At 48.4% G+C, this 288,358-nt stretch overlaps 2 protein-coding genes and 2 long non-coding RNA genes across 4 annotated transcripts; 2 read left to right on the forward strand and 2 right to left on the reverse strand.

Moving 5' to 3' along the window:
• Positions 1-6,707: 6,707 nt before the first annotated feature.
• Positions 6,708-163,711, reverse strand: Mvb12b (multivesicular body subunit 12B). Its single transcript, XM_041674920.1, has 10 exons — positions 163,312-163,711; positions 150,159-150,281; positions 121,020-121,127; positions 113,375-113,471; positions 107,683-107,812; positions 104,663-104,785; positions 85,843-85,937; positions 34,638-34,693; positions 31,713-31,772; positions 6,708-10,137 (listed from the first exon to the last, which is right to left on the reverse strand). Exons 1-10 carry the CDS (start codon positions 163,384-163,386, stop codon positions 10,051-10,053), a joined length of 954 nt encoding a protein of 317 aa, XP_041530854.1. The 5' UTR covers positions 163,387-163,711; the 3' UTR covers positions 6,708-10,050.
• Positions 163,712-165,270: 1,559 nt separating this feature from the next.
• LOC121462817 (putative tRNA (cytidine(32)/guanosine(34)-2'-O)-methyltransferase) lies at positions 165,271-167,263 on the forward strand. The gene is given in 2 exon segments (XM_041674764.1): positions 165,271-165,617; positions 165,620-167,263. Coding segments are annotated over 2 exon segments (981 nt in total). The 5' UTR covers positions 165,271-165,553; the 3' UTR covers positions 166,537-167,263.
• Positions 167,264-176,955: 9,692 nt separating this feature from the next.
• LOC121462532 lies at positions 176,956-180,919 on the reverse strand. The gene is made up of 3 exons (XR_005976337.1): positions 180,785-180,919; positions 178,865-178,924; positions 176,956-177,300 (listed from the first exon to the last, which is right to left on the reverse strand). It is a non-coding gene; the product is annotated as an uncharacterized LOC121462532 (long non-coding RNA).
• A 73,207-nt stretch (positions 180,920-254,126) lies between these two features.
• On the forward strand, positions 254,127-263,717 carry LOC121462501. Its single transcript, XR_005976333.1, has 3 exons — positions 254,127-254,225; positions 261,454-261,634; positions 262,976-263,717. It is a non-coding gene; the product is annotated as an uncharacterized LOC121462501 (long non-coding RNA).
• Positions 263,718-288,358: the final 24,641 nt, after the last annotated feature.

A 288,358-nucleotide genomic window follows, 5' to 3' on the forward strand; every position in this document is an offset into this window, starting at 1 on the left:
GCGAGATGCAACTTCACACTGGCTAACGCCCGAAAGGCCTAGGACTTAGTTAAAAAAATAGAACTACGGGGACGTCCCTGTCCCTCCACTCTCGTGTCACGGAGCCTCTACTCCAGGGTCACACTGCTTTTAAACCATGAGGAACATTTTAGGACAGTTTCAACTGTAGAAAAAGCACAATTTCCAGAGTCCACATGCAGCGCTTGCTTCTTATCACTGTCCCTGAGGAGTGCGGTGATACAGTTTGTAGCTTTAAGATTGGGTTTCATTATTTTCAGTTATGTGTGAGTCTGTGCATCTGTGCAATGCTCACAGAGGCTAACAGTATTGGATACCCTGAAGCTGCCTGTAGTAGGTGCTGGAAACTAAACTCAGGTCCTCTGAAAGAGCAGTGAGCACTCTCCACGATGAGCATCCCTTGTCCCCAACACAGCGCTGTCATTAGCTGTGCAGTAACTGTGTCTGGAAGAATGAATCCCTCTTTGAAACATGTTTAGGGCTGGGGACACAGCTCAGAAAAAGTGCACATACCTGGGTGACACATATATCCACACACCAAAAGAGTTTACCCTTGGGTGAGTGAGCTGACTGGGTGGGTAAAGACATGTGCTGTCAGGCTGACAGCTTGCATCTGATTGGTCCCCAGGCCCCACATAGAGGAAGAGCAGAACCCACTGCTGGAAGCTGTCCTCTGACCCTACATGCTTGTACTAATGTGTTTCACATACATGCAAATACATACAAACATTTTTGGAAAAGCTTAATGTAGACTTTTATTCTTTATTAAGCACGTAAGCAGTTTAGAATAACTGTCAAGTGCTAGCAGGATTCTTGCATGAATTTTTCCTTTTAGAAATTTTATGATTTTTTAGAGTTGTATAATTTTCTGCTACCTTGAACATATTAGTTGGAAAAGGCAGCATTTTCATATTAATTCAATAAACAAATAATTACCAAGGACCTATGTTATGCTGAACATGGCCCTGGTCATTGGGCTCTAAGCTAAGACTAACTAATTCTTGCTTTTATGAAGCATAAAATGGCTTTAGAATGTTAAGGTAACAGGATCTTTTCAGGGATGGAGAGATAGTTCTGCAATTAAGAGTACTAACTGCTCTTCCAAAGGATCTGGGTTCAATTCCCAGCACCCACATGACAGCACACAACCATCTATAACTTTAGTTCTAGGGGATCCAATGCCTTCTTCTGGCCTCCATGGGTACCAGGCATGCAAGTAGTGTGCAAACATACATGCAGGCAAAACACCCATCCATGTACATAATAATATTAATATTAATAATAATAAATAGGGCACTTCCGCTAATTTTGATATCCTTTGCTTTCATATGTTCAGACGTCTGCATAGACAACTTGCACCTTGTTAATTCTTCCATATATTTATGCCTATTTGAAAGACTTTCTAATTATTTTTTAGTTGGTTGCCATCTCTACAGAGAGGAGCACAGTTCATTTCTGATCACCATTTTATATCTGACACCCTTGCTACCTCTTTCTTTACTCTAACCATCTGTTGGTTCCTTTGGTTTTCTATGCAGATGATTATATACCAGGCCAAGAGCGGCAGCTTCGCCTCTCCCCTTCCCATCTGTACCCTGCCTTTCCTTTGTCTTGTCTTACAGCATGGGTTTACATCCCCAGGGCACAGTGAGGGAATGGTGGTAGGCCTCATCCTTGACTTGTCCTTATCCATAGGATAAGGTTGGGACTCACAGAGGCTCCTAAGTTAAGGCATTTATTAAATGCAGTTTCTGCAGTGGGTGAGAGGACTGTGGTTGTAGATCCTTAGCTCATTAAGTAAATTGCCCAGGCCCCCCTTCCCAGTACTGAATATTCTTGAATTTAAAACATTTATTTTTATGTATGTGAGTGTTTTGTCTGCATGTATGTGTATGCATATTTGTGCCTCGTACCTACAGAGGTCAGAGGCATTGGATTCTCTGGAACTGGAGTTACAGACGGTTGTGAGCCACCTGTGGGTGCTGGGAACTGAATCTAGGTCTTCTGCAAGAACAACCAGCGCTCTTGACTGCTAAGCCATCTACCTAACTTCCATTGGCAATGGTATTTAAAATTTATATTGTATGTGTGCGATTGTATTGCTTGCAAGTATGTGTGTGTACCACATTTGTACTTGGTACCCTTGGGGGTCACAAGAAGACAACAGATCCCATAGAAATAGACTCATGGGTGCTTGTGAATGACAGTGTGGGTGCTGAGAAGGGACCTGGGTCTTCTGTAAAAGTAACAACTGTCCTTAACTGCTACGGCATCTCTTCAGCTCCTCTTACATTCTTGAGATAATCCTACTTGCCATCGTTAGTTTTGAATATGCAGGTGGATTCAGTTGTATATAATATTTCATGGAAAATTTTGTACTCAGACTCCAAATCCAAACAGGCCTTTGACTTCTGTGTCATTCCTTGTTTGGTTTAGAATCAATTTGAGATAAACTGAGCCGCCTTTTTCCTTCCCCAGTGTTCTGGAGTCTGACGTGTCAGAGAGAGCATGCTGTTTCTCCACCAGCTACTGTGACAGCCACCTGAGCTATCAATCACAAAGAGAAACAGTTCTTGGCTCATGTTTTCAGAGATCTGCTGCTTTGAGTTTGCACTGGAACACCTCTACGGAAACACGAGGCAGGGCAGAGCCGTTCACCTCAGTAATGGGAGCACTGAGCAGTCACCCTAAAACCTCCTCCTACGCCTCACCTCAGAACAGACTGCCACCTCCCAAGAATACGACCCAGTGAGCAAGCATAAAGGACATGGGCATTTGGATGACAGTTGGAACCTATACAGTAGCAGAAAAAGTGAACTCAGCTTTCGATACCTTGGTCTGTACTTAGAGGGTGTGGAAAGAGATCTTTAATAATTATTTATTTTTTAATCCCAGCACTCGGGAGGCAGAAGCAGGCGGATCTCTGTGAGTTCGAGACCAGCCTGGTCTACAGAGCTAGTTCCAGGACAGGCTCCAAAGCCACAGAGAAACCCTGTCTCGAAAAACCAAAAAAAAAAAAATTATTTATTTTTCTTCTATTTTATTTTAATTGTGTGTGTGTGTGAGTGCGTGAGAGAGAGAGAGAGAGAGAGAGAGAGAGAGAGAGAGAGAGAGAATGAATGAATATATATGCACACCTGGGCAGATTCCCTTAATGGCCAGAAGCATGTGTCAAATCCTCTGGAAACGGAGTTACATGAAGCTGTGAGCTGACATGGCTATTGGGGACCAAACTCAGGTTTCCTGCAGGAGATTAGGTGCTCTTAACCTCTAAGTCATCTCTCCAGCCTCATGTTTATTTTTCTTTTGTTATTTTTAATATTACTTGTAGTACTGGAGTTTATTATTATTATTATTATTATTATTATTATTACTGTGGTACTGGAGATTGGACCCATGGCCTCACCCATACTAGGCAAGTACTCTCACTGACTTACATCCTCATCTCCAGTGTTTCAAAGCTTTTATTTTGTGTGTGTGTGTGTGTGTGTGTGTGTGTGTGTATGCACGTGTGTCTGTGTGTGTGCACATGGGGGTGCCCATACAGGAACCTGTAGAGGCTGAAGGCATTAGCTCCCCTGAAGCTGGAGTTACAGGTGACTGTGAGATACTTATGCGGGTGCTGCCTCCTGTTCATTTTTTTGAGACAAGGTCTTACCGAATATCCCAAGCAGTCTAGAACTTACTACAGCTCAGGTTGGCTCCAAACTCTTGAATCTCTTGCCTTGGTCCTGTTGCTTGGATCCTGTTATGAGAGGAGACGTCTGTGGCAGAGGAAGTCTGTTCGCCTCATAAGAACCAAAAAGTGGTAAGATGGCATGGGGGTGTGAGTAGGGGAGAATGGGAGGCTCAGTTCCCTCAGGAGCACATCTCTGATGACCTCTTCCTCTGACTTCCTGAAGGTCCTAGACAGACTGTCAACCAAGGCTTCTGAGGGCTTGGAAGATCCAAACCACAACTCTGGGGAAGGGTTGCAAGCCTGGTGTTAGACATTCAGCTGAGCTGCAGATGAGCTCACCTGTGGACGGGGCACTCTGGGAGGACCCCTGAGCTCACTGTTCTGTCCACAGAGGTTCTTTTTGATCTCCTGGAGTGGGTCTGGTGCAGGGGTTTTTTGAGGGGCTCTCAAGACTCCCAGAGGTGGCTGGGGTTGAATGTCTCATGACCCCGTCTGTGAAGGAGAGTGGGAGATGGGCACACGTCTTAGGCTGTTCAGCTTGTGCAGATTCTGCCCATGTCCCCAGTAAGGAGGTCCAGACCTTCAGAACCTTCTAGATCTCTGGCCCTGCCCTACCATTCCCAAGGGCTGCTGTCTGGCCACAGCTCCTGAGCCTGAGGTGTGGGAGCGGGGAAGTGGGAGCATCAGGTCCAGCCTGGGAAGGTTACTGGTTGATGCCCTTCCTCCACAGCCCTATGTTTTCCCACACTCTGCAAGGCCAAGAGTTTCCACCCAGGGCTAGGCAGGAAATAACAGAACCAGAAAACCGAGTCCCTAGCAGGCTTAGATTAGGTTCTGTGGTACATTAGCCTTCTGTTGTCTTTCTCCCCAGAACCTGCTTCCAGGAACTTCTGCAGCCAAGGCCAGTCACCACTACCACCACCGAAGCCTGGCAAGCCCAGAGCCAAGCCTATGCCGGGGCAAACCTGTTGAGGCCCATCTCTGATTTCTTTGGGACATCAAGATGAGTGCAGAGGCCACTGAGGGGCCTCATGGCACTGCTGGAGTCCATCTCTTCCTGACTTCTCACATCTCTTCACCGGTGCTGTTGGTCCAGCCCACTCTGGTAGCAGGGGAGGAAGTGATGAACTTGGCATGGCCCCCTCCTCGTGGGCCACACCACTGAATGAGAGCATCCAGTGGCTGCAGTTCAGTGACATGTGGTACTTAGGGTAGACTCAGCTGGCTGGAGATGGAGAACCAATGCCTTTGCTGCAGATGGGGCAAGGCAGAAGGTCCTGACGGATGAAGTGTGTGGACATGCATTCTTGGTAGAAGGAACAGACTAGGCAAAGACAAGGAGGCTTCTCAGACAGGTGGGGAGCTGCAGGTCACTTAGCATGGCTATCAGCAGAAGTGAGTTGAATGTGGGACTCTGGAGGACTCAGGCTTCATTCTTAGGGTACAGTGAGAGTGGGGGGTCCTGCTGAGAAGATGAATTCGAGGAAGATGGAGGGATGGCTGCTAAGGGTGGCTGCACTCCAGGGAGGGGTTAGGCCGCCAGTGCTGAGGCCAGAGAAGGATTGTCCCCCAGCTGACCTTCCTGGCCCTGGGACTCTGGATTTGGGATGAGACTGGGGCTTCGGCTGTTTCTGAACTGAGACTGTAATGGAGGCCATGGCGGTTTTCGGTTGCTACGCTAACACATTGGAGCAGCTCAGCTTTAACACACAGCAGTCTGTCGACTCTCAGGGGTTTCAGGTTATGGTCGTCGGCTCTGTGGCTTTGGGCTGGAGTGACTGGGGAAGACGGGGACAGGACACATACCAAGGGTGGCCCCAAGGGTGGAGCCTCGTCAATTAGGAGTCACTCCTTTTCTACTGCCCCTAATGGCTCATCAGATTATAAGCACACAGGAAGCCACTGCTACTGTCAAAGCCTCATGACCCAAGGGCTTCTGAGAAGCCTGTCAATTAGCAACTATGACTTTATCACTTGGCCTTTGGAAGACATATGAAATCCAAATTATAACCATGCTTATCTGCTTGTGGGTGTCATGTACACTGTTGAGAGGTGGGGGCATCAGTGACGGCTTGGGCTCCCACAGTAAGCTCTTGGCTTGGGCACCTCACCAACTTTGGTCTAGGTCGGAGGGCTTGGGGAAACATGGGCATCCAGGCCCTGGGCACCGGGGCTCATTCCGTCTTTCCCAAGTGGTACAGAGGACTCCTATTGTATTTACTTCCCAGGCGTTTCAGATGTAGGGCACAGGAGGGGCTTTGGGCTCTGTAGCTAACTGGCTAACTGTCCAGACCTGAGCCTCCACATCACTCAGCCTCTGCCATGTGCTCCACAGCTTTCCCTCACCCCATCGACTTCCCGAGGGAGCTCCTGAGGGAGGGAAACCTTCAACTGCCAGATGAGTGCTGTTGGGATCAGATGAAGGAAACCGCAGAGTGAGAACCAGAACTCAGATCTGGTTCCCCTCAAAGATGCAGGGGAGGGACTCGAGATAGGAGGCTGGGTTTGGGGAGTGGAGCGTACAGGTATAGAGGCACCCCTAAGTCTCAGAGAGCCCAGGAGTCAGGCTGTGGGGCAGAGCACTGCTAATGACCTCACAAGGAACCTCAAATGTGTATGCGACCCTCAGCTGTTTCTGCAGGTGGCATCCGGCCGCAGGTGAGCAGTTAGGGCAGGCCCAAATAAGGGAAACTGCATCCCAACACTCTGATAGCCAGACCAGCCCTGAGGCCCAGAGACAGGATGCAGTGGCAGAAGATCAAAGAGCCCTCTGCAGTCTTCTGGGGCCTTGTGTTCACAGTAACTGAGATTTCTCTCAGGAGCTTCCCAGGGTCAAGGATGTCTGTGGCCCTGAAACCCTCAAGTCACCATCAGCTCTTTAGAAATCTGAAAGGCAAAGGGAGTGACCACCTGGCCCTCAGGAGCCCTAGAGAGCTTGCAGCTGGGCAGAGGCCTCCCCTGAGGGACACTGACCTCTGGTGGCTTTAAAAATAACAGCAGATTGGGGAAAAGAGGTTAAAACAAACATTTATTTAACAAATTATATTAAGAATACAATCACACAGTGAAACCTCCCTTTGCCAAGCAGTCACCTTGAATAAATACACAGCAAGGCAGCTACGCTTAGGTCCTTGTGCCAGCGCCACACAGTGGCCCAGCAGCTAACGAGTCTTTGAAGGGCAACAGAGCCTAGACTGGTGCTGATGCTGCAGCTGCTCAGCTGGGCTGCCCTGATGTGCTGCATCACCTGAGAGGGAGCCGGGCACAGGAATGAGGGCCTTCATCAGGCTCTGGGGTCAGAAGGATGCAAACGAACTTCGTGAGCCCAGCATTTCATGGCCTGGCGGCACATCAAGGCCCTTTCCAATGAATGCAGCAGGAGAGATGCTCACGGTCCGGGGCCCTCGGGTCTCAGGAGGCACAGGACAGGCTCCCAGCCTGACCCATGCCTAGAACCCACTACCATGGTGAGGTGACTTCCTAGCAATCGAAAGTCCGTCACAGGGATGGGCACAAAGGCCAGATGGTTGGCCCCAAGGCCTTCTGCCACTGGCAAGCTTACAGACATGCCTCAGGCTTTTCAAGTGACGGGGCAAAGAGCACCCAATGCTGGGCTTGTTTGGGGGGATGGCAGGAATGTGCTTAAGATTGCCAAGTCTCATGTCCAGTGAAGGAAGGGGTGTGCTCAGTATCTCGGCCCCTTATATGTATGTCCTTCTGACACGGGCTTCGGCTTCCTCCTGCAGAATGACCACAGCTACAGGGGGCCACATGCCACGGCCACCCTAGGAAGAACACTCACGGCTCTAACCTATCCTTTTCTAGAGGTGAGTGGGGTTGACATGTATTCTTAGACTTGGCCTTATGATAAATTTGTAAGTGAGCCTGGAGCCACCCTGCTCCGCTCACTCCGTGTGCCATTTCCAAGGCCCTTAGGAAGGAGCCAACTTTTCAGTGTGGGGTGATGGGGTAGGGTGCTGTGCTCTGATTAGCCTTTTCGAGAGAGATGTGTGTGCTTGGCAGGGACAGCAGCAGTTGTGGACATGCTGGTGGGGGAGGAGGAGACCCAAGGGAGCGGCTGCAGTTCTTCACGTCCCCCAGCAAGTCTGTGTGTTCATCTCGCTGTGGCCAGGGGTGCTGCAGCCCAGTGTTCCACACCATACACAACAGGCTGCTCAGCTCTGCTGGGAGCACAGCCGCACCTCCCACAGGTGGACATGGGCATGCATACCCCACTACTACCACTGCCAAAAGACAAGAAACCAGGGCTTGGGTGCAACCTAAAACCTACCACAGACACCAAGTTGTTCTCAAGACTTCAGAAGCTAGAAGCCATGGACGCTACAACATTCACAGAAAGGCTATTCTTACACTAAGTCTGCAGTGTCCCGAGATTGCTCCAGCTCCACCATGCGCTGGCCCTCTTCCCAGTGGCCGAGTCCTGTGCAGGAGTGGGCTGCAGAGCCCCGCCCTTTCTTCAGGGACCTCGGCCTTTCTGATCCCTGACAAAGGGTCCACTGTCTTCACCTTTGAACTTCCAGGCTGTTAGCACAGCAGGAAGCCACATTCTCCTTTAAGGAAAGTGGGGAGGGTCACCTGACATCACCTGATGGGGATGATTTCACAACTGAGAAATGGAAAGAGGCGGTAAGACATTGTGCACAAGCTTAAAGGAAGTAGCCAGGAGACCCTGGGCTTTGTCCTGCAGCCTTCCCAGTCAACTCAGACCATGAGTGGCTGCCCCATTTCTGTTGGCCCTTAGGTCGCACAAGACATTTGGTGTTACACCAGCAGCAGTAGACACAGGTCCTCAGGGTCCCCAGCTTGTGGAGTCAGCTGGGGGACAGTTCATCAGCTCTGTTGAGCACCAGTGTGGTACTAGGTTTGACCCCATGACCCCATGTGCCTCTGGGGCACAGGCAGATGAGCTAACTACCTCTTCATGGCCTGTGCTGCCCAGAGGCTGAGGGGCCCAGGGGCAGGGGGATGATGGGTACACACATGGAAATGAAGTACCATCAAGTGGAGAAGGCTAAGGAGGGAGGAAGGGCCACAAAGGCCTGTGGAGCTGGAGCTGAGGGGCGATGGAGGTTGGTGAGGTATTTTCGGCCCTGCCCTGGCTCACGCCATCTTGTCAGCTGGTTCTTGCTCCTGATCCTTTTGCACCTTGGCCACTCAGCTGCCTGTTACTGTCTCTGGAGCTGTAACTGGAGAGCTCTGCACCAGCTAAGCGTGGAGTTGCCTACGGCTACTGGCCACTGTGCATACCTTCATATCCACAGACGCTGTGGGGACCAATGTCAGACAAACCCCAGTAGCCAATTATGGCGAAGCAGCGCATCATGGTGAGAGCTGAGAGCTGGAACAGCAGTGACCACCGTTTCATGGCAACGAGATGGATACCTGTGAACTGCTCTAGCCCAAATTCAGACGTCTGGGACAGAGGGTCTTTTCAAAACAGCAGATCCCTGGAAGGAGATGCCTTCTAGACTGTGAGCGGGCCTGGCTGAGAGGAGATGGTGCCCTTGTACTGTGTCCCTGCAGGGCTGGGTATCAGGCCTCTCCGAGCAGGCTTTGTGTCGGTCATCACCAGGTCAGGGCACAAGGCAGAGGCGTATGGAGCAGTTGCTGGCAGGTGAGTGCTCCACAGATGAGCCCTTTGTGAGGGTTGGAGCTCGTGGCCAGGCACAGCACCCTAGCAGCCAAGTTTCCATCCAGGTAGGCACCCAGTCACCTCCACAGACAGCGGGGTCGCATCTGTGCTCTCTGGAATCCAGTGTGTGCATTGGGGGAGGAGTCCACAGTTGTCTGGAGTCTTGATGTCATCATGAAGTGCAGGGGCCCTGGCCTGCTGACCACATAGCCTGGGTCAGAGATGACAGGTGCATCTCACATGATCCTGTGTGAAGCATCAACCCTGGAGCCTTCCAGGAGGGAGACAGTGGCTCTGTGGGATTCTTGTAGCGGGTGACGGTCAGTTGAAGGGAGTCAGTGGGCATCACTGGGCCGCTGGAGCATGTGCCTGGGCCCTCAAGGGTGACTCCAGGTAGGGAAGAATTTTTCTTTCTTTGTGGGGTAAGTGGTCATCACACAGGTGTGCTAGGAGCCTCTGGTCACTAACAGCACATACATTAGTCACAATTATGAACAACGTTCCCAAGGGAGGCAGGGGAGTCTCGTCAGGCGAGCTGATGGCCATATATGACCATGCAGCTGCCCAGAGTCTCTTGGTCAGTGGGGAGGGCAAGCAGAATGGGCAGGTGGGGGAGGCAGTAACTCTCACCCCAGCCACCCCATCAGTAGTCTGGGCACCGGGTAGGAGACGTCTTCTCCCCCAGGAGGCTGTGGGCTCCTCAGGACTGGGGAATCTGCTGGCACCGGGTGGGGCTGGGCGGGAGCCGGGCTGCTGCGCTCTGCTCTGTGCGGAAGCTGTACTCATACTGCAGGAGGAAGGAACAGAGAGGCACAGTCAGGCCAGAGGACCCCAGGGATGGCCATGGCTGAGCAGAGGCGATGCAGCCCCTGCTGAGGCCCAGGTAGAATGGCTGCTGGGAGCTGGAGCTGGGATGTCACTGTGCATGAGTGTGCACGTGTGCATGTGTGTGCGTGTGTCAGGCTCAGAGGGGCAATGGGTAGGAGCTTTCACAGTCTCTGCCTCTGCAGGGTGAGACTTTGGCACTGGCATTGCGCCCATCTGGTGCCACTGGCAAGCTCCCAAGAGAACCTGTGCCAGGCTGAAAGGCAGGTACCTTCCTGCTCGTACCTCAAGGAGGGGCCACTGCAGGCTGTGGGGACAGACCCGTGAGTGGACTCCATGACTGACCAGAGGCCTTCCTCAGCCCCCAGATCCTGGGACTCCTCGCCACCATGCACACCGTGCATTGCCCGGGACAGCACCTTTGTTGCCTGAGGAACCAGGGAAGGGCTTTAGGGCTGTTCTCACAACTCCACACCCCGTGCAAATATTCTCCACTGTGCCCAAAACCTTCCCGGGGGACCCTGCAGTTACACAGATGGGCCAGGCAGCTGCTGGGGGGGGGGTATGCCAATGTGTGTGAATTTGTCGTTTGCCAGCCTATGCTGCCATCCTGAGCCAACCGTCAGTTCTGTGGGGGATTATTAACTATTGCACTGGAGACCCCAATTCTGTAGGGGCTGAAAGTAAAAGACTCCAAGTCCAGTGAAAACTCTGAGAAGAAAAGAATGTGTCGAGTGAGGAGAGGGGCCTCGCAGTTCACCTGAAGGCTGAGACATGCAATATGGGCATGGTAAGGTGCAGCAGAGGGTGCCCTATCCTGGCAGAGGTGGAGGGGCTGTGGGATAGCCTGAGGTGCCCAATAGGCAGCATTAGGTAAAGGTGTTTAGGTTAGTGGTTGCCAAACATGTTCAATAGATCAGAAGTGGTGAGCCGGAGCGGGAGCTGGGGGGGGGCATCCCCGAAAAGGCTTTTCAACAGAAAGCAGCTCTGAGAAGACTCCTTCTCAGAGGACACCTGCCCAGCACACAGCCTATGGAAGAGAACATGGCCAGGCCACCGCAGGAGAAGCTGCAGACCCTAGCCAGGCTGTGTGGCCCCATGGCCCTGTTGCCAGGCAACACTGGCCAAACAGAGCCCACCAGCCTCATAACACCCAAAGACAGCAGGAGCCTGTCCTGAGAGAGGGACAGCAGGGAGCTGAGGTGCAGTGTGTGAACCTAGAAGCCACTCAAGAGAGCTCCCAGGCAACCCTGTGTGTCCTGCCTCGCGGCATCTGGTACCAGCATGGACAGGAGAGAGGGCTAGATGCTGCAAGAGCCCTCAGGCAGGTGCCCTAGCCCTGGGTCTTAGTGGACTTGTTTCTAAGGTGAGGGGTGGTCTGTTAATCCCAGGGGTGGCACAGGCCCATCTCTGGTAGCAAGCAGTTTCCACTAAACATCTGGTGGCTATGAGGGGAGCCCATTAGAGCAGCCCACAGTGTTCTCCTTCCCAACTCTCCTACCCTCCAATGACTATCGAAGGCATACCATCCCATCAGGCTAACCCATCCCATCATCAGGCTAACCCACCCCATCATCAGGCTAACCCAGCCCATCAGGCTAACCCATCCCTTCATCAGGCTAACCCATCCCTTCATCAGGCTAACCCAGCCCATCAGGCTAACCCAGCCCATCAGGCTAACACATCCCATCAGGCTAACCCAGCCCATCAGGCTAACCCAGCGCATCAGGCTAATCCAGCCTATCAGGCAATGGTCGGCACAACACTGCCACCTGGTGGCTGCTCATATGTGTGCATGTCATTGAACAGCAACATGTCAGAGCCTGCTGGCTTTGTCAGCACCTACAGGCCTTATTCTACTGGGGATTGGGGGAGTGGTGGGGTGGGAGAAGGAACATTTTGGGGGTGGGGGTTAGGACTGCAGAGACATAGGTCCTATGGAATCCTTTGTGCCTCCGGCTCATAGGGTGGTGGCAGAGGGGTCCAGGAAGGGGCACTTCTTGGGACCTGGGCCTTTCACAGGGGTGAGTAAGACATGGTAGGCAGAGGTGGAGAGGGCTTAATGGTACAGGCTTGAGGGTGGAGGTCCCAGGTGCCACTCCCAATGGTACAAAGGCCTCGGGCAGCAGGACACCAGAGGAAGTGTAGGTTGAGGAGCAGACAGGATTTTGGGTTCACTGGTGGTGGCTGGGAGAGGGTCCCTAGGAGTGTTCAGGAGAAGAGGCAGCATGTATGTATGGGGGTGGAGTGTGGAGGGACGGTGTTGAGAGATAGATGCACAGTGACAAGAGCATACATCAGAAGACAAGAAGGCAGGCCTGTACCCTTAGGGTGGAGACTGGCAGCCCTTGGGGCAATACCCTGGTGTGAGCCACAGAGCCTCACCTGGGAGCCCGTCAGTCCCAGGCTAGGTGGTGGGGTCTGGTTGGATCTGAAATGTGTATTTTTAAGTGATGTTCTAGGAGGCTGGAATGTTGGGTCAGTTCTGAGAGCTAGTCTGACCAATCTTGTGACCAACATGGTCTGGGAGTGACGTGGGGAGGGTAGGAATGCGAGGGGCAAGAGGCTAAAACATGGTGTTTGAGTGGGGATCAGGGACAAAGAGAGTAGGGTACCCCGCTTTGGCAGCCAGGACCACGGCTGCAGGCACAGCCTGGACTGTCTCTGCTGTGCGTGGCTCCCAGGCAGCAGGAAGCGGTCGGCAGGCGCATCCTTCATTTGATACTGTCTGTCTGGCCCCCAGTGCCGGGTCTGAGACTGGGGCTGGGCGCTTGCATGTGGATGGAGTTACAGTTTTCTGGGCAGTGGGTGGGGGAGCAAGTGGCTGACCAGGTAGTGGGGACTCAGTATGTGGGGTCATGTGGTCCAGGCCTGTGGTGGCTGGGAGAAAAAGATCTCTGGAAGAGGCAAGAACCTGCCTTCCAATTCACCATCTGGATTCCCGTTTCTCTTGGACCCTGGCTTGGAGTATGAGGGGGGGGGCATTGCAAGTACACTTGTCCTTTCCTGCACATGGAGAGCCTGGGGGCCAACACAACACACAGATCCCTCAGTCCCCTGCCCTCTCCCTGGAGATTTTTCTTTCTTTCTTCCTTTCTTTTTTAGGTTATCTTGACTGGAAAAAGTCACCACCCCCACTCGTTTTCCCTAATTCCCCAAATGAAATTTCAACATATGTCCCCCGACATAATCCCCCTTAGGCTGCGGATAACCTTCCCACAGACGATGTCCTCCGCCTGGGATTCCTCGTCCCCAAAATGTTTGCCCAAGAGACTAGGGCGGCTTCTGGAAGCCCTTTCACTCCCTTGGGCAAACAGACAGTACCTTTGAAGGCGGATTTGAGCCCGGATCTGTTTACTCAAGACATTAGTCTCCTGCATAAGGAAAACCTGCACTTGAGTACAAACAGCAAATCCTTTTTGAATTAAAAAAATTTTTCAATTAAAAAGCATTTGGTGTGCAGAGTCCAGCTCAGCTGAGCTGTGCGGGGCAGTGTACCCTCTGGTGGGCACAGCCTGTTATAGCAACTGCTCCACTGGCCTGGCCTAAGAAAGAGATGTCACTGTCAGGGGCTCTGTAGGGGACTTTCCCCAGGCCCCCAGGACCTTTAACAGATAGTCCGAGGCCTCTTGTGCAGACTTGGGTCACAGTTTCCACAAGTCCTGCCTCACCATGAGGCCAGTGTTCGGCTAGTAGGAGGAACAGCATCACAGAGGCTGATCACTTCAACCTCAAGGAAAAGGGGCGACTAGATGTCTCCTGTCACTCACAGGGGAGCAGTGGGAGCCACTGAAGTGATCTGTGCAAACACACCCAGTAGTGCCTGTGCCCAAGAGGCAGAGATGGGGACAGCAGTGGCATTTATCAAAGTCCCTGGCCTGTTTTAATGGTTAGTAATGGAGGCACAGACTGAAACAGAAGTGCTACCTACCCAGGGAGGGTTAACGAGCACAAGCCGTACCTGCCCCTGGCAACTCTTGGCCCTCCTCCCCTGAGCCAGTACCAGTCCTATCCACCAGAGGGCTCTAGACAAGGAGAGTAGGAAGGTCTGTATCTCTCACCAAGGGCTGGGTTTGACTTCCTGCGACCCCAGAGTGAGCCAGAGCGGTACTGGCCCAGGTCCAGAGGGGCACTTGGAGCAAGTGCTGAGCTGGCCAGGTGTCCATGCCCACCCCTTGATGGGGGGCAGTTGGGATATGGGGCCAGAACAAAGGCAGGTTATACTGCACCAGGTCACAGAAGGTTCTGCAAGGGTATGCACAAGGGCGAGTTGGGGGGGCCCAGGTAAGGCCCCTAATGTAGGGAACTAAAGACCAGGACTCAAGCTTCAGGGATTGAGAACAGTGGAGGGAGGCCTGGGCTGTAGCAGATGGCCTAACACAAGGGCAGAAGGAGCACAAGAGGCTAGACCAGGCAGTCCAGGATAGCCATGAATGCAGCCTAAAACAAAATAAGCAATTTACCTAAAACATCATGAGATAGTTTTTAAGTTTGTTTGTTTTTGTTTTTAAAGTCAGGGTTTCTCTGTGTAGTCCCGGCTGGCCTGGAATTCTCTGAAGTGCTGGGATTAATGGCATGTACCTACATTCCTAGCTCAAGGTTTTGTAAAATTTTTGGAACCCAATCATACTGTTCTTGAGGATGAGCTTTGTGAATGACTGTGTGGTTCTGAAAAGCTGAAAGGCTAGAGACAGTAGCCCGCCTGCCTGCTCTCCAGGCCTCCCCTGGGCCACACAACCATCCCCCACCTTTCAGGCACTGCCGTAGCCTGGGCTCAAACCTGTCTTCCATTTGTAAGTAAGTTCTTAGGCTGCCGCCCTTCCTCACCTGCGACTCAGCCTCCAGAACCTCTCTCTATTCTGGAAGATCCTCTACTACTCAAGGGGCTCTATGCTCTCCAAACCCTGGGGAAGGACTGGCCTGCTGTGGGCGTGCCTGCTGCTTACCTGGGATGAGCTAGCTTAGACTTCGCATCTGCCCTCTAACAAGGACCCCACTTAACAGCCAGGGCTGGGAACTCCGAGATAGTCCAGTCCTTCAGGCAACTGAAGGGCAAGGCTGAGGGATGAAGAGGGAAGGACCTCTGTGGTTCATGATCTTGTCAACTTTTCCTATGGGCATCTGTTCTCTGCTTGGATAGTGGCTCCTTAGACACGGGAAGACAGGGCGAAAGCAAGGTCTGGCAAGAGCAAAGTGGGGCAGGGTGACTAGTGACATAACAGCCAGCACACCAGTCCTGTACCCCTCTCCAGATGGACACACACCACCTGACTCTCACAGAGCGACCACCAGCCTTCAGGCTTTCCTGGAGAGAGGCGTACACTTCCCAGCTAGGCAGAGGACGAGGCGGCCACAACAATAGCACTGTCAGCAGGGACACGGCATGAGGACAGTGAAAAGTCTCTTGTGCTCACGACTATTAAACTTTGAGAGTGAAAGACAGGCAGAGAAGTTGAGAAAATGGGAGGAAGCTTTCTCTACAGACATAAAACACAGCCTTCCCTTGCTGTGGTCTCCCAGGGCAGACTGTGTGTGAGTGTGTGTGTGTATTCCCGTATGTAGAAAGGCCTTTGGCACTGAATGGAAACCACAGCTGTGCCATAGACAGCTCTAGGCTGCCCAGCATTGAGATGGCATTTCAGAATTCACTTGGACATCTGCAGAAATGGCTGTTTGTAATGCCCCTCTTCTCTAGGTCATGGCAGGAAAGTGTGAAAGGCCACTGCCTTCCAAGTGGGGTGACAGACGGTGCGGCAAGTTCTGTGGCCCCACCCACTCCAGTTCTGCTGCAGGGCTCACTTTCTGTCACAGTGCCTGGCAACTTCTCCTAGCTCAGCTTGGGGATTGCTTTAACATTTTAGATAAAAGTCCCACAAACCCGAGAAAAGAACCCCTCTCTAAAGGACTGGCAAAACCCAACCATTCACCTGACTCTGGTTTTGTACAGTAGGTATGGCTGGTGGTAGTAACCCTGACAGATAACGCTGTTTTGAAGCCCATCTCTGCTGCAGCCTTAATTCCTGGGCTCTTCATTTGCATGCTGGGTGCCTCGGACCACCAGGGAACAGCCTCTATGACAGCCACTCTTAGGAATGCTGCCTTGGGTAAATTCAGAAGGCTGAGCAGTAGTTCTCAACTTGGGGGACACAGCTCCTTTGACAAACTTCTATAGCTAAAAATATTCACAACTCATAACAGTAGCAAATCACAGTCACGAAGGAGCAGAGAAATAATCTTACAGCTGGGGGTCACCACAGCATGAGGTGCTGTTTTAAAAGATCACACCATTAGGAAGATTGAGAACCACCGAGCAGAGGCTCAGCCGTTAAGAGAACTTACTTCTCTTCCAGGGGAGCTGAGTTTGGTTCCGGCACCCACCCTGGGGAGCTCACAGCCATGTGGGATCTGATTCCTTCTTCTGGCCTGTGAGTGCAACTCTATACACGGCATCCGCATACGCAGAGACACGTGAAGCAAAACACAAAACCCCAAAGACAGTGAGGAGGGGCGGACCCGGGGCTCTGTTAACACAGTCTACCATGTTAACATGCAGGAAGGAGAACAGCCATCTCCACAGATGACCAAAGGCTGCTGCTGAGAAGCTGCCACCCATCCCGATGACAGCGATAGGAGAGAGACACACGGCCAAGTCTTAAGCAGAAGAAAAGATGAAAACACAGAGAACGTGTGGATGCAGAGAGTAGAAACTGCCCCTAAAGTGGCTCCGGAACTGAGAAGGCCCTTCCAGGAAGGGGGACAGCTGCTATGTAAGAGACCAGGACAGTGTCTGGCTGCTTCAAGTCAGCAGCGGTGGGCTCTAGAGGTACTACCAAGGCTGGGAACTTTCTCTATACATGTGACTGATGAGAAGGAACAAGCAAGGGCCCTGACGACAGGAGCCATAAAGACACACAACACCCAGGCATGTCTTAAAAGGAAGGAGGGGGCCAGGGATGTGGCTCAGCTGGCACAGCGCTGGCCCAGCACACATAAAGGGCGTCATCTCCAGCACTGTAAAAACCTGGCATGGTGGTGCATGCCTGTAATCTCAGCACTGGGAAGTAAAGACAGGAGGACCACAAGTTGGAGGTCACGCTCAGCTATATACAGAGTTCAAGGTCAGCCTTGGCTGCTTGAGACCCCATCTCAAAAGAACAACAAAAAGAAACACATGAGAACTCTTCAAAGAAAACTCCTTGGTTTCCCATTGGTCAATATGCAAAGACCTGGGTAAGCCAGCACACCTGTCCCCAGGTGGACATGCCATGTAAAATGTCAATCATCCTATTACCCATGAGTTCAGTGCAGTTCTAACAAAAACAGGATGGGGTCAGTGAGACACTCAGCAGGTAAAGGTGGTGGCTGCTGTCAAGCCAGAGGACCCGAGCTCTATCTCTGGAACCTACATGGTGGTACAGGAGAAACAGTCCCACAAGCCCTCTGACTTCCATATGCATGCACCCAAAATAAACCAAATGTACCCCAGACAAACAAAGGGGGCTGGAGTGGTGGCATAAGTCTGTAATTCCGATCGGTTCCTGTGAGGCTGAGGCAGGAGATTCTCGAAGCTTATCCTGGAGTCCATCGAGACCAGGAGACCCTCTCTCAGGATAAGGCCGTCTACTCACTGTCCCTCCTTGAAAGGCTGTGGGTCAGATGGAATGTTAGTGCCTCTAATTAGGAAAATCAGTGGGTCACAGAGGGCCCCAACTACCCCTTCATCTGTGAGAGCAATCGCAAAGCAGGAGTCAGAACAGCGCCCACAGGAAAAGCCTTACGGTGCACACAGGAAGGTTAGAATTAAAGTGCAGAAGAAAACAACCTGGAAACTGCCAAAACATTAGGAATAAGGCAGCTCTAGAGGTTCTTTCTAAAACATGCCAAACAGAATAAGTAGTTGATGTTTAGTGTTTTAGTATTTTAAAATATAAAGTAAGGAAATATTGTTGTTTTTATTGTAAGAATGATGCAAAAACAAAACCCAAAGCCTCTCCCCAGGCCCAAGGTAGCTATCTTTAAAGCAAAGAGGGCTCTTAAAAATGAGAGGGGAGGCCTAGCTCTCAGGAGGCTGAGGCAGGCAGATCTCTGTGAGTTCAAGGCCACCCTGGTTTACAGAGCGAGTTCTAGGACAGCCACAGACAAGGCTACACAGAGTAATGCTGTCTCGAAAAAAAAGAAAAAAAAGGGGGGGGGGGGGAAGAGCCCAACTCAGAGGGGAGGAGCCTGACAGAGGGGGAGGAGCCCGACTGAGAGGGTAGGAGCCCGACTTGGGGGGGGGGGCGACTGAGGGGAAGACCCTGACTGAGGGGGGAGGAGCCCGACTGAGAGGGAAGGGGTCCAACACCACCATCAGGGAAGCTTCCTTTGTAGTAGATGGTAATGACCGCCATGCAGTCAACATGCAGAGAATAAGAGATTGTGGAGCCTGGCTCTAAAAGGGACACTTGTATCACATCCCTCCTCCAAGGCTCTGGTCTTCAGGAAGAGGGACTGAAAGATTTATAAGAACCCGCAGGAAGGGCTGGAGAGATGGCCCAGCAGAGAAAAGTGCATTCTGCTTTCCTCTCTCAGAGGACCTGGGTTCTGTTCCCAGCACTTAAGTTGGGCAGTTCACAGCGCCTGTAACTCCAGCTCCAGGGTGGGGGGAATCTGATGCCTCCAGCTCCCCTAGGAGCACTAACATGCACATACCTATATCTGTCCCACTGGTATGTAATTAAAATAAATAAGCCAGGTGGTGGTGCACACCTTTAATCCCAGCACTCGGAAGGCAGAGGCAGGTGGATCTTTGAGTTCGAGACCAGCTTGGTCTACAGAGTGAACTCCAGAACTGCCAGGGCTACAGAGAAACCCTGTCTCAAAAAACAAAACAAAACAAACAAAAAACAAAACAAACAAACAAAAAAAAAAACCAAAAAACCTAATGATAGACAGACAGACAGACAGACAGATAGATTGGGCCAAAGGTGCCTGATGCTTGATAATAGCAATCAAGAACACAGTGTTTCCCAGACACCACAGGACAGATGCACATACGAACACACAATAGTTGAGACAGTAAGTTAAGACCCACACATGCTGAGGCCAGACAGAGCCCTGCATAGGGGGCTAGGGTGGATATGAAATCCCAACCCTAGCTGAGAACCCTACTGACATTTGACAGCTGCCGGGAGAGGGAGAGTCTTTAACAATGTGACCCTCACAGGATGAGCACAGCAGGGCAGACCCCACTCCTATCCAAGATTAGCTGGGCAGCACAGACAGGACTCAGAGGAAAAGAAAATTAGAGAAATCTCAAAGTCGGGTGAGAAGGGTTGGGGTGGAGCAGAAATAGGAGGTGTTGGGGGGGGGGTTGACATATTTAAAATACATTGTATGAAATTTTCCAAGAATTAACACGATTATCACTAAAAAGTGAATGGAAAGGGTTGGGAAGATGGCTTAGAGCAGCAATTCTCAACCTGTGGGTCACGGTAGTGTAGCAGACATTCTCCATATCAGATATTTACATTATGATTCATCACAGTAGCAAAATTACAGTTATAAAGTAGCAGTGGAAAGAATTTCATGGTTGGAGGTCACCACACATGTATTAAGAGGTCGCAGCATTAGGAAGGGTGAGAACCGTGGCTTAGAGGGTGTAGTGCTTGCTGTGTGAGTATGAGAACCTGTGTTTGGAGTTCCAGAGCTCACAGTCAGGTTTAACAGCTTGTTCCTGTGATCCCCAAGCTGGCGGACAGCAACAAGAGGGTCCCTGGGGCCCACAGTCCAGCAAAGCTAGAAGAAAAACAGCTCCAGGTTCAGGGAGGGACCTGGTCTCAGAACTTTAGAAAGACCTGATGCTAAGCTCTGGACTCTGCACACAAGTCCGCATGGGCGAGTATATACACACACACATGCTCCCCAGTGTACCACATGCTCCCCAGTGTACCCAAACACACATTCTCCCCAGTATACACACATGCTCCCCAGTGTACCCACACATACACACATGCTCCCCAGTGTACACACACACATGCTCCCCAGTATATACACACACACACTCCCCAGTGTACCCACACACATGTTCCCTAGTGTACACACACCCACACACACATGCTCCCCAGTGTACACACACACACACATGCTCCCCAGTGTACACACACACACATGCTCCCCAGTATACACACACACACACACACACACACACACGCTCCCCAGTGTACACACACACACACACACATGCTCCCCGCAGAGTGGGAATAAACATTAAGTAAGCTGGAGGGAACCCGCCATGCCAAGAGCACCAACAGGAGAGATTCCCAAGAGAAATGCAGATGGTGGACAGCCAATGACCACAGACCCACGAGGCACATGGAGGCCTTCAGCTCTGCGGTAGGTGACAGTGCCAGACACTAAAAGCATAGTGTCGCTGGGCTGGGGTTGGGATGTGGAGAAAGCCAATCTCGTGCTCCTTTGGTGGCTTAAGTGGACTCACCTTCATCTAGAAAGCAAAGAACTAGCATTTTCCCTTCTAAAGAAGGCCCCACCCAGGGAAGCTACACACACAGAGAATCAAGTTACACATTCTGATAGCCATGGGGATGACTCCAGCATCAGGCAGCATGGGACCGGCTAAGTATGGCAGAGCATAACCACTGAAGGGTATGGCATGGGGGTGAGGGTGTACCACATAAAGTCACAGACAACAAATCTCCAGCGCCAAGCAAGAGGAGCCTACGGGCTGTTGGTCAGAGGGGACCAGAGCCGACCTGGAAGCCTCCTCCTGAGGAGCAGCTCTCAAGCAGACAAAGGTGCTGTGTGGCTACCAAGGGAGAAGGGCAGCTAAAAGTCCTACTCAACTGTGAGGCGATGAGCCACAAGGACCAGCATGATGGACGGGAGGGTAATAGTGGCACCTGCATTTTGGAGGTAACCAAAGCCTCCTACTTGGACAGAAGGCTTAGTCAGCATGAAAAATTCATGCCTGATAATGCAAACCCAGGCAACTGCCTGCGGCCGGTGAGCCAAGGAACCTAGAGATCCCACTACTGCTGCTCTCCTAAACCAGTGCAATTCCCAACAGCATTCCAAATACTTCCCTCAGAAGCACAGGAAGTGCAACTTTCACTCTGTCCAAGAAGCTTCTTTTGCAGAAGCTAAGACCACTGTAGAAGCACAACTGCCCCAATGCAAAGACCTCTGACTGAGGTGCACATCCCAGTGATTAATAAACACAAGCTCTACCCCAGGCTCAAGGAGAACTGCAGATGGCGGTGGCGGAAGGGATGGTGCAGACAATACAGGGGCCAGAGAGCCAGGATGCCAGCCACAAGACAGTCTCTAGGGAGGTGTTCAAACAAGACCTGCATAGCGACACCATTAGCTGATGCCCCAACATGGACAGGAAAATGTCACATGACCCCAGCACCAGAGGAAGAGCTAGGTAATACATAGCTGCTAAGGGGGAACCAGTCTTCTTGGGAAATGAGCCCCTCTGATAGGTTATCTGATCTCACGTGGTCAGCCCTAAACACAAAATGTGCTAGCAACACTAACTGGATGCAGCGGTGTGTGTGTGTGTGTGTGTGTGTGTGTGTGTGTGTGTGTGTGAGTGTGTGTGTGTGTGTGTGTGTGTGTGTGAGAGAGAGAGAGAGAGGAGGTCATGAAGTGGAAAGGGACTGGGAGAAAGACAAGAGGCTGGAGGGAAGAATGAAGTGATATAAACACAGTATTCATGTATAAAATTCTCAAAAAAGTGCTTTTAAAAAGGCAGAGAATGTGGCCATTCGAAGGAATTAGCTGCAAACTGCACTTTGGCCAGTTGTGGCTTCTGTAATCATCTCCATCTGCCGCGGGAGAAGCTGCTTTGATGGAGAGCCCCACTTAACTGTGAGCACAGGGGGACGCATTTAGAATGAGTGGGAGTAGGGAGTAGGTTACAGAACTGTGATTGCAGGTGAGCTGGTCTAATGTGTGTGTGTGTGTGTGCGCGTGCGTGTGTGTTTGTGTCCAGGGTGGGCAGCAGGAGTTATTCATTCTTTACTCCACGTTTTCCTAAGTTTGCATTTTTCTGCATGTACAATAGTTGTCTGCAGGGAAAACACAAAACACTGAAAAGGTTGATGCCTGGGCCAGAGGAGACGGCTCCATGGGAAAGTGCCAGCCACACAAGCACCAGGGAGTGAGTGCAAAGCACAAGCATCCATGCAAAGCCAGTATAACCCCTGGTGAGGGATGGAGACAGGCAATATCTGGGGCTCTCTGGCCAAGCTAACTTAACTGAATCAGTGAGCTACAGATTTAGTGCAAGACGCCGCCTCAAAAACTGGGGTAGATGATCAAGGAAGATACCCATGTAGACCCCTGGTTTCTGCACGCACACACGCACATGTGTGCACACAATCTATTCCAACTGGCAAGCTGCTCCAAATGATATCATACCAGCAAGGTTAATGCTGGTCTGTGGAACGAATTGTGGGTTTAGAGTTGTGGTCAGCAGAATGTGTCAGGGTGAACCAAACTCCTCCCATCTTTCTGAAGACATTTTGTACCTTCAGAAAAGCACTTAGCACACCCATTAGGGTCTTTAAATTTTTTTTAAAATTTTCCTTCGCAACTGGCAATCATCACATGCATGCTGACAGCTCAGTGGGGCACACTATGAACTGGTGCAGTCAGCTGAGTGGCACACCCCCACCTCACCAGCATACCATCTTTTGGGGTTTCTTTGTTTTGAGCTGGAATGGTCTCAAGTCAGTGTGAGCTCTGTAAAAATTTGGGTGGTAGATGCGGTCTTTGAAGACTATACAAGAGCCGGGCGGTGGTGGCGCATGCCTTTAATCCCAGCACTCGGGAGGCAGAGGCAGGCGGATCTCTGTGAGTTCGAGACCAGCCTGGTCTACAAGAGCTAGTTCCAGGACAGGCTCCAAAACCACAGAGAAACCCTGTCTCGAAAAACCAAAAAAAAAAAAAAAAGACTATACAAGAGGAAATAGGAGTCCACTGGATAGTTACACTTAATGCATGAAGTGGCAGATTTATTTTCCCAAATACTCCACCTTTCTGGTTAGAAACAAAGGATGAAAGGATGCTGGGTGGAGAACCTTGCATCTCACCTAGCAGAAAGGTGGTCATGCGATCTGTTGCAATTCAAGACCTGACCACTAGATGGTAGAAAGGGACCACATATTTCTGCGGCTGAAGCTCAGCCCTTCAAATCAGTTCACACTCCTAAGCACGAGGAAAGCTTTCCAACTGCAGAAAAAAAGGAACAAATACGCTGGATATGAACACTTTGTGGCGATAAAATTGGGACTCTGCCATTTCATTATGGATGCAAAAGCCTGCCTGGCTTCCCTCTGGCAGACGTAGCTCCCCAGCCCACCTTAACCTCGTTCATTCGAAGAGGCCCCAGAAAAGTGGACATCCAGAAGCTGAATTTGAAAATTCTTTAAACCTCATGCTGCCAAATGTGTTTCCATTAATTTCACCTTTGAGTCGTGACGTAAATGCTAGTGGAATCAGCCCCAAGCTAAATAAGCAATAAGCCCCATTTTTCAACACGCAAACACATAAAGATGTCAGCTCAAACTGTTTACTAATTAACACTTAAAAAGACACAAATTAGATATGCGTGGCTAAGAGCAATTATAATCAAGACGAATTCCTCTAGTCATTTGGGAACTGGAAAAAAAGGCCTAATTGCTGGAACCAATGTTTTAGAAACTGAAATCACGCCAGTTAGCAAATATGTTCATTTAAAGAGTATCTCACGTGACTACACTCCTGAGGCCCGGCTACAAACGCGAGAACAAGGATAATATTTAGGGATAAAATTAAAATTTTAAGCTCTCTTAGATTTATAACTTCTTCATTAAATACGTCTGCAAACAGCAGCCCATAAAAACCTGTAGCAATTAAGTGGTTAAATGCACTGCCTCCCTTGTCAATTTTAAGGGGGTGATTAATATCAGACGGTCCCTCTGCTAAGGAGACTCCCCCTCTTTGCCCTTTCAGGTCCTCCGACAATGGAGGCTGGCCGTTCCACCAGCAAGAGAGGTAAGCTAATGAGAACCCCTAGCTCAGCCCCATGCGCCCACCAAGGGTTTTGGGTGAGCTGGCTCACACGGAGCTTGGAGACCGGTTTCCCAGTTGCCCATGCACTTTCATACGGGGATCCATTACTTGTGATTTAAAAGGTTTGTGCGGGATGCGCTCTCTAGATCTCTAGATGCTGGCTCTTGGCCGGGGTGACCTGGGATGGAGAGGGGAGTGAGGCAAACAGAGGACACAGGGCGCCAGGGCGGGAATGGTTTCAGAGGAGGTGGCTGGAGAGAGTGTGAGCACACCCACCCTGACTGCGACAGGAAATCCATCAGATGGAGAAATGGGGCAACTGCTTACAAGGGAAATAAAGAGCCACGGAGACGGGGAATATTTATATGCCCATCTACTCACTCAGAGGGAAGACGCTCCATCATGGACCACTGTGGAATTGCATTTCCTCACTCCTAACAGAGCAGCTTTTGCTGGGGGAGGGGGGAGAGGACAGTGGCTTTGTGGGGACAGTAGCCGCACACCATCCTCCCACAGAGGCAAAACAACAAGACGGAAGACATGCTGGGACAGGCCAGAAAACCTTGTGAACCTTGGTCACCTCCCATGGGAAGAGGAGACAGCAAAATTCACTCTGTTGCCTTGACCTAATTGACAGGAGCCCTGCCGAGGCCTCGAAGAGCGGAGACAGGCGTGCATGCCGACTCTCTGAGAGCCACGAGAGTGCTGGCCTTCCAGGATGAGTTACTGTATTAATCACGGCTTCATTCATTCTCTACCACCCACATCTCCGTGTACGCCTGAATGGCGAGGTTTTTGTCTTTTCGGAGACTCTCCCCCTGCCTGATGGCATGGATTTCCACTCTGACTTTAAATACCACCTTTCTTGGGTGTCTTCCTGAAATTTAAGGGCTGTGTGTGCCAGGAAGCTCTGGGAACTTGACAGTGGAGGCGCCTGAAGGTCTCTCCCAGCTGTGAGGTGCCCAGCAATGACACTCCGCTATGAGGCTGGAGCGGCAAAGGGATCTGTCTGAGGTCTGAGCATGGAGGTGCACTATCCTATCAGCTCTGGAGGCAGAAGCAAGCAGATCTCTGTGAGTTCAAGACCAGCCAGAGTTACATACTGAGACTCACCGTCTCAAACAAACAACCAACCAAACCAAAACCCCAACTATGGGTAGATTTGGCATCAAACACAGGTAGACCGGGGCCTACATCCTGTCCATGATACCATATCTCCTCTGCCAACACATGACAGTCCACCACAGACAGGCACGCTGCTCACCTGTGTCCTACCTGTAAAAATATCCTGTCACCTTCACCATCAACATAGCACCTGCCCAGACACAGAGTTTCCCCAGTGTCCTGTCCCTCATACCATGTCACCTCCACCACCAGCACATCCACAGGGAACCTGTGGACACCTGGACTCTGAGTGCTGACGGTCTCGCCACGCAGTTAGTCAGGCATGCTGCTGTGTGCCCGGTCTTCCAGGATGAGCCTGTGCTTGAGCTCGTGCCCTGCCTAGACAGCACCAGGCGCCCGTCTCCTTCCAGCTGCGTATCACTTACTGCCCGTCCAGGCTGTGGTGGTACCAGGCAGGTCCCGTGGCTGGCAGCTGGTACGGGGTTTTGGCGCTGGCATTCGCCCGAGGTTCTCTTGCTTCACGCCACACTGTTCCTAGGCTGGCGGCTCCGGCAGCTCTAGGGCTGCTTGAGAAGGTGAGTGGCAGACAGTGCCGGGCAGGGTGGCAGGAGGGTATTTGAATTTTTGGTGGGACAGTTAGGGAAGGATTTGGAGGTGTAGCCTTGTTGGAGGAGATGTGTCACTGGGGTTCAAAAGCCCGTGCCAGGCCTCGTCTTGCTGTTTCTGCCATGACCTTGTGATTCAGATGTGAGTTCTCAGCTTCTGCTCTAGTGCTGTGCTATGCCTGCCTGCCTGCCTGCCACTGTGTTACCTGACTGCCTACCTGCCACTGTGATACCTGCCTGCCTACCTGCCACTGTGATACCTGCCTGCCTGCCTGCCACTGTGATACCTGACTGCCTGCCTGCCTGCCACTGTGATACCTGACTGCCTGCCTGCCACTGTGATACCTGACTGCCTGCCTGCCACTGTGATACCTGACTGCCTGCCTGCCACTGTGATACCTGACTGCCTGCCTGCCTGCCACTGTGATACCTGACTGCCTGCCTGCCACTGTGATACCTGACTGCCTGCCTGCCACTGTGATACCTGCCTGCCTGCCTGCCACTGTGATACCTGACTGCCTGCCTGCCACTGTGATACCTGCCTGCCTGCCTGCCACTGTGATACCTGACTGCCTGCCTGCCACTGTGTTACCTGACTGCCTACCTGCCACTGTGTTACCTGACTGCCTGCCTGCCACTGTGTTACCTGACTGCCTGCCTGCCACTGTGATACCTGCCTGCCTGCCTGCCACTGTGATACCTGACTGCCTACCTGCCACTGTGATACCTGCCTGCCTGCCTGCCTGCCTGCCTGCCACTGTGATACCTGACTGCCTGCCACTGTGCTGCCTGACTGCCTGCCTGCCACTGTGATACCTGCCTGCCTGCCTGCCACTGTGATACCTGCCTGCCTGCCTGCCACTGTGATACCTGCCTGCCTGCCTGCCACTGTGATACCTGCCTGCCTGCCTGCCACTGTGATACCTGACTGCCTGCCTGCCACTGTGCTGCCTGACTGCCTGCCTGCCTGCCACTGTGATACCTGCCTGCCTGCCACTGTGTTACCCCTGCCTGCCTGCCTGCCACTGTGATACCTGCCTGCCTGCCTGCCACTGTGATACCTGCCTGCCTGCCACTGTGATACCTGACTGCCTGCCTGCCACTGTGATACCTGCCTGCCTGCCACTGTGATACCTGACTGCCTGCCTGCCACTGTGATACCTGCCTGCCTGCCTGCCACTGTGATACCTGACTGCCTGCCTGCCACTGTGATACCTGCCTGCCTGCCTGCCACTGTGATACCTGACTGCCTGCCTGCCACTGTGTTACCTGACTGCCTAGCTGCCACTGTGTTACCTGACTGCCTGCCTGCCACTGTGTTACCTGACTGCCTGCCTGCCACTGTGATACCTGCCTGCCTGCCTGCCACTGTGATACCTGACTGCCTACCTGCCACTGTGATACCTGCCTGCCTGCCTGCCTGCCTGCCACTGTGATACCTGACTGCCTGCCACTGTGCTGCCTGACTGCCTGCCTGCCACTGTGATACCTGCCTGCCTGCCTGCCACTGTGATACCTGCCTGCCTGCCTGCCACTGTGATACCTGCCTGCCTGCCTGCCACTGTGATACCTGCCTGCCTGCCTGCCACTGTGATACCTGACTGCCTGCCTGCCACTGTGCTGCCTGACTGCCTGCCTGCCTGCCACTGTGATACCTGACTGCCTGCCTGCCACTGTGTTACCCCTGCCTGCCTGCCTGCCACTGTGATACCTGCCTGCCTGCCTGCCACTGTGATACCTGCCTGCCTGCCACTGTGATACCTGCCTGCCTGCCACTGTGATACCTGCCTGCCTGCCACTGTGATACCTGCCTGCCTGCCTGCCACTGTGATACCTGCCTGCCTGCCACTGTGCTGCCTGACTGCCTGCCTGCCTGCCACTGTGATACCTGCCTGCCTGCCACTGTGATACCTGCCTGCCTGCCACTGTGATACCTGACTGCCTGCCTGCCTGCCTGCTACTGTACTACCTGCCACCATGCTGCCTGCCATGAAGGTCAGAGACTAGCCCTCAGAAACTAAGCAAGCACCTAATTTTATGCATTCTTCTGTAAGTTGCCTTGGTCATGGTGTCTCCTCAAAGCAATAGAACAGTGACTAAGAGTCTCAGCCTCATGTTGGCTGGACAGACTGACCAGCTGCCTTCAGGGATGGACACTATTTCTTCAAGCTGTGCCCCCACCCCTCAGGAGAGGGGACAGGGATATACTTATTAGGCCATACTTGGTCCTCTTGTCTTCACTGGAACCACCTGCTGACAGCCTAGACACTGCCAGGGGCTCAGTCCGGTTTTTCTTGCAGGGTGTCTAAACACAGAGGAAGAGCTTCTCAGGCACTTTGCTCTACTGTGGGGAGGAGCTAGGGGCAGGATCCTAGATGTTCAGGTCTTTAGCCTGTGCCCCAAAGTCAAAGATGCTCATCTGGGCCACCGAGATGGTTCACTGGGGAAAGAGGCTGCCAAGCCTGATAACCTGAGTTATACCTGCAGAGCTCCCGTGATGGAAGGAGAGACAGATTAAGCAGGCTGTCTTCTGACCCCACTCTGTGCATCGCTGCCATGAAATAAACGACAAAAACTTTAAAGGTGATTGTCTGCCTTCAGAACCTATGTTTTGCTTGTGTGGGGGTGGGGTTTAACAAGGTATAACAGAACCGGCAGCCAGTGGAGACACCTCCTACAGACCTGGGCTCCTGCACCAGGGGCCAGCGGGGAACCAAGTGTCCTGACCCAGACAACACAATGCCAGCTCCTGGGGACACCACATTTGTTCTAAGGGACTCCCTGCTTGCTTCAGGCCCAACACTGGATGCAGGCCACGATGGAGGTCTGTGTCACCGAAGTGACACTGCAATCAGGGTTAGAAGAGGCAACACCACCTGCTCCCAGGAAACTCACTGACTGTTGTGGAGGACAGCCCTGTCCTTCAGAATGTGGGGGGCAGTGGCGACACCCTAAACACCATGACATGGCAATGCCCTAAACACACGGATGGCAGATCCTCAGTGACAGATGCTGTGCCACTCCCACTCATGGTGACCCTCACTATGCTTCCACACCCCACTCCCACTCGTGGTGACCCTCACTATGCTTCCGCACCCCACTCCCACTCGTGGTGACCCTCACTATGCTTCCGCACCCCACTCCCACTCGTGGTGACCCTCACTATGCTTCCACACCCCATTCCCACTCGTGGTGACCCTTACTATGCTTCCACACCCCACTCCCACTCGTGGTGACCCTTACTATGCTTCCACACCCCACTCCCACTCGTGGTGACCCTTACTATGCTTCCACACCCCACTCCCACTTGCTATTCTCCCACCTTTCTGCAACTTTAACATAATTCAGCCACAACTACAAGCCTGTCTTCTCACCGAGACTCACAGTGAGAAACAAAACAAGATGGCATCCCTCAGCTGCTAACCAGGACAGGCAGACTGCCTCCTGCCTGTGCCCCATGGAAAGGGAGGATATAGTGATGGGCAGTGGTGATGGTGATGCTGCCAGCTCTGCAGGCTCCAAACCACACAGTCTCAGCAGAGCCCCCAAACCCCGCAGTCTCAGCAGAGCCCCCCAAACCCCATGGTCTCAGCAGAGCCCCCCAAACCCCATGGTCTCAGCAGAGCCCCACAAACCACACAGTCTCAGCAGAGCCCCCAAACCACACAGTCTCAGCAGAGCCCCCAAATCCCGCAATCTCAGCAGAGCCCCCCAAACCCCAGTCTCAACAGAGCCCCCAAACCACACAGTCTCAGCAGAGCCCCCAAACCCCGCAGTCTCAACAGAGTCCCCAAACCACACAGTCTCAGCAGAGCCCCCAAACCCCGCAGTCTCAGCAGAGCCCCCCAAACCCCAGTCTCAACATAGCCCCCAAACCACACAGTCTCAGCAGAGCACCCCAAACCCCAGTCTCAACAGAGCCCCCAAACCCCACAGTCTCAGCAGAGCCCCCAAACCACACAGTCTCAACAGAGCCCCCAAATCCAACAGTCTCAGCACAGTCCCCCAAACCCAACAGTCTCAGCAGAGTCCCCAAACCCCATGGTCTCAGCAGAGCCCCCAAACCCAACAGTCTCAGCAGAGCCCCCAAACCCCACGGTCTCAGCAGAGCCCCGTTAAGCATGGCTGGTATTTCCTTTACTGCCCCACCTGACAGAAGAGGAAACAGGCCCAGAGAAGTCGATGAGAAGAGATGGGATCAGGCCCACAAGCTCCTTCCAGAGCTGTCCTCACTATCCAGTGCTATGTCTTGGGGGAAGCCACTCCTCAATTCAGTACTGAGGTGAAGGACACACATCATAAGAACATGCCTGCCCTTGTGCCAGCCCTCAGAGTAGAGGGAGAACCCAGACATTTGGTGTGGCTATGACATGCCCCAGCCTGACAACAGGGTCTTATCTACTCACTGCATCCAGGATGCAGCCCAGCTCTATGTCCTCACCAGCTCGGACAGTCCCCTTCAAGGGCTTCCAGCCGCAGGACAAGACTAGGCTTCAATCTTGCCTCATACAAAGGAGGAAGGTGGTTACTTGGTCACTCAGGGTGACAATAAAATAGCCCCAAATACAAGGACTGTGCCCATGTGAGCGCTTAAGAAAAAGACGGTACTGGCAAGGCCCACTGGCAAGGGCAGGGGTGCTCAGGAGGGGGAAGTTTGGATGCCCCTTTCTGTAGCACCAACCCCAGCACTGGGTACCTGTTGCCACCAGAGTTTCCACCTGTGCACACAGCACTGGCTGATACCCTGAGGCTGGTTCTCCCGCTACCCCTGCACAGGAGGGAAGGTGGCCTGCCTGAGTCAGGCAGTCAGGCTGCTCCAAATCTGTCTATATGACTTTGGTCTATCTTGCTCTCCAGTGCAGCTCTCAAAACCTCCCCTGGGTACCCACAGACTCCACCCCATGGGGAGGCCCACCCTATGCTGGAGCCCTAGCAAAGGCTGTTTAAAGGGCAGATGTGAAATTCTATCTACACCTAGATTTCCAGCATCATGGCCAGCCATTCCTCCTGTTGCCAGCCAGCTAGCAAACAAAACTATAGGTGACAAACATGTTTTCATGATTTACTGAGAATCAAAGACAAAGGGGGAGATTTTCGTCTTGTTCTTGCTCTGATGGTTTAGGAATTCGTTGTACTGCACTGATTCAATTTTCCTTGATTCCAGCCATCTTTCAATAATGCAGTCTGCTTCTGCTGGCTGGGTACACACAAGAAAACCCCAAGGAACCAAGGATATTGAAATGGTTCTGCCATTTCCATCTGTGAGACAAATGTTCCTCTCTGAGGAGCTCTGGTGGCAGCACGTGACCACGGCAGTCTTCTCTACACGAGGATGTGCACACTGACGCTGGCCAAAAACGGGCAACCCCAGCAGGCCTGGCCTTCTGTGGAGCCCTACTGTTTCGGGTCTGTCTCCTTGGAACTTTCCTTTGGACCCTGATCCTGGTGTCTTTCTTATGATGCCCAGATGCCATCAAACCAGCCGGGAAGGAGGGACCTGGCTAAGTATGAGGGGCCTAGGACATTCCTCTGGATCAAGAGTTGGTTGAATCTGAGATGGCCCTGGTGGCAAATGAGGAGAGACAGGACAAGGCACTGGTCATGGCCTCTGGCAAGCGATAGGTACTCTCAAAATGACTGACTGGGTTTCTCCTCAGGAGGGCTCTTGCACCCACCTTTTCTGGAACCAAGCCCTGATGGAGGAACAAGGACCCTAGAGTGAGCAGTGTCGCAAGCCCAGCGTACTTACCTCCTTTTCAATTTCTGCCAGGGACTTGATGGTGATTCCCAAGAGATCAAACGGCTGCATCTGAAAATACAGACCAAGTCACCCTTTTGATGGCTGGAGAAAGCCCCTTGCTCTCATGACAACTGTGATGGACAAGCCGCCCTAGCATCTTCAGCCCCACCACAGGAATGGACATTGTGACGCTCAGCCTACAGGTCCAGGCAGAAACCATAAGCACATCGTGAGCTGAACCTTCCGAACCACAAGACAACTTCGCCACATATCCACAGCACTGGGGGGGGGGGGGGGGTAAGGGGAGGGGCCATGGCCTCCCAGAAGGCGTGCCTATGGTCAATTAGCTTATCTTTTTTTTCTGACACCAAAGGAGAAAGTGAGTGATTTATGCTTTTGTGATGGGATTCGGGGCTGGACGTGTCTGAAGCAGTTACCAGAGGCCACACTGCCTGGTGTTTCTACAGAGTGGCGGGAGTTCCAAGGGTCTGCAGTATCTAGGGGAGGACCAGGTCTTTGATAGAGACAGAAGAAGGAAATGACCACCATCAGCTAATGCTTTGCAAGATCAGGGTGGCGAAAGCGAGAGGCTGCACTTTAACAGGGCTCTGCAATTCTGTGGACAGTGGAACATTTCTTGGCAAAAACACAGACTAGGAAAGTCAGCGCAGGTGAGCAGGCTGGACTGTGTGAGCCTCCCCGTGTGGGCTGCTGCCAGTGCAGAATCCAGGTACACTGTTTCCAGGAACACTGGTTCTTGGTTTTCTGGGAGCAGCAGAAGGCTAGCAGCCTCTTGCAGCCTCGCCTGCAGGTAGAGTCTGAGATCCACACAGAAGCCAGGACTTGTCTGTTTAGACCCAGAGTCCTGCAGTGGGCTGGGGTTAGCACCTGCACTGGGCTACCTGCATGTCCTGCACTGCGAGAGGCCAGTGGTTAGCTCCTGAGTCCAAGGCTCTGGATCCCAACTGGCTGCCTTGTGGTGCAGGAAGGATTAATCTTCTCTATTTGTTTATTCAGCAGATTTTTAGGATGCGAGTGTGGACACATATGTGGAGGTCAGAGGGCAACTTTGAGGAGTCGGTTCTCTTTCCGTTTCTGCTCCCCTTTGTACTCCAGGCCAGCTGGCTCATGACTTCCATCTCTTAGGGGTGCTAGGATTACACATGCACGTCACCGTATCTGGCTTTTTTAATGTGGGTTCTTGGGATCGAACTCCAGTGATTGGACTTTTGCCGCAAGCCCTTTTACCTGCTGAGGCATCTGGATACCCCCCCCCCCATACTTACTTTGAAGGCCACATTTAAAAGCCTGTTAAAAGTGGCATGGGTGGGCCCTTTTGGTCTGGATGCAGGGGGATTAAACAGAGAAGTGCTTGGAAGGGCTTAACACAGGGCTTGGCTTGCATCTGTGGCCCTGAGCACTTGCTGAATTGGCACTAGCACATTATGAGGGCAAACTTGGGATAGGTCCACCAAATTAGACCCCGAGCTCCTGGGGCTGCTCTTCCAGTAGCCACAAAACAGTTTGGCTCTGCTGAAGATGCCAGCCTTCATGTTGTGAGGACGGGGCCGCCTGCCCGCCTGGCCCAGGAGCCAGCAGAGGTCCAGCTGTTGCATCATTAGGCCCTAACTAGTCCACTAAACTTTCCCGACTGGAGCTGGTGAGCAGGGCAGAGCTGCCTCTCCCAGGGAGCATGCGGGAGAGGTGCCAGTGTCTCCATGGCAACGCAGCCAAGTGGAGTCTGCGGAAGTTCCTCAGGCTCGCCATGTCACGTCAGGAGCATTTTTCACGATTAAGCTGCTTACCAGAAGGGCTCAGAGGAGGCCTATTATATTTCATAAAAATGGAAACGACAGAGCAGGTCGGATCGCCAGGCGGGTGGTTTTAAACTGGGTCCAAGAAAAACACTTGAGGGGTCTTTCGATGGGCCAAACCAGGGCCTTGGTGCTTAGTGACGCCTCAAAGCAATCTTCTACAGGAAGAATAAAAGCCAGACACAAGTTTACTGACCCAGCGTGGCCCAGGCTTGCGCAGCTGAGTGAGAGCAGAGGCTGTCCTGAGGACCAGGCACTATCAGAGGGGTGTCTCCAGGAGGGAATGGAACCAGTACAGGGTCCTGGCTGTGGCCTCTCATGGTCTAGATACTGGCCTCTGCTCTTGATTGGCTTGCCTAGTTCCTCTGTCATTCAAGAAGGCTCAGGGCTCAACCTAAACAGACCACAGCCAGAGGCACCTGACACTGCTCCACGGCACAGCGTGTAGGACATACAGAATGCAGCAATGATAGTGGGGAACCAGGCCAACTTCATCACCGGGAAGTGAAAAAACAAGGCCATGTGGGGTGGAGCAGCACTAGGAAGGAAGAGGCAGGTGGGTCTGAGTTTGTGACAGTCTGGTCGATGAAGTGAGTTTCAGGCCAGCCAGGGCTGTATGTCTCAAAAACAAACAAACAAACAGCACGTTAAGGCTGGTTGTGGTAGTGCATGTTTTAATCTTAGCACTCAGGAGGCAGAGGCAGGTGCTCTCTGTAAGTGCGAGGCCAGCTGGTGTATAGAGCGAGTTCTGAGGCAGTCAAGACTGCACAGCGAGAGCCAGTCTCAAACAAGAGCTAGACGAGGAAGCCGAACTTGGGAAACATTGCGACCTGTGAGTCAAATGCAAAAGCGTGGCCGTACACACTCATCTGCTGAGTGTCTCTAGGATCCTGGCCTCTGGCTGCCCTTTTCTTCCACTTCTCAGGCATCTGCTAGGTGTAGGCCCCAGCTGGAGGGCCCAAGACGAGCAGAACGCACGCCAGCTCTCACATGTTGTGCCTTCTGGTTTTAGGGTTCAGCACACAGGCAGAGATGCTTGCCCAGGCCCAGGGGTTCCAGGGCGCTAAGACACTGAGGGACTTCAGGTTAAGGTGGGGGGAGGAGCATGCATAAAACTTACACTTTCTGGAATGCAGGAAAACTTCTCTGAAATCATAAACGGCACACCATCCATTGCTGCAAGAGAGGAAAGAGAGGAACACATTGAAGACACGACTGCTGTCCAGCAACCTAGGATGTCGATACAGAGAGGACCAATCACTCCCTGGCTGGAGGCAGATGCTGCCCAGCTCAAGTGAGTGAGAGCTGCTGAGTGGTCCGCTGCTCTCCGTTCCCAGGGAACGCACCCTGCCCAGGGATACAGACGCCTTGTGTGGCCCCTCTGAGTGTAGTCGGTGCAGAGAGGGTGGGGGAGTAGTACAGGGCTGGTATGGAAGCCTCTTCTTACCCAGGGCTCTGGCCTATGTCATAAGTAGTTGGAGCCACTAAGGGCCTGACAGCAGGAAGAAAGTGATGTATGGCTGTGAGGGGGCAGAGGTACATTCTGGGAGGAAGCTGGCAGTAGCATGTCCACTGTACATTCTGTAGGCCGACCTGTCTCTCTTTGGTGGTGTTGGGTATTCATCAGCATCTCCATGGAAAGAAAGTTTGGTGGTCAGGATGATTGTGCTTGAGCCCTGGGCTGGACTTGCCATGAAGTCACATGAAAAAGAAGCTTGGCTAATGGCTGTGAGGTGTGCTCTGTGTCTACAGTGAAGCAGGCCAGGAACTTGCTCAGGGCCTGGCAGAGTGGGCACAGTGTTTGTGGGGAAGGGAGAACACATGGTTACTGATTCCTTGCCGCAGCTTCGGGGCTGAGTCAAGACTGAAGGGTGTGGAATGAGCAGCCTGTGAATGAGGAATGCAGGGACCTGGAAACTCAGTTTCTTTCTGTACCATAGCTCCTGCAATCTACTTGTATCTAGGTCTCCACCCCTAAACTGGTGGCAGTCTTGCCACAGAGGAGCGTGTGATGCAGGGCCCTCACAGTGAGACCCATGCACAGAGAGCTGGGCTGCTGACTGAGATGGTGCCCTGCAGAAGCAGGACAGAGCTGAGGCAAAGTTCAGCCTATACATCTGGCCCTTAGTGTAGGAACCTGCAGCCTGCAGCGAGAGGGTGGTTTGTGGCAGACCATGGATTTAGAATGGACACTGGGCCTCCCCTCTGCCCATTTCCTAAAATGAAGACTTCCTTGGCATTCAAATGCTGGGACCACCTTCCAGGGCTGGGGCCAAAGAGAAGCAGGAACGGAAAGGAGAGTGCAGGAGGAGGGAACGGAATCCCTTCCGGTGTCTGATCTGTAAGACGTGCCGCACAGCGAGTGGTTAGCTGTGGCCATAATACTGAGGGGAGGGAGGGAATGAAAAGCGGACTTGCCTGCACTGGGAGCCCCCTTCTGCAGGGCCATCTCCCACTGCAGCTGGGCCCTACAACCCGGAAGAGAAGGGCTGAATGCTGGCATGGTGCATGAGACAGCACCGGCAGAGCAAGGAGGGACAAAATCCCAAGTGATTCCCACACCCACTGCAAATGCCCCACTACCACCTGTGAGCCTGTCACAGCAGACACAGTGCCGTGAAGGAGGTTTCTTTGGAAAGCCACAAGCTTCTTAGGGATGGAGGCAAGCCCCATCGACACCCTGAAAGGCCACACTGGCTCCTGCCGCTGACCACCCAACATAAACTTTAAGCTCCCGTTCACCCCACACAGCTCTTGCATGCTCTGCCCTCGAATACTTGCTGGGTCCAGGGCCCTCAGATCACTTCTGATGCTTTTGAGATGACAAAACAGAGGCTCCAGAGGTGGAGCCGACACCAAGGTCACACAGGCCAGAAGCAGGAACCTGGAAGCCCTGGCTTACGATGCTTGGACACAGGTAACCATCGTATTTTACTTCTCACGGAAAAGGGTGCATGTGCACAGCACTGTTCCCGCCACCGTGCAGGGGCTAACAAGGTTCCTCACCCACTTCTACAGTGATGTCCTCCCCTGGAGCCTACTAGACGGCAGCAGAAGAAGAGCATCTCACACTGTGAGAAGTATGAGGCCACATGATGATGTGGCCACCAGGATGGTGGTGGCAGTTACACCCCTGCCTATACTGGCAACAGAGATGGAAGCCCCTTGTGCTCAGTCCTGACTGCAAGGAGCCATTTGGTAAAGAGACTGAGGTGACATTTGGTAAAGGGGACTCACAATGGGAGGCTGGGCAGTCAGCCGCTCTTCTCATTCACTAGAGAACAGATCTTAGCCCATCTGGTAGAACCAGCAGGACAGAGCTCAAGATGAACCGCCCAGATAGGGCTCACAGCACACAGGACACACCTAAGCAGACGTGACCTCCAGGTCATACTTAACAGACCAAATTGCATTTAAAGAATCTAGTGTGTGTGGTTGAGGGCAAGGCACTGGAGAGATGGCTCAGGACTTAGAATCTTGCAGAGGACACTGGGTTCTATGCCCAGCACCTACATGGCAGCTCACAGCCATCTGTGACTCCAGTTCCAGAGGGATCTTACACCTTCTTCTGGCCTCCATGAGCACTGTATGTGGCGCAGACAGGCATGCATGCATGCATATTCATATACAGTATGGCTGGCTCAGTGGGTAAAGGTGCTTGCTGCACGAGATTGAGTTTGAGCCCTGGGATCACACAAAGGTAGAAGGAGGGAATCAGCACCATGAAGTTGTCATCTGGCTTCCACGAATGGCACCCACATCCCCCTTCCACATGACACAGCCTAGGTACTGAGAGGCAGGTAAACCACCTGCTCTGAAGGGGGTCAGGACATCACCTGCTAGCTAAGAAGAAACATGGTTGTTTTTTTTAAGTGAAATATGGCTGATAGGGACCTAGTAGGAATGCTTGTTAATTAGCTAAGAGTAGACTCTGATGAAGGGCGCAGAACGCTGACATTTGGGCGACATCAGAGCACGGACTTTATCCCCCTTATAGTTTAGTGCAGCTATGCAGGGCAAAGGGAAGACACGCACAGTAGCAACAGTAGCAACAGTGTGGCCTTAGCTATGCAGGAAGAAGGGAAGACAAGCACAGTAGTAACAGTAACAACAGTAACAACAGTGTGGCCTTAGCTATGCCCGGCAAAGGGAAGACACGCACAGTAGCTAGCCACAGTAACAAAGGGCTCTGAGTTGGCTGGACACATCAATGTGATTTGCTCACTGAACATGGAAGGTGCCCTTCTCGAGGCCATAGTGGCACAGCATGGTCACAGGATCCAGGCACCACTTGGTCTGCTCTGAGCTTCCATGATATTCTCACATGATCATCCTGAGAGCCTTGAAGAGAGGGAGGGCACTGTGGGACTCTTAGCTAACTCCATATGGAAATGGAGAGGCAGACTCAGGCCCGCTACCCCAAGGAGGTGGGACTCTGCCTAGCATCCCACACTGCATCTGACACATGGGAGCAGGCAGAGTGGGGCTGGATAAGAGAGGCTTGAAGAGGGCACAAGCCCCTGTCTGCTAGGAAGCCACAGCCGCAGGGAGAAGGGCTGGCTTGACCAATTACAGTTCAGGGGCCTCACTCTCCTCTTGGAAGATACACTGCACAGAAGGAACAGACAGAGCCACTGATACTGCGGGAGCTGGGTAGGGTCTGTGTGCTGCAGAGTTTAGCACTAGGATCCTGGGAAGCCCCTTCTGATTCAACAGCTTCCATTCCTAGGAGCCTTATCTGGACAGCCTTCCATATTTGAAAATACTCAGAGGTTTGGCAAACATAATCCTTAAAATGATGGCACACATTTTTCATGTGATCCCCAAGACTGGCCATAAATCATCTCTGTCCCCCCTCTCCCAGGGAGCCCTATCCTCCTCCTTCCTCTCTCCTTCCCTAGCCAGGGCTGGTGTGTTTTCACCCTGACTGTTCAAGACTGGATGCATGTCCTAGCTGCCAGCCTCCCACTGACCTACTCAGGGCCACACATCACTGGGGGAGACAGTTCACAGGGTCTCCGTGCCCTGACAACCAGCAAGGATTAGGGCAGGGCTTCTCCCTGATCCCCCTGACCTGTGTGCATAGACATGTCACAGAATCAGGAATGACACCTGAGCAGGTTCTGGTCCTTTGTCCAGCTGGGTTCCCAGGGTGACATTACAGAGGCTCCTCTAAGCCTGGGAGGTAATGCGAGAGGAAAAGTGAAAGCCCGTGGTCCTCCCAAGGTCTCTTCTGCAAAGACAAGGAAGGGCCCTTGTTCCTTTCCTCGTTCACAGGGGTGAACCATCAACCTTCCCACCTGCAGCCTCTTCCGTAAGTCACGCACCCAGGAGTTCCAGGCTGTGACAGGCTCCCGGCATGGCCTGTGGCAGAAAGAGGGCTATGTCCATGCAGGGACACCACACCTTTGAGCCTGTCTGGAAAATGGGCCTCACGCTCCTTGCCAACAGCCACATCTGACAACAGCAGTCAGGGGTCTGACGTGGGCAGAGCGTCCTGGACTGTGGCTCCCAATCTCTGACTGGAAGCGGTGTCCCTTTAGTGTCAGGCCACCGCTTTCTTCTTTTTACTTAAAAAAAAATCTGGTGGCAGTTTTAACAAATGCTGCTCCATGGATCGGAGCAACACGGAACAGATGAAAGTGAGGATGTACCGCGGCTCCGTAGCGCAATTAGCATTCTCCTAAACAAACGAGCTTCAACAGAGCTGTAATTAAGCAGGCCTGTAATTAAGTATATGCCCTTTATCATAACGATCATGCTTAAAAATGGCACGAAGCACGGAACTGTGTTATTAATGCTGTAATCCCAGACTGAAGCACGAGTACATAGAAATCTGCATGTCAGGCCTGTCACTGCGCCTGTTTGTAAAATACATTAAAGAAAGGAGCCCCAAACAATGAGCTCGTTCAACTGTTCTTTTTACAACCAGGCAGCACAAGTCAAGAGGACTGTGAATGCTTACAGATGCCGAGGTTTAAACAAATAAAGCTGTAATCTGCTGCGCCCCCACCCCCGCTGGAACAACGCAGCCAAGCTGGTGGCCCAGAGTCTAGAGCTGTTTTTTCTCCTCTTTAGCTGACCCAGACCCTGGCTCGCTGCTCTCAGGGAAGCAGTCCAATTTGCATGCTGCATTTGGTTGGGCATCAGATTGGATTTCTGCTCCCACAGATTATGCTATGAACCTGTAAGAAAGTCTGCCTGGAAACCGGCCCCCACTACAGCTCCCGCCTCCTCTCTTCCATTTTACAAAGGAATCCCTAGAGCTCGCCTTTGATCCCCATCTTGACACATGCCTCGGGCTTCTTCAGACTCAACACAAACCACCCACTGACCAGCTCCTGAGGGTTCCGGACCTTGGGTCTTCCACCATTACCCAAAGTTACTCAGAGCAGTCAACCCATCCCTCCTTGACATCTCTACAAGCGGCAGGGACAAGAACACTTAGATTTCAACTCAACATGTTTGATAAAGAGTCATAAAATAGGGTAGTGAAAATGTAAACTTCAAAACAAGGCCCCTCTGTTATTAGCCAAAGTCAGCACACAGGGTTAGGGAGCCCAGGTTATGGTGCCTGGGTGTACTTGAGGCACGGCAAACCGGCTTACTGGCAGGCAGTAGTTTCTGGAATGGTATTAAATGCAGTTGGAATGGTGGGAGGCCTTTACTCTCCTGACCTGTTGGAGCTCTGAGCAGCAAGCAGTCAGTACCCCCGTCCCTTCCTCTCCTTTTCCTGCAGCATTCCCAAAGTCCTTTGCGATTGGGATGGGAAAAGTGCCAACAGCTCAAGACCTCAACGCCATTTCTCAAAACTCATTTGCAAACCAAAACACGGGGGCGTCCTGCTTTCTGGGTGACTCACTTTGGAGATATCTTTGGAAGATATTTGTAGACGCCTCCGGAGCTGTCTGCTCGGTGACATTCCAATATAGTTTACACAAGGCCAACAACTTCCTTCTAGGTCCCCAAAGTAATTTGTTTTGCCATGTTATTCATAAGCCAAGAGGAGCAATTTATCAGTCACAGCCAGAGATTCCGGAGTCCCACGCTCAAGAGGAAGGAGAAGTGTGGGCCCCGGTGTCAGTCAAACATGCAGTGGTGCCATCTAGTTAGCCACGGGGTTCTGGGTAGGTCACTTAAGCCTGAGTCAGAGTTTCATCTGCCAGGGTAAATGCCCCTCATCGGCAACAGGAGCTGAGCACAGCAGTCCTATGGCGGCCACTTGATGTATGATTCCTAAAACATGGGCCGTTTTGTTGGGGAATGAGTTCAGAACACAACCTTCTGCCCCACAACTGCTGTGGCGAGGACATGGGTCACTATCGGAGCCTTTCAACTGTAAAAGAAAATGACAATATCTGGGCCATTCCTGTTGCAATGAGATAAAAACACAAAGCCCATGTACAAACAAGCTTCTCGGTTGGCTAGGGATGATGACATTATTGCTGCACAGAGGAAAAGGCCCTTCACGAACTCCATGCATTCATATTAAACCATCTTACCCATGAGTCCCAGAGGCACAGATGCAATGTTTGTACTGCACCGTGGGATGATGCACGGGGTACCCAACAGTGCCCTCCCTGGCATATTCTCTCTCGGCAGCTACAAGTGAAGCTTGATCCAGAAAGGAGGTCCCGGCACGGTCTGGTACCACGTAGGTAAGGAGGGACACGTGAGGTGACTGAAGAAAGCCAAGGCTGCGTCTTAGCCAGGTCTCCCAGTGACCAGAACGCCACTGTGCAAATGTCCTCGCAGCTGCAGCTAGGCTCATGCTACACACTTCACATGGACTAATGAGGCCTGGCACCATTAAAATACTGTGTGCATTGTGGTTTTGACCTCAAGCCTAGTCCCATGGGAAGAAATACCATGAAAGGGAAATCTGGTCCATCATGAGTTGGGAGGGAAAAATGGTCACCTCACCCCATCAATATGTCACCTCGTAAATATTCCTAAAACTTTAAAGTCCACATTACAGAATGCACTGGACTGCATTCCACCTTGGGGGTAGCCCATGCCATTTCTCTTTGACTGCTGGTTTTGCTCTGCTAAATGAACTTCTGCCTAAAAAAATCTGTCTTGACTGAATTCTTTCTTTCAAGAAAACAAGAACCAAGGACCCCAACCCCATAGTAAGTCCAGCTGTTTGATGTACCCTGGAAAGGAGTCTTCAAGGGCTGGAGCACAGCTCAGTGATGGAGGCCTTGTTTAAAGCATGTGCACGGCCCTGGGTTCCACCCACAGCACCACAGGCAGAGAAAACGAGAAAACCGATGTGAAGAGTTGCAGGTGTCTCGCACCAACGGCCACTCCCCAGCGTCTGCTGGGCACAGACAACCAGATCTCACAATCATCTCCAGACCCCGTCTCTACAGAAAATGCCCAACACTGCCACTTCAACGGATGGGTGACTTCTCTCCACACCCTAGTACCAGGAGAGGAATGAGGCCTCAGCCCCTCCTCTGGTGCAAATACCTGGTTAGGTGAGGGAGGTTCTTGGAGTGCTCTAAGAACAGGAAGGGCAGGAGGACATGTCCTCCACCCAGGAGAGACCAGAAATCCAGCTAGGACAGCTGTGCTCCTCTGAGGAAAGTCTTTTAACTTTATAACTTTGGGATGGCTTTGCTCCAAGACCATGTGCCCTTGGCTTAAGGTGAAGACAGTTGTCTCAGGATCATGTCCATGGGTTGACCAGGAGGCCTCTGTGGTCAGGAGGCTTGTGAGTCTGTGCTCACACCTGACATTCCAAGGCGGAAACTCTGAAGCCTGTTGAGCAGAAGATAAAGCATTGTGTGTGTAGCTGTGCAGAAAGTCAGGCAGGATCTGGGCTGGAGGAAGGCCCGTTCTTGAGGAATCACTGTGTCCTCAGGAGGCAGGTTTGTCATAGAACAAGGGCCATTTCCATACAGCCACTTCACCGTTACTGGAAGCAAGCTTGGTGGCCTGCTGGCTGAGCATCACAGTCACCTTTGTGTGGGTGAACTCCCTGGAAGGGAGATGGACCTGCCCACAGGGTCTCTTTTCACCTTAACACCAACATGAACAATTCTGAATTGTATTTCTTTTTCTTTTCTTTGAGACAGGGTTTCTCTGTGTTGCCCTGGTTGTCCTGGAACTCACTCTATATACCAGGTTGGCCTCAAACTCAGAGACCTGCCTGCCTCTGCCTCCTGAGTGCTGGAATTAAAGGTGTGTGTAACCACCACTAGACTAAATTTTATTATTTGAATGTCTCAATATACGAATCTGTTTTCCAAGGAATCCATCTCCAAAGGCCAGCTAAGTTAAGACACCCAGAACCCCAGGCCAGGGGTCTATGTGGGCCTTTGGTATAAGCGGAGACTGCAGTTTACTTTCTGGCTGCCAAGACCCAAATAACCACACAGAAACTATATGAGTTACAACATTATTTGGACAATGGCTCAGGCTTCTTATTAACTAACTCTTACGTCTTAAACTGACCCATTTCTATTAATCTGTGTATTGCCACTAGATTGTGGCTTACTAGTAAGGTTCTGGCATCTTTCTCCTTTGGCAGCTAAATGGTGTCTCCCTGACTCTGCCTACATTCTCTATATCTCTGTCTTCAGATTTCTTGTCTGGCTTTACTCTGCTAAGCCATTGGCCAAAACAGGTTCATCAACCAATAAAAACAACACATATACATGTCACTTGGGCCCTTAGCTGTGTTCTGTGCATTTATGCATGTCTGCATGTGTAAAGAAATACATTTTTTGTGTGTGCATGCTTGTGTGCACACACACAAAGCCAGTATCACAGTGTAACTGCTCTGCACTTTTTCACTCAGTGAAATTTTACACATCAGGTGATGCTCTAACTTAGGCTTTTAACAATTGCACAAGAGTACGGTGCAGAGACCGTGGCTGGTACCTGGACTGTCATCCCAAATGGCTGCTAGGTGAGTCATACAAAGGCCCGTGGACTGGGAGGATAGGGAGAGCTCACTTCAGGATAGCACCTTTGAAGATGGGGCCATCACAACCACCCAGTCTAGCTAGGGTGACCAGATCAGAAGAACCACCTGGGAGATCATGCTGTGGTGTGGGAAGTCCTTTGGTAAATTTGTCGTTTTTATTGGTTAATGAATAAAACTGCTTTCCCCTATGGCATGGCAGAATAGGGTAAGGCAGGAATTCCAAGCAGAGATAGAGGAGAAATTAAGTGGAGTCAGAGAGATGCCATGTAGCCGCTGAACGAGACAGATGCTGGACAGAACCTTAACAGTAAACCAAGAGCCTAGTGGTATGCATAGAATAATAGAAATGGGTTAATTTAAGATGTAAGAGTTAGTTAATAAGAAGCCTGAGCTAATAGGCCAAGCAGTGTTGCAATTAATACAGTTTCTGTATGATTATGATTTTGGGTCTGGGCAACTGGGAAACGAACAAGCAGTCTCCACCTATAAATTGGCACCCAACTTGGGGCTAACTACATCCACATAAAAACTGAGAGAGCTTAAAAGGGAATTCTAGACATACAAAAAAAATCAGAGTTTAGCACAGCTTCTTGGTAGCCACATTTTTTTTTCAGATGGGTTCTGTTTGCTGGCAGTTAGCAGGGCCACCACAGCTCCTTTAAGAGAGGTCTTCCTGATTCAGCATAAGAAATGGCAGCTTCCTAATTCATGCTGGAAGCAGGAACTCTGGCTCTTGAATGGGGTTTAAGAACAGCATGCTGCAAGTTACTTGGTAGCAGTACAGGCCAACTGCTTCCCAGAATTGAGGTGGTGAGTACAGCTCCCTCCCTGCAGTCCCAGAGCTGGCAGTGAATTACCCTCACCACATTAAAAGGCCGAGAGAGGCAGAGTCAGTATTCAGGGCCCCAGCGACTACACTGCTTACCATTTTAAAATGCTTCAGACTTCTTAGGATGGGATAACTATTAAACTATTTACCATATGTTTCTTGCTTGATATTGTTCATACTGGTTGTAATTTTATTTTTTATACTTGATATTTGCTTTTATTGTATATTGTTTTGTATTAGGCTTAGAACTCTCTTATTTAGACAAAAGGGGGAGGTGCTGTGGGAACTCCTTCAGACAATAGCCTTTAAGATACCAGCCCACTTAGGTGTGGGCTCTTATACTACAAATGTAGATGTAAAGCTTGTGCTGCTCTCTCTCTCTCTCTCTCTCTCTCTCTCCTGCTGAATTTGGTTCCTGTTCCCTGCTCCTGCAGAGGACTGTGCTCCACCCCTAAATAAAGAACCTTTTTATTATACTCATTTCTGAGCTAGTGTGGGACTACATTATAGCGTCTATCAATAAATATAGCTAGTTTTCTTTTTGTCAGCTTGATGCAAGTTAGAGTCACATGGGAAAAAGAACCTCCATTGGAACAATGCTTCCATCACATGGCCTGTAGGCAAGTCTAGGAAGTCTATGAAGTCTTTTTTTTTCTTTTTTAATTGAAAAATAATTTCCACATAATATATTTTGATCACATTTTCCCATCCCTATGGAGCACCTTCTTAATTAATAACTAGGGAGGGCCCAGATCACTGTGGACAGTGCTACCCCTGGACACATCGTCTTGGATTGTATAAGGAAGCAGGCTGAGCAAGCCATGGGTAGCAAACCAGCAAGCAGCATCTCTCCATGACCTCCACTTCAGTTCCTGCCTCCGGGTTCCTGCCTGACTTTTGATCATGGACTGTAATATAGAAAGATAAGATTCTCCAAGTTGCTTTGGCCATGGGGTTTTATTACTCCAATAGAAACCCTAAGACAGACATATTGGTACCAGGTTTGTGGGGTCTTACGACAGACATGGCCATGCTTGGGAGGACTGAGGAGTCACTTGAACTTTGGGCTGGAAAGGGCATTGATTGTTCAGAGCTTACTGAACTGTTGTGGGAACTTAGAACACAATGCTGAGAGCAGCCTAGATGGTAGAGACCCAGCTCGTGCAGTTTCTGGGGGAAGTTGAGCCTCTATCCTGTAACAAGCCTATGCAGTTCTGGCCAGCTGGGGCTGAAGAATCAGCTGTGATTAAGAAAATACCAGCATCATTGAGACAAAATCTTCTGGGGAGTGTTTTCTCAGGATACAGACTTCATAGTCCAGAAGGGGCCAAGGCTGCACCTCCGCAGTAGCAGAGCTTGGTACAAGGAAGCAAGAGTAAGAGTCTTGTAAGTGTTCCAGGTGCTACTGGCGTGGTGTTCTGAGGTCATGAAAAGGTCATGGAGAGCAGCTGAGGCTTGGCATCGTGAGAGCCTCAGCACAGCCTCAGTGGCAACAGAGGCCAGCCAACCCCAGTGCTGGGTTGTGACAGCCCATGGATCCCCCGGTGTCCACCCTAAGGAAGAAGACAGAACCACTTTGGTGCTGTCCCTGCTGGTATGCACAACATACACCTATGCCAACAGTGCCAACAGAAGCTGAACACAAGTTCAGGCTGGGGGCTGAGTCCAGCCTAGGACCTCCAGGCACAAGACACTGAAGTGCAAGACAGGACTCTTCCCTGATTCTACTGTCAACTGAGGAAAGGTGATGGTGCGTCGTCAGTCAAACCTGATTTCCTGTCAAGTCAGCAACACACACACACACACACACACACACACACACACACAGCTATTATGTCTACCCCAGGGCTGATATCCAATTTTTAATAGGAACTATCTCAAACACTGTATTTCTTAATTATAAAGTACATATCTCTGAGGCATCACAGAAAGTACTCTAAAGTAGACACAAAGCAAGTCAACACTGGGATCCTTTCTTTTTCCCTAGTGACCCACACCAGCCAGAGGAAGACCTGTGGCTAGGACAGAGGCATCTCTGAGGGTGGATAGGGTTGACAGACTGTAAAAATGCCCCATGGGCCTAATCCAGCACACGTCCCTCTGCAGAGCACTTTTGACATGGACGCCACCACAAAGTATGATCTGCTTTCCCTCTCTCCATCAGGGCTTCACAGTGTGACTTACTTTGGCTAATGGCGTCACAATGTCTATGTGACACCAGTTTGTACACCTGGGAATGTGGTTCCCTGCTGTGTCCCAGCTGGGCTGGCTGTGTGGAGTGAAGGCCAATGGTCCTGGTTCTGCTCTTTCCACACCAACGGAGTTGTCCCCTGCCACACGTGTGGATGGCCCCATTCATGACCGTCTAGTCTAACCACCTGTTGGCCCATAGAACCCTGAGTGACTGTAACTGTTGGCTAACTCAAGTCCTAAGTATTAGGGAAGATAATGAGGCAAGGAAACTGACAGGGACAAAATTCACATAGATTTTTCAGATGCTTTGGTATCCTTATATTGCTCACCGATCCTCTGCACATGCATCTGGTTATTCCAGGTGAGATGCAAGGATTCAGGAGAATGTGTGACTCTCATCTTCACAGAAGGATGAAGCCCAGGGAGGTTTCTTGACTGGCTGCTTGGAGGAAACATCTCAATGTCCCTCTTACCGCAGCTCCCCCAATTTGGCTCCATGACAGCTGTGTCACAAGCTCCTAGACAGTGCCTGACACATGGCAGGGACCTGCTGTTGAACAGGCAACAGTGAGCAGTGGCCTGACCACTGCGGTGGGGCTCGTGTCCCAGTGTGTGAGTGGCAGAGTTGACTGGATCACTAACTGGCCCCTAGCTGCTCATGCAGTGAGTTTTAACACGCTGCTACCTGCAGCCCTTCTGGCTCCTCCAGCCTGGGATCAGAGGAGAGGGTGTCTCTGGGCACCAGCATTTTCAAAGTTCCTGTGTAACTGCAGTGCAGCAGGGCTTGAGAAGGCGTGAGAGCCGCCTGGAATGCCCCAGTTTATGACAGCAAGTGATGCCATAAAGAGTAAACACACATATGGGTGCCAGTTTCTCAGCTCCCACTCATAGGCTTCTCAAAACCGGACAGCAAATGATGGAAATGGAAGGTCTCAGACCTGGTGCCCTTCTCTTATCTTCTGCAATTAAAGGGCAGAGAGGAAAAGCGTCTCAAATCCCCTGAGCACCTGTGGTAAAAGACATACTCATCTATATCGACACAGCCCTGGGCATTTGGGGGCGTATCCTGCCTATCCTCGGAGGGGGGGGGGGGGCACAGGATTTGCTAGGACCACAGTGCTGCTGAGCAGCCTCCGTCCGCTGGAGCACGGCGCTGCTGAGTGGCCTCAGTCTGCTGGACCATGGCGCTGCTGAGCGACCTTATAGTTCACTGCTCCCTGGCACCCTTGGATGATAGATGGGTTAGGAGCATTTCCCCAGATGACATAAAAAAGACTCATGGATAGCTGAGAGCTGGAAATGTCTGAGAAGTCAGGAGGGCCATGGTAGCATACCATGGGCTGTCTCCGGGGGACATCCTTCATGGCCACCAGAATCTCAAGTGCAGGCCTCACTATTCCATTCCTTTACCTGAAGACTTCAGCTCTTCCTAAAGCAAACAGGACCTTGGCATATGGATCTATCTATCTATCTATCTATCTATCTATCTATCTATCTATCTATCTTGTGTACTCTGGGTTCCCCCACCCCCTAGCACCCAGGCAGCCCAACCTGCTCAGCATTCCTTACTGTTGAGTATCCTAAATGCTGTGTGCTCTTGTCACCTGTTTGTGCATCCCTGAAACCAACAGAACAACGCCTGTCTGGGCCACCTCCTGCCTTGCGCTCACCAGACCCAACTGTCCCCACTCTACACACCTGCCCCACATTCTGACTGCAGTCCTTTGAGTTGTGGGAGCACTGAGGACTGGGGGGCGCGCAAAGGAAGCCATAGTACAGAAATCAGGTCTGCTTTATAAGGGGGAGTTTTTATAGATTCTGTGACAAAGGGACACTCAGATCCCTTTATTTGTACATCTGTATGATGTACGCCTGTGTGTGTGAAGTCTCAGGGGTCAGTCTCAGGTGCCAGTCCTCAGGTGCTAGCTGCCTGGCTTTTGAGACAGTGTCTTTCATTGGCTGGCTGGGCACACCCCATGCACCCTCTGTCTCCAGTTCCCCAACACTATGGTTACATGCTCACACCACCATGTTTGGCTCTTACACTTACATGGTTTCTGGGGCTTGAACTCGGGTCCTCATTCTTGAAGGATAAGCACTTACTGATAGAGCCATCTCTCCAGTCCAAGAGAATGCCCTTTACTTTGCTTACATGACTGATTCCTAGCTTCTTAAGTATTTCAGCAATAACAACAAGCCTGTGAACAGCACACACTAGAAAGGTATAGTGTCCCAAATTTTATTTAAAACTGAAGATACTACCCACAGATCAAAACACAACATCCCTGCATAAAAAAATAAAACAACAAAACAGAACAAAAAACTACCCCCGCCAAGCCAAACCCAGACCCCAAAGATGACAATCCTAACGCCAAGATCTTCCTCTCTAACAGTGGAGTCAAGTCCTGTTCTGGCTGTCCCCTGCTGACCACTCGCAGGGCGGATGGATGAAGACCTGAACATTACCATGGCCAGGACCTTATGCCAGAGAAGGGGCACTCATCCACACAGAAGCATGTGTCCTGATGGTACAGTGTGCCATGGCCACCCTTCCCACATGGCGTCTGAGCAGGTAAGCACTCTAGCTTTTGGTGACAGGGGATAAAAGAGAAGCCTGAGACTGAACCAACAACTAAAGCGACATCCACTGTGATCTGCAAATGTCATGGCGTGTGCTGCCGTCTATCAAGTCTCTGTGAAATACAAAGTCTTGAGCTACCCGTGTTTAACATTAACCGTTAGAAGGCATACGGGAACCACACACACATACACACCACACACACACACACATACACACACGTACATGTACATACGCCACACACACATACACTCACACATGCACACATATACCCATACACACACATACATACATGCACATAACACCACACACATACATGCACACATACACCACACACACATGTACACGTACACATAGACCACATGCACACGTACATGCACACACATACCACACACATGTACATGTACACATAGACCACATGCACACGTACATGCACACATATACCACACACATGTACATGTACACATAGACCACCACACACATGTACATGCACACATACATCACACACACACGTACATGCACACATACACCACACACGTACACATGGACCACACACATGTACATGCACACATACACCACATACATGTACACATGGACCACACACATGTACATGCACACATATACCACACACATGTATAAGCACACATACATCTCCCACCCCCTCTAAATATTGGCGGCCAGTTCACTTTGTAGATCTTCCAGAGAAAATAGGTGTGAGGCCACCTCCTGTTTCTGACTGTACCTGTCACACATATTCCCTGTCATCTGACAGCAATTCCAAGGCATCATGATCATCTCCTCAGACGCCACCCCCATCCCCGGCTGGCCTGACCTCAGCCTTGGGGTTTAACGACAGCGCCATGGACTAACTCTAATTTCCAGAACTGATGAACTTTCCCGGCTGCATGAGTTGAAATAATGGGCACAGGGATGACAAAGGATTCTCACCCGAGGCTCTCTGAGCTCTCCGGGATAATAAGTACTTGTTCCTTTCTACAATGGGCATATAAAAGAGAAATCTAAATAATAATTGCTGTAATTATCTTGCAAAATATGCAGAGATTAATGGTGATTATGAAAATCTGTCTAATTGTTCTCCGAAGTCATCGCTGATCAAGTGGTATCTTGAAGCGGCTGCCAAGGAACTTTTGACACTGCACCGCAGGTGGGCAAGGAACGGTCACCCTGCCTTTCTCCCCGCAGAATCTCACCCTCTGCTCATCGCACTGCTTTTTCACTCCCAGCCCCCGCACACATTTTAACTCTTCACACTGGTGCCCTGAAGAGGCTTCCAGGACACCCTTAACGGGCTGCTCCGTGTCACTGTGGTTCAAAGCCCCAAGTTCAACTTGTTATTTATTCAAATAATTAATTACTCTTGTATCCATCGAGCGGTTTGTCATGACACATTAATGACTTGATAGACTTCCATGAACTGGTGAACACAGAACAGCAGAGCGTTTTTATCGTCATTTAATTTTAAAACGATCCTGTGTGAAATTATCTCGTCGTGAGTGATGGGCGCATAAAGAACCGACTCAGCAAAGCCCCTTTTGGATCATTGCTTTATTAATGGGTAACGTCAGGGGGATGAAAAATGCTAGCATTGTCATATTCTGCTGCTGGGTGGAGACGAACGGTGGGAGAGGGCGAGGGCTCTGCATGCTCACTGCCACGAGTGGGCCTCCCCCTCCTCACGCCACAGCCTCGGCACCCACTTACCCACCTGGCTGTTCACAAGCCCAAGCACCCGATTTTGGAGTTTATGGCTCTCGACATTTGTGTGTGTGGTCTTTTTTCTTAAACTTGGGTTTTCCATGAGTGATATAAAAGCATTCCACTTTATTGCTTTGAACATTAAACGTTATTAATCCAATAGAAGAACGTTAAAGATATTGCTGTCACCTTTAAATATGAAATAATATTAGGAGCTTAAAAATGCTGGGTTAGGAGAAAAGATGTTCTTGGTTGCTTTCAAGTTTTCAGATGCCCATGCTGGGCTGCTGGTAAAACCCCACGTCTATACAGCTCCCCACACAGCATCTGCTTAAGAGAGATGCCTGCTCAGCTCAGCTCCTCTTTTCTCTCATATCCTGAAAACCTTTCTTACTTGTTTTAATTGCAAACTTGGGAGCCTTAGTGGCACCCAAAGCCAGCAGACACGGCTGGCGATCCCTGCAGAGCCAGCACTAGTGACAGCTGCAGGCCTGCATGCTGGGATCACGGCAGGGGAACGGGGAGTCAGGTGCCTTCCTAGCCTTCTAGATGAAGGGGGACACCAGGTCTGTCTTACAAGTTTCCTATTTCTGCTTTGGCTTAGGCAGGAATAGCTTCACCACTTGCCTGGATGTCCTTCCTCCAATCCGTCACACTAGTTGCCAGAGCTTAGGCCCCCAAGAGGATGGTAGCAGAGATGGAGCTGACTGTCTCCGTGCTTCCTGTACACTAGCTGCTGACGCCGAGGGTCCTGTGAGGCATGTATTAAGGTATGGTTCTGCTCCCCTCAGTAAAGAGCACAGAAGCAACATGTGGAGGCGTGGGCATTAGACGGCAAATGCAGACTGGCTGGGAGCAGTGTTTGCCAGAGAGAACACAACAACATACATGGTGCTGGTAGAGACTGGGATGTCAGAACCTGAGGGCACAGGCCAAGGCGAGTGTATGAGATGGAGCCAGAGGCTGAGTGGGCAGCTGGTGTTATGAACACCTTAATCCTCCCAGAGATGGCTAATAAGGAGGTAGCAAAGCTGCCTCATGTGGTGGGTGCATCCCAGTGGAGACTCACTCATCTGTGGGTGAACAGAACAGAGTCTCAGCTTGTAGAAAAAAGGAGTTCTAAGTCCAAAGTCCAAGGCATGTGGCCTATCTGCAGAAGGCGCAGCCTCTCAGCAAGGCCAGCCCACGCAGCAGCCAGTCTGGAATAAGCTGGGTCTGCCACATATACCTCGGGGGAGCAGCTTCACTTTTCCATGGTGGTATGGAGCTAGTGACTTCAGCCCTCGGAGCAAGTGACATCCCTTTGTCAGAGGTAGCAACCCAGACAAGAGCACTCAGTCCTGGGGACAGGTGAAATTGGCCAGTCGTGGTCCTTTGAAGATGGAGTCTTTACAGCTGACCCCAAATCCCTGCATGGTTCCTTCTGAAGTGTGTCAGAAGGTGCAGCCCCTTGGATGCTCATTCATTATGCAGTCCTCAGTCCTGGACCTTAGACTTCACGAGACGCCTCCAGCTGTGCCTGTGCCGGGGTTCTCAGGGGTGGGTCCTTGGAGTGAGTCTGCACACATAGGCACTGGTCAGGATGGGTCACAGCTGGTGCCCTTAGTGAAAAGCCAGCTTCAGCCAGGCTCTGGACATCCCTAACAAACACAAGGCAAGAGACCTTAGAGACCTCGCTCCCAAGTACAGCCAATAGATGACCTTGGGGTTCCAGAACTCTCAGGGACTGCTCCTCTGAAATCGCAGTATGAGAAGACTCCAGAAAGAACCTAGGCCTGCACTTGCACTGTGTTTTTAATTCCAGGGGTTTCCACGGCATATAACTCTCCACAGTGGGAAAGAACATTAATAAGCGCGGACACCTCATGAATGACTCTCCTGGAATCCAGACGGGGGTTTTGTTTTTTCCTCCTTCTCTGCACAATTCCAACTGAGCTCTTCATAGTCTGGAGCTGAGGAACGTGATGCTTCCAACTGGGACTGGAGCCTTTGGTTTCCTCTCTCTGTGCTTCTGTGGAAAATCACTTAAAGCCACTTGAAAACCTGCCCTGATGTTTTTAAAGAGGCTCTTTGGTCAGAACAAAGTGAAAAAGCACATTTCTGCACAACCTCCCAGCTTAGAAAGTTCCACACAGGCGACTCCCCACCGTGAGGTTTCCAGAGCCCTCAGGAGCCAAGAAGGACCAGCCCTGTAACAGGAAAGTAAGGCCTGATGGGAGACACGCAAGACCCTGTGGGAAAACACAGAAACCCCAGTGGGAGACGGGACTGTGATCCAAAACACTTAAAGTCCCAGGGGAGGCAGAACATGGTGTCAATCAAGGAGGAGGAACCCCGCAGGGGCCAGAACTGAAGAAGAGTCAGAGGTGACAGAGATTTCCCAGATACCATGCACTTGGCACCTCTGGAGACACTAGAGATTCAGATGCAGGAGTCTGCTGGTTCTCGCCATTCCCCTGGGCTCCTGTGAGGCTGACCCTCCCTGTCCCAGTTTTACTTGCCACAGAGAAGCTTACAGACTTGCTCCGTGCACCCAGTGGGTAGTAGGAGAGCCAGGTGCAGAATGGGGCTCTCCTGACGGCTACATAACCATTTATTGGGCCAGTGGAAAAACTGTCTCAGCTCAGACTTGGCAGGGACTCCAGAGCACAAAGTCAAGGCTCTGACTTGGAAAGGGAGCAAGGTATAGGGCTCAGGGATATGGGACAACAGCCATTCACTTTCTGCTCCATCTGTCTTGTGAACTGTCCCCAACTCTCTCCTGAGAGGCACTCCCAGAAAGCAGAAGCTTTTGCTTGTCCTGTGAGCCCTAGTGGAGTGGGGGCCAGCTTGGGACTGCACCTCTCAGTTTGATTCCATAAAGGGTATCGGGAAAGCACCAAACTGGTTTCATTTGTGTCCAAAGTGAAGAAAATACAGTTGGTCATTAAGTATTCTGCCTGTAAAACTCCAAATGGCCAGGCGATGGCGCTGCTCCACCCACACACCTTTTCTCTTAGGAAAGAGATGCTGGGACAAGATGCTTCCACAGTGGTTTGAGGTCTCAGCTGTATGAGCATGACACAATGTAGGAAAGACCAAAGGACAGGGTGCTCTGTCCTTACATCTAACATGTGACTGTTGGGTCTGAGACTGTAACATTCACGGTAGAACATCCTGCCAATGGCAATCCACAAGGTGGAGACACACAAACTAACTGGTCACCCGGCAAAGGTGCCCTGGGGTTCTGCAGGAAGGATGCTCTTGTAGGGTGTTTACCAGCCAGTGAGTGAACCCTTCCGATCCTACACCCCAGAACCCACAAAAGCCAGCTATCCTGGTGTACTCAGTGTTTGGAAAATAACAAAGAGACCCTGTTCCAAAATAAGGTGGAAGGTGAGGTCCCATACTTGAGGTTGCCCTCTGACCTCCACACATGCATGCATACACCTGCATTCACACACGACTGTTTGCACACCCACATACACATGCACGCACACACACAATCTGATACTGTCAGAGGGCTGACAGTTAATGCTACTAATGAACTTCTGTGAGGGACAGGAGCTTGTGGTGTGAGGACGCCACAGAGAACACAGCATTCTCAGAGGGGCACAGGAGAAAGCAGGTACAAGGAACTCCAAGTAGACAGTGGCTTTAGAATGTGAAAGTCTTGAGGGCTTCGGGCAGAGTCTGCCAGGGGGAAACAGTTTCTGTCCTTGGCTGTGACTGCTGTGGCTGGGAGAGAAGCTGCTGGACCCGTGTCGCAGCAGAGATGCTCAGCTGTGCTCTCAAGTTCGAGATGGCTACAGCCTGGCTCAGCATCAGTCCTGTCTACCTGGCCAGGCCTACATTTTCAACAACCCAGACAGGAAGCAGGAGGGGGCTACGTTAGTAAAAATTCCAGCCAAGTATACTGTCAGCTTGTTAAAAAAATTCAATTCATTTTTATATAAGAAATCTCACAGTTAAAATTATTAACAATGATGTCACCTTTCAAGGAATTCATTTTAGTGAACATTTATTTAAATAACTTGATAAATGACGTCATCTTTTACTTACTGAATCATTCATTCTCAAAGTTCACCAACATCTGTCTTGTTCCTGCATTGCTGAGCTTTGTGAGAGACACCTGCACTAAAGAGTTGTTTTGTTTTTTAAATTTTTCATTTATTTTTATTTCATATGCATTGGTGTGTTTGCCTGCATGTATGTCTGTGTGAGGCTCCCCTGGGACTGGAGTTATGGATGGTTGTTAGCTGCCATGTGGGTGCTGGGAATTGAACCCAGGTCTTCCAGAAGAACAGCCAGTGCTCCTATCCGCTGAGGTATCTCCCCAGCCCCAAGACATTTTTTTTTTATTTGGAGATCTGGGGACATTTTAGAGAAGAACACTCGCCATTTGAGATCACCTATTGTACTCTGTCTTCAATCACAAGCAGTATTTGGGTTCAGGACATTGTATGGGGTTAAAAACGAGGCTCACGTCCCATCACAAGGATGAGTCCTTACTCTTTTTTTGAGACAAGGTTGAACTCTGTAGTACAGGTTGACCTTGAATTTGTGACAATTCTCCTGCCTCAGTTTCTTAAGTATTGGGTTTGTAGGTGTGGTCCATTATGTCTGGCTTTGTCTCCACTCTTTAAAAAAATGATGTAAAAACTTATGTATATGTGGTGTGTGTGTGCAGTATGTGTGCAAGTGCCTGAAGAGGCCAGAAGGAGGCACTGGATTCCCCGCAGCTGGAGAGAGAGATGGATTCTGAGTTTCCCCACAAGAGTATTGGTAACTGAACTCCAGTCTTCTTCAAGATCAGCAAGCATTCTTAACTGTTCCCTGTCCTCACTCTTAACCAACAGGGCCTTTGGTGAAGACTAGGAACCTCCTTTCTGTTTTCTGGGCCATTGCAGTACCCACTCTGAGAAGGACTCACTGGGATGGCCCGAGAGTGGTGAAGAGTGCCAAGACAGAAATGAATTCCCAGGAAAAAGGCCCCCAACCTCATTAATCCCTAGCTGGGCGAAAATGACCACCTGAAGGCAAGAGGTGATGAGGACCCACCACAGGGTAAGGGCCTGGCACAGCCTCTGAGCACCGGGCTGGAGGCAGCCTCCAGGCACACTTGGCCTCAGATGTGTGGAAAGCCTTTGGAATCTCACTGGAAAACCCTTTATTCCCGGCATGATGTTTGAAGTGTGAAAATGGAACCAGAAAGACTGTTTCTCAGTCTGGAAAGCTGGGCTAAAGCTACTGGAGAGACCCAGGAGGCACTGGGGAGTAAGGGGCCGCCCATCCCTGTCCTTGCTAGGTTCCCAATTGCTCTGTGGACCCCTTCCTTTCCCTCTCTATTAGGGCCAGAGTGTCCTTCCTGGGCCGGGAAGGACAGCTGGCTGGTGTGGGACAATCACACAGTGGGGTGCATGGGCACGTGGCATGCGCACTGTGTATGTGTGCTTGTGAAGAGAGCCTGGCAGTGAGCGGAGGGCACTCGGAGCCCCTGACAGGGGCTGGACTACAGAAACAGACTCATCCGCAGTCCAAGAGCATAGACAGGATACCATCTGTGAAATTTCTAATTTCAGACGTTAAAATGAAACTCCAAACTTTAGCCAGACTGGGAAGCAGAGGCAGAGGATCTCTGTGAGTTCGAGGTCAGCCTGGTCTACACAGTGAGTTCCAGGCCAACCTGGTCTACATAGTGAGTTCCAGGCCAGCCTAGTCTACACTGAGAGACCCTATCTCAAAGGCAAGTAAACAAAATTCCCCAAACTAAAGCAAACTCAGACTGCAGACTTGAGAACAGACTTGAGCAGGATGATGACGGCATCTCTAAGCGCCTGTCCCAGCCCTGGCTCACTGCCGCCCTCGGAAGCCTCTCTGGCCACATCAATCCTTCCTGCAGGATTGGTCCAGGGTGAGACAATGCAGCAGGCCCAGGTAGGACTCATGGGGAGACAGCATCTACCTAAGGGTGACACGGCAGAGATAGGAAACAATGTTCAACAAAATGTCCCCAACCCAGCCGAGAGGGAGATCTCGTGACCGTCACAGCCAGCAGTACTTCAGTGCCTCACCTAACGCTGGCAGCAAGGGCAGATGGTGTGGGTGACGTCTTTATCCTACTTGACAGGGATGACCGGAAGCTTTCGACAGCGGCTTGTCTGGGTGGCGCTCAGTCCCCGCTGTTCTAGGGCTGCAGGCTAAGGCTCTGAGCAGGTCCCTTGTCTGTCCCCATTCATTGCAGGATGGCTGTAAGAAAGCCTTGAAGCTGCCAGGCCTTTCACAGGGCTTTCATTCCTTGCAGCAGTTAGCAATTAGCCTTGAACTCTCTTCCCGAGACTGCATTACTTCAGCCCCGACTCCCCCAGACTCTCAGGACACCCCACCCACCTGTTGGTGAGATCAAAGGCAGCTGTTCTAGGCTGCGAGGACACTTGGCTTAACTGAGAGCAGAAGCTGGGCATCTGCCTTGCCCTTTCCATGTCTGGGTACTGGACAACTCACCAGTCTCAGGCCCTACGGCGCAGGCTCTGCTACCCAAGAGCACAATGCTTTGACCAGGACCAGCGATCTGCTCCCAGGCCAAGGCGGGCTGCTGTCACCCAGCTGTGCACCTGGAGCCAAGCACTGGAAGCCCTAGCGCAAGCTGAAGCAGGGACGGGGCCCCAGGGCGGTGCTGTGCTTCTTTGCTTTTTATGTCCCAGAGTACAGCCGTAACCCGTGGAGAGCAGAGCCTGGGGGTTTAATAAAGTCTCCATTAAAACACAGCAACTACACTGGATCCACCAGTCAATGGGAAAATTACGTGTGTGCCTGCCTGCATGTATGTATATGCCTCCATGCACATGCATATAAACATACGTGTGCCATCCTGGAGCCTCGGGTGTGTGCACCTGTCTACATGTGTGCATCTCATCATTCTGACGTTTCCCCTTCTCTTGTCTGTAGGAGAGGGCAGGTGCTCTATCACTGTCCCTTCAGACTTGTCAGTGGGCTCCCACTCTGCCCCTTTCCTCCCCTGGGCCTTGGCTATGCTAGTGGGTTTACCATACTGTACTACTTGTTCACACCTGGGCCTAGGCTATGCTAATGGGTTTACCATACTGTACTGCTTGTTCACACCTGGGCCCTAGGCTATGCTAGTGGGTTTACCATACTGTACTACTTGCTCACACCTGGGCCTAGGCTATGCTAGTGGGTTTACCATACTGTACTGCTTGTTCACACCTGGGCCCTAGGCTATACTAGTGGGTTTACCATACTGTACTGCTTGTTCACACCTGGGCCCTAGGCTATGCTAGTGGGTTTACCATACTGTACTACTTGCTCACACCTGGGCCTAGGCTATGCTAGTGGGTTTACCATACTGTACTACTTGTTCACACCTGGGCCTAGGCTATGCTAGTGGGTTTACCATACTGTACTACTTGTTCACACCCGAGCCCTAGGCTATGCTAGTGGGTTTACCATACTGTACTACTTGCTCACACCTGGGCCTAGGCTATGCTAGTGGGTTTACCATACTGTACTGCTTGTTCACACCTGGGCCTAGGCTATGCTAGTGGGTTTACCATACTGTACTACTTGTTCACACCTGGGCCTAGGCTATGCTAGTGGGTTTACCATACTGTACTGCTTGTTCACACCTGGGCCTAGGCTATGCTAGTGGGTTTACCATACTGTACTACTTGTTCACACCTGGGCCTAGGCTATGCTAGTGGGTTTACCATACTGTAATGCTTGTTCACACCTGGGCCCTAGGCTATGCTAGTGGGTTTACCATACTGTACTACTTGCTCACACCTGGGCCTAGGCTATGCTAGTGGGTTTACCATACTGTACTGCTTGTTCACACCTGGGCCCTAGGCTATGCTAGTGGGTTTACCATACTGTACTGCTTGTTCACACCTGGGCCCTAGGCTATACTAGTGGGTTTACCATACTGTACTGCTTGTTCACACCTGGGCCTAGGCTATGCTAGTGGGTTTACCATACTGTACTACTTGTTCACACCTGGGCCTAGGCTATGCTAGTGGGTTTACCATACTGTACTACTTGTTCACACCTGGGCCTAGGCTATGCTAGTGGGTTTACCATACTGTACTGCTTGTTCACACCTGGGCCCTAGGCTATGCTAGTGGGTTTACCATACTGTATTGCTTGTTCACACCTGGCAGAGAGGCGCACACAGTGTGGTGTTCAGAACAGTGAGGTCACTGCGGCTGAGGTGTTCTCCATCTCCTCCACATGGGATGTATATAGGATCTGGCAAACAGAACAGCACAGCCCATGGTCACCCTAACCCGTTCTTCATAGTCTGCCTGGCTGTCCAGGATTTACCTGTGATGTAGGTTGTGAGTTCTGAGCACCTTTCGGCAAATTAGGAGAGAGCAAGTCCTTTGCAGAGAATGCGTATCCTGGCTCCAGGCCTGGGGTTCTCTTGTATCTGGGAGGTAGGGGAGGCTGGTATCCAGTCCCCGGCCTCAGCAGGGGGAAATGTTCACATCATAGCTCCTGGATCTTTCTCTTGATGGCACCCTGAACTTGTCCCGGGCGACAGCCTTTGGCCACATACTCTTCCCACACTCCTTCAGGAAGAATGGCTGTGGCCTGGCTCTCTGACCCCTAGGGGTAGGTGTCTCTACTAGACAAGGAAGAATGGCTGTGGCCTGGCTCTCTGACCCCTGGATAGGTAGGTGTCTCTACTAGACAAGGAAGCACAGCTGCACTGAGAAAGGGTCTGATTCCCATCAAGGAAAGTTGGTACTGAGCTCTTAGGGCTAATCCCACCCCAGCAGAGTCCCATCTCAGGGGAACAAGAAAGGGCTTCACCATGGGGCTTGCTACCCCAAATGGGGGCATACAGGACCGAGACTGTTTCCTCTGGAGTTGGGCAGCACAGCAGGTCTTCACCTGAGGGTCTGGAGGACGACTGGAATTCTGTGCCCTTTGTTCAGCCGACCTCTTTGACTCCAGGCCTGAAGGAGGGGCAGGGGCTCTCTGAGTCACCACGCCACGCCAGGCAATGGGGTTTGTGTAGTTACAGAAACTGGGCTAGCATGGAAGGCTCTGATCACATGGAAACCAGCCAAACTATGAGCCTTAGCTTACCCACTGCAGATTGGGATTGATGATGGGGGTAACAGGTTTGGAGGAATAAGGGAGTCCACCCATGAAGGTGACGTCGTTCTGTAAACAAGAACAAGTCACTTGCTTCTCTACAGAAAGGCCAACCAGGATGACAAAAGCCAGACTCATGACAGGGATGCTGGGCGCTTAGTGGGCCTAGGTTGAGCCCTATCCAGGTTCAGAAACACACAGAGGCCGGTGGCAGGAGGCAGAGCAAGTGACTGCATTAACCCAGACTGCAGGCTCGGCAAGGAGGTGCTGTGGCCTTACCGCCATGCTAGTGACCTGAAGCCAGGTGGCCATGCCTGCTGATGAACCCAGAGGAAGCGCTAAGGGGTGAGGACCAGGGTGCTCTGCAGATATCTGGGTTGTGGTCTCTGGCTTGGCTGGAGCAGTGCAGAGCATACCCAACCCCGGAGCTCACGCAGCTATGGGGGCTAGCCCACAAGGCTCTGTGCCAGGTTCAGGGGTGCCTCAGTCACTGTGGTATGAATAGAAGTCTGTGTGTCATCAGGTAATGGGGGGCTTCCAAGACTGAAGTCCTGGGAGCCTGAAGAGGCTGGCGTGTCACATGAACCTCGGGGCAGAGCTGTCTAGCAATGCAGCAACCAAAGGGCAGTGCCCTCAGGGATGGACACAGCATCACTCTGTCCTGCTGCAGCTTGGGAAGGAGGGGCAGCTGTGGCAGCCTCTGGGTAGTCAAGGGGATGCAGATTTGGAGCATGGCCCAAGGATACCAGTTCCCTGGGGACTGGCCTGTCCAGGGATAATGGGAGCCTACCTAGGCTAGCGGACAGAACCTGTCCAGGAAGAATGGGAGCCTACCTAGGCTAGCGAACTGGATCTGTCCAGGGAGAATGGGAGCCTACCTAGGCTAGCGGACCGAACCTGTCCAGGGAGAATGGGAGCCTACCTAGGCTAGCGGACTGAACCTGTCCAGGAAGAATGGGAGCCTACCTAGGCTAGCAGCCTCCAGGGTGAGGGTAAGGACTGGCAGGGTCCCCGGGAACCAAGGGGCAACCAGAGGGAAGGCTTGGAGTAGAGGAAGAGGATCAGGGCTCACAACAGCCTGGCCCTGCACAGAGTCTCCCAATCCAAGATTATCACAGAACCCAAGGCCACTAATGGCACCTGGACCCAAGGGACACTTCTATCTGGACAGAGGAAAGCTGCAGAGGGTCCGCCACAGGCACAAACTTTGCAGCCTAAATCACCTTGCTCAGTGTTGACCTCAGAGTAATAAACAGAGGTGTGGTGTTATAATCCTGTCATTCTGAGTACCCGAGGATAGCCTGGGCTATACAGTCATGGTGTTATAATCCTGTCATTCTGAGTACCTGAGGATAGTCTGGGCTATATACAGTCATGGTGTTATAATCCTGTTATTCTGAGTACCTGAGGATAGCCTGGGCTATACAGTCATGGTGTTATAATCCTGTTATTCTCAGTACCTGAGGATAGCCTGGGCTATACAGTCAGACTCCATTTTTCACCCCGTTCCTCCCAAAAGAATTCTACAAAACACACGTGAGAAAACCAACTCAAGGAAAAAAATAGCATAAAAATTCAATAATTATGAAAGAAATTGAAATTATGTCCCTCTCCCCAAAATACTCCAGCTGGGCTCCACATGCTTCTAAGACCAGTTAATGTTTAGAAGGAAATTTTCCTCATTCCCAACCCCCAAGGAATAGATATTACAATATTTTAGGAATATGCCCATATTTGAAAGAAACAGTCCTGACCCTTCAGTCATTCAGAAATAGTATTTTGATAAGCATCAAGCCCAAATCATTTCCATAAATGCTAGGATCACAGCGCAGACAACAGCAGCCCAGAGCTAGCGTGCTCTTAGAGAATGGCGGGCTGCGCTGAGGCAGGGTCTTCTTCAGAACACAGTAGCAGCCTTCCAAATGCAGAGCCATCAGGACACAGCAACTTGCCCCATGAGTGAAATGAGAAGAAAACCCGACACTGCTTCAATATGAAATTCAAATTAGTGCCTGAATTTAAGGGAAGAAGAATCCTGAGCAAGGGAAGGCCAGCTCTCCCTTGTCACAGCTCTGCACTGGCCTGCATGGGCACGTTCTAGAAATGACCTCCTGAAGCCAGGAGCCAGGGAGAGGGAGCGTAGTTGTCACCACTGCCATTCGCTGCTCTGGAAGCTCTGCCCAAGAGTGTGAAGCAAGAAAAAGAGTAGGTGTCAAGGTGTCAGAGACAACACCGTCTGTGTCTACAGAGGACACTGTAGTCTACCAGGAAACAGAAACAGATCAACAAGAAGCAGAGAGGTGGCCAGTTACAAAGTAAGCATTGAGACTCAACACTGTATGCATATATACATGTAAGCATTGAGTGTGTAGTGTATGTGTGTGCATGCACATGTAAGCATTGAGTGTGTAGTGTATGTGTGCATGCATATATAAACAGAGTGTGTAGTGTATGTGTGTGCATACACATGTAAGCAGAGTATACAGTGTATTGAGTGCGTAGTGTATGTGTGCATGCATATATAAACAGAGTGTGTAGTGTATGTGTGTGCATACACATGTAAGCAGAGTATACAGTGTATTGAGTGCGTAGTGTATGTGTGCATGCATATATAAACAGAGTGTGTAGTGTATGTGTGTGCATACACATGTAAGCAGAGTATACAGTGTATTGAGTGCGTAGTGTATGTGTGCATGCATATATAAACAGAGTGTGTAGTGTATGTGTGTGCATACACATGTAAGCAGAGTATACAGTGTATTGAGTGTGTAGTGTATGTGTATGTGTGCATGCATATGTAAACAGTGTGTAGTGTATGTGTGTGCATGCATATGTAAGCACTGAGTGTGTAGTGTATGTGTGCATGCACAGATGTGCATGTGTATGTAGTATGTATGTGTGCATAATGTATATCTATACAGGAGTACATGTTGTGTGTTGTGCATGTATGTGTGTGTACTGTAGAGTATGAATGGTGTGTGTGAAGTATGTATTATGGGTGTACATGCACAGGTGTGTAGTGCATGTATGCACATGTATATAGTGTGCCTGTACTGTGTAGTATGAGCTGTGTGTACTATGTATATGTAGAATGTGGTGTGTGTGTGTAGTGTATGTCTAGGTGTATGAAACCACCAGTTAAAACCTAACAAGCAAAGCAATATGCAAAAAGTCAAGACCTAGAAAGGGACCTTTGACATGGAGACGCAGTCTTCTGGAAGGAAGGAACACACACTTTAAAGGTGACCATCTTTGCAGAATTAATTTGTAAATTCAATAGTTTTCAAACAAATCCACAGAGTATTTTCCTTAGAACTTTAAGTAACTTTGAATTTCAACTGGATTTTAAAAAATGAACTAGAACTACTAAGACCATCTTGAAAAACAGCAAGACAGGAAATCAAAGACATGCTTCTGGGGCTGGAAAGACACACAGTGGTTAGGAGCACTTTGCAACTTGTGCAGAGTCCCGCTCCATGGCTTCTGACTACCATGGGTACTGCAGTCATTTACACATACCCACACACAGATGCATACACATCATTTTTAAAAATCTTTAAAACAAAGGCACACATTTGTAATAAATAAAGGTGTAACTGTCATTAGGCAGCGTATCCAAGCCAACATGTCAGGGAACCACAGAACAAACCGTGCAATACGTCATGGTCATTTAGGACTGTCTTTCAGATGTGTTGTTTAAAAAAGAAATACAATGTCATAGCGACACTGGTGAGCAACACATTCTTATCCCCGTCATACGACAAAAACTGATAGGTGAATTTTAGATTTACATGTGAAAAAAATAGTACTAGGATTACAAAAGATAGAGAAGGCTCCTACATACAGTAACAAAGACACAAACAGAAAAGAAAACTAAACCAAGGAAGAACATGCAAACAGAAAAGCCATCATGGCTAAGGCTCACAAGGCGCTCCCTGCTCGCCAGACCACAAGGACAGCGGGTGGGAACCTCTGGCCAAGTCAGGAAAGTGCAGTCACACACTAACAGGAAGCCACACTCCCCCTTGCAGACAGACAAGCCTTTGAGACATTAGCAGCCAGTTGTGAGGCCTGGAGGCAGGACCCACAAGGACCCCCTTTTCTGAATGTGCCAGCAGTGTAAACTAATTCAACCAGTGTGCTGGGCAGTTGATCACTAGACACTACAAATGGTTAGACCCATTTCACCTACATATTCACCTCCAGGAACAGCCAATTACAGGTGGCAACTCCCCGTGGACTTTACAAACTTAGGTGTAAGCTCTGGCTGTCCGCAAAGGCCAAGGGTTCGGGAAATCATTGCAGCACCTTAGAAGCCACAGTGGTCCCCAGTGCGACTGTGATTTAACACGAGACCCTTATGCTTGCTTACATTTCTCCTGCCTGCCAATGGTGCTGTGCACCGTCTGTGAAAGCCGAGTGCATGAGTTTTGAGTTGTGTAACTTCCTATAATAGGTGTGTGTGTTTTATCGTAGCCAGCAATCAAACAGATGATTAGCTACATATATTTTATGCATTAGCTACATATATTAGCTACATATATTTTATGCATGAATAAAATATTTGACTTTTTCTTAACTTTCTATAGTCCTAAAGGTTGCGAGTTTCACCTGCAGGAGTTTTTCAAGTCCTCATGAATCTCAAAGAAAAAAATCTGCATATGGGTGCCTGGTTAAGCTTGAAGGCCAAGCCAGTGCTGCTCACAGATCCCTCTCAGAGGCAAGTGAAGACGAGACTCCAGGACCAGGAGTGAGATGCATGAAGGCATCATAGATACTTAGCCACAGCAAGGGTCAAACTGCCACACATACAATATTCGAGGCTTCACGATGTCAGGATGGGCAGCACACAGGGTGGGCATGGCAGAGGCAGACCCAGGTCACCAGGACTGTCCATGGGGGAAGGGAGCTGCTAGACTGGATGTGAGAGGACTTTTGGGGGTGAGAGATATATTCTATATCTTGCTTCTTGAGGGTTGCCATATAACTCAGCATTCTTCAAAACCACTGAGCTGTACTCATAAAAATAGATTGTACTGTATGTAAAACTGTACTAAAGTAAAATTTAAAAATATCCAGAACAGACAATTACCTTTGCATATAAATGCCACCCGCCAAAAAAAGTCAAGAAAGGACAGTTTCTAAAACATTGTTTTTCTGAGCAGAGATTCTGAGTGGCATTTATTTTCTTCCCACACTTTCATGTATTTTCTTTTCAACTTTTGTTTTTAGTGTGAGCATGGGACTTTTATAATTCAAAAAGGAAGTGGTTTGCATCTGGTTTTGATCTAAGAAAGAGAAAAAAAGAACAAAAATCCATCAATGAACCATGTGTCTGGCAAAGAGCCTTGTATCGCCTCTTTTGTTTTCCTTAAAAAAAAAAAAAGCTCATTTTTTGTTATTTTTAAGTGTATGTATTTGTGTGTGTTGGTGTGTGGGTATGTAGGCACCGGTGCCCAGGGAGGCCAGAGGCACTGGGTCTCTCGCTGTGATTGAAGTTGCAGGCAGCTGTAAACTATGACATGCGGTGCTGGGAGTGGACCGAGGGCCTCTCCACAGCGGAGTTTCCCTCCAGGCCCCACTGCATTAGCCTTCTAACGGAAGCATTGGCCTAGCTCATGTCCAGTGACGCCCTCAGCCCCACCAGCACTGGGGGCCCATTATGGGACACCTGAGGTCCAGCTCCTATGAAGTGTCTGCTCTCAAAAGGGGCTCTGAGAAGAGAGGCTGAGGGGCAGCTTCCAGGAGGTGCATCTGGTCCAAAGCTTCATTTGCATGTTAGGAGAACAAACCCTGGAGAAACAAGGCCACCTTGTAAAGTTAGGAAGGGAAGCAAACCTGAGGGACTCAAATTTGGTTGACCTGTAATGGCAGCCACCTGCCCAGATGCTTGGACAGCAGTCTCAGCTGTTGAGGGTGTGTCCCTAGCTGGTAGTGCTGTTAGGAGGCTGGATGCCTGGAAGAAGTCCCATCATTCACTGGAGCTGGGCCTTGGAATCCTTTCTCTGGGCCCTGCCCTCCCCATCTTCCTCCTGGCTTCCTGGCCACCATGATGGGAAAGCTCCTGCTGTCTCATCCCACACCACAGTCGGATTCATGGTTTTCCCCAGTTCAGTGCTTGGCTCTATATTCAGAATGTCTACTGCTGATGGGTGGCCCTGAAGAGTCTGACTGTTCTCAGTCAATGTCATGGCAGGATGGAGCTTCCTGCCCCACTGCCCCCAGACGAGCTGAGTCTCTTGCCATGTCTCACAAGAGGACGCAGGAGTCACTGGCCATGCCTTTTGGGTTTTCGTTGTAAAAACGTCTACAATAGGGACTGTGCTCTCAGTTTTGATCCCAGAATGAAAGGATACATGGAACAGGGTCCAGCCAACTCACGGCCAACCGGAGAGTAATCTGTCGGACACATAAAGTGGGGTATGGTAAAGCTAGGGGACTTTTTGTTACTGCAGTATACTTCAACAAAGACTGACAGATACACACATTTCAATATTCTGAATGATGGCACCCAATGTATGCTATTATGGATGAAATAGATGGTTTTTTTTTTCGAGACAGGGTTTAGAGAAAACTTTGGAGCCTGTCCTGAACTCACTCTGTAGACCAGGCTGGCCTCGAACTCACAGAGATCTGCCTGCCTCTGTCTCCCAAGGGCTGGGATTAAAGGTGTGCACCACCACCTCCGGGCTGAAATAAATGGTTTTAAAGACTACTGTATCTACTCTAAAATCACATCCTCACAGTACACACCTTTGAGAAACACTGCGACAATCTGAGAGAGGAGGAAGGGGAGGGGCAGGGAGAACAGACAAAAGAATCAGCCCTGAGATGAGGAGCCTCCAGAGCCACGAAGACAGACTCTAGAAAGACTGAATCCCACTCTAGAACAGAGTTCTGTCACCAGTGTACAGCTGGCTGCGCTCTGGGTGCATGCATCACCGTTTACAAAGTGTATTGGGGCGGGCAAGATAAATCTGTGGTTAAGGGACTTGCCTCCAAGCCTAAAAGGCCCGAGTTCCATCTCCAGAACAAACACGGGAGGAGACCTGATTCCCACTAGTTGTTCTCTGCCCTTCACGGGAGCTCCTGGTATGTGCACACTTGTGTGCGCGCGCACACACACTCACATACACACACACACATACACACATACACACACACAAATTTACTTAAACAACTTTTATTTTGTGTGTGTGTATGTCTATCAGTTGGGAAAGATCCCAAATTCAGAATTGCTAATGTGTAAATTATTTCTAAGAACCAAGGGACACTGACAGACTCGGAGAAACTAAAGTCAAAATGCCAGTTCCCTGAGCAGGTGACATCATTATGAAACCACTCAGCCATTAACTCTTGTTAAAGCAAAATCCGCTGGACTGCCTTGCTGACCCCACCTCTAATCTAGACATTTGACACAATGGGTTCCATTCGGTGACCTAGAACTTTCAGTCTGGATGCATCATGCTCTAATCATTAATGGTCCACTTGTTTGGCTCAGGTAAATGACATTTGCATATGCAAATCATTTCTAAATATTCTGTACTATTAATGCTAGCACTAATTACATAATAATAGTTACCAATTTCCACACAGATCAAACTTATAGTTTTGCAGCTATTAGGGAAATTGTGCTTTGTAATTAAGATAATCCTCATTTCCAGATGCTAATTAACTATATAATAATTAGTCTCACTCACTAATGCAAATGAAGGATTTTCATCTTTATTGATAAAGGAGTTACTTCTTATCGGTTAAGGAGCGGTCTCCCAAGAAATCTTGCCGAGAAATGCTTTTCCCTCTAAAGGTTAAAAGGTAAACCCATTTTTATCAGCCTCATTTGCAAATGCAAATGAGGTCTGATTAATCAAGTGGAAGATAAATGCGCGGGTCTTCTATCAGGACAGCGTGTATAGCTTACCGGTTCCCTCTACAAACACTGGTAAACAGAAGTGCTGCCCAGCCACAAGCCCTCGTCGTTCTTCCACCCTTTGTTCCTCCTTCAGGCAGGAAGGACCAAGACGCAGTGGGGACTTATGTTCTGGCCACAGTGGGAGCAGGGGAGGAGAGAATTTTGTGAGTAAATACACAGGCAAAAAGGAAAGCACGTTTGCTTGGATTATGAAGTTTTCAGAGCTGCGACAGAACACAAACTGGCACCTCCCATCGTGACTAATGAGAGCTGCCCGGGCGAGAACAGAAGGGCTGACAGCCAGCGAGGCCTCGTTGGCAGGCCCCAGCCAAGGCCTCGCCGCATTCATCATCCGCTAAACCAATCCACCAACTCCGCACCACCATTTGTCATTAATTATGCTAATCAGCACGCCATTACTCTCTGATGACACTGTGGCTGTTATTAGCTAGTTACGGCTTTTCAGAAGTAGGATTGTGTATGCACGGGCTGTGCCTGCATTAGCCTACAGGGAAGAGATGTCCAATTACGAAAAGGAGAAATTTGCTATTATCTTTTTATAACAAACCAATTTAGTAATTATAAAAGTCTCTGAACTCACACATTCATTCCTTTTCTCCCCTTTCACTTAAAAAATAATTGAAACCCCCCAAAATGTGCTTTTCAATAATTCTCTAAAGAAGGGGCAAAACAGAAACATTTAAAAGCGGGACTTAGGAACCAGCCTGCTCTGCTTTGGGGATACCCGTTCTCACAGGGTAACCTCCCATTAGGCCTCTGAATTAGCAGGACTACTTCACTGTGTATATTTCAGCCATGCTGAACTCCTAAAGATGGAAGCACACCCATCTGACCTTTCACAGCACGCTCACCGTGAAGCCAGGAGAGGCAGCTCCAGAAGGATGCCAGGCTCTGCCTGCCTCACCTGGCAGACGCTCCCACAACAAGGATAATGACAGCTCCTCTAACCCCTCGTTCTACCTATGTCGCTGGTGACCTCTCAAATGACCTTGGAGATGAAAGGTTTGGTCAAGTTAGCCCCTGCGTTTTCTGCACATGGTTTGGGGGAACAAGGAGACTGACCCTGGGCATCACTGTGGACAGCAATCATGGCAAGGCAAGGGAAGGCCCTTTTCTAAAATGCCAGGCCTTGGCAAGAGTCAGTAGGGCTAAGCTGTGGGCACTTGTCTAAAGCAGGTATCAATCTCAAGTCTCTGAACTTGGGCTGGAGTCTTTACCACTAGTTTGAGAAGCTTCAGCTGGATTAAGAGCTCATTAATATCATCAGAGTAAATGGGCCTATTAAAACATCTTTAAGCAGTATCTGAACATAAATCTCCCTAAACTATATTTAATGACTGTACTTAAGATACATTATATGCAAGTCTTAATGAGACATTAGATAGCATTTTGAAGATTAAAATTAGAGAATCCATATAAAGCCTGTCCACTTAATGTAGCCGTAAGCTATCCCGATGAACACATTACTACCAAATTATACTGCATTAGAACAAATATTTTTAATCATGTCTGATTTATGCATTCCCTTTTTGCATAACTTTCATTTAAAAAATCCATTTGTAGTTTACAAAAGAGTATATGTGAAAGACCCTAAGTTTCTGGAAGTGCTGTGGAAGAAGACAGAAACGGAATCTCGGGGCTGCAGAACGCAACTGCCCAGGGTTCCGAGCTGTATTTCTTCCTGTGTGGTTTCATGGGTTGTAGGCACATAGGTTGTACTTTAAATTTCCTTCAGACTAGAACGGAAGCAGGATTCTGCCAAACATACTCTGAAGACTGGACTCCGCAACTGGGCATGTGTCACAGATGCACCCAGGGACCAGCATCCTCCCTGAGTGCTGCCCTCTGCCCGCGCCCAGCACTTCACCCCAGTAGATCCAGATGGCACACTCTGTTGTGGGGTTACAACCTTCTGTTTGCCTCTGGTTCACCAGAGGTAGAGGTGTCTGTCCTGTTTCCATGCCAGGGCCCCGTGAGAAGACCACTTGGTGTGGCTAGCGGAAGAGGGATGTTAAAAGAGAAGAGTTTGGTTTCCCCCAGGGATGAGAGGTTTAGATTCCTTAAACAGCTAAATCCCCTCCAGGTCCACTCAAACCAGAGCATGTTCTCCAGGACTGCAGAGCGCTGGGGTGCTGGCCACGCAGGGAACTGTGAGTCACTACAAAAGGGTGCCACAAGGTCTCTTTGGAAAACAAGTCAAACTTCAGATTATCTGGACTGTATTTAAAATACTACACAGTTTAGTGAGATTTCCTCTTTGTCCAAGTTCTGGGGATGGAGCCCAGGACCTCAGGCATGGTAGGCAGGTGTTCTGCCACTGATCAACACCCAAGGCCAGCCCCGACCAAAGGGGGAATTTTAATGCAAGAGAAAGCCAGCTACACCCACCTTGAATGGGTATGACCCTTGAATCAAGGCAGTGACTTGAGGGTGGAGACCCTCCTTGGCTGAGTCTGTGAAGGGCCTCAGATTCTGCTGGCAGCAACCCTGAAGATGGAGATGCTTCGGGACCTAGCCAGGACTGGCTGTCATGAATCACTGGGAGCAAGGATGACTCAGACTCAGACCTGATACCAGCTCAGACGCCTGGCAAGAAACTGACACCTTGGAAGATGTGAGAACTAAATCGTTCCTGATGCTTCTTTCTTCTTCCTGATGCCCTGCACCAAAGTGTGACCACCTTTTATGCAAGCTATTCAATTATGGAAGGCTTCTGGGATTATGCAAATCGAGATGAGTCAACCCGTGACATTTCTCTTAATAGAATGAGATTATGCAGGCTCTCCCCACCCTCAAAAGAAGAGAGTAATACGATTCAGATACAGCAGTCATGAAAAGAAGACTCCTCCCCTGCATGAGAACTGGGAAGCCTGATTCCACCCACTCTCTCCAGATAGCCGCTCCCAAAAAGGAACTATTCCATAACACAATTTTGCGTTTTTAATGGCACAAACGAGGGCATTCTTCATAAATAACAGCCACGCTCCGTGTACAGGAGCTCCTTTTTATTAGGGACACAGTGATGAACAATGAGCAATGTGTTCTATTATTCTTTGTCAAATCACAAAACGCTACATTAGAATAACTGTGCTGGTCAATGTAATATAGTAGATTAAATTCAACTTCTGTGGAAAAACCACTGTAAAACAGCATGATAAGAAGGCTATAAAAAATTTAATTTTACTCTAAACTCCATCACAAAAAAAAAACGGTGTGAAAAGTAATTTTGCATAATCAGTACACGCCATCTGGAACAATTAACCGATTTCTATAGAAGTATGAGGATCAGTCATATCTGCTTATTAAAGATCAGAAATTATACAAGTAATAAATCCTTGAAAAAACTAAGCGTACTCCCGCCTGTCAACGCTATTTTAACTTCAAATACTGAAGAACGCCTGATAAGGCTGAAAAGAAGAGATTAATATATGCAAATTACATCCAGCATTTAAAATCCCCACAACTGTCTCTGGTTTTCTGTCCCTTATTGCTGCCTTTATGTTTTATTCATATACCAACTCACCTGTCACTTCATAAGCTATAATATTATGGGGGTATTATTAAACAGCATAAAGCCGTGCTTTAATTGGAAAGCTTCATTGCATTTTCCAATTATTTGGAGTAAATTAAAAGCAGATGCACATAGTTTAATAAAGAGTCTAATATCAGTTCCGGGAAATCAAAATTCATTGTCATTACTATGCCGTGAGAGTTTTGCAAACTGTACTCAATTTCAGAGGTTTTCAAAAGAAAATCTGTCTATGCAATCTGTTAATTGTCATTCGGTTAATAACTGTTTAAATATCCAAACTACACAGCAGCTTCCTATTAAAAAAATTAACTATAGGCTTCCTGCAAGCAAACAAACAGAGCTACTCCTGGGCTGCGCTGGACCCTGCAGCCTTGCAGGCACCTTTAAACAATGGGTGGGCTGGGTCAGGACTCCGCACACCACAGCAGCTGGGAGCTGAGGACAAAGAACAGCAGTCTGTACTTCTCTCAGCTCGGGGTTACAGTCCTTGCAGATGGCTCTCTGTGGAAAAGGGCAGACGCTGTTCTAAATTGTGCTTTCAGAGGTCTGCACTGCTCAGCAAAAAATTAGCCTCCAAAGTTTTAATTGGTACACCCAAAATAAATCCTTCTAATGAGTGAACTAACTGATTCAGGGCGCAGATATGGGGAAAATCAGAGAAAGTGAATATTGTGAGTAATTTGTCCTTAGAAACACGGGCGGCACAGGGCGCTGGCCTAGCTCCCCACCCCAGGGCACCAGCCAGCCACAGTGCCTACGAGTGGACTGGATGGCCAGGTGAAGGGCTGTGACCAGCACTGCTGTGAGTGGCTCTCAGGGCCAGTCTTAAAGGTTAGTCCTGGTGAGGAATCCAGCGGGAGCCGGAGCCCAAAGCTACACGCTGCAGACACACAAATACGTGTAGCGAACGCGTTTACAAATGGAGAGTCAGAGGTGCACCAACTGGTGCGCGTAACCTTTTCATTTTTGTACTAAGTGACAGACTCTCTCAAATCCGAGGTGTGTAAACTGTAATAGGACCAGCAGTAATTGACTTTTAAACTCCACCCACAGCCAGGGCTGCAATTAAGAACTGCTGCTCAGCAAAGTTCATAATGTGGAGGCTCTTTCCCCCAATCCAATTAAAACCCAAGTCTTCTGAGAAGGTAAGAGCATAGGATTTACATCGAAGCTCTTGTTTCAAAGGGCAGAGTGGCCAACATCCAATCTGGCAAGGCCAGTCCTCTCCAGGCCAGAAAGAACACAAGCATTTTTTTGCCCAATAACCGAAAACTGTGTTCGGAGATGAAGATAAAAGCAATTCTTGTGCAGTGATCCAAAAAATAGCATCTCTTTCCCCCCCAAAATTACTTGTTTTAATAAAGTAGACACACTGTGCCAACTCAACCATTTAATTATCTGCAAAAATGATGAATCAAAACAATAGTTTGCAACAATAAATGACTAACCTCTGATTAAAATGTCTGTCCTCATTAAATCAAAATAAAAGGTATAATATCTATTTTTTTTTTAAGTAGCCTGAAGAAATGAACCACCTCAGCCTCTCAGCCTTATCTTTAACAGTGACCATGATCTTCTGCCTGGACAGCAGAGGAAGCTGTTGCGTCTTCTCTCAAACTAAAACAACGCAGGAAGGGATGGCTTGTATCGGTGCTGAGCCCTTAAGAGGGTTGTAACAAGACCAGGGTGGTTACAGTGGCAAGGACAGGGGCCTTTTATAACTATTGATATTATTTTTCTAAAGAGTCTAGGGAGGGGTATAGCTGGGCAGGAAGGAATCTGAAGAAACCTCACTTAAAGGCTAGGCACATGTAAAATTCTATCTTAGATAGGCTAAGCAGGACCAGAGTAAGGAACCCAAGGCTGCAAACCTTAAAATCTTAAATCATCTTTACCCAGTAAACTGGGGTCTTGGGCAATCAGTGAGAGGCAGGAGGGTGCTTCTGCCCTGCAGGACACAGAAGGCCCCCTACTTCACAGCTGTCTTAGCAGCCTGGGGAGTCTGCACAGCAGGCCAAGTGAAAGCAGAACTCTGGGCCGGGTTAAAGGCACATACAGCAGTTATTATTTCTGGAGTGCCCTTTGTGGATGTTATTTCTAATCTGATAAAGCCAGAAGAGAAAAATGTGATTCAAACTTATAAAAGAGAAAATGGAAATGCAGTTACATGTCTCTGTTCACACATCTGGACAGGACAGCATCAAGACAGGAACAGTAAGAACAGTTCCTCTCTGGAATAAGATGACAAATATTGAGTACTTCCTGTATGCCTGGTCTGGAGCTGGGTGCTCAGCATGCTGGGAAATAGGATGTCTTTGGTTTGCTCTCCTAGCTGAACCCTGAACTTTGGCTGTGAAAACAATTACTGTGTGTGTGCATGTGTGCGGAGGAGAGAGGTCAGCCTCCGGTGTCATTACTCAAGAAGGCCGTCCGCCTCAGTTTCTCTGAGACCGAGTCTCTCGCTGGCCTGGAGCCCTTGGCTTGGCTGCTAGCCAGTGAGCTCCAGAGAGTTCTGTCTCCTCTCTCCAGCATTTTGTGGGTGCTGGGGATTGGTCTCAGGTCTTCACACAAATGCTCTCCTGGCTGAATGACAACTGAACAAGACACTAGCTAAAGGTTGGGCTTCCTCCTTAGACCTGGGTGATCAAACATAAGGCCAAAGTTTGGCAAGAACCAAAAGCAACCAAAAAGATCACTAGCCTAAGAAGACGTCTGCCCTGAGCTTTCAAAGGTGATATCAGCAAGAGTTGGGGACCAGCTGACTCTCAAGACAAAAGACCTTCTCTAAGGACAGAGTTCTGCTGGCACTGGATGTATTTCAAGCAAACACACAAGGGAATGAACATAAAAGCCCAGAGTGTTTATTGCCTCTAGGTAGTGAGCAATTAAGGATGCCTACGGGTGTCACCAGAAGCGATGGGTAGGGCCAACAAGGCAAGCTTTATTCTCTCATTCAAGATTATGGATGTTGCCTCGCCAGTGGATCAAGAGATTACTCAAGCTATAAAGCATGCCAGGCGTGAGAAAGCGCTCGCCGACAAAGGATCTCACCTTGGAGGCTAGTTCAGCATCATTCACCATCTCTGAGACAATGCTAAGACAAATCTGAGTGTGACGAGCCTCGTTCTCTGTGACGTGTGATAAATAATTCCATCCCAATACCAGACTGGAGGACGGAAGGTGCCTTATTTAATTGTTTGTTTGCTTGCTTTAAATAAATAACAAAGGGGTTTAGGATCATCATTGACTATAACCAAGAGGAAGGAAGGAATGCAGTGGGCGTGCAGCGCAGCACTAAAGGAAAGAGGAGATGAGGTGGGGGCTGGGGCAGACTCAGGTGCTCTGGCGGCAGCTCCGCTGTTCTTAAGTGGGCTGAGGTCTCCTCTGTGCAGCTGTCAGGAGTTAGATGCATTTGTCTCCAGAGAAGGAAGGACCCTGGTGGGAGACACTAGGCGGCTTCTGGGCTTATTACCCACACCTGTGCAGCTGGTCGGCCGATGCCTGCACCATTGCCTGGTAAATCTTACGATGCCAGTCTGAGCCTCAAATCCTACGAGGCCAGGCGGATGAAGAAAGAGGGGCATGTGAGGTGGAGGGGAAGTGGGCTGGCGAATCATGGGCCATCAGCTGGGGACCCAGAGGTGGCTGGAGCATAGCAACCGCAGCTGTGCACTTTTCCTGGCTCTGGCTTCAGTGAAGAATGGCCCTCTGAAGGCCTGGTCTAGAGACTGAAGGAGAGGCAGGTGGTGGGGAAGTGCCACCAGTTCAGGTGGGACCCCTACTGGGGGGACAGAAGTAGGAACTCAGGGAACAGTAAAGCCCCGAATAGGGAGAGCAATGTTGAGGGTTCAATCCCAGCGTGTGGCATGTGGGCTTGGGACCACTCACCATCAATTAACGGTTCACACACCCACAAGAGGACACTAGTGCTCAGAGGTTTCTAGACAAAGACTTACACAACAGTCAGTGTGGCCCCACCCACTGATCACTAAGGATTTGTTGAAGGTGTCTCCTACAGCTCTTACCTGTCTGGGAAAGGGCCTAGGGATAGCTGGCAGGGGCTCAGAGTGCTGTGGTTAGCAGCAACCCTCCTGTGGAGTCTGTGCCTGTGTATGGCTCCAATCCTCACCAAAACCCACCCACAGACCCCTTCGCAGACAGGGAAGCAAAAACAGAGAAGTACTCCATGTCCAAGGTCACTTCCAACCAAGAGGCCCCAAGCTCCCCAATCATGGCTCTGCCCAGCCAGAGCCCATCATTCATGAACCCCTTGGGACTTAGAGATCCTTATCAGCCCCAAGTTCAGGGTCTCTCTCCAGTGAGGTCCCAGAGGATGGGGCCACTTGTGACTTCAGACAGCACTGAGGCCCAAACGGACACATGCATCAACCATTTGGGGCTTGTACACTTTCAGCTTTCAGTCTGACAGGGGAAATAAACACAGCAACTCGGACTGAACAAAAGTCATGGCCTCGGGGCCTGATGTCCAAACCTGGATTAAATCTCAGGCCTGGGTGCAACTCCAGGCAGGTCCGTCTCTCGCCAAACTCCCTTTACCACCTAGAAAGGGCTGTCTTGGGAAGGATATTTTAAATTACTGACAAAATGCACAAAAAAAAAAAAAATGCCCACAGGGGAGTCCTGCATATACCATGTACTGGGGAGGGGTAGGTATTTTTAAATTCATTATTTCAATGAACCCAGCCCATTTTAATAAAGTAAAACTAACTTCAGCTCCCTAAATGCATTTAAATGGAAGAAGTTATCTTCGCCACACCCTCTCCCCTCTTAGCTGATGGTTATTACTGAGAGACACCGGTGGAGAGCAAAGGGCAAACACACAGCCCGTCCTAGAGCAGCATCCACAGCAAACCCTGGCAGAGGTCAACAGCAGATGAAGAGCTAGGGTTGCGTACACGTCCTTGGTTATTAGTATGTTCTGGGCCAGGTCTGAAATGGTGTCCTCTGCCAGACAGAGAAGGTAAATGCCGGAGAGGAAGGAGTTCCCAGACTTTCTGTCAGGACAGTGTCTGGGCAGAGTGCCTGTGATGTCTCAGGCCTGTGGATGCAGAGCAGCAGGCAGCATCTTCCACCACCTTGAGCTGCACATATCCATGGTACCTGTGGCCCTGACAGGGGTGTGACCACACCTGTCTCAGACAACTGCAGCTGTTTCTGCCAAGCTGACCTGGGAGGTGGGCTTCCATCCAGTCCTTGTGTTCCTCAGATCCCCGGAGGGGGATCTCAGGCTTGAAGCTGCTCTGCAAGCCCCTGCCAAGGTCCACCCAAGGCCCCTTGTCTGCCTCACCTATAGATTTAAGGCACTGCTGCCCATGCTCCACCAGGCTTTCAAATCAAACACAGACTGAGGGTGCAGTGGAAGGCGACCACCTTCTTAAGCGCTCTAAAGTACCTGCCACCTCATAACCTTTTTATTTTCCACAGTGACGAAACCGGAGTGTGTCTTGGTGCTCCCCCACCTGCAGAGTGCACACAGAGGCCTCGGCAGCCATCAGCTCCCATCAGGCATTTTTCCTGCAGACACCATAGGTTCATACAGGAAGATTTTATAGACGCTGGCAGGCTCTGCCTGCCTGGCACTTCCCTCCTTCCTGCCCCTGAGCCGTCATCCTGTCGCCTCCCCAGAAGGGCCTGTGGGCTGTCTGCCACGGAAAACAGGCCACTTCTACGTGATGATGCCTGTCGGCATCCTGGCTCCAGAGGTGCTGGCTGAACTGTGGCCGACAGCCTTTACTGCCGGTTTCTCTGGACTGGGGTCGGGGAGGACATATTTTTTCTAACATTCAGAAGAGACCATATCCATCAGAATTCTGTAAGGGAGAACCAGGCTACAGCTACAGTGAAGGCCATGCTGGGCACAGGCCAGGATATCCCAAGTCATACAGAACTCCCCACAAATCTTTGGGCTCCTCCACAGATCACACCCTGCAGAGAGCACCCATATTCTTACACAGCTTCCTGCCTTGTGAATTGTTTTTACCAAGCTCTGAATCCTCCCAGCATTGGGGGATGGGGCTGGACAATTCTTGTATTTTCCAGGTGTGAGAGTAACTATGGCATTGTGTTACCTGCCTGAGTTAGCATAGTTCAAGGCTTCAGGGGATGCTATTCAAGTATGTTATTCAGTGTACAACCTGGGAGGCTGCTCCCAGCAGCTTTCTCTCTCTCTCTCTCTCTCTCTCTCTCTCTCTCTCTCTCTCTCTCTCTCTCTGAAAGCTGGGAAGCATGTATCAAGATTCTGAACATGTGTCCTGTCAGTGACGTGACAGCCTCTGTCAACAGGTCTCCTGTTGATCACACGAACACAGGGCCTGCTATGGCCCTGGGAGTCTGATAACCAAGGGATGGTGAGCAGCCTTGCTCCTTCTGTGGACTTGGTTTACCTACATCATCCTGGCTCAGAAAGGAAAGAAGGTCACCCCCAGGCTTTTGAACCGGACTCTTGTCTGCTGACGATGCTCAGCATAGGCCAAGTGGGGTGAGCCAGGAAGATGTTAGCAGACTAGAGGAGACCCTAAAGGCTTTGAGAGAAGCTTGGCAATAGGTCTTTGAAGATAGTTTTGGAAAGACACGGAAAGGTGAGGTGGGCTGAACTGTTGTTGTGCCTGGGAAAAGCAGAGACAAAGGCAAAGACTGAGAGGGGCTGGGCTGGCAGGACACAGCTGTGTGTGATGTGGCAGGTGAGGCTTGGGGACTTGGGGAGACACGCAGATTTGACCTGAGAAGAATAAAGAACCCAAGCTGTGCTTGGAGAAAGCATTTCCCACCTGGGCAGTAGGAAGTGAGGGTTAGAAAAGGCTTGGTCAAGCAAAAGAGCTGGAAGGCACTCAGCATGTCCAGACTCCAATGTGGGCTGCACCACGAGCCTCATGAAATGGGGAATGCAGAGAAAGAGAAGGGACCATACTGACACTCAGCGCTACAGAGTCACAGGGCACTGGGCAGCCATGGGCAGGGGGTCAGGCTCAGTCCCTCTGTGGAGTTCTGTGGAGACACTAGCAGACACAAAGCTCCAGAAGGCTTGAGCTCTGGGTGCCCTGTGAATGTGCCTGTGCCGAGTGTTCATTAACTCCCGTGACATGGCGGCCATGGTGAATGTACAAAACACACCCAATTAGCCGGGCCTCTGTGAGCATTCGCACTCTTAAATCTTCCTGCATTTCGAAAGGGTTAAAGCTTATTATTAGCATATAATTTACAGTCCTTTCTCCCAGGGAAGGAATAATGCACAGTAAATGCCACATTCATTTTAATAATACATGTTACAGTCTGTGCCCACATCTGCACAAAGGTAAAGGAGACAGATTTTTTTGACATGTCCCACTCTGCCATCTAAACACAGGCTTTTTGTTTCTTAAGTGACGGAAGGTTTAATCAAGAAAGCAGGCAATTCATCAATCGAAACGAGGCAGTGTGCGTGCGCCTGACAGCACACACATGGTTGTGTGCAGAGCGAGCCTGGCCACCTGTCAACCACCCCTTTACATCAGGATGTACAAATACGCGGGCTGATCAATTCCCCGTCCGCGCCTGTTCAGCTCTCCTTTTCCTTATTATATTTTTCTTTAGACTTGATGTCACTGTCAGGGCTGGGGCAGATGGGTAGACAAGGTGAGCCATGGCCAGAACAAGTGGTGACAAAATTCCTCTCACCTTTGGCACCGCTTACCTCCCTCCTGACCTGAGCACTGCTGTCAGTCACGCTTTTCACGGCACTGGGGAACTTTCCCTACACACTGCACTCCCTGGGGAACTTTCCCTACACACTGCACTCCCTGCTGGAGCCTTCGCTACTACCCAGGCGTTCTCCTAACACCTTTCTACCTCCTCCCAGGTGTTCCTGAGCACCCCAGTAGAGGATAAAGGGAAGCCGAGCTCACTCAGGCCAGGAAAGCATGCCCACCAAAGGCCATAGGGACACTGGGAACACAGAGCCCACATCCCTCGTGCACTCCCACAGAGACACAAGGTTCTTTCCTTGGTGGCAACCATTAGTGACCCACTCAACCCATGTACGAGCTAAAAGGAGACCTGCAGCATATGCACAAGTGGAACCAGGTGTAAATCCTGTTACCCAAGACCTTAACCCTTTGCACCAGGGCCAGGAACAGCACACCACACAGGAGATCAGGGCTTCCCTGCTGTCTGAGCCTCAGATCTCTGATTCCAACCCTGCAAAGCTTCACTGAGGCACGAGACTTACTTTCAATGTTTTGTTTGGGCAGTAAGGTCCCACTCTACAGTTCAGGATGGCCCAGAGCTCACCGCAACCCTCACACGTAGCTTCTTCCGAAGAGTTGGGGTTACAGGTAGGAGCAATCACACCCAGGTTTTCACTCTCCTTCCCCAGAGAGAGAGAGAGAGAGAGAACTAATCACTCTAAATGAAAGGACCGGTGCTTGGGATGAAGTGTTCTGCTCGTGTGGCTGGTGAGGTTTAAACAAGCAGTCTCTAAGAAACACAGGCTCTTTGCCATAAAGCACCCTCCCCACAAGACACACAGTCTTTTCTCCACAAGATGAAGAGCTGCTGGCAGAAATTTTATCTCATTGGATGAAATGTATAAATCACGAGTTTCATAATACTGATAATTAAATGTCCATCTTCCAATTTAAATGAGAACTGGATTAAAACTGCATGGAGAAAGGCTGATCCGCAGAAATCATTAATTATTTTTAATTGCTTCGTGCCTTCGCAGCCCACGACAGAGTTCCACAGCTCATCCATAGATCTGTATTTCAGATAAAATTGTCCCCTCTTCTACTGGAAGAAGAAGCTGGACTTTGACCCGAGCACCTTCAGTCCTCCTTGGTATCAAACACCTTGAAAGGAAGTCGGTTTTAAAAGGAGTAGCCATGGAGGCCAGGAAGATGGTTTTTCTAGTAATCAAAGAGAAGACTTGGGTGGCTGGGGGTAACCTAATGTTGGGGAGTGGGGAGCTGAAGCCATCATGCCCGGGCAGTGAGCCCAGACAGATCTGGGTGTGGCTCTCACTGGGGGGGGGGGGGGGGATGGGACACAACGACGACTACCCAACTGGGCAGTGAACAAAGATGAGTCCCCACCTCTGCTCAGCATGGGTCCTTGTGTTTCCTTCCTGTGGCCTCCTTGGGGCCTGTGTGTGGGAAAGCTTGGGTTTCCTAGCTTCCATTCATATTTGCCTTAATTTTACTACCTTAAACTCCCATGTAAGTTTTTCTTGGAAAAAAAATTAACTAATTTTAAACTGGGGTTTAAAAGGCAATTGGAGGGAGGAAAAGAAAGGGGGAAAACAATGTAATTATATTTTAATTCCCAAAAAATATTTTAAATGGGCAATTTTGCAAAGCATGTAACTGCAGTCAGCAAAGGCCCGAGCAGCCCAGCTTCCGCTGCTTTGGGGGCGTGTTCATTAAACACATCTGCCACGGAACTGAAGAAGCACCCTGGGTTAGGACTGTGACATCGAGGCCCTTTGGCTAAGTCCCTCCTCACAGGAGCCCTCTGGCACAGATGTGCCTCTCCTGGTAGAAGCCTGGCATAGTACTCCACAGCTGTGGGCAGAAGGCTGTGCCCTAATATGCATCTCACAAAGGTCTCAAGTAGTGTGGGTCATTTCAACTGAGAAGGGACACTTTTCCCCAGGGCTGCATGGACTGTTCTCATCAAACGCCATTATTGGCACAGAAAGTTGGGTGTGCTATGAAATTCACCCCAATGTACATATTCATAGTTCTCTCACTCATGCACAAAGTTGCCTGATGGACCTGCTACTTTCAACATGTGTCTGTGGGATTCTCATCCATCTGGGGTATCCCACAGACAGAGCAGAACTGAGGAGACAGGGCTGGTTGCGAAAGGATGTGCGTGTGCACAGCCACTCTGTCTTTCTGTCCCGCCTTCAGGAGAGCACAGCTGGAGCTGTCCCCCAGTGGCAGTGCTCTAGGAGGAAGGGGTGTTCTCTGTGATCATGAAAAAGGATGCTGTGCCTTTCATCTTACCCACCAGAGACTCAAGCCAAATCCAGAATCCACTGCCAGACAGCCAGACAGCTGCACCGACATTCCCATCCTATTCCCAGACACTATCATCTTCTCACATCCAGTGAAGGGGTTAACCTCTCCCACTCTCACAGCTGAGTTTAGGTTTCAGTTCTCTGAGAAGGGCAAAACAGGTGTCCCTCCCACAAAGGGCCATTTAGAGCCAGCCTCACAGTGTCTCAAGGACAAATCCAGCAGCCCCTTCTGAGTCACTTCCAAACTTGCACAACCTTGTGCAAGTATGTCCAAAGATGATACAACTAAACCTCAGCCAATTAAAAATATACTAATATAACTTCTGCGTGCTTAACCAATCGTATTCAAGACAACCTGTCTCTGAAACTCCCCGTAGCTATGCTTAAAAGGAGCCTGCATGTTCCTCTCAGGGCTGTCGCCATTTCACACGGGTGAACGACCTTACATGCAGGCTGGAATAGTAATAAACATTCTTTGCTTTACATATTATTTGAGTCTGGGGTTTCCTATGGATCTTATACAATGTTAATTTTATTGCACGTATTTGGGGATCTACCTAAGAGCTTTCACCAGCTTAGCACTGAAAATCCCAACACACTTCCCCCAAACCTACAGTTTTCTAGAAGTCTCATCAGAAACCCCTTACAATGAAAGTATATGCCCTAAACCCTTTGTATGACTATAGAGGGTCCGAGTTTTATCCATGGATCATACAGAGTCCAAAAACAATCTTATTTATGAAAAAGGGAGGAAGTGGTTTCTGAAGAACCCTTTGAGGTTAACCCAACAGCCACTGAAACTGTACACAGCTGCTGTTGAGTTGAAGCCTGTCTTTGAGACGCCCACCCCACGCTCTTGGTGTGTGTAATGCTTCCCGAGGCGCCTCTCTAGTCTAATAAACTACCACCCTGCTTCATGCTGCCTCATTTTGAAATTCCTATTAGTATCAAATCCAACTGTGTCCTGTTTTACTTGAGTCTGGGTTCCTAACGCAGGCATGTCAGGCAACAGAGTGCAGCTGTGCCTCTGTCCTTGCTACTGCTGACAGGAACCAACTACAAAAACAGAGCTTTTAGTTAACAGGCAATGCTGGGCCGAAGAGCTGGCTCGGTGGGTATGAGCCCTGGCTGCTCTTTCAGAGAACCTGAGTTCAGTTCCTAGCACCCACATCGGGACTAATAAGCATCTGCAGCTCCAGTTCCAGTGCCCTCTTTTGGCCTCCGTGGGCATTAGGCAGCACACAGTGCATATTCATACGTGCAGACAAAGCATTCATTGACATAAAATAAAAAGAATAAAAAGTTTAAAAAGTAGCTTAAAAAATTAGATATGATCAAAAAGAAAACTATTAGTCAGGGATAGTCGATAGGGTTGGCTGTGGAAAGACTCAGCCAGATCCACTTGGGGTACGGAGGCCAAGAGGAACCATCAAGGGGCTCAGATCTCAAAGGCCCATGCAGACAATAGTTATATGTCTATGGAACTCACTCAGGAAAGGACTGCAGGATAAAGGCACAGGCAACTGTGTGCCCAAAGTAAGAAGAACATGACTTAAACATGTCGGTGTGAATCTTTCTCCAACTTATATTTTAAAAATGAGATCTCACTGAACATTCAGCTGTCTTATTTTTTTGGCAACATTCTGTGTACTTTATTTATGGCTAGTTAAAAAGCCAGGCCACCAAGCAGACAGTTTGTAGGACACCCTTGTCCTGGACATGGAAGAGGTGCCCCCACCTTCTCTGCCCACTTCACAGGAGCACCTTAAGAGGGACAGTCTTCACCCTAGTGCGTGCTCTCTCTTCTTCTCATAAGTCGGACTGCAGCTCTAAGAATTTTCTAGAAGACATTCCCATAAGAGGAAGGATGAGGCTCAAGGGACCACTTCACAGCTTTCTTTTTTTTTGGGGGGGGGGCTTCAATATGGCAGCACAAGGGACATAAATATTTTAGAATTCTAGCACTGAGCCAATGAGCTTCTCAGTCTTTTCCACGAGCAAAAAACAAACCTCTGGACTAAGCTGATCAAGACTAAACTGATGAGTGCTGAGAACTGGAAACCACTGGATGTCTATGAATGGGAAGGCCTCACAGGCAGGGAACAAACTGGCTGGAGTCGGTGGGCCAAGGCCCTGGAAACAGTCAGCTGGCAGATCATGTGACTACAGACAGAAGGGTTCTCACACTGTTTCTCAGCAAAACAGATGCTGGCTCAGTACCTCCCGCCCTGCCTGGGAACACCCTGGATGGTCCCTGCCGCTGCTGCTACAGAAGCTGAGCTAAGGCTCTCTATGTGGTCATCTGAGCAGGGACTGTCCTGGCTCAGGGAACAGGGATCCACACCACTAGATATCAGTGAACAAACACTGGAGTGTCAGTTCCCCACACTATCCAACAGGGATGCCTTTTACATTTCCATTGTTTTGATATTTCCTCATCTCAGGACAAGGCCATAAGTCAGAGAAATGGTTATCAATAGCTCCAGGACCACAGACAGCATGTCGGAAGTTTGCATCAAAGGCTGAGCACTGGAAGAGTGAAGTGATCTGCGCTGATGGCTGGGAGGAGAGCGGGATGATTCATGGTATGATCTGCAGAACCCCTACTGTAGCCAAGTCCACACCAGGCTAGGCTGGCTGGGGCACATATCACCGTAACTGTTTCTGGATTAACCTCTGAAAACCCTTATGCCAAACTGAGCTGTGTGCCACTTGGTACCAGATAGTGTTTATGTTGGGGGTGACAGGGTGGTCAATCAGGTAGTCAGTATGGGAGGATGGAAGGGAATGGATGACCTCCCCAGACCAGTTACCATGGTGAGTCTCCAGGGCCTACAGGGTACTTCTAGTGGCCCTGTGAGAGCCTGCTTCTGGCAGAGTGATTGATTTGGTGCTTACAGCTGCTAGGGAGACTCGAGCTGTCTGTGGCCTGGGCTGAAGCCTCAACTACCTCTGAAGATAAAACCCCACAGATTGTTATTTGCCTAATGGGACAGGAAGTTTCTGAGCAGCGTCCCATGTATCCGAGGCTGTTACCTTGCTATTGCTAAACCAGCAGCTGAAATGAGCCCAGTCAGCACCTCATCAAAGCTGCATTGAGGAAGCAGCGGTCCAGAGGCAGAGTAACATTCCTACCAGACCAGAGCATGTGCCCTATGGGCCATTTGCTGAGGAAGCATCGACAGCTGGGAAAGCCATCAGAGGACACAGGCATGGCGAGTGCAGCCCAGTGCAAACCCTAAGATTTGTACGCTGCTGAAGAAGAGCAGTCAGTGCATGAGGGCACTGTCCCTGCACAGTCTGAGGGAGTGGAGCTGGGTGTCACAGTCCTGTTACAAACCACTCTGCCGCCAAGCATGTGGGAAATAGTCAGCTTTTCTACCAAGCAGGCTATCTCTCCACACTTGTAAAGTTCCCTATGATGCTGCTGAAATAGCCATGGTACAGAAGCAATGCTCCCCAGACACACACTCACCCTCCCACCCTGGCTCCTGGAATGCAGCCAGAGCCTCGACTTGGGGCTCCCCCCCTCCCAGCAGGAGTGTCGCCTAGAGATGGAACAACCTGCCTTTGCGTTCACTTCCAAACCTATTAGGGAGTGATCATAACGACAGAAACGAGCGCTGACAAGAATTACGCCACCGCTGGAGTTCATCTGCTTAGTAACCCGAAGTTGCAGTTTTTAGAAAAAAAGAAAGGGAGAGAGAGAGAGAGAGAGAGAGAGAGAGAGATTACCTTTTGAATAACCGATTCATTATGGGACATGAATGAATGTCATGTTCCCGTGTTCAAAATGTCACTCAGCATTAAGGATGTGTGCTAGTAAGTGGCAACGATTTACCACATTTGCCCGACAGACAAACACCCCTGTCTGGGGCCCCAGCGATGGGAGGCATTTGTGGGTTTCCTGGGCTCTTAGCAAGTCACCTGTATGTCCTCACACCTCATGAATCTCGGTTCTGCAGTGAGGCTGCCCCACCTCCCCCCTCCAGTGAAGGTGACAGGAAAACTGGGGCTGGTGAAGTTCCTGCCACAGTAACACTATCCATTTCCAGGTCGAGTTCAGAAACCACAGACTCTAGGTGAGTGAGGGGAAGAGACTGTGCCCCTCTTAATGCTGGCTAGCTGTAAGAACATGAGGCGAGGACAGGCAGGAACATGGCAGCTCAACACTGCTGTGTGTCGGGGGGCCCTGCTTGGGCTGGCAGGTAAAGGATATGGTGAGTACCCCTCAGTCTTCCCTCAGCCCGAGAAACCCACACACTGTCCATCACTAACTTCCAGACGTGCATTTGGCCTTTCTCTAAGTCCCAACACAGAAGAAAGAGAAGGCCAGGGAAAGGGCAGGCTGGTGTGTAGGGGGAGGTAAGAAGTGGCAGCATGGAAAAGGTGGCCACACGCACAGTCTGCACTGGCCTGTCACAGTGGCCCGCATACCTGAGAAGGCAGCCACACGCACAGTCTGCACTGGCCTGTCACAGTGGCCCGCATACCTGAGATGGCGTACAGATTGGAGAGCTGGTACTCATAGTCGGTACTGGTGTTGTTTCTGCCTCGGAAGGTAGCTGGTAGTGTTAGTGAGATGTGCCTGAGAGAGACAGGGGAGAAAGGAGGTTACGAGGAGACTCAGAAAGCACACGATGTCATCCACAGGTGAGCAGCAGCGTGCAGTGACCAGGGCAGGTCCTTCTGGGGAGACCTCCATCTTCTCCCTCAGCCCCGGCCCTCTCAAGGAACCAGCAGCCATTTCCTTCCTCCCTTAGGGTATTCCACAGAGACTGGCAGTGAGGCCCAGGCTTCAGTGTGGCATATAATGGATCAGCATGACCAAAACACCCAGGCTCAGAACAGTGGCTTCCACACCCACCACAGTCAGTGGGGATTTTACTATCAGGTCAACTGAGGAGACTAGCAATCTTTGACAGTGAGCATGGCACCCTGGTTTGAGCCACTGTGTCCCACCCGGGCCAGAGGACCCAGTAGGTGCTCAGGAAAGCACCTTCCATAAGTCCACAAAGCTGGCTTGAGCCTGTGTGCAGAGAGTAGAAGCGAGCCTATGTCAAGAGCAAGTACCCCTCCCAACACGCTCATGGTTGTCTTCAGCCAATACTGTCAAGGAGAACCACCGTGGTACAGTACAGAGCCAGCAGGCATGGGGAACACAGCACCCCTAACTTCCTGGAGGGATGGATGCCAGGGGCTACCTAGGGATTATTCAGTCACCTAAGCTTGGGCTATACCCAGGTTTTGCTGGCAGGACAATGACATCAGAATTCCTGCTCTCCCTGCGAGGCCTCACCCACCTGCTGGAATGTTTTCTCTCAGGGCTGAGGGTGTGCTCGACAGCAAGGCCAGACCTCAACTTTGCACCATTTTCTAGGACACTTTCTGTCACAGAGTAATTAAATTATTGAATACTTGTCAACCCAATCAAGTGTTGAACTTAATCCTCTAGGTCCTTCTGTGGTACCAACTGCTGCTGGCTCAGTCATCATACTTCTCTGCATGGCGTTTCCCAAATGGACTTGTATGTCCCATGCTTCTCTGCCATGGAGTGAAGCGGGTGGGTGAAGGAAGAAGGCAGCAGCCACAGCAGCCGCAGCAGCCAGGAGCTCACAAGAGGAGAAAGGGGGTTTCTGTTTATATACATGGGGTGAGACGGGGGTCTGGGAACGTGGAACTAAGAGAGCACAGAGACAGGCGTATTGAGGAAGGAGCTGCTGAACAGGCAAGTGTTAAACAGAAATCAAGTTTCTACATATTTTGCGTCCAAAGGACGGAAGCAGGGACTCGGGGTTGAGGAGAGATCCGCAGTGCTCAGGTGAGAGGAACTGAGTCTGGAGTTCCAGTTCCGGTTCCTGGAGTCAGACACAGGGTGCCAGCCTTACATCCAAAGTTTAATCTCCATAGATAATGACTTATTGAGGAGGAACCGGCCCCTCCACAGCAAAGCCAGTAAGAAATTTGGGAATGACAGACAGTAGATGCTCACATCTTCTGGAGGGAACGGCAACTATCAGGATAGAAAGGTCACTCAGGCAGGATGGCAGTGTCCTGGCCACATTTCTGAAGTTAGACTCAAGATCTAGTCTTCACACAGTAGCCCAGCAACCCCAACAAGCGACAGTACACTGCACACAGATGGACAGCGAAGGGCACTGCCCTCCAGAGTTTACGGGATGTGGTATTCTATCCCAGTGCCAGAACCTTGGAGGGCGTGGCCTCTGAAGGATGTCATCTCCAGGCAGACACAGGTGCTGCAAGCAGAGTAGCTGTCACTCACACGTAGTATGAGTGAACCCTTTACATAGGTGCAAGGTTTAACCTTATCAACGTGATAGGATTTAGAATCTCCATGGAAACAAGTCTCTCAGCATGCCAGGAAGCAAGTCTCCAGATTACTTTGGGGTGGGAAGTCCTACCCCAACTATGCGTGGCACTGTGCCATGGGCTGGGGTCCCTGACTGAACACGGAGAAAACAAGCCGAGTGGCAGTGCTCATCTGTGCTTTCTGACTGTGGACACAGTGGCCAGCCGCCTCAGCTGCTCACGCCTTCACCACCACCACCACAGACACTGTGGACACAGTGGCCAGCTGCCTCAGCTGCCCACGCCTTCACCACCACCACCACAGACACTGTGGACACTGTGGCCAGCCGCCTCAGCTGCCCACACCTTCACCACCACCACAGACACTGTGGACACAGTGGCCAGCCGCCTCAGTTGCCTACACCTTCACCACTATGACAGGCTGTACCCTCAGGTGGCAAGCCCAAATAAACCCTCCCTTCCTAAGTTGCCACCATCCTAAAGTCCTGACTCCTGAGGTTTCACTGGGACTTTCCCCTGCTTTGGACTGCATCTTGCTCGCTGTGAGGTCCTGCCAGCTCAGCCTGGCCTCCCACACTCCCGTTCACCAATCCCAGCTTCAGTTTTTCGTGTCCTATCCCTTTGGCTTTCAGACCTGATCAGGCCTTTGCTCTTGCTATTTTTGTCTGCCAGGAATACTCTTCTGCAGCTTCCCAGATGCTGGCTTCTCCGGCCAGGCTACCTCACAGATACCTGCCTTGGTCACCCTTGGAGAGATGCCCCCTCCTATGAGGTCTTTTCTAACGATGTCCCCATCTACACAGTCCTCCCTCTGCGGGGCAGAATTTTATCTCCATCACTTTCCTCTGCTCGGTACTCCAGTGCTGAGAACAGAGCCCTGCACAGTCACACTTGCACAATTCAGGGGAGATCCTGCAAATTATCTCAGACTTCCTGAATGAACAAATTTGATCGTGACTTATAATTAGGGATAACTTTGGGAATCTTCCAGCAAGGCTTTCCACTTGCTTCCTTCTCAGCCTCAGTCTAGGCTGGTTAATGGTTTGGAAAATGCAGCTGCCTGATTCAAGGATAACTTTACACAAACAATAAATACTTTCCTTGTGGCATTGCTTATAAAGCCAATGATATCAAATAATTGGGGGACAGATGAAGCTATGGTACAAGTGTATGCGGAAATAGTTCAAGGTCTTTGTACAAATCTCAGGAGATTGCTAGATGGAACAAGCTGGCACCCATGAAAGAGGGGACAATCTAGTTTCCACATTTGAAACTGGAACCTGCCAGCCCCAGGCACTCCCAAATCGAGACGAGGTCATAGCAGTGCACGGCAGCAGAGAAGGCAGGGACAGGACTGCCCAGGGGCCAGTCTGTTTGCTCTGCCCTCTGCAGCTGGGCCAAGAGCTACACAGCTTCAAACGCCACCAAGATGTTCCAGGAGGTGACTGTGGCTAGTGCTCACTTTGCAACAGAAGCAGCAGGATTACAGGAGTGGGCTCCAAAGGTGCCCCATCTACGGGTAGACACAGTGGCTGTGGAGATACCCTTGAATGATCAGGAAACCTAGAAAGCAGGCTGCCCTCTCCTTGGGAGTCTCGGGGATCATCAGTGATAACAACTATTACTTGATTCAGATAACAATTTTTCCAACATCAGCTGATGGAAGGCATCAGGGCAGTATCTGCCCGGCTTTCCTCTCTCAGGACCTGCCCTGGGAAGACAGGTCAAACCTGCAGGGCTGGGGCTGGGTGCTGCTTCTGGAGCGATCACAGTGCAGAGGGGCTGGCGTTTCTGTAACAGATGAGCACCATGCTGCTGCCAACAACAACTCCAGTTAAAGAGATGCTAAGGGAAATTTCACTCTTGCCTCCGAGTCAATGTGAGGCACCTTATTCAATTAACACGGCCACTGAGCCTCAGCCCTGAACAAAAGTCCTTTAGTTACAGATGACATTTTATTATGTGACAGTAGTTGCCAGCACAATTTATTTCCTTTGAGTTTGCCTTTTTCTTGCTAATTTAAATCTGTATTTTCTAGTGTTGATTCCAAGTCTGTGTGAATTTTTTAAAGCAACCATCAATCTTGTGGACCCAGTGGTCAAAAGGAATGGCGACGGTGCAGCCGGGCCGCAGCAGACCCCGCTGTCTCTTCAAACTGCTGAGGACTGCACGAGGAGGCGGTGGCTAACTTGCAGCTGGAGGTGGCTACTGTTTTCATGTTATGTCCCCTATGCATACACATACAGCCTTTTGTTCTGCCACCTTCTGAAGCTGCAGACTCCTGCATGTGCTCCAGGAACCTGGGGGTTCCTGAGATTTTGGGTGCGGTACAAGGTCACAACTTTCTACAATATTAAGCTATTTGGAAAATAAAATGACTTTCCTTAAAAGGGACATTAAAAAAGCATAAACAAAGCCAGGTGTGGTAGCTTATACCTATAATCCTAGCATATAAGAGGCGGAGGCAGAAGGGTTACTATGAGCTCCAGGCCAGCCTGGGTTATATAATCAATCCTAGGCCAGTCTCATAAACAAAACAAAACAAGAAAACAAAATCCAAACCAGCAAAAACTATAAAAAATTCAATAAATGAACTTTGAAATGATGCAGCTAAAAAAAATGAACAGAGGGCTGGGCAGCTTGCTCAACAGTTAGGAACACAGTTTGTTCTTGCAAAGCACCCTCATCAGATGGCTTATAACCGCCACTAACTCCAGCTCCAAGGGCCCACACCCTCTTCTGGATTTCATAGGCACCTGCATTCACATGTGCATACCACACACACAAATGCTCACACATATAATCACAAAATAATAAAAACAAATATTTTTAAAATGACAACAAATGCTAAGCCTAGAGAAAATAAGCTCAAACATGACTTCCGCCTTGGGGCACATTCAGAACCCTTACTGAGGGGACTCCCACACGGGGGTGGGGTGGGGCTTCTGCCTTGGGGCACATTCAGAATCCTTACTGAAGGGGACTCCCACACGGGGAGCGGAGCGGGGCTCCCTCCCAGACCCCAGATTAGGCACACCTGAAGACAACGCTGTAAGCTCACCACAGAAAGTTACATAGACATAAGACAGTGGTTAAGGGGTCAGGGCTGGGAGACGCTGGGGAAGGACCATGTGTGGAGTGGAACCTCAGTCACCAGGAACTAGGTCTTTGGACGGCGAACTGGGGCTGCTTTGAGGACCTCCTAACATTGCTGGGGCAGAACAAGGAGAAGGGATTTATGAACTGGATGTGTTCTGTAACACAGCTGTTAGACAGCTCCAAACAGCATGTCACAATCAGCCCTGAGGGACAACCAACTTCTGTGTGTAGGTTCAGTGTCAACAGGCCTGAAGGATGTCCAGATCTTGGACACGCGTGTGGTGTCATCAGCAATAACCCGAGGGGAGAGTGGACTCTACCCACGCCACTCATCTCCTGCTTGTCATTGCTAGTATTTTTTTTTTTTTTTTTTATGAAACAAGGACAAAGCCAGGGGAAGCCTCTCGAAGCTGTGGGCAGGACTCTAAGAGGTGGCACAGGGGCAGCCCCCAGCACAGCACTCGTGTGAAAGGGCTGTCTCACCATCACACATCATGCGTCTGTGGGACTGTGGGGCATGACCAAGGGCAGTGCACAAAGGAGAGCTGAAGACAGTGTAAGAATCGCGCAAAAGCAATAGTAATTGAGTTAAAGTGGTGGTGGGGGCTGGCAAATGGCTAAATGAAATTCCCTTTTATTCACGCAAAACACTACTGGGAAGAAGTCGGCTGTGAGGCGCCGCTTCAGCGCCAGGTGTGAGGACATGCTTAATGAACGCCACTTAATGAAGAAAAAGACTCTGATAAAACACCTGGTGTGAGCGGGGTGCGGGAGTCACGGGGAAGGGACCTTCGCTGCACCTGCTGGCATTTTAATCAGCACCTTTTGGAGCATCCACACTACAAGCTGGTCAACAGTGTCAGAAAGAGGTCCCTGGCCAGTGCCCACACTCGCTGACAGTCTGGGGACTCTTGCTTCTTAAGGACCATATGCTCAGGGGCTGGCACACCCTGGAGGTAATTAAAATGGATCGTTTTCAGCTGGAAGGACCTGGCCAGCATGCAGACCTCTTAGCCTGGCTCCTGCTTCCGGGTCCTCTGAGCGCCACATCGGACTGAGCTCTGGAGGTTCCAGTAAAGCTTCTTGGACCCAGCTCCTTGGAAACAGAAAGGCAGTGCTTCAACAGCTATGCGTCCCACCCGCCATGTTCTCAGTTGTGCTTTTTCTTCTCTTGCAGGTCCAGAAGGCCATGTCCAGGAAAAGCCACTGCTGTCACTTGTATAGTCTGATGTGGCACGTTTCCACACCAGTGAAGGCAAGTGAGTGCCGTAAGCTTAACTCAGAAGCGCTCCATGCCCAGACAGAAACTGAATCCTAACTGTCCTAGTGAGCAGGGCCCCATCCAGGAAGAGGGGGGTGGTATCCGTGTGCACCAGACTGCTCTCGCTAACAAGGGGCCACAACTGGTTATTTTTGTATTTATGTGTGTGCCATGGTGTGTATGTGGAAGTCAGAGGTCAACCTATGAGAGTCAATTCTTTTCTGACAAACTTGGTGGCAAGTGCCCTTACTCACTGGGCCATCTCACCATCCCTGTCCATTCGTCTTTAACTGGGCTCCTGCTGTAAGCTAAGCACTGTGCTAGCTGCTACAATGGTTTAAGAAGCCAGAGCAAAGCATATTCTCCCAGTGGGAATCTACTGACCACAAACTGAAACAAATACATAAATCTACTGCAAAGCGAAAAGCTCTAAAATTCTAAGGCTAAAGGAGTAAAAGGTTGCAAGTTTTGGTTTTAAAATAAGGAGGGATAGGAGCAACAGCCAACATCTGTTGAGAGTCTCCTGCATGGCCTTAGCCAGGAAGGGGAGAAAAAGCTCAAGATACAAAATAGCTATTCATGTGTCAAAATAACAACTCAGAAGATGTCACATGGCGAGATACAGGCAATGCAGGGTCTGAGAGGGAGAAGTGGGAGACTGGTGCTGGCTCAGATAATGGAGAAAGGTTTCTGGGGAAGGAGAACGCTAGGGGCTTTGTCCCTACAAGCACCCGAGACCATGACAATCACCACTGTTCTACAGGCCTCGCGACCATCTCAACAACCCAGTAAGGTATACACTATTCTACACCGGGGACAAAGTGGCTCACAGAGGTTAAGGAACTTGCCCAAAGTCATATAAAGTCAAAGAAAATGGCCGGACTCTCATGGAAACCATGCTCCTTCTACTGCGCCCGCTACCTTCCTGATCCACTCACTCCCATCCAAGCCGCTCATCTGCCTGGATCAATATGACTCCAACTACCAACCCGACTATACAGTGAGCTTCCCTCATGGGCCATTCTCCCCGGCCCCCACAAAAGCATAATGCATTGGATAAGTCAAAAAACAAAAACAAAAGCTGTCATAGGAAGACTAAGGAAATCATAGCTCCCCGAGTTCCTACTGTGCGGCTTTTAACTGTGTGCAGCTCGACAGCATATGGCAAATCAATTACTGGTTTAAATCTTAAAACAAAAACATGGCAAATGCAGCAGAGAAATAATCAAGTACAATGGTTCAGCTCGGATTATAGCGGCCACTGGAGTTTTGAATACAATTAATCATCGTTCCAGGCAATGGGAAGCCATATTGACACTTATTCCTAATTTGAATATTTAATTAGGGTGAAGTTCTTCATCAAATTATCGCAGAACTGGGAGAAAGCCTGGAAGACTTACACAATTACAACCTTAACCCCTTCCCAGCTGCTCCCTGCCCAAGAGCACTCTGGTTCCCAGACTGGGGAGTTAAGACTGTGATAGAAGGAAGCCGAAGAAAGATCCCAGGGTGTGAAGCAGGACTGTGCTGACCCATTTCCATGACCAGCCCTGAAAAGCAGGGCACTACAAGCTGTGTGTGTGTTGGTGGGGCACCAGCTGTGAGGCTTACCTACACTCCCCACTGAATTCTCGCGAGACCTGCAAAGAGAAACAGAGGCTCGGAGTAGTGCTGAGACTTGCCCAAAGGGTTAAGAAGTCAAGTTACTTGTTACTCAGCAGTTCTGACAGCAGCTTCCCCCAGCACTGGTCTGATCCATCAGTTAACCAATATGGACTCTCAGCGCACTTCTGAAACCTCCTGACCTCTCCGATGTGCATTCATTCTATAATCCACATCCAGGTTTACGGTGTATTGTATGACAGGGGTTAATATTAGTAATAAGATAGGAAGGAGAGAGCTTGCATTTGCCTTGGCCAAGTTCCCACGGAAGGCAGGTTTATGACAAACTGCTGTCATTAGAACCGTTCAGCCTTGCGAGTTTAAGGGTAGTCAGTAAATTCTGACACTGTGGGAAGACACAAGCCTGCTTGTCCGTGTCTCTGGATACCATGCTCATGTCACCCACCACTCCTGGCTTTTCGTGTGGGTTCTGGGTACTGAACTCAGGTCTTCCCGTCTGCCTGGCAAGCCCTTCATGTTCAGTTCAGGGCATTTTATTATGTACCACCCCAGTGATTACACAACCTGGAGTCAGGAGTCTCTCCTCCAAGCCGCCTCTACTCACAGCCCCCACTCAGGCTAAAAGCCTCTTCTGAGCTCATGCAAAGGAGCCATGACAGACAGACAGGGCCACAGTAGTAAACATCTCTTAACTGACTCAAACGGGCTCCATCCCCTGCTTTCGGAGGGCCTCCTAGCTCCCTCTGCAGTGGCCACTTCAGTAGGACAGGGGAAGAGCCACTCCAAATAGTCCAACACCACAGCAGCCATCTCACCAGGGCCACCCACCATCAGATCTCCTGAGTCCAGTCGCAGCAGGAGCCCTCTGCATCCATCAGGTCTGCTCCGAGCAAGCTCGGGAGAGGAGCAAATGGCGTCAGGAACTCTGAAACTTTCCTTTGTATATTACATTAATCCACAGAAGAAAATCTCTCTTTTAATGAGGAGTGATGTAGTCACAAACTCTCCAGAGCCATAATTAGAGCAAACTAATTGAAGTTGTGTTTTGACACACTTTCCAAATTCACGGGTGCCGGATGACATATTCACAACACTGCTGCCGCACAACCATGGCGACGGCAAAATCATTAGGCTAATAACGCTTATTTGCATTCTTATCATGCCGGCAGCTCTCCCTTAAATACTGTTTCTACTACTGCTCCTTTACTGTAACTTTCCACTAGACGGTATTAACAGTAATTATTAGTGCTTTAGTGGAATTTTAATGTTAAGAATAACAACGTGCATTAGCATACACTGAATAGCAATGCTGTCTCTTAACCACCACCCATCTGCAGGTTTGGGGATGCTCCTCTGGCCCCTGGCCCCAGGGTGACCAGGTGCCATCCTTGAAGCATTTATAACAACTGTGCAGGGTCTACACCCAGTGAGAGTTGAAGTTTGGGTTCCTCATTTACTGTTTCAAATGTTTGATGAGAAAGTCTTTCTTCTCTTTCTCCTCTCTCTTGTAAGGACAATAAAATGAAATAGTTAAACAGGAATTTTTTCCAATCAGTTAAAAAAATTCTCAATTTATAATCCTGTCTTTGCCAATAATGCTAATGAATTCCAGGACGCCAAGCTTTGGTCAGTCTCTGTGGCCACCCACCCTCATGTGATTAAAGGCAGACAGGGGACAACTCACTTGTGGGTAGGGCTGGGGGTGGGAAGGGCTGGATCTACCAACGTGGAGGCGCTGTTTGCTACAAGCAAGACCAATTTTTTTGGATGTTTAAGTCAGACAGACAGACACACACACAGACACGCACACATACATGTACATGCACACTCACACTGAAGACTCGGCAGTTCTAAATAATGATTATTAATGACACGCTCTTTGAAAGAGACAAATTACTTCTGAAATTTAGGATTCAAGAGGTACGAAGAGCGATCATGTTCCATGGAATATGACAGAAAATGATAGCGAACACACAGCGCTCCCACTGACTTGGGAGGGGGCGGGGTCCCCTACTTGGGGCACTGGGCTTTTGTACAGGGGTGGTGACCAGAGTGCCCCAGCTCTTCATGTGCTGATGGAAGGCACATCCTGGCAGGGGTGCACACCCTAGTGGTGTGCTCATCTTTAGAGGAAAACTTGGGGTGCTTGCTGTATTGTGGGGAGACCTGGGAGCCACTGAAATCCCAGACTTCTTAAGTATCCTGGGATTATAACATCGTGGCTTTGCTCACCACCATGAACATGCACGATAGAGCGCCCAGCTGGTCAGTGGACTGCAGGGCACTGTCAACACCACTGTGAAGAGTCAAACAGGCACAGAACACCGTTCCTTAGAGAATGGCCAAAGACTACCAATTCCCTCAAAGCCAGGAGTTTTCTGCTGCCAGCTTACAATCCTCGTACCAATCTGCTGCTTTTCAAGTTATGATTACTTCCAAAATATAAAAAGGGAAGCAAACTCTCAGAGCTGCCACAGCTCTCCAATTCACTGCATTTATTCACTACACTTAAGTTTTATTACATTCGAACCGTGCAATGTCAAACACCTACCTCTCATATGAAATAAATGAAGAAAAAGCCAAGCCTTGGCCTGGGGCAGCACCCTTCCATCCCAGATGATCAAGTCTAATCCTATAAACTGAAATATTTAAAAAGTCTCTAAACCTCGCTGACCCAACTTCTAAAGACCAGGAACACATGGGCACTGCTGGCTTTTCATCTCCTTCCAGCTGACATGGCCGCCTTGCTGAATTTCAGGAGCAGGCGGCCAAGCCTATAACGAGCTGCATGCATGAGAGCCCAGAGCAGGCGAGTGGCCAGGCGATGCTCAAAGCCCCAGACCCTGACCAAGAACCCCAGGCAACAGTTTCCTCCTCCAGCCCACTCCATCTTAAGAGCTGTGGAAAACATCTTGGTTAGCAGAATAAAGCTCTGGCGAAGGGGGAGGTGGGATGTGAGCCACGGGATGGACAGCTGTGTTTGGTCTGATGCCAGATCATACCTGCTGGCTACAGGAAACACCGAGGCAAAGGGCTGAAAAACCAGGAGGCCTGAGGCTCCTTGCAGGCAAGCAGGGTGTGCCTGTGGCCCTGAGCTCTAGTGCTGGAGTCTCCTACGCCTCATTCTTTGCAGGCCAGTCTTCGCTCTAAAAAGAGGGACCGGATTGTTTGCCTTAGGAAAGATGCACACACATGCACAACTACAGGCATGTACATAAGCTTTAAATGGTGCCCACTACAGGGTGCTCAGAAACCTGTAGCTGAAATGATAACTGTATGTATTCTAATACTCACTATTAACATCATTCAACTAGAAAGAAAACATATGTTGTTCATGAAGAATATTTGAATTGAATTTTACCCAACCCATGGGCAAAAATCCAACCCACATAAACTCAGAAGGTTTTCTGAAAGTTACTGAAGGCAAAGGATTTTATTAAATATCCAAATTAATAACTGAAACCCTGTCTTTAAGAGAGCAGTCTAGCGGAGGGAGGTGCTGGCGAATGCGCATTTGTACTGTTTCAGATTTCCACTAGAGACCGAGGTGAAATATTCCACAGAGCTACCTACACACCGAATGTCAGCTTCCACTCTGATGAAAGGTAAAACGTCCTCCTCTAAGTGGCCAGGTTCACAAAACCAACCCCAAAGTGAACTGACAAATCTGACACGACACACGAAGAACTGTTTTCATAATTCTGAAAAAGGCCTTTCTCCAAAGCTGGGAGCTGACTGCACTGGAGAGCGGGCCTCCGAGAGGATGTGGCACCCATAACCCAGGATGGCCTCCATGCAGAAACCACCCTCGCTATGTCACAAAGGCTACAGAGCTCTAGCGAATTTGCGAGCGGCAGACACCTTGTTAAAACCTGGTGTGAGGGGCTGACAGCAGCCATGGCTCAGAGGTAGCAGCCATATTGACTAATAGTCAATTCTTCATTAAACAGAAGCCTTGACTTCCCAAGACGCCATATTAAAAATTAATATCTAAAAGTGTATTGCTCAGCCTAAAGTCATCATTCATACCGAACAATACCAAACTGCATCTTAATGAAATTTCTCCTCCAGAATTACCCTGACACCAGTGCTAAGCTGGGTTTGGCTTCAGAAGAGGCCACTGGGCAAGTGGCTTTCACAATACTCTCAGGGCCCGGACCCCTGCCAAAGCAGGGTGGTGGAGCCGTGCGAGGGGTGATGCCATGGGACCTCTGTGTGGACTGCAGGGTCTCTGGCCAGCAGCTACAGCTCAAGGGCACTGCACTGGACCCGTGTAGTTTAAGTTTGGACTACTGACATTATGTTCAGTCAGGGGGCTGGGGAGATGCTGTCTAACCCTTATAATCCTTGGGAAGTCCCTGCCGCCCACTTCCCACTCTAGCTGCCTGTCTAAGAGAGCCGGGTATCAGGAATAGGCCCAGTTCTCAACAACTAGGAACCATGTGATCACAGGCTGTGGGCTCATGGGGAGCTTGCAAGCTGAAGGGAGCTGGCCTACCAGCTACGGGACACTAGGAAAGTACTCTAACTTCTTTGATCTCCATGGGGCTATTATTAGGACATGTGTTCATTGCTTATAAAGTCCCTGAGGCAGGACCGGGCAGCCCAGCACTGCTGTGTGGGTCTCTGCTCTCTGGATGACTGTATAACAATACATGTGAAAGGAAGGTGGAAGTACACACTGACCAGCTCATATTATACAGTCAATACACACTTTCTGAAAATATTTCCCACATGCTGAGCACCTGGGACTCAGAGGTCCTAACCAATATGCAGCAGCATTTCATCCCGTCCACTCCCTGCATCAACAGAAATAGCACGGCTGAACGGTTTCAATTCAGTGTCATTGAACCATCATCATCGCTGTTTCTGTGTGACCAGTCTCTTTTGGGGCGACCGTGGGCCAGGAGGGTGTCCAGCCTAACTCTTAAGGAGGGAAGAGGCTCGCTAGCACAGGAGGGCACTCTCATAGTGGCTGCTCCCCAGCAGCCTCAGCCCTGCCCCGGCTCTGGAGCCCAGGCCTGGCCCCTCCAGGGCTCTCTTGTAACAGCCAGCTGTTGGCCCTCTCTAGGGAGTGGATTCAAACCTCAGAGCAAATGTTTGTGCACCTTTTGGGGAAAAAAACTTCACACCGTGGCCTGTACCTTAAAAACTATCTCATTAAACAAAACCTGAGTGGGTTTCATGTGAAAGAAGGAAAACCTAACTGTAGTGGCATTGAACCCCAAGTTCTCTTGACAGGACCAGCATGGAGTGCCCACCTGCCTCCGAGTCCCTGTGGCTCGCTGTGGAAGAACAACTCAGACCATGCCATGGCATGTCCACTAGCAGGGAAGAACAATTCCTTGGAGCCGTTTCTCAGCCTTGTCTGCTAACCTGACCAGGAGGCAGGGTACCATTGCCCTTCTGGAAATGAAGAAGCCCACACCAAAGCACAGCATCTCACTCCATCGCTCAGGGCCGCCCCCAAGACTTCCTGGTACTCTCACGGGCTCAGGCCTGCAGTACCTGTCTTCTATCATGCACAACAGGAAGCACGCACAACCACGAGAAGAAAAGACACTGCCTTGCCTCCCTGGCCTGAGTGTGTGGGTCTCTCACTCCAGTCCTGCCTCAACAGGGGAAGCAGCAGTTACATCTGCGGTGCAAAGATAATCTGTAATTGAAAACTGACAGGAGGCAGTCACAAGGTTTGAGGCTGTTGGGACAGACGAGAAGATTCCATCCAGCAACTGAGGCTTCAGCTCCAGAGAACTGACTTTGCTAGTGGACCAGAACATTTCATGAGGCAGCAGAACTGGGCCCTGGGTCCAGCAGGGAGGCAGGATCGGGCAGGCTCATGGGCTGTGACAATGGGTATGACAGCAGTGAGGAGGTGGCATGATTTCCTTTCTCCTGCAGGAAGGGCCATTAACCTTTCAGATGACAGCCCTGGACCTGAATGATGGAACCAGGTTTGAGGTCAGCAGGATCTATGCTCTCAAAACCTGACACTGACATGCAAAAGTTGTGACTGAATCCCCGTGTCCCCGAGAGGAAGACTAAGTGCGTGTGACAGACCTTCTGCCATCAAAATGCCCCATTTCCCAGACTATCTGTCACGGAACGAAAATACCCATGCAAAGAGTTAAGTACAATTATGTCTGTCACTGAGAAACATACTCTGGAAACTGACTGACAACTTTTTGGGAGTTGACAAATCACTGGGAGATCCTCAAACACCTCTAAGCAGCAAGCACCAGGCCACAGAGAGGCAAGCTCGGCTGACTGACACCAGGGAATGGCTCCTAGCAGCTGCACCTTGAGGGGACAATGCTGTGATCCACTGCTGGAAAGTGTGTGTGTGTGTGTGTGTGTGTGTGTTAGTGTGTGTGTCTGTGTGTGTCTCTGTGTGTGTGTGTGCTAGAGTGTGTGTGTGTGGGGGGGTTACTCTGTGGCTTTTGGTGGGGCAGTAGGAGGGTGTCCATGAAGGACAGGAAGGTCTGATAGGGCTTCTCCTCAGGACCACGGTGTACAAACAATAACTCATACTCCAGGCCGGTGTGTGGGGCAGAGCACAGCTGCTGTGTGCATGTTCCAGCTTCTAGGCATCCCCCATTCAAGGTCTACACTGAAATGAACTGTATTAGCATGTCCAGCACACTGGGGTCCTAGCCACTTATTTCAGATGGATGCTGGAGGGAGTCACACAGGAACTGTTTGCTTAAACACAGCAATGCTGGGTTGAGACATACTGTCAGCACCACCGATGCCCGGCATTCTGCAAGGCCTGTCTGTACCCGTCCCAGGGATATGGCAGCTTTCCTCCCACTGGAGCCTCTGTCACTGCCACCAGCAGTGCCTGTGGAATCTGGAGCAGGCTTCAGTGGCCAACATCCACTCTGAGCCATCCCAACATGCCCCTAACAAAGGCTACCCCTCCCGGGCCCCCTCCCCAGGCAAGGTGTCTGTTGAACCTGGATTTCTAAGGAAGGAGTACTGTGGTTGGTTTTACCAGCTTGACACAATCTAGAAACACCTGTAAGGAAGTCTCAGCGAAGAACTGCCTAAACCAGGTTGGCCTGTGGGCGTGTTAACTGATGTTTGAACCCCAGCCCAGTGTGGGTGGCACCATTCCCTAGGCAGGGATCCTGAACTGTATGACAGTGAATAAAGCAAGTCGAGCACAAGCACGAGGCGTCCGTAGCTCTCAGTTCCTGGCTATGGCTGAGCTCCTGGGTTCTGGCTTCCCACTATGATGGACTGCAGCCTGGAAAAACAGCTGAAAGAAATCCTTCCTCCCTAAGCTGCACTTGCCAGTGTATTCATCACAGCAAGTGGGAACTAAGGTAGGCAGGGAAGGAGGGAGATGAGCACTTCTGACTAAGGTGTGACTCGCCCCTCCCTTCTGCTACTGTGGACAATGCACCCTGGATAGCAATGCTGAGAGGAAAGGCTTGGGTCTCAATGCCAAGTGTTCACGGCCAGCCAGCTCTGTTACTCTGCGGTGCAGGGAAGCATGTAACTGAGCTGAACTTCTCACCTCAAGGTGTCCAGAAAGCAGAGGGGGGGGGGCGGGGGGGCGTGACTCACTTCCTCCTATAGAGTCTCACCTTTCCAGTGTCTACCATTTCCCAATTATCTGTTCAAGTACAAATCCATCAGTAGATTAGTTACTTATACACACACACACACACACACACACACACACACACACACACTCTGCCTCTGGGTCGGGTCTTCTGGCCTGTGCTGTGGACCATGTGACCTTTGGGAGGTCCTTCTTCGCACCCACTGCCTGTTCCCACAGGTGCAGCGACTGTGGAGTTATACAGGCCTGACCCTATCTTTGGGCACACCTGCTCTCCTTGGCGACTGTGACATCTGTGGGCTTGATAAGCATGACTCTGACATCTTTATCAAGCTTCTGATTCCACTGCTCAGCAAACTGACCCAGGCAACACACTCTCCACCATGGATCCCTGGAGCTTCTCAAATCTTGGTCTGGGCAGCCACAGAGCTCACCTTCCCCACAGTCACACAGACCCCATGCGCGAGAGGCGTGGGTGCTTTGTCTGAAGGTGAGTTCACTATTGGCATCTGTGCTCCCAGGTGTCAGCCCAGAGCAGAACACGAAGCATCCCTGCTCACTGCCCGGAGGGAGATGCAAGGCTCCAGGTCCTGGACAAAGTGGCTTGCCCTAGAGACCTAAGCAGAAGTTTGCGGATGAAACCAGGCTCACTGTACAGAGGGTGAATTCTGCCAAGCCATTTTATGCTGCTTTTGACACAATTTCCACTGCATTCAACGATCAATTAGTTGGACATCGCCAACCAGAATGTTAGTTACCGTGAGAGCTCCATTCCGGAAGGCAGGGAGGAGGCTCTGGATCGAGTCTCATCAAGAACGCCCTGCAGCAGTGGAAAGGCGCAGGCTCAAAAGAGAAAGCAAGCCACGCGGCTGCGACGAGGAAGGTGACGGCCGTCACCTGTGAAAAGGTCAGCAAATGCCCCTTTTGTCTGAGGTAAAGCTGGAAATGACAGCTCTCCGAAAAGCGGCCGGGAAGGCTTTAAACCCCAGTGTTGGCAGAGCTCATGTTCTTGGCTAGAGATTTCCAGGCTCAGGAGACAGCTTGTCTGCCACCCACTCCATCTCCCTCTGGCTCGTGGCTCCCTCCCAGCATGCTTCCTGCCACCTTCTAGGTGGCCAGTAGAGGGCACCCCCCACCACACTCCTGGCAGCCATGCTTTGGTGCCTGAATCAGGTGTCCCCACACAAAGACCAGGGAAGTACCTGGTATTTACGATTTTCCGCTCCATGGGAAAATCATGAGCGTGCTATATATGCGATGATGTCACCTACATAACAGTACACAGGGGAAGGAGCTCAAAGGAAATGTACCAAAAGGTTATGAGAATTTGCTCACTGAAAACAGGTTTTGTTTTTCCATTATTTTCTATTATTTTGCCAATTTCCCACAAACATTTATTGTTCTCGTGATTGAAAAACTCTGCAGTGCTCACGGATAGGGAGTCACCGGGAGGTGTAGCCACACGAGGTCCTCCCTGTTAGAGAAGCATGTGCAGTGACCGTGACAGTGGGGGACTGCTCACCCAGTGTGACTTCAGCACAGGCAGCCCAGAGGGGTACAAGACACAGGGAGGCACTGTCCTGTGACCACATGAGGAGGGAACAGGAAAGGAGCCTGGAGCTGGACAGGGCGACTGAAAGTCACAGGGGCGGGGGTGGGGATGCAGCCTATGGGGAGCTGAGTCTTCAGTTACTGTGAAGCTGTCACTCCTTACAGAGACCCAGCATCTGGAGGAGCAAATTAGCATGCCCAACCCTTCCTGTCTTCAATAGAAAATTGAAGTAACTAGAAATTCTTTTCAAAAAACAAAACAAAACAAAGATGCTGGATAGGAAAGAATAAAATCCCCAAGTCAATTCATGAAAGATAAAACACCAAACCCAAATGACTTAAGAGGCTCACACAGGCACGCACACTGCCTGTAAATCAACACCCAGGCAGAGAGGAGAGCTGAGAGAAACACAGCAGCATTTGCATACAGGAGGAGATCCTCCTGAAGGCTGGCTCACTTAACTCAGCCAAATTAGAATACATTTTATATTGACTATTTTGACATTTGTTTTATTTGGCAAGTAAAACAGAACTGATCCAATTTCCTTGCAGCCATTGTAAACCATAAACTGTGCACCAAGGTCATAAAACATATAAGCCTTAGAAGCACTGCGTTGGGTTATGCCACCCTGCAACTCCACCAGCTCCTAGAGCCGCCTGCTGTGGTGTAGGTAACCTGGTTCTCTTGTGACAGGCAAGCTCAGAAAAGCCTTGTTTCTTCTGGGACAGTAGGGACCCTGTACAGTACGTTTTTTGTCAACTCAACACAAACTAGGATCATTAGGAAAGAAGGAACCTCCACTGAGAAAATGCCTCCATCAGATTGGCCTGTATGCAAGTCTGTGTGGGCATTTTCTTGATTCATCAGTTTCTGCGCTGTCTTTCCCGCAATGATGGACTGCGGCAGGAACGTATACGCCAAGTAAGCAGTCTTCTCCAGGTTGCTTTTGGTCAGTGTTTTGTTTTGTTTTTCCCACACTAAACAGGAAACAAATTAGAGTGGCTTCATTCCATGCAACAGGAATTAGCAACTGCCTGAGGTAATGCCCATTTCTGGGTCCTTCCAGACCACATGTATCTTTAGGGACTGGCTCTATTTATTCAAGGCAATTGAGTCCCAAGGGCTTTGCGTCCTCTGCAGTTAACCCAAACCTGAGCTGACCATGAGCACCAGAAACTAATCTAAGTTGACCTCATGAGCACAGGTGATGACCTGAAATGATGTTGGCAGAATGAATTATTATGACAATGAATATACCCTCCCCAAAACTTGCCACTTTCTAAAGACTTCTAGTTCGTAGCCCCTAGAAAGAACAAACGTCACGGGCAGCTGACTAGTCCTGCAGGGTTTCCGATGAGTGGCTGGCAGAGCTGAGAGAGAATTCTGCCCTCTGGAAACCAGGGCCCTGGTCACCTGGCTGACACACAAACCAGTGTGTCTCTAAGTTTACTCGAATGGCAAGACAGTTTTTGTGTTTTTGTTTTATTTGGTTTGGTTTTTGAGACAGGGTCTCAATATGTAGCCTTGGCTGGTCTTGCTATGTAGACCAGGCTGGCCTCGAACTCACAACCAGTCTGCCTCTGCTCTCTTCCTCTGAATGCTGGGATTAAGGGTGAGAGACACAACACCTGGTTTGGCCAACCAAGTATGAGCCACACCTCCTGCTGTGTTGGTAACCTGTAGTGTGCCCATGATATAGAATATCGATAGGCCTTTCCACACGTGGAACATTCAGGTTTCTGACCGGGACTTCCTAAGGCCCAAGTCCAGTCTTCTGCAAATCTTCAGCAAATGTTAAGCGGGTGTTATCTAAACTGTTGGCTTGGCAGGACCTAAGGCCATGGAGGTGCACGTGTGAGACCCTCAACAAAGCCTCACCTGGGAAGGTTTGGGGCTGGGGTGGAAGCGGCTGACGACTGTGAAGGCGTGGTGGGTTGAGATGAGTCGTGGTTTCTTGGCACTCTGCCCATGCGATACCAGATACCCATGCTGTTCAGTTCCCTGGAGGAGAAAAGGAAAGCCTTCAAGGTGCTGTTATGCTTGGAGCACTGACCTGAGCCACAGAGCCAACTCTACCTCACTAGGAGTGATCTCAAACCCCAGGGAGGCCACTCTCACCATGTAAGCCAGGCCCCACCATCTCCCTTCATGCCTTGGGTACCACAGCCAGAGCCTAGCATGACTGCAGCGGAGCCATCAGACAAGCTTGTGATGTGGCCGTCTTTACCTGAGCATCCTGCCTGACCTGCTGGCATGTCTGCACTCTTTGTTTTCCCATCCCACTGGTCTCAAGCACTCTATGTGGTTAGGGTGAGGCAGTTGGGGAAGGGCCTGGCAGACACAGGCCTGATTTCTAAGCATGAGAAGGATTCTTCAAATCCACACAATACTTCCAAATGTCAGGATTTGGCCCCTCAATGCAGGGGGTCATTGTGTGTGGCCTCACTCCAAGGTCAGTTGGGAAGATGGCTTCAAATCCTCAAACCGGAGGCTCACAGCCCACAAAACAGGTACAACCAAGAGTAGATGCACACATTCTGTGGTGTTGACATCAACAGTGGCCGTGCCCCACACTGCACACCTGTGAAGCGAATGAGGCAAGCTCACCCTTGGCAATGAGACGGAATGATTTCTGCCACATGCAAGTCCTCTCTGCTGCCCCCAAACGGTGTCTGTGGGACTAGAAGCCAAGGGGCAGCATCTCTTCCAAAAATAAAAGACATTTATCCTGTGGGTCTTGGGTGTAGCCTGGGGGCTATTCTAAACCAGACCTTGCCTTATCCAAAGAGCGAGCCCAGCTGCAGTACCACCAAGTCCATCCATCTCTACCCGGCTGCAGGCTGCCCCTGCTACAGCCTGCCTGATTCAGTGGAGGCTGTGTCTTTCCCAGTCTGAGCTTTCTGCCTCTCGGAGCACAAGTTCAGGCCCTTGTCATGTGGCACTTTGGTACTGAATCCTCAATTCACTTCTCTTCTTAAAATCATGCTATGTCTTCCAGGAGAGTATGTTATCGTCCAAGACGAAATAAAAATTGTACCTCGACAATTTAAAAAATTATACCAGGAAGATGATTCTAGTTTTGTGTATCAAGATAAGTACTTATTTTAAAAAATCCATTCTTCAGAATTGTTTAAAACAGTTAAAATTGCATCTCTTAAAAATAGTATTGTAGGCAGCTGGAGAGATGGCTCAGTGGTTAAGAGCACCGGCTGTTCTCCCAGAGGACCTAGGTTCAATTCCCAGCACCCATATGACAGCTCACAACTGTCTTAAAACTCCAGTTCCAGAGAATCTGATATCTTCACACCAATGCACATAAAATAAAGTTAAATAGATTATTAAAAAAGAGTGTTGTGATGAGAGATGCAAACAACAGATGCAGTACACTTTAACAGTGCAGTGGTTGGCTGTGCTGTGTGTGCTGCGTGTGTAAATGGGAGTGTGTGGGTGATGTGTGATTGTTCTATAACTGCTTCCAAACCCTGTAACCTTCTTGCACAGTTAGTTTAACTCAGGATGCAAAACAGGATTTGCAGGCATGGGAGCTTTTCCTTTATTTGTTCATTTTTGGTGCAGGGGATGGAGTTGAGTTTTGCGTACCCCAAGCATGGGCTCTACCACTAATGCCCAGACCAAACCCATCTTGAAGTACATGAATCCACAGTGGAAGAGGTTAAAGCAACCTCAGCTACAAGAACCTAGTCTCAACCCCTTGAGTGCAATAAACATCCATTTTCTTCAGTTCATCCAGCCCCGCCCCAGCCCCATCTACCCGACTTTTTACCTCCTGCACATTTTGACGGCTATCCTACTTCACTGTTCTTCCTTAAGCTCTGCTGAAGCAGTCTGTCCTTCTAGCTCAGGCGGGTCAATGAGGGAATGACCTTTCCCAGATGACAGTGCCCAGGTAGGGGTGCACCTGATGGTGGACAGATGGATCAAGCCCAAGGACACTGAACTCAGAAAGGCAGACCTGCTCCTGAAGGGCAGCTGGCCAAAGGGCAGCAGTGCCATGTCTCCACAGAGGAACAGGTGTCAGGTGGGGTCCCACAAGAGGTCTGAGAGGGCAGGAAATGAGGTGTTCTCATCCTCTGAGTTCCTACTTCTGCCTGCCGAAGCCTGGTAGTAATGCCAGCCAAAAAATGTTCCCTCTTGTTTATGTCACTCTGGGTGGGACTTCCTGTCACTCAGGTGCATGGGGGCCCAAAGTGAAGTGCTGGGATTTGCCTGCACTTGGAGTTTACAGTGCAGCTTTGGAGCCAGGCCCCGCTCATTCTGAGGCTGCAGGTGACCAGGACCTGTGTGCCCACAGGTGGACCCCTGTCCCCAGGACGTGCCACACTCACTCCCACTCTGCTCATCACCTGCCTTCCCTTCACAGCTGGTTCTCCTATCTCTGAGGTCTTTGCTTAGTAGCCCGCCTCCTGTCGTAACTGGCACAGCCCCAGCTCACACCCAGTTACATCCCCCACGGTCTGAGACGACCTTGTCTATTTCCATGCTAACTGCTCATCTCTCTCTTCAGAACAGCCTCTCTGTGAGGGCAGGACCTTTGTCATTCTCTCCCACACACAGGATCTGTCCAGTGGCACGAAAACGTTAGCCATAAAATGCCGCACACTGATAAGCGTGTGAGGAGGTGAGGCCCACAGCGGCGCTGACAGCAGCATGCAGAGTGGCCTGAAAGGTGACTGTACCGGAAACAGAAGGCTCTAAGGTGGAACTACACTATTAGCTGAGATAGACTGAGGTCAGAGTCAGTGATGAGCACCAACTCTGAGAGCCATGGATTATGGCTGAGCCTTGTGAGCCACACAGACTTCTCAGTCTTGGTCCCAGGAGTGGCCCAGGCACTCCCAGGGGAGGGAGATCTGGGTGGAAATACTGTTGAGACTTACCCAATAAATGTGTACTGGGGAGGGGCCTGCTTGGTCCGGCCCATGATGCGAATGTCACAAATGGCAGCTTCAGTTGAATCCCGGGGAATAAACTTAATGCATAGCCTCTTCTTCCTGAAGGCCACCTCCTCTAAGGAAAGGACAACAGAAAGGTGTGAGTCTGATAGAGATGCCACCTCCTCTCCGCTTTGGGAAGCAGAAGGGATGGGTCATCCTTGTCCTGGAAGAAGGGCTAAGCTCCAACCCTGCAGGCGATGACAACAGAGTATACCAGTCACCCTGCCCTGTGTGCAGGGCTGACCCCAGACACGCTGGCCAGGGAAGAGTGTCCAGATCTGCTGCCATGGTCCCACAGCCGCAGCCCGTGGATACCCCCCGCCACAGCAAGGCTCCCCCTTTTTTCACTTTCTACTACAGAAATCTTCAAGTACACCCCAAGGGGTGCGAGCTGCAGGGCAGAGCTGCCTGCTCCTGCTCAGCACACTCCTCTAATTTTCTGTCTGGATATATGGAGCAAACCCCCAACACTAGGTCATATTGCCCAGCCCCACCCGGGAAGGCATGGCTGTCATGTCCCTGCCATTTCCACCCAAAACAAAGAAACTCCTGAACTCATAGTCTGAATTCCAGTTTCTTCACCACGACACAATGCCCTGCCCTGCCCTGCCTCACTCCACATCTGAGGCCGTGCTCTGCAGTGGGCTGGCAGGTCCCTTGGGTCCCTTGGGTCCCTTTTACTCTGTAACCACCCCTCCCTGCTCCTTGGTGCTCTGTGACAGAGAGGCAGGAAAAACAAAACAAAGCAGTTGTTTTGCCTCCGTCCAGCAGCACATTAGAGCTGGCTGGCTTTGGTCCAGGTTCAGACCTTTCTAGAAGGCAGTCCATGTGTGAGCTCCCAGGACCACTGTGTCCCACAGCGCTGGCCTAAGACCTGGATCACAACACTCCCGTGCACGGCCCTGGCTGTGGTTTTTCAGGGTGCTTGTAGCTAAGAGCCACACCTTGGTTCTGGGTTTCAAAACAGCAATTCTCCAGAGTGTGCCATTCCTTCTGCACTGATGAGCTCAAGTTCCATCTAAAGCCTAACTCCTCTTCCCCAGCCTTTGTCATCTAAGGCAGACTGTGAGCAGGGGTGAGAGCCAGTGTGGCTCTCTTCTGTCACTTGTCCAGCCTGCTCGCAGTGTGCTGGGCTCTAGCAATGGACGGCGCTGCCCACTGAGGTAGCACTGCGGCTTATCTGCAGTTCTGAACGTTTCCCAACAGTACATGAGTCTTCCAGTTGGATTTGTGTTTTTTTTTTAATTTTTAAGACATTTTTTAAAATTAAAATATAATTATATCATTTTCCCCTTTCCTTTTCCTCCCTCTAGTCCTCTCATACACATCCCGTCTCTCTCTTAAATTCATGACCCCTGACATTATTAATTGTTGCTGTATATATTCCTAAATATATAGCTACGACCTGTTAGTCTGTATGTTTTCTGTGCACGATTTCAGGGCCCACCATTTGGAGATGCCCTCTCTGGGGAAGACTATTTTTTCCACTCTGAGCACCCAGTTGCCTGTAGTGGGTTTTGTTTGTGACAGGGTCTCATTATGTACCCTAGTAGATCAGTCTCAGACTTGTAATCCTCCTGCCTCAGTCTCATATCTGGCTCCATCAGTAGGATCTGGGTTGGAATCCCAGACCTGCCATTGCTGGCACTGGTACCTCAGAAGTCACTTAAACCCTGAGCCTCAGTTCTGTCATCTGTAAAAGGGACCTGGTGGAAGCCCACTCAGGCGGCATGTGGGTAGATGTTGTGTGGTAACATGATTTCTTGGCCAGTTCTAGGCACATGATAAGTGTTCAATAAAGAACAGCTAGGAGCGATGGCAAGGCAGCCCAGTGTGCATTTAACATCTGAGCTTGGGACTGACCCTCAGGTTGTAGAATCTGTAACCATTTAGACACGGTCCTGCCGCAGGTAGAGAGGGGAACAGCGGTTCTGCAGGCCTGGTAGAATCAGCAGTACTGTTTGGTCTTTGTTATGTTTTGGGGAAATGTGGCTATCTTTTTTAAAAAGCCAGGTTGAGTCAGGCAGTTGTGGCTTTCAGACCTTCCCTGCGGTAAACGGTACTCTGCTAGCCTTTGCCACAGCTCGGCTCCAGTCTCCATCTGCAGCCAGCTAAGTCAAGGACGGATCCACTCACTCATTACACATGCGTAAGCAGGCCTCATTTTAAGTAAACATATTATACATAGTCAATAGAAATGTGTTCAGTCATGCTAATGAACACAGGGAGAGTACACAGCACTTTACTAAAGCAAACAGTCTTCCGGTGTTTAAGTGCTGTATGGACTGCAACAGGCTATATTTTAAATTAATTACAGGAGTCTCATCTTTTTGGCTGACTTCATAAAATCAAGGCTTTAAGTACTCTCAGGAGATAATTGGGCTGACCATGAGGTTCTTTGTCCCCAGGAAGTCTTTGAGAAATGGTCCCATGACCACAGGTGTGCTTAGACACCTGACGGAGAGCACAGGACCCTCCAGAGAACAGAAGATGCAAACATGGGGACTGAACTCCTAGTCAGAACCAATGGACCCCCCACAGTCACAGCACATGCCCGCAACAGGGTCTCCTCACTGCATGAGCTCAACAAACCGGAAATGCAGATTGGGAAATCCCTGTGGCTATGCAGCTAATACATCAATTAGCTGTCAAAATTAACATCAAAAAAATGTTTAAGACTTTGAAAACCTTAGAAAGAAAACAGAGCAGGAATGAATACAAACCAACAAGGTCATTTTATTTTGTAAGCAGAGAATTCACCTAAGAAGAGGCAAAGTTAGCAAACATTTACAAAAGCACCCAGGCTTGCTAATAAATAGCGAACTACAAATTTAAACAGTGAAACAAAGAGAAGGGCTGCACTGGTGGGCCTGGAGAAACGAAGCCTTTGCTGCTGCCGACACTGAGATACCCTCATGGAGGTCATACAGTTGGCAAGTCCAACTAGAAAGAGATCTGTATGCTCCAACAATATTACAAGGCAGAGAGTACCCTCTTGGCCTGACAAATGGGTAAACTGAGCCAGGAGTCTAAGAGGACCTGCTTGGGGTTCCACAAGCACAAGCAGCAGGCCAGATGGAACATGAGGACACCGCAGAGACTAGAGTCCCAACAGAGGACGCAGAGGGGACAGGGCTGTTCCTGCAGTTTCCTGCTTGGTCTCTGGATTCAGGTCCTCTTGTCTGTGCAGCAAGCACTTTCTTTATCCACTGGGTCATTTCCCAAGTTTGACATGACTATGTGTAGGAACTACCAGAAACAGGCAGAGCTATGCAGAAAGCACCAGCTGGTGGGGGCAGGGAGGCGAGGGCTGGAAATCAATGTCTCCATGACATCGGTGCCTGCTTTTAGGACAGCTGCGGTGACAAAAAGACTATAATGGCGGGTACACGAGTGTGAATATTCCAAGAAGCACTAGATTGTGCTCTTTAAATGGGTGAATTACATGGTATTTAAATTGTATCTTAAGCCATTATAAAAAAAAATTTCCTGGGCTGGAGAGATGGCTCAGAGGTTAAGAGCATTGTCTGCTCTTCCAAAGGTCCTGAGTTCAATTCCCAGCAACTACATGGTGGCTCACAACCATCTGTAATGGGATCTGGTGCCCTCTTCTGGCCTGCAGGCATACACACAGACAGAATATTGTATACATAATAAATTTAAAAAAAAATTCCTGATACTTAGAAAATCTGTATGTACAAGATGCTTAGTACATGTGTGTGTACATGTGTTTGTCCATGCAGCATGTGTGTATGTGCATCTGCATGTGTATGTATGTATGTGTGTGCATGTGTATCTATGCGCATATGTGTGCATGCATGTGCATTTGTATATGCATGCGCATATGCACGTTATAGGCATGCATTTACGTGTATTGCGTGCATGTTAGCATGCATGTATCCATGTGTATTTATGCATGTGTATGTTTGCATGTGTATATGTACATGCATGCATATGTATGTGTGTGTTTGTATGTGGGTGTGTTCTTGCACTTGGCTAAGATGCAGTCACTGCGCCTTTCTTTTCTCATATGCAAAACAGGCCTAACATCCATCTCTACAGAGGTCTCGTAAAGATAAAATGACATCATGAGAGTGAAGCATTCATCATGGGGCCTTACATGAAACATAGCAAATACGTGTCCTAAATCATTATGTTCCTGTGATAAAATGCCTGACCAAAGGCAACCTGTGGAAGAGTGGGTTTATTTGGCTTACACTCAGGCTATCACTGAGGGGAAGCCAAGGCAGGAACTCTAAGTCATGTTACATCCCGTCGAGAGCAGAGAAACAAGCTTCCTCCAAGTTTACAGTCAGCTGCCCCCCTGCACCCTCACACAGCCCAGGACCTCCTGCCCAGCGAAGGGTGCCACCCACAGTGGGCTGGGTCAGTTAACAATCATGACAACCCCACTGCAAGCATGCCCAGAGCTCACTCTGATCCAGGCTTCTCAGGTGATTCGAGGCTGTGTCAAAGTGGCAGCTAAAAGCGACCGGCATCAGGACATTCGCTAGGACGTCAGTGCAAACGTGAAAGCAGTCAGAGAGGGATCAACTGCTTCATTGAAGTAAGTTCCACTGGGGTGGGAGGGGACATGGATGCTGTTCAGTTTGAAATGTGAACAAGAAAATGGCAAGGAAATAATGGTTCAGAAATGTTTGCACCAAGGAAATATTGAAACACACACACATAATATAATATAAATAAAAACAAGGAACAGGGTACAGAATTCCATAAAGGAATTTCACAGGTAAAGGGATCTCTGTTCTCTTATTCACAGCCTCACTGCTGTGGAGTGGGCTCATGAGTAATTGCAAACAAAGCGAGTTCATATATACACCAAAGTAAAGAAGTCCCCTGACAGTATCTTCCAGCCCTGCTATTACAACCAGCACCCCAAGACCCTGGCCCTGCACAGCAGGATCCTGAGGCAGCTTTTTCATTTCCCACAGTTCTCTGCCGTTGCACTCATATCAGTGCAGTGTTGCTCAGTTCAGAGATCAGTACATCTGGCCTATTCAAATCTTGTTTTTATTTGTTTTAAGATTTTGTTGCTGTTTTGTAGTAGACAGGGTTTCATGTAGCTCAGACTGGCCTCACGCTCTTGTTAGTAGTGAAGGATGACCTTGAATCCTAGATCTTCTTGTCCCCACGTCCCAAGTATGCGACTACAGCTATGAGCCAACACACCTGGCTCCAATTTGATCCTGCATGCTCTAACTTACAGTCTTTCTGGTTCAGGCCTCTTGCGCACTCTGTGAGCCCTACACCAGCACAGAGCTGTTTCGTGCAGCACCCAAGCATCCTTTGATCTCTGCCCTTCCTTCCTTTTGCTCTGGGGTCTTGTGCCAAGCTTGGCTTCAGCAACAGCTGAGGACAGACCAAAGACCAACTATATCCCAAGCAGCAGGGGGCATCATTCTAAGAAAAGTGCCTCTGCTCACGGGCAGGCAGGATTCCACATACTCTCCAGAAACAGAGAACCAAGGTGGATGTCACAAGTGACAGGCTTTCTTCACCATCCACAGGAAACCCCCTCAGCTGTTTCCAGAGAAAACCACACAGGAAGTATTTAAGAGTCCACCTGGAAGAGAAGGAGACTGCCCCCCGGCCTGTACGCTAAGGGCTGACTCACGTGTGTCCACTGTCTCCTGGATAGGGATGAAGCCCACAGGCAATGTGTCCTTGACATCGATGAGCTTCATGTCCACCAGCACGTTCCCCAAGTGACTCTTGGGAAGAAGAAGACACACAGATTATTAATTGGAACACTAAGTCTGCTTGCAGTCCTGGCTTCAGGATGTGTATTTGATACAGTGACTGCTGCAGCTTTACCATAGCACGTTAGTTAACAAACATACCTAGTGTTCCCCAGCATGTTACCTCAGGAAGAGGTACCATGTAGACAGACCCTAGCAGAGGGCAGGTGGGCATGTGACCTGGACCCCACCACCTCTCAGGGTCAGCGGGTTTTAAGAGAGGAAGTTCTGGGATGCTTGTAGGAGTTGCACCTGAACTCAAGAGGGACTGATCATACACCTAAGGGATTGTTGGTTGCAGACAGTTTTCAGTAACAAGATGCATTTTAAAAAATCCCAAGAATCATAAACTAACAGAATGGCAGCCCTGCCACCTCCGTATCCCACGCCTTCTGAAATGACTTGCTAGGGGGGCTCTTAAGAGTTCCTATTTAGTGGTGGCAGAGGGGTCCACAGTGCACAGTTTCCGTAAAGACATCTTTTGAAGATAGTAGGTGGAGCACCATTCTATAATTGCAAGAGAGAATTCTCTGCGAACAAGCCAGCACTTGCAGCCTCCACTTCATGCTAGAAACGGCTCTCAAGAAATCAACGCTACGCAGGGCTGCTGTGGAGAGTATATTCACGTCTTCAGCGTCATGGCAGCTTCATCAGAGCCAGTTAAGGCAAGAAAAATGGGTTTCCAGCCCAAATCTCTCCTGGTAGGATTATGGCAACATGTTCTGTGTGCCCACTCTGCAGAAACACTATCCTCCAAAGCCCCGTTTAAATGCACGCTCGCTTTGCTTGTCTGCAGTCCTGGGAAAACATCTAAGGGGTCAGCCCAGGCTCTGTCTTCACAGGAATCTCTTGGGCCAGTGTCCCCTGTTGTTTAGAGAAAGGACTCAACTTCATCTCTGAGCTTGGAAACACAGACTCCACCTCCATCCTGAGAGCACAGCACCTCTGAAATCCATGCAGGGAATATTTGCCTTCTGAACTAAGACACACTGTCTCCTTAAGCTCCTTTTAACTTCCTATCAGTTTATAATTGGGTTTTGTGGTGGTTTAAATAAGAATGGTCCCCACAGATTCATAGATTTGAATGCTTACTCATCAGGGAGTGGAACTACTTGAAAAGGATTAGGAGGTGTGGCCTTGCTGGAGAAAGTACATTACTAGGGATGGCCTTTGAAGTTTCAAAAGCTCATGCCAGGCCTAGAGTCTCTCTCAGCTAGTGGACCAGATGTAACTCCCAGCTAGTGCTCCAGCACCATTCTTGCCTGTGTGCCGCCAGGCTCCCTGACATGAAAATGGACTGGAGGTAAGCCCCCAGTTAAATGCTTTCGTTTATAAGAGTTGCCTTGATCACAGTGTCTCCTCACAGCAATAGAACAGTGACTAAGACAGACACCATCTACCTACCATCTTCGAAGATGTCATTACGAAAACTGTGCACTGATGGCCCCATCTGCCGCCACTAAATAGGAAACAAAATGATCTCTGCTCCTACTGCTCAACCAAGCTTCTATAGTTCTTGGCACACAGTAGGGACTCAATAATTATTGGCTAAATGTTTGGTTGTTGTGAAATATTTGTTTAACCATGATGCAAAGATGTGTTGTTTCTTTAACTATATAAAGATGTATTGCATTTGCTTAATTCTGTAAAGATGTACTGCTGTGTTACCTTGCCTACCTAAGGTACCTGATTATAATAAAAATCTAATAAAAATATGAACAACCAATAGCAAGAGAGAAGGTATAGGTGGGACTTCCAGGCAGAGGGTAAGTAGGAGGAGGAATTTAGGCTCAGTAAGAAAGAGACGCCATGGAGCTGAGGGGCCAGTCACATACAGACATGGAGGAAGCAGGAAAGTAGGACATACGGAATGAAAGAAAGGTAAGAATCCCCTAGACAAAATGTAGATGAATAGAAAGAGGTCAAATTCAGTTAAAAGAGCTGGTGGAACAAGCCTAAGCTAAGGCTGAGCATTCATAACAGTAAGTCTCTGTGTCTTTATTTGGGAGCTGATTGGCAGCCCAAAGAAAATTCCAACTACATTTGCTGGCACACTTTTCAGCAGGGTGGGTGCTGGTGGTTAAAAAACAAATCAGACTCCCTTGGATGGCAAATGGAAATGGTCACCCAAATTCTGACAGCTTAGTATTGGTTATTATGGAGCAAAGTAAAACGCAAGCCTCAGGCTGGAATCAGAAGTCAGAGTGGCATGTGTAGTCTCTGCCTAGCACTTTCCCTGCCCTCTTCTCTCAGAATCCCTGTTTGCCAACAGCTCCATGCTATTGCAGCTCGGGGGCAAGGGCTCAGAAAGACGTATGCACTGCAGTGCAGTACTGGGGAGCAGGCACTCTTTGATGTGGAGGAGACTTCTGACTACACAGGAAGGCCGGGCTCAGCCTAGAACCTGGGAAGCACCGGCTGCCTTTATTTCCCCCCGGGGCATCTGCTCTTCTAGTCCACCGCTGCTTTCTGCTGAGAAATTAGCAACTGGGCATGCTCTGCTGCCCCATAGATGGCTGGGCATTCATCAGGATTGTGCCTGAATGTTTTCAGCTTGACAAGCTGACTCTGTAGAAGTCAACAGCAAACCACTTAGCCTCGCCCTCCCCACTCTTGAGAAAATGACCTAATCATAAAATCAGAGCATTGGTGGTGTGGCCATTAAAACAAGCATCAGGAATCCCTTCCATGCAAACAAAATGGGAGGCTGCCCTGTTGGAGCCTCCAGCAACCCGAGTGTGGCCCTCTTCCATGGGGCGGCCACTCGGGGATTTTTCCTTCTTCCTTTTTTTATACCACAGGCCTACAACACCATTAATTTTGCTGGTTCCTCTCCCCTCACCCACTTGTGCTCTCTTTCATTTCCTCCTCATAAATATGAAGAGCGCATTCCCAATCCTTGTTGAGCAAATGATTCATACCAGAAGCCCAATATACACTGACTCAGGGTATTTATATTGTCTCTGGTAGCCAGTATTTGCTAGTATACTGTAATTATTTTTGACAACTTTGCATTTAAGGTAGCCACAGATAACCAACTTAATATTCAAATGTTCATAAATCCTTCTGTTTAACATCCTCCCTAACTAATCTATGTACATTATTATTACAGGTAATGCAGAAGGTACAGGGCATGAAAAGTGCAATTAATCTCACTCCTTCCGCAGGAAGCAATGTCACTCTAAAGCCAGGTTTCTATATTAATGGCCTGATTGGGGGAAAGGAATTTAGGATTCCAAGGAAGCTCCCCAAACTCCTATCCTCGGCGTCTCAAGTCACCCAATTAAGACTTGGCCTACTCTGGAGATCCCATCCCCTCCCATATGGTTGTAAAATGGGACTCGGCCAAGCCTGTGTTCTGACTCTAGGCCAGGACAGACAGGCAGCCACCACTGGTTAGCATGTGCCTAGCTCCTGCCTCACTCGAGTCCTGGCCAAATGGGCACAGCCGCTGGCAAAAATTTGATCCCAAAGCAAATTCGATCCCGATTTGATCACTTGGATGTTGTAAAGGAGACTCTTATTTCTTTTTCTTGGTGCTGACGATGGAATTGTTAAGAACTGGACATTATTCATTCTCTTTCCATAAAAAATGGTGCCCCCAGGCTTCAGTACAGGGTGGGGCTTCTCTGGCTGCCCTCCTGGCAGCCTCACACCCCTGTCACCCCAGTACCCAGCTACTGAGGGACAGCAGCTTGTTTTCTGGCAGTGCCAGGGGCTGAACCCAGGGCCCATGCATGCTCTACCTCTATCCCCAAGCCCAAGAATTGTGTTCTCTATAATCCATTTCAAACTAATTTCAGTGCCTTTTCTGAATCATAATGGGCTTGTGGCGGCCCCAATCCCAGGGCTTCAAGAACTCTTCTGCCTAGGAAGAACAAAATCTCATGGATTTCAGGAAGAAATGTAGCAAGCCCCAGTGCAAGCGACCCAAGGGACTGTGGCTATCTCCTGAGCCCAGGGCTGGGGGGGAATGCGTGAGAAATGTCCCACAGAGGTTTGAGGATGTGAATACTTGGTCCTGGTTTGTTGGGCTATTAGAGGAGGTCTGGGAGGTGTGGCCTTGCTAGAGGAAGTATGTCACTGGGGGCAGACTTCGAGAGTGGAAAAGCTCACACCACTTCCAGTTCTCGCTCGGCTTCATGCCTGCAACTGAGGATGTGTGCTCTCAGGTTTTTGCTCTTAACATCTTGCCTTCTACTTGCAGCCACGCCTCCCTGTCTTGATAGACTTTTATCCCTCTAAAGCATAAGCCAAAACACGCCCCTCCTTCTGTAAGTCGCCTTGGTCATGTGTGCTATCACTGCAACAGGAAAGTCACTTAGACAAGGTGTTTGAGCAAGTTTTCAGAACTTCCTTTTGAGAATCTGGCAGCAGTGAGTCCATGGCGGCTCACAGGGAGCAGTGGTCCCCCAGCAGAACAGAGGCAATGGGAGCAAAAGGCAGAAATAACTTTTAAAAGATATTCAGGTAGAATCTAGGGGCAAACAGACTGAGAGGGGCATAAGGGTGCAAGCGCATGAGGGAGCAGGTGAGTGAGGGAGCAGGTGCGTGAGGGAGCAGGTGAATGAGGGAGCAGGTGCACGAAGGAGCAGGTGCACGAGGGAGCAGGTACACGAGGGAGCAGGTGCAAGAGGGAGCAGGTGCACGAGGGAGCAGGTGCATAAGCAGGTGCACGAGGGTGCAGGTGTGTGAGGGAGCAGGTGCGTGAGGGAGCAGGTGCATGAGGGAGCAGGTGCGTGAAGGTGCAGGTGTGTGAGGGTGCAGGTGGAAAGGATAGTCGATGGGTCTACTGATAGCCCAGCATTTGGTGTGCTGATGTCACCTCATCCCTGCTCTGTGGGGTCGCATCAGGCTACAGTGAGCCCAAAGTATCTGTGCAAACATACCACAAACACTGTGCAGCTGCTTACTCTGACTTGGCTGCCACCATCCCTGGTATTGAAAATGCATTCAAAGTAAAAAGATTCTCCATTTCAGTCATAAACGCTAAACTTTACAAGCAGCAAATGTATTGCTCTTGTAATTAGAGGGGAACTTAATGAGATTACTACAGCCATTGTCCTGAACATGTTAGGAACAATACTCATAACAAAGAATTATCAATGAGCAACAGGTAGTGTCCTATCACATTATAGTACACATTAAGAGACTGTTAAAGGGATGAACCTGGAACTGGCCGTGAGAGCCCAGGCTGGGGGGCTAGGAAGAGAAGGGCTCTGACAGAGAGAGGCTGTGACAGAGAGAGGGAGAGGCTGTGACAGAGAGAGAGGCTGTGACAGAGAGAGAGGGAGGCTGTGACAGAGAGAGGGAGGCTGTGACAGAGAGAGGGAGGCTGTGACAGAGAGAGGGAGGCTGTGACAGAGAGAGGGAGGCTGTGACAGAGAGAAGGAGAGGCTGTGACAGAGAGAGGCTGTGACAGAGAGAGGGAGGCTGTGACAGAGAGAGGGAGAGGCTGTGACAGAGAGGGAGGCTGTGACAGAGAGAGGAAGGCTGTGACAGAGAGGGAGGCTGTGACAGAGAGAGGGAGGCTGTGACAGAGAGAGAGAGGCTGTGACAGAGAGGGAGGCTGTGACAGAGAGAGAGAGGCTGTGACAGAGAGAGGGAGGCTGTGACAGAGAGGGAGGCTGTGACAGAGAGAGAGGCTGTGACAGAGAGAGGGAGGCTGTGACAGAGAGAGAGGCTGTGACAGAGAGAGGGAGGCTGTGACAGAGAGAGAGGGAGGCTGTGACAGAGAGAGAGGCTGTGACAGAGAGAGGGAGGCTGTGACAGAGAGAGGGAGGCTGTGACAGAGAGAGAGAGGCTGTGACAGAGAGGGAGGCTGTGACAGAGAGAGAGAGGCTGTGACAGAGAGAGGGAGGCTGTGACAGAGAGAGAGGGAGGCTGTGACAGAGAGAGGGAGGCTGTGACAGAGAGGGAGGCTGTGACAGAGACTGTGACAGAGAGAGGGAGGCTGTGACAGAGAGGGAGGCTGTGACAGAGAGAGGGAGGCTGTGACAGAGAGGGAGGCTGTGACAGAGAGAGGGAGGCTGTGACAGAGAGAGAGGCTGTGACAGAGAGAGGGAGGCTGTGACAGAGAGAGACTGTGACAGAGAGAGGGAGGCTGTGACAGAGAGGGAGGCTGTGACAGAGAGGGAGGCTGTGACAGAGAGGGAGGCTGTGACAGAGAGGGAGGCTGTGACAGAGAGGGAGGCTGTGACAGAGAGAGGGAGGCTGTGACAGAGAGAGAGGCTGTGACAGAGAGAGGGAGGCTGTGACAGAGAGGGAGGCTGTGACAGAGAGAGACTGTGACAGAGAGAGGGAGGCTGTGACAGAGAGGGAGGCTGTGACAGAGAGGGAGGCTGTGACAGAGAGAGAGGCTGTGACAGAGAGAGAGGGAGGCTGTGACAGAGAGAGGGAGGCTGTGACAGAGAGAGAGGCTGTGACAGAGAGAGGGAGGCTGTGACAGAGAGGGAGGCTGTGACAGAGAGAGAGGGAGGCTGTGACAGAGAGGGAGGCTGTGACAGAGAGGGAGGCTGTGACAGAGAGGGAGGCTGTGACAGAGAGAGAGGGAGGCTGTGACAGAGAGAGGGAGGCTGTGACAGAGAGAGGGAGGCTGTGACAGAGAGGGAGGCTGTGACAGAGAGAGACTGTGACAGAGAGGGAGGCTGTGACGGACAGGGAGGCTGTGACAGACACAGAGGCTACAGTGAACAAGAAGGCTTCTACCTTTCCTTCTTTTGAATGGCATGTTTTATGTTGTGTTGAATTTTTTTAAAACTACAACCTATTCCATTATAATTAAATTTATAAATTGGTAAAATTATTTCCAAAAATAAATATCTGAATTAGAAGAGACAAATTATCTCTGCCCCCAGAGAGGGCAGTGACTTCACAGTGGGAATAACATGGAAGACCATCTGAGGAAGTGAGGCACAGTCACAGGTGGGCCTCACGCAAGGAGCGCACCAAACGATTGCCCTTTCTCCTAAAATACCTCAGTGGGAAAGCTCTTGTGCTATCTTTAAACTTTCTTACTTCATGGGCTCAAACATCAAAAATCAGTATAAGAGAACTATACACAGGTGGATACCTCTCCGTCAAACATAGTGACATGCCCCATGTCATACAGAGGCTCTTTAGAACAAGGCTATGCCATGTTTGGGGACAGGCACAGGGAGCGGATGCTATGGTCTGCCCTTTGAGGGCTGCTACCATGCCAACCGCCCTGAAGGCTCTTCATCCACAGTGCCCAGTGAGTTGTCACTTGCAGGAACAGCAGGCAAATGAGAGAGCAGAGAGAGAATCCTGGTCTCCTTTGGAGAAACAGCTTAATAGAATTCACTGTGCACTTGGGGAACGTGGTTAATAACGTTGTTAATAAATGAAACATGGTGCTGGCTGCCGACTCTACCCTGCTCACTGAAACCATAGATAAATTAACACAGCAATGAACATAAAACACACACGAAAAGTGGAAGCCCCATCCAGGAATGCAAATATTCCTGCCCACTCAGCAAAGGGAGCCGCCACCAGACTCACATTTTCTTTGGAAAACGATCTTGTGAAACACAGGTATCTGGTAACCTTGGACTTGAATAAGCCGTCCTTCCAGAGGTCAGCATCCACACCATCTGCTGTCTGTGCAACCTGCAGCACAGAGATGAGAAGAGGGTCACAGGTAAGATGAGAGGGGCTTCCTCTGTACCTGCTCCAATTAGCACGGGCCCAACTCTCCCAGCATCTCATTAGCACACCGCACTCAGCTCAGGGAAGAACGCTTCCAAAAGGGAAAAGGAAAGCCTGTGAAAAATACAACTTCTAAAAATACTGTCCCTGGGGAAGCCATTGATTAAAGACACCCTGACAGAGACGGCTCTAATGAGGGAAGAATAGCTTTTGTTGTAACGGGCTGTGAAGGGACTGGGCGGTCAGCACATTAGGCTGTTTGCTGCCACTTACGGGGGGGGGGGGGGGGTGCACAGGGCACAGGAGAAAGCCCGATGCAAGGGGCACCCCCTGTGGTGGGGATGGTGTGTCTTCCTGCCCATGGGGGCCAGAGGGAGCTTAGGTCAGCTTAGGTCTGTTAGGCTGCGGCGTAGGTCAGGAAATTGGTTCCACTCGGCATCTTCTTGGTGGAATTCAAGGTCAGAAACTACATCATGATGGGAAAATAAACCAGGCTCAGTCGATTCCATTTCTAGTCCCACTAGGAAGCCTCTTCTCACTTCCCCTTCAGGACACAATCCAGGGTAAATTGAGCCTTTATTTGCCTCACTGGGCATGACATCCAGTGGTGAGTCTGGGCTCACAAAGAGTTGACAAGGGAGTTATAGAGAGCGGCCCGCACCATCACAGAGCAGTGCCAGGAGACCCGGGAAGCAGCTTCACATTGCGGCACAGATCTGGAGGGGACTTCAAGCAACCCCTTTTCTGACTGAGCCATGCCTGACTTTCTAAGGTGTGCACTGGGGATGGTCCTTGGTCTGATTAGCTCCTGGCCATCCCAGTTGATGACAGCCTAATGACAAGGGTTTCCCTTGTGATATTTTGTTTGTGATCTAACAAATAAAGCTTGCCTGAAGATCAGAGTATGGAGCCAACCACTAGTTAGCCATTGAGCCAGGCAGTGGTGGAATACACCTTTAATCCCAGCACTAGGAGGCAGAGGCAGTCGGTTCCCTGTGAGTTCAAGGCCACCCTGGCCTACTCGAGATTGATACAATCTAAAAGAGAAACAGAACTGGGTGGTGGTGGCTCACAGCTTTAATAGAGTCACATGCCTTTAATCCTGGCACTAGGAAGGTGGAGACAGGAAGGGATATGGCTGGGCGGAAAGAAGAGTATAAGGCAGGAGGAGGCAGGAGCTCAGGCACTAAGTCTGAGGCTTTGTAGAGACAGAATGCCCCACTCAGTCTGAGGATTTCGTAGAGGGAAGAACTAGTGGCTGCTGCTCTGCTTCTCTGATCTTCAGCTTTCACCCCCTAACATCTGACTCTGGTATTTATTATCAAGACCAACTAGAAATGGCTACATTCCACCCCCACATGCCCATCCCTGTTTAGCCATGAGAGCATGAGTACTAAAGCAAACTTACTCCAAGTCATTCAGTGTGAGCAGCTTCAGGGCCAGACCACCCAGGAAAATGCCTTCAGAACATCTGACAAGCCACGGGCAGACTTACCTAGAATGCAGGAAAAGGACTCAAGCAGACTGGGCCTGCCTGCCCATTAAAGACTGCCCAGCTATCACTCTGCTGAAGGCTACAGAACGGGGACACGTGGGGGCATGGCAACTCTGAGGGCTCTGCTTTGCTGGCAGAGGTGTGAAACTGCACTGTGGCTCAGTGTCTCCCCCAAAGCCCTGCTGGAGTGTGCTTGAGGAGGAAGAGATGGGGCCTAGGAGTGTGACTAGGCTGCATGGGCTCTGCCTTGGGGAGGGTCCATGCTGTTATGCATGGATACTGCAGCAGTAGGATGCTGGCCTCATCCCCTTCCTCTGCACTTCCACCATGTGACACCTGCTATATTAAGTCACTGCAAAAAAGCCTTCATGGGACAAGGCCCCACCACCTTGGGTTTCCCAGCCCCAAGAACCCAGAGCCAAGTAACTTCCATTGTTTATAAACATCCATTCTGTAGTATTCTGTTATAGAAGCTGAATACAGGCTGAGACAGGGTAACAAATTCACACCAAACCACCTCGTCTTTATTTTTTAGGCCTGAGTCTAAGCAAGATGCTGAATGGTTTGAAAGGTCTCTGCAGCCAGGTATGACCACTTAGGCTTTTGGTAGTCCAGAGAGAGTTGCATACCAAAGATTACCAGGCCAGGGAAACAAGGAAAGGAACTGACATCAGGAAGATTCTGAGCTGCAACCCAGGGAGAGAAAGCATGCTGGTCCATCTGAGGCCTGGACGCCCTTCCCTCAGTTTCCCCATCTGAGGCCTGGACACCCTTCCCTTAGTTTCCCCATCTGAGGCCTGGACACCCTTCCCTCAGTTTCCCCATCTGAGGCCTGGACACCCTTCCCTCAGTTTCTTTTCACCATGCATTATTTATTCCCCTTAAATCATCAGTATAAGTAATTCCTATACCAGAGCAATGCACACAACAAAGCTATGGGAGGTAAATCATTGTCTAGTTTACAGATAAGGAAACTGAGGCACAGCGAGTATTGGTTACATAGATAAAGTCCACAGAATGACATATGCCTATGGGCTTATGCCCAGGGTATGTTATATAAAGGAAAATAGCTTACCAAGAAGCACATGAGAGAATATATACAAAGGGTTCTCAGAAGGCAACAGAGCTGGCAAAGAAAGCCTCTGGCAGGCCGTACACAGCTGCCAGCAATGGCACAGAACCATGCAAAAGTTGAGCAACCACTGGGCTTTGCTAGTGATCTAAAAGGAGAGCTCACTGGGGCTTTGTCAAACTGATAATGACATTTAAAGCAGGGGCTGGTGCACTCAGTGCAAGGAAGCCCTGAGAACAGGCATAGCTATCACTGCCAGGTGACAAGAGGGACAACCAGGGCCTGTGAGAGAGATGCCTTGGCGGGTAAAGACACTTCCTGTTAAACCCGATAGAGTTTGATCTCTGAGACCTACATGGTGTATGGAGAAAATAGACTCCCACAAGTTTCCTCTGACCTCCACACACGAAAGAAAGGAAGGAAGGAAGGAAGGAAGGAAGGAAGGAAGGAAGGAAGGAAATGAAGGAAGGGGAGGAGGAAGAAAGCGGAGGAGGAAGGAAGGGAAAGGAAGAGCCAGAGCTAGATGAATTTGGAAGCCTGTACCAAAACCATGAGAAAACACACACACATACACACACACACACACACACACACACACACACACCTTGAGCTAGGAGCTCTGCTTCCATGTAGACTCTGGGAACATGGTTGGCTGTTCATTGTCCCTTCACTGAGGATGTCTGGATTCTGAGGCCACACTGCTGAGGGCAAAGTGCTGAAGGAAGATGCTGGTCACATTCTTCATGGGGCAAGACACATGGTAAAACATATACGAACATGGGTTAAGTTTTTAAAAGGCTGGCAGACAGCAACTTGGAGGAGACAGGGACGTGAGCTCTAAGGCAGCAGCTCAGCCTGGCTTCTGGGTGGGAAGAAAGTGACCTGGAGAACAGCAAAGAGCGGGGGAACCCAGGGAAGACAGGGGCGGGGAGGGATGATGACACAGGACGTACAAACCTCGTCCTGGAATGGGGAGAGGGGACTACCCACCTGTGCCTTCACTAGGGCTCTACCCATAAAGATGAAGAAGACAAAGATGTCTCTTAGGATGACAGTACAACCTAGGAATGATGGCCCTGGGGCTCTGGTTTTTAAATTTTAACAGCCTTGTACAGAAAAGGATCTAGAAACAAAAATGCAGAGGATTTTTTGGCTCTTAGAGTTGGGACTGGGAATATACAGAGATACATGGGACTGAGGAGTGGCTACCTGGAATGGATCAGTCAGGAGATGTCAACAGGGTAACTATGAGAACTGGAGTTTGCAATACCAACCCATGTAAAAGTCACACGGGGGGCTGGAGAGATGGATTAGCGGGTAAGAGCACTGACTGCTCTTCCAGAGGTCCTGAGTTCAATTTCCAGCAACCACATGGTGACTCACAACCATCTATAATCAGATCTGATGCCCTCTTCTGGCCTGCAGGCAGGACACTGTACACATAAAAATATAAATATATCTTTTGAAAACAAAGTCACACGGATGTGGAATCCAGCTCAGTGCTCGGGTGATGGAGATGGGGGAATCCCCCCAGCAAGCTGAGTAGACACAGGCTGACATAGCAAGTTCCAGGTTCAGTGAGAGACACTGAACAATACATAAGGTGGAAAGCAATCAAGGATAGAAGAGTGTACTTGGGCACTGAATGTACTCACATGTATACACATGTACACTCACCCACAATGCTCCCACACACACAAACATGCACACACACATGCATACCACACATAAATACATCGACTAAATACATAATGGCAGTAGTGTTTTTAACCGTTCCTCTGCTTTGCTAGCACGCGTCACATTTCCAAGGGAGGGGGTCAATGAGCTCTTACATCTTTTATAATAGGAAAAATAACAATTGTAAACTTTACTTGATGAGGTGAGGAGTTAAAAATCTGCTGAACTAAAACTTGAGAAAATCCTGTGAACAAACTGGTGCCCAGCTAAACATCCAAAGCACAGACAGCCCTAGCCTGAGGAGAAGCAGAGTCCAGGGGTGCCCAGTTCACGCCCGCTGTTTCAGGAGGACCCGCCCACAGCTCAAAGCTGAGTTTGGCAGACACAGCAGTGGGGTGAGGGGGGAGAGGGCAGGAAACCCTGCAGACATTCTGGGGGCAACTTCTGGCTGACTCTGTCAAGTTCAAAGTCCTTCAGACATGGCAGCTTGCGCAGGTCAGAATGCAGAAGCCTCATATTCTCAATTAGACAAGACGGGGCCTCCAGGAGGCAAAACCAGATCCTGCAGGAGGTGCACCGGGTGACCTTAAGGGCTGGGCTGCCCCGTCTGGAGTCATGAACTCTTTGGCTGCTTTTGTCTCCCTTCATAATTTTGGTTTCTGAGTGGCAAGCTTAAGTCAGCCACAGACTTTTCTGCTGGAATGTCTAATGTTTCTCCGGGGAAATGCATGGCTCGGTCCTGGAGACAGAGCATTTATTTCTACCAGTCTCAGGGTTGGTTTCTCTCACACAGGCACAGGACACCTCAGCCCTCCCCATCCCTGGGGACCTGCCTGCCGGCTCCCCTTTGCTCTTTCCTCAGACAAGTCTTCCCTACCTGGGCTCCTACCCTCCCTAGCACAGCTTCCCACTAGGATGGTCTTGTTGTCTGGACTTTGGCTGAAGGACCCGCCACAGCACAGCCTCCATGAAACCAGACAGAGCTGGGATTTTTGGAATGATTTGGATCTGAGTTCAAGTCCTGACTTTGCTGCTCACACACATCATTCCCAAATCATACTTCCTCATTCCACCTCATCAAAATGTGGAAACACTAGCGAGCAGTCTCCACAGGGTTATCTGTAAGGACTTAAAACACAGAAGACACTCGTCTACAGGGAGAGTCTACTCTGGACCTTTTACAAAAGCATTAGACAGACAATAACAAGCATTATGAGGACATGGGCAGCGTGGAACCCTGCTGGCACTGTACCTGGCATGGTCACTGTGGACAATGGGGTGTCATCACAGGATTTAGCAGTTCCTCTCCTAGATACATACTCAAGAGAACTGAAAACACAAAATCATGTACATGAACTAAGTCACGGAATGATGGGAACAACACAAATGTCCACTGACTAAGGGACACTGCGCAGTTATCCACAGTGGAATATTACTGGGTCACAAAAAGGCATGAAGTACTGATGTAACACACCATGAAAACACCATACTAAGTAAAACAAACAGTCACAAATGCCCACACACTGTGTGACTGTAACTCTAACATATCCCAAAGGAGACAATCCTTAGGGAAAGAAAGGAAGGCCATGGTTGTCGTTGGGGGCAGGGAAGGGGGAAAGCAGGAGGTTGAGAGGCAGGAAAAGCAGAAACAACTATCTAAGATTAGATACTGGTGACTGTTAGGGAAGTCACCCACTGAACAGTGCACCCCAAAGAAGAAGCCACAGCATATGTGCTGTGTCTCAATAAAGAACGGAGCACAAGACAGCGCATGGCAGACACTCATCTCTGGCCCTCAACTCAAGGGTCCTGTTTTATCTAGCGAGCACTTTCCCGAGCATCTAACCCAAAGTCTTATTAATATGCACTCAGATATTTGCCAACTGGCTGCATGAATCATTAGGAAAATGAAACACAGACAATGCAAGATTGGGTCTTGGCATGGCAGGGACACATGGGCAGCTTTTCTCATTCAGTGCTCAGGTGTCGGCCAAAGCAGCCTCAGAGAAGATTGCCTCTTGGGCTAGGCAGGGTAGAAGAAAGAAGAGTCTCGGTCCCAGCAGACACGGCGGAGGTGCAGCAGTGTGCCTGGCCTGATGAAGCTCCTCCCGGGGGAACAGCAATCACACAGAAGCCAGCTCCTGGGACGCAGGAGAGAGAGGCTGCCAGAGGGGCCGGCCAGGTCTAGAAGGGCCCGGTTTTTACCACACCCGGATGGCCAGGTCAGGGCTCTGCCCTGGGCCTCCATAGAGGGGAATAGCCTGGTGGCCTAGAGAGTTCCTCATGGCTGATGGATATGCAAGGGAGGGTCATTCTTCTTGGTAAAGGAGCATCTGGGGACTCTAAAGGTGGAGGTAAAGACCACTCAACCAACAACATGAAGCGACAAAGGCTGTCACAGAGCAAAAAGCTACATCAAGCAAAACTTGAAAACTTTCAGCAAAAAATAAGAGATCTTTGCTTTAATAAAAGGAATTATTAAAGAAATAGATATGTGTACTAGGGTCCCAATAAATTTTACTTCTCTAAAACTAAAAAAAAAAAAAAATTGTGTGCTCATGTGTGCTTAAATGATAGGCCAGATAACAACCTCATATGTTACCCCTCCATTTTCACTTTTGAAATAGGGTCTCTCATTGGCCTGGAACTATCCACGTATGCTAAACTGGCTGGCCGGAGCTCAGGGATCTGCCTACCTCTGCCTCCCCAGCACCCAGCACCAGGCTTAAATGGGTGTAACCACCACAGCCAGCATTTAAAAAAAAATTTTTTTAAGATGGCATTTGGAGATCAAACTCAAGTCCTCATGCTCACTGACTGTACTATCTCCCAGTCCTACAACCACACCCTCAGACTATAGGAGCACATATGCAGGCAGTTTTCTTTCAACTCAACACAGAAGGAGTCACTAGAAAAGAAGAGGTCTCAGCTGAGAAAACACCTAGATCAGATTGGGCTGTAGGGCATTTTCTTAATTAGTGATTGATGGAAGAGGGCCCAGCCCATTGTGTGTGGGGCTATCCCTGGGCTGGTGATCTTTTGTTCTATAAAAAAGCATGCTGACATGATAGAGGAAGGTCATTGGTTAATTAATAAAGAAACTACTTGGCCCTGATAGGTTAGAACATAGGTGGGTGGAGTGAACAAAACAGAATGCTGGGAGGAAGAGGAAGTGAGGTAAGACGCCTCAGACAGATGCCATTTCCTCTCCTCTCTGGGGCAGACACGATGAAGCAAGCCGCCAGGTCAGACATGCTGAATCTTCCCCGGTAAGACTGGTGCTACACAGTTTATTAGAGATGGGTTGATCGGGATATCAGAATTAGCCAGTAAGGGCTAGAGCTAATGGGCCAAGGAGTGTTTAAAAGAACACAGTTTGTGTGTTGTTATTTTGGGGCATAAGCTAGCCAGGCAGCCGGGAGCCGGGTGGCAGGAATGCAGCCCGCAGCTCATACAACACAGTGGCGCCCAACGTGCTAAACTGGATCCATGTAAAACCTGAGAGAGCTTAATTTTAAACAGAGAAAAAACAGAGTTTAACGCAGATTTTTGCTGTTTGTTGGTGGTGTGCTGTAGAGAGATTTCCTGATTCAGCAACAGCAGCAGAAAAAAAGCTGCATCATTTCAAAGCACGGCTTCCTGGGGCTGTGCTACCAGTGTGAACTCTGGCTTTAAAGCATTTCAATGGCTTTTATGGGACTGGATGTTTGTGCTCCTGCTCTGGATTGGGAGGAAAGTAGCTGAGACCATGCCCTTGGCTCAGCACTCCCCGCCTGCACCTGGGCAGGCAGACAGCAGAATCAGGCTTAGGCAGGCAGAAGAGCATGGCGGATTCCTGCCACCATACAGAGACGTGTTTTCAGACTGTGCAGTGCTCTGCGTGTCAGATTTGGCTATAACTTGGAAGAAAAGAGTTTCTGTGCTGCACGCTCAGTCTCAGAATTAAACTGCTGAGTGTGGCTCCAATGTGGACTTGCTGTGTGCCTGGAACTGTGCACAGCTCAGGGGCACCAAATGGATATGAGGCCAGAGCGGCTGCTCCTTACTGAACTGTGCTGATCTCAGGCAGGATCGATCGTAATTACCATAACAACAGCGCAGTTAAGGTTTAGACAGGGCAGGACACAGGCAGTACCGTATTACCTGTACATGGTGCAACTTAGGGTTTTTTGTTTTTTTTTTTTTGATTTTTCGAGACAGGGTTTCTCCGTAGCTTTTGGTTCCTGTCCTGGAACTAGCTCTTGTAGACCAGGCTGGCCTCAAACTCACAGAGATCCGCCTGCCTCTGCCTCCCGAGTGCTGGGATTAAAGGTGTGCGCCACCACCGCCCGGCTGCAATTTAAGTTTATAAGAAGTGCTTAACATTTTAAGAAATGCTCCTGGGTAGTAAAAAAATTGCAGATTCACAATAGGACAGATTCAGACCACTAAATGAGTCACAGTGTTGGATGAGTGTACGTAGGCTTGGGAGAGAGAAGGAAAAAATATATAGAGAATAAAGTTAATGCCCTTTAAAAAAAAAGGGTAAAGTCTTTAAAGAGACAGAGTACAGATAGTTATAAATTAAAAGAAATAAAGAAAAGTAAACCACATAAAAATGGAAAATTCACAGAGAGTCTGGATTCTTTGTATTATTGTGTTTCCTTTAAAATTTTTGACTGGGAAGGAGTTAAGTACAGAGAGACATATCATTACATGGGCTGCCAAGCTAAACCAAAATAGATATTATAAGGGTATTATTATTTCAGAATTTGGGTCTAAGGATATGATGCTTTGGAGAGGGTCTTCTTTTGTTTTCACAGAGGATGAGACCCTGTGGATTGTTTCTATCCCAATATGGTATGATAGACCGCGCCCCCCTGAAAGGTTGCTCTGAACACCTTCAGAAAATTACTTCACTCAACTGCCAACTGAGATGAACCTAGCACACAGGTTATCCCATAAAAGATCTGAATAACAGCGCCCCCATTCAGCAGGAAGCAGTTTGGAGAGAAATAACTGCGCCCATGTTCCCAAAATATTGTTTATAAATGTTCTTTTATATTTAAAGGAGGATATGATATAGATATGAATAATTTACATTAGTGTGGATTTTGAGGTCAATTTTGTTATATGTATACGTATTTCTGCTCTTGATTAAGGTATTGTGATTGTGTAGTTCATTTTAAAAATGTAATGTATAATTAGGAAATATAGGTTGTTGATGGATAATCATCAATAATGGTCAAGCTTGCAGTCATGTTAGTTGGATTTTCTAGATATGCATAGATATATTTCAGATAGGCATTCTTCATATCTTTCAAAGGCTACAGAATATGGCATTTAATGTTTTAATAACTTAGGGATTTTCATGGCAATGAGACATGTCTGCTCCTGGCAGCACCAATCTACTTCTAGAGGAAGATGGGCATCAAAGAGGCTCCTTATGGAGTTTGATAGCCATTTGGGCAAGAACTGCTCTTGCCTGGACTGATGCATAAACTGGACATAGAGAACCCTCAGAGAGAGGACTGCTGAACTTGCCTAAAGGTGGGATGGTCTTTCGGAGTTCCTGATCTATGAAAGAGTCTACGAGATATTCTACAGGACATAGCAGAAAGTGACTGAACTGTCTTTGGAATTTCCTGCTTCATGGAAATGTCTGCTGGATACTATGGGCCTGTAGGTCGAAGATGGATGCCCCAATGGTACAGAGGAACTTTGGGTGACTGTCCAGGCAGCGAGATGTCTCTGTCATTTCTAGAGTTTTCTTACTTCTTGTTTACTTAGGTAGTATTATATCCTTCTGGAGTCTTTGATGGAATTAAAGAATATATAGATAGTTATAGTTTTCCTTAGTTATGATAAAAGATAAAGTAGATGTAAATATTGTAACTGTAATTCTTGCTTTATAACTGTTTTGTTATATGTAATTTTGCTATGTTAAAGTTAAAGCCTTCCTTTTTTTGTTTAAACAGAAAAAGGGGAAATGATGGAGGAAGGTCATTGGTTAATAAAGAAACTGCTTGGCCCTGATAGGTTAGAAAATAGGTGGGTGGAGTGAACAAAACAGAATGCTGGGAGGAAGAGGAAGTGAGGTAAGACGCCTCAAACAGACGCCATTTCCTCTCCTCTCTGGGGCAGACACGATGAAGCAAGCCGCCAGGTCAGACATGCTGAATCTTCCCCGGTAAGACTGGTGCTACACAGTTTATTAGAGAGGTTGATCGGGATATCAGAATTAGCCAGTAAGGGCTAGAGCTAATGGGCCAAGGAGTGTTTAAAAGAATACAGTTTGTGTGTTGTTATTTTGGGGCATAAGCTAGCCAGACAGCCAGGAGCCGGGTGGCAGGAACGCAGCCCGCAGCTCATACAACACTGACAAGATCAAAAACACTGATGACAACTTATGCTGGAGAGGTTGTGGGCAAACGGAACACTCCTGCATTGCTGGTGGGAATGCAAGCTGGTACAGCCCCTTTGGATGTCAGTGTGGTGATTTCTCAGAAAATTAGTAAACAATCTTCCTCAAGATCCAGCAATACCACTTTTGGGTATATATCCAAAGGATGCTCAATCGTGCCACAAGGACATGTGCTCAACTATGTTCATAGCAGCATTATTTGTCATAGCCAGAACTTGGAAACAACCTAAATGCCCCTCAACCGAAGAATGGATAAAGAAAATGTGGTACATTTACACAATGGAGTACCACACAGCAGAAAAAAAGTAATGGCATCTGAAAAAAAGTAATGGCATCTTGAAATTTGCAGGCAAATGGATGGATCTAGAAAACATCATATTGAGTGAGGTAACCAGACCCAGAAAGACAATTACCATATGTACTTACTCATAAGTGGTTTTTAAACATAAAGCAAAGAAAACCAGCCTACAAATCACAATCCCAGAGAACCTAGACAACAATGAGAACCCTAAGAGAGACACACATGGATCTAGTCTACATGGGAAGTAGAAAAAGACAAGATCTCCTGAGTAAATTGGGAGCATGGAGACCTTGAGAAAGGGCTGAAGGGGAGGGAAGAGGCAGGGAAGGTAACAGAAAAAAATGTAGAGCTCAATAAAAATTAAGAAAAAAAAGCAGGCTGAATAAGACATATGGAACAAGCCAGTAAACATGTTTCTGCCATGGTTTCTGCATCAGGTCCTGCCTCCAGGTTCCTGCCCTGCTTGAGTTCCTGTCCTGCCTTCTTTCAATGATGGACTATGATGTGGAAGTGTAAGCCAAGTAAAGCCTCCAGAACTGTCAGGACCAGAGAGACCCTGTCTCAAATAACAAACAAGAAACAAAACAAAAATCAGACAATAGACATAGAAAAGAAAAAGATTCATATACTAACCGACTGTGTACAAGGAATAGAGAGACACCCAGTTAAACCGTAACTTCAGACAACAAATTCTAATTTGTTGATTGAAAAGTCACCTTGTGTAAGATAGGGAAGTAGATGTGGGGAGAAGAGTCAGGGCCAGCTTTGGGTGGGATATGGTGATAGTGAGGGGCCCTGCAAGGACCCCAGGCTCTGTGGGTGTCAGCAGTTCCTGAGTGGGCACTAGCGGGCTGTCTGCTTTGGAGGCTAGAACTAAAGAGAGAGAAATGAGGCTAAGCCATCACCACCTATCACTGAACATCCCTTGGACAACTAGTCTCTCAGGCAAGGGAAAACACAGTCAGCCACTAGGGAGAAGGCAGCTGTCTGACACAGCTTTAGGTCTGTGTAGTTGGACTGGAACAGGAGACAGGAGCTGTAGGAGCCAAGCCAGAGCCTGAACTGCCCCCACAGCAAAGGGGAGACCAGGAGAGCAGAGCAGCAAATAGGGAGAAATGGGAGATCTGAGCTAGGACCACAGGAGAGTTGTGAAGACCTGAGCCAATACTGTAAAGATAGAGCAATGAGCTCTGACACAAGCTACAAGGTAATGCCCACGGTGAGGAGGTAGTGAGGGTTAAATAAAAACCCATGGCAGAAACCCCAGAATCCCTGTTCTCCTAGTGGGAGAACTATGGGTGCTCTTTTTACTTTCTGGGATGTTTTTAGTCTGGATTCCAGGTGAGCGCACTAGGGAAGAAGACAGAGGTGAGCTGAGATGGAGAGCAAGGACTAGAAGACACCTGTGAGTGGGACTAGGATGGGGGATGGGGCTGACAGCCAGTGGATACCCCAGGGAAGGGACAGCAGGGACACTAGGGGTATCTGCTTGTCCAGGGGGCAGCAGCAAGATTTTGTGTCCAGGAGGTGGAAAAGGAGGTGGAGACTAGGGGCTGGAGAGATAGCTCAACAGTTAGGAGCACTGGCTGCCCCTCCATAGGTCTTGGGTTTGATTCCTAGCACCCACATGGTGGTTCACAACCATCTGCAACTCTAGTCCCAGAGGCTCCAATGCCCTCTTCTGACCTCTGTGGGTACCAGGCACACATGAGGCACACACAGACATAGATGTAGGCAAAACACCCATAATATGAAATAAAATATATTTTTTAAAGTGCGACTGAGGAGTTGGCTCAGTGGTTAAGTTTTGCTCTGATTTGATTCCTGGTACCCACATAATTAGCTCACAACCATTTCACTCTAGTTCTAAGGGATCCAGTGCCCTCTTCTGACCTCCATGGGCACCAGGCATATACATGGTATACCTAAATCCATGTGAACACTCAATATACATAAAATAAATAAATCTTAAAAAGTTTTTTAAAAGTAATAATGCACTTATCTTTATTTTTTAAAAAGGAGGAGGGGGGGGCTGGAGAGATGGCTCAGTGGTTGAGAGCATTGCCTGCTCTTCCAAAGGTCCTGAGTTCAATTCCCAGCAACCACATGGTGGCTCACAACCATCTGTAAAGAGGTCTGGCACCCTCTTCTGGCCTTCAGGCATACAGACAGAATATTGTATAATAAATATAATAAATAAATAAATATATATTAAAAAAAGGAGGAGAGGGAGGGAAGGAGGGAGAGAGAGAGAAAGAAAGAAAGAAAGAAAGAGAGAGACTGAGACTGGCAGGGAGAGTAACCAGTGAAACTCGGGCAGGAAAGCACAAGTGAGACATACCTGGAGGAGTGACCTGGGACAGAACAGGGAGGGAGGGAGTGAGGGAGGGAGGGAGGGACCAGATCCTTTGCCAGTTCTCCACTCTCAGACCCTTCTGGCTGGGAATGGAAGTTCACACAGGCAGAGACTATGCCAACTCACTCCTCAACTGATTTCTAGAGCCCAGCCTGGGACCTACACAAGGTGGCCCTGAATACGTCACTGTTACTTAGGCATGCAGCTAGCCCCTTCCAGAGCTTGGCAGAATCCCCCTTTGAACCACGAGGGTGGTGGTCAACGGAGTCCACATTCACAAGTCACGTGTGCTGCTCAGTGTCGATCCCCAAAGCCTTTAGATATCTAGATGGCTTCCAGAGAAGAAGGAAGCTCTGCCATTAATCAAGCAAAACCAACCAACTCTCGGGAGGTCTAGTCATTGGACACTCCTGAATACAACCAAAGCAGCTGTGAAAACCATGTGGCTAGGATGAGCGGGAGGCCACACCCGAGTGATTTTAGCATCGGCTTTGCACATCCCTCCCTAGGCTCAGAAAGGAGTCTGGTGTGGGTGATGGCATAACCCCCTCCCTTGCGCCCTTGTGCTGCTTGTCTCTGCCCAGCTCTCTTAGTTAGACCACCTGGGGGGCGAAAGCCCATCAACTCTGGCCTTGGGCTTCTTGTGGGCTTGAATAAAGAGGCCCTGAAGAGAGCCCACAAGAGAAGGCAGCAAGAGGTAGGCAAAGGGAATTAAGAGAAACTGAACTCATGAGTCAAACGCAATGACAGCGAGCAAGAAAGCCAAGGAGATGAACTGGCGCTGACTGAGTCACTCTTCTTATTCACTCTATTACTCGGCTCTCAAATCACATTGCCAGCTGTAATTGCATTTCAATTCATGTTTAACACACACATAACTTAGCTGGGTGCTGGCATCCAATATCCCAGACACAGAAAGGCAGAATGGAAAAGAGCCAGCTAATTCAGTGAGCGTTCTTCACGGGTCTGGTGGAGCCAATGTGTACCCAGGCACTGTGCTGAGTGCGGGTGGTGCAGTGATGTGAAGGACACAGTTTCCTAGTCTGCAGGGCCTGCTGCACGGAGACAGCACGGCTGCATGGGGAGAGGAGTGGTGTGTGCGCGGGCAAGGCCGTACAGGCACAAGGGGCACAGCACAGCGGAAGAGTTCCGTGGAGTACAAGCAGGTAGGAGTGAGGGCAACTCTTAGAGGCCAGTGAAGCCTATCTAGTTGGTAAACATCTACCCAGTGCTAGCTGCTGGAATTTCTCTAGAAAGCTAAACAATAAATTTGCCTTGAAGCAAAAACCAGATGGCGAGGACCCATTCTGGATGGGGTGGTTGCTGATTGGGGGCTATGGATAGGGGAGACTTGCCAGTCGTGGGTCAGGAGGGATGGGGGAGGATGGAGCTGTGGGAAGCTAGAAAGATAGTCCGTATCACTGAGGAACAGAGAGCAGAGTGGCTGGGGACTCGCCACAGTTTCAAAGTGTCATAGAAACTTTGCATCATCCTAAATGATGACCTGAGGGGCAACAAGGCAGGGAATGAGAAACAGAGGGGAAACAGAATGAAGTTCTTGGGCTATACATGAGCACCAACTTAAAGTCAAAACAAAACAAAAACCCAGCTTTTTCCTAAGCAAAATGTAGCAAAAAATAACCAATAATCACTTGAATACACTGCAGGAATCCAGTTATGCAGAAGTGAGGCCATTGCCAGCACCAAGCCTACTTTCTGAAACAACCTGATCCTTATGTTTTTGTCAAAGCTTTGGAAAAGTCTGGATGATTTGTGACATACCTGTTCCTTCACAGGCGAAGGAACTGTAGCAGTCAGGGCTCTCTGGTGGACCAGAACTGATAGAATATATACGTGTGTGTGTGTGTGTGTGTGTGTGTGTGTGAACATATACATACATACATATACATAGACATACACACACATATACATACACACATACATATAGACATACTTACACACAGACACACACACACAAGAATGGCTTACAGGCTGTGGTCCAGTTAGTGCAACACTGGTATCAAGCAACAGTATGTCTAAGGATCCAGTCCACAAGGCTGGATGTCTCAGCTGGTCTTCAGTAGACACTGGATTTCCAAAGAAGTAGGCTCTAAAGCCAATGAAGGAATGGACTTGCCAGTGACAGTGAGGGCAAGCAGGCAGAGAGAGAGTTCCCTTCTTCCATGTCCTTTCTATAGGCTGTCAGCAGAAGGTGTGGCCCATCCCACCTCAAAAAATTCAGATTAAAAGTGGGTCTTCCCACTTCAAATGACAGAATTTAGAAAAAAATCTCTCACAGGTATACCTTGCTGCTTTGGTTTTGGTTAATTCCAGATGTAGTCAAGTTGACAATCAAGAATCGCCATCACAGGGATGTTACCTAAAAGCAACCTAGGTTGCTTGTTTTCCAGAACTAATTCTCTAAAGCAATGCTGGCTTCTTCTCTGGAAGCAGGGAGGGTACAATGGCAGCAGAACTGGGTGGGGTGGTGCACACCTGTAAGCCCAGCACCTGAAGAAGCAGGAGGAGTAGAAGCTCAACTACAGGAGACCCTGCCTCAGAGAAACCGAGGGAAGGGCCTGAAGAGCTGGCTCAGTGGTTAAGAGCACTGAGGACCTGGGTTCAGATCCCAGCACCCACATGGTGGCTCACAACTGTCTGTAACTCCAGATCTAAGGGTTCTGACACCTTCTTCTGGCCTCTGCAAGCACTTCATGCATGTGGTGCACATATAATACATGCAGAAAAACATTTATGCATATAAAAATCCAGCAACAAACACAGCAGGAGAGATTCTCAAACACATTAATAGTTTCCATTTTGGCTCACTATGTCACACATGGCTGCACACAAAGTGACATGTGACTTTCTCACACTATGCCCAAATACCCTGGTTTCTAGTTTTCCTCTTCTTGGTCCACATTGTGCTGAGTTTCCTTTTGCTATAGGATTTTCTAGTTTACTATGCTTTCTACAAAGACTCGATTCTCAATTAACAATAGTCTCTCTCTTTTTATTTTGATTTTATCCTTGCTTCTTTCTATATATTTTTTTAGATACTTAAGTCATGAGAGATATGAAGTGGTCAGATATACATATTGCTAGAGTCCCCAGGGAAAGGGAGAACTTAAAAAAAACTATACACACAACGATTAGAAATATCCCAAACTTAAAGATGACTATAAACACACAGATCCTAGACAAATAACTGACAGGCAGGCTAATCTTAGGAAAACCATCAGGATGTTATAGCCAATGGGGGTGGTAAAATAATGAACAAACAAAGCCTCAGAAGCAGCATCACAGACAGAGGAGTCGGTTCAAGAATGACAGCTGAGCTGGGCTGCGGTGGTGCACGCCTTTAATCCCAGCACTTGGTAGGCAGATGCAGGCGGATCTCTGAGTTTGGGGTCAGCCTGGTCCACAGAAAGAGTTCCAGGACAGCCAGGGATGCATAGAAACTGTATCGAAAAATCTTTTAAAAAAAAAATGACAGCTGATTTTCATAAGAAACAACACAAGCTGGAATATAATGGAGCTACATCTCAAACACCGTGAACAAAATGCTAGTAAGAATTCTACAGCAAAGGAGAACATCCTTCAAATAGTAGAGATGAAAGACTATCCAGGCATGCAAAAGATGAGACATTATGTTGCCAGCAGACAGCACAGGAAAAGTCCCCCTTCCAGGCCATGTTCTTCAGGTTGAAGGAGAGTCATGAGGTGAAAATTGGGAATACAGAGCAATAAACACAAGATATGGCACTAGAAGGAATTCACTATTTAAGTCTTTTTATATAAGACAATAAAAATTTAAATAAAAACTGATAACCATGCATTGTGGGGTTTATGGCATACAGAGGGAAAATGTCCTGCAATCACAACACCGATGCCAGGAAGGAACAAACCCTGTGCTGTCTGAGCGGTAGAGTGCCACTAAGAAGGTGTGGTGTGAACCCAGAGTAACGAGGAAGCAACAAACAAAGCCCTGGCTGGAGAGACAGCTCAGCAGGAAGAGCACTGGCTGCTCCCAGAGGACCCAGGTTCAGTTCCCAGCACCCATACTGAGGGTCACAATCATCTGCAACTCCAGTTTATAGGGAGCTGATGCCCAATTCTGGTCTCCACAGACACCAGGCATATACATACATGTAGGCAAGCACTCATACATATAAAATAAAAATAGACAAATCCTTTTATTAATCTATATAGTAAGATAACAGAGAAAATAAAATGGGATAAAATAATTTAAAAGATGTGGGGACTGTGGGGGCTATAGCTCAGTGGTAGAAAATTTATCTGGAACAAGCTAAGCTCTGAGTTTATTCCCAGCACTGAAAGAAAAAAGGAGAAAAAGAAAGACACTAGGAGAAAAGGGGAGAGGAAACTGAAATGGTTTTTCTCTGCTGCTGTGGAAAACACCATGACCAAAGTGACTTATGGCAGGCCGAGTGGCTTACAGTTCCAGAGGGGTTAGTGTCACTGCAGGGAGGCCGGCAACAAGCAGCAGACATGGCAGGAGCAGGCAGCTAGAGCAGCACCTTTAAGTAGAGAGAGAACTGACTGCAGGGTGAAGGTTTGTGGCACACATAGAGGGAAAATGCATCTCACAGCTGCAGCACGCTCTTCCTCCAGGAAGCCGTATGACCGCCAAGTGGACCAAGAGTTCAAATACGTGAGCCTGTGGGGCATTTCTCATTCAAACCACAGAAACCAACAAGGGAAAGGGGAACAACAGACAAAGAGCAAATTAGATGGAGTTCAACACAAACACATCAACAACTACTTTCAGTGTAAATGATTTAAAGAAGAAACAGTCAAATGGGATAACAAAATGTTCATAAGAATACCAGTTAATGGGCTGGAGAGATGGCTCAGCGGTTAAGAGCATTGCCTGCTCTTCCAAAGGTCTCGAGTTCAATTCCCAGCAACCACATGGTGGCTCACAACCATCTGTAATAAGACTTGGTGCCCTCTTCTGGCCTGCACTGTATACATAATAAATAAATAAATCTTAAAAAAAAGAATACCAGTTAAATATAGAGAACAGCATGGGAAGGATGATGCTTCAGACCAACCCTAGTCATAAGAAAGCCACTGATGCATGAAACACACCCCAAAGTGTTCTTCAGAACAAAACACTTTGACAGAGTCACTTCAAATGCTGAGGGCCAACCAAGAAGATCGGTATATCAGTTCTAATGTTTATGCACTCGACAACAGAACTCAAAATGCAGAAAGCAAGAACTACAAAGTACACAGACTAATTCGCAATTATGGTCAGAGATCCCAGTACTTGTCTCTTGACAATTAAAAAAACCAGATACACAGAAAATCAGTAGGAATATATAAGACATAAATGATACCATCAACCCACTAGGCCTCACTAACGCCAGCAGAAAACTCAGCTGTGATGAGAGAATATATGTTCAGATGTACTAGAGTATTTCCCAAGGAAGAGCGCAGTGCAGGATGCCAGACAACTGGGGAGAGAACGGTCTTTCACAATGCCACTCGCAGTGGGGGCTGAGGAGCAGGTGAGAGCAAGGGACCTCAACTCAAGAACTGCCTCCACCAGCCTGGCCTCTGAGCATGTCGTGGAGCTTTTGAAACTGCTCATGATGGAGTGAGGCCAGCCTTCCTAACTCCTAACCATGGGCAGTCCATCTCTGGACAGGAGGACCTGGGCTGTGTAAGAAAGGTGACTGAGCAAAACAATCCTGTACAATAAAGGAACTTCTGGAGGCATCACAATCCCTGACTGCAAATCTACTACAGAGCTGCAGTACTGAAAACAGCCTGGTATTGGCATAAGAACAGACAGGAGGACCAATGGAAACAAATCAAAGACCCATATATTAATCCACACCTGATTTTTGACAAAAAAGCAAAAAATATCAAATGGAAAAAAGAAAGCATATTTAACAAATGGTGCTGGCATAACTGAATATTAACATGTAGAAGAAAAATAGACCTATATCTATCACCATGCACAAAACTCAAGTCCAAATGGATCAAAGAACTCAACATAAAGCCAACCACACTGAACTTTCATAGAAGAGAAAGTGGGAAGTACACTTGAACACATTGGCACAGGAGGCCTCTTCCTAAATATAACTCCAACAGCACAGACAATGAGACAAACAATTAATAAACAGGTCCTCCTAAGACTGAGAAGCTTCTGTAAAACAAAGTACACAGTCAACAAGACAAAACAGCAGCCTACAGAAGGGGAAAAAAATCTTCACCAACCCATCAGACAGAGGACAGATTTCCAAAATATACAAAGAACTCAAGAAATTGGTCATCAAAAGATCACATAATCCAATAAAAAAAAATGGAGTATAGACCTAAACAGAGAACTCTCAACAAAGGAATCTAAAATGGCTGAAAAGACACTTAAGGAAATGTTCAACACCCTCAGCCATCAGAGAAATACAAATCAAAACAACTCTGAGATTCCATCTTACACCTGTCAGAATGGCCAAGATCAAAAACACCGATGACAACTTATGCTGGAGAGGTTGTGAGGAAAAGGGAACACTCCTGCGTTGCTGTGGGAATGCAAGCTGGTACAGCCCCTTTGGATGTCAGTGTGGCCATTTCTCAGAAAATTAGGAAACAACCTTCCTCAAGACCCAGCAATACCACTTTTGGGTATATATCCAAAGGATGCTCAATCGTGCCACAAGGACATGTGCTCAACTATGTTCATAGCAGCTTTGTCTGTCATAGTCAGAACCTGGAAACAACCTAAATGCCCCTCGACCAAAGAATGGATAAAGAAAATGTGGTACATTTACACAATGGAGTACTACACAGCAGAAAAAAAGTAACAACATCTTGAAATTTGCAGGCAAATGGCTGGATCTAGAAAACATCATATTGAGTGAGGTAACCAGACCCAGAAAGATAATTATCATATGTACTTACTCATAAGTGGTTTTTAAACATAAAGCAAAGAAAACCAGCTTGCAAAACACAATCTCAGAGACCTTAGACAACAATGAGGAATCCAAGAGAGACTTACATAGAGCTAATCTACATGGGGAATAGAAAAAGGCAAGATCTCCTTAGTAAATTGGGAGCAAGGGGACCACAGGAAAGGGCTGAAGGAAAGGGAAGAGGCAGGGAGGGTAGCAGAGAAAAATGTAGAGCTCAATAAAATCAATTAAAAATTAAAAAAAAAAAAAAGAAAGAAAGGTGGCTGAGCAAATCAGAGGAAGCAGGTCAGTGCTCAGCGCTCCTCCATGGTCTCTGCTCCCTTAGAACCCCTGATGACTGTCACCACTAAATAAACATTCTCCTCCTAGAAGCTTTTGGTCAAAGTGTTTACCACAGCAACACAAAGTAACTAGGACACTTGGTTAATATGTGACCTGTGCTACGGGGTGTATGTGACTTAGACTTCATGACAGGAGACAGAGGCACTGAATGGGGGCGTGGTCAGTGTCTCTGAGATAGGCCCTGGGGGTCGACTGGGAGTCCAGTTTAGGTTTGTCTTCCCCACCCTGCTGTACCCATATCTGGCTCTGACTGCCTTGATTACCTAGAAGGCCTGGGGCTCTGCACACAGACTACAGGACAGGACAAATAGAGCCTGCAGTCTATGTATAGCCTGGGATTTGCAGATGGTTTCATAATCATGGGCCACAGAGAACACACACAACCCATAAATGTTAAAAGTATCAGCTATCAGGTCTACAAGAGAAGGCGGCCAACACTTACTCTGGGTTCTCTGGCCACCAAGCAAGTTGTCAAGAGTGTTCACATCGAAAAACTCCCCAAATGTGAAAACAAAATAGCACACAATGAATCAAAACACTGATCAATGGAAAAATAAAAGGGTATTAGTTTGGTGAGTAAATTAAAATTCTCCATGACACGATCCTGCGTGGGGAAGGAGCGTGACCAGTGCTGAGTGCGGGAGGAAATTCTTACCAGAATGCGTGTGTGCTGGGTGAGGGGCAGGCCAAATCAGTGGACAGAACTCCCCCTTAGATTCCAGGCTATTGAGTCTAAAGATGATAAGAAGAAAACAATAAGACAGAAAAGAGAAAAAAGAAAATCAATGAAACTAAAAGCTGGGGCTTTGAGAAAATAAAATTGACAAACTCTAGACATTCTGAGGAGGGGGAAAAACAAAAAGCAGAGATGACATCAATTATCATTATTGGGAATTAAAGAGAAATAAACAACAGATTTTATAAAAACTAAAAACAAAATAAGATAACATTATGAAGAATTTCTTGCCTGGACACTAGAAAACCTGATTGATTGGAAAATGTCTCGTAAGACATAAATTACTGATAGCCATCAAGAACAGCTAACACATGGGCTACAGAGACGGCTCAGCAATTAACAGCGCTGGTTGCTTTTGCAGAGAACCCAATTTAGTTCCCAGAACTCATATCAGGAGGCTTACAACTGCTTATAACTCCAGTTCAGGGGGCGGAGCTATCTTGGAGGACTAGGGGTTGAACCCAGGGCTCTGTACGTGCTAGGCAAGAGTTCTACCAATGAGATACACTCTTAACAAATTACAAACCTTTCTTTATCCTAACCCAGAGAGTTTCCAATGGTAAATTCTACAATCATTTAAAGAAAAAAAAATTCCACATTTACATTCAACATTTCAGAAAACCATAGAGTGACACCTTTCAACAATACCAAAGTCAGAACGATTCGAAGAACAGAAGCCACACGGAAGGCTTTTCCTCTAAAGCTGGAACAAGGCAAGGAAATCTGAATTCATAACTGTTAGTCAGTAGTGTCCTGGACATGCTAGCCAGTGCAATAAGGCAAGAAAAAAGAAATTGTAAAAGCATATGTGATAAGGAAGAAATAAAACTTTTCATTCATAGATAACATTGCTGTGTATGTAGGCATTTAAAGAATGATCTTAAAAATCACAATTTAATGGGAATGCAGATGGACATCAAGCTACAAAAGTCAACTGTATTCCTATAAAAGAGAATAAAATAAGTAGCATTTTACAAGAGTATAGAAAATATGAGATAACTAAGGATGACTTTGACAAAAGATCTGCACAAATTGCACACTGCAAAAGAAAATGTAACAGAAATTTAAAAAGGTTTAAATACCATATTCACAGACCTAAAGACCCAGAATCATAAACATGTCCAATACCTGCAAACTGACCCATATATTTAAAAAGTTCAAACATAATCCCAGCAGAAAATTTATGAACACTGATGTAAGGATTCTTAATGTCTATTAAAAATCAAAAGACCTAGGACAATGAAAGGTCCACTGAAGGGAGCGGAGTTGAGGACTGCCCCCTTTCAACAATGACTATAAAGCCAAGGTCACCAAAGGCCTGACAGACAGACAGAGGTCACAGCAATACAATCAGTGTCTACCAAGCAATTGATTTTAGATAACAGGGTTAAGATAATTCACTGAAGAAAGGGTAACCTTCAAAGATTATAACACAACAAACAATAGGCTAACAAGTGACCTTTGACCTACACATCAAACCATATATAAAAATTAACTCGAAGGCTGAGTGGTGATAGCGCACACCTTTAATCCCAGCAGTCGGGAGGCAGAGGCAGGTGGACCTCTGTGAGTTCGAGGCCAGCATGCTCTACAAGAGCTAGTTCCAGGACAGGTTCCAAAGCTACAGAGAAACCTTGTCTCAAAAAAACAAAACAAACAAACAAACAAAAAAATTAACTAGAATAAGTCACTGCCTTAAACATAAAAGCTACAGCCACTCCAGTTCTTAATATTAAGCACCGGGAAAGGAAAGCAAGTTTGTGCATGCTCACAGTGGCTTTGCTCTGAACAGCCCAGACTGGGGACAACTCAAACAGCCACCTCAGGTCAGCTGCACACAGACGGAATGCAGGACAACTCCTTAGACAAGCCAGAACTGCTGACATTCTCTACACTGGGCAGGGGGAAGGCGGGGGAGTCAGGGAGGAAGAGAAGAGGGAAGTGATGATGGCTGCACAGACCAGGGCTCTATTCACCAAACAGTACACTTCAGAGGCAACAGTGGTGAGAATTCTTCCCTGGGGAGATGGAAACAACAGGCACTACACCTTGTAAGGCCACCCCGGGGGCTGCTGAGTTTATTGGGCTAACTTCAGACCACGGGCAAAGGGTTATTTACAAGCACATGGGATCCAGAGGCAGTCACCTAGGAAGGTCTTCAGCCTTTGCTCTCTAGAAATCATGGTGCCCAGAAAGAAGGGCCATCCTACTTTCAGTGAAATTTCCTTCAGGGAAGAGGAGGAGATAAAGGTAGTAGAGGCAGACTTTTCTTTTGGGGACACGAATTCACAAAGAATGACACAGAGACTTAATTTTAATTATGAAAGCTTGGCCAATAGCTTAGGCTTGTTTCTAACTAGCTTTTATAAGTTAAATTCACCCATTTCTATTCATCTATGCGCTGCCCCAGGCTCCTTTACCTCATCTGCATACCGTCCATCCCGCCTCCCTACTTCCTCCATGTCTGGCTGGTGACTCTGCCTTCTTTCCAGCATCCTCTCTACCCCCAAAATACTGCCTAGCTATTGGCTATTTAGCTTTTTATTAAACCAATCAGAGTAATACACAGTGTACAAAAAGTTATTCCACAACAAGGCAGACCCAGAAAGAAAAAAAACAAGGTCAATGAAAATGGGTAAATATGGATTTCCTCCTGGTGAATTTCCTTGATCACATGTGCTGTTGTGGTAAACATGACGCTATGTAGCACAGCATGAAGTGCACATGCAGGAAACACTCAAGAACACTGTGTGGCTAATGAAGGTGTGTTGGTTTTGTTTATGCTGCCTTTGTTTAACTCTGTGAAGCTGTGATTCTTTGCCTGTCTAAACAGCTGATGGTCTAATAAAGAGATGAAAGGCCAATAGTGAGGCAGGAGCAAGGAGAGGCGGGGCTGGCAGGCAGAAAAGATAAATAGGAGAATCGAGGAATAAGAGGAGCAAGAGAACAAGGAGAGGAGGGCATCAGGGGCTAGCCACTCAGCTACACAGCAGCCACGGAGAAAGAAGGAAAGTAAGATATACAGAAATAGAGAAAGATAAAAGTCCAGAGGTAAAAGGTATATGGGTTAATTTAAGTTAACCTGGAGGCAGGAACTGAAGCAAGGACCAAGGAGTAAGGCAGCTTACTGGCTTGCTCGCCACTGCTTGTTCAGCCTGTTTTCTAACAGAACCCAGGACCACCTCCCCAGGGTGGCATGTCCCACAGAGGGCTTAGCCTTCTCACATCAATCATTAATCAAGAAAATGCCCCACAGGGGCTTGATAGATGTGGCTCGGTGATTAAGAGCCTGGGGGCTGTTCTTCTAGAAGACTCTAGATTCAATTACCAGCACCCACATGATGGTTCAGAACCATCTGGAACTCCAGCTCTAGGGGATCCAACACCATCCTCTGGCCTCCTGGTACACAGACATGCATGTAGGCAAAATGCCCATACACATGCACTAGAGAGAGAGAGAGAGAGAGAGAGAGAGAGAGAGAGAGAGAGAGAGAGAGAGAAAATATGCCCCTACAGAATAGAAAGAATGCTCAGGGGTTAAGAGCACTTTGCAATGATCCTGTCAAGGACTCAGGCTCACTGCCCAGCACTCACACACAGGGAACTCACAACCCCTGTAACTCAGGATGTCTCTGCTCTCCACCAACAGCACAGAAATTCATTCAGTCTTTTCTACATACATAGGGACAAAAATAATAAATAAACCTTTAAAAACAAAAAAGAAAGAGGAAATGTCCCACAGGCCAGTCTGATGGAGGCAATTCCTCAGTTGAGGGTCCCTCTTCCAGATGACTCTGGTTTATGTCAAGATGACAAAACCTGTGGCACAAAACCCACAACCGTTTACACTAGATGGGCTGCAGTCTGCTTACCCGCCTCTGCCTTGCCCACAGAGGCTGCACCAAGGCCCTTACTCATTCTGCCTTTGCTCTCCAGGCCCCTCCCACCTGGCTCTGCCTAGCAGTAGGACATGCTTGTTCCTCTTGAGAACCACGAGCCGAAAACCATCTTTTCAAGAGCAACCTGCTCCTAATCACTGATCACAGATCATTTCATTAGACTCAGGGGCCTGGTTCTGAAACACGCTGGCGTTTCCAAACACCACGGGCAGAAGTACACACCACACCTGTGCCCCCTGGCAAGCTGAGAGTGGTCGCATTTGTTCTTAAAGTGCATATAAATCCATAATTACCTCAAAACTTAAATTTCAATTTAAAAAAGAAAAATTAATTTCTCCGCCGAGCCAAATAATTGAGGTTTGTTTTTTGCAAGTCTGAGCAAAGTAAAGCAGATATTTCTGTGAGCAGAAGGAAGTATCAAGACACTGTCCATCCTCCACACACACAACTGTCTGAGTGAGCCTTTGATCGACCCTGGAATTGCACGACAAGCTGGGGCGGGGGGGGGGGGGGGGGGGGGGGGGGTGATAGGGGTAGGAGAGGCCAAAAGAGAAGACAGCTCCTCCCCCGCAGCCACAGGAAGCCACAGTTTCTGACAGACTTCCTGAGGCAGCCTTGCTGGCCTCTGTACTCCCGACACCCAGTGTCAAGTGTGTCCCCTTCTCAGGAACAGGTCTGTCCCCAGACAGTTCACAGGAGTGGCCCAGATTCAAGCCACAGGAAACCTCTTTCCACATTTTCAATAAAACTTGGTTTAAAGTATTTTCTACCAAAACAAAAGAGGGATACCCGTGCCTTCATCAAAACAAGCTCAGCTCTGAAAAGCAACCAGCCTGTGAGAGAAGCTGTGGGAGCCCTGATTTCTTTGCTCAGGAACAGCCCCTTGCCAGCAGGGTGACACTGAGGGGGACAGAGGTAAGCTGTCCCTTATCGCCCACCTGCTACAGGTGTGGCCCAGGAGGAGGAGCACCTGTGGATTGGAGGTCTCCTGCCCTCACAGGGCCTCCTCCCACAACCTGGCCTTTCTAGAGATTTGAGCGGCAGCTCCGGTCAGTCCAGGGGGACAGCTGTGGCTCACGTATTCCACTTGATGTCTACCACAGGCTTCAGGCAAGCGCTGGCTCCCCTCCTCTGGAGGGTTTTCAGTCCTTGAGCATTCTGGAAACACACAAGCCTTCTTGATCCCGCTTCAGTGCTGAACAGAGAGTTTTGTGTTTTGTGGGCTTTCTTTCTTTCATTTTATTTTTATGTTTCTGCTTTGGTGAGTGACAACTGGCCTCTCATTTGCAAGTTTCCAATTTTAAGCCTGTGTGTCCTTTTGATGCCTAAATCACCCAGCCACTGCCCAGAGGAGAGCCGTTCTGCCCCAGAGTAACCCTAGCACCCTACTTCCGTCCAATGCTTCAAACACTGGCAGCTTGGGTGAGTCTAAAGACGCCTGGGACATACTGGGCACCTAGAAATTATGCAGGACCAGCAGTTTGGAAGAAATGTTTTGTTGCCTAACTAGTTTCAACATTACTGAAAGGAAGGGAGATGAGAAGGGGGAGAGAGGAAGGAAGGGAGGGTGGGCAACTCACACACTGTACGGAGGCCACCACCAAGGCCGGCTTCCCAGCACACAGCAGCAGGAAGAAGTGAGAGCCAAACATCGGAAATGGCCCCCAACCATTCTCTGACAGTTGGATGTCAGACAGGCCCTGACCACTTGCACCCTCTCTCAGCTGGAATCTTTCCCGTTTGTGCCCAGGCCAGCTTGACACCTGCCGGCTCCTGATGTCACATCAGGCCTCACTCCCACCTCCCCAACTCTTCCTCAGAGGCACCCACACTGAGTCTTCTCACCCCACTTCCCTCTCACTCTGCACCCAGTCTTGCTTCTGAACCTTTTCTACACTTTCTTGAGACCCACCCCAATCTCTGAGGACAGGTTCCATTAGCCTGTCCCTCCGAGACCTGGGCATGTGACAGAAACAGGAGGCTGTTTGTAGAAGACTGCACAAATGGGGACAATGAATGGGGACAGTTAATAAATGATCTTCAGTTCCCAGGTCCATCCAGAGAGAAAGGAAGTCATTAAATTACATTTCTATAAATGAACTGACATTTTTAGCCTCAAGCAACAGCAATACCTAGAAAGCCTTTCTATGAGAGCCTGCAGCCAGAGGCCAGCAGCATCTGGTGACTAAGAGCAGGAAGCTGGTCAGAGTCTCACTGTGTGAGGGAAGGAAGGGGTTAATCCTAGAGAGTGGTCTAGCCTCCAGCAGCCACAGGCTTACTCATCCTCTGGTCAGTTCTTGGAGCCTTCCCAAAACATTCCTGCACTTCTGTTGACTTAATATGGAACTCCAGATGAAAGAACGGGAAGTGCCTCTTCTCACCCTGCCCTCTCCACCTTTCCCCCTTGAACTTACGGCTCTTGGGAATGAGATGTTTATCTCATAAGAGGCCAAAGGCAAGAGAAGAGAGGAATACGCCCCTCTCCCGGAAAGAGCTCTTAGAGGAGCCTAGGGCGTGCAGCCTGGGTAATTACATGCGCCCCAGCACAGCCTCTTGCCCTGCTCACCTTCCACTAAAATGCATGGTGCGACACGATGGTGAAATGTGCTTATTAATTTCACTCATTTGACACCATGCTCTCCTGCCCTGAGCTAGATGTTAGAAGAAAATGACAGGGATAGATTGTGCCCCTGTCAGCCTTCAGGAGACTTCCAGAAAGCCAAACTACCGAAGGTCATCTGGCGCCCACTAGCCAAGTGGTCTGAGTGACCCCAAAGGGGCAGCCAGAATGCTACAGATACTGATAGACAGAGAAGAGCAGGAAGATGTGAGACCCGGGCCCGGAGCTTGAGCCTCCTGCAATCCACGTAGTGGGCCTGGAAGGTCCACCAGCAGTCCGGGAGCCCCCAGCCCTGCCTGATGCACCATGTGTATCTCAGACCCAATTCATCAAAACACACTTCGGCTTCTCCCATCAGGGGCATTTTGATTAGCTTCCCCAGGAGTTCTAAGGGACAAAGCCATACCTAATGATTCTACTTTATGGAAAGACAGACATTCTAACTGGGCTTTGAAGACAGGGGACAGGCCAGATGCAAATCTTTGTCAAAAAAAAAAAAAAAGGCACCTGCTCTCATAAAGGCACCTGCTCTCATCCCGAGCGTCTCACTCACTCGGGAAGGGGAGTTTTTGCTTTCCTGGGTTTTCTTTGTTGTTGTTTTTAATGGGTTCGTCTTTTTGCAGCGAGGACCTGAGGTAGACTGACCAAAGAGGTTCTCAGTGGGGACTGATTTTGCTCACCACACTTCCCCGGGGAACATCCAGAAACATCTGGGGTGTTCTTCACCTCAACTAAGTAGAGGTCAAGGGTGTTGCACATAGACTCTGAGGCACAGGACAGCCCCATGACAAAGAGTTACCTGATTATTGGCCCCAACAATGGGGAGCCCTGCACAGGCTCCAGCTATGGCCAAGGACAACATGCTCAGAACATTCACACTGCTGGGATAATACAAGACAACCCCAAGGTCTTCTCTAAATCCTTTTCATGAAGCATCAAAACGAGAAGTGACTTTAGACATCAACGGGTCTAATAAAAGGGTGAAAAATAACCCAAAGCCAGTTATGGCCAAGGTCAGGAAATCATGCCCGCACTCATGGCTGCCTCCTCTGGCTGTGCCTTTCCTCTTCTGGTCACTCTAGTTCTTCCACCCAGGGACAGGTTCTTAGACAGAGAGCAGAGCCGACAAGCTAGCTCTGTGTCTTACCACATCATAGCCTGTCGGGGCTCGGTTCCGGGAAGCCACCACCCCCACTCCTGTGATGGGGTCCATCGGCGTCTCTGGTAAGGCTTCTGAGAGCTCTTTGACTTCAGGCATGGTGGCTTGGTCCTGGTTTGGAAAAGGAAACAGAGAGCAAAAAATTCAAACTCGGCATTTAACATGACTGAGGGCAGCCTCGTAGACAGAATCCTGCAGCTGTCTACATTCCTCACCAGGGCCTTATCTGACCCTGAACTCAGATTAAGAATTCACTCACCACACCTCAAGCTGTTATCGTGGAATGCTGAGGGCTCCCATCTACTCCCAGGAGGTAATTTCAATTCAAACCCCAAAGTACATTACCTTATAGTCCAGGCCGGTCTTGAACTCCTGTCTCCTCCCAAGTGCTCATATTACAGGTATGTACATCTAGTTTTATACGGCACTCAGAATGGAACCCAGGGCTTTATGTAGGACAGACAAGCATGTTACCCACTGAGCTACCTGCCCAACCCCACATTATTCCTAATTCTACTCCCAACTGTCTGATTTCTGAACAGGGACCAATACTGGACGAGCTACCCCTAGCAAAGTCTCAAGTGCCCCCATATGGGGCTAGGCTTCCAAACGTACAGCCTATCCAGACAACTAGACATTTAGTAGACAACTTAACGAGCCCCAAAACCACAGAAGGCATTTGGGGCATGGGGCTCTGGACTCCGTATTTACAAGTTAGTGTCTAAACAAGAAGTTAAACCTTGGGAGCCCCTGCTTTTCCTCAACTGTAAAATGAGGTCTTGATCCACTCCCCAGCTGTTGAAAAAAACTAAGAGAAAGGATACAAAAGAAGGGCCAGGAGAGAACCATGACACACAATAGGTGCAGAAGGATATAAAAGAAGGGCTGGGGGAGGACCATGACACACAGTAGGTGCAGAAGGATATAAAAGAAGGGCCGGGAGAGGACCATGACACACAGTAGGTGCAGAAGGATATAAAAGAAGGACCCGGAGAGCTCCATGACACACAGTAGGTGCCCAGAAGGATATAAAAGGACCCGGAGAGCTCATGACACACAGTAGGTGCAGAAGGATATAAAAGGGTCCGGAGAGGACCATGACACACAGTAGGTGCTCAAAAGGATATAAAAGAAGGGCCCGGAGAGGACCATGACACACAGTAGGTGCCCAGAAGGATATAAAAGAAGGGCCCGGAGAGGACCATGACACACAGTAGGTGCAGAAGGATATAAATGGGCCCATGGCACACAGTAGGTGCCCAGAAGAAAAGCATGTGGACTGGAAGGCTTAAGAACACATGGGGCCTGGCTTGGGCCAGAACTAGGAGGCACCACGTACTAGAGGTCTGGCCCATTTCTTTGTCTAGTTCAGCCGCCCCTGGGTCAGAAGCAATCCTAATTCTCACTGGTCACTTGGATGAAAAGAATGGATCTGGAATTACTACTCTGCTGCTCGCTGCTTCCGCGTAGGACCAGCTGAGGAGGCTGGTGCAGCGTGGAGAGCAGCGGGCGTGGCTCAGTGTCCCTGCCCCGGAAACCAAATATAAAGAGCAACACCTGATGCAGGACTTTTACTGGGCGGGCGGTGGGAAAAGAACAAATAAATCCCACCTCACCCTACAGCAATTAAGTCCCACTGGCTGCAGTGCTCTCAACACTAGCTACAGTTTCAAAAGCAAACCAAACATCCTGCCTAAGGAGGCAGCAGGAGGCAGATGGCACTGGCCACCCCAAGTGAGCCTGCCCCACAGGAACCACCAAAATACTACGCAGGTCACCCATTTAGTCAGCAGAACCCACAAAACACCCCAGAAACAAACTTGTTTCTCGAGAGGGTTTGGCAGTGCCTGGCACCCCTACCTTCTTAGCCGAGTTACAGAGTTATATTTTATTGGCTTATACCAAAAACCAGCTTCCAACAGCCGAGGGCAGAAGGTGGAGACATGCCACACCACCATATTCTTTCCCAGTTCCAATTTTCATTGTCTAGCAAGTTTCATCTCTAACAGCGCGGGGCTTAGTGCGCTTACACCCAGTAGGTATTAAGCAAATATTTACCAAGTGATTCCACATGTGTGACCCCAATATGGGTTTAGGGTTAAATACCTGCACCTGCCCAATCCAGAGCAAATCACTAAACAAAATGCCTCTGCCCCTGAAAAATCCTGTATTATGGGGAACATAAAAACCACAAGGCTGCAGTTTGCAAAATATTGGTACCTGCTGTCGGTTACCAAAAATGCTTTGCAATTAGCAACTCATTAGCAGAATGTACGAATCCTGCCAGTGTTAAATATCATGCTGTGAATTTAATAAAAAACATGTGAAACAAAAAAATTTAAATACTACTGTCTTTACTATAAAAGAGAAAGAGGGACAGAGAATGAAAACGAGAAAAAGAAATGAAAGGAAGGAGAAGGATGGAAAAGGGGAGGGAGACAGAGATTAGGGGGCACACAAGGAAGATCTCATTGGCTGGGAGATGCACAGTCTGGAGTGGCAAAGCCCTCCACAAGGCACGACTACAGGGGTTCTCTTATTTGACACATACTGCCAATTGCAGGCAGACGAGTGTACTTGCAAGGGGAAATACTGCTCCCACAATGCACCTGGGGAGGCACCCAGCAGCAGTTTCCAAAATGGCTGCAGACGGCCTCCAACTAAAGCGGACAAAGAGCTGGGCCTCAAAGCGCAGGAGCCCAGCCTGCCCAGCCCACAGCAGGTCTGGCCAGGGCAGCAGTCATCTCCATGCCCCCCCCTCCCCCGCCTCTCTCCCCTGGTTGCCGAGTTCCTGTGCCCTGGAGATCAGGACAGTCTTTGTGCCTCGGAGACAAATGGCTGTTGCAGGGGCTGTTCTACTTGGCGGTGGGGCATGGCCACCACCAGCCACGGGGCCTCTTAATGAGAAACGCCCAAGATATCCATGGCAGAGGCCATCGCTCAGAGTGGCTTGCCCTGAATTACATATTTCTGACTGCAAATTACTTTTAACAGCATCTCTGCCGTCACTTCGATTGACCTCCTAACGAAAGGCCATTTATCAACCTGGTGCACTCCGAGTTTCCTCAGGCTGCTCGGAGCCCCCGCCAGAAGGGAAGGCACAGGAGCAGAACAGCACCCTGCCACCAGGGTCGCGGGCCAGGCCTCTGACAGGAAGAAGAGGGGCCACGAATGTGAGCCGAATAGCCGGAGAGCAAGGGAGCATGTATTTAAGAACATCACTGACCTGCCAGGCAGGAAGTGACAGGGTAAATACAAAAGGCCTCCCTGCAGCAACTCTTGTCCCCCTTATTCTGAATAAGGGAAAACTGAGGCTTGTTCCCATAGCCCGGCAGCCGGCAGCTGCGCATCCTCCTCAGTCTAGCCTGTGCTGTTTCACTGCACAGAGACCAACATCCTGCCCGAAAGGGAAAGCAGTCTCAACACTAATTATATTTTAAAATGCCAAAGCGCTTCTTTCTCTGGCCATAGCTCAATAAGTCAAGCAAAGGGGAAGAAAGTACAGAAAGATAAAAGTAACCTGGGATTAATTTTCCTCACACCTCAGTTTCGAGATTCAACATTCCCCTCATAAATAATTTACAACAATAAAAATGAGCTAAGGCCATGTTTGTGTAGGACAGAGGTAAATTCAGGCCTAATGAGGGAGACCTGAGCTCGGCACGGGGGAATGGGTTGATCTATGGCCTAGTGCGGGCAGGATCCACAGCACACAGGGGCTCCATTACCAAGCACAGCAGCATGGCTAACCTGGAGAAAGGGAGCCAGAGGCAAGCCTGTGCCGTCCAGCTACAGCCACAGAAAGGTGTCCACAGGGAAAGTCAGAGTGCCCCCCTATTTGGGTGACTAGATGGCAGATACTGAGCCAATCTGAAACCTAGTGGGTTCTCAACACAGGCCAGGTAAGGAAGTTCAGTGTTGGGCACGTGGTGACAGTGACCTTGAGCTCTTCTCCACCAGTAACCTTCCAAGCCATCAGATATCGTCCCCAGTGACTTCTCTTGAGTGGGGGCACACGGTGTCTGTCGGATCATTCCCAGGCTGAGGGCTGCAGAGCCCTGCTCCAGGCATCTGTTCCTGTTTCCCTGAGAGAACTCTCTGAGACAAGAGAGCAAGGCAAGAGTGTGTGCACGCACAGCACAAGGTGAGTTGAGTCTGGTCTTTCAAGCGAGGGGGGTCTTCCCCCTCCACACCATGCTAGATGTGTTTACAAAGGAAGATGGCCAGGAGGAGGTTTGGCCCCCCCCACAGCGTGGCACCTCAACAACACTGTCATCCCAGGCTCACAGGGAAATGAGCTTTAACTACGGTGCCCCTTCACAGTGTAGTGGGCAGACGCTACACTGCTCCCTTGTAGCTGATCAAAGAATTACCACAACCATGCACATAATCCCTAAAAGTCAGCAGTTCTGGGTTTAACTGATGCTGCTCATTGTTTCAGAATCAAAGGCTGCCTCCAGCCCCAGCGAAGTGCCTGCAGCACGCTGAAAACTCAGGGGAACTTTGATATCATCTCTGTTTAATTTCCACAGCCTTAGTGAGCCTGGGGTTTATCTCATCTTATCAACTCCAGTACTGAAATCAAAACCCAGCTAACAACACACAGCCCCTCCACAGAGGCCTTCCAGCAGTGGGGAGTGGGCTGGGGAGTTTAAAGTGTTTTCCAGAGCAAGGACTGCAGGGGGCAGGAGCTGCTGCCTTCAAAGGAGGCCTGGCCTCCCTGACATCCAGCGCCAGCATGATCACATATCTTCTGGAAAGAGTAATTTCAAAGTACTGGGGGGGGGGGGGGGCAGGTTAAACTGGCTGACTAATTGAAATGGCAAAAATCAGTGGGTTAATTAAGTCCCTGCAGAAGGATGAACTGTGTTCAGCTTGCTTGGAGTCCAAGCTCAAGGGCATCAAAAACACAAACTGTCTACCTATATCCTGCTGCACAAGGGCAAACTCTTTCCCCATTGAAGCTGCTACTACAACCAAGTGTCCTCAGACAAGGAGGACTCTGCAACTCTTTCCCAGTGGTAGGGTCGTCTCTGGGACCTCCCAAGCATCAGCATCTTTCTGCAAGGAAGAGAAAAAGGACACAGCCCTATCCTGGAGAAGGTAGACTATGGCTGGACCTCCCCATCACACACCACACCATACAGAACAGAAGTACAAAAACCTGCCCCACGTGGAGGCTTCAAGCTGAGACCAGCACCATGCAACACCCAGGACAGAGCGGGGCCAGCAATCAGGTCCCTGAGAGGGATGGTGCACACTGAGAGGCATCTGCTGGGGAGCCCCACAGAGGACCTGCTCTACCTGACCCTTGGTCTATGCACAGCTAAGTTGGTGACCATCAGAAGTCAAATCCCTGGGCCACTGCTGTTGGACAGTCGAGGCAGCAGGCCACCGACTATGGGGAGGGCTGTTCTGATACCAGAAATGATGACAAATATTTTTCTAAGCTCTCCTGGGACACAGAATTTTCCAGCTAGGAAACAATGGTGAGCCCTTCCTTTTCCCCCAGGAAAGCTGAGTTTTTCCTAACAGAAGATTCTGGTACACAAATGCATCAGTTCAATCAAACCGTTCTCAGATTTATATTAGTCATCTGAAGACCACACGTAGTTCTCATAAAGCATACGAATGTAGGATGGAGCTTCCCAGCCACTACCCAGACAAAGCCGCTAAAGAACATGCTCTACACAGTCCAGAAGCAGGTTGTGCACATGTCCTGGAACCCACTCTACACAGCCCTGGAACCCAGCTCCACACAGCCCTGGAACCCAGCTCCACACAGCCCTGGAACCCAGCTCTACACAGCCCTGGAACCCAGCTCCACACAGCCCTGGAACCCAGCTCCACACAGCCCTGGAACCCAGCTCTACACAGCCCTGGAACCCAGCTCCACACAGCCCTGGAACCCAGCTCCACACAGCCCTGGAACCCAGCTCTACAGAGCCCTGGAACCCAGCTGGAAGGCAGAATCCACTAGGACACAGGTGAGTCTCATTCTGCCTGGTTTATGATCACAGGAAATCAGGGCTGATCATGTTCATTACCATCGAGTCTAGACTGGTGGTGCCATATTAGAGATCCCGATAGAGGAAAATGCCCAGCAAACACAATCATCCTAGGAGGTCCCAGGAACAAGGATCCTTTTATGTTTACGCCACAGTATAAATGAGTCATACCGCTGTCTGATGGCCAGCGTAAGTGGAGGAGAAATGCCGTGTTACCTTACAGCCCGTATCCTTTCTGGCTTTCCCATCTTGAGTGTTTCTCTAGGACATTCATCAGTCTAATCAGTCCATCTGACAGCTTCCACAAGAGCCTTCCGGTTCTCTTCTAAGACTCAGGGGTGTATCTGGTAACCTACTAGCCGACTTCACCTGCATATCCCATTGACACCCCCAACCTGGCTCACAATCTTCCGCCTCCCCCCTAACAGGGCAGACATCTGTGGAGAGCTAGGACGAAGGATATTCTCCTACATCTGGCAGCAGGGGTCTTCTGACTTTCTGATGGCAGCTTGGACGCAGGAGTGCCTCCTGGGTAGCTGCTAATACCGACAGCCCTGAGCCCTATACTAGAAACAGACTCCAGAGGGCTGCCAGGGACTTGGGCAAGGAGCCTAAGAAGCTGCATTCTCACGGGATCCCACCTGATCAAACAGCTGGTCACCACCTGCAGTTCAAGAACCCCATTGCAGGCCCTTATTACATGTTTGATAAGAAAATGATGAATGAATAAGACGGAACGAACTTGAAGGTGACCCTCCTTTGAGAAGAATCTCAGAATAGGTTCCCCAGCCTCTCCCTCCCACCACAGGTCAGCCAAGAGTACTCAGCTTCTCGCTCACCCTACCCCACCATTCAACATCCCAGGCATCCCTCGAACTTTCCTGAGCCTTCTCCAGTTACCCATCCAGACAGGTGCCAGCACCCAAAGATCTAATATCATCCTTAGCAGGTGGTTTTATCATACTCATATGCTCATGAGAACAAGTGTGAACAAAGATGCATGCACACTCAGACTATGCACTTTCCTCATACTGTTCAAAGGTGTGCTAAGTGTACCACAGAGCCATGCTCATACTAGGTGCTCAATACATGGCCTACATATAGATAAAGAATGAATGAACGAGGTTCTTGCCTTCTCAAATACTGCCCAAGTTTCACTGGATTAAGGAGACTGCAGTAGAAGCAAACTTATCTGTCCCCTTCTGATGGGACCCCAGGCAGGGCCACTGATGTCCTGAAGGACAACCTCAACCACAGAAGTACATACCTGTGGAGGGAGGAAACCCTGCAGTCTTCTAGACTTTTCTAAAGTGGATCTCAATGCAACGGTGATGGATGAGGGCCTTGCAGGGGCTAAAGCTGTCCCAGCTGGCTGCAGGGAGACTGTCCTAAGGAGCTTGTCCATCAACAGCAACCTCACTCCCTACCCACGCTCTGGGTCTGGGGTAGGCTGGATAATGCGAACTGGGAGAAGCTTTACAATGCTGAGTGGCGGCAACAGACGAGATGTGAACCCAGGCTGCAAGGGGCTGCAAATGAGGGGGCACCTCCTTTAGAGGGAAGAGCTGTCTCCCTAGAAAACAGACGGTGGGGATGGTACAAGTTTCGAAGACACTGACAAAGACACAATGGCATGAACAAAGAGCGACTTCTGGGGGCACAGCAAGCAGCAGATGGGCTCTGAAAAAAGGGTTATGAAATGTCAAAACAAACAAACAAAGTCCAACTAAACACAATTTTAAAAAAAATGGTGCCAGGTATGGTGCACGCCTTTAATCCCAGCACTCAGGAGGCAGAGGCAGGCGGATCTCTGTGAGTCTGAGGCCAACTTGGTCTACAAAGTGAGTTTCAGAACAGCCAGGGCTACACAGAGAAATGTCTCAAAAAAAAAACAAAACAAAAGGAAAACGACCCTGCTGTCCAGTCCACAGGATAAGGCGCAGCTCCAAGGCCAAGGCAAGCCAGCGGTCTGAAGCAAGGTATGCCAGGACTCAGCTACGTTTCTCCCACCTACACGCGTTCCTTCAAATCCCCCAGGCCCCCTTATGTTATCAGTTAGTGTAGGATGGCCAGCAGAGCAGAGTAATGGAGAAGGCACAGCTTTCAAGTCAGACCAGAATGCCAGCCAACGCTCAGACACTCACAGCGGTGTGGCGCTACAGAAATCATTCAACCCAGGCCTGAGTTTTCACCACATGAAGCCGGAGTAGTAGATACATTTTCTCTATGTAATTACTGTGTGAATAAAACAATCAGAATTGCATCAGAGGACACAATCAACAGAGTAAAAAGACAATTCAAAGGCTGGGGGAAGATATCTGTCAACTATATCTGCTCACAGATACGTGATGAGGGGTCCTATGAAGAACAACAGCTCAACAAAAGTCAACTCACACGTTTGTTAGTGGGAAAACGAGAACAAACATTTCTCCATGGGTGAGCAACGCATGGACTGTGCATGGCACAGGAAAAGATGTTCAACTAGGAAGTCCATCGAAAATGCAAGTTAAAACCCAACCACAGTGAAAGAACTGTCTTATACTCAGGAGGCAGAAGCAGGCGGATCTCTGTGAGTTTGAAGCCAGCCTGGTCTACAGAGCTAGTTCCAGAACACAGAGAAACCCTGTCTCAAAAAACCAAAAAACAAAAATACAAACAAAAAAGTTCCCATATGATCTATTTCTAGCTATATACCACAAAGAATTGAAATCAGAGTCAGAGCAGCCTTATTCAATGGCCAAAACATGATGAATGGGCAAATAAAATACAATCAATATGTTCAATCAACATTCATTCAACCCTCAAAAGGAGGGAAAATCTGACCCACACCGTAACGTGACAAACTGTGAGGATATTGTGCTAAGTAAAATAAGGCAGCCAGAAAAAGTTACACATAGCAGCATTCCAGTCCATAAGGCTCCCAGCACGGTCTTACTCAGGGAGACAGAAAGTGGAATGGAGGCTGCCAGAAGCCATAAAAAAGGGACATGGGGAGTTGTTTAATGATTTCAATTTTGCAAGCCAAAAAAAAAGTCTAGCAATTAGGTCTGGAGAAATGATTCAGCCTTGAAAATACAGGATGACCCGAGTTCAGCCCCCAGAACCCAAGACAAAAAGTCAGATGGAGGTGGGTGGGTGGTGCTGGACAAGGCTCAGCTCTAAAGAGCAATAGCTGCTCTTCCAAAGGATCTGGGTTCAATTCCTAGCACCTACATGTTGGCTTACAGCCATTTGCAACCCCAGTTTCAGGCGATCTGATACCTTCTTCCATCCTCTACGGGCACCGGGCATGCACACAGTGTACAGACTTACATACAAAGCAAAATAAATACACGTAAAATAAATTTTTAAATAAATAAATATATAAATAAAAAGCCAGAAATGGTAACCCATGCTTGTAATCCCAGTGCTGAGGAGACAGAGATAGGAAGCTTGCTGGACAGCCTAGGCCAGCCTGGCCGATTATCATAAACCCAGACCAATGAGAGACCCTGCCTCAAAAAACAATACAGAAGGTTCTGAGGAATAGCACCTGAGGCTGACCTCTGACCTCCACACAAACACACACACACACACACACACACACACACACACACAGAGAGAGAGAGAGAGAGAGAGAGAGAGAGATTAAAAAGTTCCACAGATCAGTTGTACAACTATGTCCTAGTTACTGCCACCAATCTATACACTTGCCCCTGGCTAAGTTGGTAAAGTTGTTGCTGTCCCCACTTAACAATTTTCTAAGTGTCTAGAACTGTGGGTCTCAGATCTCAGCAGACATAGAATACTCCAAATGAGCTTACTAAGTGTGCAGGTTCTGGGGTCCCTTTCCTGGACATTCTGCCTCAGTGAAGTCTGGAAATGAAGCCCTGGAGTCTGCATTTCCATAAACTTCACAGGCTGGCTTGGCTCATTAAGAACTTTCGTATGGGACTGGAGAGATGGCTCAGGGGTTAAGACAGTGTACTGCTCTTGCAGAGGACCCACATTTGGTTCCCAGCACCTGTGTTGGCTGGCTCACAACCCCCCTCGAGCTCCAGCTCCAGCTCCAGGGGCTCCAACCCCCTCTTCTGCCCTCCATGAGTACCTGCACGCATGTATATATGCCTATACACCCATACAGATAATTTAAAATAAAAATAAATCTTAGACTCTCATATGAGCCAGGACGATGCTTCAGCAGCTCGAGGAACTTGTTACTGAGTCTGCTGACCTGAGTTTGATCCCGGGGCCCCCATGGTGGAAGGAGTGAACCAACTCCTACAGCTGTCCTCTGACCTCCACACACGCCACCCTCACCTGCTATCAGGTACAAAGCTCATCTTTAAAAAGATCGTGTACTTCTCTCCTTTACGGGCCATAGGGGCACTCTTTTGAACATTCTGTCAGTATCTAGTTTTTTAATTTTTTTAAAGAGTGGATGTGGCATACGCACACATGCCTGTATCTATAGATAAAAAGAATACAGGAACACCCTGTTTTTACTAAGTAAACTAGAAGGCAATAGAGGATCCTCCTTCCCCAGAGAAGCTGAGATACTGAGCTCCTGTATGTGGCCCTGGGATCTGGGCCCATGGGGCTCTCATATTTCTGCCAGGACAAGCTTAGCATCTCACCAGGAATGTGTCAGCTAAACCAAACACTGCCCACAGGGTGTCCAGGACAAGGGAGGTGATGTCACACACCCTGCTGGTTGGTGGCTCTCCTGCCAGGCAGCTAGAGTGAGGGACTGACTTAGACCCCTGCTCTGCAGACAGCACTGGGAAACCACAGTTCCCTGGGGCAGCACAGTAAGGTGAAGGTTGAGGAGAGCCCCAGGGACAGAAAGCAGTTTGCTGTAGGCATCCAGGGGCCCCGCACCACCAACTGCCAAAGAGGGCATCCACAGCCAGTAACCGTGTCCTCAGCCAACCACTCCCAGCCATGCGGCCATTCGCCACCTTCCTCGTCCCAACAGCACTTGACACTTTCCGTCCTCAACTTCAGCGCCATCACGGTGTGGCTGTGTGGTGAGGCCACTGCTCTTGGACTGAAGCACGGAGCACTCCTAGCTGGCCACAGCAGAGGGACCCACACCACGTGGCTTCTGATGCCCTCAGGCAGCTCTGCCATGACATGGACAGAAACTCAATGTTGGGACTCTCCCTTACTCCTCAAGCGTTGAGAAGGCATTCAGCCATTGCGTTCACATGGCCACGTGGTCTTGTGACATGTACAAAGTCAAGATATCCCTGAATTCTTTTTCTGGTGGAGCCTGACCCCAGCAGCAAATCATGCAAGCATCTGCTGAGTGCTGGCTTGCACTTAATTTTCATGAGGCTCTCCACCTCTTGAAAGGTCAAGTGCCTTCCTGATTGATGATCCTTATGGGGTAAGTATTATTTGTAAGCCACTTTTACAATTAAGAAAATGGGGATTGCAGAAAGAAAGAGGGCTTTACTAGGGTCACCTACGGTCTAAAGAGTGGGACAAAACTCAACCGGAGCCCTCAGACTCAAGCCAAATCACTATATCAATAGCTTCCTATTGCCCTGAGAAGGTCGTTCTTATGTCTGCAAACAGGCACTCGAAAATAAACTAAGTAACCAAATGTCTAACAGTAACTGCTAACTAGCGGACAGAGCGCAGTGGCTGAGCTCACCCATTTGCACAGGTTTGATCCTGGGCCCCTGGAAGGTTACTAACTGCTTTTACTGGTAACTCACCACACCAAGGCAGGCCCTATGTTAGCTTCTCATGCAACACTTCATTTCTACTCACCAGAACCCTATGACAGACTCATTAGCTTCAGTCTACATACCAGGAAATGGCAGCACATTAAAAAAAAAAAAAAAAAAAGCCAGACACAGGCAGGGTCTCATTCTAAAGCCCCTGATTTAACCTTAGTGAAATAATCTTGAAGTGGTCAAGGTCCACCAACATAGGCACAGCAAAGGTCGCTAGCCTGTATCAGGGACACAGTACCAGAGAAAGGGAGGGACGATGAGGAGACAAGGTGATGCTATTATACTCAATGAACCAGCCACCACGGTCAGTCAACCTCCATGGGTCTTGGTGGCCGAGCCTTTGCAGAAGCCCCGATTCTCAGAGACTCACTTAAACACTGAGTGTGGCACAATTCCTCAAAGCACCCCCAAGTGATTTCCCAGCTGGCAAGAAAGGTGCCACCATCTCTGGTAACTAACCCCCGCCTACTCGGAGTTTGTCATTTACTATAGGATTCTCCGGGGCTTATCTTCTAACTTTTCTAAGGCAACTGATAAGATTTGGCAGTCCTGGTAAAAGGAGACAGGATCCAGCCAGCTGTCGGGAAACATTCTCTCCAAGAAGGCACCACTAGAGACAAAGGCCCTGAAAGAGGAGCCAATGTGGCTGAAATTCAGGCGCTCTGGGTCTCACGTGGGGGCAGGGAGAAGGGGCAATGGTCATTTGCCTTGGGCCTGCCTGTCGTTTTCTTCCTTGTCTTACTGAACAGGTCCTGGGGGTCAGGGCAGAGAAGAGAGATAGGCTGGTAACTCAGGGACAGCTGTGTGCTGAAGACAAAGGGAACAAAGATGCTCCTGGGTCTACCTCATTCACAGTTCCTGTCTCTGAGGATGTGGTCCCTGGTGCTGTGCCAAGCAGCCCCTTTAGGCCTCACCTGCCCTCATTACAAGGGGAGGTTGCATCAACAAGCCCACCGTGCTTCCTGAATGGCTGGTCACCTTGCAGACAGGTGCCCTACAGTTTGGGTACCCCCAGGTAATGATGCCTGAGGGTCAGGTGCGTGCTCAACCGCACCCACGTGACAGCAGAGAGCCGGACCCCAAGCCAAGCGAGTCCAGGGAACTGTCCCTAGCGTGTGCCCCCCGTGAAGCCTGTCACCCCTCACCTGGCTCCACCCTCGGAGCGGGGCTGCCACTCGAGTCCCCAGCTCGCTCCAGCCTCAAGGCCGAGCCGGAGCCCCGGGAGCCTGCAGCACCGCGCCTGGCGCAGGCCGCCCTCCCGGGCCTGTCCCCACGCGGGGCCGGGCGCGCAGCCCGCAGGCCTGGGCCCGGCCGGCTCCTCCCGCGCCCGCCCGCCCCCGCCCGTCCTCCCGCGCCCGCCCGCCCCCACCCGCCCGCGCCCGTCCTCCCGCGCGGGCCTCACTTAACTGTTCCCCGCTGGGGCGGCGGCGGCTGCGGCGGCGGCGGGTCCCGGCTCCGTCTCACGCAGAAGCAGCTTCTCATCGCCCGGGCGGCGCGGGAGGAGCCGGGCCCGGGGCCCAGGCGGCTGCAGCCGGCGCCGCAGCTCGAGCGCAGCCTCCCCGGGAGCGGCGGCGGCGAGGGGCGGGGCGCGGCCTGGCGGCGGCGGCGGCAACAACGACGGCAGCGGCGGCGAGGGCCGGGGCCGGGGCGGGAGGGGCGCGCTGCCTGCGGCGGAGCCGGGAGCGCACCGCCCTGTGGCCCCTGGCGCCCTCGGTCCCCGCCCCCAGTCGGCCTCCACTCGGCTCCGCTAGGCCTCGCCGTCCCCCTCGTCCACCGCTCAGCTCGACAGGCCGTAGGTCCCTGGAAGACGCTCTGACACCAGGCCTGCAGGCCCGGAGTGACCCTTTCAGGGACACCCTCCCACTTGTCCCTTTGTAGGCTTGACTGCACCCCAGGGCAATCCCCTCTGCTCTTTCCACTGCCCGGCTGACCTAACGTGGCGGCGCAGCCGGGGCCTCAGACTGACCCCAAGCTCAGAGCAGGTCTCAGCTCGCCCCTCTTGCTGGGCGAATGATTTACCCACAGAGGCCTGGGGGCAAGCCTTGAGGAGGCATCTAGATTAGGATACCTGCCCCTGCAGTGCCTGTGAAACCTTACAAGAAGTCACAATGTAATGGAGCAGAGCCCTCAGGCTGGACAGAAAGGCAGCAACAGCCTTTGATCCCTGAACCACCTCCCCCTACACAGCCAGGCCTGCAGCCCTGAAGGGGATGTGTGCTAACTGGACATTTAAAATCATACACAGTAGCCAGCTTGATTTGCTCATGCACCAAGACTCATAGTTACACATCCCAGGCTTTTCCAGAATAGCCAGATCCTGAAGCTAGTGTGCTAAGCAGAAGTATCTGTGGAGCCAAAGATCCCGTGGGGATAATATCCAAATGTGTGCATGCATTCCAGGCATCTGTGCCACCCAGAAACACCATAGGTCTACATGGATGGATAACAAGTCCAATCACGCCATGAGGGAACAGACAATCTGTGTTATTAAGCTGCTACAAAGCCCCGTGTGGTGGCGATCGATTGCTTTTAATTCCAGCACTCATGAGGCAGAGGCAGGCGAATCTCTGTGAGTTTAAGGCCAGACCTAGTCTACATAGTGAGTTCCAGGACAGCCAGGGCTTTGTAGGGAGACCCTGTGTCCAAAAATAAAGACAAAACAAAACTGCTACAAGGAAAAAGAAAAAATAATGTATCTCCAGGTTTATCATAACCCTGATACCAAGATCCAACAGAGATTATGCCAAAGAACACAAGTGCGGAGCACTGTCCCTAGAGAGCGGGATGGATGCGCTTTGATAAAAGGTGTCTGCTATCTAACAAAGTACTGCGTGCCACCCGTCTGGCCACCTTTGGGAGACTTACGGTCAGTGTTAAAACACAGAAGCCTCTGTAATGTCCAGCAGTAAAACAAAAACCAGGCTCGCTTGTGGAGTCAGCCATTCCCCAGAATTAGCTGGGCCAAGCCCACTCATTTCAAAGCTCATCAGTTAACCTCTCACTGTATGAATCACAGCTATAGACAGACACACTTAAGAATATGGTTGTCAGCCTTCTAAATAAAAGTGTAGTTTCTGATCCAGTTTGCTGTAAAACTAGCCCAAACTCTCTATAATCTCCATGGTATTTTGTTCAGTTAAAAGCAGGTTCTGAGGGGAAATGTAGTACATAGGCTCAACGACCGCCAGGGTGTATAAAAGAGGCGGCTACCGCAGTTACAGGACCTTGGCCTTGAAACAAAGAACGTAGAGCCGGCTCACGAGCCTTGCAACAGCATTGGCTAAGCAATGTCAGTTGCATCCTGGGAATCGCAGTTCCTGTGACCCGGATATGTCGACAAAAGATGACGAGACTAACGAACGTCATAGGTTCTGCTCTGCTCTGGTCTGGACCTCGGTGGAAGTTAACTATTTAACAATGAAAAGTTTGCCACGTTGTAACAACCTCTAGGTATGTGCTACAGGCCTTCGGGTCAACTGCGAACACCAACTGGAGCCCTACCTCTTTTCACCGGTTTGCACACTCTTCTTGAGGCGGGTGATCCAGCTTCCCTCCCTATCCAAGAGCTAAGGTAGGTGGTGTCCTACTCCCTACCCTGTTTATCCATACAGGATAGCAGCATCAGCTCACTGCCTCCCAGCAGAGTGAGATGGGACGCACATCAAAGGATAAACGGGATGTCTACTATCGCCTGGCCAAGGAGAATGGCTGGCGGGCCGGAGTGCCTTCAAGCTGCTTCAACTGGATGAGGAATTCAATCTCTTCCAAGGCGTGAAGCGAGCAGTTGACCTGTGTGCAGCCCCAGGCAGCTGGAGCCAGGTGCTGAGCCAAAAGATTGGGGGCCAGAGTTCTGGTCAGGTGGTGGCTGTGGACTTGCAGGCTATGGCTCCACTTCCAGGCGTGATCCAGATACAGGGGGACATCACACAGCTTTCCACTGCCAAGGAGATCATCCAGCACTTTGAGGGTTGCCCTGCTGACCTAGTAGTGTGTGACGGGGCTCCTGATGTCACTGGCCTCCATGATGTCGACGAGTATATGCAGGCTCAGCTTCTGCTAGCGGCTCTCAACATTGCTACACATGTCTTGAAGCTAGGGGGCTGCTTTGTAGCCAAGATATTCCGGGGCCGAGATGTAACACTGCTCTATAGCCAGCTGCGCATCTTCTTCTCCAGCGTGCTCTGTGCCAAGCCGAAGAGCAGCCGGAACTCCAGCATTGAGGCCTTTGCTGTTTGTCAGGGTTATGACCCTCCTGAGGGCTTCATTCCAGACCTGACCAGACCCCTGCTGGACCACTCATACGATTTCAACCAGCTGGAAGGTCCTGCCCGTTTTATTGTACCCTTTGTGGCCTGTGGGGACCTCAGCGCCTACGATTCGGATCGCAGTTACCCTCTGGATCTAGAAGATGGCTCTGAGTACAAATATACTCCGCCCACACAACCCCCCATCGCACCCCCATACCAGGAGGCCTGCAGGTTGAAGAAGAATGGGCAGCTGGCCAAGGAATTGCTCCCCAAAGAATGCTCCATTAACAAAGTAGACAACTTGCCCCAGCCTCTGACTGTCCCTCAGGGTCATACCCTGCTGTCCCCCAAGGTGGAAGACGATGAAATGAATAGTTCACCTTAACAATTTAAGAGTTTGCAGTAAAAATGGAACTAATCCAAGTCAGAAGCTGCTGCCTGCCAGGAAAACCAGAAGCTGGCTTGATGAGTTTGTTTGCAGATACCATCTATGGGTCCTGAACAGATAAGCCTCGAGTGGACTCTGCAGCAACTCCATAATAACAAAGAAACGGCGAAGAAGTCTGCTGAGCTGCAGGCGGAATTTCTTGAGACTGTGAGCACATGCCTCTTAGCCTCTCCTGGGTGTCCTGAATAGGTCCAGGATTTCCCCGCAAAGCAGGGGTTCTTACCATGGGTAAACATCAGGGACCTCCACCAACTTGATGGAGGAAAATGTTACAGCTTCACTATACCTGAAATTCAGCTTTATTCCTGGTCAGTGGCCATGGGCAACAAATCAATGGTAAAAGCCCTACCTATGCAAGTCACTTCCTTTTTATATTACAATGTACAGGCATCTGAAAGACTGCTCATATTTGTCACTGCTTTGGATAATAGCAGATTTTATAAATCAATCCTATAATTATACATCCCATCCATTACTGCCTTCCAATTTTTACAGATTGGTTGGTCAGGTATTTTTAAGACAATATCTTCCCATATAGCCTAGACTGCCTTCAGACTCAAGATCCTCCTGCATCTGCCCCCTGAATGCTGAGATTACAGGCCTGTGCCACGAAACCTGGCTACTGTATCCCAGTTTTATTTCACTTAAATATACAGTGATAACTGTAAAAAAAAAAAAAAAGCAGGTTCTGAGGGTAGGGAGTCAGTAAAGTATTTGCCGTGCAAGCGTAAGAGCCTGAGTTCGGCTGGGCATGACGGTTTGTACTTGTAATCCCAACACTGGGGAAGCAGGCAGGCAGGCAGGTCTTTGGAGTTCACTAGCCATGGATCTAAGCCTTGTAAGGAGCCCCAGGCCCCACTCAGAGACTGTCTCAACACATTAAGGAGTGCACCTCATGAAGTCAACACCCAATGTGCACTTCTGGCCTCCATGCATATCTGCACATACATATACACCCACACACATAGGAACACAGACACACCCATGCATGTACACACATGCACACACACCAGGTTATAAAATATAATGCACTTTGTATATAAATGTCAATTTCGCATGTACTTGTATTTATTTATGAATATTCTGCTGTACTTGTATTTATTTATAAATATTCTGCTATGCGTAAAGATATTTAGGCCAAACACTGATCTTTAACTTTGGCTGTCTCTTAGAGATTGTTTACACACAAAGCATCATTTCTATGTTAAGGTATTCATCTCACTAAGGAACATGATGCCAGTGTTTCACTGGACACCAGTCCTTTCCTTCAGTGTTCTTATGTGGGAACAGTCATTAAGAGCACACATCCTGGGGCTGGAGAGCTGGCACTTGCTGCTCTCAGAGAAGACCTAGGTTGAGGTCCAGCATCCACACTAGATGGCTCACAATTACCTGAAATTCCAGTCCCAGGGTATCTGAAGCTCTCTTCTGGCCTCTTCAAGCACCTGCATTCACATGGTACACACACTCAGACCCATACACATAAAATCAAAGCAAAGAGTGCATGTCCTTCCACTGGGCACTAGCTAGAGTTGGTCCTTCATCGGGCAGGAGCATCCTCAGGTTGGTCCTTCCACTGGGCACTAGCATTCTCAGGTTGGTCCATTCATCGGGCACAAGCATCCTCCAATTTGTCCTTCCACTGGGCACTAGTATCCTCGGGTTTGTCCTTCCACTGGGCAATAGCATCCTTGAGTTGGTACTTCCACTGGGCACTAGCATCCTCAGGTTGGTCCTTCCACTGGGCACTGGCATCCTTGGGTTGGTCCTTCCACTGGGTATTAGCATCCACGGGATGGTCCTTCCATCGGGCACTAGCATCCATGGGTTGGTCCTTCCACTGGGCACTGGCATCCTTGGGTTGGTCCTTCCACTGGGCACTGGCATCCACGGGTTGGTCCTTCCATCCGGTACTAGCATCCTCAGGTTGGTCCTTCCATCCAGTACTAGCATCCTCAGGTTGGTCCTTCCATCCGGTACTAGCATCCTCGGGCTGGTCCATTCATCGGGCACTGGCATCCTTGTGTTGGTCCTCCCACTGGGCACTAGCATCCTCGAGTTGGGCACTAGCATCCTCGAGTTGGTCCTTCCACTGGGCACTAGCATCCTCAGGTTGGTCCTTCCACTGGGCACTATCATCCTCGGTTGGCCCTTCCATTGGGCACTAGCATCTTCAGGTTGGTCCTTCCACTGGGCACTGGCATCCACGGGTTGGTCCTTCCATCCGGTACTAGCATCCTCAGGTTGGTTCTTCCATTCGGTACTAGCATCCTCGGGTTGGTCCATTCATCGGGCACTGGCATCCTTGGGTTGGTCCTCCCACTGGGCACTAGCATCCTCAGGTTGGTCCTTCCACTGGGCACTATCATCCTCGGTTGGCCCTTCCATTGGGCACTAGCATCTTCAGGTTGGTCCTTCCACTGGGCACTGGCATCCTCGGGTTGGTCCTTCCACTGGGCACTGGCATCCTTGGTTGGTCCTTCCACTGGGCACTGGCATCCTCGAGTTGGTCCTTCCACTGGGCACTGGCATCCTCGGGTTGGTCCTTCCACTGGGCACTGGCATCCTCGGGTTGGTCCTTCCACTGGGCACTGGCATCCTTGGGTTTGTCCTTCAATTGGGCACTGGCATCCTCATTGGTTCTTGCATTGTACACTAGTCTCCTCAGGTTGGTTCTTTTTCCTTGTGGACACAGGCTTGCTCCCCTGCTTCAGATGTCATGGTCTCCTTTTCCAAGGCAGGAAACGGGAAGCAAAGTGTTTCCAGAAACTGTCTCAGCAAATCTGCTTAAGATTGCATTGGCCAGAAATAACCCCATGATCATGCTCCACTGCAAGGGAAGCTGGGAAATTTGCTTCAACAGTTGTGGTCACTTAGAACTACCAAGATGGCCAGGCCAAAAAAAAAAAAAAAAAAAAAAAAAAAAAAAAAACAAAACTATTCTGTTACCAGAGAAGAAAGCAACTAAGGCTTTTTAAAAGATTGTGATAGTAAGTATATCCTTGTAGGGTTGGAAAGATGGCTCAGTGAATAAAGATGCTTGCAGCCAAACCCGATGACTTGAGTTGTATCCCTGAGACCTCTAGGGTGGAAGGAGAGACTGGATTCACACAAATTGTCCCCTGACTTACACACACACACACACACACACACACACACACACACCTCACATACACTAATAATGAATCATATATTTAATCCTGAGGAAAACTTCTGATTAGTTTATCTATTCTGAAAGCCGCCCTAACCTAATCAAGCCAACTATGTCAGCAAAGAACCCAGTTACTTCTACCGCAAGAGCTGTTGTTAGTACCGTGGGTGGTCCCAGGAAAGCTCACCAATGTTTTGGTTTAGTGTTTGTTACAATTATATCTACTTGTTTCCTTCCTACACCCTTCCCCAAATGGCCCTCAAACTCAGGGGGCACACCACATGGCCTCTCTCCTATCCAGCCTCACACTTACTGCCCGATTCTGAGGCTCAATTTTTCAAAGTCTCCCCCACAATCCTACCCCTGGCAGGAAATTAGCTTGGCCTTTCCCTTCACCTTTCTTTCCTTCCTAGCTTCTCTTTCTTCCTCCCTCCCTCATCCTCCCTTCCTCCCCCCTTCTTTCCCCCTCATCTCTCTGTGCCTGTGTCCATGTGTGGGTGGGCGGATGCTACTCTAACAACCTGTCCCTCCAATGATCTTTAAACTCTAAGGCCAACAAGGCAAGTTGCCAGTCTCCCAGTGAAAGACTTCAAACATCCAATTCTCTTTGAAGAAGCTGGTCCTGGCAACTCAAAAGCATAGTGTCTTTCAGACTATTTACCTGCATGGATTCTTGTAAAACTCTCAACATCTTGTGAGATTTTATTTGTATAAAGCAGTTTTAGGTTTATAGCAAAGTTGAACACAAAGCACAGTGTCCCCCCCATATACCTCTTACCTTCATCACACATGCAACTACCCACCCAATTGACATATCATTGTCACCCCAAGTCCAGAGCATACATCAGAGCTCATTCTCAGAGTGTGTGTCCTTTGCCTTTAGGTATACATAATGACATGTGTCTAGCACCATACTGTAACACCTCCCCACACCTGTACAACCTTCCCTCCCACTCTGCTAGCAACCACTGCTTAGAAAAATAGTTATCTCCAAATTTTCACCTTTTCCAGAATGTCACATAGTTGAAGTCTAGACTCACACCCCTCACTTCCACACACAGAAGGCCACTCTGTATCTTCTCATGGCAAGGTAACACTTATTTTTTCTTCCTTTTTAAAATAAAGAAGATAAAGAGAAGAGTAAAAATAGTCTTTATTTTTCTCATATAGAATTAACAGCTGCTATTACGTTTTCCTAATGACTTTTTTTGTTGTTGTCCCAAGGGTTAACTTATAATAGGACACTCATTGAAGGTGGAGAAGAAATGCAACCTACTGTTTCATTTCTGTTACTCTGATGAAGTACTCCAATGAAACCTATGTGAGGAGAAACGGTTTGTTTCAGCTCACGGTTCCAGGTTCCAGGGAAGTCACAATGGCAGGAATTGGAAGCATCTAGTCACATCATGTTCACAGTCAAGGGCAGAAAGAAACGAGTGCATGCATTACTTGCTTGTACGTAGCTCACTTCTCCATTCTTAGATAGTTCCAGATGTTCTGCCTAGGGAATGGTGCTGCCCAGAGTGGGCTGGGTCTTCTCACATTGATTAACTTAATAAAGACAATCCCTCACAGCCACAGCCACTGGCCAATTTAATCACTCTCTTCCCAGGTGATCGTAGATGGTGTCAGGTTAACAATTAAAGTAGACCGTCACAGAGGGAAAATGTTCATCGCTAGGCTCTGAGTTATAAATAAAGAGGAGCAAAAAGGTCTGGGGTGCTGCTGCAGGATGAGTTGACTGCAGAGAGCAATAATGTTCAGAATACTAGAGGGAAAGAGTTTGAAAGGTTTGTTTTTTCTTTGCCACAAAGCAATAATAAACATTTGATAGTACCTTTGTTTCTGCTGTCTGGATTACGGCAGGTTATTTATCCACCAGCCCTACACCTTCTGACGGGTATCTGATTGCTCTCCAGTTTTGCCAGTGTCCACCTGCCATTCTGCTTTCTACCGTGTGTCCTAATGGCAAGAGGCCCTCTGCAGAGCTGTACTGTTGGACTTCTTAAAACCTAGAACCACAAACCTGGATCAACTCCATTCCTTTTGATTATCCCACCTCAGGCATTTTGTTACAAGAAACGAACCAATGTGAGTTCCCTAAGGAGAAAGTCCCTCACGTAGGCACAAAATTATTAAAAATAAGAGGCCCACCTGACTTCCAACAGGACACCATATGAGTAAAAAGATGCCCCAGTAAAAGAAGACAAACTGACTTACAATGTAACTCCCACACTGCATGTGTTGAGGGGGACCTGTTGAATGAAATGTAGCAATTTTCCTGGCTGCTGCTGAATGTGGGGGACTGCACACAGCTTTACAGTGTGCCAGAGCACTCATTCGGTTTTTAGAGCATAAAGGATACTCAAGCAGAACTCCATGGAGCCAGCTAATCTAAACTCTAGCTAGGACACCTAAGCATATCTGTGTTGGTGGTCCATGCATGTGGGTAATATATAAGAACGAATCAGCCCTTTTTCTGTGAAAAGAATATTCTACACAGTACCATTATTCCTTCTTGCTTGCAAGTACTAAGATGTCTCTTTGTTAGTGACTGCAATCTGCTTTAGACGCAGTGGGTTCATTTGGTTTCTTTGCAAACAACTTACGGTTGATTTCTAAATTATCTTTGGAATTTACCAACCTGTGAAATCTCAAAAACTGGGGATCAGGGTGATGTAGGAGGGTTATCTGTCTATCTGTTGCTTTCATTGGTTAATTAATAAAGAAAACTGCTTGGCCTGATAGGTTAGAACATAGGTGGGTGGAGTAGACAGAACAGAATGCTGGGAAGAAGGGAAGTGAGGCAGACACCATAGCTCTCCTCTCTGAAATGGACGCAATAAGCCACTACCTCGTGGTGCTACACAGATTACTAAATATGGGTTAAAGCAAGATGTGAGAATTAGCCAATAAGAGGCTGAAACTAATGGGCCAAGCAGTGTTTAAATGAATACAATTTGTGTGTCATTATTTCGGGTATAAAGCTAGCCATGTGGGAGCTGGGCGGGAATGCAATCTGCCGCTCCTTCTACATCAGGGCCTGCTTGGGAACTCCTTCTGCTCCTTTAGCCAATAGCCTTTAAGATACCAGTCCACTTGTGGTCTGTCTCCAAGTAGGACACAAGGAAAAAGACTGTCAAATCTTGCCAAGACAGGGTAAGACAGTTCTGAAAAATTTCCTGCCTCTGAAAATGGTCTGTCAGTTATGCTAGGCCATAGCTACTAAGCCTTAGCCAAAGTTGGTTGTTGTTCAATGTTGCAAATGAGACTTTGGGTGACTGCTCAAGTAGCTAATTGTCTTGGTCATATATTGCTCGCTTTGGAAGCTGCTTGATTGGACTTCCTGCCTGCTCAAGTAATATTATCTCCCTTCTCAGGCCTTTAATAGGGGTGAAGATTAGATAGTCATAGTCACTGTCCTCTTATGATCTAGCCAAGCCATTTCCTATACAAGACTAGACTCCTTAGGATGGAATGTTTATTAAAACATTTAGCATACTTTCCTGGCTTAATATTGTTTATGCTGGTTGTAATTCTAATCTTATACTTGATATCTCTTCCTAGTGTATATAGTTTTGTATTGGGTTTGGAACTCTCTTATTTAAACAAAAGGGGGAGGTGCTGTGGGAAGCACATTCCGCTCCTTCAGCCAATAGCCTTTAAGATACCTGCACACTTGGGTGTGGTCTCTGATACTGTAAATGTAGCTGTAAAGCATGTGCTCACTCTCTTGCTCCCAGCTCTCACTTCCCGCTGCTAGACTCTGTTCCTGTTCAGGCAGAGGACTGTTATCTAGGACAGCGATCTGTAAGTTTGCCCTAAAAAAATAAACCTTTATTATTCATAATTCTGAACTGGTGTGCAATTATTTTGTGACTTCCACCTTCAAGGGTCTCCCTCATTAAGAGTTCATGGTTTCAATTTTTTAACTCTAGCTTTGACCTGAGCATTCGTTTAGGCTACATGCTGTTGTGGGATATTTAAGTATGTAAAGGTATGTTACTTTTGTTTATGCTGCATTTGTTTAATTATGTAAAGATGTTTTGCATTTGTTTCACCTTGCCTGCCTAAGGCACCTGATTGCTCTAATAAGGAGCTGAACAGTCAATAGTTAGGCAGAGAAAGGATAGGCAGGGCTGGTGGGCAGAGGAAATAAATAGGAGGATAAGTCTAGGCTCAAAAAGAAGAGGAGGAAAACGAGGGGGAAAGAGAGGAAGACTCCTGGGGCCAGTCAGGCTGCAGTCCACAAGCAGACACAGAGTAGGGCATACAGGAGGAAAGGTAGAAAGTCCCAATGCAAGACATAGAGAAACAGATTAAAATAAGAGCTAAGCTAAGGCCGAGTCTCCGTGTCATGATTTGGGAGCTGGTTGGGAGCCCAAAAAGGAAAGCCTGCTACAATGTGCTGCCTAGTTTTATGTCAACACAGGCTGGAGAAAATGCCTCCTGTGGGGAAGCCTGTGGTGGATGTGGGTGGGCCTAGTTCACTGTGGGTGGTGCCACCCCTGGCGGGTGGTCCTGGGTGCTATAAGCAGGCTGAGCAAGCCTTTAGCAGCAAGTCAGTAAGCAGTGTTCCTCCATGGTCTCTGCATCAGATCCTGCCTCTAGTTTCCTGCCTTGAGTTCTTTCCTTGACGTCCCTTCAAGATTGACTATGATCAGGACATGTAATATAAACACTTTCCTCTTCAATTTGTTTTTGCTCATGAGGTTTTATCATAGCAAAAAACCCTAGGATAGGATACATACCCTAAGATAGGATTGATTTTGTTGTTGTTCAGGATATAGAACTGACCCGTCATGTAAAGTTACTAATGACAATATTGTCCCAGTTAGCATTAATTGTCAAGGTATCACAGCCTAGAAATACTCAAGATGGCGTCTCAATTGAGAGATTGCCCATATCAGATTGACCTGTGGGCCTGTCTAGGGAGGATTATCATGACCGTGAATTGGTACCAGCAATCTAAGTCCACTATGGGTAGCCCCATTCCATGGGTTGGTGGTGCTGGGCTGTAGAAGTCGTCAGAAACTTCACGATGGAGCATGACCTGGAAGAGTACGCTGAAATAAACCCATTCTTCCTCTAAGCTGGTTCAGGCCAGACTGTGTTATCCCCACAACAAAGAAAGTTAGAAAGATATCCTTCAGAACCCAGTCACAGCTGCTCATGACTCAGTTTCACACAGTGAGAGGGTGGCAACTGAAACATAAATTAGCTTCTACTTCTGTCTGTGGTAGATACACTCCGTGCTTCCCAGTGTAGTTTCTGTTTTGCTTTGTGATTCCTAGATGCCTTTATATAGAGGTAGGCCATATGAACACTTTGGCCATGGAATATAAGCATGCTAGCAATATAGGAGATAGATAGATAGATAGATAGATAGATAGATAGATAGATAGATAGATAGATATAGATGATAGATGGATGGATGGATAGATAGATAGATAGATAGATAGATAGATAGATATCCATCTTAACTTCAACATCACCACCCTAGAGCTGCCTATGATGGGGGCATCACCTAGGCAGAAAGCCTGCTCTTGTCCTTCAGTCCCATAATGTATTAATTTCATCTAGATGCTTATGGCTGCTTGTCACCACGATGGGTTTTCCTATTTAATGACTTGTTTTCAGCATTCACTGTCTTGTCTCTCCTGTGTGCCTACCCCAGAGCCTGGGACACAGCAGGGCTCTATGTGTGTTTGCTGAGTGAAGAAATGAATGAACAAATGATGTCCCAGGTGTTAGCTGTGTCTGGTGAGCAACAGGACCGTGTCCCTGACGTAGCACTATATGACAAGCCTTATCCAAACGGTGGCCTACACTAACAATAATCGCTTTCTTTGTTCGCAAATCTGGTGGGTCACCAGGCTCTGCCAGCATTCTCAGTGTAAGTTCAGATGGCGATGTGAGCCCAGGGCATTCTGAAGACCTCCTTGCTCAAAAGTCTAGCTCTGAGGCTGGTAAGAGTCACTGGTAGGTGCCGTGTTAATGTTGTGACCTAGCTGTGTGACTTCAGGCAGGTGACTTAATGTCCCTGAGCCCTAGACCTTTATTATAAAATTGGGGTTGATGTAACAGCAGCAATCACGTATTAGACATTGTTCTTGTTTTCTTTTCTGTTTCTATGGGAATGCACACTGACCAGTAGCATCCTAGGGGAGGAAAAGACTTGCTTTAGCTTACACTTTCAGGTCAAAAACCCATCATTGGGGGAAGCCAGGGCAGGAACTCAAGGCAGGAAGCTGGAGGCAGGATACTGAGGCAGAAATGGTGAAGGAACACTGCTTGCTGGCTTGGTCACAGTCCAAGCTTAACCAGCTTTCTAATATAGCCCCGAACCACCTGCCTAGGGATCCTGCCACCCACAGTGGGCAGGGTTATCCTGTATCAATTACTAATCAAGACATCCCCACAGGCCAGTGCGATCTAGCCAATCCGTTTCCTGTCAATGCTCCAGGTTGTGTCAAGTTGACAAAGTTAACTAACACAGTTATCATCTGTATTTCAGACACAAGAAAAGTAGCTCAGACTTAGAAATGATCAGGAATGGTGGCTCTACCTATCAGGACTTTGCTGAACTCCGAAAGAGGTGGAAAAACAGTTATCATCATCTAGGTCTGGGAATGAGGAAACAGAGTCCAGCACTGTGCTGAGAAGCATTTTCACCTGGACCAGAGCAGAAACCTTGGACCTGGAAGCCAGCGCCAACTGCACTAGAGTCACAAGCTAGGCCCAGAAACACAGGTTTTGCTCGGTGTGACCTCCCAAAGATGCCAATCACACTGGAAACCTGTTACCAAGAGAAAGCCCAACAGTCACAACCAATATGGCCTCCTCTACCCCAAGACTGGAGGAACCGTGCGTTTGAGCTTGTTTGGTAAGATGAAGACAGTTGTAACATCACAAACCAAGAGTAGGAAAGGAGGAAAAGGAGCAGGTTGATGTGTGCAGGGGCTGGGATGTACACACACACACACACACACACACACACACAAACTGAACTGAACAGGCCAGGGCTGAACCTTGGCGTCTATGTGGTTTTTCTGAGGGTGGGAGAAGATGAACCAGCAGATGACAGAGTCCCTTCTCTCAGGGCCAAGAGTGACCAGTGTCACTGCCTTTTGTCTGTCACTGGTTTTCAAAAACAACAGAACAACAACACCCTCAGCTTCATGTATCTCAGGCCCGACACAGATGGTGGAGAGAGTCTGGGTTAGCCACAACCTTGTTTTCACCAGGACTCGGACACGGGCCCTATTCCAAAGCACAGACAACATTTCATCAATTCGTTCATTCATTCCTCCCTTTCCCAACCAAGCAACACCCCCGGACTACTGGAGCCATCCGTGAGAACTCAGATTGCGACATCCTCCATCTCGTTGGGCATCAGCTTCCTCCAGTAGTCAACGGGAATAAAAGCTGCCCCTTTCGGACCTGTAGCTTGGTGGAGAGCATTGCATACGAAGCACTGACGACAGTCCCAGAGGGCCCAGCACTGAGGGTCTCGCCTACCCACAGCCGCAGGCATCACGGAGCAGGACCTGGGTGGAGAGCAGAAAGGGCTGTTATGAGCCCAGCCTGGCCCTGATGGTGCCTAGAGGATGGCTGCAGATCCTCTCCTGGACCTGCTGCTCCTCAGCACCCCCTCCAGCACATTCCACTCGGGCCCACTGCTTTGTGTCTGTGCCTGTTTTGTGACAGTTTTCAAGATCCAACAAGCCCCTGAATTCGCCCTGGAGGCAGCCCAGTCTCCGCTTCTGTCCCAGTGTGACAGACCCAGCCGGATCCGCCCACTGTCCTCTGCTAACACAGATCTTTGTTTTCTTCCAACTCTCAAATCCACAGAACCCTCTCAACCCACCTCACAAGCTGCCTTGCAGCCTGGTAGCCGCAGACACTCAGGGAAATGTCTCAACCTAGTGATGTCACAGGGGAAAGATGGCCAAAGAGAGAGGCCTTAGGACAAACCAACATTGCAGACACTTTGGCTTGGGACTAGCCTTTAGAGTGTGAGCAACAAGTCTCTGTTGTTTAAGCCACCTGTCTATTGAACATTTTAGGGTAGCCTGAGCATGCAAGCATAGACAAAGAGACCAAGAGTCCCCTGTAGCCCCCTCCACCAGTGCAACACCAGACCCATTTCCACTTCACTCACAGGGAGCCAGAGGCAGATTGTCAACCATACATGGGGAGGAGCCCGGGACCTTCTAGTGAGCTGCAGTTCCCAGAGCACCTTCCTCAGCACCAGGATGGAGTCTGACCTGTCTTTCCCCATCACTGAGATGCAAGGAGTTCTTGTTCTGCTCAGCAGGACTGTGGGAGATGCTGTGAGGGTAGTGTCCGCACACGCTGAGCCCCAGCTGTTCATAGGAAGCCTTTGACCTCAACAACCCTTTGAGGAAGGTACTTCTAGAAAAAACAACCCCTAGTCCAGAGGCAGGAAAATGAGGCTCCCAGAGGCTGTGTTAGCTTTCACGTACTGTAACAAACACCCAGTGCGATCGACTGAAAAGCCAGGCTTGATTTTGGCTCCTGGCTTTAGAGGTTTCAGTCCTTGGTTAGTTGGTGCCATTGATTCTGGAACTGAGTTGAGGAATTGTGGAAGGAAGCTGCTCACTTCATGGGAACTAGGAAGTGGGGTGGGGTGGGGGTACATGAGGTCCTGCAATGCTTCTGGTAAACTAACTTCTTCCCTGATAGACCCCAGTTCTTCGATATCCAATCGCCTCCGAACAAGTACCATGGGTGGTTATCAAGCCGTCAATACATGGGCCTTTATCTAAACCTCAGCAGTGATCAAATAACTCTGATCAAATCAAATGACATCAGGACATACAACAAAATCAGAGCTAGACTGGGGATCTACCCAAGGAGGTTTGGGTCGCATCTGCCATGAGAGCTGGGGACAAGGTTGTGAGATAAAGGGCTTCAAATGCCTGGTGTCAGAGCAACTGAGCCAAGATGTCTTCCAGCCAAGTCCTTCTGACCTGAGAACCCAGCTGATTGGGGCTGCAAGACCCAGGGCCCAGAGCTAAATGAAAACCTGAACCCCTTTGATCAGGAAGCTACAAAAAAATTAAAATAGTAAGAAAGCAAAGCACCTACCTGCTTCTACTGTTCTTTCTCTTGACTTAGCCTGATGGTTTTATCTGCTGTGTAATATTGCTGTAAGTAAAGAGTATAATATAATTTAAAATTATCACATGGATTTTAGTTTGCAGTTTGCAAAGTTCCCTTTAAATGCAAACAGGAGAGCGTTTAACTCCTGTGTAGAATTGCCTAGATTATTTGTAGCTCATACAGACAGATGTAGTCTGCTCTTTTTAGACACAGAACTGCTGCCTCCAACTAGCTTAAGTGATTGCATTTCATGTCATAATGCACACACATCTCCTAACACTATGTTAGCCCAGAGACAGGAAGGGAAGACTCAAAGGAACAAGAACTGTGGCTGCTTTGATTTCCTCCCTCTCATCCCTCCTTCTCGTTCTTCCTTGAGTGCTGGGGTTTGCCAGTACAGTCTCATGCATGCCAGACAAGCATGTTCTAGCAGTGAATTACATTCCAAGCACCTATTTACTTTTTACATTTATTTATTTGTGTGTGTGTGTGTGTGTGTGTTTGTGTGTGCACCTGTTACAGTTTGTCTGTAGAGGTTGGAGGACAATTCTCTTCCTCCGCGTGCAGTGGTTCCGGGCCTCTAGCGAATGCTGATGGCTCTGGTGCTCCTCTCTGGGGGAAGTCTGGGTGAAGGCTCCACTTGTCACAGATGCAGTGGAGGATGGTAGTGGGTATGTGGAGGCTGGAGGACAACTCTCTTGTGTGGATTCTCTAACTTAGTCATCAGGCTTGGTAGCTGGTGCCTTAACCACTGGGCCATCTCACTGGCCCTCATTTTTGTTCTTTTCTTTCTTTGAAGCAAGGTCTCATAGAACCCGGGCTGGCTCTGCATTTCCTAAGAGCTGAGAATGACTTGACGTCTGTTTCTCCTGCCTCTACCTCCCCACCCAGAGTGCTGGGATTACAGCCGTGCACCACCATATTTGGTTTATGCTGGGGACTTAACCCAGGGTGTTGTGCATGCTGGGCAAGCACTCTTCCAACTGAGCCACATGTCTGGCCCACTTCTTTTTTTCCCTTTTTATTTTGAGACAGGGGCTCACTAAGTTGTCCCGGCAGGCCTTGGACTTGTGAACCTCCTGTCTCAGCCTCCCAAGTAGCTGACGATGTGTGCCACCGGGCCTGTCTTCCTTTCGTTCTCACCAATATTTCCAGTGGAAGCTAACACCGGGAGGTGATATGAGGAAGAGAGCCCATGATGGGGTACATAGTCATTTATGCGCCTTAGAACCTCGCTGTCTCTCCAGTGTGTAAGCAGGTTCTGGTCTAAGAGGTCAGTGTGCGCCCTTGGGGTGACACCCATGAGTGGTAGAAGTGGCTTGCTAATCCTAATGGCTTTCAGTCCTCTGGACTTGTGGCAATGAACTCTGCACTCAGTGGGATTTCAGAAGTGTTCCGTGTGCATGGCGAGCCTGGGGACAGTGCGTGTGCACTTGGTCGCTAGCATTTCTGTTCACATGTGTGTGCTACTTACTCATCACACTTGACTTAGGGAAAATCATGAAGTAAATCAAACTTCCAATAGCAAAGTAGGATCTAAGGGCAGGGCCTTCCTGGGTATGAAGGTAAAGACACAGGGAGCTTGCCACCAAATCTAGCCCTGCTCTCTGGCCACATTCCTGCCCATCCCCTGCCCCCACTGGCTCCCAGTTTATCCTTCCTTGGGTTACTTTACTATGGGACTCGCAGCTACATCTCATTAAGCCTACAGGCCTCCCAGGCCTTTCCCTTGCCAGGGCTTCCCCAATCAGCCTGGTTCTTCTGTCCTGCACTAGAGAGGGGCAGATATGCCAAATTCCATCCTTAGACAACCCGAATTCAGGATTTCAGAGTAACAAGAGCATACTTGCTGCTTATTTGGAGGGGAGCTGGGTGTCTCCTGATCCTTCTATGCCAAAGAATTACCTCAAAGATCCAGTGCCTTCAAGTACCACTCATGGTCCCCGAGTCTTGAGTCCAGGTGTGTGACATGCCTCCTGCAGGGTGCTTCTAAATGAATGTCCCTGAACATCATTCACCAGCCTTCCGTCCCCATGTCAGTGTTAGGAACCTCCTGAAATTTTAGCATTTAAAATGCTTTAGCATAAATCTCTATTTTAACCTTCCCACCACATCCTCTAGACTCTACCCCCATGTTGCTCACACCTGCTCCAGGGCCTTCCTCCCACCTCTGACCCCATCACTGTTTTTTCTATCACTAGATTTTTGTCCCATCCTTGCCAACTCCCCCACCTCCACCCCACAAGGCATGGATTCTTCACAGTGGTGTTGCTGGAGTTCCCAGGGCACCTGGAGACATTTAAATTCCTTCCTGGGCGAACTTTCCTACTGGAGAAAATAATCCCCCAGAGACTAAAACCAGGGTGAGCATTTGTATTTGGGGAGGACGGTAGGCTGTCCCTCTGCTGTGTGGGGCCAAGATAATAGATGGAGACAGAATTTGGGGCTAGGTTCACTGGACAGTCACAATGAGGAGTCTTTCCCAGGCATACAGTGTGAGGGCAGGTTGGAGGAAAAGCTCAGTGCAGAGAAGAGGTGTGATTCGAACACAGCACTAGCCCCTCAATGAGGCTGCCATGGCAGGTCATAGCTTTGAGCAGAAAGTCACTCTCTTTTTCATGACTACTGCCCTAGACTACATTTCCCAGTCTCCCTTGCAGGAAGGAGAGCCAACTATCTAAGTCCCAGCCAGTGAAATGTGAAATAGAGTGACTTTCCAGCCGTTGGGGGGCATCCTAAAATGGCAGAGCCACAACAGGGACTGAGTGGAACAGAGCCACTGCTCTTGGCCCCTGATTAACTTTCAAGGTGAGAGGTGGATTTTGTTACAAGGCACAGAGACAGTAGTGGTATTGGGTGCAACAGTTAGCTTGTCTCTACTACATCATTCTACCAGCAGTGGTCGGGGTGGCTGTGGCCTTGGCTTCGCATTGTCTTTCTGTTGGTCAGATGGCATTCATTTATCAGCCTTCTAAACCAACTTTTTTTTGTCTTGAAAAGGTCTCTAATGCCCCCCTTTAATAAAAAATTGGAAATATTAACAATCCAGCTCTAATCCCTTCTGAGAGTCCTTCTCGCCCACTCCCACCACTGCAAAGCCCCTCACCCTGCCCATGGTCTCAAAGGTTGCTGTAGATAAAGGTCTCCAATTTAAAGCAGAGTCACTCTTGAAACAGTCGAACCTGGCAAACACAGCTGAAAGGGGCCGCGATGGAAGGACTGTCACACAGAAGTCACAAGATGACAGCAACGACCACAAGATAGTTTCCAAACCTCAACTTACTAGACAAGTCACCACCATCGGACCGCCGGGAGCACGGGGACAGCTGGGTATTTCTGCACTGGCAAACGCCCAAGCCAACACTGCAGCCCACAGGCTTCCTAGGCAGCTGCTGTCACTCAGTTAGCAGTTTCCCAGCCCCCAGTATCGGCATCAAAACAACTTATGTAACTTTCCTCTTTCCCAGTAAAACCCCAACACCTCTGACTTGTCTGCTTGCCTGCTTATTCTGGGACAGAGTCTCATGTAGCCTAGCTGGTCTCCTGTAGCCCAAGCTGACCTGGCCTGCCTTGACCTCCCGATTCCCCCCTACACAAACCTCTCTCCCAAGTGGTGAGATGATAGACCTGAGCCACCATGCCCTGCCTCTGTCCCAGCCTGTCCCTTAGTTCTTTGGACACATCAGCGTCTCTTCATGAGAAGTTACAGGCTTGCTTCATTCTTTTAAAGGACCGCACAGGCCTGTAGCACTTTATCTCATGAATCCCAACACTCTTCCTCTTCTCTCTCTTATTACTAATTATAAAAGAAAGCGTAAAGATATTTTATTTTTTTAACCACGTGTGTATATAAAGTATGTGCGTGCGGGTGGAGGGGAGCGCCCACAGAGGTCAGAGAGGGCATTGGATCCCCTGGAACTGGAGTTTCAGGCAGTTGTAAGCCACTTGATGTGAGCGCTGGGAACCAACCAGCTCCTCTGGAATGGCAGCAAGAGCACATGCCTCTCCGGTGCCAGGTTTCACTCTTGCGGACGACACCGAAGAGAACACCCTTATACAGGCCCTGGTGCAGATGCCTTCTCCAGGAGAAAGACTAGCAAGCAGATTTTCATTTATTTAGTGTTTACTTAATTTTTTGTCCTTCCAAGTTGTTGCACCAATTTGCATGTTAGAGCCCCACTTCCGTACACCCTCATTAACACTGAATGTCAAACCTTAATTTTTTAAAATCAATCTGATGAGGAAAATATGGTTCATGGTCACTTAATGGCTTAGTCCCGTGATTGCTGGTGAAAATGAGCATTCTTCAAGTTTATTGGCCATTTGAACTTCTTTTCTATAAATCGACTTTTTTTTTTAATCATTTGCTGAGTATTCTATTGGGCCATTTGTCTTTTTCTTATTGATTTGTTAGAATTCTTTATATATTCTGGATGCTTATCCCTTATCTGCGATATAAATTGCAGATATTTTCTCCCCGGAGAGAGCTGTTCCAGCTTGTTTATGGTGTCTGCGGCTGTTTTGAAGTTTTACATTTTAACGGAGCACATCCTTCAATCTCTTCTTTTGCACTGCTTGCCTTGGGTCGCTCTGTTCTCAGCTGTGACACTGTGGGTCAGAGTAATAGCAGTCAGGAACATAAGCCTGGGAGGCACTAGTGGCCTTGGCTGATTGTGGCTGAGGAGTTCAGCTTCAACTCGAGGGGAAGTGAGGGTGGACATGGGGGGCGGTGCTAAGAGGGGAAAGGAGGGCATCTCTCTCGCAGTGGGGCCATGGTGAAACTAAGCACACAACTCTGTCCCACTCCTTCCAGCCTCTCTTATCTCCAGCTGCCTCCTCATAACTCACATTCACTGAATTCTTTAAAATAAGGTTTTTAGTGCAATACTTATGTGTAAACATGGACACACCATGGAGCGTGTGTGGAGGTCAGAGGACACCTTAAGGGCTCAGTTCTCTTCCTCTATCAAGTAAGTCCCTGGACTTGAATCCAGGTCGTCAGGCTTGGCAGCAAGTGCCTTTACCTGCTGAGCCCCAGTCTCACTGAATTCTTGACCAAACCAAATGCTCCCGGCTTTTCTCCAGTTAGTATGGTTGTCTGGCTTTCAAAAGAGAGGAAAGAAAGAACTGTGGCATTATTCAGAGCCCGGCTCTGTACTCAGATGTTTGCCCGCCCTTTCTCCACCAGGCTGTAGGAACAAAGCACTCCAAAGTCCCAGGGTCTCACAAATGCCAATGTCTGTTTTCCTCCTTGCTGTGTGTTCAGAACTGGCTGTGACTGGCAGCTTAAGCTTTGTTTTTTTTCCCAGGAACCATAGCAGAGCTATTCTTTTTTTCTGGTCTGGAGCATGTCGTTTCAATAGGAAAGAGGACGTGGAAAGCACAGCCTGGCCCTGACAGTCCCCACTTAGTGTGACATGCCACTTGCACTCACGTTCCATTGGCCCAAAGTGCGCTAAACACTGTCTTAGCAGGCCTGGGGTGTGAGAGACTGATAGCATCACCTAGGGGACTCTGCTCATTGGGCCACTCCTGCCTCCACGTGTCGAACATGCACATCTTCAGGCAGTTGGTGTCCTGTTCAACTCCTAGGTCAAGCACACTCTTCAAGTCCATCACTCCGTACGATGAACAGAGTGCCTTTCTCAGAGAAGAGAGGATTTGATTGTGCTCTCTCTCTGTCTCTGTCTCTGCTGTCTGTCTGTCTGTCTCTCCCTCTTTCTCTCTGTGTGTGTATATAGCACACACACGTGTACACATGCATGGGAGGCCAGCCTTCAGCCTCACGTGGGGATCTTCTGGAGTGGTCCACTTTTTTGTTTGCTGAAGAAGATATTTGAATCATTCAAGTCCAAGCTTGGGAAAGGGGCTAGAGATCATTTGCCCCCCAGAAGAGCATTCCCCGTTTCCAAAACATCAGTCTCTGGGTTTTCCAGGGAACCATGAACGGAAGATTGGCACCTTTGGAGAAGTTCCCCCCAAGGAAGTATTAGTAGGAGGGTCATTGTGAATGACAAAACAGTCTCTGACAGGACCGTTCAGCTCTCACTCTTTCAAGGTTGAGGAGATCACACTCACCGAGGTTGAATATGCAATCCCCAATCGCACAGTCAGTATGTTTTCAAGAAGTCAAATGTAACCACTTCTGCTTCCTCTTCTAACTGGGATGGGTGTGGGGTTATCACAGGTTATGGCAGGCTTATCACAGGCTATGGTGTGCAGGCATGGGGGTTATCACAGGCAATGGTGTGCAGGCGTGGGGTTATCACAGGCTGTGGTGTGCAGGGGTGGGGTCATCACAGGCTATGGTGTGCAGGGGTGGGGTCATCACAGGCTATGGTGTGCAGGCGTGGGGGTCATCACAGGCTATGGTGTGCAGGCGTGGGGGTTATCACAGGCTATGGTGTGCAGGCGTGGGGGTTATCACAGGCTATGGTGTGCAGGTGTGGGGGTTATCACAGGTTATGGTGTGCAGAGGTGGAGTTATCACAGGCTATGGTGTGCAGACGTGGGGTTATCACAGGCTGTGGTGTGCAGGCATGGGGGTTATCACAGGCTGTGGTGTGCAGACGTGGGGTTATCACAGGCTATGGTGTGCAGGCATGGGGGTTATCACAGGCTATGGTGTGCAGGCATGGGGGTTATCACAGGTTATGGTGTGCAGGCGTGGGGGTTATCACAGGCTATGGTGTGCAGGCGTGGGGGTTATCACAGGCTATGGTGTGCAGGCGTGGGGGTTATCACAGGTTACGGTGTGCAGGTGTGGGGGTCATCACAGGCTATGGTGTGCAGGCATGGGGGTTATCACAGGTTATGGTGTGCAGGCTTTGGGGTTATCACAGGCAATGGTGTGCAGGCGTGGGGTTATCACAGGCTGTGGTGTGCAGGGGTGGGGTTATCACAGGCTGTGGTGTGCAGGGGTGGGGTTATCACAGGCTATGGTGTGCAGGCGTGGGGGTCATCACAGGCTATGGTGTGCAGGGGTGGGGTTATCACAGGCTATGGTGTGCAGGCGTGGGGGTTATCACAGGCTATGGTGTGCAGGTGTGGGGGTTATCACAGGCTATGGTGTGCAGACGTGGGGTTATCACAGGCTGTGGTGTGCAGGCATGGGGGTTATCACAGGCTATGGGTGTGCAGGGGTGGATCTCTTTGACTCTTGGTGCACAGCACCTGAACCTCTTAACAAGTCTTCCCTTAGCTCCTCAGTCCTAGGAGAGGACTTCTGACTGGCCTGTCAGAGGTCATAGGTTACTAGCCCCACTATGATTGGTTCCAGTAGGGTCATATATTCCCTCCTGGTCAAATGGCTCAGGCAGGGGTTACGCAATAACGAACTGTGGCTTCACAGGCAGCAGAGTGCCTGGGGAATGGCTTTCGTCCCCCATAAATAACCTAGCGTGGAATTATTGAGTTCTAGCTCTGTGCAGGCATAATGTAGCATCAGGAGCTCTGTTACACACACTGAGTGCATTTGACCCTCAAAACCCCGTTGACATCATCGCTAGCCTCACTGTGAATTAGAGGCTCAGACTAAAGGAGCAGCTCTGTCTCACATCTTAAGCCCCTGATTAGAGTTCCAGGGGTGCCTTCTCCCAAAAGCCTTCAGGGACTTCCTTACCCAGTAACCTCTCTTCACTGACCTCTCTAAGCTCTGGCCTCCCGCTCTTTGCGAGGCTCGTGAGCCATCTATCCCCACACAAACACGTGCAACCCTTCATTCTCTGGCTGCATATGTCTCGAGTGCCAGGTTCCACACACCGAGGCCCCACTTCCATGCACTTTATTGTCCAGCAGGGAAGGCAGACATTAAACAGATAATGACACTAATAATTATTTCATTGCAATTGTTAGAAATGTTATGAAGAAGTCCAGGGGGGCTCTGAGCATTTACGACAGTGAAGTGACTCAGGAGGGTTGGGACAATGCCACCACAAAAGAGGTGTTTAGGTGGAATTCTGGAAGGGTAGAAAACGACTGGAGGAAGAAAAGATGGTAGGGGTGGAAGACAGCTTAAAGCAGTAACAAGATTCCAAGGCTCAGAGAACTTGGTACAGTGAACCTGGGCGGGGGAAGAAGGGCAAGGAGGGTTCCACACATCTGGTTCTGTCTTCTAGGCTACTCTGCCAGCATCCATGCTTCCGGCCCAGGCTAAGTCTTGTGGAGGCTCGGCAGGGGCTGGAGCAAGGGGTTGTGGGCATTTGTCTCTGCAGAGCCAGCAGCTGCAAGCAGCTGCTATTCTCTGGTCATTCTCCGGCTCCTGGGTCAGGAGGAGGGAGGCAGCAGAGGACGCGCCTAGCACGGTTTTTATATATGTGCGGCCATAATATTTAAGTGTCTTGGCTGTAAGCCTGAGACTAGGTCCCCCGACAGCCAGGCCTTGCTCTGCGCGCTCTAACAGCTGTCTGTAAAACCCGTTTATGGAGCCGCCATAAATTTCCCAGATGCTGCAAACCACAGGGCTGGGGACAAAGAGTGGGGGGGGGGGGGGTGCGGGGGAGAAAATGGTGGCCTCAGCATCTCTCCCAGCTTGTCCTCAGGGCTCCCTAGTCTGCCCCCTGCCCACCTGGGGCCATCTTACCCTAAATTCTTTTATTGAAGCTGATCTGAACACTGACCCCGTGGGGCCTGGCTGGGCAATCCAGCTCAGCACGGATGCACGCGCTCTCACGATTGCGGCAAAAGGCGCTGTAAATCAGTACTAAGTGTCATGATAGTGATTTGAACTGACACTGTTTTCACCTTGTCCATTTACTGGAAAATATATAACAGGAATAGATTGAGCCTGTCATATTGTACCTGAAAAATACAGCTGTTAGGGGAGGAGAGGTAGGTGGCACCAAGTCAGGGTCCCAGCGGGCAGTGGGGTGCTTAGCGATGTGTGGGGGGGACCTTGTCAGCATGCCATTGTGCTGTTTGCTGTGGCTGCAGAGAGTCAGACCCTTTGCTAGGGTCCTCTCAAGGCAGAGACACCTGGCCAGCGTCCCTGGTAGCCATGTCCCACCTGCCCCTCTCTATTGCTGTGGGAGCCCCCCCTCCCCAGACCACAGCACAGTGTGTGTGTATTGTTTGGGATGGAATCCAGGGCCTTGAATGTTAGTAGGCAAGTGTTCTGTCAGTGAAGCACACTCTCAGCCTTAAAACAAATAATAGAAAGCCTTTTTATTCAGTATATACATACAGAAAAGCACATGGGTCAGCAATACATTCCTTGGTTAATCTTTCCATCCAGGCTCCCCACCCCTAAAAAAAAAAAAAAAAAAAAAAAAAAACCCTGCAGACAGAGAAGCCCTACCTCTATCCCCAGAAACTCCTAACTGCCCTCTCCCACAGGAAAGGGGACCCTACTCTGATGGCTGAAATTGGTTCAGTTTTGTACATGGCATCTGAACAAGGTCATTTTGAAATTACCACCTGCCCTTGGGTCCCCAGAGTGAAAAAAGAGCCTCTCTCTTTAACATAGTTCACAGCAGGTGAGGGCTGCTGCTCAGCGGGTAGAGTGCTTGCCTGGCCACAGCTGGGCTCTCTGCAACCTGGGAAAACAATGACAATACCAAGAATAAAGAGGAGGCCCTGGGATGATGGCTCAGCTGGTTAAAAAGCTTACCATGAGGAGCAAGCCCCTGCATCTAAGTGTGTGGGTGTAGCTGCACAGGGGGTGTGGGGAGAGTATGCTGGACTCCCTGGGGCTCACTGGCAAGCCAGTTCACCCAAACTGAAAAGCTCCAGGTTCAGTGACAGATGTTGTCTCAAAAACTGAGGCTGAGGGAAGCTGAAGATGCATGTCACAGACATCTGGCCACCATACTCACACACACCCATGTGCACACACGCTTGAACATACTCATGAATATATACACAAAGAGAGAGGGAGAGGGAGGGAGAGAGGAAGGAAGGGAGGGAGGAAGGGAGGGAGGGAGGGAGGGAGGGAGGGAGGGAGGGAGGGAGGTTGAGCCAGAGGCGATAAAGAGCATATACAACAGGCGCGGTCTCTCTCTTCTCCTCCAGAGGATTCCAGTATGACTCACTCCAGAGGAGGTGGGCAGGAAGGATTTGGAGCAGGGTGTAGGATGTCAGGGTGGGACTAGAATCAGAAAGGACCAATCAAGGGGGTCAGGGTGCAGTTCAGGACTGTGGTTGGGAGAGGAGGGTGTGGAGGGTTATGTAGGGGCTCAGGCTCAGAGACAGGGCTGGGTTGAGTATGGTGGTTTGAATATGCGCGTACTGCATAGGCTCATCTATATCTCTATCTATCTATATCTATATCTGATAGCGGTTGGCCATTAAGGAGTGGTACTACTTAACAGGGATTAGGAGGTGTGACCTTGTTAGACTATGTGTGGCCTTATTGGAGAAGGTGAGGCCTGTGGGAGAAAGCGTGTCACTGGGGGTTATCTTTGACATTTCAAATGCTCACACCACGCCCAGTCTCTACCTTCTTGCTGCCTATGGATCCAGATTCAGAGCTCTCAGTTACTTTCCTCCAGCACCATGTCTGCCTGTGTGCCACCATGCTCGTAGTGGACTAAGCCTCTGAAATGTAAGCAAGCCCCAATTAAATACTTTCCTTTATAAGGGTTGCTGGGGCCATGGTGTCTTTCACAGATAGTTGAGGCTCTAGAATAGAGGGGGATCAGGACAGGGTACTAATAAAGGATGGTCCAAGCGGAGCCCTGAGCTGGGGTGGCACAGAGTGGGAACCAGGAGGGAAGATGCAATGGACCCAAACCTTATAGTACCAGAAGGTTGAGGGCCCAAAGCTCTGTCAAGACATGGAGAAAGGATGAATTCTTTGGAGTCAGGGCAAGGCTACTTCCTTTCCCATATGTTCTCCTTGAAGCCCTCATGTGGGCTGTTACAGAATATTATTTTAACTGGGAAAAGAGGTGTCACATTTGCTTATGTTGCAAAATATTAATTTAACTGTGTAAAGGTGTATTAATTTTATTTATCCCACGTTTGTTTAATGATGTAAGAATGTGTTTTAATTATGTAAAGATGTCTTGCATCTGTTTCACCTTGCCTGAAGCACCTGATTGGTCTAATAAAAAGCGGAATGGCCAATAGCTAGGAAGAAAAGGGATAGGTGGGGCTGCCAGGAAGAGAGAATAAATAGGAGAAATCCAAGCTGGAGAGGGAAAGGAGGAAGAGAGAACAAGAGACACGCCCTGGGCCAGAAACCAGGCAACCATGAGCCAACCAGATGTAGAGACAGCAAGAAAGTAAGAAAAGGTAAAAATACCCCAAGGCAAAAGGTAGATAAAGAGAAACAGGTAAATTTAAGTTAAAGGAGCTAGCCAGAAACGAGCCTAAGCTGGGCTCCTGCATGGCAACGGAATGACCTTTTCCATTCCCCCACACCATGAGGCCTTAGAGCGGCAGCATTCACTCTTTGTTCTATCGGTCAAATTTACATAGAGTCAATCCCACAAAATTCCCTGCTAACAGACCACACAGAAATTTCTATAGAAGTCAGGCACTGAGCAGGAGGGTAGCATGCCCCACCTTTGCTAACAAACAAATCTGAATGTCCCTAGAGCTGATTATCACAGAAGAGATTGGATGAGGAGAATGGGGGAATCCAGGATTCAGGGATGTTTAGTAACCTTATCTAATGGTTTGGAATGTCAGGTACTTCCCCTTGAATGCTGGCTCTTCCCTGGGTGACTGCTTTGTACCTGCCCTTTTTGTGATTTTGATATGCATATTATCATTGTCCTTGCCTATGGAATTTTCCAACTATGTCTGTAAAAACTAGAAACCTCGTGGAGATCACCCCTTATTCTTCTTCTCCATGCCCCTTCACTTCAATTTTTCCCCTTGCCCAAAACATAAAGAAGATGCAGAGGTAATGTGCTTGAGTTAATTTTTTTACCCTGAGATCCTTGCTTACCATAGACATCCATTCTGAGTACTGAGGCTGGTACTCAAGGCCCCTAATACAAATCACTCTGTGAAGGCAGACAGTTACCCAGTTCCTCAGGAAGATGGCCTCATTCTCGTGCAGACGTTCCGCGTGTCATTGCAGGTACCACACCTCTCTTGTGCAGCTCCAGTACCCAACCCAGTGTCTGGCATGGAAATGCCACTTTACAAACCCCAGTTGAGAGGCTGGATGACGAGAAGCTACAGGGCCAACTTGGAGGTAAGGAAATCTAAGGTAGAATCTTGTCTCACTGAGAACAGCATTGAACTGCTCTGGGCCTCACTTGTTGAGTGCGTGAAATGAGACGGCATCACCTTCCTCCATGGGACTTCATGAGGACCAACACAATACTGGCATCAATGCCAACCTCATGTAGGTGATGCTGATTGCTATTTCTATGGCCTCTTACTGTTGAAAACACTGTCGTTCAGTCCTTCCTGCCACTGACTTGCAGCATCTCCATTCCTCCTCCACAGAACCTTTGAGGTCCTAGGATGACCTGAGCAGCTGTTTTTCAGAACCTCCAGGTGTGTGTGTTCGTGCCCTCCATAGCTCATGGAAGCTTCACAGTCAAGGCGGACTGTTACCTGCCCTGCCCCTGCCCTGGATCTGTTGACCGTCTGTAGCATGGCTGAAAATGACCTGCTCCTTCTTTGTGGGGCTCTTATTTTACTGAGCACCAACCCCCCTTCCCTATGCTGGTTTCAGCTGGATTCAGCCTCAAAGGACCAGCATGCAGCAGGGCTACCTCCCAATGGCTAATGGGAGACTCTGTGGTCCTGATGAAGGGCCTTTATCGACCTCTCTCTGCAGAAGAGGCTGCATTGCTCACAGGCCTGGGGACGGGAGCCCATCTGTCTGGGGCACAGAATGCCAGGAGGCTGGGATTTCTCATCCAAAGGCGACAAAGACTTCACATTGGGAGACATTAGTCTGATGAGTTCCCTGCAAGTGGAGGGACTGTCAGGCATTCATCACAGCCAGCGGGGAGGCAGTGTCAGGCTCTTGGACCAATCCCCCAGGGGTCCATTCTTTCTGGGAACTTCAGAACCTCTCCAGGTCTGAAGACAAGGATGAAAATCATTCTTGGAGTTCAGGACCTCTCTGTCATCTCTGGAAGCGTCTCTGCCAGGGCAGGAGCTCTTCATGAGAACTTATGCAAGTGGCTCAACACTCTCTGTCTATAAAATGGTGTGGAAAGAGACCTCCCTCGTGGGGACTGCAGAGCCAAATTGAGATCCCATACCAGCTGCCCCTCTCCAGGCCTAGCATACAGTAGATGCTCTATAAATGCTGGTCCCGGCTCTTGCCCCCACTTCATCTTCCTCTATCCACTGTCACCCCTTAGGTAGCCAAACATGGTTCATCATTCAGTCCCAGAGTGAATCACGCTACCACCATGCGTGCATGCATGAACAAAGGAGTGGATGGAAGGAAGCCACTTTCTCTCTATGTGCACATGCATGTACATGTATGTGCACATGCCCATGTGTGCAAGTATGAACAGGTATGTGCATGCATGTACATGTATGTGCACATGTCCATGTGTGCAGGTGTGAACTTGAATGTGGAGGCTTGAGGACAACCCTCTAGTGTTCCCTAGTCACTGTCCACCTCTTTTTTTTAAAGGCAGGGTCTCTCAGGGACCTGGGGCCTGACAACTAGATTTTGCTGACTAACCGTGAGCCCTGTGGATCCACCTGTCTCTACCTCCCCAGCTCAAGGGCCACCAGTGCCTACACTGTGTCTGACTTCTTAAAGTTGTGTTCTTGGGATTAACCTCATGCTTACAAGCTACCTCCCAGACCAGAACACTTGTCATATGCTCTTCTCTGGAGGAAACAATGGGACAGAAGCATAACAAAATGGTCTTCCTTTTTTGGTCTCAGTCCACTTCTGTCCTTCTGTACTGAAGCACTAACAGACGGGCTGTAAGGATGGCAAGAGGCATAGTGTCAAATTAGAGTGTCATAAGATCATTTTATGACATCCTGGTTATCCATGGGGTAAAGTCCCAAATCCTTTCCTTGGGTCATCTTACGACCCTCTCTTTAGACTCTCCCAGCCCCCAGCTTCCTCGCCTGCAGCCTGCCTAGCCTTCCTAAAGCCCTTCATGTCACAGTTTCTCAGGACCCCATTTTCCCACCCCCATTCCACCTTCCATCATGCGGGCCCTTGTCTTCCAGCTCTGGGCTTAGCTCCTGAATAAACAGTTTTCTCTCTTGCGTATAGGATTTTGATGATCCAATAGGGACCCTGTGGACCTGCTCCTTCACTTCCTGAGCCAGCACAGAATGTCACCCAAAGGGTCTGTTTGATCAGGATGGCTTTGAGGGGAGAATCCCTTGGGATACCCCACCTGTGTAGGGATGATATCCAGTCCCATGAAGAACTCATGGTCTTGTCCTGTGGTGATGTGGGAGTGTCATATATTAATCTGTTGATTTCATTGGTTAAGCAATAAAGAAACTGCTTGGCCCTCATAGGTTAAAACATAGGTGGGAGGAGTAAACAGAACAGAATGCTGGGAGAAAGAAGTTGAGTCAGGAGTTGCCATGATTCTCCCACTCCAGACAGATGCAGGTTAAGATCTTTCCTGGTAAGCCAGCTCATGGAGCTACACAGATTATTAGAAATGGGTTAATCTAGATGTGAGAGCTAGCCGAACTAATGGGCCAAGCAATGTTTAAATGAATACAGTTTGCATGTTGTTATTTCAGGGCATAAGCTAGCCAGGCGGCCTGGGTGCTGGGGACACAGCCCCGCCACTCCTACTACAACACTGTGGTCCTATGTAGGCCACAGGGAACTGGGGCAGCTGACACTATGCCAGCAGTCAGGTTCTGCGATTAGCTCCCTATCTAGGGTCAGCCATCTAGTATGACCTGAGGGCATCGGGCACTAATGGAGCCAGCCTGGGAAACTTTAGCCCCTTCACTAGTAGCCACAGCCATTTTTCATGCCCCCCAGCCCTTGCTGACCTAACTGTGCCTGAGCAAAATGTGTCCCAGTTCCCCACCTTGTTGACAGCCACTACCTTCCTTCTGTACCTACTTCATAGCGTCCTTCCCTGGTCCCAGCTGAGGAGACAGTGCAGAAGCCCTGGCACTCGCCTCAGTCTAAGCTGGGAGAGGCCACTGCCTTTGGTATTAGCCCATGGCCCAGAGTCAGGGTGATTGTAGAAGGCAGCATGGTGGGGGCAGGGGCTGCTGGAGCCAGGCGTGTTTTATGGCTCTGCCCAGACAGTTAATGGCCTCTGTGACATTGTTGCTTCAGCACCAGACGCAGAGCAGTCATCCATCAGGGGGCGCCTCCCCAGTGGCCCCCACCTCCTCTCACTCATCTGTCCTGAGAGGGAATGATGCCAGGAGGCTGACCAGGGGCTAAAGAGTAGCCAGCATCATCCACTCCAGCCAGGCTCAGCAAGAACATGGAGATTCTAGGCAGAAAATGGCCAGGTGTGTAAGCGTGTACACACATGTGTGAAGGTGTTCATTCATGCCTGTGCACCTAAATGTCTATCTTTGGATATGTGTATTCATGAGATACACAAAGTATGTTTGTATGTATCATGTGCAAACCTGTGAATATTAGTATGTGAATTCATTTACCTTTTGTGAGTGTTTAAATGTGCCATATGATTGTGTGTGTATAGACATGCCCATGTGATTCTGTTTCCCTAACATGATCTTTAGTAAGCCTGCATGTGTGTCTAGCCGTGTGCCTGCTGGTAAGCATCTCTCTAAGTGTGTGTGTCTGTGTCACTCATTTAACCAGTACAAACTGCACCTGTCCATGCTGGCCTTGTCTTTGATGCTAAGCTCATGCTATTGAATACTCTCTGCTTCTATTTCATCAGGAGGACAGGAAAAAAATGGAAAACTGAGTTGGAGGCAGGGGATAAAGTTCAGTTGGTAAAGCACTTGCCACGAAAGGTTGAGGACATAAGCTTGGCCCCCAGAACCCACAATTAAAAAGTCAGGTGTGGCAGCAGATGTCTGTAGTCCCAGGGCTGGGGAGGTGGGTACACGCGGGTCTCTGGTGTACAGTCGTAACCTTCTGCGGCCAGCTTCAAGCAAGAGAGAAACTATGTCTCAAAAAACAATGTGAGTGCATCTGAGAAATGACCTGCACACACATGCAGAACCATGTACACCTGCACATATATGCCCACTGTCATATAAATGAACACATGCAACAAATTAAGCTGGGCCAAGAGAAAAACTTTGGGTGAGAATGGGGATGGTGTTTTAGCAGAGTGGTTAGAGGGGGTCAGTGCAGGTAACATACAGCAGAAGTGTGCATGTGCGTGTATACACACACACACACACACACACACACACACACACAGAGGCATCTGGGGACTCGGGGTGGAGCTTGGGGGAAGAACTCAGACTGAACAGGAATTGTGGGCAAAACGTGGTGAGAAGGGCAGGAGGCCCGGGTGGGAGGCAGGCAGGGCCAAATGGTAAAAGGCTTTGGGCAGCTCTGTAGGGCACACACACGACACGTGTGTGTGTGTGAAGGTCGGAGGACAACTTTTAGGAGCTGGTTCTCTCCTTCCACCTTGCTGAAGCAGGGCGTCTCCTGTTTCTGTGGCCACCTGTATTTCAGGAAGGCTGAGCTGGTAAACTCCTGCAGACCTGTCACTGCCTCCCATCTGCCTGTAGGAACACTGGAGTCATAGTGTTCATCATAGCGTTTGGTTCTTATTTTTTATAAGTTCTGGGGACAGAAACCATATTATCATAATTACTCCTCAAACACTTTTATCCACTGAGGCATCTCCCCAACCCTGGCAGCTTGTGTTAAAATCTCCATTTGAGTCAACTGCTGACATCACAAGGTTTCATCATAGAATATTCCAGACTCTAGGAGCAAAGATGCTCTACAGTCATAGCACCGTTGCCATACCCAGAAAGTGACTGCTGACTTGGTAACATGTGCATTTCCCCAGATCCCAAATCTGTCTCACTTGAGATACACACACACACACACACACACACACACACACACACACACACACAGTCACACTAAGTTGGGTCTAGAAAAAGATGATGGGAATGTGATGTTCTTTTAACCAGCGTACTATCAGGTTCTAAATCAAGAGAACAGACAGAATGAATACACATATTGAAAGGGGAGTTACGATGTCTCAGCAGTCTTACCTGATGCTAAAGGCCTGGAGGATTCCCTGAGAGCTGCTGCCTTCAGTCTGTTTGGAATCCTGAAGAAGTCACACTAACCGGGTAGATGGACTTGCCAGCAAGAGTGAGGGGGAGCAGGCAAAGGCCAAGTTTCCTTGTTTTATATCTTTGTATCTGGGCTGCCTCCAGAAGGTGCCACCCAGATTTAAGGTGGCTCTTCCTGCTTCAAACAGTCTGATGAAGAAAATCTCTCACCAGAGTGCCCAGAAGCTTGGGGTTCAGTTGATTCCAGATGCAGTAAGCTGACAACCAAAATCAACCATCACAAAAATGGAGGACATGTCGATTTGGCCGAATTCTTAACAGTTTGAACATTAGAAAGAATAGCAGTCATGGGTTATAGCATACAGAATTAAAAAGTAATCTATAAATCTTCATCGATATTCCCAGAGAGTACAGAGAAAAGTTCTTCACAGATAAATGGACAGTACTGATAGAAGAAATGATAAAATTATGAAAATTGCCATTTTGCAGTCATCAAAGCAGTATTTGATTCAAGTAAGGCTCCCACATGGATGCTAACCTCTTTGAGTGAAATCTTAAGGAACGCAATATGGCCACATAATTTTCAAATATACTCAGCAAATTATTTTCCTATTTCGAGAAGGGCTTCTTCTTTCCAGGGCAGAATTTGGCAGCTGCCTATTAGCTAAGTGATTGAGATGTCAGCGTTGCTGACAGTGGACTACAGGGCACAGTTTGAACGTGGCCTCCGCAGGATTGCCCTTGAACTGAACCTGACACTGACGAGCTCAGAAGACTATTGACTGGCTTCCACATTTGGGACTTGATCAATTTGTTAAGAGGTGGCGGTGATTATTGAGATGGGGAGAGGAGAAAGAAAAGCAAGCCCCTCACGCTGGCGCAAGCCCCTCACGCTGGCAGGTTGTGTTCTAGGTACCACACAGGTAGCATTGTCGAAGAGACAGCTTGCTTGATGAACTTTGTAAGTGGTGTCCCACAACTGTGGCTAGAGATGGAGAGGGGAGTTCAGGAGTCATCCGTACTGCGTGACCAGAGTGTGTACTGTTATCTCAGGATGAGAGAGAGAGAGAGAGAGAGAGAGAGAGAGAGAGAGAGAGAGAGAGAATATGTTCCAAGGCTCAGGCAAGCATTCAGAGCAGTGGAGTGTCCAGCTAGGATGAAAGCTCTGTAATCAGACCTGATGAGATGGAGTGAGGCCAACTTCCCCTTCCTCCAGGCAGGAAAAGCTCCAGAAGCTGGGGTGTTGGCAAACTGATGGCAGTGACCCAGGAGAGGGAGAGGTGGTGGCTGGTGGTAGCATCAAGAGAGAATTGCCAGAGCCATAGTCTCCAGCAGGTAACACAGATGCAAGCTAGGCTACCAGGGTTAGGATGCAGGTAAGGTGGAACCTCTTCAGCTCTTCAGCCACTTCAGCAGGAGGGAGTCAAAAGTGAGCAGATCTCTCTGTGCTCATGTGTGTCTGGAGTCCTCAGAGTAAAAGATGGGCTGGTCTGTGACTGTCTACATTACAGAGTGGGTAGTATATACATAGTAGATACACAGGCAGGGTAACATTGTTGACATGAGATTCTATTTCACAGCCTACAATCAAAACATATGATTTGCTTGTCTCTGGGATGGACCACTTAGCAGTTTCATGATTTGAGCTGCAGTTGACTGTGAACTACCGAAACAGTATAAAACAAACCCACAGTCTAGGAGGCAGGGGCTGCATTGTGTGTGTGGGTTAAAATAAGACACCATGTTCTAATGGATGCTAGTAAGTTTTCGCTCTGTCCTAAAGACATCGAGTGACTTTGGGATGGGCATTTTAGAAAGGTCACTGGGGAGAGTGAAGGCTGTCAGTTAGGATGCCAGTTTGGGGGCACATGCCTCTCCCTCTTCAATAACGTGACTTCCAGCTCTCCAGGGACTAGACAACCAGAGGGTCGAGTTTATCTTCAGTCATTGCAAGTTGTCACACACACACACACACACACACACACACACACACACACACACACGCCACAACTACCACCACCACCACAACAACACAGATTGGGTAACAATCCACAAAAGCCATTTTCTCAAACTCTTGGGTGTGTGTGGGTAGGGTCAAAGGTGCCACTAACTGTGTTTCTAGGGAAGGCCTCTCCCTGGGCCATTGGCTATGTTTCTAGGGAGGGCATCTCCCTGCACTGTAGACAACTGCCTACTGACTGTGTCCTCAGGGCACACTGAGGACTCTAACTTCCTTTAGTTAGACCTGGTGTTGGAGAGATGCCTCAGTGGTTAGGAGCTTGTGTTACTCTTTCAGAGGATCCAGACTTGGTTCCCAGCACCCACATGGTGGCTCAAACATCTGTAACTCCAGTTCTAAATATTCTGACACCCTCTTCTGGAACCCATGGGCACTGCAAATATGTGGTGCACAGAAATACATGCAGGCATGATACCCACCTGTAGATGGATGTTTCTCTACAACCTGCCAGTTCCCAAATAACCACTCAGAGGCTGAATATGAATTATAAATTCTCAACCAATAGCTCAGGCTTATTACTAGCTAGCTCCTACATTTAAATTAACCCATTTTTATTAATCTATGTATTGTCACATGCCTTGTGGCTTTACCTGTTCTCTGGCATGTCCTGCTTCCTGGGAGGCTGGCTCATGTCTCTCCTGACTGTGCCCTCCTCCTTCCTATCATTCTTAGCTTGGTTTTCCTGCCTAACTTTCTGTCCAGCTTCTGGCCTGTCAGTTTTTTATTAACCAATGAGAGTAATACATATTTATAGTATAGAAAAGGGTTGTTCCACAGCATTTCCTTCTTTTTGTCTAATTAAGAAGGTTTTAACCTTAATATAATAAAACTATAACAATGAAAACAGTTATTAGAATTCCAGTAGCAATATCTATCCATTTATATTTGGCAAAATTAGAGAAAATACTTAGTTATCTATCTTATCTTGGTGACTATAAAGTTTTATATCTAATTTACTTTCTGTTATAGATAAAGAGAACTATAAGTGTAACTATTTAGTCTTCAACTCCATCAAAGAGCCCAAACAGGTGAAATGTTACTTAATGACAGGGCACCAGGCTGCCTGGACAGTCTCCCAAAGTTTTTCTGTAATGCTGGGGCAGCCAACTCTGGCCTACAGGCCTACTACATCTGACAGACTTTCCTGTGAAGTAGGGAATTTTGAAGGACTTCCCTAAATTATCTTGGCAAAGTTTGGCAGTCACTTTTCTTGAGTCCTGCTGGTCCAGTTTGGATAGTAACTGTCAGCAATTGAGGCAAGGGTAGTTTCTTTGCCCACATGGTTGGCTTTTGCCATAAAGAAAACAAACTCCATGTTAAGTTTCTTCAATGCCTGTCATCTTCTCTGAAGTATGTTGCTGTTGCCAGGGGCAGATGTGTCTCACTGTCATAAAAAGCCTTAGTTCTTAAAACATTTTAAATATTATATTCTGTAGATTTTTGAAGTGTTTGAAGATTGCCTATCTATCTGAAATGTATCTCTGTATGACCTTAGAAAACTAACATGACTAAAAACTTGCTATTATAGATGGCTATTGGTTTGTATTTTAAAATTATGTATTATATTTTAAATAAGTTACATAAGCACAATATCCTAAATGAGAATAGAAACAACAGAAATAACCTCAAATTTGTATCAATATATATATATGTATATATATATATATATATATATATATATATATATAAATCCATACCAATGTAAAATATTTGAGACTAGTAGTTCGCTTTTTTTTGGTTTATAAGTAGTTTCAATGATCTACCCTTTTATTCTATTTCTAAATCCCATCCTTTTCACTTTAGAACAAGATCCTTGAATCTAATTTCCCTAATTCAGCCTTTTCCCTGGCCATTACCAATAGCAACTTATGCCCAACACCCTTAAATGATAATAAATATCCACAACCCATTTTTTAAAAATGAATGTGGGTATAGTTCTCTAGACTGCTTCTTGGTGATTGGGGGTGCTGGTAATCTTTGAGGTACTGTGAGAAAGTTTAGGATAATGATTAAGTCTTGGCTGGAGTACTCTGTGAGGCTGGATCACCTCAGCCAGCAGCCTTGAAGCTGTTCTGGATGCAGAACTTAGAGAAAACTGCAACAGAAGCACGTTGAAAAGTTGGATCATCTAGTCCATTTGTTCCCATCAGAGATTTTTCATTGTGTCTTCCTCAATCAAACCTGATTTTTTTTAACCCAGAATGAATCCAGAGCTTTTCATTCCCTGTGGGAACAAAAGCAGAACCTCTTTCCCAAAGCTGTAGTAACTAGGAGTAGCAGGCTGTGTCCCGCCACCCGGCTAGCTTAACTCCCAAAATAACCACATGAAAATTGTATTAATTAAACACTGCTAAACATTAGTTCTAGCCTCTTATTGGCTAACTCTCACATCTTGATTCAACCCATTTTTAATAATCTGTACCAACACTTGACAGTGGCTTACCAGCATGAGTCTAACCAATGTCCATCTCGGAGAGGAGAGCCATGCCGTCTGCCACACTGCCTTCTTCCTCCCAGAATTCTGTTCTGTCTACTCCTCCCACCTAAGGGCTGCCCTACCAAGAGGGCAAAGCAGCTTCTTTATTTAACTAATGAAATCAACACAAATGCAGAAGGACCTCCTACACCACAGAGTAATATATCATTTGACTTAATTTTGAAGTCAAGACATTTTCAAAATATATAGGTTGGTTTAATCTATCAGTTTTCATAGTCCAGTGTCTTTTATAGCAGTTATTTGTTCATTAACAGTCAAAAAATCTAAAGACAACACAGCATACAGTATCTAGAGTCTCTGGGTATTTTCCATTTTTAGGTGGCTTATTATATTTTTATTACTCTATTCCTCTTAAAGGACTTTATTTTATTTTTAAACTATTTTTAAACCTAAGACTATATATATTTTTTCTCTCTCCCAAGCTTACACATATTTTTTAAACATACTGTGACCTATTTGGAGGCTCTTTTTGTCTAAATCTGTCCTTACTTCACATCTGTAACCGTTTCTGTTTATATGAGCAAAAAAACTGCTATGTAACTTCGGTCATGGTGTGCTGATGCTGGCTCCTCCCCTTTGGTTCTCTGAGAGTCTAGTCTCATGGTGGAAGTATATACTGCCAGCTCTGAAAGCCATGTTTACTGCTCCAACTCTGGGAAGTTTCTAGGCCAAGAAAACAAATAGAGGTCACAATTGTGCCTGTGACCATCTCTATGGTGTATGGGTGGGTCCAAGCACCTGGCTGTCTGGATGCCCTTATACCAGACTGCTCTAGGCTGTGAGTGGATGCCCAGTACTCAGCAGCTGGAGTGGAATCTCCTGTGTGGATCCTTCATGTTGGAAGACAATTCCTCATGAACTGAGTGGAGGTTCCAGGTCTAGGGTCACCAGACACCTGGGTCTGTGATTCACAGCAGGAAAGATGGGACAGAGGAGGGGACAGGTTGGACATGCCTCCAAGGACACCACCTTAATGTGCATGTCTTTCTTCTTTCATTTAGATTCCTTTGTTTTTTTAACTCTCTAGTAAGGTATGGCCAACATCAAAAGGTACGTTCTTACCATATACAACTGGACTAGGTTGGGGTTGAGTATATGCCCAGGAAAGCATCACCACCATCAAAGCCACAGCCTACCGACCCTCAAAGAGCTGGGATGTAGATCAGTGGTGGATCCCTGACTGAGCATGAGGCCCTGAGTTTGAGCCAGAACTGTAAGAAAGCATCCTGTCTCCTCTAAGCAAGAAAGGAGCATTTCTGGACTAAAGGAAGATATTGCATGGGAGCTGTGGAGTTGAGAGCTCTTGCTGCTCTCCCAGAGGACCTGGGTGTTTTGTGTCTCGCAACTTGGCAATGCACAACTACTGTAACTCCAATTCCAGGAAATCTGGTGCTTTCTTATGGATTCTGCAGGTACCGGGCACACATGTGGCACACATAGATACACACAGGCAAACACTCATAAATGTAAAATAAAAATAAACAAATCTAATAAGTGTGTGTGTGTGTGTGTGTGTGTGTGTGTGTGTACATTGTGGTGGTTTGAAAGAGAAATGTCCCCCATAGGCTCTAGTTTCTGAATGTTTGGTTCCAGGTTGGGAGTGCTGTTTGGACTGGGGGTGTTTCAGGCCCTCAAGGAGGTGCAGCTTTGCTGGAGGAATCACATCACTGGGGGCAGACGTTGAGTTCTTATAGCCCCACAGCACTTCCTGTTCAAGCTTGGCTTCCTGTGTGTGGGTACAGATGTGACAGATGTGATCTCTCAGTTTCCCACCTCAGCCACCTGTTGCCAGCATGCCTCCCCATCCATGAAGGAGTCTCCGTCAGGAGCTGCAATCTCAGACAAACTCTTCTTCTGCAAGTGGCTCTGGTCATAGTGTTTATCACAGCAACAGAAGTGACTGACACACACACACACACACACACACACACACGCACACACACACACACACACACAAACACCTGTACTTGCATTACATAATATATTACAGATGTGCATATTTACATATATAATATAGTTAATCTCAGAGTTCACTCATTAGAATAGAACCCCTGGGTGACAGAAATAGGAGTTGTACTATAATTTTTGCCTTTTACCTTCTATACTTTTGTAGTTAATAATATTTCCTCATGATAAAAATAGTGTTTGTGGGACTGGAGAGATGGCTCAGTGGTGAAGAGCACTGGCTGCTATTCTAGAGGACCTGGATTCAGTTCCTCGCACCCACGTGGCCGCCCTTCTATAACTCCAGTTCCAGGGGATCTGAGGTTCTCATAGGCCTACTTTACCCAAGTAGGTACACATGTGGTACACAAACATACATGCAAGAAAAACATTCATACACATAAGACAATAATTAAAAATAGTGGTTGTTCTATTTATGTGATTTATTCTCAAAATCAATGTCAATAACCTGGTGTGTGTCCTTTCCCCACTTCACACACCTGTACATCACACACACACACACACACACACACACACACACACACACACACAGAAGGCTAGCTGATCCTTATTGAACAAATTAAATTCTACTACATTCCTGGCAGACTTTTCTCAATTAGCAGTACATGGTGGAAACCTATCCAAGCAAACTTATGATTTTATTCTTCTTTTAAGTCTTATTTTTTTTCTGTGATGTAAACCTGCCATGTTTTAAACATTCTCCTATAGATGAATTCTCTCTAGCTCTTCAGCTGCAGTAAAAACTGCTACATTAAATATCTTGATCTATGCCCACGTCTGAGAGCTTTGTTTATTTCTTTGGGAGATTCTTATAAGCAGGGCTATTGTTTGAAGGAATATATACATATATACATATATATATACACACACGTATTGTTTATCTATACATATATACATGTGTGTACACACATGTGTATGTGTATTTTTAAAATAGATTTTTTTCCACATTACTTTCCAAAACCAGGCAGAATTAATTTTATATTTGTCACCAGTTATCTTTAAAAATCTACCTTTTCTTCTGTTCTCTCCAGGAGAAGGTGTGAACATCCTTGAACCCTTGCCAATAGTATGGGTGAGAAGCGCTACCACGCTGTTATTTTAATTTGCATTTCCCTGAGTGGAGAAGCCCCAGCCATATGTTTATTGGCCATTGGGGTTTACTCTTCTCCGAGCCTATTCATGTCCTGGGAACAGTTTTCTGTCCGATGCTTTGTCTTTTTCTTAACGATTTGCAGGAGCTGGAAATTAACCCTTTGTCTGTCACAGGCACTGAGAACACGTTTGCCTCCAATTTGATGCGTGCTTTTTAATGCTGCTTATGGAAATCTACAAGTGTTTAGATTTTTATCTAGTGATGGGCGTAGTGAGATGACAAAGGGGTAGAGGAGCTTGCTAGCAAGTCTGATGGCCTGAGATTGGTCCCCAGGACCCACATGGTGGGAGCAGACGACCAACTTCCAAAAGTTCTCTCAGCTCCATACATGCAAAGTGACACACATGAATGAATGAATGAACGAATTTTAAAATTAAGTTTTATGTAGTACTTTCCCTTCCAATAACAACACAGTGCCCCATCAAGGACTGTTGTCCTAGATCATGATGCTAGAACCTGAACAAAACCTCCCAAAGCTGCAGAAATTAGAGACTAGCCCTGGTAAGAAGTGAAATTTGTGGTGTGAGGCTCTCATTTGTACACGTTTGTGTTCTGGGCAAGCCTCATGTGGGTCTCATGAGCTAAAACATGGATGGAAATCAGTGTTGTGATTCCTCCAGGTCAGAAGGGGATCTTCCACAGAAGCTGGAAAGTCAAGGGTGTGGGAACCCCAGCAAGGGAGAGCCATGCAATGGGATGCCAGAATCTATTTAGAAACTCCACCCAAGCCTTAGGCTGTTTCTGAACAATGAATTTACTTAAGAAACCTCTAGACTCCTAATAAGGACAAAATTAGTTGAACAGAGAGTTTAGCTATTTGACTACCACAGTTGAAGTTCAGTCAAATAAAATAAAAAATTAAGCAATATAATATTTTTAAATCTTGTATTTTTATGCTAAAATAAAACATATGTTTCAGAACAGAAAAAAATATAGAGTTCCTCAAGCAAATTGCCAACAGTGTCCTAGTCATGTTCCAAAATTATTAGACATATGATAATATGAATTAATATTCAATAGGAAAGATTATCAGTGGAGCCCAACCTCAAGGTGATCTACAGCTTGGAATAAAGATAAAAATATTTTAAGGTTGTTATAGCTCTGCTCAAGGACATGAAGGCAAGTATTAAATGATTAAGAAGAAAACATAAAGCCGGGCGGTGGTGGCGCACGCCTTTAATCCCAGCACTCGGGAGGCAGAGGCAGGCGGATCTCTGTGAGTTCGAGACCAGCCTGGTCTACAAGAGCTAGTTCCAGGACAAGCTCCAAAACCACAGAGAAACCCTGTCTCGAAAAACCAAAAAAAAAAAAAAAAAAAGAAAACATAAGAAAATATACAAAATGTCATAGCTGTCTTCATTTGTCAACATGTTACATACCTCAGCTGGAAAAGGGAACCTCACCCCAAGAACTGCCTAGAATAGACTGTTCTGTAGCCATGTCTGTGAAGTGTTTTATTAATTGTTAATTTGTTGTAGAATATTACTTTAATAAAGGTGTGTTACTTTTGTTCATGCTGCATTTGTTTACCTAGGTAAACATGTGTTGCTGATTCACTTTGCCTGCCTAAGGCCCCTGATTTGTCTAGTAAAGCACTGAATGATCAATAGCAAGGCAGTAGAGGGATAGGTGGGACTGGCGGGCAGAGAGAATAAATAGGGGAAATCTAGATCCAAGAGAGAATGAGGGAGACATCAGCCAGAAAGGAAGGAAGCAGGAAAGTAAGACATACAGAATTAAGGAAAGGTAAAAAAGCCCTAAGGCAAAACGTAGATGAAAATAAACAGATTAAATTAAATTAAATTAAATTATGAGAGCTACTGGAACAAGCATAGGTTAAGGCCAAGCATTCATAATTAATAATGTTTCCATGTCATGATTTGGGGGCTGGCAGTCTGAAAAACCCTGTTATATTAATTAGTATAGGAAGGCTTAGTTCACTGTGGGTGGTCCCATCCAAAGGTAGGTGGGCTACATAAAAAGGGAAGCTGAGCATGTCAGAGGGAGCAAGCCAGTAAGTAGGGGTCCTTCATGGTCTCTTGTAGACAGAGACTGCACGCTTGTTCCCGGGTGCTCAGACCCAAAATAATTAACATAAAAACTATATTATTTAAAACAGTTTGACCAATAGCTTAAGTATATTTCTAGCTAACTCTTATATCTTAAATTAACCCATTTCCATTATTTTATATTTTACCATAAGGCTAGTGGTTTACCAGTAAAGTTCCTGGGTGTCTGTCTCTTTCTATGGCAGCTACATGGCATCTCCCTGACTCTGCCTACTCTCTCTATATATATCTCTTTGGATTTCCTGCCTGGCTTTACTCTGTTAAGCCATTGACCGAAAGCAGCTTTATTCATTAACCAATAAAAGCAGGACATATACAGAAGGACTTCCCACACCATTTCCCCTTTTCTGTCCAAATAAAAAGGAAGGTTTTAACTTTAACATAGTAAAATTAAGTATAACAAAACAGGTATCAAGTAAGAATTACGGTTACAATATTTATACCTACTTTATCTTTTATCATAACTAAGGAAAGCTATAACTCTCTATGCTTCAACTCCATCAAAGACTCCAGAAGGATATAATATTACCTAAGTAAGCAGGAAGTGCATTGTAAACAACTTCTAAAACTCTAAAACTCTAGAATTGACAGAGACATCTTGCTGCCTGGACAGTCATATATATATATGTGTGTGTGTGTGTGTGTGTATATATATGACTGTGTATGTACACACACACACACACACATACATATATATATATATATATATACACACACACACATATATATAATGTTGGATTAGCTTAGCAGCCTGTACAATGAAATGCCTCTCTGTACTTAGCTCATTCACTGTCAAAAAATTCAAAGAAAGCGCAATAAATATACATAATCCAGATTTTCTGTGTATATTCCATCTTTACATGGCTTTCCCCCCTTATTCCTTTAATCTATTACTGTCTGTACTCTGTCTCAATTAAAGACTTTGTTTTATTTTTTAAAAACTATGTACTTCCTTTTATAACTGTCCGTATTCATTTTCTTCTCTCTCCCAAGCCTATGCATATTTATCCAACACTCTGACCCAATTAGAGTTCTTTTCCATTGGTATTTGTCTTTACTGTGTGTGTATCTATAATTATTTTCCAACCAGGAGCACTTTTTTTTAATGCTAAGTGGGCATGGCTAGGACCAACTCTATGGCACTGCCTGTTGGCTCCGCCCAGTCCAACACAGTGGAGGCATGTTCATTGTCTCTGAGAGCCATGCACATTGCCCCAGCTCCAGGGTCATAGTGAGTCTGTGTCACCATTAAGCAATTTGTAACATACTGCTCACATACCCCATTTAAGTGCTTGGCCTCCTGAAAGGGCCAGAACTGTTCATGCAACTAGAACAAATTAGAAAGCTGCCATTTCAAAACTGTGTGGGTTTTTTTGCTGCTACTGCTGAATCAGGAAGATCTCTCTTAAAGAGTCCATTCGAAAAAAATGTGGCTAAACGTTTTTTTTCTGTGTCTAGAATTCCTTTTCAAGCTCTCTCAGGTTTCATGTGGATTTAGCTGGCACATGTTGGCGTACCCATCTGTAGGTGGAGACTGATAAGCCATGGGCATGGTCTCAGCTACTTTCCTCCTGACCCTGAGTGGGCACACGAGCAGCTGGACATCAGCCCCAAATGTTTCAGACCATGTTGGGTGCCATTCTGTAGATGGAGACTGCTTGTTCATTCATGGCCGCTCACACCCAAAATATAGTATTTAAGACATTGTTTGGCCAATAGTTTAAACATATTTCTGTCTAGCTCTTATATCTTAAATTAACCCATTTCCATTATTTTATATTTTACCACAAGGCTCCGGGTTCACTGGTAAAGTTCCGTGTCTGTCTCTTTTGGAGGCGTCTCCCTGACTCTGCCTACTCTTTCTCATCATCTCTGTTTGGATTTCCTGGCTTTACTCTGTTAAGCCATTGTCTGAAAGCAGCTTTATTCATTAACCAATAAAAGCAACGCATATACAGAAGGACCTCCCACACCAGTCTCTGCTTCAGTACCTGTCTCCAATTCCTGCCTGTATCACTTCTGTTTGGGTTTAAGTGTGTGCTATGAGGTAAGGATCCAATCCCATTTTCTTACAAAGAGATAGCTGCCTTTTTCATTTTTTGTCTCATTTGGTTTTTGACAATTTCATGCATGTGTATAATGTATTCTGATGGCGCTCTTCCCCATATCCTCTTCTCTCTCTTCCATTCCCATCCCCACCACATTTCCCAGCTTCATGACTTTGATTTTGTTCTGTGACCCGCTCAGTTTAACCAGGGCCATTTCCATGAGCATTGGATGGTGGGGTCCTCCGTGGATAAGCAGCTGGGAGCAATGACTCCCCCTCACCAGTCTTTTTTTTTTTTTTTTTTTTTTTTTGATTTTTCGAGACAGGGTTTCTCCGTAGCTTTTGTTTCCTGTCCTGGAACTAGCTCTTGTAGACCAGGCTGGCCTCGAACTCACAGAGATCCGCCTGCCTCTGCCTCCCGAGTGCTGGGATTAAAGGCGTGCGCCACCACCGCCCGGCCTCACCAGTCTTTCCCTAGTCCAGCAGTGAGGGGCAGGGCATCATGAGCTCCTCCTGCACCTCTGCTTGACTGCTGACAGGTAGACCTTCAGGCACCCACAGTTGCTGTGTGTTCTCAGAGCTTGGCATTTCTCAGCCATTCTTCCTGCCATTTGACTTTTATATTCTTTCCACCCTGTTTCCTGAAGCGTTCCTTGAGTCTTGGAGGGGATGGGATAAACATCTTGCTGAGGGATAGGTACTCATCTGCCATTTATTCTGAGATAGCTGCTTTATACTAGCGTAATTTGTTAATTAGCTTATTTTCTTATGAAGATAAAAAACTATCTGTGTATTGAACTGTGATATATGTCTGGGTGCATACACCTCTGTGTGTGTGTGTGTGTGTGTGTGTACATTTCTGGTGGTCACTTAATTTTGTTTGGAAGTTTTCTAAAATCCAATAAACCTCTGCTAATACTGTATTGTGTTTTCAGAACTTTAAAGTATATTGTAGAAGACAGAGAGATGGTTAAATACACTCAGTGCTTTTGCAGAAGATGGGGGTTTAGTTCCCAGCACATGGTGACTCACAACTGCCTATAATTCCAGCTTCAGGTAACAGTCTCTGACCTCCATGGGCACTGCACACACCTGGCGCACTCACCTATAGGGAAAGCTCATACACCCAACATAAAAGTAAATAAACCTTAAAAAAAGAAATTCTACTTCTGCATTTTAAAAAAGGATCATTTTAATGTGTGTTAGGCAAAGTGAAACCATTAAAAGCACCTCTCTGTATTCACATTCCTTTAAATGCATATTCTTGGCAATTCTTATACATTTATTCTCTTACAATAACTCCATGGTCACTTGATCTTATTAAAAATGTTGGACATGCAAGTAATTTCAGTGCTTGAGAGGTTGTCACTAGAGGCTTACAAGTTAAGGCCAGCCTGAACTACACAGAGACCTGATATGGGAAGTCTTTCTGTATATGTGTTGCTTTTATTGGTTAATGAATAAAGAAGCTCCTTGGCCTGTGACAGGGCAGAATAGAGCTAGGTGGGAAAACTAAACTGAATGCTGGTAGAAAGAAGTTTGGAGTCAGGAGAAGCCATGTAGCCACTGGAAGAGACAGACACTGAAACTTTGCCCAGTAATCCACAACCTTGTGGTGATATGCAGATTAATAGAAATGGGTTAATTTAAGATATAAGAACTAGATAGTAATATGCTTAAGTGATTGGCCAAGCAGTGAATTAATTAATATAGTTTCTGAGTGATTATTTCAGGTCTGGGCAGCCGGGAAATGAACAAGCAGCCTCCACCTACAGAGACCCTGTCTTAAAAGGCTAAAAGCAGGGGAGGGAGAGAGAGGGGAGGCACTGTAGTTGGAATTACACTAAATTTATGTTTAAATTGTTGTGTTGGGAGCATTGACTTCTCTTCATGAGGTGTGTGTGTGTGTGTGTGTGTGTGTGTGTGTGTGTGTGTACGTTCATGTACACATGGAGACCAGAGAGTGACTTCAAATGTCATTCCTGAGGAGCCATCTACCTGGGATTTTTTGAGACAATGTCTGTCACTGTCCTGGAACTCACCAAGCAGGGTAGGCTTACACAACCTGGAGACCCACCTGTCTCTGCTTCCCTGGAGCTAAGATGGCAAGCTGACACCACCACACCTGATTCCTCCAAGCAGCTTCCAGAGTTTGAACTCTGTGCATGGAGTGCTCGCCCGACTGTGCCCTCTCCCCAGCTCAGAACTGAGGTGCGTATAGCAAGGACCCATCCAGATGTATAGTATATACTTCCAATTTCTTCACCTTGTATATTTAAAAACTTGAATATATTTTCACAACTCAATTTTCATTGAGGTGAAGTTGAGAATATTTTGTGCATTTCTGTATGCTAGCATTTGTTGGAATAATTTAACACAATTCTTCCCTCAATCAAAGTAATCTGTGTCTTGTGCTTGGTGGTAGTTTCATGTTAAATATCTTACTTCAAAAAAGTGAAAGTTGGGCATGACGACACGTCCAGCACTGAGAACTAGAGGTAGGTGGATTTCTGTAAGTTTGAGATCAGTTAGGGATACTTTTTATTTTAAAGGTCAAAAAGGCTAATTTATGCATATCTAAAGTTTTTCAGACAATCCATAAATCTATAAAGAATAAAATAAACAATGCCTGAAATTCTCTACCACTTTTTTGTGTATTTAATAACAGAATATTTCCCCATTTTCTATGTACTCAAACATGCACTCAAATCTTTACACATGCATACTTTGTACACATAAATTTATGTGCACTTACATCATGTAATGTACGTATCTCAGATAATTATTATAGTTATTATCTTACATACATGTAGGGGAAGCCCCAGCCAATCACCTTGCTTGTAGGACGGGGTCCCCTGAAGATATTTTTTACTAATAAAAGTTGCTGGTGTGCTCTCCCCCTTCTGCTTTCCTGTTCTCCACGGGAACTTCGGTTCTGTAAGTCTTTCCCTTATTAAAGCTAAATATTTTGTTATAATTTTTGTCTGCCGTTCATTTATGCTGCTACATTTTGGCGCCCAACGTGGGGCTCTTTGCCTCTGCCCCTGCGCTGCCCGGGGTGCAGGCTTGAATTTTAGTTTGAGAGAGCTGCACCCCCCTATCTTGCAGCTCTCTGCCTGGGTCCTAACTACACAGTGCACTCCCGGCCCAGTTGCCAGGCGCCCCGCTGTTTTTTAGTACACAGCCACAGTTCGGAGGCTCAAGCACAGCGCTTGATTTTCACAGCGTTTGAAACAGAGCGCAGGACACACATGACTCGGGCCCCAGAGTGCTAGAGTCTGCGATACAGCCGCCGCTCGCGACTAAACATCAACTCAATCTGGTTATTATGATGTCATGAATTTTTTTTTTTTGGCGCTAAAATTAGACCTGTTTTTTGGTACCAACTGCACAAGACAGTTTCGAATGGTGCACATTTTTGACAACACTCTGGCCGGACCTTTTCAAAATGCTCAGAGGCTAGTTACAAATTTTTTAGGTCAAAGGTTAATTTGGGAATTATACCATCATTTGCTTTCACAGGACCCCCTAAGAAGAACGTCGCCCTCATGTCAGCTGGAAGCAATCTTAGAGGACTACGTCCCCTCTCCCAACAGAGTTTGCCCTCAGGGTTAGGGACATCATTTACTGGTTGGTATAGGGTTGAGGGGATGGGGGAGATATTTTATGAAATTAGGGGTACTTTAAAAAAATGGGGGGATTAACTGGTTTGATGGGATGATTGGTATTTGTGAATTACTGTTTTTAAAAAATTGTATTGGTACTGTTTCTTGTATATTGATATATTGAATATTGAATGTGAGTACTCCTACCTCTATTTTTTGTATAAGAGTATGCTTATAACTTTGTCTATATTGTATTGATACATTTACCATATTACAATGTACATTTCTACCTCTGATATTATTTATATAATAACATTGTTTACATTTGATATGTAATGACATTGTTTACAGTTGGAGATCATTGTCTTCATATATTGCACACTTGTTTATTCTCTTAGTCTTCAAGTTAGATAGGTATTGAGAATTATATGTTTGTCATATTTATTTTTAGGATAATCAGGTTTTTTAGATACATAGAGATTATCTTTAGTATAGATAGTATAATCTTCAGCCTCTTCGAAGAGCTATAGAAAATGGCCTTTAATCTAACCTAGAATTCCGTGCCAACAAGACACAATCACTCCTGGCAACACCACTCTACTCCCAAGAGAACGTTGAGCACCAAAGACACTCCACTGGGAGCTTGTCTTCTTGGCAGAACTGGCCTTTGGGTTCAGAAAAGCTCATACCTCAACTACTGACAAAGATACAGAATATCCATAAGTGGATAAAACAGGATTGTCTTATCTTGCCAAGAAAGGGTAGGATAGTTCTAAGAAAGTTCCTTGCCTTTAATAATGGTATGTCAGTTATATTAGGCCTTAGCCAAAGTTGGTTGACTCAACATTGCAAACGAGACTTTGGGTGATTGCCCAGGTAGTCAGTTGTCTCTGTCATTTGTTGCACATTTTGGATATCTCTCGTTTGTTAAGTAATATTAATTCCCTTCTCAGATCTTTGACAGAGTTGAAGATTAGATAATTGTAGTTACTCTCCATATTATTTAGACTCCTTGGAATAGAATGTTTAGTGTATTTATTATTTGTTCCTATTGTATATAGTTGTATTTGGTTTGGCTCTATCTTATTTAGACAAAAGGGGGAGATGTAGGGGAAGCCCCAGCCAATCACCTTGCTTGTAGGGCGGGGTCCCCTGAAGATATTTTTTACTAATAAATATTGCTGGTGTGCTCCCCCCTTCCCCTTCTGCTTTCCTGTTCTCCACAGGAACTTCAGTTCTGTAAGTCTTTCCCTTATTAAAGCTAAATATTTTATTATAATTTCTGTCTGCTGTTCATTTACGCCGCTACACATATATACATACATGCATACACACCCAGATGGGCTGACACTAATAAGAATGAATTTTTAACTATATCATGAGCATCTTTTTTCTTAATACACATCACCGTCATTTTTAGAAAAATGTACAGATTCCTTTGTAGAGGTGCAAAGAATTTACTTAACCAATCCACTTTTTGTTTGTTCTGAGACAGGATATCTCTACGTATCTCTGGCGTCCTGGAACTTGTTATGTACAACATGGTGGCCTTGATTTTGATGTGGTTGATTCTGTTTTATGAGTGCCAGGACTACAGGCGCATGCCACCACGGTCCGCCTATGTCGCTTGTTAAATGTACATGCACACATCGCACACATCTCTCCTGCTCCCCATCAGCTATTTACTCTCTTTCTGTAATCTTGGAACACAAATTCTTCATCTAAATGTTTTGTTTTCTGTACCTAGCCTGGTGTGATCTGTTCAAGACACACTGGCCTAGCATCAGCTCCGTGATGACCTCCTGTCTGTCTAATGCTTTGTTCTTTGGTTGTTCACTTGCTGGTCAGCTGGGATGGATGTGGTGTGAGCTGGGAATCAAGAAACTCTTGTTTCACATGGACATCCGGTTGACCCAGCACCAATTCCAGAGGACCTGATTTTGGTTCCCAGCACCATGTCAGGTGGCTCACAACCACATTTGACTCCAGCTCCAGGGGATCTGGTATTCTTTTATTGTCTCCACAGGTACCCCCTTTATAGACAGGCAGACACACACACAGAGATATATACACAGACATTCACAAAGACACAGGCACACACAGAGACCCTTAGACAGACCCCCACACACAGATACATATGCACACAGGCATACACAGATGACAGACACACACATAGATGACAGAAACACAGGCAGACACAAAGATAAAGACACACACAGAGACACACACAGAGACCCTCAGACAAAGACACTGACACACAAAGATAGACAGATACACATGGACAGACATAGGTGTACACACACAGACAGACACACACAGACCAACATACATGTGCACACACATACACTTTCACTGGCTGTGCTGCTCTTGTTATAGGCGAGAACATGAACTGGGAAGGTTGAAGCTTGCCTTGCACGCACACAACCCTAGGTCCAAACCCCAGCACTACAGAGTGGAAACAAAATGAAACTCCGTCCAAAGCATCAACAGAGCTAGTGAGGCAGTTCCTGGGGACGCTCAATCTCCACACACACACACACACACACACACACAAAGCCAGGCGCGGTGGCACACAGTCTCAATCCCAGCACTGAGAAGGCAGAACCTTAGGGCTCCCTGGCCAAGCAGCCTAATCAGGGAACTCTTGGTGCCCGAGAGAGACCCTCTCGAAACAGTGATGTGGCTAACTCCTGAGGAACACACCAGAGTTGAACGCTGTCCCTGCCCCACCCCCTCCCCACACACAGGTAAAGAAATCACACCCCGTGAGCGGGTCTGCTCCCAGGCGTCCGCTGGCCCACTGGCTGGGTTGTCCTTGTGGCCAAACTGTTCTCATTGCTGTAGCATTGGTACAACTCTTGCTGCCCAAGTTTTATTCCTCTTCTTCACATTCTCCTCCATTCTCGGTCGCTGGCCTCCTGCTGGACTTCTGTATCTGGGGTGTGCTTTCCAACCCCAGGGCCTTTGCAAGTGTCCCCTCCGCTGAGACCCCCTGACTTTCTCGCTTCTTATGCTTCATGGTTCACCTCCATGGTCACTTCCTCAGAGAAGCCTCCCCGGACCTTCCTGGCTAATGGCTCCTGGGAAGCACGCCACACTAGCCACCTCCACCAGGGGGGAGGACCATGGTGGTTTTCTTTATTGATGCACTCCCAGGGCTCAGCAAAACCAGACACACCAGCCAAGTCTTTGCATAAGCGAAGAAAAGGGTCCCTTGTTCATGGTGACCCACGTATACCTGTCCATGTGTGCCTTTGCTTGCTTGAGTCTGAGCAGAACTTGGGAATGGCAGCACACCGCCCTTGTGTAGGGAGCCGGGAGCCCAGCAGAGACAGGCCTTGCTATACCTCCCATCCCCCTGTGCCATGCATACCTGCTGCCCTTCCCTCTCTGAGTGCCGGGGAAGATGCAGGTCTCCAGCTGCCTCTGCTCGGCTGCCCTTGTGCAGTTGTCTGCCAGTTGTGCCCGCCGATTACTGTGAATGCCACCATCTGGTATGCCACGTGGACATCATAATCTTTTCTTAATTACATTAGCAGCGCAATCAGTTACTGCATTACAAGGCCGGCGATGAGCTTTTAAATCTTGGTGGAAATCATAAATAATTGCACTAAGTACCAGGCGCCAGATGTGTGTGCCAACTTTGGTTGCACTAGATAAATAGTAACCTTACCAGAGTGTTTGACAGCAGGCGGTCCGGCCGGCCACAGGGCCACACCACACCTGGGCCTCCACTGCAGGAAGGCGCCATCAGCCACTCACTCTAACACATGCTGTGGAAGGAGGCAGAAGCCCTGGGAGGGTGTGGGTGCCAGCGAGAGAAGCTGATTCTTAGGGCCAGAGCCAGGCTGCGTGAGGATGCAATGTTGAAAAAGACAAAGAGAAAATGAAGAGGGTGGATTAGGAGGGAGGTAGGAGAAAGGGAGGGAGAGTGGAGGGGGGACTGAAGAGAGGGAGGGAGGGAGAGAGAGAAAGAGAGAGAGAGAGAGAGACAGAGAGAGAGAGAGAGAGAGAGAGAGAGAGAGAGAGAGAGAACGGGAGGAGAAGGAATGGCCACAAGCATCACTGAATGAAAGGCAGCTTGAGTGTGGCAGGGCCACATAAACACAGCCTCAGAAACCCTAGGGGAGCAGGAGGCTGGGGGACACAGGGAGGCCTTGTTTCAGCTGGACTCCTGGCAGGCAGCTGGCAGGGACCCCAGCACCAGCTCAACTACTGGGACAAGAGCCATGTGGCCAGTGTGTGTGTGTGTGTGTGTGTGTGTGTGTGTGTGTGTGTGTGCGTGTGTGTGTGTGAAGCTGTGGCCATGCCCAATGGATTTCCGATAGAAGGATTCTCTCCTTGAGTCTAAGAGGGAGGGAGGTGTCATGGAAGGCCCAGAAGCAACAGTTTCTTTTTGCAAAGGTCATGGCAGCAGCTTCTAGTGATGGGAGGAAGCTCAGGGCTAGGGGAAGTCTTTTTTTTGGGGGGGGGAGTGTGTGTGTGTGCGTGAGTGTGCGTGCGTGCGTGCGTGTGTGTGTGTGTGTGTGTGTATCTAAGACAACCTGATAAGTTGGTGATCCAGGTCAAGCATTCCAGAGGATAAAAATGGCATGCGGGAATGCATAGACACAGAGAGACGGAAACAGGGAAAGAGAGAGACACAGAGAGTGGGGAAAGATGATGGATGATGGATGGGTGGATGTAGCTGATTGAAGGTGTGTCCTCTCACTTGTGACATGTCACCCCGATGGACTTTAACAGAGCTTAAAAATGCATAAGCCAGGAGAAGAGAACAGGAGGGGTGACCCAGAGGACCAGATGTGAACCCCATGCTGGAAGCAGGTGCAGGATGGCACCTGGTTTGCAGGGCAGACAAAGCTGGGTCCTCAGCCTGTGCAGGAAAGTAGCCAGCCCCATGCAGCTGGGGGAGGCCCAGGGAAGGGGCTGTGTGTGGTCACATGGGTGGAGGGACTAATGGGGGACACAGGGGACAGCTTTCTGCAACCAGGTGCCATTCACACTTTACCAAGGCAGTGCATCTGAGGTGGGGCTGACAGAGCCTCTGGCTTGGTATGTCAACTGAGGGAAAGGAGCGTCCCGGATGACCCTGGGACATCTCGCTGTGAGAGCTACAGTATGAGAGACCCATCTTCCTCCCCCACATGGCTCAGAGCACACAGCTCATGGCACACACGGTTCATGGCCCACAGGGCTCCCAGCGCACACGGCTCCCAGCGCACACGGCTCCCAGCGCACACGGCTCCCAGCGCACACGGCTCCCAGCGCACAGACTCCTAGACTGAGCGCAGTGCCCACATCCTTCTTACTCCAGGACAGCATGTAGGGAACCATGTTCTGAAAAAGCCACTTGCAGAGGTGATTACAACACCCTCCGGTGACAGGACCCGCTTGCTGATTCCTCTTGGGCGCTCCAGAGCATCCTATATCCACAGCATCAGGCCACACTCTTGAATGTGAGTGACAGCACTGTCAGGTATTGTGAGAAACTGTATGATGAAAGACAGAGATCAGGCATTTAGGTAAATAGAAAAAGGCAGCAGGGAGGAGAAAGAGATGAGGCCAACATTAGCAACAATAGCTCACACTATTAGCATCCTGTGAACAATGAGACAAGGCAAGGTGCTGTAAAATAAGGTTAAAATGACTTAGAAGGCAAGATCTAGAGAACATGGACAGGTTGAAAGGCAAAGAGGTCCCAGAAGGGTTGAGTGTGGTGGCTCAGGGAGACTGAGGTAGGAGGATTGTTGTGAGTTCCAGGACAGCTTGGGCTAGAGTAAGACCTTGTCCCAAAAACAAAAAACAAAAAAAGAGGGAGAGAATTAACAATGGCAATTGATGCTGTAGGAAAAACAAAGACCGAACAGATAGGGCATCTGCAAAGAAATAATACAAGGAGATTTCCCCACATTGAAGAATTTGAATTTCTCGAGTGGAAATGAAAATGCTGGTGTAGGGAAAGCAGGCCCAACTCAGGAGTGTCGCTGTGGAACTTCAGAGCCCCAGAGTACCAACAATAAAGAAAGCAGACCCAACTCAGGAGTGTCGATGTGGAACTTCAGAGCTCCAGAGCACCAACAATAAAGAAAGCAGACCCAACTCAGGAGTGTCGCTGTGGAACTTCAGAGCCCCAGAGTACCAACAATAAAGAAAGCAGACCCAACTCAGGAGTGTCGCTGTGGAACTTCAGAGCCCCAGAGTACCAACAATAAAGAAAACGCCCACAGAACTTCTCCAAAGGACAGTGTGGCCACGAGTAGTTGGGAAGCACAGTACTGCGGTATACTGCAAAGACTAGGAGCAGGAAGATGTGAAGGAATGACAAAATTCCTAGGGGAAAAGGATTTCCAGGTAAGAATTTTGAGTCTCCCTTTGTTGACTGTGAGCGAGAACGAGCACAGTTTAAGCTATGCAATTTACAGGCAAAGTTGTAGGGCTGGGAGAGACGGCTCATGCTTCGGAGCATGCACTGTTCTTGCAGAAGACTCAGGTCAGGAGGTCAGGAGGTCAGGAGGTCATGTCACCTGTCACTCCAGCTCCAGAGGATTTGATGCTCTCTCTGGCCTCTGGGGGCATCTGCACAAATGTCACAAACATATATGCACACACAGTAAGTAAGGTGGTGGGGGGCAAGAAGAAAAGCAAAGCATCGGATTCAGAAAATAAGATTCAATGGAAAGACAAAGGGAAATCTGGAGTAGAAAAAGCAAAGCAATGATTAACTACTAACAAAACAAAAGCTATGAAGAAAAGGATTCACTCATGCCAGGAATGGTGGCGCACACCTTTAATCCCATCACTAGAGAGGCAGAGGCAAGTGGATCTCTGTGAGTTCAAGGCCAGCCTGGTCTACAGAGCCAGTTTCAGAACAGCCGGGGCTACAAAGAGAAACCCTGTCTCAGGAATAAACAAATAAATAAAATGTACTCATAGTACACTTCATGGCTCAGACACAGCCAATATCTTCATAATCTTATCTGTGTAAATACTGAATATTCAGTTAACAAAAAATGGTGAGAGAATCTGTGTTGTTAGATGCAAGGAAGGGAAATACGTGTGTGTGTGTGTGTGTGTGTGTGTAAGAGAGCTGAAGTCTTGTCTTTCCTACTAGGAAGACACTAGGCAGATACTTCCTTCTCCAATGTGGAGCTGGTAGGGTAAACACTTATTCTGGCACATGAAAATACATGGAAGAAGAGCCCCTGAAGGCGGAAACTGGCTGTATCCAGCGCTTTCCTCCACGTGACGAAATACCCGCGCTAGCACTTTTATTTAATGCACGGCTCCGATGGCTCAAGCTTAAGCTCAAATGAATGTATTTCCCTTTGGGGCCTGAGTGTCGGATCCTTTGGTGTGGCATATGCGTAAAACCACCCACAGCAGGAGCAGGGGAGGAGAAAGAGACAGGACCCATGCGGGTTGTCGCGACCTCCTACGAGGTTTGCCCACAGTAACTTAAGGACCTTCCACGAGGTCCTACCTCATAAAGGCCCGCTTGCCTTCTGCCCTGAGGATCAAGGCCTTTGGAGGGCACTCGTCCAACACAGCAATGCTCTCATGGAGGGACACTGGGAGTGTGGCAGGCAGGATGGCTTTTGTCGTATGACGCTGTGTTGTTTGACTTCTAAACACATGTGCATCCTTTGATAGGTGTTTAAGAGGTCAACCTGGTGATGTTGCTCAGTGGTAAAAGCACTTGTCTGATGCATGGGAGGCCCTGGGTTTGAGCTTTAGCACTGGCAATGTGAAGGTGGAGAAGAAAAAACCCAGAAATGGGATCGTACCCCAAGAGCTCAAGGAACAGTTTTTTTTTTAATATTTATTTATTATGTATACAATATTCTGTCGGTATTCCTGAAGGCCAGAAGAGGGCGCCAGACCTCTTTACAGATGGTTGTGAGCCACCATGTGGTTGCTGGGAATTGAACTCAGGACCTTTGGAAGAGCAGGCAATGCTCTTAACCACTGAGCCATCTCTCCAGCCCCCGCAAGGAACAGTTTTATGTGGATCCCTTTCCACCTTTCCTCTCTGGCTGGGTTATCAGCAGGGCCAGGGTCAGTCTTGCCCATCACCAGGTCGTGTGACTCCCCCTGCCCCCATCAGTCTGTTCTCAATGAAGACATGTGTAGGTGGTTTCTGCCCTTTAATCCTATTTAAAGTTGATCAGACACAGGCTCCTGCCACATCTACAGGTAAGCATGGCTGTGTTTCTGCTCTAAACTTTTAGTCTGGTTTGAGAGGGACACTGGACTCAGGTGGGAGCAGGCACCTGTGTTTCCATTCATCTGTAGCTGGACCAGCGCTGACAAAGGCACTTTTCAAACAGGTCTTTGTTATTGTTATTATTATTACTATTTCATTTCTCACAGTCTCTGACAAACACAGAACTTGGACGGCCCTCCAGGTCCAAACCATCGCAGACAGTGAAGCAGAGGGCCCAGACTTGGCTTTTTGTTTTTATGTACAATTGAATTCATTCTGCTTTTCTCCCTCCTCTCCCCTCCCCATTTGAGGGATTGTTAGGATTATGTTGATGGTAGGATTATTCTTTAGCATTTCCTATATTAAAAAATTTAATAAATGGTATTTTTAAAAAAGCAATATATAACCAAAAGCTATTAGAAATACCAAGATGAATCTGGCAAAATCACTGTCTTAATGAGATACCTTAACATTATTACAATGTTTAGTCTTTGTCAAATCAAGTAGGCAAAAAAGAAATGAAAACAAGGAAGAGATGAGTAATTCCATTAATAGGGCTGTTTACTAGGTGTTTCCGTGCTGGCGCCCACATAGAACACACAGTCTTACCCTGTTCAGTCCAGCCCTTAAGAACGTTAATCCTTTTTCTAGCTCACAAAAGCCATTTTTCTCCCTTTAAAAAGCTGGAAAGTTTAAGCTTGCCACAGGCGAGAAGAGTGTAGGTCTGTGCCAGCGCCATTATGAGGTATCTGGGAGCATGGCTGCAAAAAATAGGCCTTCCATACCTGTTTGTTCCTGTCCAGAAAATACACTTTTTTTTAATGCAATGAAATAAAGCGTCTTTATTGCCAACTTGATGAGGTTTTAAATCACCATGGATTCAAATCTCTGAGTGTGTCTGTGAAGCCTTACCCAGATAGGTTGGGGCTGGATGGATCCGACCGAAACATTGGATCTGGGCTGTGATTCCTTGACTGAATACAGGAAGAAAGTGAACTGAGCACCAGGGTCCATTACTCTCTGCCTCCTGAGTGCAGACACATGTGGCCGCTGCTTCACACTCCTGTTGTTTACAGACACATGTGGCTGACTGCTTCACACTCCTGCTGACTGCAGATACACATGGATGGCTGACTGCTTCACACTCCTGCTGACTGCAGATACACATGGATGGCTGACTGCTTCACACTCCTGCTGACTGCAGATACACATGGATGGCTGACTGCTTCACACTCCTGCTGACTGCAGATACACATGGATGGCTGACTGCTTCACACTCCTGCTGACTGCAAACACACATGGCCGACTGCTTCACACTGCTGCTAATTACACACATATATGGCTGACTGCTTCACGCTCCTGCTGATTACAGACACATGTGGCTGGCTTCTTCACACTCCTGCTGACTGCAAACACACATGGCTGACTGCTTCACACTGCTGCTGACTGCAAACACACACGGCTGACTGCTTCACACTCCTGCTGACTGCAAACACACATGGCTGACTGCTTCACACTGCTGCTGCATGCCTTCTAGTCATGGTAGGTCTTACTCTCAAGCTACAAACCAACATAAACCCTTCTTTTCTTTATTTCTTTTTTAATTTTATTTATTTGTTTGTTTGGTTGGTTGTTTTGCTTTTTTGTGAGACAGGGTTTCTCTGTGGCTTTGGTACCTGTCCTGGAACTAGCCATTGTCCAGCTAAACCCTCTTTTTCTTAAATTGCTTAGATAACTTGTTGCAGCAGTGAGAAAATTAACAAATACAACATCCTGTTACAAAGTTTAAGCCAGGAGTATAAAAGTGTTTGGGAAATGCAGCCAGTTCACCCCCAATATTTAAAGCCAATGTAGCATCTTCCAACTTTGTGGAGTTTCTTACAGAATTCTACAGGTTGTTCCAGAATTAACACAGACACAATTGACACAGACAGTGAAATGAGGAAGAGGAGCTGTTTGAATTTCTTCTTGGCATTTTCTAGATGGTTGAACAGCTAGAGCATGGGGTGCTCTTCCAGGGGACCCAGGTTCCTTCACTCAGTTCCAGGGGGTCTGGTGCTTTGTCCTGGCCCCCAGGGTACCACACACATGTGATGAACAGACATGCAAGCTGGCAAAACACCCACACACATAAAATAATAGACACTTCTTAATTAAGATTTTTATTATGTATATTTATTTACTGTGTGTGTATGAACATATGTGTAGATGGCAAACACGAGGAAGTCAGGGGACAGCCTTTGGGAGTCAGCCCTCTCCTCTTCCCACATGGATTGGAAGGAACCCAGCTCATCAGTCAAGGCAGAGAGGTCCTTTGCCCATCTCCATTTCATTAGCCTCATCTGTATTTCTTCTAAGATTTACAATTTCATAACAATAGAGAATGTACTTTTATGACTGTGTATGTGCGTGAGTGGGGGTGCCATGCACCCGTGTGGAGGTCAGAGGAGTTTGTGGAGTTGATTTTCTCCTTCCATCATGTGGGTCTTGGTCTTGAACTCGGGTCCTCAAGCTTTGAGGGTAAATGCCTTCACGCACTGAACCAAATCGCTGGTACAGAAGATATTTTTAAAAGGTGAGAAAATAATGACCCAAAAGACAACTAAATTAATTTAACTAAGCAGAACTCATAGAATTCTGAGCCCTGAGTTATTGGCCCAGGAAGTGCTGGGGCACGGGGTGGGTGGGGGGTTGGTAGGGGCTCAGGCATGCCTCAGGGTTACCGCAGGTGGGCCTGTGGTCCGATCATGTTGGGTACCGCTTGTTACAAGAAGCCATGAGAGTCTATTAAGGGTTTTCAAGAATTTATTTAGGTATAAAACAGGGGCAAACACTGGCTGTACATAGCGATTTAGATGCTGATCCAGCTGCCTTTGTCCAGTGGTTCTGTCCAGGGGTGAAGAACAAGCTGCCTCCTCTGCTTGGACCACCCAAGAGAGCCCAGGATCAGATGAGGGTGAGACCCTCTCCCTACACTTCTAAATGATCACTTCTGCAGATGAGACCCCGCCCTAGGATTTATAATCCCCGAAAACCATTGGCTAAAGGGATTGAGATTCCACAACAGGCCTAAGGAAGAGACAATAGAAACTGCTTGGGGAAAGAAGTATTATTTGGCTGACAGTCAAGGGGGACTGCCTCTAGATTGGGACAGAAGGAAATTACATTCTTATCGCACATTCTCCAGTGGGTAGAAGTCCCAAGAGCGAAAAAATTAAAGGAATGGGCTGTCAAGATGGTTTAGAAAGTAAGGTGCTTGCTGCCAAGCCTGATGACGTAGGTTCAATCCTGGAACCCACATGGTAGAAGGAGAGAACCAGCTTCTACTAGCTGTAGTTCTCTGACCTCCACATGTGTGCCATGATACATGTACACACACATATAGACAGACACATACACGTGAACACATAAGGACACACACAGATGCACAACACATACACACAGACATACATGAACACATATATATGGATACACATGGATACAGACACATACACATGGACACACAACATACACAGACATACATGGACACATGGATACAGACACATACACATGGACACACAACACACACAGACATACATGGACACATGGATACAGACACATACACATGGACACACAACACACACAGACATACATGGACACATGGATACAGACACATACACATGGGCACACAACACACACAGACATACATGGACACATATATATGGATACACATGGATACAGACACATACACATGGGCACACAACACATACAGACATACATGGACACATGGATACAGACACATACACTGGACACACAACACACACAGACATACATGGACACATACATATGGATACACATGGATACAGACACATACACATGGACACAACACACAGGGGCACACATGGATATAGACACACATTCAGACACAAACACGCACACATGGGCACAGACAAAATAAATGCAATAAAAATAATTTTTAAACTAGCACAACTGTCTCGGAAGAAGTCAAGGGGGCTGTGTGGTCACTCTGGGGTGGGGTACGAGCAGTGAACCAAGCACGAACCTGCAGCACAAAGCTGAATGAGCTTGACCCGCAGCTGCGACAGTGTGCTGCAAGCTGCCAAGACATTTATGAGCTCAAGGGTTAAGATCAGGAGCCCACCCTGTGACTAGATCCCGGTGAGTGGGGCTCGAGAGATGACTCGGTGGTTGAGAGCACTGGCCATTCTCCAGCGGAGCAAGGTTCAGTTCCCAGCACCCACATAGCAGCTCACAACTGTCTGTAACTCCAAGATCTCACACCTTCACACTGACATACATGCAGACAAAACACCAATGCAGATAAAATAAAAATAAAGAAGTTATTTTTAAAAAACTCTATAAAAAGAGACAGAGAGTTGGGTCAGTAGGTAGAGGAGCTTGTCACCAAAGAACAAGGAAGAAAGGGTGAGGGGGCAGGAAAGAGAGAAGAGAGGAAACAGGGGACAAAGACTATAGACAGATAACCACAGAGAAGGAAATGAGGTGTTTGACCATCTTATTAAAGATGCTGATTTGTTTCATTGGGGGACAAATTATAAAATAAAGCAGAGATAATTGTTGCTCTCTAGAATTTTATTCTAAAATATGTGTGTATGTGTGTGTGTGTTTATGTGTGTGTGTGTGTCTGTCCGCGTGCCATCGCACTTCACATGTGGCAATCAGAGGATGACACCATATGGGTTCCAGGGATTGAACTCAGGTCAGCAGGCTTGGCAGCAAACACCTTTACCCGATGAGTCATCTCTCCTGCCCTCTTAGCAATTGTTTTCAAGAGCAAATGCACCCAGTGCCAGGGGCACAGGAGCAGTAGATTCATCCATGAACAGGGGAATAGAAAATGCAACCAAAAATGTGCATGAACTGGCATGTCTGCTGAGGGGCTTTGGGCAAGATCAGGACGACCAAACACTCACTCTGCAGCATGCCAGCTACCCGCCCCTGCTTCTGTCTCAGAGAAAGAGACACTGGCATGCATTTCCACCACCTATTATGTCTCTCTGTGGTGCTGAGTGTAGCATTTTCTATCCCAGGAAAACCTGGAAGCTATCTCAGCACCCATCAACCAGAATACGGTCCAGGAAACCACATCTGACCCGTATGCGAGACACTGGAATAGTTGAAGAGAGAGCATTGGCTATGTAGCTATTATCAGAAAAATACAGCCACACAAAGAAAAGAGAGAAGCAGAATGCTGTGTGTGTGTAGAATACCGTCTACAGCAAACAACAAAATGGGCTGCTTTCCCCAAGCTCCCACATTCATGCAGGGCAGGAGGGCCAGAAAAAGACGGTGAGGCAATCCGGATGATGTGGGTCCTTTTCTTCTCCCACCCAGAACCCTCCTCAAATACTGAATAAAACGTGTGTGAGGCTTTCAAACTACAGACCCATTCACTCTTTCACACACATTTGCACGTGTGTGCACCTGCGACAGAAGTGTGTGTGTACACACTCCACATAAGTGAACTAAGAATCAGATGCGGATGTTTCCAAGATTTATTATATAATTATGTGCAGAAGATGGTGTACTATCCATCTGAAACTCCTGGCGTATGTGAGGCACCAGATGGAGGCACTGGGGACCAAACTCTACCACACCAGTCTTGTTCTGTTTGTTTGTTTTTAACTAGGTTTGTAGGCTAGACTGAAATTCAGTGGCCTTGGGGTGAGGAGGCCAGACATTAAATGCATAATTAAATTGGATAAGTTTTGAAACAAATGTTGTATTAAATTTCTTCCCAAGAATAGCATGGACCACATTGGAAGGAGTGGCCCTCGGATTCCTCAACATTTGGGGACATGGCATAGTTACTAACTTCAGACTTTGATAACTCAAGCATACAATTTATAAATTTAATCAGACTCTCTGAAAGCAGAGAAATAAATGTTGGAAGTTGAAGGGGCTAGAGAGATGGCTTGGCTGTTAAGATCACAGACTGTTCTTACAGAGGACCCAGGTTAGATTCCCAGACGCCATCTTGTGGTTTATAATTGTCTGTAACTACACTCTCAGGGGACAGGACACCCTTTTCTGGACTCCACACCCATTGCACATAAGTGAAACAAATTCACACTGGTAAAATATTCATATTCATAAGATAAAAATAAAAGTTAAGCTGGTTGGTGGTGGTGCACGCCTTTAATCCCAGCATTTCGGAGGAAGAGGTCAACAGATCTCTGTGATTTCGAGGACAGCCTGGTCTACAAAACAAAAAAAAAGATGGTGGTAGCTCATGAACCTTTAGTCCCAGCACTCAGGAGGCAGAAGTGGGCAGACGTCTGTGAGTTCAAGGTCAGCCTGGTCTACAGAGTGAGTTCCAGGGCAGCCAGGGCTACACAGTGAAACCTGTCTCAAAAATAAAACAAACAACAACAACAACAAAAAAAGTTTGAGCCATCTGGGAAGAAGAATAAAGACGGAAATAAATGAATCTTATTGGCTGGAGCGATGATAGAAAATGAAGTCAAAGAAAAACAGCATAGCAAACAGGAAGCTCAAACGAGACAGGAGAAGTGAAACTTGGCACTAAAATAACACCTCACTTAAGAGACAGAGCAGCCCAGACTGGGGTAAGAAAGACTGAGAACCAATATAACAAAACAAGAAGTGTGAAGTTAGAGAAATTCAATCCAGAAGTTTGGGTGTAGCTATATTAGGATCTGAAAAATAGACTTTGGAGACAAAAGCAGGAATATAGATAGAGTGGTGTCCTGTGTAAGACACAACCAACAAGGAGGATGTAAGAACCCTTACCTTGTATGCACCTACCAACAAGCTCAAAATAGAAAAAAAAATTATTGGAATTATAAGGAAAAGTAGGAAAAACCAAAAGCCCCTGAGGGAGATCTGTGAAGTACTCTCTCCATTATGTGTCAAACAGGTGTGAGCCAGCAGTGATGGAGGAAGGTCATTGGTTAAATAAAAAGAAACTGCTTGGCCCTCATTGGTTAGAATGAGGAGTAAACAGAACAGAACGCTGGGAGGAAGAGGAAGTGAGGTCAGACTCCACAGCTCTGCTCTCGGGAGCAGACGCCTCAGAGAGAGGCCATGCTCCAGGCTCCTGGGCAGAGGCACGCGATGAAGCAAGCCGCCAGGTCAGACATGCTGAATCTTACCCGGTAAGACCAGTGCTCACAGATGATTAGAAATGGGTTGATCGGGATGTGAGAATTAGCCTGTAAGTGCTAGAGCTAAAGGGCCAAGCAGTTTCTTTTTATTTAACCAATGACCTTCCTCCATCACCAGCAGGATAACCATTAGCGGTCAGGGAGTCACAGCTTCTGAGAATGTTATTAGTGAAGTTTAGTGACTCTCCAGCCTTTTACTAGTGAGTGGTTATAAAAATCAACCATGAAGCAGGAAACCAGATGAGCTATGCAAGCCATGGTCTCCAATAACAATACAGCAAAGTAAGATAACAGCCATACATAGACTGGCAAACACCCTAGTCATCTGTAAGATCCCGTGAAAGTGAAAGTACCATATTCAAACCATGTGAGCAGCCATACCAAGAAATACCATATCCAAACCATGTGGGCAGCCATACCAAGAAATACCATATCCAAACCATGTGGGCAGCCATACCAAGAAATACCATATCCAAACCATGTGAGCAGCCATACCAAGAAATACCATATCCAAACCATGTGGGCAGCCATACCAAGAGAAGAAAGTAAATAGAAAGGCAGGCTAAGCATCCAATTCAAGAAAAACAGAATAAACTTAAAAACTAATATCAAAGAAATAATATAATTCTTATAAAACTGACAGAGGATTGGTATATAAGATTCTGACTTGCTCTTTGCAAATGTCTTAACTAGGGTTCTGTTGCTGTGAAGGGACACCATAAAGAAGGCAACCTATTAAAGAAAAACCCGTAATTAGGGTTTTGTTTACATTTAAGAGAGTCCATACCATCATCACCATCGTCATTACCACCATCACCACAACCATCACCACCACCATCACCACCACCATCACCACCATCAACACCACCATCATCACCACCATCACCACCACCATCACCACCACCACCATCACCACCACCATCATCACCATCACCACCACCACCATCACCACCATCAACACCACCATCACCATCACCATCACCACCACCACCATCACCATCACCACCACCACCACCACCATCACCACAACCATCACCACCACCATCACTCTCATTGTCAAAGCACAGTCATTTTCTTATAAAGAGAAAAAACACATTATTCTCCCAATAAATCGTGGGAGAAAGTGTGTGATAAAGGTGAGTGATTACTTGGAAAACAACCAAGAGAACAGAGAGGAGCCCACTCTGTCCTACGGTCACATTTCTTTACAGTGCACACATTCACTGAACAAATCCTAAGTAAAAATAAAGTTTTAAAGGTTGCTATAACCACTTATATTTAATTATATTAGACAAGTAAAATTGAGATAAAGAAAGATAATTTATGGGAAGGAAGTTAAAGAATGACTAGTTTTAAAGAAATCTACTAAGAGACAATCAGCTTAAAGGGATTCAACAAGCCTGACCAATACACGTCTCATATAAAATCTTCCATGTTTCTAGACATAGCAACAAACGGAAGGTGTAATACTTATAGAAACAGCACAGTGACAGAATCTGGAAGGAAATTATACCTAGTAAAGGAAATGAAAGGCCTAGGCAGAGGGGCAAACAGTCGAGCATATGAATTCCTGAGGTCCCAGAGCTGAGCATTTTCGTAGGTAAACATACAAAGTCAGTGAGCGACCATTTTCAGACATCCAGGCATTGCGCCGTGAACCCGATCCTCTTAGCTCAAGCTGTGAAAATGCAAGCATAGTGAGGAACATTTCAAATGTGTGTGCGAGCTCACAGATGAAGCCATTCCTTCCAGCTATGAAGAAAGCTCATGGCACCGGGGTGAAATGGCGCTGTTCCAGAGCCAGGAGAGTAAGGACAGAAGAGCAGGCACACATGAAGGCAGAGCTGTAACACACATGAGGGCAGGAGGTGGACAGCTGTGTCACACGCTCTAACACACATGAGGGCGGGGGTGGACTGCTGTGTCACACGCTGTAACACACATGAGGGGAGGGGGTGGACTGCTGTGTCACATGCTGTAACACACATGAAGGGAGGGGGTGGACTGATGTGTCACACGCTGTAACACACATGAGGGGAGGGGACAGACTGCTGTGTCACACGCTGTAACACACATGAGGGCAGGGGGTGGACTGCTGTGTCACACGCTCTAACACACATGAGGGCGGGGGTGGACTGCTGTGTCACACGCTGTAACACACATGAGGGCAGGGGACAGACTGCTGTGTCACACGCTGTAACACACATGAAGGCAGAGGGACAGACTGCTGTGTCACACGCTGTAACACACATGAGGGCGGGGGGTGGACTGCTGTGTCACACGCTGTAACACACATGAGGGCAGGGGGAGAATGCTGTGTCACACGCTGTAACACACATGAGGGCAGGGGGTGGACTGCTGTGTCACACGCTGTAACACACATGAGGCAGGGGGCAGGCTGCTGTGTCACACGCTGTAACACACATGAGGGCGGGGGTGGACTGCTGTGTCACACGCTCTAACACACATGAGGGGAGGGGACAGACTGCTGTGTCACACGCTGTAACACACATGAGGGCAGGGGGTGGACTGCTGTGTCACACGCTCTAACACACATGAGGGCGGGGGTGGACTGCTGTGTCACACGCTGTAACACACATGAGGGCAGGGGACAGACTGCTGTGTCACACGCTGTAACACACATGAAGGCAGAGGGACAGACTGCTGTGTCACACGCTGTAACACACATGAGGGCGGGGGGTGGACTGCTGTGTCACACGCTGTAACACACATGAGGGCAGGGGGAGAATGCTGTGTCACACGCTGTAACACACATGAGGGCAGGGGGTGGACTGCTGTGTCACACGCTGTAACACACATGAGGCAGGGGGTGGACTGCTGTGTCACACGCTGTAACACACATGAGGGCGGGGGTGGACTGCTGTGTCACACGCTGTAACACACATGAAGTGAGGGGGACAGACTGCTGTGTCACACGCTGTAACACACATGAGGGCAGGGGGTGGACTGCTGTGTCACACGCTGTAACACACATGAGGGCAGGGGGTGGACTGCTGTGTCACACGCTGTAACACACATGAGGGCGGGGGGTGGACTGCTGTGTCACACGCTCTAACACACATGAAGTGAGGGGGACGGACTGCTGTGTCACACGCTGTAACACACATGAGGGCAGGGGGTGGACTGCTGTGTCACACGCTGTAACACACATGAGGGCGGGGGGGAGTGCTGTGTCACACGCTGTAACACACATGAGGGCAGGGGGGACTGCTGTGTCACACGCTGTAACACACATGAGGGCAGGGGACGGACTGCTGTGTCACACGCTGTAACACACATGAGGGCAGGGGACGGACTGCTGTGTCACATGTTCAGGTACCGCACAGTCGGTAATTAGAACAAACTACAGACAATGGTGTTGCTACCAGAGTCCTGGCCTATTGTGCCTGAGGGGTTGGGTTCTATCCCCAGCACTGAAAATAATGCAAAATAAATTATGGTAGTATTTGAAAGAATTTAAAATGTTATGTATTTATTTGTCTGTTATCACGGGCGAGTGTGCAAGGGTTTGCATGGGACAGTGTGCTTATGGAAGTGAGGGGAACCTTGTGGAGTCGGTTTTCTCTGTCTTTCTCTGAGTTCTTGGGTTGCCAGGCTACCAATGTTCACCGTTACCTGGCTCAGCCGTCTCACCTGTGCAAGAATGTTTTTATTGATCAGAGGGCTTATTGTTATTTTTAAGATTAATGATGTTCTTATGGGTTAAAGAGTCCTGATCTTTTCAAGATTCATGCCAAAATATTTATGGATAGAAATTAGATGATGTCAGGATTTATGAAGACTTGCTACTATCATCTGTCAATCAAAATATATAAAGGTATCATTTCACTTAGGGAGTGTTTGGAGGTAGAACGAATCAAGATTGTTCATAATTGGATAATTGCAGAAGCTGAGCCATGGCTGTGAGAAGCTCGTGAGTCCCACTGTCTGTCTCTTTGTGTATGTTTGACATTTTCTCAAATAAAAAGTTGAAAGGCAAGTAAACAATGATAGAGCTGTTTCCTATCTGTGGAAAATATAAAATTAGATCCCTGCCTTGGCTTCTGTACAGACGGTCTCTAGGTGGATCGAAGACTAAGAATAAATGGCAAAATCTTGATACTGTGGAAATAAACCAGGCACGTGTGTTTGTGAAACTGGAGTGGGAGAGGCTGGCTAAGCACACAGTCGCAGTGCTCACCGTAATGGCAAACACCGATAGCTTTACATAAAAATCAAATATTTACACACACACAATTAAACGTGCCTTTAACAGGAGTGAAGGACAAACTGCGGTCTGGGAAAGCTCACTTGCACTAAAAACATTAATGTCCACAATGTATAATGATCGTTTACAGATCGGTAAGGAGGAAAATGGGGAAACGGGAGAGGCTCTGGGCAGGGAACTAAGAAACACTTTAGTAGAAAATAAAGGCTGGAGCTATTGTCAGTGGTGTTTGGAGACACGACCTCATCATGTCGCAGGGAAACCTCACCTGTGGCTTACCTCACTGCATGGCAACACAGCTACCCTACATGGATTTTCTTCTCTGTGCCCGAGGAGACACAAGAAGGGATTGTTGTCGTGAGTCCGATGTAACAGTGTGAACATGAGAAGACCTTCTGTACGGTGCAGAGGGGAAGTGGGAAAATACACATGAAGTCTCAGCAAACAGGTGACCCCGTGAGTGGAATCTATGTGTAGCTTCATAGATGTGCTTAGAATCAAGTTTTCTAAAGGATGACACTGTGCTCAGGCACAAAAGTTCTTGCTGTGCAAACATGAGCACCTGCACTCAATCCCCAGAGCAGCATACACAAGCCTGGTGTTGGGGCACACACTTGTAGCTCCAGTCTGGATATAAAGGCATCTGCTTAGCTGAGTTAGTAAGCTCCAGGCCCGTGAGGGACCCTGCCTCAAAATGCATAGTGGTGCTGAGGACGGGTCAGTGGGGAGAGTGCTTGCTGCACAGAATTCAGATGCCCAGAACCCATGTAAATGCCAGGTGGGTGTGGCCGTCCAGTCATAACTCCAGAGCTCAGACAGTAGAGAATTGGCTTCAGACTAGCAGAGGCAGCCAGCTCTGAGTTCACCGAGAGGCCTGGCTTAGTGCAAATGGTAGAGAACATGGAGGAAGACCCCCGACTTTGGTCTCCAGCCTCCCAATGCATGCACACACAGATATACAAGCACTGCACACATATGCACGCACACAAACACAGACACACGAGAAAACAAAAGGAGGACAGCTGAAGAACACGCCCCAAAGTTGACCTCTGGCCTCCATGTGCCTACACACACAGACCCCCACACGCGTGCACCCTTGTGTAATACTGAAGGCTTGTGCACATTGTCCATCTTGTGCCTCTGCTGTAAGCCTCAAAGACAGATGGCCCTCAGGGTGTGGTCCCCTCGGGGAATGAGGTGGCAAATGGATGGGGGGAGACTTGGTTGTGGCACAATGTGATTAGTTGTTAATCTAGTGAGATGGGTATGTATTATGCTATTATCTATACTTTTTCTTACATTTGAAATATTTCATAATTAGAATTCAATCTTTTTTTTTAAAGAAAATGCATTGGTTTAATATCCTCGGAACATTACCTTGTCACACATTAACTAACCATTGCGTGGTTTTTCTATCTGGGAAACCCTGGATAATTAACTGAAAAATTCTTAGAACTAATAAGAAACAGCACGTGTCCTCTGGGGTAGGACTATAGAGGAATTCTCACTTCCCACTCCTTGGAATTGCTTGTATTTTCAAAATGATGAACATGTATTCCTGCTATATTCAGAAAACAATAATGAGAGTTCCATCCTGAAAATTAAATAAAATGGAAGAGTGAATAAAAAAGACCTAATAAAGTTTAGTATGGAGACAGAAATAAATTAATAAAATTAATGAGAAGAATTGATGATGTTGGAATAAAGCCACAATGCAGAAAACAGCCCAAATTAATAATCAGAAGTGAATTACACACGAGTGGAACCTTACAGCTAGACACAAAGGGAGACTTGAGTAAATGAAGAATGACCAAGAAAGGTCCTAGGGTGTGGAGTTCATATTCCTCAGATGTGAATTCTCCTCACAAAATCCCAAATACGGGGCCAGGGCAATGTCTCAGCAGGTAATGCCAAGCTGCTGCCAAGTCTAATGATCTAAGTTTGATTCCCAGCGTGCACTCACACTCATGCATGCTTGCATGCGTGCACACACACACACCTTGCAGTGCTCGCTCATACACACGCACTTTCACACACACATGCATGCACACACCCACAAATAGTAATGATGATAAGCCAGGTGGCGGTGGCGCACGCCTTTAATCCCAGCACTTGAGAGGCAGAGGCAGGCGGATCTCTGTGAGTTCGAGGACAACCTGGTCTGCACAGTGAGTTCCAGGATAGGAATGAAAGCTGCAGAGAAATCCTGTCTCAAAAAGCCAAAATAATGATAATGACGATGGTTTAAATCCCAGATAATATGCACAGAATTTGGTTGGAGGAGAATTTCCTTACTCAAGGTTTCTAAAATTCACCTGGAGGAAATAAAAAGAGATTAAAACAATAGAAAATCTCCCAGGAAGGGTGATTAATAACAGAGTTATCCTACATGGGTAGGAGCACAGCTTTTTGAAGTTCATTATATTTTGTATTACAAAACTGAAGCACATTAATTATGCAAAATACAATGAACGAAATGTGGAGAATGTAAAACTTGTACAACCCCACCCACCAGGAAATATCACTGTTAATATTTTGGAGTTTAAGCAGATTCCTGGTAACCCTGTGAGGTGTGTGTGTGTGTGTGTGTGTGTGTGTGTGTATGTGTGGACGTGTGAACACGTATCCACAGTGCAGCTATACCAGGAATGAATTCATCCCCATCATCCTTTCTCGCCATCTTTCTCTGCATGTGTGTGTGGCATATGTACATGTCTGTGTGCATGTGTTAACATGTGTGTCAAGGAGTGGGGTCAATGCTGGGTATTGTCCTCAATCTCTTTCCTTGTTGTGTTTTGAGACAGGGTCGCTCTCTGAATCTGGAGCTCACTGATTGGACGGGCTGGCAAGCCAATGAGCTCCAAAGACCCTCTTGCCTCTTCCTCCAACCCCAGCCTTGGAATACAGACTATGCCTGGCCTATTCCTCTGTGGGTCCTGAGATTGAGGATCAGCCTTGCAAAGCAGTTATTTACTCTCTGACCATCTCTCCAGGCCTTATTCCATCTTTATAAAGAACCCTTCACGGTCCTCCTGCAGCTGGGTCTGTGTTGATGTCCATAGCTTGTGTTACCACAGGGGTCATAGGAACCATGTGTGATGAAATCAGAGGGCCATGCTGAACCAGCTCCACCCTTCACAAGCCCTGGGATAGCTTGCCCCACCCCTCACTGGACACTGCAACAGAAGAACTGGTTCCGCCCCTCAAGGGAGAGATGGTCTCAACTCATTCCAACAGCTTGGGAGAGCTGGCCCTAATGGCATAGGCCTAGGAGAGCTGGCTCTGCTCCTTGCCTGAGGGGGGCAGTCCCAGCAGCCTAGACTGACCTGTTCAGCTACCCACACCTGGGCCTTGGGTTGGCCCACACTAACATCTACCCCATTATAACCTGCTGGGGTGTGAAGAGACTGGCCCTACGGCTAACGAGTCACAGAGTCTCCATGACTCGGGGCAGGAGGAGGGTGCCTGAGAGGAGTTTTGGCGAGGGTCCAGTGATGATGGTGGGCCAGAAACCAGAGCCTAGACCAATGACTCATTGCAAGGAACATTTGCCAGTCGGGCTAACTGTACAAAAGGGTCCAACATGTGACATCCTGAGGCTCCCAATGCCACTAGGATGGATGAAGAGGTATTGGAGAGACAGGAAAGACAGAGGACGCGGAGGATTTTTTTGTCTTTTGTTAATTAAAAAAAAAACAAAAACACTGGGGCGTTCTCTTTTGAAAGGGACACTGTAGAGATGAGGGGAAGATACAGAGAACCAGGGAGGTAGGCAGAATTGGGGTGCATGATGTGAAATTCCCAAAGAACCAATAAAGAATTATGATATATAAAAAAGAAACGATTTATACTTTATGCATTTAATGAAGACATTTTTACATCCTAAATATTTTCTTGCAGAAATTATGATTCCAAGTCTCATGGACTCTGCTACATCCTTAAATATTCTGAAATCAAAAGCAACTCTGTTGTATGGGTGGATTTTTCTAGAAAGAACCCAGAGCTTTAGGTTTTTAAATTTATTTGAGTGTATCTGGGTGGAGTTATATGCATGGGAATGCAGTTGCCATCAGTGGCCAAAAGAGGGCACTGAATCTCATGGAGCTGGAGTTACAGGCAGTTGAGAGACACTCTCATGCAGGTGCTGGAAACTCTGGTGATGTTGAAGAGAGTATCGAGTGTTCTTACCACCAAGTCTTCTCTCCAGTCCATACCCAAAGCTTCGATGAGACCCCAGAGTGGCCCATCCCAAAGTAAAACTAAGACCCACTGTTGGGAATAATTACATTTTCACGAAAGACTTTATTGAATCTAACTCATGTACCATACAATTCACCCAGTTAAATGTATACTTAATCTGCCCTTAGCACAGTAGGCAATTCGCCAGGCTCATTTAAGGTATTTTTAAGAGCTAGGGAAATGGCTCAATTGCTGCATAAGATTTAGGATTTCTCTCTGTGTGTGTGTATTCACATGTGTGAGTATGGGCACATGCGGAGGTCAACATGTGGATGGGCACTCGGCTGCCCATCTTCTCTTTCCATTTTGTTTGAAACAGGGTCTCTTGCTTTGACTGTGCACTCCAGCTAACTAACCCACAGTCTTCCAGAGAGTCTCCTGCTTCCGCCTCCTACATGACTACAGGAGAATGGCGTTTCAGATACTCAATACCCTATCTGGCCTTTATACCCTTTACACCCATTGTGGGGATTTGAACTCTGGCTCTTGTGCTTAGTGCTTTAGCCACTGAGCCATCTCCCAGCCCTGCTTTAGAGTTGAGACAGAACTGTTAAGTGCTGCCCCCTGCTGGTTGTACTTCTTATTCTTTTCCCTTTTCAAGGCCGCTTTGACTATCAAAGAGCTAGTCTCTGTAATGTGAGTTACACAAAAATCTTTCCTGATTTCATGGTTTCTTGGGATATGTGTTTTTGAAACCTATGTACAACCCTTTGTTGTTGGTGTTTTGTTGATTTTAGTGCAATTGAGGAGCTGGAGATGACTCGGTGGGTGAAGTATGTGCTACACAGCACGGGGATCTGGATTTTATCCTCCTGACCCATCTGAAAAGCCAGCACCGTTCCGCTGTGTGCTCTGGAGCTTGCTGGGCACAGTCTTGTTTAACTGGGGAGTCCAGGCCAGTGAGGAAGGACTTGTCTCAAACACAAGCTGGGGGGCTAGAGCAATGGCTCAGCAGTTAAGAGCACTAACTGCTCTTCCAGGGAACATAATAAATAAATATAAAAAAAAAGAAAAAACACAAGGTGAATGGCTGACCTCTGGCTTCTACATTCATCTGTACACACACATACTTGCATGCACACACATGCACACACATGTGCACATACATATACACAATACATGCACACACATATATACACACATGCATACACGCACATATATGTACATGAACATGCATGCACAGGCCTTTGCCATTCCAGGATTGTGAAAATATTGCTCTATAGCTTCATTTCCATGTAAAAAAATTCCCACATGGTGTTTGTAATGTGTCGGGTAGGATCCAACTCCCCTCCAAGATGTCTCTGTAATCCATAGTCCTATGATTGAATATTTCTCCTCTCCTCTACATGCGGACCACTTCTGTCACACTGGACTGTAGCTCTTTAAACTATACTCTGATCCTCCTGCTTGCACACACACACACACACACACACACACACTTGCACCATTTTCTTAGAACACATCACATGTCTTGTTATCTGGTGAACTATTCTCTCAGATTTCTCAGCACTCTAAAGATCTGAGGCTGGTGAGGCGGCTCAGCAGGTAAGATGCTTGCTGTGCAAGCCTGGGGCCTGAGTTCCAGCCCTAGAACCCGTTAAAGGTCAAAGAAGAGAACGGACTCCTGCAAAGTGACCCTGACCCCTATACATGCAGAATAAATACATAAATAGTTTTCTAGTTCAGCTTGTCCCTTTTAAATGGAATCTCGAACTCTGTTAATTTTTATTTAGCTACATTGTTGTCATCTTAGTGGGATCTCATTACATTGTAAATTAATTTTAAGAAATGTATAACTTCCTTCATATTGACTCTCTCTACCCAAGAATACAAAGTTATCATTTACAGGTAACTCTGTGCTCAGCTATTGTTACATTTTTATTCTTATAATAAGACACTTGGTGTTTTGGTGTGTGTGTGTGTGTGTGTGTGTGTGTGTGTGTGTGTGTGAGTGTGTGTGTGCGTACACGCATGTGCGTGTGTACACTTGATTCTTTTAATTTAGTAGCTTATTGTGCTCTTGGACGATTTTATAGTTTCTAATAGTTTTTCAGTTGGGCCTTTCTGTATCACAGCGAGAAAGTCATATCGTCTGCAGATAAAGATAATTTAACACCCACACCTTTTATTTTTATTCCTGTAATGTCTTTCTTTAATTACACTGGCGATTTCTTCCAGAACCATGCTAAATAATAGTCCAGTGGGCTGATATTGGACATTTTTGTTTTATTCTGACTTTAATGGAAATGCTTTTAGTGTTTTTCCCATTAAGCACTAAGCATAAATTATTTTTTACTAATAAAAATATCAACTAAACATCAACCCAGCTTGTAGAAAGAGATGAATCTATTTCATATGCTAAAGAAATAACTATCCCTTCCTGTTTTATTAAATGCTTTAAAAATTAAGAATAGTTATTGAATTGTGTCAAATGCTTTCTCAGGGTTTGTGGAAATGTCCTTGGATCATTCTCTTTAGACCTATTAATGTGATGAATTATATTAATAGATAGTTTTCCAGCATTTTATTGTGAAAATTTTCAAATATGCATCAGCAGTGAGAGAAGGCACACGCGAGCAAGGGTCTACCTCCTGGCCGTGTCCTGCAGGATACACGGCCATGCTGGCTAATGCTGTGGCCTATCCTTGAGCCTCAAAGTCTGTGTGAATAACCCGACTTCGATATGTTGAACCTTTCCTGTGACGTGCAGGCTGCCCTCCCCCACAGTGGCTTTGTCTTACTTGGATTGTAAGTGCTTCACTGTTGTATATGTGACCGCTTGCCTGTGTCCCGATGCGTATGCAGTACCTCAGAGGCTGGAAGAGGCAGCAGGGGATCCCCTGGAGGAATAAGTGTTGCAAACCCCCGTGTGGGGGATAGAAAAGAGCCTCGGTCCTCTGCCAGAGCAGGAAGCACTGTTAGCCAGAGCCAGCTCTGTAGGCCCTGTTTGCTGTTTTAATCTGGGCCTCTATTATATTTGTAAACATATGTGGTATGAATTATTTTGTAAAATATGGACAGTTTATGTAATGCTAGGATTATTTATCCCTTAAAAATAGGTAGCATTGCCCTGGAAAACTGTCTAGAATGAGTTATGGTTAGAGACTATTGGAAAATCTGCAACACACATTGTTTCCTTTGTGGTAACATGCCTGTTTTCCATTTCTTTCTCTTCTGAAGTCTGTTTTGAAATTGTTTTCTGTAATTAAAGTCTCACTTTCTTCTTGTTTTTTACTAAGGTTTATTCTCTAAATGCCATTTCCATTCAGGGTACTTTCCTTCTACTCAGGGGAGGAAATCACCAAACCATTTATATTCTCCCTTCAAAGGAAAATAAAAACCAGGGAAATCTGTCCTGATAACTTTGAAAGACCGATCTACTCTTTCCAAAGCCAGAGAGGAGGCATGCAAATAGGAAAATTGTAGACCAACTTGACTTATATGGAATCAAAAATCTTAAGCAAAATTTTTGCTAAATAATTCTGGTAATGTACTAATATAGTATATTATATTAATATAGTATATTAAAGGAATGCAAGGCTAGTTTGACATTGAAAATCTCTGCTTATATGAGCACATTATTAGAGAGAAAAAGATGTTCTATATAACCGCAATAATCAGAAGATGTAGAAAAACATTTGACAATATTCAATACCTTTATTTTTCTTTTTTTAGATAGTGTTTCTCTGTGTGGCCCCGGATGTCCTGGAAATCACTCTGTAGACCAGGCTGGCCTCAAACTCACAGAGATCCGCCTGCCTCCACTTCCTGAGTGCTGGGATTAAAGGCATGTGCCACCACCACCTGCCTAGTTCAGTACCTTTTTATGGTAAGAAGTAAGAACTGGCAAGATGACTGAGTGAGTAAAGGCAACTGCTGCCAAGTCCAATCCATGGGACCGTCACAATAGGAGGAGAGAACTGGCTCCCAAAAGTTCCCTCTGACCTAAATACACACACACTCGCCTACCTCCTGAAAGTTACCTTCTGACCTAAACACACACACACACACACACACACACACACACACATCTCCCAAAAGTTACCTTCTGACTTTCTCTCTCTCTCTCTCTCTCTCTCTCTCTCTCTCTCTCCCTCTCTCTCTCCTGAAAGTTACCTTCTGACCTAAACACACCACACACACATACACACACACCTCCTGAAAGTTACCTTCTGACCCAAACACCACACACACACCTCCCAAAACTTATCTTCTGATCTACACACACACACACACACACACACACACACACACACCCCTCTCAAAACTTACCTTCTGACATAAAGACACACACAAGCACACACACACCTCCCGAAAGTTACTTTCTGACCTACACACACACACACACCCTTCCCAAAACTTACCTTCTGACCTAAACACACCACACACACACACACACATACACATTTGACAAAGCTTTTATAACTCAAGGTAAGTGATATATATATATATAACAGATACATTTGAGATGGTTTTAAGACCTCAGTATTCTTTAATAACAGATTGATATGTGTGGTAGTTTGAATGTAACTGGAACCCATAATCTCATAGAGAGTGGCACTATTAGGAGGTGAGACTTTGTTGGAGTGGGTATGGTCTTGTTGGAGGAAGTGTGTCACTGTGGGAGTGGGATTTGAGGGTTCCTATGCTCAGGATACTACCCAGTGTGTCAGTCGACTTCCTGTTGTCTGCAAGATATAGAATGGTCAGCTCTCTCTCCAGTACCACGTCTACCTGCACGGCACCCCCTCCCTGACTGAATCTCTGAAACTATAAGCAAGCCAGTAAGCAGCTCCCTCCATGGCCTCTGCATTCGCTCCTGCCTCCAGGATCCTACCCTGTTTGAGTTCCTGTCCTGTCTTCCCTCAGTGATGAACAGCAATGTTGACTTGTAAGCCACATAAACTCTTTCCTCCCCAACTTGCTTTTTGGTCATGGTGTTTTGCAAGAAATCCTAAGACAATACAGTGTTAGAGATGTCACTAATATTGTGAGACATGTGGGAAGATTACGAGGTCTAGAAAGGGTGTCCGAAAGTGTCATTAAGTATACATATGATTTGAATCTCTAAGGGTGTGGGTGAGATATGGATAAGCCGCTAACCTAAGTGTGAAGATGCAATGAGGTCTCTAGATACAAGATCGCCTTACAAAGTCAACTGCATTTTCTACAGCATCAACCAAATAGGAAGTCAAGCTTAAAAAGTGATACGATATCAATTGTAAAGAAATCCTGATAAAGGAAATTATAAATAAATATAATGAACAATAAACACTACCATCACTGAGTATTTGAATAAATACTTGAAGTAAGAATTAAGCTAAGAACACAGAGATCTCGAGGACTCGAGCTTTCAAGTGTGAATGACTGGACAGCCCTGGCTAAGCCGGTGACGGCCATGGCCAGGCCAGCTCCCCCAATCCGTTCATGGATTCAGTGAGCCAGTCTCCCAGTGACAACCGAATGAAAGAGCACACATATGCACACAGACTCAAACACACGTGTATGTATCGTACTGGATCTACAAAAGTAAAATAAAGTCGCAGAAAGTCCGTGAAGAGTGAAGTCTAAGAGATGAGGGAAGGGACGTGGAACCAGGGTGATTAAAACTGTGGGGTATGGGGACAACCCAGTCAGTCAGGAGCTGGCTTCACAAAGCCAACCCTGAGAACTCACGTGAGGGTGTGGCAGCACACGGAGCCTCCCTGGCTGCTCAGTACAGTCTCATCCATGAGATCCAGGCCAAAGAGACACCCTGTCTCAGAGGAGTGGATGGCATTCATGGGGATGCGAGCTCAGATTATCCTCTGGCTACCATCCCCTCCCATCTCCCCCTTCCTCTCATCAAAACAAACACCCAACACTGGCACATGAATAAGCAAATACAGCAAATGAAAGCAAGCAGCACACTGGAGAGAAAACACACAAATGCACAGGTGTGGAGTATGCGTGGAAGAAATCCATGGGGGAGGATGTGTTGCTTTGCACAGTGTTTAATCTACTGAGAAAATTATAACCAGATCATTGTTTAGCCTTGTGGGTAAGGAAACCTTTGACCAGATTAAAGATTTCACTGTGAATGTTAAAAATCTGTCAGTTAGCAGGAAAAGCAAAGGGTCGCATCATCAGACTAAGGGAGAGAAATTTGCCTATTTCCCCAAATTTTAAAAGCATGCACTGTGGTCCTGAATCTGATGACATCAAAATGAAGAAATCCTTCTTAACAAAGAAATAACACAGGGCAATTAAGAGTCAGATGGTAGGGATAGGATTTGTTCTCAAAAAATAAATAAATAAAAAGCTGACAAGGGATTCACACCTAGAACGCAAAAGGAACTCTGCAAAGGGATGAGGAGAGGACATCGGGTCCAGCAGAAAAATGGGCAAGCGACGTGACAGGCAATTTACAGAAAAGGAAACCCCAAAAGCTAATGAGCACTCGAAGCGATGCTCAAACTCATTAACAGTCCAAGAAATGCAGATTAAAAGCAGACATCACTTTGCACCTTCAGACTGGCAAAAACTCCACAGCCGGGAAATACCAATTAATGCAGAAAGGAGGAGAGGAGGATTCCTCACACGGGGCTGATGGGAGTGTAAATTGGTAAAGACTTTGTGTGTGCGGTGTGTGATCCCACACTTCCTATGCAAATTATGCAGATAGGGACCCAGAGGAGCCAAAAGGAAATCTACCAGGATGGTGTTGGTTGGTTGGAGAGGAGAGAGGTGCAACCTGGGGGACCCCACCATCATTGAAGGGTAGAGAGGTACAACCTGGGGGACCCTACCATCATGAAGGGCAGAGTGTGCAACCTAGGGGACCTCACCATCATAAAGGGCAGAGAGATGCAACCTGGGGGACCCCACCATCATGAAGGGCAGAGAGGTGCAACCTGGGGGACTCCACCATCATGAAGGGCAGAGTGTGCAGTCTAGAGGGACCTCACCATCACGAAGCAGAAGTCTCCGTGACCACAGAACCCACACAGATAGGTCTTGCCAGCAGAAAGGCATTGAAATCTAAGAAACTGTCAGCGTGGCAGTATGCTGTTAACATGAATTATAAGCACACATACACATCCTTGGCTGTGTGTGCGTCTGTGTCTTCTCTGACCCTCGAAGGATCTGGCAGGATCCAGGTTATCCAAATCAGAATGATATCATCAACTCACTGGTAGGAGGGGGTGTTCTGTGCAGTGTGGGGCTATTCTAGACCTCTTCGGACTATTTCACAGCTCAGCATGGGAGAATTCACATTCATATCCGAGGGCAATTCACAGATAGCTGTTCTCTGTTTCAGGTACGCTTCTGCTCTATTGCAATAAAACAGAGCGTGTGACTGGGGACAGAGTTGTAAAGTGCTTGCTAAGCATGGAGCCCTGGGTTTGATCCTCAACACCACATGAACTGGATGGTTTCACACACACCTATAATATCCGCACTAAGGAGGTAGGAGCAGGAGGATCTGAAGGTCATCTTCAGCAAGGTCAAGACCCGCTGGGGTGCTTGATAGCCTGTCACCCTCTGTGTGTGTGCATGCGTGTGTGTGCGTGCGTATGTATGTGAGTATGTGTGCATGTGTGTGTACATGTGTGCATGTGTCAAACAAACAAAACAGAAATAATCCATTCACCAAGCTCATGGCAATATGCCCCGTGCCCAAGGCTTGTCTATCTTCTGTCGCAAAGGTGGCATGTCACACGTGGAAGCAGGAACGCTGTGATTGGTGGGGGGAATGAGCATCCTGTGGGGATAAAGAGGGCCCCAGAGAGGTATCAGAGTAACTTTTGTTCTGTTCTGTCCGGTAGGAAGGAAGGGAATCTCATGAGCCACAGATCCTAGGACCATGTGTAAGATGGAGGTTGCATCTGATGGCTTCTCTGGTCTCCAAAAGGGCAGTTTTGCCAGTTCTTACTAGGATTGAGCATTATCAGGGAGAATTTTTCCAAACTAATTCTTGGAGATGCTATCTTTGAAGGCAAGCCAGTAACATACCTATGGGCATGGGCAATAACTTGACTCGTCCCCTGATGCAGCTGGCACTCAGCCCCCATCAGTGGGATGCCCACCACTTCCAGCACCACCTTCTCCAGGAGAGCCCGAAAGGCAACTTTTTCTCTGCCCTGGGATGAGGATTCTAAGAATGTCTTGGGAATAGAAGTTTCTATGCCAACCACTCCACACATACACAGAGAGTGAGTGTGTGTGTGAGAGAGTGAGTATGCGTGCGGGGGGGGGGGTGTGAGAGAGAGAGAGAGCACAATCTGATTCTTTATAACCAAAACGTGAGCTGGAAAGATGACTTAGTGGTTAAAAACACTGATTGTTCTTTCAGAGGATCTGGGTTCAATTCCCAGCATCCACAGGGCAGCTCACACCTGTCTGTAACCAGTTCTAAGGTTTTTGACACCTTCACACAGACATTCATGCAGGCAAAACCAATGAACATAAAATAAAGATTAGAAAACCCAAAATGCTCACCCACGGACACATATGAAAGCCAAAGGCCCGTATGAGGCCATGGCACATCCAAACATCCATGCAGATTCTCACTCTCTCAATACATGAGTGTACAGGCTGACCTGTAAGCTCACACGACTGCCTGCAGGTGCACACAATAACCTGCAGGTGGTGGACATACCTGCCATCTCCCACCCTAAACATCACCCTTTTCACCTTCTGGGATCATGACTCTCATGACTCTCTCCTTCCAGATTCCCATTCTCGGTTGGTGTTATCCTTGACTCTTCCCTCATATTCTAATCCATTGGAAAAACCTGCTTCAGAGACCTGTAGTCTCAGGGTGTGGTGGTGCACGCCTTTAATTACAACACTCTGAGTGCAGAGGCAGGTGGATCTCTGTGTTGGAGGCCCAGAAAAGCCTTGTATTGACCCCCCCCCCCGCCAAGCCCCCTCAAATCCCACAGCTGCAGTCAACATTTCCACTCTGCAGGGTCTGTGCCACTGTCGTGAACAAGATTATTTCAGGAACCTTATTTTTGTTTAGCTTTTTGGAGACAGAGGCTCACGTAGCCTAGAATATACCTGGCCTTGAACTCAAGCTAGGACCACAGCCGTGTGCCACCACACCCAGGTCTAATTTCTCCCCTTACTCTCCCTTCCCTAGAGTCTGTTGTCAGGGCACAGATTGGAGGGGTGGTCTGTAGGGGAGTCTCCCTTTCCTCTCCCCGGCTGCTGCTGTTTTCAGAGCTCCCTCCATGCACGGTGGTTTGTAGACCTGTCACTCCGATCTCCATCCACTCCATTGTCTTCACGTGGCCTTTTTCTGAGTGTTCTCTGGCTATTTTCATATAGGGACACCAGTCACAGTCAAGTGAGGGCCACCAGACTCTGGAATGGCCTTCTGTGAAATCATTTTTCTCCTTGCTGTGATGGAACACCAAGCAAAAGCACTTTAGGGAGGGGAGGGTTCACTTTGGCTCCTAGTTTAAGGGTGGAGAAGGCGTGGTTTAAGGGTGCAGTCCACCATGGTGGAGAAGGCATAGTGGCAGGAGTGTGAGGTGATTGGTCATATTTCGTGCTCAGTCAGTCAGAAGTCAGAGATGAGTGCTCAGGTGTAGCTGGCCTTTCTATTCCATAAAGATCCTGGCCCACGGGGTGGCACTGCCCCCTTTCAGGATGAGTCTGAGGCACCCAGAGGTGTGTCCCCTAGATAATTCAAGCAAGATTCAGTAAGATTGGCAACGACAGGGAACTGTGACAGTCATCTTAAAGACCTACCAGGGTCTTGGTGATGTGAAACCAGGCCACCCTACATGCTTGTGAGCCCTGTAGACTCAGAATTTACAGCATTCAGGGCCTCGGCTAAGAGAGGCATGTTTAAAGGCCTCTTCCTCTACCTACCTAGCAGCTAAATGAGGCTGGCTTGAAAGACTAGAAACTCAGCAGACGTTCTCTCCTCCCTCCCTCCCTCCCTCCCTTCCCTCTTCTCTTCCTTTTCTTAGATTTTGGCATGCTCTCCTTGGTAGTCTCTGAGCTTACTCTAAGAACAACTGTTCCATGAATAAGTCAGGGACTGCGTGGCCTCTATGGCTTACCTGAAATACCACGATGACATTTCGGTCACACTCACAAGTGAGTCTCAGTCCACCCACACACAAGGAGAAGAGGACATAGATTTTTATCTCTTGATTAGGGGACTGTGGAAGAATGTGCAATGATAATTTAATACAACCACATGTGCACACCCAGGACTGCCTCCCCACATTGATATCCACACTGTACACTGCATATATGTAAATACACAGGTCTGTTCTGAGAGCAGACATACATACACAAACATGCATATACACGAATGCCATGTAGAACAACTATATAAGCATGCCCAGTCTCTCTCTCTCTCTCTCTCTCTCTCTCTCTCTCTCTCTCTCTCTCTTACACACACACACACACACACACACACACACACACACACACAGCTATCACAGACCCTGCCCGGGTGTATACCCAGATGGTACCCAAACCACACGTTTGTTTCCTCACCCCAGACTCTTCCCTGTCTGAGGTGGACTGGGAAAGGTGGAGCAGAGGGTAGTGTGGGGTGTACCTCCTCCACCAACCTCTCTCCCTGGCTGGCGGCAGGGGCCTGGCAAGAAAGAAAACAAATAACCTTGCGGGGTTTAAATAAGCAAAGTTTTGTGCAAAGCAGAGGTTAATGTACTTTATTGTTCAATGTCATGTTCCTAGTGGATTGGTGGAGGGAAAAATGTGATTAATTGCCCCGAAGCCCACGGATCTACAATTATTTGGTTGTTGTGAACAAATAAAGGACTTCAGTATCCATCATATTCAAATGAGGCGGCAGAATAAATGATGGCGGGCCTGGGAGGAACAAAACCGAGGCGTGTTCCTCCAGGATGGAAGGCGACTGGCGCCTTGTCAACCAGACGCTGGATGGTGGCGGGAGCCGAACCCGTCAGTCTCTGTGCCGCCAGAGAGGGCCGGGCTGACCTCTGCAGGGGCCGCCGTTAATTCATGTCACCCTTCGCACCTCCAGCCTGCGTGGTAGGAAGAGCAAGCGCCAATTCCCTAATAAAGACTTGTTTTGCAACGAGGCCGGATTGGGGCGGGGGCACAGATCTTCATTAGCGCCCCTTTCCTGGGCCACGCTCGTTCCAGAGCACAGGTACTGGCTAAATGTGTCCGATCATTCATCATGATTTTGCCCTCCACTTTGTCACAGCGTGGGGATTTAAGGAAGATAGATGGTACGAGATGTTGTCTCCTCCGCAGACGCTTTCTGCTCTGGTAAGTGTGTCCGAGGCAGAATTATTTCGCCACTTTATTATTTCCTAGTGAGTGTTTGTCAGAGCGTTGCCTCTTGGAAGGAGCGAGTTGTTTCCTGTCACTCAGGGATGTCGCGGGAGCTGTGATGCTTGGCTGGGTTCACCAGCCAGCTGGAACCCAGGCTGGGTCCCCAGGCAGGGCTGTGGGGGGTCCTGGGAGGCTGGGCTACAGGGTGAATGTCAAGTACAACAGAACCTCAGAGTCGCAGGCTTCGGGAAAAGGAGGGGCTCAGGGGGTTTGGACAAACAGGAACAGGATTTGGTCAGGGGAGTCCTGGGGGTGTTTGTGGGCCTGGCCTGGCTAAAAGCCAGGGTGCCGGGTGGGGAGCTGTTCAATCTGTCCAAAAGAGCTGTGTGAGCTTGGCCTTGTGCTGAGCCAGCTGGAGAGGGTGTGGGCAAGGCTGAGGCTTCCGGGCTGCAGATAGCCAGACAGGAGTACAGCTCATCTTACTGGCATCAGAGGAGCTCTTTGCCCCGACCGAGCAGCAGAGGGCCAAGTGGTGACCCACAGGGATCTCAGCTGCAGAGAGATGACAGGAAGTTAATGGTGAAGGCTGGCAGGCTAGGAAGATGGCTAAGTTGCTAAAGTTCTTAACGCGCATGCGCAAGGCCCTGAGTTCAGATCTTTAGCCTCCGTGCAGGTAGACTCAGCGCTGGAAAAATAGAGACAAGAGGCTCCCCAGGACTTTCTGGCCAGGGAAGTCTGAGTGGTCAGTGAGTTCTGAGTTCAGTGAGAGACCCTGTGTCAAAGCTAAAGTGAAGAGCAACGGAGGAAGACACCTGATGTCAACCTCTGGAGGTCGTGTACTCACAAGCGCTTACACATGCACACGTGTGTGTCTGCAGTCACAAAGTGTGAGGGGGGCACAGCCTGGAGCCAGAAGCAGGCGTCCTCCACTTAGAACTCGCAAGCCGAGGAAGTCTTCGCTACCATTGGGTGACTCTGGCCCCAAGCCATCTGCGGGCCATCTGCGGGTTGCTGGCAGCTCTTGCCCACTCTAAGGATCTCTAGTCTCCATCTAGCTAGGGGACCCGTGAACCTCACCCACACGGCTGTGGAGGGGCCCTGCCTTTTCTTTGCAGGACAGGTTGTTGCTCTGGGCAGCGAGTCCAGAATGGCAACCCTTGGAGGTTCTGAGAACCCAGGCCAGCTGAGAAGAGCGAGGTCGGGGACCTGGGAAGGGCATGGTGCCTTTCCGTTTCCAGCATGCCACTATCAGGACAAGCCCCAGCTATCTGCTCAGGGTCCCCTTATCCTCCCCAAAGCACCCCCAGAGATGAAACAAGAGTATAATTTGGGGGTCAGGGAGACCTGGGCTTAAAACCTTCCCTCGGTGTTTTTGAGCCTTGGTTTCCCCGTCTGTTAGAAGGGTGCATATATTGTAGGTGTTTTTTCATCTCAAGCACCTGCTCCCAGACTCTCTTCAGTTCCTGTGGGCCTGACTGGCTCTGTCCAGTCTCTGAAACCATCATTTTCTGGCTGGTTTCTAGACAACTCTGCCACTCCTTGGTGTGGACAGTCCACAGCAAGCCAATTTCCCACAATGCACCTGACTGCTCAGCCCTCCACTTCCTCCAACCCAACCTGACTGACCTGGCGACCTGGAACACATACCTTGACTTTAGGCAAGGAGCACTTAGGCTGGTGGGGGAGGAGAAACATAAGCCACTCCTCACCCAAATCCAGACCACCACCAGGGACCTCTGAGGCCCTGCTCCCAAGCCAGAGGTCTGGGGGCAGGGGCTGGGCACCCAACACCTTAGGGTCACACCGCAGTCTTACTGCCACTTCGTAGCTGAGAAAACTAAGCCTGTGTAGAGGAACGAGGGCACTGAAGGTGATAGAGCTGTCATTCATGGCTCGTGGATTCCAATCTGGGCACCTCTGAGGGCCAAACTTACCTTCTGGGCTGGGCAGGATTGCTGTTTGGCCCATTGGTGGAGAGCTGTGATGGACACCAATTACTTCCAATCAGGGTTTAGCTCATTTTCCTTTTTTTTTTTTTTTCCCTTTGCTGCTCACTTGTGGAAGTGTCTCAAACTCAGCTCCCCACATTCTAGTAACTACTCTAGTAGAACCCGGAAACCTGGGACTCCCTGTAGCTTGAAGTTAGGTTCCACCTGCCTTGGTGCTCTGGGTTTGCTCATATGGTTTTCTTTTATGCCTTGCCTACCATTAATTCACTTGCCCATTCCTTAATCCATGTGTTGATTCACTCACTCATCAATTTGCTCCTTAACTTACTCACTCATTCCTCAGTTCTGTCATTCATTAATTCACCCAGCCATTTATTTGTTCATTTAACAATCACTGAAGACACAAGCCTCAGTGGAAGCTCTGCACCACCAAACCAAAGCCAGCATGTGACAAGAGCTGGTGACAGGGCCTGACATAACCTGTCATGTGGGCTGAAGATGAAGCACCTGGCAGGGCACTGTGAGACTGTAGACCTTAGGACTGTTGACTTCGGTTGGCCAGTGGAGGGGTGGGACCAACACTAGTCACCGTGGCGAAGCCAGCATGCACTGCCCTGGACTGGGCTCACTCACCACCAGGGCCCTGTGGTTCCAGCTCCCTGGCCTGCTCCCCGCCCTTCTCCCTTCCTTTCCGCTCTGCAGCCAGGGTGATCGTCCTTGAGCCTGGAAAAGGTCAGTGACTGAGCTGAGGAGAGGATTTGGTGGTTAACCACTGGCTACCCCAGCTTGGCTCCCTGAGCTCAGATGGCCAAAGTCCATGAAGAAAACAAAATCTAGGCATGGCAGCATGTTCTTGTCATGTCAGCACTGGCGAGATGAAGATAGATGATCCCCCGGGGCTCACTGACCAGCCACCATAGGCTGCTGCTGTGGTTTGAATTAGAGCGACCCCCACAGTCTCATAGGTTTGGATGCTTTGTCCCCAGGGAGTGGCACTATTGGAAAGGATTAGGAGTGTGACCTTGTTGGAGGAAGTGTGTCACTGCAGGTGGGCTTTGAGGTTTCAAAAGTTCACACTAGACTGACTCTCTCTCTCTCTCTCTCTCTCTCTCTCTCTCTCTCTCTCTCTCTGCCTGAAGACTGGGATGTGGCTCAGCTGCTGCCCCAGTGCCATGCGTGTATAATGGACTGAACCCCCGAAACTGTAAGCAAGTCCCCAATTAAATGCTTTCTGTTATGAGTTTCCTTGATCATAGCGTCTCTTCACAGCAATAGAACAATGACGAAGACACCTAATTAGATAGCTCTAGGCTAATGAGAGGCCTTGTTTCAAAAAACAAGGCAGTGAAGCCAGCAAGATGGCCCAGCAGATAAAAGTCCTGCTTATAGATCCACATGGTACAAGGAGAGAACTGACTTCCGCGAGTGGTCCTCTGGCCTCAATACACAGACCATGGCCCTCAAGCGCCTCCTCCACACAAAAACTAAAGAAATTATAAATAAATAGATAAGTACAATATTTAAAAAAAGGTTTTAATAAACCAAGATGGATAATTTCTGAGGAAAGGCTCACCCAAAGCTAGCCTAAACACACACATGCACGCACACACACATGCACACAGTGTCTTCCTAATACCTGCCCACTTTAAGCCTAAACCTTGAACTTGCCTTTCAAGGCCTTTCCTGCCCAGCATCACCACAGCCACGGCCATTGCGACAGCCACAGCCTCTGAATCGTGGTTTGACCTTTTCACAAGCTTCCTTTCCTCATCCGCATGGCAGGAATGATGAAGGTGCCTTTATCAAGGACAGCCATCCCAATACTGACCCCAAGTACTCTTCCTGTGGGGTGACAGAGGCAGCGTTTCCTCCTAAACTCAATAGACTGGTTACTGCCTAGACTATAAATGCTTACCGCTAGATCATAAACGCCATGCGCTTTTGTTTGGCTCTTTGAGGTTCCCCCTCTTGGAATCCAGTGACCGAACCCAAAGAGAGCCCATCACAGATGCCCTGTGCCATTGGTGCCAGCCAGCCCCGCCGTGGGAGTGCTCCAGTTGGTGCCAACATGCCCGCCATGGGAGTGTGCCATGCTGATAAAGGTCTTCTCCAGAGGCTAACCCTTGGAGCTTCAATGGCATCTGCCAAGGCCTTGAGCACAGGTAATCCTCAGGGCCATCTTCAGATATGACAGTTGGGGGCAAAGAGAGCTGAGATGCCAGTCCCATAGAGTCCTTGTGAGAAATGAAGTGAGCCACTCTGTCATGACAATAAACCACACAAGTGGTTCAACCAGACAGTTGTGTCTCAATATCCCGGAGACTGCAGCTCTAAGAAGAGACGATGAGTGTAGGCAATTCCTTCTGAGACCTCCCCTATGTCTGTGGCAGCTACGTCCTTCTCCCAGTGTCTCCTACCACCCTCTTCTGATATGGCCTTTCCTCCTTTTCATATCATGACAGTGATATTGGGTTAGGCACCACCCCAATGACCTTATTTTAAAGTCACTCCTACTTTAAAGACGTGAGAGTGGTTACAGTCCCATCCTGAGAAATTAGAGCCCAGATGTCTGCACACAAGTTGCAGCAGGGGACAGTTTAGCTAGTAACAATAAAGGATGGCCTATGGAACACTCTGAACAGTGCCTGCTCACGGAAAGCCCTCAGTCCATGTCAGCCAATGTCCCCATGCTAATGCCACCCCACTGCCCTCTACCTAAACTCATGTCACCTCTCTCTAGCTCTGGACTGTCTCAGGTCCCCAGACCGTCTTCTAGCCTGTGCCTTCTGCTGTCCTGGTCTCCATTCACCCCAGTCCCTCCTGGCTCAGGAGGTCAGCCCTCTCCATCCCTGGGATAAAAGGCTCTAGCAGACCGTGTCTGAGGTCCTGTGGACAGTCCTCCAGCCTGATGGGGATGGGGAGACTTGATTTTTTAGTTTTCAACCTGAACTTTTGTTCTGTTTCACAGTATAAAAATAGGGTGTGTTTTCTTCTTTCTGGCTATAAAAATGATGTGTTCTCAGTTGGTAAAACCTGTACAGCACACTTTCTTAAAAAAAAAAAGCAAAAAAAATCACTTTAAACTAATCTACTGGGTTTAGTTTTGTTTTTGGGACAGGTTTCCTGTAGCTCAGGCTGGTCTCAAACTTACACTGTAGCCAAGAATGACCTTGGATTTCTCACCTGCCCCTGCCTTTCAGGCGCTGAGATTGCAGGCAGGAACTTTGCTCCCTTGTTTAAGGGGTGCTTGGGATCAAACCCCGGGCTCCATGGCTTTATCGGCAAGCAGTTTACTGACCGTGCCACATCCCCAGCCATGGTGAGTGAGTTTTAATGTCATAGCTTCTGTGTCTCTGGAATTTTTCAGAGGTGTGAAATGTAATATGTGTATGGTATTTTCCCTCTTGATTCTAAGGTAACAGACCATAACGCGCACCCCAGGCTTAACTGCACAGGTCCAAGTAGAGAGGAATTGTATTAAACATATGTGTTCATTTACAGTGTGCATCCTGAGAAGCACACACGTTTTAGAAGCAAGAAATATGACACGGGCACAGCAGAGAAGGCAAAAAGCACTTGTTTTCTGGGATGCTTTTACACTGTGAGAAGACTTATCACTGTGATTGGTCTCATTAAGAACTGAACAGCCAATAGCCAGGCAGGAGGTATAGGTGGGATTTTCAGGCAGAGAGGGAGGAAGCAAGAGAGGAATCTAGGCGCATGTGAGATGCCATCAGACATGGAGGGAGTCAGGCATACAGAACGAAAGGAAGGTAAGAAGCCACAAGGCAAAAATGTAGATAAATATAAATGGGTTAATTTAATTTATAAGAGCAACGGGGCAAGTCAAAGCTAAGGCCAAACTTTCATAATAAATAAGTTTCTGTGGGGCTGGAGAGATGGCTCAGTGGTTAAGAGCATTGCCTCCTCTTCCAAAGGTCCTGAGTTCAATTCCCAGCAACCACATGGTGTCTCACAACCATCTGTAAAGAGGTCTGGCGCCCTCTTCTGGCCTTCAGAATATTGTATACATAATAAATAAATAAATATATAAAAAAAATAAGTTTCTGTGTAGTTATTTGGGAGCTGGCTGGTGGGACAGCAAAAGTCTCACTACAAGCACTGGCTACCTGAATCTTAGCCCCACGTTCAAGCCCAGAACTTAAGGGAAAATCCAGATACGGTGGTGGACGCCTGCAATCCCAGAGCTCTTATGGTGGGACAGACAGTATAGACAACAGAATCCGCCAGACACTCTAAGGTCAGCTAAGCCCCAAGTAGTCAGCACAGCACCAAAACTAAGACCCTGCCTCAGTGGGGTGGGAGTGGTTTGACTCCCACACGTGTGTGCATACCCACACTCAAACGTACATCATGCACAAAGCGAGGAGGGAAGGAAAGGAGGAAGGCATGGAGGGCTATATATTACAAAATTACACCCTTTGAGTGCCACGCTTAAGATTGTTTTATTTTAGGACCTGGGGTCTTGCCAGATAATCTTGGGCTCCCACGCTCAAAAAATCTCCTGCTGCAGCCTCCTAAGTATCCAAGATGATAAGTGCCTGTCTTGGGAATACCGTCTCGTGGTCATTGTTTAACAAAGCTTGTCCACCGTTCCACGTCGATAACTGGGCGGCACTGTTGCGAATCTTCGTGGCTGCAAAGTATTCCACCAAACGGATGTCTCATAGCTACCCCAGACTCATTCCCCAGCACTGTGCAGGTCAGCAGGAGTTCTTTGGCATCCATGCATGCGTCGCCAGCCTGGAGCAAAGTGATTGTGGGAATGGTTGGTGTGGGTTCTCAGTAGTGTCAGGCTGTGAGCCTGAGGTCCACCCACCCTCCGTGACTTTGCCACCACGCAGCTTTCCAAACTCCCAGCCCAGTATGTTTCAGGCCCTGCCTGGCTGGTCCAGGTCCCCTGTTCTTTCTTTATTGTACCCTCTGCTTCTTGGTTCTTGGCTGTAATTTGATCTTCACATGCAAGCTCTCTCTCCGCTCAGGGCCTTTGCACAACCTTTCCCCCATCTTTACCCCACTCCCTGATCAGACGCCCTCTCCAGGAAGCCTTCCATGGCTTAGCCCTCCTCAGGTGAGCTCCACTAATCTTTCCTGGGACACTTACCGTTAGGATAAATCAGGAGATTACCAGCAGTGAACCATTCCGAAATTACACAGTAGGCAATTTCTGATGGTTAACGTAATATAGACCCATCACGCCACCCCTTCAGTGTTGAGTGATGACTTCTGGGACAGGGACCTGTCTGCAGTGTTCACTGTGGCATTATCCCGGCACTGTACCCAAACTCAGACAGCATCATCTGTCAATATTAATGAATAAATGAATTATGAAGCTTCGAGTCAGATTGAAACTAAGACCGTAAGTGCCTTAGCATAGTCTGTGCCAGCGTGGGGGAGGATCACCTGTCTTCCATTTGGCAGTGGTCGAAGGGAGCAGAGACGTTGACAAGGCTAAGTGCACACCACCCGCCACAGTGGCTGGATCCAGCTGCCGTAATTTCCAATCCAGTTTCTTCAGGACTGTGCCCAGTATCACTTTAAAGTGGTCACTAGAAGCTGGGCCCCTCTAGATGGAGAGTCAGGCCGAGGAGGACAGGAGGACGTGGGGAGAAGTCTGGGCGCTCCCTCTCATCGGTCTCCTCCCACGACCTAGAAGTCCAGGCGCGTAGCTGGTGCACTGTGCACCGATGGCCACACGGTGGCAGTGTTGGCACCGACTGGGCTCTGGGAGTAGCAGGAAGGCCCAGCCAGCTCCCGCAAAGATGCCTTCAGAGGCCGCTGTGTAGTGTGCATGCTGCGCGCACAAAAGGGTACGTGTGCTGGGCGGTGTTGGAGGGTGCCCCCTGTGTCTGTAATTATAGATGGAAAAGTCCGAAGGGTCTGTGTGCATAGGTACGCGTGCATGCTTGGTTGTCTCGACGTGGTATTTGTGCTTCCATGGGTGTTATTTTTTTTTTTAACAATGTGTCTTTAAATCTGTGAAACTATATGAGCTAAGGATGCTCACCGGGGGAGAGTGTTTAGTATGTAAAACCACCATGGTCTTGATGTGCACATGTGGAGTAAGTGTGTTTCTGGGAGAGAGGAGGGGACAGCTTGAGGATGTCTGTATCTGGTTGTCCGTCTACACCAATGCCAGGGACTCCTGGAGCTCTGTCTCCCCCTGCCCAGACCCCGTCCTCCATAGATACTTCTCTGATTCTGACCCCCAGGGCTTCAAGCGGGGGCCCCACTGGCTGCAAATCTTCTAAGATGCTGTGCTCTCACCTCCTCCCGCCCACGTCTCTCTCTGGGACCCCTCCCTCCAGCCACTGATGCCTGCAATAGCAGAGCTTCACCTACTGCAGCTTCAGGACCCTGAGCACACAGAGTGGGATGACAGCCTCCAGCTGGCACCCAGCAGGGCCTAGCCCAGTTCCCCATCCCGGAGAAGAGATAGACACCCTTGTCACTGGGGTCCTGGGTAGTCCCACAGAGCCCATCAGTGTGCGGACATGTTCCTTATTCTCACCTAGTGGTGCCCGGGACTAAGCTCTGCCTGTCTTCTCAGACCTCAGAGTGGGACTGGGTCTCAGATTAAATGGTCCAAGCCTGGGAAGGATGCGGGGATGGCACTAGCTCCTTCTCCTGGTGCCATCTCTTACCCTATACAGGCATGTCATGGCTCCCTCCAAGCCTGCTCCCTCCCCCTGCCAGGCAAGGGCCCAGAGTGCCACGTCTGACCATGTCTGGACACCCTTCCCCCCATGGTTATTAATAATTGGGTATTAGGCAAGAGGCACTATCGATTCTGGCGCGGGCAGCTCCAGGTCGAGGTAATTTATGGAAACACCCGTGTCCCTGGTGATAAATAATGAGGTGATCGTGAGGATGGGTCACTAGTGAGCGGCCTCCATCCTCTGCCCTGTCCACTAATACACTAGCTCATAAATGGAGGCGGGAGCGAGGGACCCGGCAAGCTGGAAAGACAAAGGACGCTTTGGTGATACAAGCCTCCAGATGACAAGACAGGGAGAAGCAGAGACAAGGCTCGCTCCGTGGGGCCTGGTGGAGGAGCTGGATACAAAGAGGGCAGACTGGCAGCCAGGGACATAGGAGGGAAACAGTGGGGACAAGGAGATACGGGAGAGATGGAGTGGGAGAGGAATGAGAGACGCACAAGGCAGAGGAGGGTGAGATGGGGCGCCCTGAGGCTGTGCAGGGTGGGGACAGCAAGGACAGAGACAAAGAAAGAGGACTGGAGTAGTCGTGGCCAGCTGCGCCCAGAGAGGACCATGCACAGGTCAGTGCACCAGCCCCTGACCGGTCACCAGGCCTGTGTACTCTGGAAGCAGACTCTGAATCTCCTGGGCCCAGCTGTGTAACCTTACACAGGTCACTTCCCCTTGACGAGAGGACCCTCTTCTGCCTAGCTGGGAGAATGAGCCTTCAACGTCAGTGCACTTGGGACCGAGCGCCAGCCCTCAGAATGTGCAGGTCAGTGTGTAACCGTGGCACGTGGTACTGATGGAGTCACACTTCACGTGACTCCAACTCTATTGAGTGAGCAGAATGCCCAGTTGGACAAGAGAGGCAGGTTGAACAGCTGCAGGGAGCTCTCACAGGAGCGAGGTGTGATTTGGGCCTGGACTTAAACAGGTGGGAGACACATTTCTGGGAATAAGAGGACATGAAGATGTGTTCATGATGAAGGAATACCTGCAGGGCTGGGTTGCAGCCTCTAGCTCACCCACCCACCCACACTCATACGGAGTGACCAGCTTTAACTTGGCTAGCTCCAAGGCCAGAAAACTCACTAACCACTCTTGAGAAAACCTTTCTCACAACTACCCTTCAGCCCAGTCTAGCCCCCCTCCATTGCTCACTCCCACCCCCATGTTCTGATCACCAGGCACCCTCGCTTGGCTGTTGTAGACAATGCTCCCATGCTGGCTGGCCCAGGGCTGGGGGCTGCCCCTCTCCCCTGGATCCACAGCGCTCACTTTTGACCACTCAGAGCCTGGGGCTTCTTGGATAGCTGCCAGGATCTGCCTCCCTTCCCATCTTGTATACCCAGACCAGTCTACAGGCTGACCCGAGGAAGACACCCACTCTGTGTCCCCTGGATGGTATCTTGATCCTACTGCCTACTGACCAGGTGGCTGTGTACAGGGTCCCAGTGTCCACTAGGGTCCCAGAGTCATGTGCAGGGTGCCTAGAACCAGGGCAATATGGTTCTACTCTCAGGATCCCCTCCCCCAATGCCTTTCCCTATGGTCCCTGAGTAGCCCGTGTTTCTCCATTATGTCTGGCACTCATGTTTGAGAGTTTACAGAGGTCTTGGCATGGCTCTGTGTGACATTGGTCAACACCCCCCTCATGCCCAAACCTATCCTGACCCTATGGGACCCTTCCACACTCACACCAGGGAGTAAGCTCTCAAGTGGTCTAGGCCATCATGGTGGCCATTCCCTGGACCTACCATCTCTTGTGTCCCTTTCATGTGGGCGATTTGCTCCCAGAGACTTCTCATCACCTCTCATGACCTTCACCCTGGAGGTCAAGGCACAGGCCCATCTGATAGAGGCTATTCTTGGCAGTGGCTCTCCTGGGATCATGGCTTCCTATTAGGGGTTTCTAAACCATTCCTTGCTGTCCACTCTAGAACTTAATTGAGCAATTAAACTCAGCCAGTACTACGGCCGTTCCTGAACTCAGCAGCTGATTAAGGTTTTGTTTTGTCTCCTCATTTGATAGTTATCCAAGGAGGTGGAGCTGAGAGGTTGATGTCATGGCCACATACCATGGATGGGTACCATCTTACAAAGGATGAGACCGGGCAACTGTTAAAAAAAAAAAAACACCGAATCTCTTGCTCATAGGACTGGGGCTCTCCTGCAGTGAGTGGATGGGCTCAGAGGCCTTCAGACCTTAGACCTGCGTGGTTGGGAGGAGCACCGAGGGCAGGTGTGAGACAGAGACGCCATCTTGATTAGTTAGGGATGGGTGAGGAAGGCCTACATCCTACAGGGAAGTGGGGAAGCGTTGGATCTATGCAGCTGGGCAGGAAACAGTCTGCGGGGTCAGCAGGGCAGGCCCGCTGTCCAGGATGCTGGAGAAGACACACTCCTGGGTGTTTGCTGCATCCTAGTACCCAGTCCGGAGTCACCGGGCTTGGCAGAGTCTGGGAGCGAGCAGACACAAGGAGAGATGAACTAGGGCCAAGAGAAGGGCAGGGGCTGGGAGGTGTGGACGAGGTGAGGTGAGGCCCTATGAAAAGACTGGAGAATTGTGGAACTGGGAGAAGGGGCGTCTGTCAGAGCCTCTGGGTGAACCAGGGAGACCTGCCAGCAGGCTGGGGTTAGGAATGAGGAAGCGGGAACATAGATACAATTAGGGGACCTTTTTGTGTCTTCCTCTCCAAATGTCCCCCTAATGCTAGCAAGGCTGAGACTGGCTGCTTCTGACCAGGGCAAGCAGGTGTAAGCCGAAACTTCTACCATTGAGCCAAACACCAGTCCTCCCCCAGATCTTTTAGACGCTTTGCCTAGGAGCAAACCTTGTACCTGTGGGTCATAACTGGAGCTCCCGAGGGTCTCCAGAGCCCTTTATGGTTCCCCATGTAGCAGGGTCATCTCATAGATTTGCCCAAGGCCACCTGACTGCTTTGGGTCCTACAGCCTGACTTGGTGGGCACATAGGGGGTTCCTTCTCCTCAGCTTGCTGCCCCTCCCTTCCTCAAAGCCTGTGCAGCCAGCTCCCCAGCTCCGCCAACCCCCAAGCTACCCCCCAGCTCAGTGTTTTACTATGTTCCAGCACTGGTTGAGCTCCAGAACAACTGTCTGTTTCTTCTGCCGAGGGGCTGTGGCAATGCTGTGTCCCATGCAGGGCCTGGCTCCAATGAGGCCCTTGGTCCCTGGTCACCCTGGTCACCGTGGGTGGAGTGCGGAAAGCACAAACAGGATACCTATGACCCTCCAGGTCAGGGTGGACATGGGGGAACTGACTGAGCGGCTGCCGCTAGTGGGGCCCCATACCTCTCCCAGGCCCTCAGCACCGCCCCCCATCAACGGCTTTGTTCCCGACCTCAAACCACAGGGAGAATAAAGTTTGTGAAATATTAGTTTAATAAGACATGCGACTACTATTAAGGATCCAAGGGTTCTTATTTATTATTCATGGGGCCGTGTGATTTAGGGCCGAGTGGGTCCGCGGAGGCTTTGCTTGGCCGCCTCTGCTGCAACCCACCCTCCCCGCAGCGCCCAGCTTCCATCATCCTCTCCCCTGCACTTGCTCAGACTGCAGTGCTCACAGGAACCGCCACTATCACCAGGTGTGGAGGGACAAGGTGGCCATAGCTCTTCCCTGGGGGCTTCGGTGTTGTAGCAGGCCGAAGGGCGGTTCCTTTTCTGTCTCCTCTTTAGGGTCTTTGGGACCTCCAAGAGTTGGGTAGGTAAAGCAGGCCTTGGGCAGATTGGGACAGTGAGGAGGGGACTAGGTTATACCTGAGCTAACTTGCTGTGTGACCTTGGACAGGTGTCTCGCCTTCTCTGTCTCAGGCTCCCTCTAAAATCAGAGCCTGGGTGATCATCTGAAAGTTTTAAGCAGGTGTCTTGTCTTTTGTTTGTGTACAATATCTTCCTAGAGGCACTACGTCCGTCACGGCATCTCGGTGCCACCAAATTTCCTTTTCTGTGACTTGCAGTCAGCTCTTCCCATGCCCTCAAACCCAGACGCTCTGTCCTGACTTCTCTGGTCATACATTAGAGTTGCTGGCTCTTGAAGTCTGGAGTAGTAAAGTCACGTGACTTTATAAAACATGTGATTGTGAACAGTTTCTCCTTTTTTATTGTTGATCAAGACTCCATGATGTGACTGGCAAGCTGTGAATTCACTCACCACCTGTGATCATGCAGGCTCCGTTCCACTCACCTCCCTATGATCACGCAGGCTCAGGTCCGCTCACCTCCCGTGATCACGCAGGCTTCTGGTCCACTCACCTCCCATGATCATGCAGGCTTAGGTCCACTCACCTCCTGTGATCACGCAGGCTCAGGTCCACTCACCTCCCGTGATCATGCAGGCTCAGGTCCACTCACCTCCCGTGATCATGCAGGCTTCTGGTCCACTCACCTCCCGTGATCACGCAGGCTCAGGTCCGCTCACCTCCCGTGATCATGCAGGCTTCTGGTCCACTCACCTCCCGTGATCATGCAGGCTCAGGTCCACTCACCTCCCGTGATCACGCAGGCTTCTGGTCCACTCACCTCCCATGATCATGCAGGCTTAGGTCCACTCACCTCCTGTGATCACGCAGGCTCAGGTCCACTCACCTCCCGTGATCATGCAGGCTTCTGGTCCACTCACCTCCCGTGATCACGCAGGCTCAGGTCCGCTCACCTCCCGTGATCATGCAGGCTTCTGGTCCACTCACCTCCCGTGATCATGCAGGCTCAGGTCCACTCACCTCCTGTGATCACGCAGGCTTCTGGTCCACTCACCTCCTGTGATCACGCAGGCTTTTGGTTCCCCCTTCCATGATCACACAGGCTTCTGGTGTTTGGTGCTCATGAATGACAGCTCCCGGGAGTGTCTGCCTCTTGGATTCTATTTCCCTTGGGTAAATATTTATGCCTGAACTTGCTAAGTCGAAAGGTAAGTACATTTTGTTGTTTATTATCTAATTTTAAATTTCCCTGCATTGCTAAGGCCCAGCTCACAGCCCTGAAGGTCACTCACTCTACCATGGAGCTGTCCACTGGCTCCCGTGTTCGTTGTTTTTTAAAGGGTCCTTTTTAATTTTTATTTGTGTGTATGTTTGTCTTCATGTTTATGCCTTGTGTGTGCAGTTCCCTAAGAAGTCCAGAAAAGGGCTTCTGTTCCCCGGGAGCTGGAGTTGAAGGGGGGTGACCGGGAACAATGTGCACTCCTGATCTCTGACCATCCCACCCCTGTGCTTGACTTTTAAAGTAAGTCTCCAGGGCTGGAGAGATGGCTCTGTGGTTAAGAGCGCTGGCTGCTCTCTCAGAGGATCTAGGCTCAGTTCCCAGCACCCATGTGGTGGTTCACACCTGCTGTAGCTCCAGTTCCAGGGGATCTGGTGCCCTCTCTTGGCCTCTCTGAGCACCTGCGGTCCTGTGCATACCACACACAGGCATATATACTTTTTTTTTTTTATTGTTTGGATCTTTTCTTTCTTTTTTTAAAAAAATTTATTTATTAAAAATTTCCACCTCCCATTTCTCTCCCACTTCCCCACTCCCTCTTCCTCTCCAGTCCTAAGAAAAATCAGGGTGTCCTACCCTGTGGAAAGTCCAAGGCCCTCCCCACTCCATCCAGGTCTAGGAAGGTAAGCATCCAGACAGACTAGGCTCCCACAAAGCCAGTACATGCAGTAGAATCAAAACCCAGTGTCATTATCTTTGGCTTCTCAGTCATCTCTCATTGTCAGCCACCTTCAGAGAGTCCGGTTTGATCACATGCTCATTCAGTCCCAGTCCAGGCCTTGGTGAGCTCCCGTTAGATCAGTTCCGCCCTCTCAGTGGGTGGGCGCACCCCTCGCGGTCCTGACTTCCTAACTCGTGTTCTCTCTCCTTCTGCTCTTCATCTGGGCCTTGGGAGCTCAGTCCAGTGCTCCAATGTAGGTCTCTGTCTCTATCTCCATCCATCGCCAGATGAAGGTTCCATCTGGATTGAACTCCCCAGACTCTGGATTGAACTCTCCAGCCTCTGGATTGAACTCCCCAGCCTCTGGATTGAACTCCTCAGCCGCATATACACATTTTAAAAATAATAAATCTCTCTCTCTCTCAAATCCTTACAGTCCCATCAGCAATGCTTAGAGATCTGTGGTTGCTCCACATCCTTGCCAACACTTGCTAGTGTTGGACTTTTTAATTTTAGCCATTCTGTTGCGTGCCTTGGTACTTCAAGTGATCTTAATTTGTTATTTGCTAAAGCTACTGGTCACTCTTGTGATGTGAGGAAATTTCTGTATTTTCTTTTGTGACCCGTGATTTCCTGTTTTGGTTGCTTTCTTGATTTTGCTTTTATTCACAGGACATGTTAACAGACAAAGAATGCAAGCCGGAGGCTGGGAGAGGGCTCAGTGGGTAAGCTGCTGGCCTTGGAGACCTCAGGGCTGAGTTTGAATCCCCAGAACTTCTGCACAGCTGGACATAGCAACACGGGCACTCCTACGGTGACATCCAGCGATCCTGCTCACACAGCTGAACCTGAGGTTGTCTTCTGCGTGCACATGCCTGAATGCCTACCTGTGTACCCATAGAGCACACAGGAGGAGAGCCCTGTTAGACGTGAAGTTGTGACTTTTTAAATTTGTAGCATTCCTGTGTCTTCTGTTTCTTTGATAAAGAAGTGTTAACTGAAAGTTTCTGTTCATAGCCCCTGTGTTCTGTGGGCTCTCAGTTGATTTGCTCTGTGTAGTGAGTGCATTTTCCAGGGTTTTCCTGTCGAAGCTTATAGTTTAAAGTACGAAGTGTCATGACCCACTGCAGACTGACCTTTGTGGGTGGTGAGCTTTTCTGTTGCTTGATTCCGTTCTCTGTTCGTTCATCCGGTTGTCCAATGTGATTGAAGACAGCTTTTTACAGTGGCCAGGCAAGCAAAGGGAAAGAAAGACCAGAAAGAAGAAGGGAGGGAAGACAAAGGAAAGGGAAGAGGAGAGAGGTGAGACAGAGAAGCGTGGGTGGAGGGAGCGGGGGAGAGGATGGGCCTTCTGGTGTTGGTCTGTCCCTGGGTCCCCACCACCTGCCCCTGGGTCCCTACCGCCTTGTCCCCTGGGTCCTCACTGCCTGCCTCCTGGTCCCCACGGCCTGCCCTTGGGTCCCCACTGCCTGCCCTCGGGTCCCCATCGCCTGTCTCCATGCCAGGTTCTCCAGTCTTGATTCCATCACCTTCACAGTGAGCTTGAAAATCAGGCAGGGTAAATCCAATGTTTCCTTTTAATATTGGCTGGATTATTATTGGTCTTCTGCTTTCTCATATCAATTTGAGAATCAATTTGCCAATGATTTATAAAAAATAAAATCTCTTTGATGTTTTTGTTAGGACCCAAGTTTCCCATAACTCATACCGGGTGGGCCTTGGGAGGCTCTCGGTCTCCCATCTGGCCACCCCCAGTTACCTTTTCTGCCAGTATTCCTCTGAAGATGCAATCCTTCCCAGCAGCCCAGAGGGTGAGGCTGAGGATCTGAAAGCTAAACTCATCCCAGAGTCTGGAGTAAGAGTGCTCAGCCTAGTCCTGGGGTCATTGCCACACCGGTGAGGGCAGCTGTGGAGGCCCATATGTCACTAAAATATTGATCATTTAAATGTTGTCATGCCTGGGGCTTAGCTCAAATTAACAGAATGAGAGTAGGTGGTGAAACAGAAGCAATGTTGGGCATGAGCTAAGCATGGATATTGGTTGTGGGCACAGAGGACTCATAATACCCCTTACCCGTCCTGAACACGCGTGGCATTTTATGATGAACATGTTCAACATACATCCTTCACTTCCCCCAGCCTTGCCTGGACCCCACTGCACACTGGTTAATAACTTTCTCTTTGCCATCTGCAGCTTCTCCTGTGACTGCTCTGTCCCCATGCACCCTGGAACAGACCCCGCTGCGCAGGTGGCCGTGTCCAGGCTGCCCGTGATGCAGGGTTGGCAGGTGGGTTTCCACCTCACCTTAAATGAGTTCTAAGATGACTGACCTCCAACAGCTGCCACCTGCAGCCCTGGGCAGGGCCCTGAGCCAACCCCAAGCAGCAGTGGAGGGCCGGATGGAGAGAGAAGACAGAGCTAAAGGCAGAAGGGAAGACCATGAGGGACTTCAGAGGCCCCTGCAAGACCTGGGCTCAGCTCCAAATGGAGGCTACAGCAGGGAAGAAACTGTCTCTTAAGTGTGGGAAGATGCCTGCAGCTGCTATGGAAGAAATGACATGCGGCAGAGAGAAGCTTAGGAGGCTGCGTGGCCACCAAGACTGACACAACATGGGCTGGCTGGCACCAGGCTGGTGGCAGAAGCGGTCAAAATGGCCAGGCTTGGGATACATGGGAGGGGTGTCAAGGACAGGCTTCTGCACAGGTAGGATTTGGGTTGAGAGAGAGATAGGGGAGCTGGCCATGGTGCTTAGGGCTGGGCTGGAGTGGTGGTGAAGGGTTGACATCTGTCAGGTCAGGGACTATGGGGAGAGCAGAAAGTCAGGACCATGACATGTAAAACATGTGGCTGGTCCTTACAAAACTCACACAGGAGTGTAGTGGCCATCGTGACAGTGTGAAAGGGTCATGCATCCCTCAGGGTGACCAGGTCTCTACCTCCTGCGTGGTCTGAAGCAGGCCCTGGGGAAGTGGTTAGCTATTGTGGAAGGGGGTTTCTGACGGAATCTGTGGGTTCTGCCTGCTTTGCCTGTCTTCCCTAACGTCTCGTGCCATGAGCTATGTCACGACGGTATAGGGACCTTCACCAAGTGAATCATACTCTTCACGCCCCAGTTCCAGAGCCAGAAGCAAAAGAACCTTCAGTTGTTTATAAATGGCCCAGCCTCTGGTACTCTGTGATAGCCAAACACCAACAGATGGTCCATCCTGTCTGAGATGGTCCATCCTGTCTGAGATGGTCCATCCTGTGGTACTCTGTGATAGCCGAACACCACCTGAGATGGTCCAGCCTATGGTACTCTGTGATAGCAGAACACCAACTGAGAAGGTCACATGACCTGTTGAGCAGACAAGGGCACACAGGTGTAGGAGCCAGTGTTGCAGCTGAATGACAGGGGTCTGCTCTAGGATGGGGTTGAAAGCTCACTAGGGTGGTAACTGCGATGAAACAAGATAGCATGTCCCAAGCTTGACCCATAAGCGTGAGTGACTGCATCCACAGCCTCCTCCCATAGGGTGCTACTGCCCCTTAGCCATCAGCTCTGTTCTGCCTCACTCTGTCCTAGGCCCCACCAACCTCCCTCTGTGAGCTCATTCTGCCTGCAGTGCCCAGCCCTCCAGGCTCCCCTGCAGTGCCCAGCCCTCCAGGCTCCCCTGCAGTGCCCAGCCCTCCAGGCTCCCCTGCAGTGCCCAGCCCTCCAGGCTCCTCTACAACCCATCTATCCTTTCACCAAAACTCACTTCTCTGTCAACTTTTTTTTCTTTTTCTTTTTCAAGACAGGGTTTCTCTGTGTTGCTTTGGAGCCTGTCCTGGAACTAGCTCCTGTAGACCAGGCTGACCTCGAACTCACAGAGATCTGCCTGCCTCTGCCTCCCAAGTGCTGGCATTAAGGGTGTGCGCCACCACCACCAGGCTCTATCAACTTTCTTAAAATAGTTCCCGTGTGCTACCGGTGAGCCCAAGCCCTGGTCAGGGCCGTGTGTGGGGTACAGTTGCTATCCCTGCACCACTTTCGAAAGAGGGGGCCCTTCTAAGACAAAGGATGCTTAGAAAGAAGCCAGCCAACCATGCCTCACTGATGGACCCCCCCACAGTATCCCCACATTCCTTCTCTCCATGTGGGGATACCTAAAGATGGGAACTGCCTCAAATGGACAAGGAAGAGCAGAGCAATAGGGTGTCTGCTTAGGCTGCTTAACCACACCCACCTACATCCACTCACTCTGGATACAGTGGTTTGTACAAGAGCAAAGGCAAGGGAAGAGTGTCCAAAACAAGGCCCTCAGCAGACAAAAGGTGCAGACTCTGCACGCTGGACCGGCAGCGTACAGCGTAACTGCCCAGGTTTAACAGAGACAGATATGAGGCTGACAGCTTACAGACAGGGCCGGTGGCCCAGGTTGAGAGACTAGATGCTGAGCCCTGGCCTGAGCCCCCAGCCTCCTCATCTTCAAGTGTGGTGTAGGGGGAACAGCTGAACCTGATCTGGTACCCACCCCCACGCCCCAATCAAACTTCCCTCCAAGCAAGGCTAGCCCCTTCCCTGGAGGAGGCCAGGCTGCAGACAGTGCCACTGCTCTGGAGAGGGGAGTTGAATATTCAGTATCTGGGGAGACAATAAAAGTCCCAGGAAGAACCTGGCTAAGGCAATTACCTCTGCATAAATGCATATATTATTCATCCGTGGCTTTGAATATATAAATAATACTGATACAATTTGCATGCGTTAAAAGGGGATGTAATTACCCACGGATGCCCGTGAGCGCCTGGTACCCACTGGCCACGTCCTGGACGTGCTGCCCTGCCCCTGAAGGCTCACCTTTGCCCTTTCGAGTGGCGGCCGTTGCTGCATGAGGGTGTCTGTAGTGACTCAGAGGCTGTGATGCCTCTGGCAGTTCTGCTGGACTGGTGACCTTGGGGACTCTTCTTGCCTCCCGACTGCATCTGAAAACTTTGGACTCTTTTTAATAAGATCATTATGATCGTCCCTTTTTAAGAATCACATTGTCTTGGGCTATGGAAACAACGCTTGTTTATCATGTATAATTCGGAAAATGAACAAATTTGAAAATGAAGAATAGAATTTGTTACCTCCCTCACTGCCCTGATGTGGCCACAGCACGTTTGTCTTCTGGCTAGCCTTGTCGGTTTCTAACAAACTTGGGATTGTATTATGCACAAAGGTTTGTGGCCTGCTTTTATCTTTTATGTCATGTCATCAGTAGATGAAGAAATATAAAAGGCTGATAAGTAGAAAAAGATCCCAACCTCACTAGTAATTAAAGAAAATAAAAATTATAATCACACCGAGACATAAGTTTTCACCTACCACACTGACAGATTTAGAATAACAGTTCTAACCACTGCTGGTACACACACGAAGGAAGGGCTTCCCAGAACAGTCAGCAGAAAGAAACCGGAGATACTTCTGTGAAGGGCGAGTTAGCCGTCAAGTCAGGAGGCTTAGAAGTGCACAGCCTTTGACCTCTGAAGGTCTGTTCCTTAGAGTTCCAACTGTTGGCCAGAGAGAAGATTCACTCCAGTCACACAGAACAAAAGATCAAAAACAACTTTAAAAATTCAGGGGTGGGAATTAGTGAGGTCTGTTATGACCTGGAGTTGGACCTGCAGCTCCTACAACAGATAGTGGAGGACGTTTATATATATAAATGTATGTTCACACACAAAGACACAATATACACATAGACACACACACGGACACACGGACACATCAACATATACAAACATACACACATGTGCATGCACAGGGACAGATGACACACACAAACACACAGATGTGTGTGCACACATATCCTGACACATACACACATAGAGATGTGCATGCACACAGAGAGACACACACACACAAGTGCACATACAGATATGCATACACACATACACACAACCAGACATGCTTGTACACACACATACACAATGTGAATGCACACACAGAGACACAGACACAACACGCACAGATGTGTATGCATATACACAGAGACATGGACACACACAACACACATAAATGTGCATGTACACATAGACAGACACATACAAATACCCTCCCCAGATGTGCATGCACACACACATCCAGATGTGCATGCACAACACACACATCCAGATATGCGTGCACAACACACGCATCCAGACATGCACATGCACATACACACACCCAGATGTGCGTGCACAACACACACATCCAGATGTGCACGCACACACACATCCAGATGTGCACGCACACATACATGCATCCAGATGTGCATGCACACACACATACAGACGTGCATGCACAATACACACATGCAGACATGCATGCACACATATGCACATTCAGACATGCGTGCACACATATGCACATCCAGACGTGCATGCACACATACACACATCTAGGCATGCAGCACACATATGTACATCCAGACATGCATGCACACATATGCACATGCAGACATGCATGCACACATCCAGATGTGCATGCACAATACACACATGCAGGCATGCATGCACATATACGCACATCCAGACATGAATGCACACATACACACAACCAGACGTGAAGGTACATATACACACATCCAGATGTGCATGCACACATATGCACATCCAGACATGCATGCACACATACACACAACCAGACGTGAAGGTAAATATACATACATCCAGATGTGCATGCACACATATGCACATCCAGACATGCATGCACACATATGCAATCCAGACGTGCATGCACACATATGCAATCCAGACGTGAAGGTACATATACATACATCCAGATGTGCATGCACACATACACACATCCAGATGTGCATGCACACACACATCCAGACATGCATGCACAGACATACAGACATGCACACACACACACACACACCCAGACGTGCATACACACACTCATGTGCACACACAGTCTCTCTCTCTCACACACACAGCCAACACTCAGCATATATAACCAAGAGTAATGATTATGTTGGGATTTCTAGTTGAAAAGTTTATTTCTCTCTCCACTGACTAGATGAGAGGAATAAAATGACAGAGCGACTGGGGAGGTGTTGGGGCAGGTGGGTAAGGCACCTGTTTCAGAAGCTTGGTGACCAGAGTTCGAATCCTGGAGCTGGGTCCCTCACACCCATGTAAAGCAGGACCTGGAGAGCTGTTTGCCCCTTAAGGCAGCTGCCACCCTGTTGAGTTTTCTTCATTCTTCTGGCCAAAGCCAGTCAAATGCCAGCCCAGGTTCCAGGGTTAGGCATAGACTGAGATCATCAGTTCCTGCAGCGTGCTGCAGGGGAGGAGGGAAGACCAGCACTATGGTCGGCCTCACCCTCTCATCCTGAGTCTTCCACCATCCTGCTGGTGTGGTCACTCAGATGGGTTTCCTCCATCACATTAGGGCAGGAAACAAACCAACATACCAATCTGATCAAGAGAATAGAGTCTCTGGTCTAGAGACCTAACAACCAGGTAAACTAGTTCTCTAGGAAGGTGGGCTCACCCTAGGCCACGGTAAAGAGCTATGTGGAGATGAGATGCTGTGCTTCTCATTCCCCGAATCCTCCTGCACAGTGCAGAAGCCTACTGGTATGCCCGCTTTCCTGCCTTATTCAGAAAGGAGTGATTTCCATTTCTTCTATCTCTTTTCTAAGCTAAGCATGCTTTCCTTAGAGTTTTTGGCTGCTTGTCTGTGACATGTCTGACCTCAGTGGCAGCTAGAATGGCTTGGCTTTTCCCTTTCTCCTTTCCTCTCCAGGCAGCTTGCCTGCCCCGAGGTTTTTATTTTAAAATAGAACAAAACTGTCCTAGAATTTCCATTTGAATCCATTCTTAAATTCTTATATTTAATGAGACCAAGAACCTGATCCATTCTCCAACCCCCCATCAAGTACCCATTCCTACTCTCCCGCAGTGTAGCTTTCCTTGCAGGAAACGGCTCACAGGAACTACAATTCCCACAATGCAGCTCTCCTTCCCTCCCCTGCTGTTCTTTCTGGTTCCCCAAGAGCCTTCCTGATGGGAACTGTAGTTCAGAGAGGCCTTAACTCAGGGATGGGAGAATGATGAAGGCTAGGGAATCAAAAGCCCTTGCTGCCCCACTTAGTCTCAGCTAGTGGGGAGTGGTTCCCTTCTTCGCCAGAGGAGGTCCCAGGGGATCCAGGGGAAGGATGAGAAGTAGCCGCCCTCCCCCCCCCCCCCCCCCCCACACACACACATCTTTTTCCTCTCCTATCCAGTCAGACCTGTTCAGAGTATTTCCTCGTATTATCCTTGTATGGCTGGTCTTACGCCCTGATCCCGGACTGTTGAAGGGGCTGCTCTTTCAGACTCACAGCGGCGTGAGGTTAAGATGCCGTGGGTTCATTGTGCAGGCTGGTTTAATTCCTCCAGTGCTCCTGGATGCTGTGTTCAAATCCACCCCATCATTTAACCACGATAATCTGGCAGAGAGGGGAAAACACCAGCCCCTTTCACAGATGGAGGCTGCGGAACTGGGAAAGGTCACCCAGCTCTTAGGTGACAGCTGGGGCATGAGGACAAGCGTTCAGAACTCAGTGTCCGTATTCTCTGATTCTGCTCATCCTAAAATGAGGTGAATTTGCATAATGCAGAATTATTATTTACGTGTGTGTGCATACGCACGCCTCCAAGTACACATGGAGGCCAGAGGACAGCATCTGAGAGTCAGTTCCCTCCTTCCACCATGTGGGTTCTGGTGATTGAACATAGGCCTTCATGTTTAGCCTCAAGTGCTACCCACTGAGCCATCTTGCACCAAATCAACCACTTACAAGTGCGCTATTCTGCAGCAATTTACTTCTGCATCCTCGAAGTAAATTCATCATCTCTGTCTTGTTTTCAAACTCATGAGCAGGCACTCTGGGCTCCCTCTGCGCACAACTGTGAGTTCTTTCCCATGCTCTAGAAATACCATCTTTTTGTTGGCTTTGCAGCCAAGGGAGGGGTAGGTGAGCACTGCCTCACTCTCTGCTCCCTGTTGGCCTATGCCTGTCACTCCTCTAGCAGCCTTGGCCCAGGCCTCCCCAACAGGGTGGAGCCCCTGCCACAGGTCAGTCCTGCTCTCGGTGAGAACCAGAAGCCCGGAATGCTGTGTTCTGCCCATCCCCACCCACCCTGTACGGGTCTTCACTGCCACACCTGCCTCAGTTTCCTTCAGCATCACCCTGCCGTCATCATAGTTAGGGTTTCTATTGCTGTGGTGAAACACTGTGGCCAAAAGCAAATAGGGGAGGAAAGGGTTTACTTGGCTCACACAGGACAGGAACTCAAGCAGGGCAGGAACCTGGAGGCAGGAGCTGATGCAGAGGCCATGGAGGGTGCTGCTTACTGGCTTGCTCCCCATGACTTGCTCAGCACGCTTTGTAGAACCCAGAGCCACCAGCCCAGGGATGGCACCACCCACAACGGATCTTAACTAGTGATCCCGCAGCAATCACTAGTTAAGAATACACTCTACAGCTGGATCTTATGGAGGCATTTGCTCAGTTGAGGTCTTCTCCTTTCAGACGACTCTAGCTAGTATCAGGTTGACATAGACACTAGCCAACACAATTGACCCTTCACAGTACCAGTACCACCTTGGTGACTCTAACATAACAAGTTTGGCTGCCAGCACAAGGTACAAGCTTGGCCACCTCTGGAACACAGCGTCTGTGTTCTGACTCTCAGGAAACACTTCCAGAAGATTTAACCTTAGTGATGCTGGTCTCTTGTTAATAACAGCCCCTTGGCAGAGATTCTTCACCTGGCAGAGTCTGTGCTTCCCTCTGAAACTCCCCAGCCAGGCCTCCATCTGCACTGCTCTCAGTGTTCTCTTCCCCCAAGCTCCTACAGAACATTCAGTGACTTATCTTCTGATCACGCAACACTCGATGACTTTTCTAACCCAAAGATCCAGAATCCTTGGATAATTCTCCCTCAAAACAGCATGGTCAGGTCTGCCACAGCAATACCCCACTCTAGATACCAAAATTTATATAAGTCAGGATTCTCTAGAGGAACAGGACTTACAGAATAAATCTCTCTCTCTTTCTCTCTCTCCCTCCTTTCCTCTCTCTCTACTTCAAATGATTTAATTAATAAATAATTCTTCACAAGTGTGCCTGGCCATTTGACTTTTAATTACTTCCAGATGTAGTCAAGCTGACGACCAAGAACAGCCATTACAGCCACGAAAGGTCCATTTGGATAATACCCCAGTTCTTGGCCCTTCCTGTTGTCACCTGTACCCCCAGAGCCTGAGCCTGGTTCTTGCTGTAGATTTGAGTGTCTTCTGTCACCTGCAGACCTCCCTGAACCCTGAAGCTTCAGGGCCATGACACTGGGGTCCTCCAAGACTCACCTGTCTTGGTGACAGAAGTAGAAATCCCATAGACCTTGAGTGTGCAGCGTGTGTCTAGGGACTGGGATTCCCAGCTCTTCTTGTGAAGGAAGCTGACAGCTTGGCCCTACCATATCCTCCCTCCCATTTTGGAGTCCCCAGGGCCAGTAGCCCTGGTGAATCATCAAGTTTCATGCCCAGAGCTCAGGACAAGAAGCCGGAGGAATGCCAATGACTGTTCCTCCTCCTGGGACAAGTGTACTGGGCAGGAATCTGCATGTCCCTTCAGAACCCTCTGTACCCCCAACTTCACCCTGGAACAAAACCTTTTCATCCTGACCATGATTCAGCAGTCTGACAGTCTGAGCCAGGCCATCTGCTCACAGCTAGATTCAGTCCATGATAAGACCCCACTCCAGCCAGAAATAACCAGAGCAGGAAGGTCCTCGTCCCCTAGCCCACCTGATGGCATACAGTTGCTCTGACCCACAAACCTCCCTTCCCTCCTGGGTTGGCCAGTTAAGATCTTGCCTGGGTTGATAATTGTCAAAGTGACTGCAGACCAGGCCTATAAATCTGGGGAGCTTTCTGATCAGGCTTTGGGGTGCTCGACTGGCACTGAGACCTTCTGCTACCATCTTCCCCACTCATGTCCATGGGCAAAACCCTGCTCAGCCCCAGCCCTGGACTCAGGCCACACACACCTATTACCAGTGCTGCCACCCAGCGTACAGTACCTAACGTCACAGTTCCTTCCATGGTGTGCCCTGTGTTTCAGAGAGTGGGAAGCCCAACTCACAGTCAGCGTTAGGATGCCAGCTGCACCAACCGAGGCCAATGCCATTCTGCAGGAGGTCGCTTCCACTCCTGAACTGAAAGTCCCCAGTCTATCTCTTGACATCATTCGTGCTGAAGGGCAAATCCAGTAAACTCTTGTTGCCTTCTCGCCTGTGTGAACTGTGTCTGTAGTGGTGACCACACTTGTGCCTGATTGTGTGCACCTGTCGTGGGCTCAGCCTGGGCTGCACAGGATGTCTCAGGCAGTAGGCATTCCCTTTCTACAGTTCTGGAGTCTGGAGGTCCAGGCTGAATCACAGGCATGCTCAGATCGCACCGAGGGCTCTCTTCCTCCCTTGCAGGCAGCCGCCCTCTCATTGGGTCCGCACTCACCCTTGAGCTGTCCTTTGTACTCAGGGGTGGGGATGGGGACGAGGAGAAGAGGGAACATTCGAACATTCTATGCCTTGTCGTTTAATAAGAATGCTGAACTTATCAGAGTAAAGCCCCATCCCTACGATGTCCTATAACCTTCATTACTTCCCAAAGGTCCTAACTCCAAAAACAACCACATTGTGTATGTGTGTGTAGGGTAGGGAGTTTAGATCTTCAACATGAATGGGGATGTGTCACAGTTTGGACCACAGCAATGTGTGTGTGTGTCTGTGTCTGTGTATCTCTGTGTGTGTCTATTCCAGGTTCATGTCTGTTTCTGTGGAGAAGTATCACAGTTCAGTCCACAGCAATGTGTGTGTGTGTGTGTGTGTGTGTCTATCTCTGTGTGTGTCTATTCCAGGTTCATGTCTGTTTCTGTGGAGAAGTATCACAGTTCAGTCCACAGCAATGTTTGTGTGTGTGTGTGTGTGTGTGTGTGTGTGTGTGTATCTCTGTGTGTGTCTATTCCAGGTTCATGTCTGTTTCTGTGGAGAAGTATCACAGTTCAGTCCACAGCAATGTGTGTGTGTGTGTGTGTGTGTCTATCTCTGTGTGTGTCTATTCCAGGTTCATGTCTGTTTCTGTGGAGAAGTATCACAGTTCAGTCCACAGCAATGTGTGTGTGTGTGTCTATCTCTGTGTGTGTCTATTCCAGGTTCATGTCTGTTTCTGTGGAGAAGTATCACAGTTCAGTTCACAGCAGTGTGTGTGTGTGTGTGTGTCTATCTCTGTGTGTGTCTATTCCAGGTTCATGTCTGTTTCTGTGGAGAAGTTCAGTTCACAGCAATGTGTGTGCTTGCGCAAGCGTGTGTATGTGCATGTGTGTGTCTATATGTGTGTGAGAATGTGTATGGGCCTGTTACAAGTTCATGTCTGCGTGTCTGTCTGCACATGGGTTCATGTGTCTTGTGCAGCTGGAATGTGAGGGGGAGCAAGCAGTGAGAATCCGAACCTGCCAATCACCCCCTCCCACCTGAGGTGGAGGGAGGCAAGCTGGGGCACCAGCGGAAGCAAGCGTGGGCTCTTCTCTGCCGATCAAGATCTATAAATAAGGCTGTCTCCCTGGCATGTTCCACACCACACGCGGCTCTTTAATAAAAATTGGCTGAGATTTGTGGATAAGCCTGAAGCAAAGTCAATGCTTGGTGTCAATCCCACGCTAAGAGGGGCCTTCAGGGGTCAAGCTGCTTCCTGTATATGATGCCCCATCAAAGATATGTCAGCCTGGTGCTAAGCAGCTCCTAGAGTGCAGGGAGACACCCAGCTCCGATGGGGCTCATGTCAGGGTTCTCAGCTACGGTGCCAGGATGGCGAGTGAAGAGGGCCGAGGGAACACAGTCCGTCTCATTCTGTCTATGGGACCCAGTTATTCCTCAGAGGCTGTGAAGGTCACAGCATCTTCTCCGTGTGAGCAGCAAAAAGGGCGGGAGGTCGCAGCCCCTTCTCTCTCCTGTCCCAAGGGGCATCTGTCCTGGGGAAGCCAGGGCTCCATCGGGGTCTCTGCTTCTCACCAGGCCAAATTCGCAAAGAGAGAGTCTGCTGAGGACTTGTCGGGGTTACTAGACTCCTGCCCTCCTCTGATGCTGGCGGGTCAGGGTGTGTGCCGCAGCAGGTGGATTCTGTCCAGTCTCAGCCACAGGGCGAAGATGAGCATCTAATAGGCATGCTGGCCACACTCGGTGAGGCAGAAAGAGGGGAAATCAAACGAAGTTTGGTTTAATTAAGTATCAGGGAAGATTTATGCAACTTCCTCTCTCTGTCATAAATATTAACGAGGACAGCCTGTAAGCTCTCCACCATCCACTATCTTGGTAGAGGACGGGCTGGTGGTGACCAGGTTTGCAGCTGCCCCAACTAGTTCCCGTACCCACTCACATGCACAAATACACATGCACATACATGCATGATCACAGGCACGTTCATGACGTGCAAGCGCGTGTGCGCGCGCGCACACACACACACACACACACACACACACACACACACGGGCTAGTGGCAACTATGGTACCGGGGCAGGTGGGTGTTTGGAAGTCCGCTGCCACACGCTTAGCCACTTGGTAATGAGACCCAGAAGAAAAGGGAAGCTTCTCATCCAGTGGTCAGGGCTCTCCTTGGCTTGTTTGACCTCACTCCTTCTCATGGTTGAGTCAGCTGGAGTCTGACAGGCAGGAGGGTAGCACCGAATCATGGAGGGGGGCAGCGGGATGAAGGGAGCGCAGGAGAGACCGTGGACCACGTGCTGCCTTCTGACCTGGCCTGAAGTCCACAGCCCACGTAGGGGCCTGGGAGGTCTGAAGGTTTAGAAAGCATGGCAGAGAGATGGCAAGCCGAGTCTGAAGGCAGAAAAAGACCACCTCGACTCAGGCAGACAGGCAGGAGGCTCCTTCCTTCCTCGGGGTCTGGACAGAGTGTTTGCAGAGTTGCAAAGAAGTACCACGGGAAACCCAGGTTTCTCAGTTCTGACATGCGCATTGGTCCAACACATGCATGCGTCCACAAGCGCCACAGTCGATTGGCTAGAGGATCCCCAGAAACCCCCGGCAGAGCCAGGTCCAAGAAAGCTGGCTGGGAGGGAGGAGTGACGGATCAGGTCACTTTGCCATCTCTCTGCCATGCTTTCTAAACCTTCAGACCTCCCAGGCCCCTACGTGGGCTGTGGACTTCAGGCCAGGTCAGAAGGCAGCACGTGGTCCACGGTCTCTCCTGCGCTCCCTTCATCCCGCTGCCCTCACTGCCAGCATCCCTTCCTGTTTATTTCTGAGGATCCCTCAAAGCTACCTCTGCACCGCGGGGGGGGGGGGGGGGGGGGGGGATGATGCATGGCATCAGCCAGGGCCACACCTGGCCAGGACAGAAAGTTGATCTGTCTTTTCTATAGTCCCACAGCCCTGACCTACAGCAAGGTGGGAACTCTTCCCAGTGGGACAGCAGCCTGTGTGGAACATACTTGGAATTTGGATCAGGGCAGACTAGAGACTCTTGCTCATTCACCTGTCAAGTGGTGCCATGGTGCCTTGATCAAGATACTATCTTGCCTCTGTCCCCAGAGATGTGCACCTACCATTAGCCCTTCTAGCAAGACTTTATGAGAGTCCAACCCAAGCCCCAGGATGCCCTCTGTGACCTGATCTGCACTCACTCACAAAACACAGCTACAGGGGCTGAAGAGATGGCTCAGTTGTTAGAAGCACATGCTGTTTTTGCAGAGGATCAGAGGTGAGTTCTCAGCACCCACATCAGGCAGTTCATCATTGCCTGGAACGCCAGCTTCAGGAGAATCCAGTGCCCTCTTCTGGTCTCTGTGGGTACTGCACACACATGCATGATTCGGCCCTGAGTGCACACACACACACATAATTTAAAATCATAATAAAATACTTCTTTAAAAAGAACAAATGCAAAGGCAATCAATTAGCATTTCAAAGCAACTTGTGTAGGGCCATGTCTACTGAGCCATGTCCTTAAGAAATGGCCTGACTTAACTGTGCTTCTCCCAGGGGATGTTTTTGGAGCAGGATGGGGAGAAGGAAGAGTCACAGATAAACACAAACCTTTCTTCTTATGTAACTGTTATACTCAAGACAAGGCTCATGTAATTTAGTTGGAAATAATGCGGAGATGGTGCCCACTGTGGGTGGTTGGGGCTGGAGATCTGACTTGGGCTCTCTCAAACCCAAAACAAATGTCCATCATTGAATCCCAGCTCCAGCCTTGTAACGAAACATTTTAAAACATCACCTCGCATTAAACATTTCCATGTATTTACATGTGTACTGTATTATCATTCTTCTCTTACTGCGATAAAGTGTCATGACCAAAAGCAACTTGAGGAAGAGCTTATTTTGTCTTGAGGCTCCAGAGGGACCAAGTCCATAGGCATGGGGAATTACGGTGTGGTGTGGCGTGGCAGCGGTCGGAAGCTGGTTGGTCAATTTCATCCATCCAGGAAGATGAAAGACAGAGAGCAGGAGGTGGGAGGAGGCACCCCCCCCAAGCCCACCTTCTGTGACTGCTTCCTCCAGCAGGCTCTCCCCATAAAGAGTCCACAACCAACCTCCCCAAACACAGCCATCAACTGGGACTAGCTGTTCACACCCATGAGTCTGTGGGGGACATTTCTCACTCAGAACACTGCATATGTGTACCTAGACAGACGAGACAGATTGTAAAATTGGCATCATCTATCAGAAGCAGCTAATAAATTTCCTCTATTGCCAACTGGACACTTTGGGTTGTTTCCCCGGAGTTTTGGGGAATAGTTTCTGTCTCCCGGTTGAGAGACTCTTGTGTGGTAACATCTAACCTACACCAGTATAAGTTTTCTTATCTTAGAGTTAGCCAGCCATCTGTTCAAGGCTCTGCTCAGCCACTTGCTGGGAGCATCACTCCTCTTTCTGAGACTCGTGACTTCACCAATTGCATGAAAACCTAAGTTCAATTTCACTCAACAGATTAGACTTTAAGGCAATGCTGAGCCCAGGCATCTTCTGTGGGCTCATACCTTTTACAGCACAGGAAAGGTGATTAACATGCAACACTGACCACAATACAGGAGGAATTAGGCTGGAATCTCTGCACAACAAATGTCTAAAAGTGAAAGCGAGGTGTCAGAGGGTCATGTGGTTGGTAGCCCTCTAGAGTCTCTGTCTCGTCACGTGTTTTCACACTCAGCCCGTGTGCTATCACGTATTTTCACACTCAGCCCATGTGTTATCATGTGCTTTCACACTCAGCCCGTGTGCTATCAGGGTGTTGACGCTGGCCAGTCTGATGGTGGGGACTTCTTGTTGGTCTCTCTGTCTGGATGAGCAGGTGCTGAGCACAGATTGGTCTGTGTAAGAAACACTTGAATTTGTGTTTTGAGGAAGCTGTGGGGCTGGGGCATGGCTCAGTATAAGGCCTGTGCCAGTTGCTTCTCGGTGCCATAGTGACACACTCTGACCTAAGCAACTTGGGGAGGAGAGGGTGTTTTCTGGCTTAGATTTCTGGTCACTGAGGGAAGTCGGAGCATGAGCTCAGGCAGGAACCTGGAGGCAGGAACCATGCTGGACCACTGTCTGGCTTACTCAGCTAGCCTTCTTCTCCAGCCCAGGGCCACCTGCCTAGGGACGGTGCTGACCATAGCAGCCTGGGAATCGCACACCTATTGTAAATCAGCACAATCCCTTTCAGACATTGTGCCAAGCTAATCTAATTTGGACAATTCTTCAATTAAAGTTCTTTCCTGCCAGATGACTGTAAGTCGTATCAAGATGACAATAAAAACTAGTCAGGACAGGGTCTGGTGAGACGGCTCGGTGGTTAAGAGCAGTTGTTGCCCTTCCAGAGGAACCAGGCTCTGTTCCTGGCATGCACATATCACAACCATGTGTTACTCTACTTCCAGAGCATCTGACACCTTCTGCAGGCATGACACATACATGTACACACACATGCGTGCATACTAAGTACTAAAACACACTAAACAGGACAGGCACTTTTCTCACACGTGCAAGACTTCTGTCAGTCAACTCCTGGCACCTCAGTGAAGGGTGTAATCCATTCCTTAACTCTGCTAATGAGCCATTGCTTTCCAGGTTCTAAACAAACTTCTCTGTAGGCAGATGCTCAGGACTCAAGATGCTGGCCACTGACCTGTTGCAGACAGCACCTAGCTCTGTCTTCTCGCTTCATGTCATACTTCACCTTGAGAGCTTTTCCTTTATTTGAAACTAGCAATTTTTTTGACTTTGTGTTATATATGTGTTTGCACACACTGCACATTTATCAGCATGTGTGTGTGTGACAAGACATTGGTTGTTTTCTCAATTGCTCTCTACCTTATTATTTTGAAATAGGGTCTCTCCCTCAAAAGTCCTTTTTGTTGTATTTTCATTTACCAAGTAGACAAAGGTCATGTGTTGCCTTAATTTTATTTTATTTTTACATGTATTTATTACATGTGTGTGGTGTGTGCATACTACTTTTGGACAGGTTGAGTTTCTACTTGAACAAAGTATCTTTTTCTATCTTTTCCTTATTGGTCTGTGTAGGATTTCACTCATGGGTGAGTTTCCTGTGGGCAGCATTTTGTTGGAACTTCACTTTATTCAGTCAGTCTGTATCTTTCAATTTGGGAATTTCATCTACTTACATTTAAAGTTACTGTAGCTAGATGCAGCCTAACTTCTGTTGCTGTTTTCGTCTTAGGTTTTCTTTGGATGTCCTTTGGTCTAGTCTCCCTCATTATTCATCTTTGTGGCTTGATAGTTTGTTATACCAATAAATTTCTATTTCTCTCTTGAGTATCTACCAGAGGGTTTTATAGTTTCATGTGGTTTTAGTATGGTAACCATCTTTTGCTTTAGGATGTAAGATTCCTTTAAGCATCTTCTGTAAAACTGGTAAATGTAATAGAATGGACAAACTGGAACATAATATGCTATGTGAGACAACGAGATGCAAAAAGATAATCATGTGTTCTTTCTCACATGTAAAGCTTAAAACAATATCCTGAATATAGACTAGAGACTGCAGAAGTTGAAATGGGGTGAACAGACAGAGGGAAACCAGACTTGATTAGTACACACTGTGTGTATGTGTTGAACTATTGCACTGAACCTTATTAATTTATACATGTTAATAAAAACAAAGCATTTCAAAGTGAAATAAGCCAAGGAGAAATTATTTCAAATATGCATCAAACTGACAAAAAACTAGATGTTTGACAATACTGGCTTGATGAGATAAAACTGGAATCATGAGTTCAGCTGATAGAAGTGAAACAAGTCCATAAGCCCTTGGGTTGGGGGACGTTTACCCTGTCTATAGAGCTACACAGCTTCATCAGCACTGGGTATTTCTATTCTCACTGCTTTAAAGCAGTGTTTGTGAATCTAGTTTCATAGCACAGGACATGATAGCTCATGCCTTTAATTGCAGCATTCAGGAGGAAGAGGCAGGAAGATCTCTGTGAGTTTAAGGCCAGTGAGTTCCAGGACAGCCAGGGCTACACAGAGAAACCTTATCTCAAAAACAAAACAAAAATCCCCACAAAGTTGGACATGGCTAAGAAAATTGCTCAGTGCTTAGGGAGCTTGCCTAGTAAGCATAGCTGTCAGCTTGACTACTGCAGTCAGCTAGGGCGCTTCTGTTGGTAGCCCACATAAAAGGACATATAAAAAGGAAGCTTTACGTTTTGCATACTTGCCCTCACTCTTGCTGGCAAGCTCATCTACCCTGTCCCAAGGCATTTCTTCACTGGTTTAGAACCTTCTTCTTTGGGATTACAGCATAGACTGAGGACCAGCAGCTCAGTTCCCATAACTCAGCACTAGATTGGTACTTCTCAGGCATCCAGTTTAGTGGATCAATCAACTACCAGACTCTTGGTCTTTCTGTTTAGGAGACGGCTAATTTTTTGCTACCATGACTACAACCTGCAAGCCACTCTAATAAATGAGAAAAATGAACTTCTATTTCCATGCTAGAGTAAATTATTCTGAGACAGAGAAAATGGGGAGTAGTTGCCTAGTGTATCTGTCAGCTACCACCAGAGTATTGCTGTGTAACAAACCACCTCCATCTGATGGCTTGAAACACCCATCGCTTATTCTTGGTCATATGTCTTGTAGGTCACATGTGCACTGGCTGCTGTTATCTTGGGTTGGTCGGTCTTGGGTCCAAATCGCAGGTCTAGGTTAAAGTTCCTCATTGTTTTAACAAATAGTTTAGCTGTGGTTTTTTTCTTTTCATGGTGATGGCAGAGAGGAAGGAAGATAGCACCCAGGACTATCACACTTTAAACGTCTGCTCTTAAAACCCGCACCCATGGTGCACTGCTTCAGCACACTGTGTGGTTGAACCCAATACCCCAAGGCAGAACAAACACTTTACTTGCTATGGAGATGTTTCAAGGGTGTGGGTGTTGTCTTAGTTAAGGTTCTGTTGCTGTGAAGAGACACCATGATCGAGGCAATTTAAAAGAATAATTGGGGGCTTGCTTATGGTTTCAGAAGGTTAGTCTATGATCATCAAGGAGGAGCATGGCCGTAGGTATGGCCTACATGGTGCTGGAGCAGGAACTGGGAGAGAAAGAGAGAGAGAGAGAGAGAGAGAGAGAGAGAGAGAGAATCCAAAATGACATGGGCTTTTGAAACCTCAAGACCCACCCCCAGTGACACATCTCCTCCAATGAGGCCACACCTCCTAATACTTTCCAAACAGTTCCACCAACTGGGAAGCAGATATGAGCCGTTCTAGTTAAACCACCACATGTGTCTATGCTACCATCGAGCCGCGAAGACTCGTGCCTACAGTCTGACTGAATGGACTCCTCCTTACCCGGCTCACCTATGAGGTTGGTAGAACTGAATGATGATGGTGCAAAGGTTAAAAAATGAAGCTAGCGATCCGTCTAATTGATGGACTGAAATGTGAAAATTCATTTGAAAATTAATAAACCAAAATCAACAATGGTGCTCATAAAATCATCCTTAAAAAAGTAACCGATTCACCCCAAGAGTTTAAGAATTACTTACAGGGCTGGAGAGATGGCTCAGCGGTTCAGAGCACTGCCTGCTCTTCCAAAGGTCCTGAGTTCAGTTCCCAGCAACCACATGGTGGCTCACAACCATCCATAAGGAGATCTGGTACCCTCTTCTGGCCTGCAGGCAGACACAATATTGTATACATAATAAATAAATACATCTTTAAAAAAGTTACTTACTCATAAGGAAGAACGGCAAAATGCACTGTAGCAGAAGGAGCAAAGAGAAACGAGCGATAATACAAGAGAATACCAAAAAGAGTTGAAATCAAATCAAATCAAACTCAACACACTTTACTAGTTTTAAAAACTAGTTAGGGATTGGAGAGAAGACGCATAGGTTAAAGGGAGCTGGCTGCTCTTCCAGAGGACCCAGGTTCTGTTCCCAGAACCCACATGTTGGCTCACAGCTGTCTGTAACTCCAGTCACAGGGGATCTACTGACCTCTGCTGACCTCGTCGGACACCAGGTAAAATATCCCTATGTATAAGTAATAATAATAATAAAGATGTGGCTCAGAGCACCAGAGGAGGGCACCCGGCCTTGGCCTCTGGCTTCCAAGTGACCATGCATATACATGCATACGCTATAGGCACAATCAAACACACCAGCACCTCACATACAAAATAAAATGCAATAAAAATAACAGTAGGATTGTGCTTTCAGGGTTGTGCAAAGGCGTCCGCTCTGAAAACAAGAACAAAGTGAGCGCTCCATGTCTGCATTTATGCAGCCTCCCATGTAATAAATATATGGGGGATGAGAGGCAGAGAGGAGAGCAGTGGAGTCCTGGGGGATGAGAGACTTAGTCACCAGACAGCAGAGCAGTGGAGTCCTGGGGGATGAGGGACAGAGAGGAGAGCAGTGGGGTCCTGGGGGATGAGAGACTTAGTCACCAGACAGCAGAGCAGTGGAGTCCTGGGGGATGAGAGACAGAGAGGAGAGCAGTGGGATCCTGGGGGATGAGAGACTTAGTCACCAGACAGCAGAGCAGTGGAGTCCTGGGGGATGAGAGACAGAGAGGAGAGCAGTGGGGTCCTGGGGGATGAGAGACTTAGTCACCAGACAGCAGAGCAGTGGAGTCCTGGGGGATGAGAGACAGAGAGGAGAGCAGTGGGGTCCTGGGGGATGAGAGACTTAGTCACCAGACAGCAGAGCAGTGGAGTCATCCTGCTCAGCCTATGCAACCACAGACCCAGAAAACACCCACCAAAAGCTCTCTACATAAACGAGTAATCAACTATTAGACACATATTTGAAAATCAATAGTTTTGCCTACACACTGGCCATAACCAGTGGCAAGATGCGACAGGAAGCAGATTCTACTTAGAGTACACCATAAATGTTCAGCAGTAACCTTGGAAAGAGCTGCGCTGAGATCCTAGATGGAAAACATCACAAGCCCTGTGCAGAGAGAGAGTGGACAGAAGTAAATGGAAGGGCATAGCGTTTGCAAAGAACATGAGATGCCCAGACCTGGTGTCTGGGCTGGAGTGTGGCTCAGTGGGAGAGCGTTTGCCGGACGTGTGCATGGGTTCTGGGCTCAATGCCCACTCCCTGTGTAAGTAGGTAGCTGGGTGGCTCACTCTTGTGAGTCCAGTGCTGGGGTGGTGGAGGAAGCCTGAGCCCAGGGGCTTGCTGGTCCCCAGCAGAGGCTAGTGGACAGGCTAGTGAGAGACCCGTCTCAGATAATGTGGTCAGCTTTCTGAGAGCAGCACCCGAGCTTGTCCTCTGGCCTTCACACACATCAGCTGCTGGCTAAAGATGTGGGGCAGACTGGTTAGCAGGCTTTCTCGGACCGCCAGCCCCCCACATCACGACATGGAGACTCGGCCTTAGCTTAGGCTCCTTTCTGGCCAGCTGTTTTTTGTTTTTTTTTAACTTAAGATAACCTGTTTCTCTTCATCTACATTTTGCCTTGGGCATTTTCCTCTTCCTTTCATTTAGTTTTACCTACATTCACTGCTTCCGCTGAGGCTAGCTGACTGGCTGGCTGGCCTGGCCCAGAGCTGCTCCCTCTCTTTTTCCCTTTCTTCTTTCTTCTCTCAAGTTTAGATTCCCCCTCCTACTTATTCTCTTTGCCTGCCAGCCCTGCCTGTCTGTACTGCCTACCGTTCAGCTCTTTATTAGACCCATCAGGTGCCTTAGATAAACAACGTGAAACAAATGTAACACATCTTTACATAATTGAATAATGCAGCATAAACAAATATAGCACTTTTTTTTAAAAAAAAAAGGTTTATTTATTATGTGTACAGTATTCTCAGTATTCTGTCTGTCTGTATGCCTGCAGGCCAGAAGAGGGCACCAGATCTCATTACAGATGGTTGTGAGCCACCATGTGGTTGCTGGGAATTGAACTCAGGACCTATGGAAGAGCAGGCAGTGCTCTTAACCGCTGAGCCAGCTCTCCAGCCCCAACATAACACATTTTTAAATAGTTAAGTATCCCACAGTGGTTGGCTATTGGGTGAGCGGTGAGCAGCGCTTTCCACAGGAGAAACTCTGTAGCCAGGAAACAGCCAAGGACCCCAGTGTGGAGACTGTTGCATTTGATAATTGTGTGTTTTATTTATGTGTGTGCGTGTTTATGTGTGAGACTGAACATGGGTAGTACATGTGTGTATGGGTATACATATGCATACATGTGGGTGGGTATATATGAGCTTGGGTGCACATGTTGATGTGGCTGTGTGCGCATGAGTGTGGAGGCCGCAGGCTGGACTCAGGACCCGTCCTGTTCTGTTCTGTTGAGTCAGGGTCTATCTCTGGCCCACGGCTCCCTTATTGGGCTGACTAGCCAGCAAACCCCCAGAGCTGGCCTGTCTCTGCCTTCCCAGAGCCAGATTACAAACACATGCCACCGTGTGCTTTATACAGAATTTAAATCCAGCCCAGCAACTAGCAGCTCTGGAAAGCGATGGGTTTGGATTTGACTATTTTCTCTAAAGACTAGCTAATTTTTGCAACACCACTTTTTGTGTGTTTGTGTGTGTGTGTGTGTGCGTGTGTGTGTACACACCCAGGCAGAGGCCAGAGCAGAAATCAGGGTCTCCCACTGGACTGACTGACATCTTACCATTTTGGTGAGGCTGGCTGGCCAGTGTGCTCCTGGGGTCCCCTTGTCTCTACCACCCAGTGCTGGGGTTACAGACACACTCACAGCCATGCCCAGCTTTTTACATAGGTGCTGGAGATTCAAACTCAGGTCTTCATATTTGTAGAGCAAGTCCTCTAGCCCCCTGCACCATCTCCCCAGTCTATTTTGTAACTTAGTCTGTTCCATCATTTTATGTGACTACTCATGTACTAGCATCAAATAGCCTTAATGGATTTAGAATACATTTTTTTTAAATTTATTTATTTATTAAAGATTTCTGTCTCTTCCCAGCCACCGCCTCCCATTTCCCTCCCCCTCCCCTAATTAAGTCCCCCCCCCCAGCCCGAAAAGCAATCAGGGTTCCCTGTCCTGTGGGAAGTCCAAGGAACCCCCCACCTCCATCCAGGTCTAGTAAGTTGAGCATCCAAACTGCCTAGGCTCCCACAAAGCCAGTACGTGCAGTAGGATCAAAACCCAGTGCCATTGTTCTTGAGTTCTCAGTAGTCCTCATTGTCCGTTATGTTCAGAGAGTCCGGTTTTATCCCAGGCTTTTCCAGACCCAGGTAGAATACATTTTTAACATTAGGTAAGGTAAATGTATTAATCTGTCGATGTGTAACGGACCAGACCAAGCCTTAAGGCTCCAAACAAACACCAGTGCATTCGTCTGACTATAAAAATTAACGGGCGTTGCTTAACACATTCTAAGATTAGGGTCTGATCATCAAGAAGATGCTGACACATCTGCAGGTCTTTGACAATCCTACCTGATGGACATGGCATCAGTATTTGGTGTTGCTTTTCCAATCCCTTCTATTGATTTCTCTGATAAATGTTTATTTAGAGACACTGATGCATTTACCAGATTATCTGTTCTTTATTTATATATCTATACATTTCTTTCAGACATTCCTCCAATTTTTTATTCTTCTTTTTTGTTTGCTTATTTGTTTTAGATAAAATCCCACAGGTAGCCTAGGCTGGCCTTGAATGCTGCATCTTCCCGCCTCGGCTTCCTGAGCCAGCACTGGCATTATAGACGTCCATCACTAGGCCTGGTTGCCATTTGTCTTCTACCGTTTCAAAAATTATACTTCTGCATTTGGTATGCACGTGCGTCTGTGTGTGTGCATGTGCCGTGCCGTGTGTGCCACGGAGGTCAGAGGACAGTTCTTGGGAGGTGGTTCTTCTACCACGTGAATGGGTGCCAGAGGCCAGCCCATTTTCTTTCTTTTTAAAGTAAATATTTTTTAGCTGTTGAAAAATTGAATGAAATTATAACAGAAAGCATCTAGGCTTTGTGAGCAGTGTGCCTCTATTTTATAATTGTTGGTATCAAATATGGCATGTTCGTCCTATAGGTCATGTTATTCTTCACCTCCCTTGTCCTACCTGCGCCATGCTTGCCTGTCTCCGCCTCCCTCTGCGTTCATGTCACATGCATCCCACCCCATCTTTCTCCACACTCAGTTCCTGTTCTGCACATGTAGGTGTGTGTGCACACACCGTTTGTGTACAGACAGACACAAACTCAAATCTAGATTCCTTGTGCTGAAGTTGTCTCCTGGGCGCCCGAGAAGGCTGTGGTAAGACCCCAGCTGCCCTAGTCACGTGGGCCACCTGATTTCTCTGTGGCTGCTTTTTTTCCCATGTTTCTCATCTGTCTCTCTTCCAGTCTGCAGAGCTGGGGATAGAATCCCACAATCCTATGCCTGCTCCTCCAAGCACCCTGCCTACTGAGCCAGGCCTGAAGCCCCCATCCCTTGAGTATATTGTAGATTTCTTCTTATTTTTCTTGAATATCCAGACTCCCCGAATCTAAATATCTGCGTCCTTCATCGATTCTCCAAATAGATCGTCCCTCTGCAAGCACGTCCCTCCCTAATCTCCTGTCCCCTTCTGGCCCTTTGAAGGTTACACATTTTTAGACATAATATCTCTATTCTCAATATGCAACGGCCTTTATTTTATGTCTCCCATTTCCTTTCTCTCCCTACTTTGTCCTGGGTAATTTGTTCAGCTCTATCTCTCAGGTCATTATTCTTTACTCTGGCCACGTCTAATCTGTATTACTCCATTCATTGAATTTCCCAGGTCAATTACATTTTTATTTCCTTAAGTTTTTTTGTGGTTCCTTTTATCTGCCTTTTAAGTTTTGATAATGTCTCATTCCTCCAAATTATATTCTGCTTCTAAGTGTGCAGGCAATTCCATCGCCCTCTGCCTCGGCACCCACTCATGCAGGACTCACTGTTTCTCTGTGTGTTTCCTGAGCTGGTATCGGTTTACCCAAGGGTGGTGTCTGGGGTTTGGGTAAGCTGTGGTTTAAATGTCAATTATACCTGGCAGGCTATGTGTCTGAACATTTGACCTCCGGCTCAGGTGCCTTTTGGGAAGACTGTGGAATTTAAGGAGATGGGACCTTCCTACAGGAAGTGAGTCACAAGGAGGGGTGAGCCTTGAGGCTTTACAGGCTGGCTCCACTTCCTGTTGCGTCTCTGCTTTTTGAGTGCAGACACAATGTGGCCAGCCAGCCTCTCGCTCTCTTGTGTCTGTGCCTTCCCCGCCTGCCACCGTGGACTGTGTGCTCCTGGAACTGTGAAATGAAGCCAACCCTTTCTTCAATGAGTCACTTTGATCTGCGTTTTTTTATCACGGCATCAGGAAAAGAAATAGGCGCATCGCTCCCCAGAAGGATAAGGTGCCAATGGGACCCGGAACCCCAGACCAGTCTCTCACTCTGGTGTGGATGGACTGTACTTCCAGTGCACACCGTGTCTGCTTATGGTTTGAGTTCTGAGGGGGAATTGGTTTCTCTTTTCTGACCATCAGAGCAAGGCTTAGAATGTTGGGCCTCATGAGAAGTCAAGTGTCCCCTGAGTTAGGGCATGCTGGGGTGGTAGTGTTTAGATCTAAAGGACCCACTCTCCTGGTTTGCTTTCTGTTGCTGTGATACAAATCATAATCAAAGGATTGGTTTGGTTTACACTTCCCTATCACAGTCCATCATGAAGGGAAGTCAGGGCAGGCCTTGAGGCAGGAATATGGAGGCGGGAGCTGATGCAGAAGCCATGGAGGGGTGCTGCTTAGAGCCTGGTCCTCTTGGCTCTCTCAGCCTGCTTTCTTGTCGCCCCCAGGGCCACCTGCCCAGGGGTGGCACCACCCACGGTGGGATGAACCAAGAAACTGACCTCGACAGGCCTATCAGATGGAGGCGACGCCTTAACTGAGGTTCCCTCGTCTCAGGTGACACTGGTGTGGGTCAAGCTGACAAAAACTAAGTGAGGATCCCCTAGAACTGGAGCTGCATGGCTTTGGGCTGCCCAGTGAGTGCTGGGAGCCAAAATCCTGTTTTCTGCTGGAACGGTATGTGCTGTTAACCACGAGCCGTCTCAGGACCCACTTGTAGTATTTTCTTTGTATAGATTCTACAGTTTTCTTTTAGAACTTACCCAGTTTTTATATCTTATTTGTAATTTTTATGGATGGGCCTTCATTTATAGATTCTATTTGGCTGTTATTTTGTATAGCGGAAAGATATTTAGTTTTGTAAGTAGCTGGTATATTAACTCACTGCCTGTGTGCATATGTGTGCATGTGTGTGCATCTGTGTGTAGATGTGTGCATCTGTGTGTAGATGTGTGCATGTGTGTGCATCTGTGTGTAGATGTGTGCATGTGTGTGCGAGGGTTAGAGGAGGTCATCACTGGATGCTGGTCCTCAGAAGCTGTACAACTTGAGATTTGAGCCAGGATCTCTCCCGAGGACCTAGAACTCGTCAGTCAGGCTGGGCTTATGTATGGTCTACTTTTCTATTCCTGTGGTAAAACAACATTGCCAGTGCCACCTTTAGAAGCAAGGCCTATTTGGACTCATGGTTCCCATCACCAACCATCATAGCAGGGAGGCGTGGCCACTGGATCAGCAAGCTGAGAACTCACATTTTGAACCCCAAGCACAAATAAGAGAGAGAAAACCAGTCTTTAAACTAGCAACCCCCCACCCACACATACTTCCTCCTGCCAGGCCATACCTCCTAAACCTCCCAAAGGGCACCACCAACTGGGACCAAGTATTCAAATAAATACGCAAATCTCTGGGAGAATTCATTCGGACCACCGCCAACCAGCCAACAATCTCCACAGACCCTCCTGTCTCTACCTTCCTGGCACTGGGATTGCAAGCATCACCACATCCTGCTTCTCTCGGGGTGCTGGGGATCAAAACTGGGGTCTTGATGCTTGCGTGCTAAGAACTTTACTGTTTGAGGCAATTCCCCCTCCCCACCCACTATATCTCACATAGTGTTTTCAAGGAAGTTTCTAAACACAACACACTAGACTCTAACCTCCTCAAGATACAGGAATCTTATTTACTTGTTTTATTTGGTCATAAATATTTTTAATTTTTT

Source organism: Microtus oregoni, unplaced genomic scaffold, assembly GCF_018167655.1.
Source record: "Microtus oregoni isolate MIOR12 unplaced genomic scaffold, Mior012 000025F_ref0000491, whole genome shotgun sequence".
Lineage (NCBI taxonomy): Eukaryota > Metazoa > Chordata > Mammalia > Rodentia > Cricetidae > Microtus > Microtus oregoni.

Coding starts and splice junctions, on each gene's coding strand:
- Mvb12b (XM_041674920.1), bottom strand. CDS start 163,386: ATGAGAAGCTGCTTCTGCGTGAGACGGAGCCGGGACCCGCCGCCGCCG. Junction 121,128..150,158: donor CCCCGACAGGCTATGATGTG/GTAAGACACAGA, acceptor TCTGTGCTGCAG/GTTGCACAGACAGCAGATGG. Junction 85,938..104,662: donor CCAGCCCCAAACCTTCCCAG/GTGAGGCTTTGT, acceptor TGTCTCTCTCAG/GCACATCTCACTAACACTAC.